This window comes from Peromyscus maniculatus, chromosome 2, assembly GCF_049852395.1.
Source record: "Peromyscus maniculatus bairdii isolate BWxNUB_F1_BW_parent chromosome 2, HU_Pman_BW_mat_3.1, whole genome shotgun sequence".
Lineage (NCBI taxonomy): Eukaryota > Metazoa > Chordata > Mammalia > Rodentia > Cricetidae > Peromyscus > Peromyscus maniculatus.
The window spans coordinates 16,464,470-16,752,827 of NC_134853.1; the positions used below are offsets into that span (position 1 = coordinate 16,464,470).

Sequence of the window (288,358 nt, forward strand, 5' to 3'; positions counted from 1 at the left end):
CCACAGTAACTAAGCCATTTTGATCTCAGGTGGTGTTCCTCAGGCGTTGTCCTCCTTTAAGATCCCTCACAGGCCTAGGAGTTTTCAAGTACGATACATTGGCACCCAGAAAGCCTGCTCCTCTTCCTCAGTACTAAAATGACAGCTGTGGGCCACCATATCCAGTGCTGTTTTTTCCCCACAAATCTTGTCCTGGGGAATCAAACTGAAGTCCTGGAGCTTAGCAGGCAAGCACTTTGGTGATGGAGTTCTTTCCCTGGTTCCTCCTGCAATCAGCTCTGAAATTTGTTTCCATTTATGGTACAAGTTGTGAACCCAATGATATGTTATTTTTTTACATCAAAAGACAATCATTGCAGACCTGTTCTGAATCTTCTACAGCTTCTCGCTGCTTCCAGAGCCACAAGGTGATTCTTTGCCATTTTCTTTTCACCATGGCTCTGCTTTCTGCCCACCTTCTGGGTTTTTACTCTATCATCACAGTCCCTTTGAGATCCCAAATACACCTCTCTCTTCTCCTCCCAGGCTCCTTTGTGTTTCTACCTTTTCTTTCAGTATTTTGCTTCTTCCGTTTTATAGCGCAGTCTCATGTGATTCGAGGATCCCCTTAGCCATCCGACAGAAAAAACACCATTCCTCCTGTTCCAGGCAAACCAGCACACGATTTCAGCCTCGGTTCCTTTTTCTTGTTTTATGTATCTCACTTTGGATCTGAGATTTGACGAATCACCCTTTATTTCCCCCTAGAACATGGGCACTATTGAACAGAACTGTCTTCTATTTGTATACAGATCATATTTCCTGACCTGGAAAGTTAGACTGATAATTTTTTTTTATTAAAAGAGAAAATGACAGTGTGGGCAGACTGTGTCCTCCTCCTTCTTAGGGGTCAGCATTCGACTTCTGTACTAAACGTGTACTGTCTATTGGGATTGCCAGGCCGCCTCGGGTGGAACCATGTCCCCAGTATCTGGAACCGCATCTGGAAACAGCAGGGCCTTCATAGTGATCTTATTGAGTCATCTGTCACCTCTTGTGACATAAGCAGGCTGGCTTGGTGGAGGAGAATTCTGCTGACACTGTGGAAGGTTGTCTGGAGCACCCTAGAGAGCCATAGGATGGGGCTGGACCAGAGAGGGAGACATCGGGGACCTGGCCGGAGGGCCCAGCTCTGATTGGTGTTGAAGGCCTGGGAAGACCTAGGTTTGCTTAGCTGGCTTGAAGCCCTGGCTTCGGCACCGGCAGAGCTGCACACCTGGATTGCTCTTCTGCTGGCTTACCCCTGTGGTCTCACACCAGCTCTGACCTGTTCACAGAGGTGAGACTCTCATCTGCTGTGGGGATGGGATACTGAAAACCCTGGGGATTTAAACATGCATGCCAACCATTTAAAGGTAGGCTCCAAGGCCATGAGGCTATGAGCTCCGGTGAGCTGCTGGCCTTCGGTTGGTGGCTTCAGCACTTACCACACAGTGTAGATGAGTTAGTTAAGTGGCTTTTCTGAGGTTTCTTTGGTTTTTCTTTTCTTTTCCTACTTTGATATTATGAGGATTTATTATTTTTTTCCTTTTGGGCCTGGGCATGGAAAAGCTGTCTGTTGGGCGTCTGTGTGCCCGTTCTGTCAGGTGGTGAGGCAGTTTCTTTCCATGTCAGATGCTCTTCCTTCCCGACTTCACTGGCACTTTGGGCTGGTCTAACTTGGAGAACATCTCTGTCTTGGTCCCCTGCCATTTCTCCAGAGATTCACAGCCACCGAGCAGTTTTTAGGAGGGGCACATCCCAATTACAAAACCCCAAGGCTTGCTAGACACCAGTCCAAGCCAAGCTCACTGAACTGTGGAGGAGAGAACAGCGGGAGAATCTGAGCCCGAGCAAACACCAATGTAGCACTTTTTGAGTTCCACAGCAGTATGTTACAGGGGATACTTCGATCTAAAATGTGTCCCAAAGGGCAAATGGGGCAGCCGAGAAAGATGATTCTGCTCCAGAATGACATTTGGAGATGACATTGGGACATACAGATGGAGATGTCTTGGGGACAGATGTGACTCCTGGTCCACAGTTGGCTCCACACAACCTGAAGTCCAGCCTTAAGATTCTGATTAATAATCCTCCAGGATGAACAAAGAAATCAGGAGGATAAGCTCGTGCACACTGAGGTCTGAGTAAACGCACAGAATAAGAGCTGATCATTCGTGTTAAGTACGTCAGTGAATGATCCTTTTTTTTAAATGACAATGAGTGGAATGTGTTCCATTGGCTTTAATTAGGTGTCAGCCTTCTCTTTCCCTTTGCTGAATGTGGAGATTGGCAGGCTGCTTCTGGTGGACCTGCAGTCTGCCCTGTTCCCTAGGTGACAGAACATCAATGAGCTTGAGACTCCGGTTCCCCAGGCGGTCCAGGTAGGTTCAGGGACTTAAGGATTCACAAAAAGCTTTCCCTAGTGCTGAGCTTTCACAGGTGGAATGGTGTTGGGCCTACAGAGTTAAGGAAAAACCCCACTGTTTCACATTTCAGTCCGAGGGCCAGTCTTGATCAGGAGAGGCCAGTCAAGCATTCAAGGCTACACACTGAGTGGAAGTCCCAGGCACTAAGCCTTCCTTCTTCAGACAAGCTATGTTTCCTCTTGGCCTGGGGCAAATCTTTACAGGCCTGCCTGGCACAGGTGCCCAATGCCACCCTAAATTGCTCAGGCTTCTTGTGAAGCCTATTAGCAATTGCCAAACACAGGTGCTATGCTCAAGATCTCATTTAGTCTCCAGGGTAAAGTTCTCGGTAGGCTCCACCCTCTAATCCCGACAGCTACACTGTCCAGCAACTCCCTGGAGTCAGCCGGAGCTGGGCTCAAACAGAGATGCTTTTCCTGCAGAGATCTGGCCCTAACCACAGCGTTCTTTGGTCTGACCATCAGGCACAGTCTCCTTTTGGCTATGGTGGTAGCTGATGGCTAGCATCCTTATATGGTATGTACTAAGAGCATATGAATTAGCCATTTTTGACCTTTCTAAATATCAAATGAATTTTAACAAGCTTTTATATAAAATTGACCTTTATTACAATTTAAAAAGAACAAAGACAAGTTTATAAGTGCCTTTAATTACAACGTACCTGTTATTTACAAGTAATTATACTTTTAATATACAACTTGAATAAGGTTCGTTACATGTAAACTAGAAGACATCACGAGTTAAACTGCAGCCTTTATGACTATTCAGAATTGACATATTACCATCAGAGACAGAAAACAAACACCCGTGTCAGTTCCTTAGGTACCATTACTGAATGAAAACTCGGGATCTGGCCAGAGGAGTAGAAATATGCTTAAATTGAAACATGACAAAAAGTATTGCTATTATCTAATCCTAAATACAATGAACTGGATCATTAAAAACAATGCAACCTTAATTTGTATAGCACCTTTCAAGGAGGCCAAAGCATTCATACTTATCTACAGTATCTTACTTGTCCTCCAAACACCCCTGTGAGGTAGGCAATGGTTGATTATCATTCTCCCCATCTTGTCATATGGAGAAAGCGAGGCTCAGAGAAGTTCAATCGTTTGCTTGAGGTCACGTGGTAAAGTTGATGATGGAACAGAGACCACAGCCCTGTGCTCTTGTCTTCAAAACCAGTAATTCTCTTTAAACTAAACTGGAGGATTTAACTCAACACATTAAGTCACTTTTCCAAGAAATTTTTAAACTGTTCTCCCTGCTCCCCACAAATTGTTGGAACATGGTAGGCAAGAAGCAACACCTGGGATGATGGCAGACAGATGCTGTGTTCTGCTAGAAAGGCTCTGGGAGTTTTGTTCTTCTATCCAGGAGTGGATCTTCGGAAACAGCTGAAGTCTTAAAAAAATACCCTTGAAAGAAAGACTGCTTCTCCTGGTTACAGATTGCAGCTTTAATGACCACACACATTATCCACACACTCGGCTTACTCTTGAGTTACAAAGAAAATATCTAAAGAACAAGTTTAACGTTTGAGTGAATTGTCCTCATTTATACACATTTATGATTCACATCTTAAGACATTGGTTCTCAACCTGTGGGTCATGACCCATTTGGGGGTGTATATCTGATATCCTGCATGTCAGATATTTATATTACGATTCATAACAGTAGCAAAGTTACAAAGTAGCAACAACATAACTGTATGGTTGGGGTCACCACAACATGAAGAACTGTATTAAAGGGTCCCAGCATTAGGAAGGCTGAGAACCACTGCCTTAAGAGATTCCAAGTGGCAGGTGGGGAACGGGGATTGGATATTTTTGAGAGACAAACAGAATCAGGAAGCTACTCACAACACTTAGTTCTAAGTTTATTTTTTGTCCCCCTTCAGAGTTAAATGTATATTTGATATTTAAAAAAATACTAAAAATACATGGAATGATTGGAGCCCCAGACTCAACGTTCCAGGAACTTTTCATGTAGCATCTCTGCTAGGTAAACACTATGAATGCTTTCACAATCCTCCTGGGTAGCTGGCAGCCCTCTGTGGAGTAGCATGGAGGAATTGATATTCTAGACTGACTTCAGGGGAGAAAAGAGAAATAGAGCAACAGAAGCCTACATTACAAAATGGAAAAGGCCTAAGTGATGGGGAATGTCACGTCAGGTTCACCAGTGGGTTCTACATGGAGCTGGGTCAGGAATGGACAAAGTCAGCAGCAGCCTTTTCTTGGAGCCTAAGAAACAGGAAATTAGAGGTGGTCATTCCAGAGCCACAGTCAGTGGTTTCGCACTGGCTAGTGATGGGTGCTGGGAGAGAGAGGACATCCTGCAGAGATGGCACAGAGGGGGAGCTGGGGAGAATCCATTGGTGGGGAAGGGGTCCTCAGATAGATGGACAAATGGACAGAAGGCCATCTGTGCAGGAGCAAGCAAAGTGAGGTGGAAAGAAACACAACTTCACACCCTAGTGCTTCTGCCTCTAAACCATCAGAGTTAGGGAAGAAGTGTAGGATTCTGAGGCAGTATGGATAGTTTTGAACATATAAAACCAAAGTTTTAGTATTTTACTTTTGAAAACCAACTCTTCACTCCTCCATGAACTGGATGATCAGACAGTTACAAAGATCTGCAGACAGCTGGTGAGTGCTCTGGGTCTTGAATTATTTTGTACTGTACTTGAGTAAGAGGAGTACCTTCGAACTGGTGTGGGACCCAAGAGACATGTTACAGTTAACCATCCTTACGAGGGAAAGTGATTGAATGAGAAATACAAACCCTACTTATGATAGTGTACTTATCAGGCTGTATTTCAAACTCGCCCGGAAAACAGAAGGCATGTAAATGCGGCATGATTATTTAACAGATGACAGCATTTTCCTGTGACCATTTAACAGAGGAGTCTGAGGAGGGACAGTCATCAACCTACATATAAGGTGACGAGATAACTAGAAGAGTTTATTTAGAAACAGGGTCTTGCCATGTAACCCAGGTTAGCCTTGAACCCAAGACCTTCTAGCCCACTCTCCCAAATTATAGGAATACAGGCATGAATTACCACGCCCAGCTCCTATATCTTAAAACCTACAGAATATCAGTGACAATCCAAGGAAGAAGTCTGTATTAGGATAGATGAATATTAAATGGAATGATCTTTAATATTATCTTTTAAACAAAATTGTACTTCCAATTTTATCTGATATTAAGAATCTGAATATTTCTCAGTAAAATGAAAGAACTTGAAAAACAATAAAATAAAAATATTTAGAGGTAATTTGTAAAAAATAAAAACACAAAAGACTTGAAAATGAGCAAAACTAGGATTACAAAAACTATACAGGTGTTCTTTCTCTTTTGGACCATGATTTTTAACATTTTATTTCCTAATTCCAGATAAAAATAACTTTCCTGGGTTCTTTAAGTGAAATACTTGTAGTATAGAGTGTTGTCAGCTTGTTTGATGCTCTGTCAGGAATAATGCCCTGAGGAAGATAGGGCCCCAGAAAGGAAGGATGCAGAGGCCACTGTAAATAAATCCACATTTGATTCTGTCCAGACATGTTCCTATTTTCACATCAGTTACTCACTAACATCCAACATTACACTTTCTTTTATTTTTTAAAATAACTTGCTTATTTTTACTTTATATACATTGGTGTTTTGCCTGCAGGTCTGTCTGTATGAGGGCATCAGATCCCCTGGAACCGGAGTTAGAGACAGTTGTGAGCTGCCACGTGGATGCTAGAACTTGAACCCGGGTCCTCTGGAAGAGCAACCAATGCTCTTAACCACTGAGCCATCTCTCCAGTCCCCAGCATTACACGGTCAATGCTCCCTTGGCACAGTATAATATACCTGTTAGGGTTTCCAGGAAATAACCCTCAATACAGACTGTGGCTCTGGCAGCCAGCTCTAAGCTGTCTGTGTACCAGAAACCAACCCTTTCTGAAGAATGGCACCCTGAGATCACAGGGATTCCTATTCTCTACCACAAGGAGCATTGGGATCAGTGTCATCTACCCATTTACAAAATCCTGCTTCAGTCTGGAATCAGATGCTGCACGGTCACAAGTCAGGCTTTGTCTCTCCTGCTGCAAGTGCTTGGGTTTGGACAAGGAATAAAATAGATCCCCCATGTGATCACTGGCCTTGGCACCTGGGTGGCCACCTTGCCTGCAGCCTGGCTCAGGGCTTCTCTTGTTGCTTTTGGCTTTCTCTCTTCCTTGACACACACAGAGCAGTACACCTGTTTACAGTCTTTTCTCAGACTGAATATGCATTGAGTCCCAAGTATAACAAAGGCATCTTCAGACAGCATTGTTTGCCAACCGGGAGAATGAAAATCTGAATGTATTCATTGGGAAAGCTAAGTGGAAGCAGCCCAGGAAGGCGTCCCATAATTACCAGATGAAACGGATGGAGAAGAGTTTCTTTGAATTCTGCTGCTCTGACACAAGCTCATCACACTGGTACGATAAACTTACCAAACATACAATAGAACACAGCCTAATTAGTGCCAGAGCCAGCAACACAGAATACATACATATGTACATACATACACGTGTGTGTGTACATACAGTTCATGACTGGTGAAGGCGGGGATGTTCTAATTATATCGGTGAAAATCAAGTAGAAGTACTCTGGCATGCTGGTGAGATTTTAGTTCTGTGTCGATGGCCTATTGTTATTTAGCACTCAATTCGAATTTACTGTGGGAGAATCCAATTCTGCTGAATTTACTGTAGAACAACCATGAACCTCTTTCTCACAAAGATTATTGGTATTATTTTAGAGACTTAGTGATATGATTTAGATAAGGACAAGTAAAAATATGCAGCCAACCTGATTATAAAAATGACCTTCTTTTAGAATTTCTTAAACATTTCACATAAGACAGTCTATGCTTTCTTATGTTTTACTTTTGGGAAGTATGTGAAGCAGTATAAAATGCTTTCCTCAGACTTTTAAAAGTATTTAAAGAAAAAGAAATAACTACTGCTAAATAGAATTATAATTCTGATTTAGAGAAAGAGATCTTATGATTTAGTTTTCTCTTTGTAGATAATTTCCCATAAGCTGGGTGTGATCAGACACACACTGTGGGTACCAGCGGTGAATGTTTCTGTAAACAGGGCCGTCTGCTTTGATTATTACCGTCACACATTTAAACTCTGTAATATTTAAGTTAAGACTTTAAAACAGAGCACAGGATCTGTCCAGCTCAGACAGGAACACAGATTTTGAACCAAGTAAAAGAGTAAAAAATTACAACAAAACAAAACGAAAAAGCCCTGGATAATCAAGTCAGACAATGATGAGACACCAATCAATATACACTAATTATGTACCCGACGCTCAGCTGAGCCAAGCTGATGCCCTTGCCCGCTCTTCCCCCAGTCCTCACAGCGATTGCTTATTCTTTCGGAACTTGTGTCGAGGGCCTTCCAGTTCCTTGTAAAGCACACTTAAGATACGATCTGTCACAACTTATTCATGGTTCTCAAACCAGGAGAGTGCATATTTTATGACTATTTTGCATATATATTTGAAAACTCTGGGGACATTCTGAAGACGAGATTTCAAGATGACATGATTATTGATAATGAATTTGTCTCTAAAGAGTTTTATACATACAGACCACAGCAGCTTCTCTGCTAAGTTAAGACTTTGTATAAAACACAATCAAACTTCTGAGCCGTAAGGTGCCTGTGAAGAATGGTGCTGTGGCAAGCACAAGCCCTGTGTCATGGGTAGCACCGTGTGCTAAGGAGACACTTGTGGCCCGAGAGACGACTGGATCAACTCATTCATACATAGCGGTGGAAGTCAGTGTTTGTGGAAAATCCTTGCCCTCTGCTGCTCCTGGGCTGGCAGTCCCCTGCTCGTGACCTTCTGATCGGCAGTGGTTATGCTTTTATCTGTGTGGCATCATCACGGGTGGATTGGGCTGACGGACACCACCTAAGAGAGTTGAGTTTGCAGTCCTGCAAGCGTGGTACAGAGCAGCGACAGAAAGTTTATGAATGCAGGATGGGAACACAGGCCACAAGCCGCTCACTTCACCCCCTCAGTCACACTCGCTGTCACAAGAAGGGAAAACAGCACGATCAATAAGTCACTGGAGTCAGATGTCACGGCAGTGGGGGGAAGGGCCTCCCTCTTGGTCTGTATCAGGGCAGGAAGGCTTCCTGTCTGCACTTGGGCTAGGCTCCTTTTGAAATGAGAAGTGAGCACGGTTTCCCATGTTGGCCTTGGAAGATGTAGAGATGACTAAATTCAAAGCAGGCTGAACTTTTCATCAGAACTACTTCAGCCCCTGGTTTTTGTTAAATGAAGGAAGGAAAAAAAAAAGCCTAACAGGCAATTTGCACTGTCAAGTGCTGCACTGTGGACACCACCCCCGGTGGGCACCACTACCGGTGTTCTTAAAGGTGCCATCGGCCTTGAATGAAGGTCGGATACATTCAGGAAGTTCAAAGTTCCTGAGTCGGATTTTGTTCTGTTTTTAACACTGACTGTTTCAGTGGTGTCCATCACAACCACTGACACCGCATTTTCGCCACCAGTGGTCTGGATGTTTTGGATCTGGAGCTCCCAGTACCGTTTGGAAAGCTGAGTGGTTACAGGTCTTCAATGTTGTATTACTTTGTTAGAGAAAGGACAAAAAGCCGCTCATAATTATCTAGCTTATGTGCTTTATGGTGTCCTTTCAAATTGAGAGTATAAATCATTGTACATAAAATCAAAATAGTTAATATATATTTTCTGGCACTTTCTAGAAATTAGGCATGAAACATAAAACATCTTATAAATTTATATAATAAAATAAATGTTTACATTTTACTCTTAGATTACCATCGGATAACAGGAAAGTCACACACATGGGCAGCAGAGATCACTGGAAACACAAATTCGTGTCCACAGCCCTTTAGGGATAGACACCAGGGCTGCCATCCGCACACGTGGCCTGGTCCCAGCATGAGCACTGAGCCTCTGCTTGGAAGGAAGAGCCCTGGGCTTACACAGCTCCAGAGGTACCGTAGTCATCACTGGAAATTCCCAGAAGGCTCTGACAAATTTCTGAACGCTGTGGGGGAAGGTTTGGAACAGAAAAAAATAGAAAAAGTGTCTAAAGTCCCTCAAGTACCTTGTGAAAAGGCTTGCAGGGTCAAAACCAGGAGCAAGGACCCCAGAGATTCCAGGGACACCCACCCAGACCTAGTAGCCCGCACAGTCCAGATGCCTGGGGACCAACCGGGCAGGTCTGGGAAGAGGGCGGTCTAATGGGAACCAGCGGCCAGCTTCTCACCATCCTAACATCTAGCTGAGGGCCAGCGCCAAGCCTGTGGGAGACCGTCCTTGGAATGAACCAAAGACGTGGGGGGTGGGTGGTTTCAGTGGGTGAAACACCAGGTATTTTAGCACTAGGAGCAGTCGGAGAAAAGGAGAGTGAGGGAGAAAACCCTGGCTGGTCCGCAGGGCGGGATTCCAGGCTGAAGGAATTGCATCATCGGTGGGTGGAGCTTCCCCTGACAGCCAGGCTTCCTCTGTGGGATGCCGAGGCCCCAGGTACTCAGGGTTTCTTGTGAGCATGAGGTCCTGCCCTGACAGGTGGAGCTATCCCTTACGGTTTCGGAAGCTGAGGAACAGCCGTGAACCTGTACTTGATCTCGGTTAACCAGAGCAACATGAGACTGACATCACTTCGGGCAGAGCTGTCCCGGGTGGGCACTGATCACTGGCTCTTCAGGACTGCATTCTGGGTCTCTAGAGCCTGGTGACGTCTCTGCACTGCTGCAAGTCCCCAATGCTCTCGTAGTCATTCTCCTTGGGGACAAGGTGGCCATTGCTCTCCAGAGGGACCTTTTCTTCCTCTCTGTTTAGAGTCTGTATGGCTTCATAGTCAGGCTCTGGCTCCCCACTGGGCCTCCTTGCAGGGAGAAGTGTGCTGATGCTGTTGGGAGATTTCTCGAAGTCTTTCACAGTGGCATAGAGGTCATTACAGGAAGATGATGACCTCTGAGGGGGCCCCTGCTTGGAGTGGCAGGTCAACTCCGGCCCTTTCAGAGCTGGTCCGGGTTTGTGTGCTGACTGTCCGGGTTTATTCACCGAGGAATACATCGCCGAGATCTGTGGAATAAAGAGATGAATATGCTGCCCGAAAGCTGTGACCTCCTCCTCCCCTTCTTGGTGAGGAGCTACTACATGGCACACATGAATACCTCCCACCCCCGAGTTACCATTGTCATCAATATTAATTCTAAGTATGTCACTAGGGAGTAATCAAACTGTCTTCTGTACATCACTCATACTTGATCAACCCTATAAACCCAGTTTTGTGGGTTTCTCACGGGACCAGATGGAACCACTGTGATTGGTAGAAAACCCAGGAGAGGGAGGCCATGGAGTAAGACAGAGTAGGAGGGGACTGCATGGGCCAGTGAGGGGCACTCCAGAGGTGGAGTGTGAGACTGAAGGAGGGAGACCCCTGAAGGGCCTTGGCAATTGGCTGCCCTGGGAGGGGGAGGCAATGGGGATCAGACATGACTCCTAGGTTTTGCCTTGTGGAGACAGATAGAAGAACGTTTCCCTTCCTTAGGAAAAGGAACTTGTAGGAGCTGAGGCAGTATCATCTGAAGAAAGTATGTCTTGAACTCTGAGACTCTTCATCTTCCAGCCCTGCACTCCAGAACTCCCTGGCTCTGTGTGTGGGTCTCCGCAGGACCAGGTGCCCACACTGGGCATGCCACTCCAGCCTTGGGCAGCAAGAGTAGGGACGGGGTCTGGTGCTCTGTCTGAACCTAGCTCGACGTGTCGCATGATCGTGGCTTCCACATTTCGAAGGCACCACTAAAAGTCCCAATTTTTACCCTGGTTCTTGCACATTCACCATCTGTTTTCACTGGTTACTTCAAGTGATGTCAGCTTTAGCCTAATTCATCTTTCCAGAAGCGACCAGCATCCAACATTCCTCACAGAGACATTTCCCGTCTTTTAGACAGGATCAAATTCCCTGTTCCCACCCATCTCAACTTTGGGATTTCCTTCTAGTGTAGCCCCCTAGCTGTTGACTAAACTCCCTCTCCTTCTTCTTCTTGTTCTCTCTCCTCTTCATGTTCATCCAACACTTCCTCCTGCCTGGCATCCTTCAGCCTGCTAACCTACTCACCCTGCCGTTCTCCTGACTCACCACCTCTCATGTTCCTTCCCGTGGGAAAGCAACATCTCAACCCTGACACCGACACTGAAGCAGAAGCTTGGGAGCCTGTCAGTTCTTTCAAACAAGGGATGCAGTCAGGATACCTTTATCCTTGGGAAGAAGCACTATTTATTTTTCCTTTTTGGTGGGTGGGTGGGTGGGAGGTCTATTTTTGCAGTCCAGGCTTGCATTGAACCAAATATCCTCCAGCTCCAGTCTCTTGAGTGCTGAGACTATGTTTGTGAATAACTGTGACTGTGCAGGGTTGTGTGTGTGTGTGTGTGTGTGTGTGTGTGTGTGTGTGTGCGCGCGCGTGTGCGCGTGAGTGCAGGTGCCTGTGGATATCAGAGACATTGGGAGGCACTGGACTCCCCTGGAGCTGGTGAGAGAGGTGGTGGCGAGCTGCCCAGCCTGGGCTGTGGTAACTGAACTCTGCAAGAGCAGTCCGTGCTCTTAACTGCTGAACCATCTTTCCAGCCCCTTGATGTCTATATTTTCTAAAGATTTTTTTTTTGTTATTTGAAAAGAATTGAAATTTACCTCCTCTTCGGTAAGAGTAGGATCTTCTTCCCGAGACTTGTATGACAAGGAACTAAATCTCTGTTAAAAAAAAAAAATGCAAACCAAAGTAAAGCAGGTTGAAGCTGATAGTTTAACCTGCCTTCTGCGTATACACGCCCATGTCTATACCAACGCTTTCAAGTGATCTCTACAGACTATGGGCAATTATGTGTCTCTTGTATCAGCTGTTGGCACACTCGGGCTGTCCAGCCACATCACTGCTATGCAAGGTCTTCTAATACTCCAGTGTGCAGGTGGAAACAAGCCAGTGATTTTCAAAACCACGGATTTGGTTCCTAATCACCACCAAGGGAGGGCTGATTGAGGTGGGGGACGGTAATAATAAAGCTAGCCCTTTTATACAACATCCAGCATGTCCCATCGGAGAGCCAGCCTGCTGGGGTCACCAGGAGGGATGCCCACAGATGTCACAACCTGCCCTGGCCTTGTTTCTCAGCGATTTTGTTCCCAGTTCTTCTATGACTTAGGCTCTGGCTTATTAACTAATTCTAATACACTTCTTATCCTAATTCTTGAGTCCAACAAAACCACATCCATCCAAACCCCCTCCCCCACACTGACAGCATGCTCCGCCACCTCCCAGTGTCTCTTCACTGCACCCAGCCTTTAGTTACCTGGGCCCTCTCTGTCCTCCACCACCCCAGCTCCTAGAAATCCCTTCAGACCTGCATTCCTCCTTCCAACTCTCCTTTTTAATTCCGGATTCCAACAGTTCATCAACATTTAGTTGTGATGCAACTGTCTTTCCATTTCCCCTGCGGCATCTCTTTCCTGCTTTACCAAGTATTACTCAGGTCCCTTCCCTGCTGCTGAGCCGGTGGGCGGGCCCTCACAGTGCCTCCGTGTCTTAGGCCACTCCACTAAGATACTCCGCATCTGCTCTTCCTCGCAGGCCCATTTACTTGGCATCTTCTCCTCTTTCTCCAATGCCCCCCCCCCCATCCTCACCTGCCCACCACAGCACCACCTCAGTCACTGACGGACGGGACGGCCTCACTTCTGGATTCTCTGAGAAAACCGAGAGGGGCAAATACTCTACCCCACCCCTAGCAGCCCTGGTGTCCTTCTGTCCCCAACGGGTTACCTACCACACGTGAACGTGCTTGCCATGGCCTGCTCTCAGCCGTCCCTCCTTCACACTGCGTCCTGTCCTCTCACACTGCGTGTGAGTGCTGTTCTACCCCTCTCCTATTTTGTCTACAGCACCAGATTTTCTCCCTTGGTGGGGTCATCTCCACCGACACGTAAACATGCTAGACACCAAACAAACAACTGTACTTCTATCTTTTCCTCACTGTCATACAACAAAGCCTCAGGTTCCTTTCCTCTTCGAACCCATTTCGGCTGCGTTTCTACCTCCATGGTCTGAGGAACTGTCCATCTGGTCCCAAATGATGGCCACATTGGAACGATGACTTGTCCTGTGTGAACTGAGCTCTCTCCTTCCTCTTCAAATACTTTCTTTACTCAGTCTCCAGTAACTCCTGCCCCCCTTCCATTTGTTCTTATTTTGGTTTCTCCCACTGTTCCCCCATCCCCAGATTCCTGTTCTTGGGACTCTTCTGGCCCTAGTATTCACTCATGCAGTCCCATGTGCTTACACACAGTTCTGCCGCTCATTCTAAACCGTGTGAACCCAGTCCTTTCCTTCCCTCTCGGCCCACTCATCTCCCCAGCTGCCCTGAGGTGTGTCACCATTGGGGCCAGTCCCGAGCTCTAGCTTGCTCCAGCTCCTGCCGCCTGAGATACTCTGTCTTGGTTCAGGGTGGTTCCCTGTGCCCACAGTCTGTGCCAGTCCTCAGCTCTCAGCTCTGGCTAGCCCCTCTTATCACTTCTGCTACCTCTGTCCTAACTGGGGCTCCTCTAGCTCTGGTTATTAGCACAGGGGAGGCTTTCAGAGCATACATTATACCGCTGCATCCCACTGGTTTCGTTCAGACGTTGAGCCCAGGCCATACATCCACACCCTGGTACCTGTCGGAAACTGATCTCATCCTTGCCCATCCCTGCGCTACCCCAGCCCTCCCTCACACACCAGCCGCCGATCGAGCTTAGGGGTTTCCCAGAGACCAAACTGCACCGTGCCTGAAGACCACCTGGACAGCTTTCCCAGCCACTCCCTAGACTCTTGTTGGGATTACCTTCACGGTGAGGTGGAAGCCAACAACTCTACCCCCACCCCACTTACTCCCAATCTTCCTTACTTATTTTTTCCCTTTGAACTGGATTGTGTCTATCTCTTCCTCATTAAAGCATAAATTCCACATGACCTGGATTTTCATTCATTTATATTTTGGTCACTGGTGTATAACATCTAGAAGGCCATATGACATGTAGTAGATGCTCATAAAATCTCTTTAGAATATCAAACATTTTAAATTCTTAATTCACTTAAAATTGGGATTGTTTGTACGGAAGGGGATTACTTACTTTTATGACATGAAGGGATAATTTGACCCTTAGATGTGGGTTTCCAGTTTTTTATGTCAAACCTAGAGAATTGCTTATTAACAATAGAAAACCAACCCTTTTAGGGTTCACACGTTTAATAATAAGAACCTTTAGCTAGTTTAGGCAGTGTGAGCTTACACTGGTTTTCCTGTCTTTGGTTATACGAAGGGTGGAAACTCAAGACTGTACTGCAGTTTATGGACATGTTTGCAAATACTTTTAAGGTACCTGTAACAGCCAATTTCAGAAGATAACGTAAAGAGTTGAAACAAATTCAGAATAGTGCTAAGAATGACTTCATAACATGACCAGTGTAGCCATAGGAAGGATGAGCATCACCAGTTCGGTTCCTGATCCCTGCAAAGGGCTGGAGGTGAAGCTATGGCCAGAAGATAACTTGGCATTTTTCTGTGTAGATAACAGGAATCTATCTTAGCTGACTGAAGCAGAGGGGCCTTCTTAACGGTGAGGGCATTTTGACACCCAATGTGAGGCTCGGTGTGGCTCAGATGCTATGAGACACATGTACCACAGGCTGTGGACTGCTGATGGATTTTAGACCTCTGCTGACTCAACTTTTAGAAATGACTTCAAAATATTGCATAGAAACTAGTGAAAAATAAGAGCTGTGAGTCGATTTAGAGGAAAATAGACACAATAAGTTGTAAGCAGGAGCACATCTGGACTCTCTGTATAGCTTTGAATTGTGGGATTCTGAAAGGCTCCAGGTTACCATGCTGCCCAAAGAAGCCACACAGAGAAGAGGGAGGATGTACGGCAAAGAATCTTGCCCATTTAGTTCTTAGTCTTCAAAAATGAAGACAATAATATTGGTCTAATTACATGTAATATAAACTCTGGAAACTATCCACATGAGCTGCTGAGAGAGGAAGGTTTTGAAAACGTCCATCTTCAGCATCTTAAGACTCAGAGGTGGCAAGGCCAAGCACAGCTCACACTAGACTGTGTCCCTTCTCACCGGTTCACGGACCCGCTAGGAGTATGTAGGTTTCCCAGGACCCGGTAACCTGCTCATCAGGACAAAGCCCACCTTGCGGTGTCCACTGGTCTCCTCTGGAGCTTGCCCTTCTGCCCCCTTCTCTCCCTTCTCGGGAAGGTTCGCGTTCTCATCTAGAAGTTTGACTGGGACAGGTGGTGGGGCTTCCTCTTCCAGGTCACTGGAAGTTCCCAGAATGCTCTCGGCGTTGATGCTCTGGCGGCACTTTTTGTTTCTGTCCACGGAGGCATATTCAGCAAAGTCGGCTTTGCCCTCTGTGTGGGGCCCCTGAAGCTCCTTCAAGGCGGAGGTGGACTTGGACTTGCCAGCCTGCCCTTTGTCTGTCACCTCCTTGATCTCCTTCACAGTTTCATACAGGCAGTCCTCCACCATGTTCTCCTGGGAGGAGCTATCCTTGAGCACCTCGTAGGGCCCCTCCACTCCGGGCCCCGAGTCCCCGTCCACAGCCCTGGCTGTGAGCATTGCGTCCACGGCGTTCTCAGGGGGGATCCTGGGCAGCTCCCGGCTCTGATGACTCCTGGGCTTTCCGGTGCTGTCCTGGGAGTCCAGAAGATCTGAAGCCGAGGTCTGAACTTCCTCATAATGCTGCATGCAAGTCAAGGTGCTGTCTTCTGAAAGAACTGAAGGGGGAGGGGTATGAGCAGCAGAGGAAGACCACCCCTTACTAACCGGTGCAGCAGACCACTGTGATAGACCATCAAGGCCATTTTCACCCGATGCTCAGCTACAAACTGTGACGTCAATGCAGATTCTCATCCCATTACGTTTAAAGGGAGGCTATCCCTTGTATCTTTCCCAGCGCAAGATTTAATGAATGATGTGGGCTATACTTTGACTCATGGTTCCTTTCATTACTTACTGTTACTCCTGCCGAAACCCATGTAGGCAGAGGGCTTGCCAGTACACAGGATTAAAATGACAATCCAGGCGGGGCCTACCGTTTACAGAGGCTGGGGCAGGAAGGCTGAGTTCAAGACCAGCTTGGGTAACTTATCTCAAAAGAAAAAGTGAAGTGAGGGCCGCGGCTGCAACCCAGATGTAGAGTGCTTGCCCGGCATACCCAAGGCCCTGGGTCCCACCTCCAGCACAGAAAACAAACAGAGTTGACAACCCGCGGGGCTGCGAAATACTAAAAATGGGGCACATGCCGCCCTCGTCCAATCGGTTCCTGCCTGTATGGAGGGAGGGACTAGGCGCTCTTCCCATGCCCACCCCACGCCACAGGCCACTTTCATTCAGCAGACATAACAGAGCTGAGCAGCAGTGACGGGCCAGTATCACAGAGGGCCCAGACACACCGTGCCTCCTTTCCACCGCACCTCGGCCCGCATCCTTGCCTCACGTAGGAAGTCCAACCAGGGTGTCCTTGGACAGCCTCTAAAATGGTAACCCTGATGCCTGGCAGTCCTTATCATGTGACTTTTGAGTGTTGGCTAGATGCCAGGGACTGTTTAGTCAGGTAGAGACCCACAGGTGAGCGGGAACAGAATTCTTCTCTCAGGATGCTCACATCAAAACGATAAGTTCTTACCCAGGTGGACCTCACCGCAGGGAAATTAGCGACAGTGTACCAGCTGGGAGGGGCTCCTGAGGCCCTGCATCCAAACCACACAACACAAAACCCAACAACAGCAAACCAAGAAAACCGAACAGGAAAGGGGGGCATATGGGAAGAGGAAGGGGATCAGCAGGAGTGTGTGAGGGCAAAGAGGGTGGACGTGATCAACATACATTATATCCATGGATGGAGATGTAAAATATTAAACTGTTAGGAAGAAGAAGAAAAAAGAGAAACGTGCGGGACAATAACGTGTCCTTAATCCTCTGGATTCAACAGTGCCAGAGTTCCAGCCCCTTCTAATCCTGCAGGAGGGCTCCGCTGTGGCTCTAGTTACCTGGTCTCAGAACACACAGGGGCACGGGCACCTGCAGACTTGGGTGCCGTGACTGAGAACCCCCGAGTCTCCTTCATAAAGGGGGAAGAAGATGCCTTGCCTCGGGTGAATGCCCAGTACTAAGGAAGGAAGCGATTGTTGCCCCTCCACTGTCAGGCAGTGTACAGTGTGTCAGAGGGATGGGTGGTACCCAGAGTGCTGCGTGCCTGCCCTACAATCATGCTACCCAGCTCAAGTTACAGATCCCCAAGCTCTGTGATAATTAAACCTTGGCCACGTTATTAATGGCTGTGTAACAAAGATTTGGCTTCCCAAAGATGCCCACATCCCAGTCTATGGAAACTTCATGCTGTATCATACAGCAACTTCGTGTGTGTGTGTGTGTGTGTGTGTGTGTGTGTGTGTGTGTGTGTGTGTGTGTGTGTGTGAGATCAGCTGACCTTGATCATGGGTAGAGAAACCTGGGTTACCCAGACAAGCCCAAGAGACCACACGGTGGTCTAAAGAGTGGGAGAGGAAGGCCAGTGGGAGATTCAAAGGTTCAGTGAGAAGCCACAGATGAAGGACACAGGAGGCTGCAGAAGGCAAGAAGTCTCCCCATCAGCCCCCAGCGGGAAGTGTAGGCAGGCCTGCAGACACCTGGATCTTACATCTGCTCGTCCTTGTGACCTTGACAGTTAACGAGTTTGCTGCACTCCAGGTCTGTGGTCAGTGGATGCAGCCGCCGTGGGCTGGCGTCCTCTCACTTTTAAACTGGGGACTCAGTGCCTCCTGTCAGTGGGGGAGTAACGAGAGCAGCGAGGCGTAGCAAGCTCTCAAGGCCAGAGTAAACGACACTACACACTTCTAACAGGGCTCCTGGCACCCAGCTGCCAACAACCAGGCATCACATGTCATTATGCAAATGTGACTTCTGGCTAAAACTAGCAATCATAATGACTGGGCTAGGATAGACTCCTCAGTCTCTGAGCTACCTGTTTCTCTTACTTAAAAGAAAAATCTCTATTTCACATGTCTGGGAGTTCTGCCTGCATGCATGTCTGTGCATCACTTGCATGTCTGGTGCCTGTGGGGAGGCCAGAGGAGGGAGGGCATTGGATCCCCGGGAACTGCAGTACTGGACGGTGGTGAGCTGCCATGTGGGTGCTGGGAATCAAACTCAAGTCCTCTGGAAGAGCAGCAGGGCTCTTACCTACTGAGTCATCATCAGCCCCGTGAGCTACCTTATTTGAAAGCGAGTACTTTCACGGGGGTATCTCTGCAGAGCTTACCGTCGCCATTGGTGAGCACCCCGTTCTGTTCACTGCTAGCCAGAGCATCTGTTGTCAGGCTGGTCGCTGAATGGCTGAACATCTCCTTGTCCGAAGGCTGAAAAATCCAAATACATCTTTTGGTAAGAATCTGCTGGGCACCAGAGGACACTCTTAAAATCAAAGCAGCCAAAAGCAAACCCCAGAATCCGTGAATTAAATTAGGTGAGTCCCGTAGACACCTGAGCCACAATCAGGTGTCAAGTGGGGACCATCCTCACCAATGGAGAACGGCTAGGCTTATTTCCGAAGATGCGGTTCTGGACTCTCAGGGGCCCTGGGGCTCTTCCAGGGCTCCAGGCAGCGCATCTCACCTGGTGGTTTCAAGTGGGCTCCAGGTACATTGTGTTTCCTTAGCTCGAGGCAAAAGGAGACCACAGATTCTTGTGTGGATCAGAACAGACCCCAGCAGGGACCAATGCCATCCTTGCAACACAGGTGTTGCCAAGCAAACAGCGAAAGCATCCCTGCTGTCTCCAGCTAGGAAGAGACTTACATCGGGCCAGCACAGTATTTAATGGCAGACATTTCTGAGTCTCTAGTTCAGAGCTAGTCTCTGACCTCAGGCTTCACTAAAATGATCATCTCCTGAAAAACTGCTTTGCGAATCTTTCCTGTTCTCAAAGACACACAGGCACTTGGAAGGAAGAGTGGACCAACAGTTTGTCCCTCTGGAGTGATGGTGGCCTGCAGACACTGCTTGGAACAACGTGACAGGTGGCGCTGTCACAAGGGGCATGGAGACCCAAGCTGCTCCTGGCTGCATCACTTCCAGGACTCAAATGGTCCCAGAGAGCGCCCCAAACAGGCGTACGAAGGACCCCACTCTTTTCATGTTCATGGGTTCTGCTGCCCAAGACACAGCCCAGCCTCCAGGATAGATCACACAGGAAATTCTCACGTATCCTGCACAGAAGTCTTGGGTAGTTGGCCTCACCAACTTCCTGGTTCTGAGGGTAAATCAAATAACGACAAGGGGCAGAAAATGGCCCTTGACTGTGCAGAGACGCCCAAGTGTCCAGGAAGCCTGCTCTTCCGGGCCAATGCTGCTCACATCTGCTGCTTTATGTTCCAGATGCTCATACTATGAAAACAGTGCCCTCAGGGGACAGGACGGGCGATCAGTGGAAGGCATCCTGTATAGCCAACCTATCATGGCCAAACTCCCACAAGCTGTGTTTGGACCGCTGTTCCCCACCTTAGCATCTGTGAGAACCAAACCTGTAAACTGAATGATTTAGGAAACTCGGGAGCTAGGTGGGCAAGAGCGTGTGTGCAGGCCTCGCCATCAGTATGAGCGTGCATCCCTGTGAGTGCGCACTGTGGCAGACGGTCATGTCGTGAAGGTGTGTGGAGGAAGAGGATGAAGAGGCAGCTTTCTCCTCTGCTCACCTGCTGACCTCAGGCAGGACAGCAGGGACAGATCCAGAATGGTGGCATTCACACTGACCTGCGTCAGAGTGACCTGGAAGCTGGCCTCCTACCAGCTCCCAGGTGGTGCTCTTCCTAATGGTCCAGGCCTAGCTGAGAACCCTTGTCCTAGAGGAAAGAGGGTAGAGGTGGATGCCTAGCCTCAGCCACAACTCACTATCCCCCCCGACTCTGAGGAAGCTGATGGGTGAAGAAGATGGCCTATCCCTCTACCTGCTTCCTCCATCCTACAGCAATCACTGGAAGAGACCGGAGAAGCCAGGACCGCAAGAGAAGTGGGGATAATGTAAGACGAGCAAACAGTGAGAAAATCAGTCACGGGAGGGGAGATGCTGAGGGTCAGGACGGCTGGCAAGGGTGGGTGAGGACAACAGTCTCACACAGACAGAAGGGAGAGCGCCGGGGTCGAGGAGGAGCCAGGAAGGGAATCCTGGCAGCTTCCTGCCTGCTTGGGCCATGGGCACCTGGGAAGTGGGAGATCGGGCAGCCTGGTGCCTCCTGCACCAGCGCTGGACACACGCGCTGAGTGCGAGTAACCTGGATCCCGCAGACTTGGATGCATTCACGCTTCCTTCTTGCTCTGAGCGAAAGTGACTTCTCTCCCAGCCCTGCCCTGGGGCTCAGAGGGACTCTTAACACAGCCCCGAGGATACAGCTGTGGAGACTGCGCCGCTTCCTAAGGGCACAGCTGAGTCAAAGGACAGACAGACTGACACCCTCAGGCTGGTTCTCGCCCAGGTGGGTGGATCCTTGAGACTATTGGGCCCACTAAGAGCCCCTCAAATGCTGAGGATCAGAGTCGGCGGCAAGGCCAGCCTCTGCTGTGGGCCCCAGGCCCTGGTGAACGGTTGGTTGTATTTCCACCGAAATGTAGGTCAGGATCTTATTCCCCAGGGCACAGACTAGAACTTTTTCTGGAAACAGGGCCACTTCAGATGACACCAGTTGAGGCCGAGGTTACATTAGCTGAGGTTAGGTAGGGTGGGTTCCAGTCTCTATGTTTGGTGTCTTTATGGAAGCAGGGGACTTGGCCCTAAGGACAGACACTCAGAGCGGGAAAGGTGACATGAGGGCCATGGGAGAAGGTGGCGGGAAGGTGGAGACAAGGACTGGGTGTGAACTGAGGAACTGAGCTTCAGAACAGATCCAACTCAGGAAGGACATAGTGTGACAACACCGTGGATGCCCGACTCTGCTCTGCAGAGTGGAGAGACAGTAAATCTTATGAGTCACCCAGCTTGTTCTTGTGACAGCCCTTTCAGACCAGGGGGGACACGAAGACATCCCTGCAGCAGGCTGGAGCCCTGTATGATCCTCCAGGCAGTCCGGCGACTGCCTTTGCTTCAGAAGCCGCTGTGAGCACCGGCGAAGCGCACCCTCCCCGCCCCCAGCCACACATGCAGACTGTAGACAGCCACAGGTCATGTCTCTCTACTTCCGCATGCCAGCTTCCCGGGGGTCAAAAGCCAGCAGCGACATGCCTGGGCAGGTGTCCCTGGACAGACAGACAGACACCGAGGCTTACCACATTCATCAGGTTCTCGTGGTCCCCACTGGGCTGCTTTGGCTTCTTTTCTCTGCAGTGGAAAAGAAGACGTCATTCTGATGTCAAGCGTGTCCCTTAAAGTGAGGCGGACACCATGCTTCTCTAGGCTAATGTTTATCTGGTTTTATGAACGAGGTTTATTTTGCTAAGAGAGGGAAAGAGTCACAAATGACAGTCAAGTCCCCTCCCTGCACAGTCCCCTCCCAGTGAGCCGAGGATCGAGTTCACGATGGGAGGACAGAGGCAGGCTGCAAGCAGGGTCTGGCTGTGCCTAGAGTGCTCAGATGACAGACAGCTCTTTTTTTTCCCTAGCAAATCCTAACAATGATCTCATCTTCCGGAAGAGTCTGTGGAGTCACATGCTGAGAAAGCACATGAGAGAAAGTACAGGAGATACGACATTGGCATGTCAGGAAAGTGACATGCTCTCAGGGTGAGTCATATGTACCTCTAGTCTATGGAAAAGTCCCGTGAGTAAAAATAGAACGTGCTTTACACAGAACAGTCTCTAAGAAAGCTGTCAGTAGTAAAGATGACATTTCTACCTATGGTGAGGAGAGGGTGACACCTAGCGGGAAAGTGAGTCATTGCAAGAGCAGAATCTTCAAGCTCGTGGGAGCTACAACTAGGGTCTCCCATGTTCTCATCTTCTTGGAGGTCAGGCTTGTCCCAGCCCTGAAGACCTGGTGCCATGCTTAGCAGGGATTAGGAGAGGCTGCATGAAGTCTAGATTTTCCCTTCTTGACAGATTTTAGGGTGGGGTCCATATCAGACTTCTAAATATCATCCCGTTTCTTCTCAGACTGAGAGAACCGAGCAGGGAGCTGGCTAAGCTGGTCCCCATGGGCTCTGGCAATACCAGAAGCTTGCCCACTTTGTACCTCCCCTGACTGTTCCTGCTTGCAAAGCACTCCACTTCTCCCCGAGCAAAGGGAGACAAGCGCAATGCTTAAAATGAAGAAAAAAAATGTTTCCACATTCAGCGAGTCTCTCTTGTAGGAAAACAAATCTGTCTCTTCATAAAGGGCAGTTCACCACACACATTTTTAAAAATACATGAGCTCTCCCAAGCCACGTAATAGCGAGCACCCTCAGTAACTCCAACTGTGGAAAAAAGATGTAGTGTCTCCCACTCAGATTTCAAAATGCCCACAGCTAGGAAAAGACAACACACAAAAAGGATGCGCTCAAGGAACAGCAAGAACTCCCTCTGAGACATTTGAAACACTACGAGGGACTCTTAGGTTTGCTCTCCAGGAAAATTAGTAAGGCTTTCCAGTCGACTGATGAAGAATGTCCTGGAACATGGGCCAGGGGGGCTCTTTCATACACAGGCTCCTCTGGGCCCAGGGGATAGGTTCCAGAAGAGGCGTGTTTGTCCTCACCTGTCACAGCTCGAGCACAGAAAGATGAGGACGGTGATGAGGAAGAACAGGGCCACAGCAGCCAGACTTCCCCACAGGACCATCTGCATCTGCATGTGCCCGCTGCTCAGTGTGCTTCCTGCAGGGCCCATGGTGGGAGCCGGGGTGGCCAGCAGCAGGCTGGAGGCAGCTCTTCACAGGTGCTCACATGGGTCTAGAGGCCTCGTCCTCCTGCAGAGAGAACCACACGTTTGCTGTCGCTTCGCTGGAGAGGCTGAGCATTCCTGAGCTGAAAATTCAAAACCGGAGAGAAACCTGAATCTAAACTTTGAGTGCGGCCACACTGCCACCCCACAAACTGCTGTCCATGGTGCCCGATGCATGTGCACTGGCCCTGTAAAATGACCTTCAGTTTGTGTAAGAAATGAGTAGGAAACTCACAGGAAGTCACCATCAGGCTTGCGTCTTTTCTCCAGGCCAGCTAGCTTTCTTTCTAAATCTGAAAAACCTCCAGCACTTCTGTTGACGATCACTTCAAGTAAGAAACGCACAGCCTCCTGTCATAAGCAAGGTCTCAGAGCTGCCAGGGTGACGTGTGCAGGAGGTAGGCATGCCTGGGAACCCGACACCGACCCAGTCTGTGGTCCGATGTGTGTGTTCCTCGTGTGAGAATCAGATTGGGAATGACCAGTGCCTAGCAGAGCATCCGGAGCAATGGGTACTGTATCATCTTGATATATTTGGAGGATGGGCTTATTTCGAGGGAGGTTCTTCAGGTCTTCAATAAAGATTTCAAGTACCCCAAAGCAAGAAAACATGTTTATTTGGACTTAATATGTCTTTATCTAGGGCAGTATAAAATGTTTGGTGCACATGTATACATGTACATACATACACATCTTTAAATATTTTATTAATTTTTGTTGATCTAGGTGTGTGTGTGTGTGTGTGTGTGTGTGTGTGTGTGTGTGTGTGTGCATGCCCCGTGGGACAAATGTGGAGGCCACAAGACAATGTGTAAGAGTCCGTCCTCTCCTCCTCCGTAGGTCCTAGGGACAGAACCTAGGTTGTGAGGCTCAGTGGTAAGCGCTTTACCTCTGGGCTATCTTACCGGTCCCTAGACAGACAGTTTGCAAAAATGCTGTTTTCCTCCCATGTCCCACTGCCACTGTCTGTCCCCCGTCTGTCTGTCCCCCTGTCCCAATGTCTGTCCCACTGTCTGTCTGTCCCCCTGTCCCACCATCTGTCTCCCTGTCCCACCGTCTGTCCCCCTGTCCCACCGTCTGTCCCCCTGTCCCACCGTCTGTCCCCCTGTCCCACCATCTGTCTCCCTGTCCCACCGTCTGTCCCCCTGTCCCACCGTCTGTCCCCCTGTCCCACCGTCTGTCCCCCTGTCCCACCATCTGTCTCCCTGTCCCACCGTCTGTCCCCCTGTCCCACCGTCTGTCCCCCTGTCCCACCGTCTGTCTCCCTGTCCCAGTCTGTCCCCCCATCCTACCGTCTGTCCCCCCCCCCCCGTCCCACCGTCTGTCCCCCTGTCCCACCGTCTGTCCCCCTGTCCCACCGTCTGTCCCTCTGTCCCACCGTCTGTCCCCCTGTCCCACCGTCTGTCCCCCTGTCCCACCGTCTGTCTCCCTGTCCCACCGTCTGTCCCCCTGTCCCACCGTCTGTCTCCCTGTCCCACCGTCTGTCTCCCTGTCCCACCGTCTGTCCCCTTGTCCCACTGTCTGTCCTCCTGTCCCACCGTCTGTCCCCTTGTCCCACTGTCTGTCCCCCTGTCCCAACGTCTGTCCCCCTGTCCCACCGTCTGTCTCCCTAGCTCCTCAAGCCACCTTTTTTTTTTTTTTGGTTTTTCGAGACAGGGTTTCTCTGTAGCTTTGCGCCTTTCCTGGATCTCACTCTGTAGACCAGGCTGGCCTCGAACTCACAGAGATCCTCCTGCCTCTGCCACCACTACCCAGTGTCAAGCCCATTTTGATCGTAGATAGCTTATGGTCAGTGTGGCCCGTCTTCACACCTGCTGTTCACTGAGGGTGTGACTCTGTGACTTTACTTTCTAGGAGGAGTCTTCACTGAGCTGCTGCTAGGTACCCAGTCATTCATTTTCAAAGGGAAGGCTGGAAGCTCGTGCTGAGGACACCCCCTCAGTAGAAGATGGATTCGTGAAGAACTACAAAGTAGGCCTAAGACCTGCACTCAGCAGGTCCCAGGAACGCCACCAGACGCTTGGCATGCCTTGCTGCCACCACCACTCAGCGGGAGGTGCTGTTCGTCCCCATTACAGAGCGGGTTGGACCCTTGCAGGGGAAGAACCTGGTCCAAGTGCTCCGGAACCATGAATCTGGCTGCCTGGACTCCACACGGCTGTGCTCCTGACCACTGAGGAAACCCTAGCTCACTTGGACCAGCCCCCTGTTCCCACTGTAATGCTTCTGAGGATGTCCAGGTACTGGTGTCAAATATTCCGTATTAGAAGCACATTGAAAATGGAGGAGCACACCAGGCCAATACTATCCATGGTAAGAGAGATCTTATTTACACAACACCCATTTGGTTAGTTCCAGAACATTCTAATAAAAAGGAACAGCCTGGAATTTACTCTCAAGTAAGCAGTACAGTAAGAAAACCTAACTTCTGTGTTAGGATGACAAGTCATAAGCCATGTCCTCCTTGCAGAAGACCACTAATGTTTACGTTTCACTTGTCTTAGTGACAGCATTGTAGAGTGGCCATCCCTGAGGCTGCACATGCTGGCACCTCTAGGGTGTCTTGGTGACAGACCAGAGTGTAACAAAAGGGGCCAAGTCCAAGCCATTTCAACCAATGCAGATTTCTCTATGACATGTTTATCTCAGTCTTCAAGGATGAAGAACAATATGTAGCTGAAGCCCAGTGCAGCTGAGAAAATCCTGTTTCTCTGTCTGTGAGTCCACATGAATATGCTTTGAATGCTCTATAAATGCGTACATTAGAACTTGGGTAATACAGAATTTGTCTCTGATTATACATTATGCCTGTAAACAGGCCAGGCTCAAAGTAATACACAGACAAATTGCTTCTACATGAATAAAATAACCACTACATTTCAGGATGCAAAAAATAATTCTCTTTCAACTGTGTCTACAAACTGCCACGGCAATAGGTTTCTAAAATACACACGAAAGAAGGATTTAAATTGTGGTGACCTATAAAATAACTTTTATGTGTAGGTGTAAACCATGAAATAGTTTAGGAAGCACAGACAAAGGACTTTCATTCACACACTGGATTAATCAATGCTATTTATAAAGGACAAAATTCCTAGAAGAGAGCTGACTGTGTGCATTGCCCAAAGGCAGAGTGGTGGACCAGAAGCCCACAGGGGCTCTCCAGTATTCCTCTCCATTCCAGTGCCTCTCTCCATTCCTGAACATGTCTCCCCTTCCTCTCTTGTTCCCTTAACAGGAGGGGCTGATTGGATACAGGGAAATACGTGGGGTACCGTCCTAGCAGGACAGCCCAGGGAGGGAGATGAAAGGGAGTCATTACAAGTTACTGAATAAAAGATGGAACTCACAGAAAATGTGTCAAAACTCCTGGCTTTCCCCCTTCAATTAGAACTTCATGAAAAGGCACAGAAAGAAATTCTCCCCAGTTCTCATCTGCACAAAAATCTCACCATGAAAAGAACGCTTGTCTGGTACCACTTTCCCAGAGAGCCAGGGTAAAATCTCAGAGTCTCAACTGTTGGACAGCTTCCAAGGCAGTGGCTCCTGGTGCCACTCTACTGGAAGGTGAGGCTCCAGCAGGGGTCTGGGCAGAGCCCCGAGAGACAAGGTAGCAGCCGTGGTCCTCTACAAAGTCCCCGGAGGGGCTTGGCATCAAGGGTGTGCACATGGTGCCCGGGCAGGCGGGTACCTCCACACCTCTGACCTCTGGAGTGAGAGTATTCCTAGTTTAGAGATCTTATACTCTTTTGTCTCCATCTCTTTCTGGATCTGCCCCCATAGTTCTGCCCCCCATGTCTTCCCTGGATACTACACCTTGAATTCCCATAGGCTCCTCTACAATTGTCTCGCTGCCAACGTGCATAGATGCACTGTCTCCTCCTTTATGTGGAGGTCCCTTCTCTTGTGTGAATGCACTGCCCCGTCATGTGTTACATCTCTTGAAAAGATTCATCAAGAATAGCTGATTTTGGAGGCTGGGTGTGGTGGTGTGCACCTTTAATCTCAGCACCCAGGAGACAGAGGCAGGTGGATGGATCTCTGAGAGTTCGAGGTCAGCCTGGTCTACATAGTGAATTCCAGGACAGCCAGGGCTATGTAGAGAGACCTTGTCTCAAAAACAAACCAAAACCAAAACCAAAAAAGAATAGCTGACTTTAGAGTGCACATGTAAGTATTTTTAAAAATTATTTGAGACAGGGCAAAGGAGTCCTATCTCCCTTTACTGCACCTTAACTGATACTGTGACACATGTGTACCACACAGCTGGAAAAGCAGTGGACAACTGTGCACAGCTCTTTTGTGTTGTGGTATACCTCATTATTGGATACACCGATATCAATCAAGTTGCAGACAGCCGTGTAATAAAAACACACTGCATTACTGGACATGGCCGTGGGGTTTCCTGCATCCCCCAGACCTATGCCAATTCTGGGGGGACTGTGGGCACTCACCTTCTTGACTAAGGAAGGTCAGTACTTCAGCTTATAAAACTTCCGCTGGGAATTCATTCAGAAGTGGGTCTATTTAGGTTTTTTTTAATGTACGTTTTGTTGGTCTTGGACTGGCGCCGTAGCCAAGGGTGGCCTTGAACTTCTGTTTCTACCTCCCCTGCCTCCAGAGCGCTGGGATTACATGTGTGCATCAACATACCAAGCTTGCTTATTTTGTGCTGAAAACTTCACTATTATCATCCTGTCAAACACAGATTCTACGATGTCAATTGTTAGTAAAACCTTTAAAACAGATGCCATTTTATGCCACAAGGTGGCAGCATAGGTCTAGTTTCGGCTCCAGGGAGCAGGCTGGAGCCTCACAGAGGCGCTGAATAATTCTGGTGTTTGTCTACTTGGCATTTTAATTGTCTTCATTAGCTTGGATTATCAGCCACCCAAATCAATTCCAAAGGAAAAAAAGCAAATACCAGACACAATTAATGAAAAGGTACAGAGCACATGGCAGCTGTTTGCTTCCCTAGCCAAACACACTTAACAGGTAGGTGCTCTGATCACACACAGCCAGTCACATAATAACCCTCTGCAGGGCCGGGATGGCCCGCCGCTGCCGCCGCTGCATTAGATTATCTAGGCCGACACTTGCAGCTCCTTTGAAGCAGGTTTGGGTCAGTAATGACAGTAACTACTGTTTCACAGCTGTCCTGTGGGCCTGTAATTAAGGATGAGAGAAACCATCTCAGCTGATGATCCTTCTAGGGACGGAGTCACAAGCCCCATGGGAACGGCTCCTGCCTGGTCATTACCAGGTATGTGAACCATGGGGGAAAGGACACACTGTGGGCAACAAATGAACCAGACAAGTTAACAACCACGAGGAGCCACTCTCTCAGGCGGATCCCAGTCCTGCATGCAGTGGTGGGTGCGGGGGCCCAGGGTAAATGAATCCCAGGAGAGACTTCTCATGTCCTCTGTCCTAACGTCACGGTTGTCACTGTGATAAAATATCACCATGACGACAAACACTCCCAGCACCACCACCGAGAGCACCTCAGGGGAGGAGGGGCGTGTTTGGTTCGCCAGTCCAGGTTATAGGCCATCACCAAAGGGAAGTCACAGTGCCAACTTGACGCATTTAGTTGTGCCCTATTCGGTCAAGGGCAGAGAGAAATACATACATGTAATCCTGCTTGCTTGCTTTTCCTCTTACACAGTTCAGGCCCCCTTACTAGAGAATGGTGCCGCCCACAGTGGTCTTCAATTAACAATCAAAACAATCCCCCACAGGCAAACTTGATCTAGACAATTGAGACTGCCTTCCCAGGCTATTCTAGGTTGTATTATGTGGACGGTTAGAAATGAACCACCACATCCCCTGAGAGAGTTTTAGCTCAAGTGTTTGCATTTGGTTGGCTGTCTTTTCAGGCTGCAGGGACTCTGGCAGACACAGGCAAGCCCGCTAAGCAACGGCATGGAGCAGGTCTGTGCGTATGCCTGAACCATGGAAACAAGTGTTCTGTTCCTCCGCGGTGTGTTGTGAAGGTTCTGGTCTTGGTGTGTGCATAGATGGTTATCTAGATGTTACCAAGATTGGAGCATGGAAAGAAGATACCCAAAGGTCAGAAGGTGGGAAGAGACTCTGGGCCAAGATTCTTTCTGGTATTGTTTCCTGTGATGTCACCACAGAGCAGTGTCTTGATATTTCTTGAGAACCACGTTTCCCCAAAAGTCTTACCTCCACCAGCACAAAGGGCCAGTTACTCTATCCTATGAGAGGGGTAAGTTAAACCTCCTTATGCCATCTGTCAGCAGGGCTTGGCTACTTCTCTTGGCCGGGGATTCTGACCTAGACTGGACGCAGGGGAGCAGACCCTGCCGGGGAGCACCTGGGCACGCCTGCCATTTGTTTATTGGAACCCAGCTGCTTTGTTCACGCACCCACAAATGGTGAAGAGGCACGGTGGGGTTTCATGGGCAGGGGAGTGACTCCTGGGACTGCCTTTTCTCATTATGATCTGATGTGGATTTGGGGGAGGAGAGAAGGAAAGGGGGAGCGAGAAGGGTTTGGTATTTCTAGCAGCCTGTGTTGTCTGCCTCCAGACGGAGCTCCGAGATCCACTTGCCTGCCTCTGGGTCAAGGTGACCCAGCCTGGGCTGAGCAGGAGGGCAGCAGGTGAAGAGGCGTTGTTGTCCTGCCTCTGGACCGTGTGTGGGACACATCAGCAAGCCCGCAGCTGGGGCCTTCCAAGGCCTTTCTTTATGCTGTCTGCTTGCTTACTTGACCTAGCGGAAAACGCATTCGCCTCACTTTCCTTTGAGATCTCAGCATCTCCACGAGCTGAACAATCGGTTCTGGACAGGAAGTTTTCCTGCTAGCTGCTTCTGTGGGAAGATGAGCAGGGAGATTCTCAAAATGCAAGTGTGGTTTATGTGTAGGCGAGAGAAGCAGGGAGAGAGAGGTGAGCGCGTGGAACAGCTGAAGCAGCCCAGTGTGTCCTGGGGCCAAAGCCTCCCTCGGGAGTGAGCATAGCGGATCATTCTGGGGACGCTGTTGCTCTACACACATTGCGACCACCTGAGCAGGGCTCTGGGTGCTGACAACCCCACTGTCGTCAGGCTGAGGGTCCCCACATCCCCTCTCACAGAGGACCATTTTGCATCTCCCCTCCCCTGGAGGGAGCTGGATGCTGCTACCCTTCTCAGAGGAAAGAGGGTTCTACACATCTGCAGCCTCTGCTGGGATTTAATTTGATGACATCCTGTCTGTCAGTGCTCAGCTTCTGGGTCATTCTTCCGAACAGGTTCCCTATGCTCACAGCCCTCTCCCCCTCCACGCTCAGTTAAGGCCTCGCTCACAGAAGAAGTTTTCCTGTCTACCATTACTCAAAATTAAAATGGCAAAGCACTCCAGTGTCCCTTCCGTGGACCTCTCTGGGTGTCAGCTGTTGCCTCAGTGTGTGGCACACAGTGGGCGTTTAGAATCCATCTGCAGAAGAAGGAGTTCTGAGGCGGCTGAGCCTTCTGAGCAGGCTGGGACAACAGAAGCCTTTTGACAAGAAGTTGCTTTTCTGTTTTCAGGCTGCTTTCTGTGAGGGCACAGTGTCATAGAGTGATGAGCCAGCTGATCTCCACAGTGCTCCTTGGTACACAGCCCCGGGTGCCTTCCTTTACCAAGGCTCTCCAGGACGAGGAGGTGGCTACACACCGGCCATACCTCCCAGTCTTGAAATAAAGCCCATCAGAACTCTAAATGAGTCTATACTGCATACCAGCCTCTTTCCCTATGATTAAAACTATTCATATTTAACAATGTGGGTTTGTGTCATAGAGGCCAGGGGTGTCAGACACCCTAGAATGGAATCACAGGAATTGTGGGCTACCTGATGTGGGCACTAGGAACCATACTCAGGCCCCCCTGGAAGAGTGCTATGTACTCTTCGCCGCTGAACCATCTTTCCAGCTCATGTATACGATGTTTGATTTAGTCCTATGGGCCTCTGCTATGAGCGTCACTGAGTCTGTTTTTTATACCAGGAACTGACGCTCCTGTTAATCCACTGTCAGTGGAAGGGCTCCCTACCCTCTCCAGCACTAGGTGCTCAGAGGCCATCCAGAGGGGGTTCTCCCGGTGCTCTCATCCCTCCCAGGGACGATGGCCGACAGTGAGGACAGGGGACCTCTACCCATCCTCCCTCGCGCTTTGGTTCCCCATCATGACTAGTTTGGGCAGCGCTCAGTCTCATGGTGCATTAATCACAGGCTGTCTTTCCGCGGCAGCCAGAGCCCTTCGCAGGCCTTGGGCAGCAGCTGGGCTGTGATGGATGTGCTGCTCACAGGATGCTTCCTGAGCCCAGGTCTATTTACCGTCACACTCAGCTAAGCATTGCTTCCAGACCTCTTTATTTGGCTTCTCAGGCTCACTGACCGAGCCCTTGTTTTCATAATAGTACAAGACAACACAAGCAGATTTCAGCTGCTTCTTTTTTAAAAAATAAACTCTTGGACATAAATACCTCCCAGTCAAATCCCCCTCTTGCAGCTCACTGTATTTAAAAGCTCAGCTCTGTGGCTACGGAGATGACTTAGTCAGTAAAGTGCTTGATGTACAAGCTCGAGGACCCGAGTTCGGATCCCTGGCATTGACATAAATGCCGGGCTTGGTGGCACACGGCTATAATCTCAGTGCTGGGGGATAGGAGTCAGAGGCTCCTTGGAGCTCACTAGCTGGCTGGTGTGGCATAAGCAGTGAGCTCCAACTTCAGTGAGTGTAAGGTGGAGTGTAAGCAAGACACCTGGCATTGGCCCAGACCTCCACATGTACAAGTGCATTTGCTTTTGCGTGTGCGCGCATGCGCACATGTACACACACACACACACACACACACACACACACACACACGCACGCACACACGCACACATATGGCTCAGATGCACTTGGACAGGTTAAATTATGAGTTTATCATTCTCTTGCATCCCCTAACAGCACTGTATGTCCAAACACGCTTATTATGTGGAAGTCACCCTCGGGACTGGAGAAGTAAAACTTAAGGCAGACGATGGCTTAAGCAATAGAACAGAAACAATAGCAGAGGTACTCTGTTCATAATACCGCTCCCTGTGCCACAGCAATCAATGGCCGTACCACTAGACAGGCACAGACAGTGAAGGCACGCTGCTCAGGAGATGACTCCGCCATCTGCTGGCAGAGGAAGGGTTAAGTATGGCTCATGCAGCACAGTGGCTGAGACAGTGGTCCTGCACATTACCTTCCGGCCTGGCTTGCTTGCACAGGCCTGTAATCTTAGCTACTCACTGATGACCTGGAAGTTCTAGTTCAGCCATTCTGGAGGGGTCAAAGGCTCTCCATTTTTAGCTACTGTCTAGATGGTGACCTATGGCCTTCACCTCCACTCATGCCAGTAAGATATTTGAGTCCTGTCAGGAAGACATTTGTCATCCTTCCAACGAGAGCTAGAGGCTGTGTGGCTAGCTCCCTGGTGCTGAAACTTGGCCTTCACCGTCCTTGAAGTGCGTACGGCCATAAGGTCTCAAGCACCTTCTTTCCCAGTGGTGCTTAAATACAAGGCAGTTCTGTCAGCCCAGCAGTTGACAGACAGACTGACAGGCATGGTGGACACCCCATGCCACGTGCAGCAGATTCTGTTCTATGCATTTCCACTAAGCTGCTGTGTGGCCTGAATCTAAATCGTCCCAGGCCTCCCTCAGTTTCCCCCTTTGAGAAACGTGGTCATTTAAGATTCCTTTCCAGCTTCTAGCTTCTATCATTTCATGAAGGTGGCTGTGGTTCTCCAAGTGAGAACAAGGCAGGGCTGGGTGTATAGGCACACATGCTGCCCAGCCGTTCCTAAGGACAGTTTGAATGCACCAGGAAGCATGGTCCTAAGGTTCATGGGAAGTCTTATCAGTTAAATTGATGCCATGAGGGGAAAAAAAAAATCACAGGCTGTCTTTGTAGGCAGCATGTAGTACCAGGAATCTACCCCACAGTCCTTCCAAAATATCAGCTATAATCTACGGTGTACACCGAGGCTGACTTCAAGCCCCTATCATTTCATGAACATTACATTTCATGATTCATTACAGGCACATGCTTGTAATTCTAGCCTAGGAGACTGAGGCAGGAAAATTGAGAATTATGATCAGCTTGGACTACGTAGTAAAACCCTGCCCCTCCCCAAACCACGAAACAAAGAAACAGAAAGCATGTACTTAGCATATGCACATATTTCTGGCTGCGATTTCCAACAGCCTTTAACAAAAATGCCAGAACTGAGCAAAGCCCCAGATATTTAGTGGTTCATACACAAGTAACACCGAGTCACTGGGGCTGGGCACAGCCCGCCCCCCCTGCCCCATGCAGGATTTCTTTGTGTAGCTTTGGAGCCTGTCCTGGAACTCGCTCTGTAGCCCAGGCTGGCCTCGAACTCACAGAGATCCACCTGGCTCTGCCTCCCGAGTGCTGGGATTAAAGGCGTGGGCCACCACTGTCAACTGAGCTTGAAGCTCTTTAAAGGCAAATGCTTGCATTTTGGCAAACCCCCCAGACTGCAGGTTTGGGAGGACTCCATCTATCTCAGCGTGTGGTAAGCCCGAGGGGATTCCAGAAGTTATGACATTCTAGAGACTGTCTCTGTTGGTGAGGAAGTACAGGGGCAGTTTCTTGGTTTGGCCCCACTGGTTTCTTGACTCATACCTCTGGACATTTCTAACTCTTCGCTATTCTCATTCTCTAACTACCCACTGTGTGCTGAACGGGACACATCCAATCACATCTTAAGCTGAGAAATAGGTCAACTTTGTAAGAGCAAAGTTTCTCAATCAAGGATGTTATTTTTGGCCACAAGAAAAAAAACAACTTAGCATTATATTTCAAGCATGCAGAATGAGAACAAAAGGCCGTGAGTCCTTTCCCTTCCACTGTGTTACATTTGAGACAGCACGCCACCGCCGCAATCCCTGCAGCTTGGCTCTGTGTAGCGTGGCTGCAAAGGCTCCATGGAATTCGTGCAGCTGCACTGCCTTGGACTGATGTGGTCTCAAGCTGAGAACTGTCCTCAATGTGTCGGGCAGATTCCAAAGGCAGTCTTCGCATGCTCGCAGGGTGGAAAGGCCCACCCCCCACGTGCACGCAGCCGCCCAGCGGCGTCAGCTGGCCTCTGAAGATGGGCCAGCTTTCAAGGACTGGAGGTGCCAGCACAGACAGAAGAAAGCTGCTGGTTTTATAGTTAAGACCAAAGGTGAAGAATGCAAAGACTTAAGGGAGGTGGGACGAGCACTGAAAACCTCACAGAAGCATGTATGACCGGTAGTCAACCAAGTCATCTGGTGTAGAAAAGAGAGGGAAGGAGGGCGAGAGGGCTGTGATTGAGGAAGACGAGACACGGAAGGACATACTTGGAAGTGTGTGTGTGTGTGTGTGTGTGTGTGTGTGTGTGTGTGTGTATGTGCGTGTGACTGTGTGTATGCAATGTGCTCATGCATGTGTGTAAATACAAGTATGGAGGTCCAGTGTGGACATCAGATGTCTTTCTTGGCTGATTTCCACCGTATCTTTTGAAGCAGAGTGTCTCACTGAACCTGGAGCTCACTGATTTGGCTAGGCTGGCTGACTAGGGAGCTCCAGGGATCCTGTTGTTTCTGCTTCCAGAGCACGGGGATTACAGACACACACTGCCACACCTGGCTTCTTACATGGGTGCTGGACACCCCAACCTAGGTTCTTATGCCTGTGAGGCACCACTTCACTGAACTAGGGGACTTCTTAGGGCAGTTTTTCCTGCTTTATCACCCTGTCTGTGGCTGGTCAGATGGGGAACACGATGAAGAAAGGCGGACACGCGGATGAAGGTGTGTGTCTACACACTTTAATACTTTAATCTCTCTCTCTTCTCTTGCCAGATGTGGAACAGAAGATCTGGGATCTAGGATGAGAGCCACTGAAGGTGCCTTCCAGAATCACCTCCTTCACCCTTTCCCAATCCTGCTTTGGAACACCTGAGGCCTTTGGGAAACCTGATGCCCAGAGCCAACCCTCATGTCTTCTCCTGAGGGCCTGCTCATACCAGGTCCAACCTGAGTGAACCTGGAACTCAGCAATAGGAAGCTGTCATGTTTTTAGTTCATTGTTCCATCTAAAAGCTGCTAAAGCCTTGGAGAGCTTAAAAAGTCTCTAGTTATAGAAAACTGCATGGAGGAAATGACAGGGTCTCAAACAGAGACAGGACAGTAGGGTGGAACAGCATGTTACTTCTGAACAGGGGAGTGTTGTGTCGGCCTGTGACGATGCCTGCTGTGACTTGGCCTTGCCCAATAACCGCATGGGTCTGCAGCAGAGAATGTGACATGTACTTGCTCTCGTCACCCCACCCCTGACCCTGGCTCCCCCAAGCAAAGGTACCCTCCAGAATCTCTCTTTCCTTCACCTTTTCCAGTCCTGCTTCACAACCCCTGAAACATTTATGAAATCTGATGCCTAGACCTGACCCTCAGATCTTCTGGTATAGATTCAAAGTGGGATCCCACAGTCTATATTTTTACCCTGCATCCTAAGAGATTCCAAAATGAAAATCCTTCAAAGAACATAGGCCAGGGAGCATGTGAGTCTTACAGTGTTCATCCCATCTGCACCGGGCAGCTGAAGTGCCCACTGTCCCTGCTCCTGCCCATCACAGCTCCTCAGGCATCTTTGCCATGTCGTGGATCTGACATGCAGCTTCCCAGCCTCTTGTTAAGCTGACAGGATTGCTTGCACTCCAGGGGTTTTTCAGGAGGTAGCAGGGGAAGGTTAAGGATATGACTCATCTACACATACCCTCAGACAGATTCCAAATGCCACAGTTTGGATAAAACCACTGGTTAATATGCTAGATATTTGTTTATCTCCCTAATGGGGACCCCAGGGAGGTGGCAGTCACTCTTCAAATTTTCAAAACTTCAGAATTACTTAACATTGTCACAGCATCAGGCAGGGGCTCACTATAGAGGGTGAGGGAGGGTTTGTGGGGGCAGGGTTTCTACATACAGTATTATTTTTCTTGGTTTATTTCTGACAAATGAAAAGTAAAATTCCACTGTGTATCCCATGGCAGAGAAGGGGAAGCTCTAGGGAGTTCTCAGGGATACTCTGGGGGTCAACTGTGCTCCTTGTAAAGCTACGTAACTAATGCGATTATAATACCTAATGAACTGAAGCAAATCCAATTTTGAACATCTTCATAGCTAATGAAAATCACATCTTTCCCCCCAAGATCTTCCATTTTCTCTGTAAATGGAGACTAAAATGGAGGTGATGCATTGAGACCGTGCTTATGAAAAGTCTTAAGAGTGTTATATGGAGAGTTTCATGGTTTGAATGAATGTCGCAGTAGTTCCCCAATGGAGGAGCTGTGTTTGCAATGTCCCTGCTGCAGTGTGAGGACCGGCTTGCAAAGGAACTTAGAATGGATGCATTGAACTGAGGAGTTAGGCACAGCCTTTCCCTCCACGGAGTTTAAAGCACTTCGGACCTGGGCAGTCAATACGGTCACTTTACCCACAATGCCCATTTTCTTTGGGAAGGGAAGAGCAGAAAAGTTCTCTGCTCTTGTACAATGAGAGCTACTATGAGGGATGGCTCTGATACCTCTGGTCTTCACACTTTTTTCTGGAAGAGGAATGTTAATGGTATTACATTGAAGGGAAGTGAGTGACAGATGGTGAAATGGAAAACTGAGCTTGGGAAGGGCACATTCTAAGATGTGCTGTAGTAAGCTAAGAAAAGTGATGATGACACCATCCCAGAGTGTCAAAGTTAGTTCTATTAATGTAACAAAAGGAAATGGATGTTATTGGAATGCAAGTTACTATGACGCGCTTTCAGCCAGAGGCTAACACCATGGCTCAGAGGTTAAGAGAACTTGTTGCTCTTTCAGAAGATCCAAGTTCAGTTCCCAGTGCCCATTATCTGGTGATTCATATTCACCTGTTACTCCAGCTCCAGGGGATAAGTCAGCTTTGGCTTTTGAGAGCATCTACACTCACATGCATGCACCCATGCGCGTGCGCGTGTGCGCGCGCGCGCACACACACACACACACACACACATCTACACACAATTAAAACATTTTAAAAAAGAACTTAAGTCAGTCGTAGTGATGCACACCTTTGATCCCAGCAGTCAGGAAGCAGAGGCAGGTAGGTCTCTTGGAGTTCAAGGTCAACTTGCTCTCCATAGCAAATCCCACAACAGCCAGGGCTATCTAGTGAGATGCTGTCTCAAAACAACAAAATCCAAGAATCTCCCAAGCCCTTGACCCCTAAAATTCAACAACAACAACAACAACATCCAACCAACCAAACAAACAACATGAAAATGCAAAGAGATTTTGCTCATGTAGTTAGGAATTCACTCTTTTCTGCCACTGAAGCTCTGCATGGTTCTGGTTCTGTTAGGGGCGTAGACTGCAAGGCGTGTGGTACCGTCTTCTAGAAGTGAGAAGTGTGCATTGCATGCATGGCCATGCTGGTGGCTCTGGGAAATACAGTAGAGGGGGATCTCACTTGTCTCCTGGATCTCTTAGAAGAAAAGTTCCAGCAAAGTATATTTGTGAAATGGTACAAGAGATGATTTCAGGAACAGATGGAAAGTCACCTAGGAGCTGAGTGTGGCGATCGACCTTCTGCTCTGATGAGGCTGAGACCATGGGAGGATTGCCCGGCTCCAGGGTGTCATGACCAGTCTGAACAAACCAGTGAGACTCCTCTCAAGAACAAAACCACAAACCTCCCTCCTAAAACAAAATTCTCACCTAGGAAAAAGCAAGGCAGTTATTGATACTTAGTAATTCCTACTGGGAAAGGAATTCATAGTTATCATTTTAACTTAACTAACCTGACTTTATCTTGTTCTTGTTTGTAAAATATTTTATGATTATTGTACTCTAAGCACAGTATTCTACCATAAACAAGTACAAGTCAGGCTTTTCCACATTCATTCCCTAGGCCCTTCTCCAAACTCTATAAAATTCGACTTATTTGGCTTCCTGGTAAGTGAGCATATCATAGTCTATCAGGAGCAGGCAAATTGCAGGGCTACTGCATACCCACAGATGCATTCTGCTTCCTTTTGCTGAGAACACGGGGAAGAATGGTGCAAGGCATGCTATTGTTCCAAGTCTGAGTCTGTAGCCGGGATTCATCCAGGATGCCAAGGCACACGATCTCAGAACAGTACCCAAATGACTAACGCCTCCTCAAAGGCCATGTCAGAATGCTCTGGCTACCCCGATTAAAAGGGTAGGGGTAGGGTGGATGATCTAATGCTGGTTCCCCACATTTCCTAACAGTGTGTACTTCACCTGACACCCTTTACCCGGCTTCACTACTGCTTGGGGCGGCTCTCAGGAGCTGAAGGGCATCATCCTGCCCCTGCTAAGCAGGACACCAACAACGCTTTAGTATTGTGTCTAGCATGTTCCTACTGTCATGGGCTGGGAGGCCCAGGAGGTAGCAGCTCAACCTACAAGCTTATGACATGAGTATTTCATGTCATAAATAGCAGCTTTGTGTGACATATTTAAATGAGAAGCTGACATGACCTGTCTATCTGTGTTTTTGGTAAAACTGTTAATGAATGCCACTGCTCTATTTGTGGGGTCCAGGAAGTTTTCTGCCTCTGTGTAATAAATACCTAGTGCTCTTAGAGCTGGAAGAAGGGTTTTGCATCCCAGTGAATTGCTTGCTTCTCTTTAGAAAAACCATGCAATACATACAAAGTCATATTGCCTTTATTTCCTTTTTTCTTTTTCCTTCACACGGCTGGCTGTGAGCTCAAAGTGTGTAATTATCTTCAATTATAGCAATTATCTTAGCCTAGCTCTTTCTTCCCTCTCTCTGCAGCAACTCCAATTACAAGTTGTTTTATTTCACACCGTTTGAAGAAACTTTTATGTGTCTTTATTATGACTTCACTTTTCTGAGTTGATTCTTAACTTCCAGGTAATGCAAATGAAGCTTTACTGCTGTGTGTGGTACTGCAGACTGAATGTGGGCCTGGCATGTGCTGGGGAAGAGTTCTACCCGGAGCTAGACCTTCACCACCTTTTACTTAGTTGTTCAGGTTGGCCTTGAAATTGCTCTGTGGCCTCGGCAAGCCTTGAGCTGTGATCCTCCTGCCTCAGCCTCCCATGTGGCTAGAATCACAGCCTGAGTCTCCAGGTTCAGCTGAAGATTTTTGAAAAATTCCCTTCAGTCCTGGCATTTGAGTGCAGGGCTACAAGCATGCAGAAGTATTCTATCACTGAGCTGTGTTCCAGTCTTCTCTTTAGCCTTTGAGACCAGATCTGTCGGACACATAAATGCTAAGATGATTAATATCTAATTAGATTTAGCCAGGTATGATGCACTCTGGAGGCTGAGGCAGGAGAATCTCTGCAGGTTTATATCCTGAGCTACATAGTGAGCTTAATGTCAGTCTGGGCTATATGGGGAGATTCTCAAAGATCCAAGACAGTAAAACCTAACTAGCGTTCCCCTAAAGGCTGAAGGGAACTCTGCAACTCATGGTGAACACTCCTTCCTTTGGTTAGATTGCTGGTTTTCAACCTTGGTTACACATTAGAATAACTTGGGACACTTCGTAAGATACAAGTGTCCAAGCCAAATGCCCTAAGGGATAAGGCTGGTCACTAGACATGTTCCCAGGCACTGGAATATATCATGAGGATCGAGGATCACAGAGCTAAACTGTTCGTTTATATTACTAAGCTTTTTTTTTTTTTTTTTGAGATAGGGTTTCTCTAAGTAGCCCTGGCTGTCCTGGAACTCACTCCATAGACCAGGCTGTCCTCAAACTTAAGATCTCCCTGCCCCTGCCTCCTGAGTGCTGGGATTAAAGGTGTGCTCCACCACTGCCAGACAGTCTAAACGTTTTCTTTGTTGACTTATTTTTATTTTATGTGTTTTAGTTTTCTGTCTGCGTGTATTCATGTGAATCATTGGCGTGCCTGGTATCATAGAGACTAGAAGAGAGCATCGGGCCCCCTGAAATGGGAGTGATGATTGTGAGCCTCCATATGGGTGCTGGGAACCAAACCTGGGTGCTTTGCAACACCAGCAAGAGCTCTGAGCCGCTGAGCCATGTCCCCACGCCAGTATTTTAAACCCTTAACTATCAAATGCTATTTCCTCTCAGTTGTTTTTCACACTACAAGAACATGAGCAAAAACAGAAAGGGACAATGTAAGACATACAGTTCACCTGTACGTTCTTACCATACAAGTCCTTACTGGCAATTCCATAAACCGACAGATGCTCTCTGGCTCACAATGGGGGCACAACTCAGTAAAACACACCAGAAATAGAAGTATGGTAAGCAGAGCTCCACAGTGACGGTTGTTTTCCTGAGCCAACGCTGCTGACTGGTGGCGGAGGCTCACTGATGCTACCCACCATCAGCATTGAGAGAGCATTGTACTGCATAGCACTAGCCTGGGAAATGATCCAAATTTAGTATCTGAAGCATCGATTCTGCTGAATACTTAGAGCTTTCATGGCATCATCAAATTGAATGATCCTCAGTTGAGCCGTTGTAAGTGGAGAATGTTCATATGCTTACAGCCCACATCCTACATCGAGCCTGGCTCAGAAAGTGGTGTCTAAGCTCATGGCACAAACACCTAGAATCCCAACATAGAGATTTTGAGCCATTTACCACCAAATTTATTTTAATTTTTTTGTGTATGGGTGCTTTTGCCTGTATGTATGCCTGTGTACCATGTGTGTGCCTGGTGCTGGTGGAGGGCAGATGCCCTGGAGCTGGAGTTACAGATGGTTGTGAGAGAACATGTAGGTGCTGGGAATCAAATCTGCATCCTCCAGAAGAGTATCCGGTGCTTTTAATCCTAAGCCAGCTCTCAGCTCCCTTGAGCCATGATTTTTTGCTGCCATGTCTACATATTTTCTTCTTTCCACATGTTTCTGCATCTTCCAAAATCTTAATCTCAAAGTTATAAAGGTACACATAATTTGGTAGATAAATTATAAAGTATATTCTAAGATGAAAATTTTCAACAAGCAATGTATTAAATCTTTTGGCTTTGAAGCTCAATGCTGCTGTTTTTTAGGCTATGTGTCAAAGCCGACAAAAACACATTAGTTATTTATTCACTTGCAAAATGATCTATAGTGCTTAGAGGTAAAGACTGTGCTAGAAATCAATAGATTACCCTGATAAGAAATAACTTTTCTTTATGCTTTAGGCCATTTTAGCTTTTCTATTGATCACCATTGCTGAAGTGGACACGTTACTTTGTTCAGCTCAGTTTAATAAACTCTCATTGGAGATTTACCATTAACAGGGGACTTAACCTTCTGCTCTGAGTTGGTTCCTTCTCCTTGTTCATAACCTTCCATGTATTTTTCTTTCTAGACTTTGATGATGTTGGCCATGCCCTCACGTTTGAATTTTCATAATGTTTTCTTGAATGATCACCCTTCAGGGTAACATATAGCTGATTCCTTTTCATTTTTCTAACCTACTTAAACATGTTTTTCAGAAATGCCTTCCCTGACCAGCCTGTTGTCTGTGCAATTCGGCGATACTCACTGTTTTCTACCTGCTGTCCCTGTATGAAAGCATCATATTTATAGAACCTTATGTTTACTGTTGCATGTGTCCTAGAGAATATAATCTCCCTGTTGGCCTCTGTAGCTCCAACTCTACCACCAGCAATGGTACTACTGAGACTGTGAGTGGATGCTTGTCTCTGTAGTTTTACCAAGAGTAGTACCAAATACAGTTCCAAGTTCTTTGAGCTAGAAGCTACTGATGGCTGGTAACAAATGAGTGTGCTCAGTTGCAATTTTAACTTATAGTTCTCATGCAATATGCGCATGTTGGGATTTTAATTAGCTCCACAGTGCCAGCTCCTTTTACAGAGAAGCCAATTTGCATCCTGTGCCTCCCTGACCTCTAGCTGGCTCTCAGCTTCTGCCAGAATGAGTGCTTCCATTCTGTATAACTTGCTATCTTGGCTATTTCTTTCAGTTGCCAGCAGAAAGCAGAGAGATGAGACTGTACCCCATTGCTCTGTTGGTATTTTTCTCGAGCGCTTGGTTGGAATACACCATATATATTTGGCTAAGGGCCCTCAGTTTGCCAAGGTAAAGTCCTTAGGTGGGTTGCTATTGTTTACATGGCTGGCTTTTAATGGAAATTTCAGGACAAAAACCATCTATTAAATGTTAGTAGACTCATTACAGTCCAGGATTTTTTTTTTTTTGTGTCTGCAATGGTATCCTTATATTATTTCCAACATGATATTGAGGGTATGAGGGTACTGGTCAGGAAGTCAGCTGCAGAATCTTAGGACAAATCCGTGGATATATAGCATAGACAGTCGGGCACTGCCACTATTTAGAAGCACCTCTGTTTAGTGTAGACTCACACTTCCAACCACATTGAAAACACACCTTTCCAGCTTCCCACACATGTATGAGTGTGTACAGGCACTCTAATTTGGTGGTTCTCAACTGTGGGTCGTGACCCCCTTGACATATCTCTACCTCCAAAAAAATTATACTATAATTCATAATGATAATAAAGTTCCAGTTATAAAGTAGCAACGAAAATAATTTTATGGTTGGGGGTCACAACATGAGGAATTGTAGTAAAGTGTCACAGCATTAGGAAGGTTGAGAGCCACTGAGAATTTAATCAGTAACTTCAGTGTTTCACTTTTCTAACAAGCATAGAAAAAATTAATAGCATTTAATAGTGTTATCAAAATCAGCTACATTTGTACCTCATGAAGCATGTATAGCTCAGTGTCCTTGTCCAGAATAGAGCCCCAATAAATCATACTACCTCCTGCTGCTTCCCTTGCCGACTTAATACAATCTTCTTCTCTTCAACACACACTAAGGAAAAATCTGCAATTATTGCACTCAAAGCAGTTGATTTTGATATTATGATTTACAACTTATCATTTGCAATGAACATAGAACATGAGACATCATCAGATTTCTGCACATGTAGACTCTTTAAATATGCTGAATTAAAAATTACACTTATTCATTTTGTGACCTCCATGGCATGTGTGTAGAAGTCAACTTGCACAAATTATTGGTTCTCTCCTTCCACCTTGTGGGTTCCAGGGGTCAATCTCAGGTTGTCAAGCATAGGTCAATGTCTTAACCACTGAGCAATCTTACCAGCTCTCTACACACCCAGCTTTTTAAAGGCAGTAGATCCTTCCAAACCCAGGGAATACTCCTAGCACGGTGAGAGCAGGCACAAGCAGACACTGTATTGTGTGACATGAGCAGCTCTATCTGGCCCAAGTTAGAAGGTGCAAAGTCAATGGGGATCTGAACCAATCGGAACTCCGGCTCTAACCAAAGCCCTCTGTGTCACCACTGGAGCACTTCTGGATGACTTCTGGCTGTTAAGGAATCTGCCAGCTCACGGGCTTTCAGAGTCGTCCTGGAGGCTTCTAACCATGGAAAAGTATCAGAGCAACTTTTAGACGTGCATCTTGGAGAGTTATCTGTGATGTGCTCCATGCATCCGTTACAAAGGCAGAGGCCCGGCAAAGAGAAGAGAGCAGACTGTGCTCTTGTGGTTTATACAGAAAATGTCCCCACGGGCTGATGTGTTCCAGCACTGCATTCCTAGCTGGTGGCACTGGTTTTGAAAGTCGTGGGACCTTTAAGAGGTGGAGACTTGCAGGAAGTCCATCTTGGGGCAGCCTGGAGGCTTTGAAGTCCAGCCCCACTTCCTGCCCACTGTCTGCTCCCTGACTGAGATACCACCCCATGCTCCCTGCTACCAGTCCTTCTTGGCCACTGCATCAGTTACTTCCTTGGTGGCTGTAATAAAACACCATGACCAGAAGGCACTTCAGGAAAAGTTAATTTTTGGCCTAGGTTTCAAGAAGGAGAGATGCTTATGATGGTGGGAAGGCGTGGTGGCAGGAACAAGGCGCTGAGGGGTGACAGTCAACTGCAAGTGGGGTGAGGGGATACACCCCCAAGCCTTCTCCAGGGGACACACTTCCTCCAGCAGGTCACCTTCCCAAACAGCACCGCCAACAGGGGACCGGTGTTCAAACACGTGAGCCTGTGAGAGGCATTTCTTCTCACTCAAGCCACCAGCCACGATGGGATTTTATCTCCCCAAACTGTGTGCCCACATAAGCTCTCTCTCCCTCAAGTTACTTTTGTGGGACCTTTGGTAGCGGCAACGAGAAGAGTAGCTAATCTGTATGGCGGTCACATCACGCATGGATACCTTCGCAGTCCTCTCCCAGCGCTGGGACACCGAAGCTCTTCCAGGCCCAGCCTCGGCTCTTTCCCTCACTTTGCTCTCTGTCATTTTCTTGTGTGTGTTATTTATGATCATGGCTTCAATTCCCATCAAGTTGCCTTGATGCTGTTTGGATACTTAGCAGAGGGCTCTGTATCCAGCTCACACCTGAGCCTCACGGCCTGGTGTCTCCCAGGCTGGGCTCTCCACCAGCCTTCCATCAGCGACAGCAGATTGAACCCCAGGTTACCCCAGTCCCTGCCTTCCTCGGCTGGTTCCCCTATCTAGTCCATCTTCAAGCTCCTCAATGCCTTCATCTTTACATACTTTAAAGTCTATTTCTTCAACTTATCCTGGTTTCTGCATACCCAGGGCTGCATTTCTTTGTTGAAGCCACCGGCATCTGGCATTGAAGGAGCCTACTGGTCCCACATTCATACTGCTGCCCCCAACCTCAGCCAGAGAGATATCTATAAATGGAAAGCTTGATCACACCAACTTCACATCTTAGGACTTTTAATGGTTTCCCACAGCTCAGAAGATAAAGCAAAGGAAATCATAAGCAGCCTGCTACTTCCTGAACGGTCTGCCTTTTGCACGCTTCCTTACCTCATCTTGCTCACTCATGGCTCGCCACACCCCCACCCCCACTTCCTGCATCTCTGGAACTTCCTCAGCCCACACCGGCTTTCCCCGGTTCAGGTCCAACCGAACTGCACCACACACAGCAGGGGAAAGAACCGACCCAAAGGTTACTGCCAGGAGCTTCGGTCTTCCCCTCTTTCACAACACCGTGTTTTCTTACGTCCACATGTGGATGGGGCATAGCCAGACTGGGTGGCACCCCTACCAGGAGTCAGCAGACACTGCACTCTCCTCTCTGGTGACACGATGCCATCTCATCTGCTGTCACATGTGTTTAATCTTGTTGAATCTGGGTCCTCTGGTTTGGGTTTGGTTTTAGTTTCTGTTTTCATAATTAGTTGGAAAGTGTGGGTTAGGTTTAAAGTTAAGGGTCCATTTGTACTATTTCCCCAAAAGATTGTTGAGTAAGAGACACATAACCATCCCCTGAACTTTAAAGTTCAAATGTTGCAGACCTATTAGAACACAAAGGATTTCCTCAAATTAACACTGTAGAAGGCTGACTCCACACTCGGGTGTCACATGTCACATGGGTGTGAGGATGTTGGTGGCTCTGGATGGCTCTTGGCCTCAGTCCCTTAAGTCAGGGTCTGCCACCGAGCCTGAAGCAAGGCTGCAGGCCAGCAAACCTCAGCAATCCTGGCTCTTCTCCTAGTGTGCTGGGTTTACCAGCAACCATGGCCAGGAATGGCCTTTTATGTGGGTGATAGGATCTGAACTCAGGTCTTTATGCTCCACAGCACTGCTCTACCCACTAAGCCATCTTTCTGGCCCCCTATTTCCCACTTTTTATGGCAGATTATAAGGAGAAACTGACAATCACCCATAAAACCAATATTTGATAGCGCTCAAGAGGGATACAGATGGAAATGAGATCTTGATCTAACCAAGTGTCCTGAGCCACTCACTCCATCACACATGTGGTCACTCACGCACGCACTTATGTGGTCACACACTCACTCATGCGGTCATGCACTCACCCGATCACTCATTCACTCATGAATTCACTCACTCATGCACTCACTCACTCACTCACTCATTCACCCAATCACTCACTCACTCACTCACTCATTCACTCACTCACTCACTCACTCACCCATTCACTTGCTCACTCACCCATTCACTCACTCATTCACTCACTCACTCACCCAATCACTCGTTCACTCACTCATGCATCCACTCACTCACTCACCCATGTGGTCACACACTCACTCATGTACTCACTCACTCACTCACTCACTCACTCACTCACTCACTCACTCACTCACTCACTCACAAACACCAAGAGGCAGCTCTGAGTCCCTCACCTTCCAACTCAAGGCAGTGAGATGTCCTTAGCTTTGTGGACTATGTCAGAGTCATCAAACATTTTCATAGGTTTTCCTTTCTGAGTGATTCAAAACTTGAAAACTGATTAGTTAATTTTTATTTTAAAATTATCATGAGTGTTTTAAAAAAGGGTCAATATGACAGAGAGATGAAGTGGCAGAGTCCCACCCAGGGGACAGCACCATCCCTGTGCTGGGACAACCTCTGAAGTCTATGCTTCCTCCTCATGGTGTTTTTGGATTAGGAAACATGTGACTCCACGGAGTGAAGCTCTTATCAATGAGCTGTGAGGTCACAGATTGGACAACATGAACCCAGTGACCAGAAGGTGACACCAACAACGATGTAGCCAGCGTAGCGAAGAGTCAGCCGTCTTTCTCGCTTTTGTTAAAAGACAGAACTCAGTACATATATTCTTTTTTTGTTGTTTTCCGAGACAGGGTTTCTCTGTGTGGCTTTGGAGCCTGTCCTGGAACTTACTCTGTAGCCCAGGCTGCCCTCGAACTCACAGAGATCCACTTGCCTCTACCTGCTGAGTGCTGGGATTAAAGGCCTGTGCCATCACTGCCCACTTATATTCTTTTTAACACTAAAAAACATGGTGTGGAGGAGGAGGAGAAAAGAAAAGAGAAAAGTAAGATGTAGATTTGGCTTGGACGCTTGGGGAGTAACGGAGTTGGAGGAGATGGAGGCAAGGTATTACTCAACACCACCCATACTAGATGCTGAGTACTACTCTGGGTGTGGTCCCTGTCTGGAATTCTAGCACTCAGGAGTGGGACGCGGGAGGATCATGAATTTATGGTCAGCCTTGGCTACATAGTATATCTGAGGTCAATCTGGACTGTATGAGACCTGTCTCAAAGTGGGAAGGAGGGAGAAAGAAGCAGCAGAAGGAGGGGCAGAGAGGGAGGGAGGAAGGGTGGGTGGGAGAAGGAAGTAGCAGAAGAGGGAGAGAAGGAGGGAGATCTCTAAAGGTGACAACATTCTGTGATTTTCCATAGTAGAATAGGAGTTCATTACTTAATGCAAGTGTGACTACTGTAGCTGTGTGAGCAGGAATGAGCATTTACATTTTACCAGCTGTCTGAAACTTAGGAATGAAGCACTCACTAAATTCATGGATGGCTTTCATTGGTATAGTTTCAGACAGGTTTCAATGTATGCATTTAATACAAAATGTTAATACTGAAAACTTTATGCCACTCAGGGATCCTGGAGAACTAGTCTCAGATACCTGCATTTAATTGACAATCATTGCGGCAATTTAACATATTTGCAGGGTTTACCAGGGTAAACTTCTCTTATCTGGGCTCATCATTCTATATGCCACTTCTAGTTTTGTAAACACATGTCGAAACTATGGAATTCCTCTTAAGGATACAGAAATAGACTCACCAGGTTTAGACTGTGAAGCCCAGATGGCCTACCAGTATCACCCAAAGCACTTTCCTTGCCAACATGAATTTTACAAGCCAGAAATCACTGTCAGGCCTGCAGAGCAGACGGAGGAGGACTGTGTTAGGTGCTCCACTGCATGGTCCATAAACCATTATTTTCAAAACAAACACTGCAAGTTCAGAATGAACTCTACTCTATCACCAAGGCAATGAAGCCTTCCAGAAGATTGACCTGCATGCCCCTGTGTTCCACTGAGAAAGGGGGGGAGAGGTAGGTGTGGGTTCTAAAAGCAGATGCAAATGCTTCAGCACACCCCTTGCCTGGGTCGCTTGGAACTTCTAACTCCAAGTCCCTTTTCTTTCTGACATTCGGAGTTTCTGGGATTCAATATCTATGTGCTGACAATCTACTAACCATCAATGTACTAGAGTAGCTGTATCAACCCCTATCCACTAGGCAACTGTTGGTGCAGAAGGAACTGAGCTAAGGCCTACAGCTTCAGATTCCCCTCTGTGGCCTGGAGAGGTGCATGCTGAATCTCTTCATCACTCTGCCTCAAGACTTTCTAAAGTCACAAAAGGGACTAAATGAGGTCAGTAAGAGTCAGGCTCTCCAGGCAGCCTTGGCACTTCTAGAAGAGATGGTTTGGGTGAAGCAGGCTGGAGGTAGTGGCAGAGATTCCCACCACATGACATCTGTTTTCGGGGCTTCAAATTTCCATGTTCTAGGAGGTAGACCCTTTAATGAATTTGCCATAGTTCTACGGCATGCATTCATGTGTTGTGTGAAGAGTGGCGTGTAGGTGTACCTATGCCCGCAGAGGCCAGAAGACAACGTCGGGTCTTTTTTATCTCTCAGCCCCATTCTCTTGAGGCAGGGTTTCTCACTGACCTTGGAGCTTGCTGTTTTGGCTGTGTGGAAAGCCAGCAAACCCCAGTGAGCTGTCTCCAAGCCACCCTCCAGCACCGAGGTCACAGGTGCACATGGAGCTACAGCAGACTTTGTATTTAGTGCCAGGGAACCCAAACTCAGGTCCTCGCACTTGTACAGTAAACCCTCTACCCACTGAGACACATCCTTGGCCCTCCAAGTACTTCTTAATTGCCTTTGATGTTTTATTCATTTCAAAACAGGCAGATTTTTTCACCCATGTCACTAATTAGGTATTCTAGCCGCCAGACAAATAACCTATGCTCAGTCTGTTGCACAGGATTTGTGTGCAGTTTATGGATCAATCGGGAACTATGTGGGCCTTAAGAGGTTTGATGAAAATATTTACAATAGTGAACTAAATCAATAAAGGTTTATTAAGAGCCCGGGTTTTGAAATGGGTTCTTACCCATTATGACAGACCTTTAATAGTTTGGGAGATGAAATACTGTATTCTATTGTTTCTGGTTCTTTCCTTGGGTTGACCCTTTATGTGTTATGCACACTGCCATCAAGCTCTGGTGACCCCATCAAGTGACAGTCCCTGACCCTGAGCCGAGCTACACATGCCCTCAGAGGCAACCTTCTCCACGTCTGTTATCATGCTAGACGGGAAGGCTGCATGGCACTCAACTTTTGTGAGTAGTGTTTCATGGAGGCTCCTCTGATACTTTTCAAAAGAAAGCAGTTGAAGAATTTGGATCTGATGGTTAACACACCTAAGAAAAGGCTAACAGTTTCCAGGTATCGAACAGGCACAATCTGCCAGGTGCTTTGGCACTTGGAACCTCGTGGGTTTGTGAAGTAGGTGGGAGTGATCACAGACTGTCACAAGTCTTTCCCTCTCAGTATCCTCACTGCTTGTAATGTGACTTCGTAGCTCCTTCTAGTGAGCCACAGCTGTTCCTCTGCTCTGGGCTGGCTTTTTGACTCACTTCTACCCATGCAAAGCACTGGGAGCAAGAGTAGGTCCATTCTGAATCTTCCAGCAAGCTGTGCCTGCTTCCGTGGTTACTCTTGGATCCCTGCTTTCTTTCTGGGAAGCCTAGACTGTGTGCTCATAGACTCGGACCCAGTTGCCCTGGTTTCTCAAATCCAGTAAACCTCTGGATTCTGAGAGACAAGGCTGGCTGCAGGCTGATGGTGGGCTCCTGATAAGTCCCGATGAGATCAGAACTGCCCAGGTAAGTCAGCACCAACAGGAAGGGCCTAGAACTAGGAGCCAAAGAAGTATCTGTTTGCAAACTGTTGAGTTGTAGGGTGGATTACTTCACTGCAAAAGCTAATAGACACATTGTTGACCTCTCTGTACCAAACACAGGGACTGTCACTTGCCTGTGCTCCACCAGCTGGTACATGGTAAAGGCTATCAGTTATCACATCTGACATAAGGGCCTGGGCCTTAGGTCACATCACTGTCCACACTCTGAAGCCCATACGAAGTGCCCTCAGTGTCAGGGTACTTCCTGTATCGGAAGAACTTGTCATTTCTGTCTAATGAAGCTGCAACTTGGTGGTCTTGCTCTTGCTATTCTTAGTACCTGAAATGGGTTTTCGACTTCTGAAATCTGCTCACGTGTAATCACTTCTTGGGAATCTCTCATATTTGAAGCCAGAATTACTTTTTTCTATCCTCTGGGTGATGGTAAAAAGAACCACAGCCGCTCACTCTTTGTCTGTGCCTTTCACAGTGTGACATTTCAGTTTCTCTTATCAAGAGATGAAATCTGCTTTTCCATCCCCTGAACATAGACTGACTGACTTGCTTTGGCCGAGGAATGTAGCCCAAGTGTAAGTATCAATGTCTCAGTTCTGGGAGGTCTGAGACATCTTGTATTCTCAAGGGAAACCTGATGCCCCTTCCAACAAGCCTACCATGTCCCACTGAGATTCAGAGAGCAGAGCTCTGTCAGCCAGGGTGTCTCAGTTGAAGCCCAGATGTGGGAGAACAGCCTAGCTAGGAGGAACTAACCCACATCAACCAGAGCATGGACACACACACACACACACACACACACACACACACACACACACACACACAGAGAGAGAGAGAGAGAGAGAGAGAGAGAGAGAGAGAGAGAGAGAGAGAAAACCAGTCGACTGCTCCACAGGATAAAAGGCCAGACAAATGGTCACCCTAAGGTTGTGCTGAGGCAACAGACAAGGGTTGTTACTTTTTCTGTTTTACTTCAGGTATAAGAGATCATTTGTATTTCTGTGGCCATTTCAAGTCTTTTTTTTTTTTTTTTTTTTTTTTTTTCCTGAGACAGGGTTTCTCTGTGTAGCTTTGGGCGCCTTTCCTGGAACTCACTCGGTAGCCCAGGCTTGCCTCGAACTCATGGAGATCCGCCTGCCTCTGGGATTAAAGGCGTGCGCCACCACCGCACGGCTTTAAGCCTTATTTTTGATTGCGTTTCGAGTTCTTTTATTAACAAAATGAACAAATGATGGAATGTCAAACTAGTCAGAAATAGTTGTTTTCTCACAAAACAGAACTCTGGATTTCTCTCTATAAGGATGGTCCTGGGGACTGAACTTGGCGCCTCATGCTGGCAAAGCCAAGAACTCTGGCCTCTTATCCATGTTTCCTGGCTGGAAGTCAGATCCATGTGAGCATGGGATCCGATACTTAGCAGGTGCTGCTTAACTGTCAGCTGCCATGGACCCTTTGCCGGAAGTAAGGTGGAAGTAAGCAGAACAAGACAAAGCCCGAACATGCATGTCGTGGCTTCAAAGTCAGGGCAACCTCTCCCCGCTTCTCCTGGAGGGAGAGTCAGGGTCAGCCAGGAGCTGCTGTTTGTTCAAATGCTGACAAGTGTCTTTCTCTTTGAAACTACATTCGTCCGCAGGACTCCCCAGCTCAAGCCACACAAGTCACAAACAGCAGGAGCATTCTGTGATGGGCCACCTTGGAGGCATCTTGCTTTCCAAGGCAGCAGTCCTCAGCTTCAGTTGCACATTAGAAACACCTGGGAGCTTTAAAGAAATGCCCGCAGAGATTGGGTTAATTAGTTTGGGGGTACAGCTTGCATGTGCGGACACTAAAAACCTGTGGGTGATCTGACCGAGCAGTCAGAATTGAAAACTGCTATTCAACCTTCCACAGATTGATTCCCTTCCATCACACTCATTATGGGACTTAACAATCAAGGTAATTATAACAAAACCTTTTTAATATGCCTGTAATCAAAACTCAGCACCAATGCACCACAGCTAGGAAATAATTTCTTATACCAGACAATGACTGGCTCTGAAGGACCTAAAAAATAATTACTAGATGAGAAACGTCCCTATGATTAACTCTAAGCATAATGTGAGCACTTGGCAGAACCCAAAATATCCTAAAAGCCTCCAACATAAATGGGTATTCAGGGTTTTATTGACCTAAATTAAATAACACATAACAATACTACAGACTGCATTAAATAATACAGCAAAGCTAATTATCATGTAAGTGTATAGTCTAAAAGCACATTAATCTAAACTCTTTCTCTGAAAATATACATCATTTGTGTGAATAAAATCATTTTATCACAAATTAAGCTATAATGTGGTATTTTAGTGTGATTTTAATTTCAGGTTCAGATTCAGCACGGGGATCTCAAAGAATGTGGTTTTATCTTCCTAGTATGCAAGTAACTCGCATGACACTAGTGTTACTTTCACAATTATAATTATTTTTGGACAAGACTTCAAGTGTCAAAATTATAAATAATCTTGTTATAGAGTACATAATATATACAAATCACTTTACTGCCAACATTTCATAATTCATTTCTTTAATAAACATAGGTTCCCCAAGAGAAAAACCTGCTCAGACCCGACTTTATAGACAGGAAAACAAGGTCAGGAGATAGGGATCACGATCAGCAGTACTCCTACCTGGAATGTCTGGGCAACCATGTCTGGATGTCTGAGCCTATGTCCTCTCTCTGGGGCATCTGGAGTGTATTCTACTGCACAAAATCAGGGTGCAGAACTGGAGCTGGTCCCCAGCCTTTGCTAAGGGCCTATGTTTTGCCAACCTCTGCATGGTTATGTTCAGTGAAGGATTTTAGCAAGGGCAGAAATGATCACTTTCTACACTAGTTCTTCTTAAAAAATGGGGGGATGTCAACCTTAGCAAATTACTACATTAGTTTAAATTGTTTATTTTCTGGTCCATCATTAGCTTCTTATATTAGCATGCTATAGTTTATAAACTGATATTGGCACACTGTTATCATTTAATTCATGTTTCTTAGAATTTATCTACTTTTTTGAAGACAAGAGTCTCATTCTGTAGACTTGGTTGGCCTTGGACTGGGAGCAATCTTCCTGTTTCCATCTCTCAAATGCTGGGAATCGTGAGCCACCACACAAAGGTTCTCATAATTGGCTTTTTGTCTAGGATGGTGCATTACATTGAGTTGGCTTTCTCTCTCTCTCTCTCTCTCTCTCTCTCTCTCTCTCTGAGAGATGAGGAGGAGGGAGAGAAGGGTAAGGGAATGGCAGGCACACATACTCTTTGAAGGAGTGTGATGGGGAGGGAGAGAATGGATGGACATGAGTATTTTTCTTCTGGGATTCAAAGGGTGCAATTCTACAAATTACTGCTCTCCTGTTCTCCTATGAAGAAAAGGGCACATGTTAATGAAGTAATCTCAAGTTTTAATTATGAGAAATACACTGTGGGCAGGAGAAAGGTTAAGTTACAAAGAATGTGACATTTGGAAGGACCTGACATGTGGTCTCTGATTTTTAACATGGATCACCAAAACCTAAAAAGCAAGGGATAGGCAGAGTAGAGGAAATAAAAGACATTTCACACACAACCATGATACTCGTGTGTAATTTGCCATCACTGGCTTGAGCAAGTTCATGCTCTTAAAGCCCACAGTGCTTCAGGGATCATTTCCCTGCCAATGTTTATGTAAAACATTTCCCAAACAAGACTGATTCATCTTACTTTGAAGTGGATTGTCAGATCACAACAGAGAATGGTAAAGTGTTTGTGTCCCTTACAGAGATGCCAAGTATTTCGCTCTGACTGGTGCTGTACTATAAATGGGCAAATCTGAAGGCCAAAAAGACCTCCAGGTTGCCAAGCACAGCACTTCAACATCTTTTTTCCCTAGTACTGATGACTTGTTCTGCCAAAATTTGAAAATAACAGCTAGTTATGATACCAAGAAAAACTGTAGTTTACTTTAGTTAATGCAGTGTAAAAGATACTTCACCGAATGGGTTTGTCTGTTGCTGTCCTGTCCAATGAATACTTTAGATATTAAAACCTTGTTAAGCAGTGCTGTGATGACAGGTGGGTTTTTAAATTAACATTGAGAGTCAACAAAACTTCTTGGAAAAGAATTGAGTCCAAGATAAATAATTCTGAACTTTGTTAGTGGGGTTTGGATGTATGTAATAGCAGATGTAAATTTTATCTACTGTGATGGAAGAAATGAATAAAGACAGAACTTCAAAACTGGTAAGCCTGCCAAATAAGGAGATCCTAACAACATCCTAATGCCCAAAGGCACAAAGGAAGAAAAACTAACATATTCTAATGGAATGTAGAAATTCTGGGGAAATCTTTTTATGATAAGAACAATAAATGAGGAAATGTCACTTGTTTCTGATTGACATTTCAAAAACAGTATGGATCTCTCTATCATGCACTAAGTAAAGAGAACATAAATAGTATAGGGATTTTCAATGACATTTAAGGTTATCATTCATCTGAAGAGGTGACTCCTGGGACAGAAATCTCCAGGAGACCTGGCATGGATGGGGTGGTGGTGTTGTGAGCACAGCTTTATGATATTTTCTTCTAATAAAATGATGACCCCAGCGGACTTTAGGATTTCCTCTGCAACTGATTAGGCCTCATATCAAATTACAATTTTTATGAGGCTACCTGTCTTTAATCAATCATCCATTATACATATATAGTAATAAAGTAACTGTACTTGATGGATTATAAGAATGGTAAGATTTGAGTGGGGGCTATAGTTTAGCAGAAAAGCATTTGTCCCACCTGTATGAGGCCCTGGGTTCAAGCCCTGATGCTGCAGAAACACACACACACACACACCTGTGATTTGGTGCTGGAGAGATGACTCAGGGGTTAAGAGCACTTGCTGCTCTTTCAGAGAACCCAGGTTCAAAATTCCCAGCACCTAGTTGGGAGGATAAGAGCCACCTGTAAGTCTAGTTCCAGGCATCTGGCATTTCCTTTGGCCTCTCTGAGCACCAGGCACACATGTGGTGCACAGAAATACATGCATGCAAAATGTTCATACACAGAAAATAAAAATAATCAGAAAAATAAATAAATCTTAAAATCTTTAAATTTTTGCAAGCCTTCATGGCAGATATTTAAATGTTCTATAATATGTAAGAAACAACATGTAAAATTTTGTGGGTTTTGGTATATTATTGTTAACTATATTGTCAAATTTGTTTAAATATAAACTTTAGCTGTTGCATTTTGAGCTTTTTCTTACTTAAAAAGTAACATGCTTTTAATTTACTTTAAATCCATTTTGTACTGGATTGCATAACTTAAAATATCTTTTAAAGGAGATTTATTTATTTGATGTGTATGAGTGTTTTGCCTGCATGCATGTCTGTGCACCACATGCATGTCTGGTGCCTGAGGAAGTCAGAAGAGGGCTTTGGACCTCCTGGAACTAGAGTTACATACAGATGGTCGTGAGCTACCATGTGGTGCTGGAAACAGTACCTGGATCCTCTGCCAGGGCAACAAGTGTTCATAACCACTGAGCCATCTCTCCAGCCCCACCAAACAGTTTTGAAATGGCAATTATGTTATATATTTTTGGTTTGGGAACTAAGAATGCAATTTTCAAGCTACATTTAGTATGTCATGATACTAAAATAGATAAAAATTGTTTATTATAATAACTAGCATTTATGGTATTCTGAATTTGGACAGAAATACTGAACTTATAAAATTTTTTGTGGTTAATAATAAAGTAACCTGGCAAAAAGTTTTTGGCACACAAACACACACACACACACACACACACACACACACACACACACACACACACGCCTCCCAACCCTTTCCTAGGTCTCTCCATCTATGTTAATCCACTTTACAAGTGTCTTTTCCACATTCATGTTTTTGTGATATTTGTTTTGGTTTTTCGAGACAGGGTTTCCCTGTGTAACAGCCCTGACTGTCCTGGAACTCACTCTGTAGAGCAGACTGGCCTTGAACTCAGACATCCACCTGTCTCTTCCTCTGGAGTACTGGGATTAAAGGCGTGTGTCACCACTGCCGGGCCACATTTTTGTGCTTTATCTTGTGATCTAGTGAGTTTAATCAGGGCCATCTGTGTGACCATGGACTTTGAGCTATCTGTTGGAGCCTGGAGGGCTCACCTGGGGGGACACTAGGGAAGAAGACAATGACCATCTCTCCTTGACAATCCACAGTCAGCAGGGTGGGCTGTGGTCTTGTGCATTCTTCTTGATCTATGATTGAATGATGATAGGCTTGGTCTTGAGCAAGGCCCAATGCAAGCAATTATAAATGCTGTGATGGCCGATGAGTTAGTTATGCATTTATCTGAAATTTGTACATACTGTGTTTTATCACTCTCTCTCTCCAAAATCATGAGAAGTATGTACAAATTCTGAGCACATGACTGCAGTTAGTAATGTGGTAATTGCGATGTTTCTTAATGTTTACTGTCAACAACTGGCTGTCCATTATATGTATAAAGAAACCTCATTTAATTAATATTGAAAACTACAGAAAACTGAGACAGGAATTATGAATGTTTACATAAACCCTAGGCATTGAAGTGTGCTTGCTCACCTGATCTTCTCTGTTGACATATTCCAAAACACCTTTCTCAAACATTATTTTCTTAAACATTTAAGTCATCATTTCACTTACCAATTCTTTAAACACAGAAATTGGATTTGAACCATGGTAGTACCATAGTTAGTACTATGAAATGTGTACAACTCCTGGGCATGCTGAATCTCGGTGATTTTCCTTTAGTATTATGAAATGTGTACAACTCCTGGGCATGCTGAATCCTAATGTTTTCCTTTAGTATTATGAAATGTGCACAACTCCCGGACATGGTGAATCCCAATTATTTTGGTGAAGCAGCTGCTAGGAAGAACTCTGCGCTCTGGGCTCAGGCACATTAGAAGAAATTACATAAGGGCGAAGGGAAAGAAGATGGGGTGCTGAGAACATGGGAAGAAAATGGGAGCCCTGAAAACATGGGGCAGGTGGGGTGTCAGGCTAGGGTGCTTTGCTATTGACAGCATTTCCTGACTGCGCCAGGGACCTAGGGCTTCCTGTCGTACAGTCCGTCCGGTTTTGGAGAACACCTCAGAGCTCAGACAGTCAAGACTCACACATCACACATGCCAAGCAGGGCTGCATGGTTCAGGAGCTCAGGCACGAGGACATTGTGTGCCTGGCTCCCCGTGACTCACATCTACTGAGGTCCCAAGTCTTCTGGCAGCAGAACCAAAACCAATATCTAAAAGACTATGGGGAAATTTTGGTCTCAAAACTGGGAACAGTTGCTTCTCCTGGGAACATTTAATTGTTTGGGTTTAGAACATCATTAATCATGAAGCAACAAACACAGTTTCCTTTCACACTGATCATTAAATAAAATAAAGTCTGTTTCTCTCACGCCCACCACAGAGGGTCTTGTGGAATTCCTCTGTATCCTAATAGGCCTCTTCCCTCCTATCCATTCCTCATTTCACTCCCGCCATGCTTTCCTGGCCAGGTGTTGTGTATTGTGGTCCTTCTGGAGTAGGGCATGTTCTCACCAGTCCCTGGTTTCTAAAGCTACAAAGAGCTCAGAGAGAATCCAGTTCTATCTGGCATAGTTCACAGATGAGAAACCTCAGGTCCCAGTGGTTAGCGTTTCAAAGTCTGACTGCAAGGCAGGGATCCTAAACAGAGTTTATGATTTTTAGTTAGCATACTGTTGCCTCCATGTCGCGAGACTCTTTTCTTTCCTGTTCTTAAGATGGCATCATCCAACTGATGCCGGTAAACACTTCTCCCCGACACAGAGAAACTCTCCAGGCTACACCTTACTTTAGAGGGTCACAAGAAAATTCTGAGAAGTCTTATAACAAGTGAATCCACTTAACCTTCTCTAACTTGTACCTGTAAAACATATCTGATTATGAATTAAAAACATCTCTTTTGGGGCCACGGTTGGGAGCTACACTTCTTAAGGCTCCCTGGAACATACCTTGAGAGGTTTGGGGTCAAGATGAGATCCTAGGAATCAGGTGGAGGACAGAGATGGCCACATGTTCATCTCCTGACACATCAGCCTCTGCTGAGGGTGCTCTTGAAGGTGGCAAGTCACCCTGTCCCTAGGCGCTCAATCTCCCTGCAGTGGAGAAGACACTGGGCCTGCTAGAAATACTGTGCACCAAGAGGGTCATGAAGGAAAGGTCTGGAATTTTGTGTTTTAATGATCACTGTCTTTTGTCCACTTTAGACAGGAGGCGATTACAAGCTATTTTTCTACAGAGGTACACACAGTCAGACAAAGGTTTGCTTCCAAGTGTGTGCCTCTAGAGAGGAGACAGCTCAGCAAGCTTGTGGAGGCAGGTCACGTGGTGCCCTCAGCCCAGACTGCAAGCTGTTGTTGGATGACAGTGTTGACTCTGCTCTTGCCACTCGTGTTCTTCCCCCCTCTGAACTTCTCTTTCATCTTCAGTCAGATGGGTATCCTAAGAATCACAATATGGAGCTATGCAGATTGCAGTTTAATACCTCAGTGCTTGCCCCTCCCTTTCCGGGAGCCATGATGTGTCCTCTTAACAGGAAAACACCGGTCAGACTTTGCTGTGCCTTCCCTTCATACATGTTTCTCTTCACAGTGGACAAGGAAGGATGACTTACACCAGTGGTCACACAAGACCCTTGGTCTCCTCCCCTAAGGACAGCTGTAGCTAACCAGTTAATACTGGCTCCTCCAAGGATCTACCTGCCTGTGAGCTCCTACCCCTGTCCCTTCTGAGGAGTTATGCTCACAAGTATGGGAAACCAGGTGTCAACAGTAACAATGCTCAGGCCCCGGGTATAGTGGTACTGAGGGGTTTCAGACTCAAGAGAAACAAATGGGTTTCTCTTGGATGCCATGGATGCCAGGGGCATGATGGGCCGGCCACCAGGTCCTCTGAAGACAGCCTTGCCATCTAAGCAGCACCTCCACAGACTTCCTGACAGGCAGGAGTGGATGGCCCAGCTCTCTAGGGTGCCCTCATACAACAGCATCTTAAAGATGCCAAGGGCATCTACCCCATGCCCTCAGCAATCCTCTACTCAATTGGTAAAAACAACAACATTTATATTAAAAGCTGATAAACTAAAATGCATCAACTGGAAACAAGAAAGGAAGGGAGGAGGAAGGTTGCTGAAGATCTTAGTTATTTTTATTGATTTCTGTTTGTTCAGTCCCAAACACTGTCATATTAATGCACTCCTTTGTTTTTTTGTTTATCATCATTCTTCTTTATTACTGTGGTTTGTAAGTCTAAGGATTGAACGTAAGTCCTCAGGCATATGAGGTATCTATGCTGTTACTGAGCTTTAGCTCCATATATATATATACTTTAGCCCTCTTTCAATTATGACCAGAAAAAATAAAAAAAGCAATTAAAACGTAGGATTTAGAAAAAAGAGAAATACAAGCATATCTTTAAAAAGATTATCAACAAATACTGGAAAGTTTAAAGACAACAAAACAAATCATTTTCATTAGTCATGTCACCGGTGGTCACGTGAGAGACGGGCCTTGACCGTGTAAGAGGAGTCTTTCCCTAGGTGACCTCAAAAGCCCGGAGGGTTGGCAGTGATCTGAGGGCCCGACACTATCACAACTGCACACTGAGACGCTCCTGATTTATAAAGGCAGTAGTTGGGGGAAATATCCAAGGGGGTTCTTCTTCTACATATATGGCAAGACTGGGGAGTGAGGGACAATTTCATGGCCAGCTTGGGGACAAGCTCTAAACTCAGGCCTGACCTCAGCTCGAGTCTGAATTTCTGCCCCGGCAGCGTCCAGTCCAGGCCGGTGCCTTCCAGGTTCTAAGCACCATGGCTGGCACCCTCTCCATGCCCCTTGCCACGCAGCGTTTACTCTCAGCGTTTACCTTTAAACGTGCCTTTTCTCTTATTCAGGGGGCACACAACTGTTTCCGTGAGCTTCAGATTAACATCACCGGCAATGGTATGCGTGCTAAAGCACACGGAGTAACATCAAAGGCTGTCTGGAACGTGCAGGAAGTCTTTCTAAGTTTCTAGGACTGAACTTCTTTTTGCTGCAGTTTTGAGATGGCACACTGCTCTCATAGGGCCTTTCTATGTAAGACATGCATAATGCAGGGCAGAGAAAGGAAGCAAGGAAAACCGTTTCCCAAATTATAACTTGCATCTTGGTAATGAGAAGCTATTAAAACATATTTTAAAAAATCCCCAAGCTGATGTGTTTCTTAGAATTTCGAGGTTTCCCACTGCTCTGCCGTTTCCCATTCTGTATGCACGGCAGAGACTCCTGCCAAGACTATTACAGTGAGCAAACAATGTCCTCTCTGTCAGAGCCGAGAATGAATAGTATCACAAAATTCTCCTCTAATGTACAGCCTACACTCCCCACAAGCCTTCCGAGGAGAGCAGCCAGGCGGAGGGGGAGGACAGAACGCGGCTCTCCCCTTGCCAATCTGAAACTGCTTTCCAGAACACCGAGGGTGGACCAGCGCTAACTGCATATTATCTGCTAATCAGAGGAAGTGGACAAGTAGATTTTAATTCCAATCGTATATTGTCTCATGGCTCTGGATAGGAGTACACAGACACTTTGGTGAGAAAAAAGGAGGAAGAGCTCATCAAGCAAAATCTCAGGGCTTAGCGAAAATAGCCCTTTGCTACAAACCGAACAGCAGCAGAGGAACTTGCCAGAGGTTTGTGGGAAGCTACCAGGAGCTGAGGCCCAAGTGTGAAAGTGAGTGTGGGATCTATTGCTTCCCGGAAGCCTTGGTGTCTGCTAAGCTCCTGATTCATGGAGGAAGAGCCTGGAGTTACTCCCCTGGATGTGTGAGACAAGGCTGGCCCACTCTGCTCGGGTCCCAAAGACTGTCTATGTCTCCCCCTCCATGGCTCCTCTTCAGAAGAGGCATTAAGTACATAATCCTCCAAAATGAGACATTGAGAAGGCATTTTGCACACAAATCAATGAAAGGCTTACTTGGTGTACATTTTCAGAAAATAGAGATTTCTTAAAACTTTCCTTATCTGTTGTCTTAGTTGGTGCCGAGTATAATGGTCCCGGCCCCCCTGTATGACATGTGCAGAACATATACTTTGTCTGACCTTGAATCAGAATCACTCGACTCTTTCGGCATAAAGGAATGAACACTATTTCCAGTCTAAACACACAGGCCCGCTCCCCTCCTCTTTTCCCAGGATCTCCCAGGGTGAGATGGTGTTCTCTTGGTGACACATTTGGCGGGGCTGCAGGAGGCAGCGACAGCCCTCTTTTCTTCTCCCTCTCCCCCTCTCTCACTCACACAGTCCTAGTCTGCACCAGACAATCAAACCTCTGTGCGTGCGGTCCAGCCGCCGCCGCCGCCATCTGAGAATGCTACCCATGTGCTCCCTTCTTCCTCAATGGCAATATTTACCTTGGAGGAATGCTTGTCCGAAAGTATTTCTGAGGTCTAGCAGTGTGTCCTGTTCAAATGCTGTTACGGGAGGGCCTCTCTCCTTTCTTGGCCTGTAACCAGAAAGAAAGAAAGAATGTTGGGGGGCAGGGAAGGCGTATGGATAGGCTGTGAGAGACACTTGCCAGCTTACTGGAAAAACCCTGGCCTGTTTACCAGACATGGAGCTTTGCATTCCTCTCTAAAGAGGCTGCAGGTTTAACTTCTAAACAGGCAAACGTACCAACAGCAGTGAATACATACGATTTTTTTCCCTCTGAGACAAAAGCCACATTATCATTTGATCCAATAAAAAACAATTTACTTTTTTTTCCTCAAAGTCTTCCTAGTTTATGACAGATAAATCTGTATGTTACTTAGTACAATTAAGATCAAGTAACTGTTACCAACATTTGAGGTAAAACACAGTATTTATATGAAAAGAACATTCATACTTTTTGGCAAGGTAAGCTGTGACTCAATTCTGAAATTTTCTGATGGAAAGGAAGCTGTGGTGGTGTGGTGTATACATCAAGACCCAAGGGCATGTAGCTCTAATCCTTTATCATTCCATCAGCACCCCACCATGGAAATGAGAAAGATTCTCAGAAAGGGAAGCGACTCCCAGGAGACTCCCCGAGTCTTCCCCATTCATCAGCTCCCACATCCTGTCACTGGTCGGCTCTAGTGTCTTGGCGAGCCCTTCTCCCACCTCCCTTTCCTCTCTGCTTTACTTCCCATCTTTGAACAAATTCTTCGGTACTGAATACCATTTTATCTTTGAAAAGATTTATTTATGTGCATGTGTGTGCATCTGTATATGTGGGTATCAGTGGAGGCTGGAGGAAGTGCTGGAGCCCCTGGAGCTGGAGTTGCAGGAGGTTCTGAGGAACCAAACCTGGGTCTTGTGGAAGAACTGATGAACTGCCTCTCTGGCCCCTGAACACTTACTTTACATGAGGCACCATGATGGGGGCGGGGTGAGGGAGGAGAGGAGAAGAATGGAGTGGAAATGAAGAGTTTATTCTCATGAGGCTATTCCAACTGCTAACCAAGATCTAGAGCTTCTTAATTACTTTAGCAGACTGAGGTACAAATTCTGTATTGTTTAACATTCAATCGTAGAACACAAGCCACCCAGATTTGTATTAACTGTTGTTCATTTGGACAGATCATCATTTCTGAGTGTTGCTTTCTTCTGCTGCAGAATCAACACATTATTTATATTGTATATATTGTAATAAGGTGTAACTATTCTTTCCCTGCCAGTTGTCAAGTGAGAAAGGCTGCCTTTTGTTTGCCAATGCATTCAGCTACATTATTATTTTCTTATTTCTAAAGTAAATCTAAAAAGATCAGAACGAGAGCACAATCACGGGCTGTCGTCTTCTAACCCAACTCCAGGTCTCTCTCTGTCAGTCACAAAAAGTGGGAGGGACAAGGCAGCACTGGGTGAAGTGCTCCTGGGCTAAGTGAATTCTAGCGATATTGTTCTACTCTTTCATTAGCTTTCAAGTCAAACCTCCTTCCAGGCTCCTGCCATGCACAGGGATTTAGATGCAGATTCTAATCACCTCTTGGCTTCTCTATGTCAATGCCCAAGTTCAGAAAACTCTTTTGAATTAGTCAGAAAGATGAGCAAGATTAATTATCCAGGCCCAGTGGCTTCAGGTCAGGGTGGTTTTGTTTTTGTTTTCAAATGTGAAATTCTGTCAATGCACATTAGAAATAGTATTTCAGGGTTGGGGATGCAGTTTGTGAGTTTGTGGTAGAGCACTGTGTAGCATGCTCAAAGGTCTAGGTTTAATCCCTAATATCACACACACATACAAATAAAATCAAAATGCATTTTCTTTTACTAGATGTGAAGGAAGAGCCAGACTTAAAAACTGAACAGTCAGCCGGGCGGTGGTGGCGCACGCCTTTAATCCCAGCACTCGGGAGGCAGAGGCAGGCGGATCTCTGTGAGTTCGAGGCCAGCCTGGGCTACCAAGTGAGTTCCAGGAAAGGCGCAAAGCTATACAGAGAAACCCTGTCTCGAAAAACCAAAAAAAAAAAAATGGAAAAAAACTGAACAGTCTAGGGTGGTGCATAATTTTGCGCTGTCAAAATAGCTAGAGCACGAGTTAAAAATATTCCAGGGAAACAAGGTGATAGAGATAGTGGTGTTATCACAAAAACAGACAGACAGACATACAGATTAAATGGGAAAAAAAATTACCACCCATGCAAGCAAACCCACAGATTTACAGTCCTTTATTTACACAGTCAATTGCCTTTCAACAGAAGTGCCAAGACCACCCGCTTGCCAAGAACAATCACTTTAGCAAATAGTGCTGGGATAGGTAGCAGCCACAGACAAGCAAGTGGAGTCCTGAGTTCACGTGATATTAAAGTTAAGTTGAGATGATAAATGTAAGAGGTAAAACCACACACACACACACACACACACACACACACACACACACACACAAAACTACCATGAAAGAAAACACAGGTAAATCTCCATGAGATCAGATTTGGCCAAAGGTACTGATATGATGCTAAGTGTACAATCAATAAAATATAAAATAAAAAGTTGTAAGCTTTAGAAAACACTATGTATAATAAAGATGACATCCCAGAGAAGAGAAATAGGTGAAAGCCTATTTATGATAAAGGAAATGTAGTGAGAATATATAAAACCTCTTAAAAGGAAATAAGATATCCAAGTCCCAAATGAGCCAAGAGTCTTAAATAGGCATTTCTCCAAAAGAAGTTATAAAAGGACCAATGAATTCACAGATGGTCAATGCCATCATTAAAGAAATGCAAGTGTAAACTACAATGAGATGCTGCCTCATGGGTCTGAACTAAAAGCTAAGAGTAATGTGTGCTGGGAGGATGTGGAGAAATCTGAACGTGCAGCCGCTCTGCTGGGAGTGCAAGACGATCATCTACTTTCCAAATAGTCTCAAACGTCTCTGAAAGTGTTAACCGTGAACTATCATCTCATCCAATGGTTCTACTCCTAAGTACATACAAAGAGAAGCAAGAACAGAAATCCACACAAAAGCTTGTACACAGAGATTCAGAGCAACACGATTCATCACAGCCTCAAACCAGAACCACCCATGTGTCCATCAACGGAAGAACAGAGACAAAAATGGTAAACACACACAGTCACATGTAGAATGGAATGCCATATTGACATAGGTTCAACATGGATGCCCTTTGAACACATGGTAAGGGAAAGAAGCCAGTGGTCCTGAATATTATGGGATGCCATTGATAAGAAATGTCCAAAAATGGTCAAATAAATAAAGCTGGGTGCATAGAGAAAGAGTGACTGCTTAGAGTTGGGGAAGATGGGAGGTAGGCACCATGGTGAAAATGTTCTACAAACGATGCTTGCATCACTCTATGCTGATACTCATTAAACTGCATCGTTTCAATGGATGATTGTATGCTATGTAGATTATAGCTCAGGAAAGTTCTTACTGAGAAAATATTCCACAAGATGCAGACATTATAATATTTTCCAGATCACTCTCAAAGAACTGTGGCAAACTTGAGCTGAAACAGAGCACCTAGCTCCACGGCAAATGGTCGCGTGTGAACTGCCCTGAGTAGAGTCCTCGCTGACATGGTGGTCCTTCGGGGCTCCTATCATGTGTGTGACTATCTGTACATGTGTACACTGCAAAAGAGGACTGACTCAAACTAAGCCTCCACTTTCAACTTAATAGCTCTTCCGTCTAGTGGGATTTTAGGACGCCCCAAACCAGGCTATCCACTCATCTTTCTGCTCCTCTGCATCTGCATCCACAGAACCTGTAGAATGTGAGGATCAGCATCATTTTTTTCTACACTTGTTCTACAGACAGCTTCCTTATGACTGGCAACAGGTTCTGAACATTGATAGTGACACTCCCAAGAAGTTTGTGATATGCTTGCAAAAGACCTGAAAGCTGGCTCAGCCTAAAGCCGCTCGGAGCCATGGGAATAATTTAATTGGGGGACCCTGGGACCTGTGGTAGGAGATCTGCATTTGATAAAAGGCCTGGTCTGGCATCAAAAGTCATCTCAGTGGTCAGTGACAATATCATCTCAGCATGGGAAATCACAACTGAACAAATAAATTCCACCAATACTGAGCAAGCATCCATGGTGGATGAGGCGCAGTGAATGTGATCCCTGGCACATTCCACCAGCAGCACACATTAAACAGCCTAAATACTTCATGTTTTAGTCACAGCCAATTCAGTTTTGGGGAAGGCACAATGATGTGTGTGAGAAAAAGAGGTGAGGAGAGAGGGGAGGCAGGAAGAGACTTCCTGGGGCGAACACTTCCTGAGGCATTTCGGTTTTGTGGGTTTTTTTTTTTTTTTTTTTTTTTTTTTGGTTCTCCTTGAGCAGTTCAAAGGCAATTCTCCACTGAATGTGGCTGGTCAAGTCAGAGCACAGAGCCCTGGTCTGTGCTGCTTTGCATCCCATTCTTTATACAGAAAGCCAAAGGTCCCAGCAGCTTCTTATCAGCTCCACTATCCTGCTGTAGACAGCATCTTAGCTAAAACCAAACGTGAACTTCCTTCTGCGGCCAAGCCCCATCTCTCCTTGCTGAGGCTTCTGCGGCTGGACTGGGGAGAGGCTGCTTACACAGTCTCCAGGGCAGTTCTGTGTCCCAGCTTTGGGGTGCAGAGCTGAAGGCCAGGGTGCTCCTGGTTCCTGCACTGTGCCATTGGGTGGCACAGTTTACAGCAGCAGATGGAGTTTCACCCAGATGAGGCCTAACGTTGACTAAAACGGGATTAGTCTAAAACTCTAAGAGCCTCCCTGGGAGGTAGCAATTTATTAATCAGCTCCCCTGGGATATGCCTACTAAATCAGCTATTAATCCAGTTAATTATACACATCCCCAATTTGTCAAGATGATGAATGTCAGCAATTTGATAGATTTTTGGTAAAGAAAAAAAATCCATAAACTAATGCATGCTACTTCCCATTAGTCCATTGGCATTCTGTGATGGGGTTTAACAAATTAACAATAAATTAGAGAGATCTCCCTCTGTTTTAGACAGAACAGATATTCCTGTCCATCAAATTTCAATATTCAGTCCTTTTCAGCAATCCTGTGAGACAGCAGTGTTAACTGCTCAGTGGCTCAGCAAGGCAGGGGCAGCGTCAGACAAAGTAACAGGCTGCCAACGGCTGTGCAAAGTGGAGGAACCAGTGCCCGACGCCGGGCAGGCTGCTGGCATTGCCCGCCCTCACGGAGCTTTTCCTGTTCGCTGCCGCAGTCTATCTCCTACCAGTTCCCCAGCTGTTTCTCTCTCCCCTCCCCCGTCCTGCTGGCCACAAGCTCAGCCTCCCTGTTGGTCACTGCATTCTGCGTTGCGTTCGCAGTTGCAGTCTTCACGGCCGCCATCATCTGATGTTCCTGCTTCATTGTTCCCACACTCAAACAGCTGAAATCCCTGATGGATGCAGAGCGGCAGGCCATTAAGAGGAGGCGGTTTTCCTGTTTTATTTTCCTTGTGGCAAACGGAGAAATGGAAGAGGGGAGGAAGGATAGTTGACAGAGGCCCCACGGAGGCCACCATGAGGATGAGATGGCTTAGGAATGTCAGGGTGTTTTTTTTAAGTCATCAAAAAGATTATAAAGACGACACTGGGAAAATAGTTCCTTCTGGAAATCCTCTCAAAGGTTCAGTTTAATAAAATAATCTCCCCAAGAATAATACGCTTTCTTGAATTTTAGGAAGTCGATGATAAGAATCCTTGAATACATATTTTTATACTATCTACAGTCTCCAGACCTTGGGAAGACAGGGACCATTCTAATGCCAAGGTCTAGTCGTAAACAATTGGCATTTCATAAGCAAAAGCTTTCTATTTATAAGCCTGTTACTTGGAAAGAGGTAAAATGACACATTAATACAAACCTTATCTGTGAGCATGTATCACAAGTGTGGCTTGGCGATGGATCCTTGCAGTTTTAATACTAGGAGAGAAATAATGAAAGTGATAGAGTGCTTAACAGGAAACCAGTCTTCCTGGCTGGTAAAGAATAGACTAGGCTAGAATATGCAAATGGGAGCATTTGGGGAAGTCTACAGCATACTTCTTAGGTATCTGGACAGAAAGCCAGTGGCACAGACACCAGCATGAGAATGCTAGTTTCAGAAATTACATGCTGCTTTGGAGATCAGAAAATACAGAAAATGTTTCTGCTCATGACCTTTATAAGTTGGTAGCAAAAAAGAAAATATTTAAGAATTTTCTCAAGGTAAGCCGATGGCACATGCTAGCATCAGGAGGCTGAGGCAGGAGGATGGAGAGTTCAAGGCCTGCCTGGGCTACATAATAAGGTCTGACCCCTCACTCCAATTTAAAAGAATACTCTTTTAGAGAATGGAAATACACATGGAACAGTAACAAAGCAATGGGAAAGTCACTTTTCATTCACTTTCTTCATTTATCTGTCAATTTTATTACCTTTCTTATGAATATAAAATCTCCTCTTTCCCTGTCCTGCCCATTCCTACGGCACAGAAATGTCTTTTTTGGCACCGAGAATTCACTGCCATTTATCAGCTTCTGACTTCGGTTTGACTTTGTCTCATAGTGATGGGCATCTTCCTGACAGAGCAGCAAGAATGCAGGCTTGTCTATCACAGCCCCAGGTCAACCTTCAGATGTGTCCTGATAAGAAATAACTTCTGTTTTCTGTTGCCGCACCCAAGGGTTAATCTCTAGATCACCCAAGGGCTGGAGGAAGCAGAGTTGTGTGAGTGTAGAAGGGAGACAGGCAAGTATGACGTTTTCTTCTTAGAAGTGGTGTAAGTGCAGGATCTGGAGCTGAAAATCAGCACAGAGACACCTCTGACACCCTCATCCGCATGAGCATCTACACGCTAAGTGCCAGCCCACGCCATCCCGGGGGCGTGTTGGCTGTTCTTGCGGAGCCACAGAATGAGTTGTGCTGCGTGGACCTTAGGCAGGCTACCTGTGCGGGGGTGGGTGGGTGGGGGATACAGGCAATGATGTGATGAGTCTCTGCTCATAGGCCTCCATATTTCAAAGACTGGTCTGTAAAGTTGCCTGAGTTTCAGAAGGTTGTGCGAATAGGCAATGGGGCTGGCTGACATTTAGGAAATGGACCATGAAGTAACCGTATTCTTTGTCTCCATATATATATACACACACAGACTAGGTATCTATCACCATTTTTATAAATGTATAACACACACACACACACACACACACACACACACACACATACACAAATTGGTAAAAGGAAAATTCCTTAGATCAATTAAATTGAGTTTCTCAGGCAAGATAAAACAAAAACTTGATTTCCAGTAAATACAGCTTCCTGAACCAGAACAGGTTCTGAGAACCTGGAGCACCAATCTAATCAGACACTAATTATACAGCAGTGAGATACAGGGAAGGCTCCAGCATGGCCCCAAGTCAATTGGTTATAGCTTAACTAGTTCACCATTCACACACTAATCAGTGAACTGGCTACAGCATTTTTATAAACAACTTAAGTTCAGTTATTCTCATGAAACTCCATAGTCCTGGCCTCCATAAAACTCCATAGTCTGTTGTAGAATATTACTTTAAGGTGTGTTACTTTTGTTCATGTTGCATTTGTTTAACTCTGTGAAGCTGTGTTACTGTGCCTGTGTAAAACACCTGATGGTCTAATAAAGAACTGATCAGCCAATAGCAAGGCAGGAGAGAGAAACAGGTGGGGCTGGCAGGCAGAGAGAATGCATAGAAGGGGAAATCTGGGAGAAAAAGAAGTCAGAGAAGAAGGAGGACTCCAGGGGCCAGCTACCCAGCAAGCTACAGAGCAAGAGTAAGATCTACTCAAGTAAGAGAATGGGAAAAGCCCAGAGGCAAAAGGTAGATGGGATAATTTAAGTTAAGGAAAGCTGCCAAGACATAAGCCAAGCTAAGGCTGGGCATTTATAAGTAATAATAAGCCTCCATATGTAATTTATTTGGGAGCTGGATGGCGGCCCCCAAAAGAGTAAAACAAACAACAATAATAGTCTACAGCAGGCATCTGTCCAAACTCAAGACTTCTTAGAGTATATTATTTAACAACTCTCTCTCTCTCTCTCTCTCTCTCTCTCTCTCTCTCTCTCTCTCTCTCTCTCTCTCTCTCTCTCCAACCCTCTGTATACATGGATTCAACCAGTTGCTGAATGAAAAAAGAATATCAAAATATTCAAAAATGCATCATTACTGAGCAGTTTTTTTTCTGTCTGTAAACAATACAGTAGAACAACTACTTACAGAGCATTCATGGTCCACTAGGTGTTATATCCAAAGAAGATTTAAAGGATCCTGGAGGATGTACAAAGTTCTATGCAAATACCATGCCATTTTATATAAGAAATAAGCATCAGCAGATTTGGGTATTTATGAGTGTGTGTGTCCTAAGCAACCCACTCAAATACAAGGGAGAGTTGTGTACACACACACACACACACACACACACACACATCTCACATTCTTTTCACACTGCTTGCAGACATCATACAAGACTGCCATTGGTAGCATGTATACAGAGGGCTTGTTCTATGAGATGTCACCACATGCAGGACACCCCAGCCATTCTCTGATGGGAAACAATTACTTGGTGACCTAAGTTGAACTTGGCAATTCTGATACATTCAGTAAGATGTCATGCTTAGTGTCTCAGAGGAAGACAAGGCAATTCATCTGAAGGTAAACAATGCATGAACTAATGTGTGCTCAAGCACCCCAATGGAGCCATGCAGTAAACAGCGAGAGCTCGGTGCATATGGCTGTGTTATGAATAGTAAGACATGGTGTGTTTAGAAGAATGGAAGAGGAAGCTTTATCTCTGCAGGGTGACACACTCATAACTGCTGAACTGTGTATATCCAAGTATACACACTTACCTGCTACCTTTCTGAGACCATTAGAGGTTCAATTGTCTAGGCAAAAATGTACACACACACACACACACACACACACACACACACACACACACACACACACAGGTCCAGAGTCATGCACACACACTGGGAGAACATGATCCAAACTGAGACTTTTGCCTTAAATCAAGGTGCTGCAGAGAGAAAGAGGCGGGGCACACTTGCTTGAAGCCACTGCAGCAGCATGCCTTGCTGACCCCTGGGTCTTAGCCCCAGCATGGAGAGCTGACACAAGCTATCGCTGTCATGCAAGCCACACACACTCAGTGCCACTTAGTTATGGCGGCCCTGGGAAACCGTCAGAACCAACGCATGGAAAAACAGCCACACTTCCTACCATCTCATCCTACCTTTGAGGCAGAGAGGGGAGGGCGAGGCAGGTAGTGCTCAGGGCATTATAGCCCTCACATCAAGGCTGACACAGCCACCTTGCTGCTGCTGTTTCTTAATTATAGAAATTCAAAGGAACGTAGAAGGAGCAGGCAGGTTCACATCATTCATTATACCATTTCAAAGATGGAGCGTGCATTTTTAAACATCATTTTCAGGACTAGCTTGCAGGCCTAATTATGAAAACAACATGCAGCAGAATGAAAGAGAAAATTCCATAATTATAATTGTGAGATAGTTATGAAAGGACCCCACAAGACTTTGGGCTGGCTGGAATTCTCTGAGAACTGCTTTTACTCTACTAGAACATATTACATAAACATTGCCATGTTAGATCACTGTTAGTTCATTTTGGTACTGGGGACTGAACCTAGACTTTGCACACGGTAGGCGAGTGCCCATTTGTTTTCTGTGATTCCACTCTGTTCATGCTGTCTCTTCTCAGAAAAGTCATCTAGTGTTCACGGTTCTGAGACTACCTGCGTTTCCGACATTTCCTTCATCTTTGGTGTGTAATGGTGTTTGTGTTCTCTTCCTCAGGACTTGTACCCATTTCAGAGTAAGCTTAAGATACTTTTAGAGCTGATAGGTCAGCTCTGAATGGTAGCGAGAAGGAAACCAAGGCTCAACTAGGACCACATAGCACTTTAGGATCAGAGCCCGGAGCAAAATCCCTATGACCATGTTTCATGACCTTTAACTCTGGTGGTGATAAGGACTTGTTCTGCAATCAAATGAAACCCCTCCCCCAAAGGTTGCTGTGATGCTGCACCCAGACCAGCTGGGCCCAAATGCCCACTTAAATGGGGCATGACTCTGAAACATCTCAGCTTCAGTAAAACAACACTAATGATGCGTGGTTTCTTTAGTGTATTTCTTTTTAAAGAATCTTTTCATTTTACTTAACACCTAAAATATATTTCTTCTAATACATCTGTAGCGCTAATGACCATCACATATAAACCTAGCTTTATTTCCTCGTTGTTTGGTGACATTTTAAATGACAGAGGAAATCTATGTTCTACTATTTGCAGCCCTTTGCCTGGCTGGCTACCCCGTCAAAGATGGAATGTACATCCACCCAACTGACCATGGAAGAGGGCATGAAAGGGGAGGGAGGAAATCAAGAAGAAAAGGCGAGAATTAAAAACAGACTGTAGCTTGGCACGGTGGCACACACCACTAACTGCAGCACTCAGGAGGCAGAGACAGGTGGATCTCTAGGAGTGTGAGGCCACTTTGGTCTATACAGTGAGTTCCAGGACTGCCAGGACTATATAGTGAGAGCCATGGTTTCCTGCAGCAAGAGTTTGAACCTCTGAAGGGTCATCTTTGCTGACAGCTACACTCAAAATACTTTTACAGGACATTTGAGGAAGTCCATTTTGGCCTTGGGCGGATGCAAGAGTATCAGTTCATTTCTCTGATACACACTCTCAACTTACTTGAAGGTTACGCATGTTCTAGGTTCTACAAATCTGAGAAAGGGTCACTAATTAAAGTTCTAGTGAGCAATGGCCCTTTAGGGACAACACTCTTTGGATCTGTCTTCCTCTGCCCAGTTTGCTCATGGTAATAAAGTACCCATCACTTTCCTTCCCGCTGACTGCTTCCCAAGATCCACTGAACAGACGGTGTTTGTTCAACAACAGTAACAATTTCAGGAGGATAGACAGATACTAGAAACTAGTAGATGCTATATACCAAATAAGAGAACTAAACTGTATGTTACTTTTACCTCTACAAAGCTGTTAACGTTAAATACATTTGATTTCCTCTTTCTGGCTTTTCGGAGCCCACTACCTATGGTGGGACACCTTGCACAGCCTTGATGCAGGGGGAGGGGCTTGGACCTGCTTCTACTGAATGCACCAGGCTCTGCGGACTCCTCATGGGAGAGCCTGCCTTGTTGGAGCAGGGAATGGGGGTGTTTTGAGGAAGAAGGCATGAGGGGAAGGAGGAAGGAGGGGGGATCTGTGATTGCTATGTAAAATGAATAAAAAATTTTCTGAATTAAAAAAAAAAGACTCAGAAAAAAAAACATGAAAAATCAGCCCAATAAGGTGATTACAGAGCGGAGTAGGTCATTTACAGAAAGAAAAATCTAACAAAAACTATGTAAAAATTAATAAAGACATGACTTGTGTTATAGCCAGCAAAATCACCAGGCAACAAAACACTCCAGAGGGTGATATACCGCAGCTTAGCATGTAAAATGGAAACGCAAAGAACAGTTTCAGCCACCTGCCAACATGAAGAAAACAGGTATCACTCACAAGATTAGAAAGAAAGAAAGCATCCCTTGGTCTGAGTAAGGAGCAAGAACACAGACAGCAGCAGCTTCCTTCTGCAAATGGCATTTGGTTTTCTTTCGGGTCTGCCATCAACAGGTGTTACTATGGCAACTGTCCTATAGTTAAGTAGCAAAGGTAAGAAAAACTATATAAAACCACCACAGAAAGAAATCCGAAAGGTGCACTGTAGCAAAATGAACCTCAGATCTGGAGCAGCCAGGGACTTGGTATGCCGTCTCATCAAGCCTTGGATGTCGTTAGAAAGGGATGCTGCAAGCAGACAGCCCACCAGCTTGGGGGCAGGGTCTGTGGGGCGGGGGGACCACAGTGTTAGTCAGGGGCAGCTGTGTCCCTGAATTTGTCCTAAGCACCGCTCTGGAGTTCTACTACAAACGGTGCAGTTCATCTCTGTGATAGCATGGTAGGAGGGGAAGTTCCTGCTGTGTCTATTACATCAAAACTTCTAGAAGATGACCGGCTTTGGGGTTATAGTTCTGTGTCTTGTACACAATATATTTAGTAACTATTTTTCTCTACCTTCTTCTTTCAGACCAAGAAGCTGGGGACGGCATGGGGATTCCTCCTCTAGAGGTTACAGGAGAAACATGGCTCTGAAACGCCTTGACTGCAGATTATGAATTCCAGAACTCTGGGAAGAATTAGTAAAACAATTAACAGCTATTTATTTGTGTGTATTTGTGTGTGTGTGTTTAAGTGAGTCCATGTGGCCACATGTGTATGAGCATAAGAGAGCCAAAGGCTGATGTTAACTATCTGCCTCCTTTCCTATGCCTTTCCACCCTCATTTTTGAGACAAGTTTTCTTCATTGAAACTGGAGCTCACAGGAGGCTAGCCCAGCTGGCCAGTGAGCTCTGGGGATCTGCCTGTCTTCTCTCCGACACCCTGTCTTCAGGGCTGGGGTCACAGTGCTGCCGTCCAGCTCTTTATATGAGTGCTGGGGATCCAAACTCAAGTCCGCATGTTTTACCCAGGCAGCCATCTCTCTAGCCTGCAACAACTATTTCTTATGAAAAAGTATGGACAATATTTCTAGACTAGGTACTAACCTTTTTAGATTAAGCACCAGGAAATATCTTGAAGTCTGGCTAGGAACAAAACTTTATTTCTGTGGAACTTTCTGTATTGTTTATGATAGTATCCATTGATTTAGTATCATGAATGAGAAAGTTATTATTACCATTATCAAAATGAAATACAAGCTTATAAGATATTATTGGTGGCCTACTTAAAGGACATTATTTATCAAGCTTATTACTCAAATGACCAGTCCACTTCATAAATAAGTAACATAGATGAGAATAACTGCTAATCTCTGTGATTCTTCAAAGTTGGCAGCTGGCAGAAGATTTTGGGGAGCTAATATGAAAGGTATAAGCTAAGAAAGAAAATCTATGTGGTACCAAGGATGTTTGGCTGAGACATGCAGGCATCAGGATGGCAGTGAAAGATGGTACCTGCGGTGTTGGTGAGGTTCCGAGACCTGGGATTTGCTGTTCCCTTTCCTAAAGAGATTGAGTTATTCTTCCTCCAGGGGGTTGGTGTGAGGCCATCATGGAAATAAAGCATGTGCCTGCCAGTCTTTGTCGCTATGACAAACACCTAAGAGGAACAATTAAAAGGAGGAAAGGCTTATTTTGTGTCTGGCTTCAGAAATCCATGGTTAGTGGTCCCATCGTTCCAGGCCAGAGCTGAGGCAGAACATCGATCACGTCAGGGACAGCCCATGGGAGAGGAGGCTGCTCACCTCACAGCGGCCAGGAAGCAAAGAGCCAGACAGGATGGGGTCAAGGAGAAAGTACTATCTTTCAAGGGTGCATCTCTAGTAGCCTACTTTCTCCAGGTCATTCCCACCTCCTAAGTTTCACTAGCTCCTCATAATGCCATCCAATCCATGAATCGATTGAGTGTATTGATGAAGCCAGACAGCCTCATGACCCAATCACCTCTCCCCAAGTCCCACCTCTGAACACTGCTGCTTTGAGAGCCTCTAGGGTGCAGCTCACTTCATATCCACACTATTTCCAAACACAGGAAGTGCTCTGTTCACCAACTGTGAAGTACCAGGCATATAACAGCTCACGCTGGAAACAAGGCTGTCACGTGTGCTTCGGGATTCTTGCTGTCAACACTACCTGGCTCACACACTCTTGATAACTAAATAAGCAGGGTATGAACATTTTCACATGATGGTTTTTGGCAAAACGTCTCTTTCCTCCTTATTTGGAGTTGTTTATCTAACCTGGAAGTCCTTTTCTCCAGTGAGTTCCTTTTGACTTTCTATTTTCAGGCTGGAAGATTTTTATCAAGCATGGCTGGATATGTGTATAAAAAGGAAGAGGGATGATGGACAGGCAGGAGGAAAAAAGGTCAAGAGACCAGCTGTATAGAGGGAAGGTGACGTGAGAGGTGTGGGGAGACCATTATATGATGCTAGGGGCAGATAGGGGAAGTACCTGAGGCTACCATAGCTGGAAAGGCAAAGAAAGATTCCTCCCCTAGAGTTGCAGGAGAAACATGGCTCTCTCTGAGGCACCTTGACTGCAGAAGACTTGTGGACTCTAGAACTCTGGGAAGGGAAGTATTATTCTGAACCACCGGTTTGTGGCTCTTTGCCATAGCCGTCACAGGAAATGAATGTGGTAGGCGAAGGCTGGGCTCTTGGTACTTCACACAGGACTTTCCAGATACTGATTCATAGTTCAAAGGATTCTCCTCGGTACCTTCCTTCCCCATCACCCCTCGGCTATCTCATCTGCTCACATCCCAAGGCCCTACGATGTGTCCTACCTTCACGAGTTTGAGCACTCTGGTCCTTCACCTCCATTTCCTTCCCCCCCCCCCCCCCCCCGTATTCAAGCCTTCCTAATGCTTCCGTGGTCTCCATTGCTACCCTCTGTGGGGGCTGTTTCTGAGAACTCTGCCTCACAAGGCTCCCGCTGAAGTGACTGTCCCTTCCGTATGCACTGTTAAGTGCTGTTCAGAGGCTCTGACTTTAGTTTGTACTCACTTGTTTTTTGCAAATTCATCCCTCCCTACTGTGCCGGACCCTCTCAGAAGGGAGGAGTCAACCCTTCAAATTCGACACACAGAAAGTCCCCAGGGGCTTTTGCTACACAGTACACCAGAGGCCTAAAAATATGAAATCGATAAGCTATTTATTGCAGATTTTGTCTGTTAAAAGCACTTCATGCGAAGGGGTAGAACAAATGACTGAAGTCTACAACTGGCGGTGCCTGTAAAGTACTTTCCTCCATTCTGAATTCGTGGCTATTTTCAGCTTGTTATCATTCCCAGTGATACATAATCTTTTCATCAGTCACATGCAGAAACTGTAGACTTTTCCATTAGATTCAGCAAACTCTCACAGCTACAACCATCCCAGGTAAGTGTTTCGAAGGGGCTGCCTGGCCTGTTCCATGGAGACAGAAGGGAACCAGAGGGTGCTTAAGGTAGGTGGGGGGAGGGGATACTTACTTATGGGTGGGGTGGGGAGGACAGCAGGGGCAGTGAAAGCTGCTTTGGGGTTTAGGTAAATGTTCTAAAGCCGACTGCGATGGTTGCATGCCTCTGGGTGCACAGACAGCCACTGTGCTGGGCACTTGAAATGAATGCACTGTATGACATGAGAATGCTATCTCTATAATTTGCTTTTTAAAGAAGTAATGGAATCTCAGAGGGGATAGAGGACACCAGGAGAACACAGCCCTCTGAATCAACTAAACAACATGTAGGAGCTCACAGAGACTGAAGCAGCAAGCACAGGGCTGACATGCGTCTACACCAGGTCATCTGCATATATATATATATCTTACCTATATATATGTATGTATGTATATATAGTATAGCTATTAGCTTAGTATTTTTATGGGACTCCTGCTCTCAGGACTCTTTTGCTCCTGCTGGGATGTCATGTCCAACTTCAATATGAAAGTTTTTGCTTCATCTTACTATATTTTATTTTGTCTTGTTTTGTTATCTCTTAGAAGCCTGTTTCTTTCTAATGAGAGACAGAAAGGGAGTGGATCTGGACCGGAGGAGGGGTAGGGAGGGGTTGAGAGGAGTAGAGGGAGGTGAAACTATAAACAAGATATACTGCATGAGAAAATAATCTATTTAAAAAAAAAAAAGGAACGCTGCCTTACATAGGGTTTCTGTCGCTGTGATGAAATCCCAGGATCAAAAGCAAGTTAGGGAAGAAAGGGTTTACTTGGCTTACTCGTCTATATCACTGTTCATCATCAAAGGAAGTCAGGACTGGAAAACAGGGCAGCAACCTGGAGGCAGGAGCTGATGCAGAGGCCATGGAGGAGTGCTGCTTACTGGCTTGCTCCCCATGGCTTGCTCAGCCTGCTTTCTGATAGAAGCCAGGCCCAGCAGCCCAGGGATGGCACCACCCATAATGGACTGGACCCCTCCCTATCAATCACTAATTAAGAAGACTCCCCAAAGGTCTGTCTACAGCCTGATGTTATGGAGGCATTTCCTCAACTGAGGCTCCCTCCTCTCAGATGACTTTAGCTTATGTCAAGCTGACATAAAACTAGCCAGCACAAATGGCTTATTAAATTCATAAGTTTACAAAACTGCCATTAAAACAAGTTAATGTTTTTCATAAGCACATATGCACATAAGCAAATAAAATAGGCCTCTTGCAGTAAGAGAAAACAGATCCTGTAGTCTCTTCAGGAAAAGCTGACACGACTGGCCCTCTCACCCTGTCTCTTGCCCAGGTGGAACAGAGAAACTAGATGACATATGTTGCCTTTGATTACAACATCCTGTTCTCTCTTCTTTCTCTGGCATTACAGAGACCCTGGATTCGGCCAGCTGCCATCTAGTGAAGAACTAAGATACCCATTTGGTCAAAGAGAGCCAAGAAGGGAACCCCACAATCCAGACCGTGGAAGTCATGCCCGGTTCTATACACAGCAAGTCTGTTGATCTCTGGGCTAAGCCAAGACAGTCACAGCAGTCAGGATCCCATGAAACAGAACTCTGTAAGAGGCCCCTTTTAACAAATCAGTGGGGCTGGAGAGATGGCTCAGCAGTTAAGAGCACTGGCTGTTCTTCCAGAGGTCCTAAGTTCAATCCCCAGCAACCACATGGCGGCTCACAACCATCTGTAATGAGATCTGATGTCCTCTTCTGGCTTGTAGGCAAACACACAGCCAGAACACTATATACATTATATATATATTAAAAACCAACAAAAAACAAATCAGGCAGGTCTAGGATAGACAGCCTGGCCCTTATCCATATGGTGTCTTGTATTTGCCATATAGCATGTGACTGCCACATCTTCCTAGCGAGTTTTCAGGGAAGGATCTGGTGGCTGATATGCTCTGTTTACTCCAGGCCCCACAACCTTCTATTACCCTTGCCCAAGCATCACTAGCAGACACAGTAGTCCATATTGACGCATTCAGTGAAGAGTTAACTATGGCTTTATGCCGGATGGACCTCCCTTACAGTCTCATAATATTAAAGACTGATTTTGTTTCTTTAGTGATATCTTTGGGCATGATTCACTGGAAGGAATGACAAAATCTATAGGTTATGACTGGCCATTATCTCTCTTTGAAGTTCCTTGTCAAAGGACTCAATCTTGAGCAAATTCAACATAACCCTCACTTACACAGAAGCGGCAACCTTAACATTAGTAGGTACTTGCCTTGGGAATATATCTGGACTTTACCCCGAGTTACCCAAACATGCCACTCAGTCTGCCTGGACTGATATATACTTACAAACTGCAATTTTAATGTCTATCTCATAGCTAACTCTCTCGTCTAACATAACCACAAACATCCTTTTTATCAGGGAAAAGGAGGAAACAATCTCTTTCTGCAACATGTCCTTATAATGATCATAAACTCCAAAAATTACGGGCTCTTTGCTAGTGAAATCTGATGATTAGTCACTGAGTTCAATGTATAATTGGAAAGCTTCTAGCTACATGTCATTAGTCAAGATAAATTACAGAGAGAACGATGCAAATATACAAAGATATTCTCAGAGATCAGCATGCTAGCACACAGTAACACAACAGCAACAAAACCTTCCCAAAGAAATGCCCACTTGGGCTGCTTCTGACAGTTCTGGGTGAGGAGGTGGCTCCCCAGCTCTCACATGCTCCGTCAGCCTTGGCTTTTTCCTAACACAGAGTCACTCTCCTGCATATATCTCTGCTGAGAGAACCAGGCCTGGAATGTTTCTCTTCAAACATGTCCCTATCATTCTTGGTAAAGCTCACTCTTGTCCTCTGTCTTTAAGTTCTATGCAGTTTCACATGACCTGAAACGCTCTATTGCCTGTTCTGCAAAGGGAGTGAACTATTCCGCCCCCATGCCCATATTTCAAGCACATAACCCCATCTCTTCATTAGCTCCATCTATGGGGAGGTAAAGGGACTGCTCCAAGGAATTACCTGGGGGACATGTGCTTCTCTTGGGAGTGGGGCTGCCCTCTGGGAACACAAGCTCTTTTCTATTCTCTGGGCCATAATCTGAGTCGCTCTGCTGGGATTAGGGGGAGGCTTGTACAAGCCGCTGTGGCCTGTGCTTCAAGCTGGGGTTCCGTATTAGAACAAATAAAACCCGGCCTTCAGCCTGGCCTCTGCTAGCAATGGGTAGTGTTTGAGCCTCACCTGTCCATGATTTTATTCCATCTCTTAATGTTTCTCAGAGCTTCGGGAAAAGCCGGAGGAGTCTTTAGCGTAGTGTTGACCAAGACTCCACTATTCTTCTCTATATGAATGCACACAGTGACTAGACAGCTGTAAAAAGTGGTGTGAGATTGTATCTGATTTTCCTGCCTGGAAAATGTGTCGGATCACACGTTGAGAGTCTCTGCCTTCAGCTCTCCCTGACAATACATAACGAAAGTGAACTCAAATAGGTTCAATCATTAACATATCAGCTAAGGATATATAGAAAAGACTGAAAATAAAATAAAATGGAACTGTAACACTTGTGATTCTGGCTAATGGTTATGACTTTATTAGTACATTTCTGGTATCACTTTTCAGCAGGGTGACTGGAAAATTAATATGGGCAGGGTGAGTATAAAATTAATATACGACACATACTGTGATCCTGTGCAGTAAATCTAATTGCACACTGAGCCAGAAGAGAGAATAAAAGATAAGGCACACACTGATTGATTTTCTTCATCAAAACCTGCAAGACTTCATTTCAAAAAAACCCCATCATTAAATAGACAGCATATCTAAGAGTGAATTTTATGTGACACATGTCCTGATCTAATGTCCTATGGAGTGATAGTAATCCATTAAATGCCAAGTTTTCATTTATCTATATCTTAGAACTTCATAATAATTTTTATACACATTCATCTATGCATAAAAGCTTTTAATGTACAGAGAGAAATGACTCAATCATAAGTCTGCATGAATTTGAATAATTCCACATGAAAAACAAAAAGGAATGATAATTATGTCTAATTAGTGTTTGTAAGTCAAATAATTGAAAAGAAATTACATTTTGCCCCAATTTTAGTATCACATTACTAGCTCCTAAGGCTTACGTATTCATTTGTTGAACGGCACGGCACGGGGAGTTAGGACTGGCGTGCGGTAAATACCACACAGGAACAACACTGGAGAGGACTCCAGCATCAGCATCGTCCAACACTCGGAAACGGGACAAACATTGCCTTGATTCTAACTTCCAATCCTTTAAAATGACAAAGCAAACATTGTCATACACTTCTGTACATAGGGAAACTGAGGCTCAGGACTTCAACAATACTCTGAGGACTGGCACTCTAGCCAGAAAGCCAAGTTTCTGCAGCTGATTACTTACCTGGAGATTGGTGTGTTACTCCAGAGCACCTACTATGTCACAATCCCATGTTGGGACTCGGGACACAGGCCATTACTCTCCTGTTTTGATGCCACTGACCCTACTTAACATGGGACCAAATCATCAACGCACACATGGCAGTCCATATACACATTTAGTTTTATTTGTGTATAAACAACACACCTATAAATACTTCCTCCCCCCAAAGAAAACCTGAAGGAAAGCTGCCTTAAAGTTAAGCTTAATCATTAACTTAAGCACATGGTTTAATGTTCCTCCTCAATGCTCAAAATAGAACGATGGTGTTTCAATTAAAATGGAGATTCCAAATTAAATGTGTCCTTTTGCATTTTACAATATAGCATTTAATCTTCCAGCAAATGGATGAGAATTTAATCACAGAAATGAGTCTACTTCGTGTGCCCAAATGTCACAATTTATTGAATGAAACCAAGTTCAGTTTAAACATCCATAGAGAGAACTACGGAATTTGCCGGGAGATGCTCTTTGACATTAAGCGGTAAGCTTTCCGTATCGAAGGTGACAGGAATCGAAGGCCTCGAGGCCTCTCTGCATTCTCAAGTCAGAACTGTAATTTGAGGTCACCTTTTTACAAATACAGCCATCACAAAGTGCCAAACCATGGGAGAGAGAGGACCGATACTTAGTCATGAAGCCACAATGTGTTTTCTTCTCAGATGGGGCTTTCTCATGTAGTCCAGGCTGGCACCAAACTCATTCTTCTTCTGCATCAGCCTCCTGAGGTTGCAGTGGATAATAATATGATTTGTTGCCCACACTGCTTTTTATTCTATCTTTGTCTACAGATTATTTACAATATAGTAAATACATTGAATGTAAGGCAGATTTCCCCTCCAGGTGGGAATTCCAACAACAGAAAAAGAGGCATCATATTGAGAAACCCATAAACCAATGAAAAGACAAGAATAGGTGTCTGAGTCAGTCAGCCATGGCTGATTCCAAAGTCATGTCCCTCCCACCCCTGCTGCTATGCTGGGGGGACTTTATAGTTCACGTGCATAGGAGAAATGAGCTTACCACGGTGCAGTACCTGTTAGATGCAGTAAGAGGAAATAGGAAAATGAGACATCAGAGAAGTCTAGGTTATATAAATCATACTGTCTGGTGTCCTTTGCAAAGCACTTAAGCTTTCTGAAGCCACTGAGTCCCAAATGGACACATAAATTACTACAGAGGATGCATCGACTGTGGGTTGTATATATATACACACACACATACACACACACATTTATATACACACACATATATACACACACACATATATATATACATACACATATATATGTATATATATATGTTAATTAGAACTCTAAATCTTCTGCTCAAGTCTCCCACAGTTGTTAGCTTATTTACACATATAAGATTTTAGCAACATATAGAAAAAAACTCTTAAAAACCAAGTGAGAAGAGGGGAGGGTTTTACTTCAGAAGTTTTCAAGTCTGCCATTAGGAGCAACAGACTCACTTCTCATTAGAAAGCTGAGAAAACAAAGGGACAAATCCTAACAGTCTATAAAATTACACAACTTTACAGAAAACAGAAAGTAGCAGACGACAAACTCTTCTGACATCTAACATTGCTTTTGACCTTCTTTAGAAACGTTGGTCCAGCTTCTGCCAGCCAGTCCATATTGTCACTTTTATTTTCAGTTAGGATGCTGTCCTAGTTTGTCTTCTGTTGATGTAACAAAACATTCTGACCTATGGCTATGGTTCCACCGGACCAGTCCATTCCCAAGTCCAGCAGGGCATAGATGGGGTCGATGTTAGGGTGGGCCAACTGTTGTGAATGACTTTCAAACATTTTCCTCCATAACATCAAATCATGATCTCACGTGTAGAACAGTTAGCATTCTAGAGAAGCACTACTTTCCTACTGAGAGTGAGAGGATTCTTCCACTTCTCACTAACTAGATCATCTCTAGGTGACAGGGAAACTTTTGGAACACTGAACAGAGGTGTTTTACGATTAGGGAAAGCCTCAAACACGAGGTTGATGATGAGGACAGCATCAACAGTCACCATCACTATAACGATCCCAGAACCTACTATGTGCCAGATGTCTTACAGGATTCTTCCCATGCTTCATGTCACACCTTTCATGAACTAGGCATTACTTCTCACTTTAAGCACAAATAGGTTACTTGACTAATCTCAGGGCTATGCTCTATCCATTGGACCCAACTGTCTAGCTCTGACAAAAAGATCATTGGGATCAGGGCCTGATGATGCACGACTATGATCCCAGCTACTCAGGAGGCTGAGGCAGGAGGATCACAAGTTCAAGGTCATCTGGGATTCAGAATGAGCACAACCTGAATACTTAGTAAGGCATTATCTCAAAATAAAAAATAGCTGGGCATGGTAGTACATGCCTTTAATCCCAGTACTTGAGAGGCAGAGGCAGGAAGATGTCTGTGAGTTTCAGGCCAGCCTGGTCCACACAGCAAGTTCTAAAATAGCTAGGACTACATAGTTAGACCCTATCTCAAAAACAAACAGACAAACAAACAAACAACAACCCCCCTCCCAAACAAAATGATGACACCCCAAAATAAAAAAATAAAAATGCCTAGGGTGTAGCTCAGTGGTAGAGTACTTGCCTAGCATGTGGGAGACCCTTAGGTTCAACCCTCAGTACTGTAAAAATAAATAAAATAAACAAACACAAACTTTCTAGATGACCACTGGATGGTACTGTGGACCTGCAAGCTTCTATTCCCTAAAAGACACGAACCTACTTGTGTGATCTAGTAGTGTGATCTAGTCTTGGAGTGCCACCTGCCAGGTTAGATGGGAGGTCCTACAGGGTCACCAGCTTACAAACAGGGACACAGTGCCCGTAGCAGCTGCTGCCACTACAGGAGGCAGCTGAGAAAAGGGCATGGAATCGATGTGTTAGCTTAACATCCACAAACACTTGCTCTTTAAGCGTTTCAGCAATTCTGAAGTCTGATGGTGGGTGGTATCTTTCTCTGAACCAGAATGTAAAATCATTCTTAATTTGACAGTAATTGAGCTATACTTTTTCTTTATATGTCTGATCAAAATATATCTTTGAAAGTCTATAGATAATTAACACTCCAGGGAGGATTTGGGGAAGCTTATAGATGTATTATATTATCCCTAACCAGAGGAAACTATGAATCTTTAAGATCACTGTTTGGCACGCGGACCTGTTATTCTTGAGTCTATTTTGTGTTCCACAAAGACTAATATCTTTGCTGGGAGAATCAGAATTAATTTATGGCCTCAGCTCTACATGTAAGTGTTGTCAATGTCTCTTCTGTTCTTGAAAAACAAAGACAACTCCTGTCTAAGTTTCAAATAGAGAGTGAAATTAAGGCACTATGAAAATATTTGCTGGATAAAACAAACGCCAAGATCAAAGCTGCTAAGGCACTGAGTGGATATTAATTACCCACTAATCCCTTTGTGTTTCAAGCTTATTTGTGCGATATTCCTCTGTGCTCTTTACTAGTTATCAGAGAATAATTTAAATTCATAAAAGAGTAAGCAGAGCTAATAGTATCATGAGCTTTACAATAATATTCAAGTAATACTGATGAGGATCAAAATGCATTTATTATCTGTCTGTGCTCTTTGGATGAACAAGAAAAATGATAATGTCATGTTAAGGGTTTTAACTCTTTACCCTCAATCAACAACATGTCCTCACATCAAATATGGGAGATTCTCTTTCAAGGCAATAAATAAATGGTTTTGAAGTGCCAACTCCATTAATTGGATAATCACCCCTCCCTCCATATGTTTATGTAAAGAAACCATAGGCTTAAGAATATTCTGGCCATCTACCATTTCCAAATTTTCACTTGAAAAGCCATGTCTACAACTCAGCAATGGACCTCTCTCCCATGACAGAGATGTATCAACAGCTGTTATCTGATAGACCTTCTGGAGAGGAATTTCTGGGCTCTGGTCTGGGCACACTGGAATGGGGAACATTCTCACTGAGGCCAATGTTCTCAAGCCGATTATACATTTAGGATAATCAAGAGGCATTCACTGCAGATTGGTCACAAGCAGTGGAAAGAAAGATGGCATGCTGACTTATGGCAGTGTTGTTAACTCAGATAGGAAGGAAGCCCAGGAGGAATTTGTTTCCTGTGGAAAATGAATTCGAATCATTTGATAGATGCTGATTTTAAGAAGGACATGGGGTATGGAGGTAGGGGAATTTGATGGGTGTCTAAAATTTAAGGATCTTGATCTCGGGGGAAAGATGAAAATACTAAGTGAGATTAGGAAATTCATCAATTTTCTGTAAATGGCCAGCGCATAAATATTTCAGGCTTTGGAGGCCACCCATTCCCTCATAACTCCAACTCTGCCACTGCAGCACAAAGGCAGCCAGGAAACACAGCTGAAGGATGAAGGCACGGCCGTTCCAGTAAAACTTAATTTACAGATAACAGGTCCCAAAATGTATTGCTGTCAACCTTGAGTCACATGACTAATGAAAACCTAGGAACGGATAGGGTCACCTACGGAGAACACACGAAAAACAGGTTTGTCTGTGATGAAATCTGAAAATGCAATTCTGAAACTCTATTCAGTCTAATGCAGATGTATCCTGTGTGCAGAGAGTGAAGTGAGGCTCCCGGGAAGCCCCAGGCTCTAGGTCATACTGTGTGTGAAATGGGCCAAGTTAATTAACCTCTGAGCCCGATTGCTTTGCCTTGAAATGGCAATGGTGGTGCTTATGGCTGGGAGGAGGCCAGAGACGACATGAACAGCAGCCTCAGGACTAGGTGCTCTTATGAGTGAGGGTGCAGAGGCAGAGAGGGTGCTAAGAAGCACTGTCAGACGGCAGAGCCCGTAGCTGGGGAGAAGTCTCACGGCCTGGTCAGTTGGTCCTGAAACCCCTCGCTGGGGACCACACTCACCCCTCACATGTCATGTGAGTACCAGATGGCAGAAAGAGCCTTGTGTGGCCACTGTCACTACATCTGGAGTGATGGGCTGGGATGAGGACTGAGCCAAGGTAGCTCCTGTCCAATACATTCTCCCCACCGGATTTATAGCAGAACTTGAAAGGGCCCCAGATCAACTCTGCTGGCTTCTTCTGGGCTGCTTTTCCCTGAAGGAACAAGGAAAGGAGAGAACAGTGTCTCTCCACATGCTTGCCTGCTTCTGGCTTCTTTCTACTGCGTATTCTGGTCGAGCTTGGGGACTGTGGTAAGGTATGTTATCACAAGCATTTAGGTAGAATTAGGAACCGAGTTCAGGAAAATCAAAAGAACAGGAGAGCGGTTCTTCTGCAAGGGCATTTTTTGTTCAAGCAACTACTGTTTATCCACTAACGTCCGGCTTGAGCCACCCTTCTCTGCGGAACTTGCCAAGGCCTTCCTGGCTTCCCCAGCCCCATTTCTTACATATTCTCTCTGCACTCGCTATTAATATTCATGTCGACTCCTCCTTCTGTGAGGGAAGGGGTCACCTGATTGGTGGGACCGGAGCCATTTTTACTTTTTAACTCTCCATGTGGAAGAAGGTCCAGTAAAAAGCTTTACACACAAGACAACCATTAACTACAAAACAATAAAGGATTTGAGTTGTAAGTAAAAGCAATGATTTCACCAGTGTTACTCGTTTCCCAAGCACTTTTGAAAAGTTTAACCATCACATGGAGTGTGCCTATTATTTAAATCCATCAATTATCGCTAAATGGAATTAAAGCCAGGTTTTGATTTTTCTAGAAGAATCCAAATGCTGACATGAATTAACTCTACACAGAAAATGGATTAAGTATTTGTATCTTAAGACACCAAGGACATCACAGCTCAAGAAACTACAGAGATTGTTCTTTGTTAAGGGCAAACAGCCTGCTTAAAAATCAGCTTCTATGCACAGGTACTTCACAAAACTCTGTAGCTCCTTCCTTAATGACTGTCAGCCTCTTAAATACCCGTCATGACGAAAGGGCTCACTAAATGTTTCTGTTTGCCTGAAAGTACCACAGTGTAAAATAAAATCCAGATCTCTACCAAGTGCCATACTCTTGTCAGAGGTCACAACATCGAGATTTTTTTCAGCACAAAAATTAAGTTCAGCCACTGGTCAGAAGATGCGAGCCAGGGTCCTACGTAAGATGGTGGGCCAGGCCCAGGGAGATGTGGAAAGTACCTGCAGTTATATGTAAAGCTTTCTTGGGGCATGCCTTTCTTCTGAAGACAGTCTGAAGCTGTCCTCAAACCTAGTCTATCACCTCCCCAGATCGAAGTCAACCTTGGGCAGTCAGGCCTTTCTGAACACATTTGTGTTGCCTTAAAAGAAAAAGTGGGAGGCTGGGAGGGGGCTCAGTCAGGAAAGCTAAGTATGATGACCTAAGTTTGGATCCTCAGCATCCATGCAAAAAGCTGCATGTGGCAGCTCCCACCTGCAACTCAACCCTGGGGTGTCATACTGTTGGGGCCCTGGAGTTTGCTGGCTCGCCAGTCTAGTCCAATTTGTGAGCCCCAGGTTCAGTGAGAGACCCTGTCTCAAAAACTAAGGCAGAAAGCATTTGAGGAAGATCTTTTACAACCTCTGGCCTAATATATACGTTTCTGTGCCAGATCATTGGCATCAGGTCCAAGCTTAAATTTTGTGCATGACATATAAACTCCCAGAGACTGTGGCAGCATGCATAAGGCCTGTACAGGTCTAAGTCAGATGAGGTCCTGTTGGCTGAGAGAGGAAGTAGAAATAAGCTCCCATCCATAACCCAGAAGGATCTCGAATCAATAACCACTTAGAAAGGAAAAATTAGTTTTCTCCAATGGAGTCTCACTCAACTAGGTATACCAGCCACACTTAAGGGCAGGCCCCATGCTCATCAGGAGACAGCCAACACAAAATGAACTCAATGGTGTTTTTGGAGGCTTTTTGTTTCACAACGCTATGTCTGTTTTTGTTTTTCCCCACCCCACATGTTTTCCTTACGTATTGTGGTTTCTGGTTTTGTTTCCGATGGATTTTCTGCGTATGCGAGTGTGTTACCAGCATCTGTACGTGCTTCTTGAGCCTTTTCTTGGACTCTTTTTCCTGTCTGGTTCTGATTTGTTTGTTTTGTTTTATCTTATTGTAGAATTTTCTCAGGTGAGTGTTTGTATTCTAATGAGGGCGAGAAAGAAGGGTGTGGATGTGGGTTTGTGGGGAAGTGGGGGGATATGGGAGAGGGGAAACTGTAATCAGAATATATTATATGAAAAAAATCTATTTTGAATTAAAAGAAGAGTTTGTGCATGAGTGAAAAGTTCCTTTCTGCTGTTTTCCAAGAACTTACCCTGAACTTAGACTTTTTAGATCTGAATGTGTTTCCAAGGACTTGAGGCATCTGTTTTTCAAGTTCACATAAAAGACAAAGATCAATAAATGCCCCAAGAGCTAAGAACTTCTAAAATTCTTAATTATTAATTCATAAGCCCAAATTTTAAATTAATATGGAAAATTAACTCTACTTGAAAACCAAACTGCATACCAGACAAGAATGATATTCTTGTAGGTTATTGTTTTTGGAGACAACCTACCACAGGTTGAGGACAAAATTAAATAAAGGAGAACTCCCAGTTCTCCATTTATGAGCAATAACCCATTGTCTTTAATAGAGCGAAGGTATTTTGTCATCTTTCGGGAGACAAACATTTTCTTTCCAGGATAAAATTAGATTCTCGTGGGGATCACACAGAAAGAGATGTCATGGCACTTTCAAAGGCCTTTGCTGCATCTCCCTGCTAATTTAATTTTCTTCCTTTTCCTTGTGAATAGCCATGTTCGATTTGGAATAGCTGTTCTATACTATTGGAAATCAGTGAGTAAGTCTCCTTAATGCTTTCAGACTGCTCATGTGCCAAGGTCACTACTGTAAAGTGCAGAAGATGGGCAAAGACCATTTCCCTGCCTAAAACAGGAAGTCACAAGGACCGCGAGCTTCAAAGGCTCCTTTCTATTTTACCTGAAGCTTTCTAATAAACATTATCTCTGGTGAACACAGAACCAACATTTCCTTTTGTTAACCTGACAAGAGCCCATAAAATTGTATTTTACAGGCTCCCTAACAGCTTCTCTGCTCCCCAAAAGAATAGCATGATTCAGACACGTTCCAAATTATATCTATTTTGCATAAATGAAGTCGACTCTGCAGAAAACTTGGACTCATTATCATGTAAAATAAGCCATTAGCAGAAAATGTAGTAATTATATTCCCAGACAGAACAAGAACAGACTCAGGCCACTGTGCTGGAGCTGGGCAGTGAGAAAGGAGTACAGTTGTTCATGGGGGAAGTGGGGTGGTGGGCATAAATCAACAGCACCAGGAAAGGAGGCTCTGTCAGGCCTGTCTTCCGTCTGTCCGCGGAGCAGAGCATGCTCTCCACCTGGCCTGTAGAGCCAGCCGCTCTGCAGCAATTCAAGGTGGGTATGTGGTTCTTGTGCAGAGCCTTCCTTTATCTTGGGGCTGGAAAGCTGTCCAGCACTCCCTGACCTCCAGTGGCTCCCACATTAACAAACAGTGGGTGGATGTCGGTGATCCAGTCAGATTCCACAACCAGAAAGCAGTGGCTGCTCAGTGAAAGAATGCATGGTGTCCAGTACCACGGAGTCCACAGCCAGGGGAAGCTAGGGGAAATCTCCTTCCTGCATTAGCTGTCTGGTAATCATTCCTTTTGGTGGACCCAGGAACAACATCTCTGCTGAAATGGCCTCGGGGAAGGCCCAGAAGATGGGGAGAAAGAAGTGTGTGGCTGGGAGGAATGTTTCATAAAGGCTTCCTCAGGCCAGGCACTGCCCTGTGCACTGGGGATTTCAGGTGATAAGACAGCTGTGGTCTCTGCTCTCCACTTTGTAAGGGAAGACTGACAGAAGACTGACTAATACCCAGTTACCAGGAGGCTAAAGAAAGTTAAAAAGGAGAAGAAAAGGGAGAGAGTATGGTTGTTGTTAGTCATTGCTGGAGTTCCTAAGATATGGGTATTAGGGAGGGCTCTCTAAGGAAGCAATAAAGCTGAGATTTGAATGGCAAGAAGGAACCATCTGGGGCTTCTGGAAAGATGGCTCAGCAGTTAGGATCGTGCACCATCCATATGTAAATCAAATCAAATCTCAAGAACAAAAGCAGAATCAAGGGTACCATCCAAGGTTTTCAACCTAAGAAAACCATCTTTGATGGGAAGAGGAGCCACAGGTGGTAGCCTAGAGGGGCATGGTCTAGTCTTGTTATTATTTAGTTGTTCTCATTAGTTTTAGCTGTGTGTGTGTGTGTGTGTGTGTGTGTGTGTGTGTGTGTGTGTGTGTGTGTGTTTCAGGCATATTTCAAGTATTACATGATTTATCAGATTATGTGAAAGGGTCATAAAACAAAACAATTCAAAATGAGAACACAGTAACTAGAATCCAGTCACTACCTTTAGCTAACAGGAGCATAGATGTCCAAGTGTCCATACTCCTCCTCATGGTCACCACGCTTATTAGCAGAGGCTCAGAAACACACACCATCTCTTGCATTTGCTTGTCCTCAGTAAAAAATAACCTGTTTTGTTCAAAGATTTTTCTGGCAATCCCTTTAAGTCCATAAACACTGTTTGCATTCTTTCCATTCAGCTGAAAACAAGTGCATGGAAGCCTCTACTTCTGACCTCAGGTGAGAAGGGCAAAGGACTGGCCCATGAAGCGGGGGACCCACTTGTCTGTAAGTTTCTTGGCTGTCTGGCTATGGTTTCTTTTTCATCACTCGTAGATTCATTTCCCTCCTGCAGGAATTGTTGGAAGTTTTACTTTTTTCACTCCTGGCTGATTTGTTGTGGCTAAAGCCACCACAGACAGGCCTAACCTTGTCTTTATCAGGAACATGTTGACATTGGTCAAGATTCACCAGGGCTGACATCATGACTGTAGTGAAATCTATTTTAGACAATATCCGAGGGGTACTGAAGCATCGTGCTGGGACAATTCGATATGCCACAGAGCGTTGTAGGCATTTCTTTGAAATAAAGTAAAGGGAGAAGAGGAAGATGATAAGGAAGAGAAAAGAAACAGATACTTCAGTAGAGGAAATGATCTGGAACTGTCCTGAGTTCTAAGCTTGATTGTCAAATTGACAGGATTTGTAATCACTGTGGGAACAGGTGTGTGTGTGTGTGTGTGTGTGTGTGTGTGTGTGTGTGTGTGTGTGTGTTTCTAGACTAGGCTAACTCAGGTAGGAAGATCTCTAACTGTCAGTGGTACCCATTAGGGACCTGGACCGCACACAAAGGAGAAAATGTGTGTGTTGAGCACCAGGATTCATTTTCCTTTGCTTGCTGACTGGGGACGCAGGGTCAGCAGTTGCCTCATCTTCCTGCTGCCCTGTCTTCCATGCCAGATGAACTGTGCCCTGAAACCGAGAGACAGAACAGCTCCTCACCCCCTCTTCCTTAAGTGGTTTTTGTCAAGTGTTTCATTATAGCAAGGAGGAAAGAAATTAGTACAGAGGAAGAAATGAAATTTGAAAATCTAGAACAAACATCCCGCGGGGAGCTGGGTCCTCTCTCCCGGAGATCTCTGACTGCGCCTTTTCATCGCTGGGTTTCTTCTACTCTAGTAGACTCAGATGGGCCCAGAAGAGCCCATGGCCTCCCTTTCTGTCCATTGATAAGGGCTTCCAGCACAGCTTTACTCAAAAAAGGGTAGGCTCGCCAGAGAAGGTCTGTGCCGTGAGTAAAGGAACATGGGAGGCAGCATCAGCTGCCGGTGGTGGGGGCAGCCAGACAGGCCTGCTCACTGAGCTCTAGGTTCACAGCAGAAGCTTCCATGAGCCCCTCTGGGGGACCCCAAGACACCGAGAACAAACACGGAAACGCCTTCTTCACTAGTGGGAGTTAAATTTACATAGGTGAACTGGAACATCAGTCTGAAGAGAAGGCTGCCTGGTCACAAGGGAGAGACAGGACTCGGAAGATAAGGCCAACACGGGGGGCGGGGGGGGGGGAGGGGGGAGGGAGACAACAAATTCCCAGATCTGGACAGGTCTTCCCTCGGGCTGTCCACCATCTGGCTGGAGCTCTCCCACTCTCCATCCACTCTCCTGAGAGCTAACTCTTCCTCTAAGTTTAGTCAGATGGAGGCTGAGAATGCTCAGAGGAGAGAGGGTCGTACAGAGACACACCATCGTTTATGAGGCCTCCATGCATATGGAATTGGGTAGACGTTGCTCATCCCACCCCTGTATTGGCTGTTGGGTACAAGAGACCATTAGAATAACTCTTTGCTGCCCGCCGAGGTGACTGAGGCACACACGGAGAAGGAGGGCTCTTCTGCAATGGACATGCCAAGAGTATCAGACACCATGCTTCACCCCAGCACTATAGAGTTCAACATCATAGCAGATCAGGGCATGATGGCTGGTTTGATGGGACACATGTCACTCCACTGTCTCCTAGGCTGATCTATGGAGTGAAGGAGCCCTCAAAGGGAGCCAAGCGTATGGCCGAGAACAATGACCCCATAGCTACTCCCTAGAGAAGTTTAGAATAATTTTAAAGGAGGGCAAATGACCAGAAGTGAATCGTAGAAAGCAGATTGTTTCAAAGACCTTAGCTAAAGCTGTGTAGGAAACAGAAACGGTCCTCAACACGATGGTGAGATTCCTAGCAGCTTTCCCTTTTCTCTTTACACAGGTCACCCCTGGAGTGCTTCCACTACAACTGGCCTTTCCACTAAAGTGGACACAGCAGCCACAGACCTCCAAAGCCAGCTCTGAGAATCTGCTCTTGTTCACAGATGTAAGATGTCCATTCCTACGTTAGAGAGTGCTCTGGAGCACAATGCGGCCAACTCTAGGACAGTCACGAGCTACCCGGTTATCTCAGTGTACAAAGCAAGAAAGTCACTGTGATATGCAGAGAACAGCTGCTGTCAGGAACTGAGATTCATGGAACAGTAACTCAGACTCCAGCCAAACCACCGGCAATGTGCTAAAGCCCTAGGCCCAGCCCGGCAGGGCAGCTGGCTGCTCTCAGGACAGGGTGTGAGGTTCCTCCTGGTCTCCATACCCAGATGTATCTTCCTGGTGCAGTTTCTAAGGGAGCTGGGGTTGCTGGCAGCTGAGTTACCATATGAAAGTTTTTCTTTTAATGGAAACTCACAGACTTTTAAAGTTGGAATAAACATTATTCTTGGCAAGGGAATAATTCTTGTCTGTCTACTCCTTTTATCTCATTCATTTCCTCTTTAAGAAACTGACTGGCTACTTTAAAGTAGAAAGAAGAGACAGACGCACGGAAGACCATGGAAATCAAGATGCCAGAGCTTGCCAGTTTCACATGCTGTCACTCACTGTTCTTTTCTTTTTTTCTTTTTTTTTTTGGTTTTACAAGACAGGGTTTCTCTATGTAGTTTTGGTGTCCATCCTGGACCTCGCTCTGTAGACCAGGCTGGTCTCAAACTCACAGAGATCTGCCTGGCTCTGCCTCCCAAGTGCTGGGATTAAAGGCGTGCGCCACCAACGCCCGGCTTACTCACTGTTCTTTAAACCAGCAACCAAAGCTATAGTAAGAACAAGAACCGTAGTCCCAGAGAATCCAGGACCTTGCCTTAGGTCACACGGGGCCAAAAGCAGATAAGGCCAGTGTTTACATCATCTGACTCCCCACCCAGCTCTACTATGTAAAGATCAAATAGTTCATAGAGAACTAAAGTCAGGAATTCTACATAATGACGTTCTAACCACTAGATGCATTTTTCAGCCACTGGAAAAACAATCAGTTCAGGACACAAGGAAAATTTAACATGTAGTTTTTAAAAATAAATTTGAAAGCCAAATAGCAACTTTTCATTTGATAAATACTTCTATTAACAAAAGGTAAAAACTTTTAGGAGTACTGTATTAGTTACTTTTCTGTTGCTGTGACAAAACACCATGACCAAGGCAACTTATATTATAGAAGGAAGGGTTTATTTGGGTTTGCAGAGGGAAGGGTTCCAGAAGGGTAGGAGTCAATCACCATCACCACTGGGAGGTGTGCTACAAACAGTAGGTTTGTCCAGCTGGAGCAGGAGCTGGGGGCTCACATCTCAAACCACAAACAGGAAGCGGCAGAGAGAGCAAACTCAAAATGGTACAAGGCCACACCTGCTAAGCCTCCCCAAACAGTGCCACCAACTGGAGGCCAAGCATTCAAATGCCTGAGGATATGAGGGACATCTCCTTCAAACCACCACAATTACATAAAGATGTATATGGTCTAGCCACACAGAGAACCATTTATACATTTTAACAAACCAACCAATACTTAAAACCAATACTTAAAAGAACGAATACATTCATGCTGACTACCTCCTACCCGGCAAAGCCCCTGAAGCTCCCTGCCCTGTGAGGCTGACTTATATGAATGAGGCAGGTAGCAGGGCCTTTGTGAGTGAGTAACAGACTTAGTGTCAATAAAGGATCAACTGTCAAGCTCCTGGTTCTAAGCTATATAATTGGCAAATGCAGGGTCCGATTTTCATGGTATTCCATTAAGGTCTGTATGCAAAGTAGCTTGGAAAAGAGGAATTTAGTGCTGTGCTGCACTTTCCCTTTCACACACACAGAAGTGCAGCGGCATGCTTCCCCGGAGTCATGTGGTCTCCTCGGGCATGAGCACATTGATTGTTGACTCTTCCTAACGCTCTCCTCAAGGAGCCTGCACCAGGGTTTTACACCACTGTAACTCCTGTCCGACATCATCTCAGCTTTATGAATAAATGAACCTATTCTCTGGGGAAGCATTGATGTAAGAAGAAAAATGAACACCCGTCCTGGCCCAGCTCGACGTGTATCTTCGAGTACAATGTACCCTGTGTGCCAGGCCGCGCTTGGGCCCCACTAACCATGAGAGTGCATGGACCTGCAGCAGGAAGGAGCTTCCCACCGTCCTCAGGCACTGCAGCTCCTCTTTTCTCTTTAAACATAGCTGATGTTTCAAAAAGGAAAAGAGGAGGAGGAAGAGCAAAAGGGGCGGATGAGAGCAGGGTGGCAAACCCTGGATGACGGTGAATCCACCTCGTGAGTACCCGAGGAGTCGCTGTGTAGTTCCCTGGGTTTGTGAATGGTTTTCCCCACAGAGTGTTTATAGTGCTTGCTTAGACTGTAAACTGACTGCTAACCAGCTTGGTAAGAGTGGTATTCTGGGGGCGATGTGCAAACCAAGAACTTAATTTTTTCCTCAATCATCTGCAGGAGCAGTCGTATTTTCTTGTGATTTAGAATATAATAAATATGAGGGAAGAGGCAGAGATAAAAGATTAATGAGGCTGACTGCTAGCCCAGTGATAGCTAATTTACTGATTCCTAGCCAAACCTTTCTTGCTGGTTTTGGATGCTTTTCAAGATACAGGCAGGTTGCTCTTAAAATGAACTGCTCTCAAAAGTGAAGCTAACGGCGTATGCCAAAATTAACCTCATGTTTCTGAGCCAAAAGGCCAAACTTCAGAAGAGGCTGGCAGCAGCCATCATTCCCTCAGCTCTGCCGGCGCGTCACAAGCAAAACAGTGGAAGCGGCTGTTGGGAGTTCTGTGGTGCCCTGCGGTAACCTTTGGCTACAGAGCCACTTCAGAAGGTCTAGGCTCTTGCCTCCAATTAGTATGAATTAAAAATGAATCCCATTATTTCTCTCCGGCTCCTCAAATATTCGGTTCATCACTGTGTTAACTGTGGCTTCTCAGGAATGCAGTGTTGCTTTGGATTGAGGGTCCACCCCTCCCTGGCAAGTACTGATTCTGTCTTCTCAGAGGTCAGGGAAAAGGAAACACACCTGAACATGTGATGCACACGTCCAAAACATAGGTATGACAGAAACCTAAAAATGGGTTGGGGCGATTTAAATGTTTACACCCAAATTAAACACCATGGAAGTGGTCACCATCATCAACAGAGGTGGTGAAGACACTGGCTGAACCTACTTCCTAGGTGGAAATGGTACCCGATTGCAAGTTCAGGAAAGTTCAGCCAATATGTTAGCACTGATATCGGCAAAAGAGAGAAAGAGACCAGGGATAGGGTCTGGTGGTACTTCCTTAAAACACAGATATGAAAAGCAGAAAGAGAAAACAAAACTATGTTGCTGAGCAAAAAAGATGCTTGAGGTCAGCTTCTTCTCATGTGTATGTTTTCTTTATTAGTCTTAGAGATGTTTCATCCAGAGAAATTTGAATATTCTAGACAGTTATTAGATATTGTAGGTACCAAGATAGGATTAGACCTTGTCTTCAAGCTCAGGATCCACAGGAAGGTCATATACATGCGAATAGCTGCAACAGAGTGTTAGAGATACAGCCAATGAACTGTATGGACCCTGTGGTACCTAGAAGACCAAGGAGAGCTTCTCAGAGGAGATGGAAATTGAGGTGAGTCTTGAATGATGCTCTAGAATTAACGAAGAAAGAGGGGCCAGAGTATTCTCAGAAATGAGGGCAGTGTGCCCAGAGAATGGCATGCTTGTCTTAAGAGGCACGACATTCTAGAACACTTTAAGAAATCCAGCCCCCCGGGAGCAAGGTAAGGCATGCTGGAAGGGTGCCCAGGACTGGGTCACAGGGCTCCACGGTCAGGTATCTGAATGGGTTCTTCAGGTTACAAAGGCACAGAAGTCACTGTGTGGGAATCATGAACAGGGTCCTCGGTGAGGGAGAGTCTTGTTGGAAAGGAGCCATGGAAGTTAATCAGACCTGCTCTGTGCACACGTGAGGGCCAGAAGCAAAGCCAGAGGAGACGGAGGTCAGAAATCACTTGCACTGGCTATTAGCGACAGTGAATACGTGGCCCACTAAACACCAGTCCCTGCTCCTGAAACTTCGGCATTATTATCGTAAATCCAGAATCTGGTGTGGACTGAATGGGGAGGAAGCCATGCCAGGGCAGAGATTTCTGGCTTGAGTAACTGGGTCAACGGGGATGCCATTAACAGGAATATTGATTCCAGGAGAAGCAGTCAGCTACAAGCCGAAGAGGAGGGAGTAAGGCGGGGAGGCAGTTGTGTGGTACAGCCAGGCATTTGGAGAGCTGCTTGGGACACATAAATAGGGATTATCGAGGACTAGGAACAGGAATTTGGTACAACAGAGAGCAAGCTGCAAATTCACAATTTAGAAAGAAAACCAAAGACAGAAACATATCTTTGCTGTAAAAGCTTAAGAGTTGGCCCAGGGACGCAAAAGGAGCAGACAGTGCTCTGCAGATCCAGGGGTGGGGGGAGGGGAAGGAGGTGTTGGCTGTGAGTGTACCACAGATGCATCGGATGCCTATTCCAAAATGCATGGTTTCCCTTGTTGAATCTTAATGCTTCCCTGGCTGGAAAATGTTCTGCACTTCAGGTCACCACTAAATGTGTCAGGCAAGTTGCCCTACTGGAAGCAGAGTGCCTTAGAAGAAGGGTTTAATCCCTGAATCCAGATTCTTGTCAAGTGTCGGGAGATCAGAAGAAGGCATGTGCAGAGTACAGATAATCAAAGCTCTTACTGCATGGCTTCTTCAGCCTCAGTTAACTAACAAAAAGCCACTGTTTCTAGATCTGTAGCTATACTGAGAATGATCCAGGCCTCAAACTACGATGACCCAGCTCTCCAGACAGCAGAGACTTGACTCTGAGTGTCTCAACAAGTGTAAGAAAAGATTTAATTAAAAGTGGGTTATTTTTACCAAGTTCATTCTGTGTGAGACTGGGAAAACCCAGACCGGATGGACGCTTTCCTCTGTGAGCACAGAGGAACTGGATAATGGTGTGTAATGGGATCGGGTCAGGGAGGCCAGGACACTGGAGATTTCTAAATCTTTCAAATGGGGTGGACATGACACTTCAAAGTCCAGGATTCATTTTAAAAAGTGATAATCTTGTAGTAATCTAATTGCTAAAATCAAATATAGACTGTATCTTTGTGTTGACTTGCCATTTGCTCAGGCTCAAGGATTTAACTCTGGGTTAGAGTCTGTTAAGAGGCTGGCCCAAGCCCAGTGCACTCAGGGATAGCTGGTGTCAGTCATCAGGGCCTCATGGTTCTGATGGTGGTGGTGGTGGGATCTGTGGGAGCTTCCCACCAAGCTCAAGAGTTAGTATTTCAGTCTCATGATGAAAGAAGAGACTGAGATGGGGTGGCATGGCCATGTCCCTGGAGGTCTCCAAGAGCAGAGTCAGGAGCGAGCCTGATCACGGGGAGGCACCATGGTGTAGGAACTGTGTTGCTGGTGTCTTGGTCTTTTTGTCTTTGGATAGGAAACGTCCCACGTGTTGATGGCTTGGTCAACAGCTGGTGGAGAGGTGAATGGATCATGGGGTTGAATTCTATCAATCCTGATGGATTCACACAGGCTGAATGGGCCCTACAGGAGATGGAGTAGAGAGGAAATAGGGGATGCCTCTGAAGGGTGGATCCTGTCCTTACACCTCCTCTCTGGCTCGCTGCTTCCTGACTGCTAGGAGGGAGCAGCTTTGGCCCACCACACCCTTCAGGTGGCCTCATCATGGGACCCAAATGATGAAGCTTCTGACTCAACTGTGACCCACAATTGTAGCAGAACTCTTAGAAGTTCTTATTAATAAAATCAAACCTGAGCCAGGTATTGGGGTGAACTGGAAGATCAGAGAACCAGAACAAGCCACAGCTACCTCACCTCGCCGGATCCTCAGCTGGTCTTGTTTCCTCAGACTGGAGGCTTCTGAGTCCTCATCCAGAATGGGGCTCAGCTGAACTGTGCTGTTCAAAACCTAAAAGCTTAACCAGCCAAATGCTTAACCAGGCCAAATGCTTCTAGTTTCTGGTCCTCATGCCTTATAAACCTTTCTGCTTTCTACCACCACTCCCTGGGATTAAAGGCTCGCTTTCTGGGATTAAAGGCACGAGTCACCATGTCTGGCTGTTTCCAATGTGGCTTTGAACTCACAGAGATCCAGAGGGATTTCTACCTCTGGAGTGCTAGGATTAAAGGTGTGAGTGCCACCATTTTCTAGCCTTTGTATCTAGTGACTGTTCTGTCTCTGACCCCAGGTAAGTTTATTAGGGTGCACAGTATTTTGGGGAACACAATACTACCACACACAATGGTCCTTTCTTCCCGTTTCTCCCAGGGGTGTATTAGCGCAACATAAAACAGACTAATGGCAGCAGTCTCTGTGGCCGAGCACTCGTGAGTGCAGTGACACGTAAGATGGGAACACGTAAGATGACACTCTGGCTGGAGCTGAGAGTTGGCATATGTATAACCCAGGGCCCCCAAATGAAGAGCTGATGTGGGGTTATGCTAGAAGCTCAAATGATCAATAATAGAGATGATAATGTAGGTGAATAAATACCCCAAACTCACCTCTTCCCAGCTCCAAGTTGTGTTCCACTGTTGAACTCAGAGAAGGAAAGGCTCAGGTTGTTCTAGAAAGGAACAGGAGGAAAATATTTCTCATTGGACTGGAACTGTAAAATTAATAAAATTATTACCCTCTCTTTGACTTATTAAGTATTATGCAGCAAAGGAATCCATCAATAACCCTTTAAAGAGTAGCATTTTAATACTACGTAGAAAGGAGTCCTAAAAGCAGAAGTTAAAGTGTGCTCCTAAAATAGCCACAGTCTGGGGCAGAGGTGATGGACAGATCTGTGGCAACGGGCGCTCGTTCCTCTTGCAAAAGACCTTTGTTCAGTTTTGAGCACTGACACACTGTGCCAGTGACTCACAGCTGTCCGTAACTTCAGTTCCAGAGACTCAGATACTCTCCTATGACCTTCATGGGTACCAGACATGCGTGTGGTACCTGTATACACAGGCAGGCAGAACACTCATACACATAAAATAAAACCATCTAAATGGTTTAAAACTCACTCCTCTACAGTACCTTATATATAAGATACCTGTACTGTACACATCACTATATATGTAAGCAAATAGAAATGATGCCTCAAACACATGTGGTATTTAATTATGTCTATGCTTTTTTTTTTTTATTCATTGTCTCCTTTCTCCTCTTCCTCACAGATTCCTACAGCAGGCGTGAGTGATCATTGTCATAACCACAGACATGTGTGATGGGCAAAGGCATCAGAGACTCAAACAAAAACAGCTATGTGCTTCAAGATATGAGAGAGAGAGAGAGAGAGAGAGAGAGAGAGAGAGAGAGAGAGAGAGAGAGAGAATGGGAAATGAAAGGGTAGAGAACTATGTGCTAATTGCTAGCATGGATCTAGCCATGCTATGTTATTCCTTCAACTTGAAACACACTGTATTTTAAACAGTGCCTTATGCTTAAAAGTAAGATTTTATCACTTATAAAGATCCCTTTCTGCAGGAGGAGGAGGGGTGATCCAAACCTGAGAAACTTAATCTCAAATCTAAAACTCTGCTTTTGTAGGATGGTTCTTAGCAGACTTCTCAAGCCGTGCTGCATGGAGGTGAAATGCATGGAGAGTGAGGAAGAGATGTAAGAGCTGGTGGAGAATGCTTGGAAGATGACCACTAAGGTAAAACAGTGTCTCTTCTACACTTTTCATTTGTTCCTGCTTTGGTAAAGCTTAAAAGAGGAAAGAAGGGACTATTCCTTAGGAAGAATTGATAAGGAAACCAATGTTAGAGGGGGCAAAGAGCTGCCCAGGTGAGACTCCAGGGGGACCATCAAGACGGTCAAGAGAAACCAGGGAGCCAGGGAGGTGATGGTCCTATAGGAGACGATTGTATGCCCAGGTGAGACTCTGTGGGGATCAGTAAGGTCAGAGCTTGCCACCCTATCCTACTTCAAAGATCCCTGGCCAAGTGGTCTAGAGCCCTTGGATGTGTGTGCACCAAGATGAAAGGGCAGTTGAAGGTGAGAGAGTCACTCAGCAGGAGAGGCAGGCGAGAGCAGATAGCAGCCACCTTCACATCTGCTGCCAGCAATGCGAGGAATGCCTCTCAGCCCAGAACTACTCAGGGCCACAGCTCAGCCGTACTGTGGGTTCTGGAAGGTCTCCACACTAGCCAGAAAAACCATCCTTTTTAAAGGGGGGGGGACCTCAAGCTCCGATGACAGCATCGGAGATAAAAACTTGGGAAGGCTGCTCGTGCAAAGTGGAGATGGTCCAGGGAGCTTCGCCAGCTGACTCACCACACTGGCACGGAACAGATCCTCCCACCCCAACCTGCTGCCTCCTCACTCCAGTCTCCCGCAAGCCATCTAGTCCACTGTTCTGTTCACAGGTTCCAGCCCGGGGGCTGAAAACATATTGTAGAAGAAGAGACAACCAATAACCTAATTCCTGACATCCAGGTCTCATTAGAGATAAACACCCAAACAGGAACACCCAATTTCATGTAACAAACATGACTTCATGTAAAGTCACAGATTAACCCCAATCCAATAATTGGGAGGGAATTCAATACCCTACTCTCACTGACAAAGGTCATCCAGAGAAAAAAAAGAAACATTGGAGTTAAATGGAAGGGTAAGTCAGATGGTCCTAAGAAGACATATACAAGACATTCCCCTCAAACACTAAAGAATTCACTATGTTCTCAGCAGCACATGCAGATTTCTTCAAAACAGGCCACATTTTAGGACACAAAGCAATCCCTTTGTTTGTTTTGTTTTTCAAGACAGGACTTCTCTGTGTAAGAGCCCTGGCTGTCCTGGAACTCGTCTGTAGACCAGGCTGGCTTTGAACTCAGATCTGCGTACCGAGTGCTGGGATTAGAGGCATGTACCATCACCTCTGGCTTCAGTCCTTAACAATTACAGGAAAATTGAAATGACACCTGTATTCTACCTCACCACCACGGAATAAAGCCAGATATCAATAGCAAGAGAAATTACAGGAAACATACAGACTAATGGGCACCAAACAGCACACTCTTGGATAATGAATGGGTCACAGAAGAAGTCACGAAAGAAATTAAAAAAAAAAAAAAAAAAAAACCAAAATACAAAACTCTGGAATTTGAATACCAAAATCTATGGGACACAATGGAGGTAGTTCTAAGTAAGTTTACACACTAAATGCCTACATCAAAAATTTTGAGAGCTCTCAAACAACTGAATGAGGCACCGTAAGGCTTTGGAAAAACAAGAATAACCCAAACCCAAAGCAGTAGATGAAATAAATAAGATCAGAGTAGAAATTAATGAAATAAAAACAAAGAATCAATGAGATGAAAGTTAATTCTTTGAAAAGATAATAAGATGGACAGTCAAATTAACTAAGTGAGAATATCCAAAAGCAATAAAATTGGAGATGAAAAGGGAGACATCACTACAGACATCAATGAAATTCAGAAACCATAAGGATATACTATAAAAATCTATATTATACTAAATTGGAAAATTTAAAATAATTCATTTTTTAGATATATATCATTTACCGAAATTAAACCAAGATGAATAATTTAAACAGACCTATAGCCAACAATAAGATTGAAGCAGTGATATGAAGTCCCCTAGCTAAAAAATAGCCCAAGACTATATGGAGTCACAGAAGAATTCTATCAGAACTTCAAAGAATTAACTCATTCTCCATAACATGAAAAGAAAGAATGCTTCCAAACTCTTTTTAGGAAGTTAGTATTACCCCGATATTCAAACCCAGATAAAGACACAACAAAAAAGAAAATTCCAGACAGTTCTCACTGATGAACATGGATGTAAAAATTTCCAATAAAATACTGACAAATACCCAAAAGATCATTCATCATGATCAAATGGGCTTCATTACTGGAATGCAGAGATGGTTTGACATACATATACCATCAAATGTAATTCATCAGTTAAGTGGCCCTACAGATAGAAATCACACAATCATTTCATTAGATGCAGAAGGAGGCTTCAACAAAATCCAATATCCCTTCATGATAGAAGTCCCAGAGACACTAAGAACGGAGAAAGCCTGCCACAGCACAAAAAGGCAATCTATCAAAAACCTATCCAGTCTCATGCTGAATGGAGAAACCCTAAAGCATTGCCACTAAGACCACTAACAAGACAGAAGTTGCCTATTTTCTCCATGTCTAGTCAATATAGTTCTTGAAATCTTGGCTAGAGCAATAAGACAAGAGAAGGAAATAATGGTATGTAAATAGGAAAAGAAGTCAAAATATCCTTACTTACAGATGATATGATCCCACACATAAAAGACTATGAAGACTCCATCAAAACCAACCAACCAACCAAACAAACAAAAAACCCAACCTCTTAAAGTTGACAAACATTCCTAGCAAATTGGCAATGCACCAACAATCAATGTACAAAACAAAAAATCAATGTACAACAACCAGTAGCCTCTTTATATGCCAATGGCAAAAATACTGAAAAAGAAATTAAGAAAACCACACCATTCACAATAGCTACCAAGAAAATAAATAAAAAATATTGAAATCAATATAACCAAGGAAGCAAAGACCTCTGTGATGACAATTTTGACACTGAGAAAGACACTAGAAGATGGAAAGACCTCACACACTCATGGATCATAAGAAAAAATACTAGAAAAGAGCCACCCTATCAAAAGCAAACTACCAATTTCAATGAAATCACAATCAAAATCTCAGGAACATTCTTCATGGATATATAAAAAATTAATTTATATGGAAGCACAAAAGTCCAATGATAGCTAAAACAATCCTGAACAAAAGGAATACTGCAGGAGATAGCACATCTGATTTCAAGTAATACTACAGAGCCACAGTCATAAAAATAGAATGATCCTGGCATAGAAGCAGACACATAGATCATGGAAAAGAATAGAGGAGCCACATGTAAGTCCACACAATTACAGCCTCCTATTTCTTGACAATGATGCCAAAACTATGCACCCGAGAAAAGTCAGTATCTTTAACAAATGGTGTTGGGAAACCTGGACATCAACATGGTGTAAAAAGAATGAAACTAGATCCCTATATGTCATCTTACACAAAATTCAATTCCAAATGGATCAAAGACCTCAGTGGAAGACATGGTACCCTGAAACTGCTGGAGGAAAGTGTAAGGATGCTTGTCAACACTGAGGCATATGTTAGGACTTAGGAAGTAAGACCAACTCTTGACAAGTGGGATCTCATCAAACTGAAAAGCTTGTGTATAGCAGAGAAAATGAATAATTGAATGAAGAGGCAACTCACAGAATGGACAAATTTTCCAGCTATAGATCTGATAGAGGATCAGTATCTGGAATATGTAAGGAACTCAAATAACCAAATTCTCAATACGCTCCTCCTTTGTTTGGAATTCAGTGAAGAGATAACCTGCACACACCAGTGTAAAATTTATGCTCAAATAGGACTTTTCAATTTATGCCCTGCTGGCATTACAGCTGGATAGTTTTGTTGAAGGGGCTAGGGGCTTTTACCCAATATGTGACAATCAAAAATGTTTCTAGACTTGAAAAATGTCCCTCATGAGGCAAAATCAGCCCAAGTTGAGAATTGTTAGCCTAAAATGAGTACATACTTATTAAAATACAACTCAACTTCTACCCTAATGTCTGTCTTACAGAGAAAGATGGCAGCATGAACGCAAGCCTCAGAGAGGGTGCAGACAAGGAAGAGAGAGATACACTGTATGCACTGAGCCCTGATATATTCTTGGTCAGCTGTGAGGTCAGTGGTCTTATTTAGTACCTGCAACATCCTGTGTTTCCTGCTTGCTTAATACGTTGAGAGGTAATGCGTTAGTGCATGGTAAGGATGTAATGAAATGCAAAACTCTTTGGAGTACACTAAAAATAAATGTGGCTACAACTTCTATATATATCAGTATCCCTCTCCTTCACCTTTAGTGGACTAAATGCCTAACTTCTTGTCCTTAAAAACAGCTGGATGGATTGATTCTTAATGCAAGGTCTTCTTTTTGTGACTTAGGTCATCACCACCTGAAACCCAGACAGTTGTTTGGATGATGGGAGGACCACAGGAGTCACAGGAATCATTAAATCAGTTGTTTGGATGATGGGAGGACCACAGGAGTCACAGGAATCATTAAATCAGTTGTTTGGATGATGGGAGGACCACAGGAGTCACAGGAATCATTAAATGCTAACTGGTTGCATCTCTGTATTAGTGTCCCAAGAGAGAAGAGCAATGCTTCTGTGGTGGTTTGAAAGAAAATGCCCCCCAACCCCCCACCCTCCTCACCCCCCCACCCCCCCACCCCCTGCAAAGGGAGTGGTACTATTAGGAGGTGGGGCCTTGTTGGAGTAGGTGTGGTCCTGTTGGAGGAAGGCTTAAGGTCTCATATAAATGTTCAAATCACACCCAGTGAGACAGATCACTTCCTCTTGCCTGCAAGATGGAGGACTCCCAGCTCCTTCTCCAGTACCATGTCTGCCTGCACGCCACACGGCCTGCCATGATGATAATGGACTAAGTCTCTGAAACTGTAAGCCACCTAATTAAATGCTTCCTTTATAAGAGTTGCTGTGGTCTTGGTGTCTCCTCATAGCAACTGAAACCCTAACATTCCAACTAGAACCTCCCTGAGATCCTTTAATAAGATAAGGGACAGAAAGTTTTGAATGGAATTTAATGTTGGGTACTTTTTTCCTCCTTATCTTTAAAGGGCCTGCTAGGCTCAACAGTTTGTTTGTTTTTTTTTAACTAAATACAGCATTTTTAAGTTCAAACAAGTCCCAAAGCAGGGGTCTTCCTTAGCCTTGTCTATTCACTAAGGACAAGAGGCCTTTAAAATACGTATGTTGACATATGCTTTTTCCTAATTGGTTTTTCCTAATTCTGTTCTAATCTAATCCCACCTCAATAACTATTCAAATATTTTAAGCATCTCCAAGTACCTGTCGCTACGATACCTGGGGTTTTGATACTGATCAAAACAGACTAATTTTCCTATTCTCATGGAACTTTGTGGTAGAGAAGAAGCTGAGTTTATCCACCGGGCAGAGCAGCTGTGATGCTCACTGAAGAAATCAAAAGGTTAGGGGCACCCAGGGGTGAATATGACATGAAGTCCAGGAGTTGGGAAAGACTTCACTGACAGAATGCTTGCTGGTATGCCATGACACAGTGGGGGAATCAGAAGCCAGAATATCAGCTCACAAGAGTAAGGAGAAGGAAGGATTTGAGGTTTGGAGACTGTGTGGGTTGCCTAGCAGAAACCACGCAAGGGACCATGGTTTTAGGGGGACTTTAGTTCATCATAGTGGGGACGGTGGGATAGCTGCTCTGTTTATGGAAGAATATGAGGGAGAGCTGCTGTTCACATCGGGGGATCAGGAGAAGGCAGAAAACTAGGGCCAGAGCCTGGCTATAACCCTCAAAGGCCTATCCCCAGTGTCTTGTTCCTACTGGCCAGGCTCTATCTTAAACACTCCACAACCTCCCAGAGCAGTACCTGAAGTGGTGAACAAGCTTCCCAAATGGGAGTCTATGGGGAACATGGCAATTCCGTGAATGTCGTTCTGGCAGTAACATGGAATCGGGGAGGAGTGAAGCAAGCAGAGTGGCTACTGCCATGAACTTGAGACCTGTGAGCATGGCGGTGTAGACGCTCTCTGCCCTACAACCAGCAGAGGGGAGGCGATGGAGTGGGAAGAGGGTGAGTTTTGCAGGGTTGGAGCTTTACTTTAAAGTAGAAAGTGAGAAGCAGCAAAGACTCGAGGCTGGACACCAAAGCGTGATTACAGTGAGACACCGTGCGATCTAACCCAGTAAGCAGGAAAGCGCGAGGGGACTAACAGAGTGAAGGGTCAACAGGCAGTGAGTGTGGTGGGTAAGTCGAGGGCACAGAAGGATGGGGGGGGGGTAACGGAGAAAGGGATGCTTGCAGAGAAAGCGGTTCAGACACTTCCTACTCAAAATATAATCTTTGAACTGGCAGCTTCAGCAATACCTAGGGGCTTTTTTTTTTAGGACATGCAGGTCTAAGACCCATAGAATCTGCATTTTAATACTGTTCCAGGTGATTCAAGTGCACAGTAAGTCTGGGGAAGAACTAACTGTCTTACTCACTGTTACATCCACACCAAGGTGGATAAACCTCTATTTGCATAGAAGCAGTAGCACCCTGTCAGACGGTGCATGAGCAGGTTTCTGAGGTGATGGCCTCCCCGAAGCCTCTTTCTCAGAGTTAGCTCCTACAGTCCATTTGTGTTTCTTGAACTTCCATCAGTCTGTCTCAGGCCCTTGGTCTGCAGGCCTTATACCCTTAAATGTGGCTGGTAGGCTTCAGCTGTCTTCCTCTCCTTGCCTTTCCTCCCTGGCTGCAGGTGGAGAGCATCTTTTATTTCCTGAGACCATAGTCCGGATATGCTCCTCAATTCTTTATTGGTAAGGGGGAGCTGAGTGTGCAGTGGCCTCAATCCTGCCTGCACCACGCTGTGTTCAGAGATCTAGTAAGAGACATTAGTGCAAAGTGTATAGAACTGCCCTTTATGGCTTTTTAAAAGTTTAGCTTTCCAATTCAATAATCCTTCATGGTTCTGTACCTTCTTTAATATGAGTAGGCTGTCTTCACACTTTATTGTTTTATATATTTATATATATATATATACATATATATATATGAAAACAACAGCTGCATGTGACATTACAGAATGAAAGATGAGACTGAGCCTAATTAATGGAGGCTTTGTCTTCACAGCAGCTTTATTCCTAATAAACAGTGTGACATTTTATTAACCCAGACACAACCTCCTGCACAAAGACTTGCATACAAAGCAGTAGAAAATCACAAATGTGGAGTCTCTCGTTCTTTTTTTCCGGGACATGATTTCAGGGGCTGTCACATACATCAGGCTTCTTATGGCTGCTGACAATGATCAGCTCTCGGGCCTTGCAGTTTCAGACACCATGCTACACAGTTTCTCCCATCTACACCTCAGACTGTGCACAAGTACTGTATGGGCGCCATACTATCATTACTCTGCAGGTAGGACAACTCCTGTTGGAAAGGTGAATTGATGTAGCCTATCAGTGGTGGAGCCAAGTTCCAAACCAGTGTATTAGATTTCACAGCGACTCCTCCCACAGATGCATGCCTGTATGCTGAGGGCATAGCATGTAAGTTTTCTCTGCATGGCTGTATTCCTCTGTGCACATGATCATAACTAAATATCATATGTGTTCACATGAATCAGGGAGGTTTAAACAAAGGGTCTCTAATTTGACTATTAGTCAATATTTGGTTGAGAAACCCCCAGGTGGATATGAGCATCTTTTAGATACATGATAATTCAGTTCTTGCTGAGTTAGGAAAGGTCAACAGAGTGGAGTCATCCTAGCATCACTCTGCTAACCAGTGATACGGTTATAATAAATTGGCTTATCACCATGGGTACCAGAACGATGTCTCCAGCAGCTTGCTTGGCTGGCCCTCGAGCTCTGCTGACAGGAGACAATGCTGGTAACTGCTGCTCCTTTGATCCCTTCCTCCACCAAGGAGACTGAGTCCTTAGGCTAGGTCAGCAGACATGTGTGCACGGAAGAAAAAGAATCAAGTCCAGTCTCCCTCTGTGAGTTAATGACCATGATGCTTTGGGCTCACTGGTTTCCTCCACTGTATTGTTCACTACCCTGTGACTCAGAGATAGCAATGTCCAGTTCCTCCCATACTGTTTCACGAGGGTAGTGTGCCTGTGACTGGTGGGTCAGAGCTCTGGGCAGGAAGCATGGAGAGTGGTTTAATGGACCTGTGAGGACACACTCAGGGTTGTAACACCAAGCCAAGCCAAGGCACCTGCACACTCACGGGGTTAGGATTTGGGGCTGATGAAATATTTCTTTTGAAGTCAGTGAGGCCAGAATCAGTCAGTCAACAACAAAAGCAGTCCAGAAACTGACCTTTCCCCTCTACCAGCTCTCACTGGGAAGAGAAAGAGAGGTCTGGTTTTGATGTCAAAAATATAGGGCAACCTTTTTAGTTTCCCAGAGATTAAAAGAAACAAAAGATGTATGAATAGAGATATTCTAAGGCCTATCTAAATACATGCCTGTTTTATTTTAATGCGCCCAGTGTCAGATGGGCATATATCATAACTCGATATTTATTACTATCTGTATACATATTTCCCTGACTTAAGTTGTCCAGTCTGATAAGCTGGGACCAAATCTAGTCAGTGCTTTCTGGAATGCATGTCAAACTGTTACGTAAAATTAGACATTAAAGGGTGTCTGATAGAGATAATCATGAAGAATGAGGACTGTTGATTCCATGGGAGACACATGGTGGAAGGCCCCTGTCTCTCCCACAATGTCATAGAACCATCTAGTTAATGGACACTTGTGCACAGGGGTCAGCAGAACTAACTAAATGTTGAGCGGTTGTGGACCAGCTGTATCAACACTGCTTGGGACACCCTGACAGAAAAACAAACCCCAGGCCACAGCCCACACTACTGAGCCAGGATCTGCAATTTTACAAGACACCCACGTTAATTCTATGCTCATTAACGTCTAGCAAGCATAGACTCAAGGCCCAGCCAGTTCAACTGCTTCATTTTACAAGTGAGGAGGTTTTAGTCTTAAATAGGCCAAGGGACTGACCAGCAGGGTGTAACCTGTCCTTCTTGGGACTCCAGCATCCAGATTCCAGAGTTGTACAGCTTCCAGTTCACTCATGCTCTTCCTCACATGACCCTACTGTGGGGTGTTGGGATTTAAAATGTGAATGAGCAACACTGTGGCACAGGGAACCATACAGACTGATTGTGTTTGCTTGTCACAGGGTCTATTCTTTCCTTAAAGATGTAATTGTGTGTGCATGTGTCTGCATGTGGGTTTGTGTTCATGTGAGTGAAGGTGCCTGTGGAATTTAGATGAGGGCATTCCCTCCTGGAGCAAGAGTTACAGGCAGTTGTAAACTGCCTGCCATGGATGCTGGGAATTGAACTCAGGTCCTCTGAAAGAACAGTACCTGCTCTTAACAACTGAGCCACCTCCCTACCCACCACCTATATTCTTCCAATGCCCTTAATACATTTACAAGATGCTATGGATGGAAATGGAGAAGAGCATTTCTCAGGAGTAGGCTTGCTCACCACATGCTGCCTGGGGTGACTGATGACGTGTGGAACTGGACACCCTGCTTTTGGGGATGAGCTGGAAATCCCCATATTTCTACACTTCTCTGGTCCAGTGATGCAGCTCTGACCACAGTTCTCTTCTGACCCTACTCTTTACTTTATTACATGCTTTAAAGTCACAGCTTACACATGGCTCAGCCCAACCAAACTTGTCAAACCCTCCAGGATGTGCATTCCAAACAAGATTAGAGCCACAGCCTCAGGAACCTACTTGAGTTGCTACTGATACGCTGGTTTTCTAAGCCATCCTCTAAAGCAGCTCCTTCCATACCTTCTAGTCTGGATATCACGTATGTCCCCAAACAGGCTTGGAAACATTAATTTCTAAGTAGGAGAATTTGATTATGGTGATTTCCCCCTAGATTTCAGCTGTGAAAGCAGCCAGAATGTAAAGGATATTCAATAATATTCAGATTACATCAATGTTGTGCCATTAATATTTTAAGAGGCTGAAAAGGACAGGCAGGCTCTTTAATCTGTCTGTCTGGCAGGCATCTGTCTTCACTCACATGTGATCAGCAACTGGTCTCCTCCCAGCATATGGTAACTTTTCTAGGAAAACATTAATTTCTTATGTGTGAAGAGACTGTATGTTTGTCCACACCAATACTTTGTCTACCAATTAGGAATCAGAGAAGGACATGCTGGATATAAGAGCACTGCACTGAAGAAAACATGGCTTCAGAAACACAAGAGAGTAGCTAAATCAATAACTCAAGATGTGGGAAGAATATTAAAATGTTGCTGAAAGCCAAACACCATGAATCGCGGGAGAGGACGATGAATTGATCCATGTTCTACCGATTCCTAAATAAACCACGAGATCAAACTGTTGCTCTCCTGAAAAGGCTGTAGGGCTCCTGGCTCACTGTGAATTGGAGCTCTTGCTCTGGATGCTACCAACCTGCCACCTCCCCCTAGACTTGATCTCCATTATTCCCCACCTACCCAGTTCTGATCTCTTCAGTCAGAATCTAAGGCCTAATCTTTGTGTGTGCAAAAAATAAAAACTAGGTCTCCAGACTACAGACTGTTTTAGATTAATGGTGAGATCTTTGATCTTTCTCTTCATCACCTGACAGGTTCTGATATTTACAACATCCATTTTTAACTTCTCAACCTCTCTACAAGATCCTGAACTACCACTGCTTACAAGAACTTGCATGTACACACACATACCCTACATGTCCACACAAGACACATACATATATATAAACATACATGTGTGCACACGTGCGTGTACACACACACGCACACACGCACACATGCACACGCATGCACAGATTCTCAAGCATATACCCCCTCGGCACATCTCCAACCTGAGAGGAAGAGGGGAAGGTAACAGAAGAAAGGGACCTTTGCCTTCTTTGCATGGGTTTCCTACCCTCACAGGCCTGTGAAGAAATAGAGACGTGGAAGGAGGGCAGAACGGGGAAGGAAGTTATCTTACACCCCTGCAGTTATCTGAAACGCTCCTCCTCAGCTTCCACTCTGCAACCGTTAGGTCTGGAATCTGAGATTCTCTCACAGCCCCCGAGTGTTTGGGACACTGGGTCCAGGGATGGTGCAGTTTTGAGAGGCACAGAGCCTCTCAGAGACGGGGCAGAACAGGCCTCGAGGGCAAGCCTTTGACAGCTCTACCTTCCTCGGGCTCCTCCTCGCCTCGGCTTCCTGGTCTGCTGTAGATAGGCTCCTGACGCCGTGACCGGAGCTGCTCTGCCCTGACGGCCTGAAACACGCTGGAGCTGTGAGCCCAAACACACCCTCCTCGAGTGTGTCCAGCAGCATTGTCACAACAGTGCAAAAGCACCTGATCCAGCACCCCCCAAGGAGCCCAGTGTGTGCGATAAGGTGGGATCAGGGGTGGGGAGGGGGTGGTAAGAGGCGGGAAGAAAAACACCTCACTATGCTGCTCAAGACTTCAGATCTATTCTTCACCTTTCCTAGGGTCAGCAGCTGCTGAAGAAGGGAGAAGAGTGAAGCCCCACACCTCCTGCTCTCTCCAAAGCCCTCAGGCTCCCTTCATCGCCGTCTTGCGCCCTCTGCTCCGTTGAACCCTTCCCGCAATGCATGCTGGTTCCTTCCCCACATCCTGAAACCCACTCGGAGCCCGGGAGGAGGGATGGAAGAGCAGCTCCCTGGAGACAGGACCCCAGCTTCTTGGAAATCACTGGTCCTGCTGCCTCTTCTTCCACAACAATCGAGCCCATGGAAAAGGAATCGATCAGTGAAGACCCCAAGTTCCTCACAGGCCCACTGGCATACATGGATTAACTGGCTCTCAACACACAGAATTAAGAACATGGAATTTATTTTCTTTGAGGTTTTAATATACATCTTTAGTTGTGTATTTTTTTTGGTACACATAACTTAGTTGTATATTTTTGTATATATTATTTAGTTGTATTTTTTTTGGCAGACATCATTTAATTGTATACTTTCTTCTAATACACTTGTTTATTCAGGCAAGGTGGCTTAAACATTTAGTCTGCTTAAAATCAACTTCAAAACTTTAAAATCTATTAATAACAATTTTAAAATTTATTAATACTTTAAAATCCAATATCTAAGAAGACTTGAGGTTCAGCTAGGGATGGTGTGTAATCCAAGTACTCAAGAGACTGATGGAAGACGACTATGTGAGACTAACTCATCTGGGACGTAATGAGATACTCTGCCGAAGGGAGAGGATCTCAAAACAACAACAAAACAAACAAAGCAAACCACCCCACGAAACCCAAACCCCCCAAAATAACCATACTCCCAAAACCAAACCAAACCAAACCAAACAAGCTGAGGGTGGTCAATTCCCCTACACATGGAAGACTTTTCTCTGGGCCCCAGGAATGAGGAGATAAAACCATCTGTCTCTTTCATGGCCAAGGACTTCCGAAAGTATTCTAGGCCACAAGCGATGAGTCTTGAAAATGGAGAGCTAGCTGGGCTTAGCACACGGGCTAGGTCAGAACAAACATCTAAGGGTAGAGACGGGTCCTCTAAGGAGACAGCAGGAAGAACTCACGTATGACGAGGTCCCAAGCCCAGGGACGGCTCTGCCAACTTCACACTTCTTCGTTTAGAGCAAGCCCCTCCTGTCCTTGTGGCACGTGCCTTCTGTGTGCAGCAGCAAGCACTAGGGGCTGACAGTGACCCAGCACTCTTCTCTACCATTCATCTGACGGCGACCCTGCTCCCACTGATACCACGTTTATAGAGGAGAATACCGAAGAGCAGAACTGTGTGCTCCTGGGCACAGAGGTAGGAGGAGGAACAGAAAACAATACAAATTCTTTGATTCCGGATTACAAACTCAGACCCTCACCTTTTCCTCTACTTTATAACCGCTCACCCATTTCGTTATCTTCTCTCTTGAAGATGCTGGAGTTCTGCCCTCAGCAACACTAAGGCTAAGCAGTCACTGGTCTGGGAAAGCCAGGCTGACCTCTCTTCCCAGTAGCAATCACACAGATTAGCAGCCAGAGACAGACAGCTTTGATCTCAAGGAGCCCTTGCATTCCTCCATTTCTTCCTTTGGTTTTGTGTTTTTCCTTATGTAAGTTCATTTCTTTGTGAAATTTTGTTTCTTTGTTTTCTTAATTATAGGAGAGAGCACAAATGCTGTCCCCCACTACCATAAATTACGCAGCGTATGTTCCCACATTTGGGGATTGCAGGGGTCGGCATATCCAGAGTGCTAAGACAAGCCTCACCTTAGAAAACCACCTTTCTGACTGTTAACTCTCTCCTGTCCTTTCTCCTTCCTTCCTTCCTTCCTTCCTTCCTTCCTTCCTTCCTTCCTTCCTTCCTTCCTTCCTTCCTCCCTCCCTCCCTCCCTCCCTCCCTCCTTCCTTCCTTCCTTCCTTCCTTCCTTCCTGGCATCTGAGTACTGCAGGTGCCCAGAGTCCAGAGGAGAATGTTGGATCCTCTGGAGCTGCTGCTACAGGCAGTTTTGTGTCACTTGGTGTGGGTGCTGGGGACTAACTCCAGTCCTCTGCAGGAGCAGCAAGCACTCTTAACCTCTGGGCTGTCCCTCCAGCTGCCACCTCACCCTTTGTTGTGATGGGGCTAGGAATGCGACCTAAGATCCTCACCATGCTAGACACGTGTTCTACCACTGAACCACCCCCAGCCCTCCTCTCTTCCTTTCAATCAGCGCAAATGTTAACATAAAAGCCAAAGAGAATCTGGAAGCCAGACACAGAATCCACGGAGGCAGCCATATCTCTAGGAACCGCCCGGTAGCCTGGAAGGATAGTCACAGAATCTTCTGTCATCCTTCAATCCTAGCACTGCTTATCCAGTGTCCTGATAGCCCCGTCATGTGCTCCTCGATCAGACAAACAGCCCTTCTATGGTACGCAGTTTGCAACACCACTGTTGTGCTTAGATGATACTGAATTACTTAGGAGTTCACTATCCAACATAACGGCTTTACTTCGGGATGTCTACTTTGCAACAAAATGTGTGCCCTGTTGCCAAGTCTGTCAATATGAATAGTTTACTAATCCTCCCAGCATGGTAAATTCCTTCTGCAAAGATCTTTCCTTCCATTTCCTCTGGTGTTAATTCCTTTAGAGGGAGGTAATGAAACTCATGAAGGACTTTCACATTTGGCTCCCCTAAGAGACCAGTAAGAGTGGAGTGGGAAGCTTTGAGTTTTAAAACTGAAAATGGCTCATTAGAAAACCAGACACTGAGGAAAAATTTCCGCTTTTACAAACCAAATCATGTAAAGCATGAACCCAAATCAACCCATAAGCCTTCTGTTGAAACTCCGGCGAAACCACGAGATCTTTAGCAAGCAATGTTACAGCAATTGTAACAATGAAGAAGATAGCCTCCCAAATGTGGAAGGAGAAGATCTGGTTGCCGGGTCCTATTTCCTTCTATTGAGCAGTTTCAACAGACAGACTAGTGATTTCAGCCTTTCTGAGGCTATGGGGTCCTGAGTTCAACAACTGTAAATCTGCTAACAATAACAGGCAAAAATCTTTGAGTAATGTGGGACCAGAAAGAATATAACCATACAAACTGCAGGGATAAAAACGATGGGAAGGACTTACAAGCTGTTAGAAAGAAGTGTGGAAACATGCTAAGACTGAACTGGCAGTAATGGAGTTTTTACTAAGGAGAGCAGATAGGTTTGAAAACCTTGAAGATGGAATCCTATTTGAGCAGGTGGGCAGGGAGACAGAACATAGTGCCCAAGGAGTGACAGTTCTCAGTCATGAATGGCAAGAGTGACCACGTCAGATGCTGATACGGCCAAGCACATACCACGTGTGTGTGTGTGTGTGTGTGTGTGTGTGTGAAGAGGTGAGCCAGGGCTGTCTTCACAGGTCTAGCTGATGGTGAGGAGAATAAAACCACTTCCCCTGCTTTAAGAAGAAGTGTCTCCTGATGTTTCAAGGTAGCTGAGGGGACAGTGCCCACACCACAGTAGAGGGCAATGAGGAGGGCAGCAAGGCTTCCTCATGGAGGAGCAACCCTTAGATACCTGGGATTTGGGGAAGCATTTTGGGAGGGTGAATTTTCTAATTCTTCCTAAGAGAAGCTAGAAACCCCAGTTTCTATTATATTTCACAATGTTTAAGTATATGCTACTAATACAAGTCAAAAGAGCAATACTTTACTAACATTTTGGGTCAACAAAATATGCTTGAGGAACTGTATACTCTTCAATAAAATGTTCACACCTTTGGTCCAATTCTTCTCTCTCCCCCTGCCCTCTTGTGTGTGGTACAAGGAACAGGACCCTTAGACAGGCAAGGCAAGTGCTGCGTTATGCTTCTAGGCCGCATGCACTTGCGCAGGATCAAACAGCATCATTTTGTTGTTGTTGTTGCTGGACTGAGTTTCTCCAGTTCTCTGTTTTGCAAACAGGGTTTATAATTATTCTCTCTGGCTCTGTAGCTTGCCTTTTAAAACTGCTAACAAAATCTTCTGTGACGCAAAGTTTTTAATAGCATTCTCCTTATCAGTGTTTCCTCTCATATGTTCTTTCGGGTAAGTGCTTTTGTGTCTGTCTAAACATCAGGTGAGCACAGTTGAGGGAATCATCTCTGCATTTTCTACCGTGTTCCACTGATGTTGATCCTTCTCTCAATGCCATTTGTTCTGTTTTTTCAAAACTGTAGAAGCTATTCTAGTCCCCGTCTTTCTATATAAAATTTAGAATAATTTTGCCTAGGTCTACAAAAAATCTTGCTGAGATTTTTAGAGAAACCATGTTAAACAGGCACAGCAACTTTGGGAGCATCAGCATCTCCTCTATGTGGAGTCTTCTCAGCCATGAAGGCACCCTGCTTCATCAGCATCTGGGTTTTCAAAACACAAGCTCTTCAGAGATCACACCCAAGTATTTCTTTCATTTTTGTAATTTTAATATTTCCCCCTCACATAGAATTAACTTTTAAGCACAGTTGTAGGTTTGCAGCAACTTCAACAGAACGTAAAGAATTTCTATATATTCATGGCTTCCTTCTAATACAGTGTCCATCTTATAAAAATCCTACATCACAGGGATTCATGATTAATAAATGCACACTGACATATAATTATTGCCCAAATCATAGTTTGTGTTAGGGTTCACTTTTGGAGTATTATGTTAATTTTGTATTTATGTATTCACTTCTAATAATTAGAGAGTACTATTGATCTCTATGTGTTTATCTTGGGTCTTATGAGCCTCCTGACCTTGCTCACCAGTTCCAGTAGTAATTCTGTAGATTCACTATGATTTTCTGCTGAGATCATTCCATGTAGAAGTGAATGGCTTTATCTTTATCTTTCTGTATGCTAATACTTTGTCTTCCTCTTGTCTTATTGCACTGGACGGGACTTCCAGCATTACACTGGATAGAAGTGATGAGATTATACACTTCTTCCAAGTCTTAGGAGGAAAGCATTTAATCTTTTACTAGAAAGTATGCTTTTTTGAAGATATTCTTTCAAGTTTTATTTTCTGTCAGTTCTGCTTTCTTATACCTTCTGAACAACTAGCATTCCATTTTGATGTATCTGCAGTGGTTTTAAGTATATGATCTTGTATAGTTTTAGTGAGTGCTGTGCATATTTCATCATATGTACAATATGCATTATGGTCTACTGCTTTCATCACTAGAACTTTGAATTAAGACAACTTCATCCTTTGTCCTGGTGTGTGTGTGTGTGTGTGTATGTGTGCGCGCGCACGCGCGCACGCGCGCCAACTCCCATATAAAACTTAGGAAAGTCCCCAGGAGGCAGAGGCAGATGGCAGGACTACAGAGAGAAATCTTGTCTCAAACAACAAAAGAAAGACCCCAAGCAACAAATGAACAAAAAAACTAAAACAAAAAAACAGCAACAACAAGACATTAGGAAAGTCTATAGTCTTCAGCCATATTTATGTTCACTGAATTTTTTTATTTCTTGATCTTATAAGATTGTTACCTCTTTTTTTTTTTTATGGTATTTCCTCTAGCAATTCCTTATGGAGATGCACTGGTGATTGATTTCTTTGTTTTATTTCACCAGAGACTATCTTGATTTCCCTTGCTTCCAGAGGGTACTGTCATGGGATCCAGGACTCTGAAGAGGTAGTTCTCGCAGCACTTGAACTGTGAAGTGTCAGTTCTTTTTGATCTTGTAGCTGCTGATGAGCAACCACTGCCGTTCAAATTGCAGCGCCCGTAAGTGCTTCTGACTTCTCTAAAGTCTGGCCGTTAGCATTGGAAGCATGAGGCATCTTATAGATTTCCTTGGGCTTATTTGTTTGTGGTTAACTCAGTGGATCAGTTTTATACTGCTACTGTAACAAATTGTCACAAATTTAGTAGCTTAAAATACCTCAAATTTATTATCCTACAGATCTGGAGGTGAGAAGTTATGTACTCCATCCTGAAGCACAAAGGAAAATCCATCTTCTGACTTCTCCAGCTTCTGGACGCTCCTTGCAGATCTTGACCTGTGACCTTGTATCCCAGTGTCCGTTCTGTGTCTTTTATGAGAACTCTTGCTATTATATTGGGACCCAGTGAGATAAGACAAGGTATTTTCTTATCTCAAAAATCCTCAGTCATGTCTGCAAAGTCCTTTGGTTATGTATAATATGATGTGCTCACAGTTTTAGGGATCAAGGCATGGCATCTGTGGCAGGGAGAATTTCTCAGACAACTACATTGTACTTCTTATGTCTGTAGCTTTTATAAATGTTTTAGTCAAATTTTGTAGGTTTCAGTTACTTACTCAGATGTTTCAGCTCCCTGCCTTTTCTTATTCTTCTTAGGGGCTCCAAAGACACAATGATTTTTAGTCCACTCTTAAGGTTCTGGGGGCTCTGGCATTTTCTCTTCAGTTTACTTGCTCTCCACTATTCAGACTGGATAATTTCTCTGGTTCTAACTCCCAGTTCACTGAGTCTTTGCTCTGCAGTTTATCCACTAAGATTTTCACTCTGGCTACTACACTTTTTCATTCCAGGATGGCACTAGGTTCTTCATTGCATTTCCTACTCACTTACTAGGGTTCCAACATTACCAGTTGTAGCTACTGGTTCATGACTCTTCACTGAAGCATTTCCAAGGATGGCTGCTCTAAAGTCTAGCTGGTCGCAGACTATTATCTAGTGTTGGCCTCTACTGAATGATGACCCTTCTCCCCACACAGAGGTTGACAGCTGCCTTGCTCCTGGTATCAGGGGTTGACTTTGTTTTCATTGAAATGTGGACATTTGGTAAATAGGTTTGAAATCGCTGGATCACTGTTTTAACTTGCCTTCTTCTGATATCAGCTCCAGCAAGGGAAGCTGGTGGGGGGAGGGGACAGGGAAGGTGTCACTAGTGCTAAGGGCAGCGTCAGATTCCCAAGTACAACCCCACTGGTGTCTGAGGAGAGGGCTTCTGAAGGCCCAGCAGGAGTGAGACTTTGGGTTCCCATTAGGGGTCCACTGATGCTTTCGGGGCTGGAAGGAGTCACCCATTGTTTCTCATGTGATGTCTTCTGACATCACTCCAATGGGAGAAGAAAAAGGCCCACACTTTTGGAAGTGGGAAATCCAGGCCTCTCTATGGTACTTACTTGTCTAGAGCTTGGAGTGTAGGTTTTCATTACCACCCACTTGAAAAGAATGCTCTTTCCTGTGACAGCATCCAATGAGGAAGCCTGGGGAACGGTGGACAGGCAAGAGTGGAAGTCTACCACTCCCCGTCATTGAGTGCTGTCGGGGTGGAGTCGTATGCTCCTCTGGAATAGTTTGTTAGAGTACAGGAGTGTTGCTTAAAAGTCTTCCTTCTACGCCATCCCATTTCTGGCACTCTGGTAGAGAAAGCAGGTTTTATTTTTTATTGATGTTGTCGTGTGCCTGCTTGCTAATTAGTCTGTGCTGTTTTTTCTTCAGTGATCTTTTCTATTCCAAATCTGGAGTCTGTGTGGCAGAAGGAAAACCCAAGTAACACATCACTGGACTGTTCCTGGGGTCCACAGGTGCTCTGACTTCTTCCCCCATCATCTTTAGAGTCCTCTTAGGCTTGATTCATGTACAAAACATTGAGTTTTAGCTGGACTTAGAGGAACAGAGAAAAGCATGTCTATACCATCTTTCAGGAGGCAGAGCAAATTCTGCCCTTCATATAGAGGCTAAAATTAGAATTGTCATTAAGCAGGGAAATTGCATTTTTCTCTACTGAAAAAGTTCTATCAAGTGGTAGCAGATCACATGAAATCAATTTGGAATGGTTATCAAAGAACCTGAGGGTTTTTAAAGTAATATATTTTAAATATTTTCCCAAAGAAAATACTTAGTGATGTTCACTTTTTGTTTAGAAAGAAGAAATGGGCCTTTTCTGTATAATATTTCATAATTATTACCTAACACATATGCTTCGGCGCTTCTCCTATCTTTAATTATTTGAGGGAATCCTTCTTTTCTGTTTAATAACAAGCAGCTACCTAGGACTGTACAGCATGGAAAAGCACAAGAGAATAATGAATAGAAGCCTAACATACATTGATATGAATTCTGGTTTTTGCCAGTTAATACAAATGGATTACTCTTAAGAAATTTGGTTAAAAGTACTGGAGTCAAATAAGATATGTAAATGGCAAAGATGGCAATAACTTCCATAGAGAGAGGCACCTTAGGAGACACTGTAAGCTCTCTGAGGTGGCTGGGTGCTACGGGGTCTTCACTCAGATTAGTGGTGAGGAAATCAAGACTGGTTTTGTGCTCCACATGGCAATTAGAAGCAAGTGGCGGCTCCTTGGGCCAGACCCTAAATTCATTACATTATTGCTTAAGGCAGCTAGTTTCTTTCTGGGGTGAACAGAAGGGAACTGCATGGTACAGTTCCCAGTGAAATGTAAAGTAAGTATTAACAGGCCATTCTGAAGATTTAGCAGAATTAAGCTTCATCAACCAGCTTGACTCATGGCCAATCTGAAAGTATCCGAGAAAGAACACGTAACAGTGATATGACAAGTAGTACAGAAAATTAAATGACTCACAGCTGCATCACTATGCTGAAAAGTTGCATTGTATTCTGTGAGGGAGAGCTGGTTCCTAGGGGGGCCATTCCACAGCCAACAGGAGAGTTCCATACTGCACACCTGCTCCAGGAAAGCCACTTATGGAAACAGCAGCTCGTTCAGGTCCTGTCTCCACGGAGGGAGCGGTTGACTAAACAGGAGAATGTGTGTCCTTTCTGTCAAAAGGATGTGTGAAACATCCTGACAGAGCTGAGGTCTGCCCAGGGCTCCTATATCCAGCTGCTTCAGATCTAAGAGAATAATGCTAAGTAAACTTAAGGCCTGTGTGGTCACAGTGAGTATTCTATATACAAAACTGAATTGTTGATACAGTCAAGTAAACGTACTCCACAGTCAATATTTGAAGTTGTTGAATGCTATAGTTTACATTATAGCATTCAGGGCTTTTTTTTTGTGGGTGGTGGTGGTAAGGATGTGTGATTTTTTTCCATATATATTGCTAATTGCTTTAGCAAGTGTATCATATTTTTAATCTGGCTAGCAAACAGTGACTATTTAGTAACAGAATTTTGCCTTATTTAATACTGAAAGCATACTTTAAATCAAAATGTAGAGGCAGGAGTAATGTAAAAGAAAGGTCGCTTAGTTGCTTCTTTAAGATGGGACTATGATTAAGGAGCTCAGGCCCAGTGTTAGTAGCTCTTGCTCCCACTGTAGAAAAAAGAAGAACGTGCACTTCTCTTTAAATGTTCATCTCATCCACATGTTCATTTACTTATTCAACTTCACTTAACCTATAACCTATATGCACTTCCTTAAGCCTATTCTCAAGTGGTCAAGTCTCCTAGTCTGGGAACAAAACATCAATGTCCCTTACAAAGCTTGAGCATGATTAAAACTACTCAGGCAACTGGCTAATGAAAAGTAATTATTCAATCATTCTTCATATCATACACAAACACCAGGTGTAAGATAAGTTATAAACACTTACACATGAAAGACAAAACCCACACAACTTTGAACAAACAAGGTGAAAAGTCTCTTAGAAGTTCAAGGTCAAGTTCACAATCCTCAGTCCTGAGTGGGAAGGACCGTCACACATTACAGCAATCTTTCTTCCTGAGTGGGAAGGACCGTCATACACTATAGTAATATTCAGTCCTGAGTGGGAAGGATTGTCACACACCACAGAATATACTCAATTCAACCAAAGCTTAGATGCTGTGTGTGGTAACTTTAGAAAGCATCAGATTTTACTCTTGAAAGGGAAAGCTTCAGAATACATGCTCTATACCCCACAAAATTACTAGAGGCTGGACAACCCCAACACAAAAGTCCAAAGTCCGAAATGTCCCCAAACCTGAAACTTGGTGAGTGAGCACTAATGTGATGCTAAAAATGTTCTGTATTCTGGAGCCTTTCATATTTCAGATTACTAATATTCAGCTAGTAAAGTATATGCAAATATTCCAGCATTAACAGAACTCAACTCTAAAACTATTCTAGTCCTAGGCATTTGGGACAAGAAAAACTCTACTAGTATTTTGTGGGGGATCGCTGTCCCCGACAAAGAATGTAAAAACAGCCCAGAAAAGCAAGAGAAAATATTTTGTTGTTTTGAGACCCACAATGGTGCAAGAGTTTCTTTTACACACACACACACACACACACACACACACACCAAACAAAAATTAGGCAAGAGAAACAAATAAACACAGACTGCTCATGACCATAGGAAGGGATGCTTTGCCTCACAACTGGGGAAATATACACTTAGGTGCAAAATAAGATGCCACTTGGTATGCACTACAAAAGCAAATGAAAACCATAGTAATGTCCAGTTGCAGTGTGGAGAGGCATGACAGGATCTCTCACACTGTGGGTCGGAGGATAAGTAGGCATGCCCTCACTGAAAACAGCTCCCATTTCCTGTCAGAATGGCTATGTCCATAACTGATGATAAACGTGTCCTCTCTTAGTTGTATCTGAGAAGAGTTCCAAGAAACTATGGCCTACAGCTAAGAGTGCTTTTATAGTTTTTTTTGTTTTTTTAAAAAAGAGCAAGTAACAGAGACCAATGTACTCTGCAAAGTCTATATTATGAACTAAATATTCATTTATAGAAAAAGTTTGCTGGCCTCCATCTTAAAGAGGGTGTGTGTGTGTGTGTGTGTGTGTGTGTGTGTGTGTGTGTGTGTGTGTGTTCTTAGCCCTGTATTCACAAGCAATGAGGACAATAAAACCTAAGCAAACATCAACAGTGACCAGATAGATCAACTGAGGGATAGTCACACAATACAAGTTTATTTGGCAACAAAAACAAACTACAACTAGATTCAGAGTAACTGAGTAAAAGAAACAACTCACAAGATACACAGAGCATGACTCTACTTGCATAAAATACCATAACCAGCCAGACAGCACTGGGGATACATGCGTGGGTGATGAAGTCAGTTAGTACCCCAGGGGCCAGGCACTGTGAGGCACATACACGCTCAACTGGGGAGGCACATGGTAGTCATTCATGGACTAGATATAACTCAGTCGCGGTTATACAGACCCAAAATGGCTGTGAAGATCACAAAGGGCAAGTCTATCAGCTGCTCAGCATGATCTTAGGGGTTGAAAATTACAAGACAGGGATGACATTTTGATTGTCACTAGGACCCTCTCGATTATGTGTAGATACATTAAAAACTAGTGGGGGAAAGCACAGATTCAAAGCTCAAGATCCGTGCAAATAAAACGTTACTCTTACTTTTAAAAGATCTTTACGTTGTCCAGCCATATCATGTTTTTTTTCAAAAACCACTCAATATCTATTAGCCCCAAAGAGCTTTGGGTATGAGTGTGCTTCTTTGACTATGTGTTATTTATATAGCAATTCCTTCCCGAAAGGATTTGATGCAGCCTGGGTGATTTAGAACTTTGTGAAAAATGGAACTCTGTGCAGTGATAGTAGTTAGCTAAAATTACAACTGGACATTAATACTATTTTTATGATCCTTAATTTCCCTAATGTCCATTACCTCCCAAACAGGAGCTCCTGGCACTAAAACAGCATTCCATAATCATTATTAATGGCCCTCTATCTTTTCCTCTAATGCATTTAACCCTACAATGTGGTTATCTTTGCAACGAGTAAACAGCAAAATGACTACGATATATTTAGGCATAATAAGAGGGAGCAGGATATGGCGACATGGAAATACAGCTGGAAAGAGTTTTCTTGAGGGAATTAGCCTGAATGAAACTGTCCTGGTTATTTAATGCAAATATTTAAACAACCACACTCTACACATAAACACCAAGAAAAAACAAAAACAAAACCAACAACAACCAAAACAAACAAAACAAAAAAAACCCAACCCAGCTTAACACATCAATAGAAAAAACCAGAAATGCTAAACTCTAACAAGGGTAAAGTTGCAGAAAATGTTGGGATGAAAAGCATTAGACAAATTGAAGAGATACATTTGCCATCTTAAAGGGGGAAGAAAAGTTGAATCAGCAAAGAACATTGTCTTTCTTGGCAGTAAGAGCTGGCCTGTTTGTTTTTATCTTTTATAATAAGCATTGTGCTAAGTTCTTAGTATTCACCCTTATAATTCAGTATGTTAAATGGCTTTTACAAGTGGGGATTTCTTGAATTCTGTGAAGATCTGAAAGATCTCAGGTTTCATCCAACTTATAAGCTAACACACTGTTAAATATTTTAAATATTATGTTATGAGTGTGGGTGTTTGCCTGCATGTACATCTGCCTGTCTACCTGCCTGGTGATCTCAGAGGCCAGAAGAGGGCATCAGATCCCCTGGAACTGGAGTAAGATAGTTCTTAGCTGTCCTGTGGGCTCTGGGAATGAAACCAGGTCCTCTGGAAGAACAACCAGTATTCCAAAACCACTGAGGCATCTCTCCAACCCCACAAGTTAGCATATTGACCTGTGCATCTTTATGGTGCTGGAGGAAAACACAGCTATGGGACAATCAGCCCAGGTTTTATGCTCAGTCTCTGTTGCTTGATACTCAAATTCCAGCAGTGCTGGAGAGGGGCCTGGGTGGATACTCTGATTGCTATAGGTTTGCATCACACCAATAGAGTGTAGGGATCTTGTGTTGTCCATAATGGAGCCTTCCTCTGCCAGAAGACAATATCCCTATCTTGCTGGACAATAAACAAACTCTTTGTTTGGAGGGAAACACTATCTTTTTCCTTCATAGATGTTCATATCACAGTGATCTTGAAAAGATAGCACAAAAAAAGATTATAAGTGTCTCTGCCCACAAGACATGGTGAAGTGTGAAGAAAACATGGAGAATACTCTCAACATTTCCAGTTTTGCAGTAAAACAACCCTTGAAGACTATGATGTAAGGTGTGCTGTAGTTACTCATTAATTTAGAGAGGAACTGAATCTCTCCCACACTGAGTCTCTCAATCCATGAACACAGTACATCTTTCTACTTACCTAGCATATATTTTAATACTCCTATAATTTTCTTCACAAAGACAAGATCTAATTTTATGGTTTCTCTTGTTAATATAGGTATCATTTTCTATATTTAAATGTTTAAACAATTATCTAATTCTCCCAGGGTACAGAATACAGTGATTACAATGATCATATATCCTAAAATTTTTCTAAACTTTCTCTTAGAGAACTTGTCAAACACCTTAAAAAAAAAACAAACAGCATTCCATATATATCCGATGAATGTCCTGAGCATATTCTTTGGGTGAACTATAAACCTAAAAGGCAATTATGGAGTTCTGCTTGTGTGCTGGACATTAAATTGATGCTTTGTATGTAGTAGTTCTTTCATTTTCTAAAACTCTGAGAAAAGATTTACTATCTGGATGAAGACAGACAGGATATTGAAAGGCTCAAGGTCACAAATATTTGGTTACTACAGAGTAGATGTAATGCTGGACACTGGGGAAGTAGATATTGAGACAATGTTTGTCATCATATCCAACAGAAGACAGACAAGTAGCCATCTACAGAACAGTATGAAAAGCTCTTGAAAGGGATGTGATAACATTATGAAAGTGGAAATGAAGGGCCTTTAAAACAAACTGAGTTGGGGGATCAGCTTCTCAGAGAAAGGAGGCCCTGTAGAGTAAAGAAAGAGTTAGTAGGCGGACTCAGGAATAGTTTATGCAAAGCCTCAGGCCACATCTAAGCACCATGATTGCTCAGCTAGAACACAGGAAAGTGTAGGGGGCCAGGCCAATTGACCATCAGGAGCCTCTAAAGACTCTGTATGCTATGCTAAGGAGGCAGAACTTTCTGGAGATCATGTTCAGAAAAGACAACGTAATATTTTAAAGAATGATGTGAGCAAATAAATATACTAGAAAATTCTCCCCAGCATCAAGGGAGAACACAGTTCTGGCCAGATCAGGCAGACTGCAGACTAGCTAGGAGACTTCAAAAATAATATGGGACCATATGCTATCCAGACGCTGGCAGAGGGATTTAAAATTAAAAGGCAGGCCGGGCGGTGGTGGTGCACGCCTTTAATCCCAGCACTCGGGAGGCAGAGCCAGGCGGATCTTTGTGAGTTCGAGGCCAGCCTGGGCTACCAAGTGAGTTCCAGGAAAGGCGCAAAGCTACACAGAGAAACCCTGTCTCAAAAAACCAAAAAAAAAAAAAAAAAAAAAAAAATTAAAAGGCAGATGCAGTGCTTAACAGACACAGTGTACAGAAGACCTCAAAGGATGGAGCTACATCAGACTCATCTGTCTTTCCTCTGCAGCTAGCGATGGGTGGCAGTAAGACAAAGACGACAGGAAGGGGAGATGTAACAGGAGGACGCACATGGAACAGAACAGTGAGCTGGGTATTGTCCATCTTAGGTTGGAAGATCATAATGCAAAGATCCGCTTTATGTCAGGCACCAAAGAGAACTCACAAAGAGGCACTAAGAGCAGTTCGTTTCCTTTACATCTACTTGAGAATTCAAATACATGAATAGGTAACTCATGGCTGGCCTTAGTATATGGCAAAGTCCATGAAACCTTTGTCCATCCATCAATGGCATGCTTCACCAATCATATTTCTAACAGGTATATCCCAGGCTACAGAATAAAACAGGTACCTTCACAATAGTGTTTTAGGCACCTGCTTGAATTTTAAAAATAAATTGTGTATATTAAAGTGACAATTTCACTTTTTGTAACACTATTTAAAAGAAAAAAATATTCATGTTAAATGTGATTTCATCTTAGATATATTAAGTATGACAGATCTATAGATTTTGAATCTGAGAGAAGGGGTTCATAAATGCCCATCAACTAGCCATCAAATGCTGATGTCCTCCTGTACAGCTGATGTATTATCTTTGTCCAAAATTTAATTGCTCATCACAGATCTGATGTGACAAATTAAACAATATTATAACTTTGAAATTAAGGTTTTTCTACTGTGTACAGAAAAACAAAACACTGAAAATGGTTTCCCAAGTAAAGTCATTAGAATATCCCACTTTACTGGTCAGATGGCATGGGATCACATTCTTTAAATTTTAACTTGATATAAAATCTGGCACTTATTTCTTGTAATGATGAATTCCAGAGGAAAAAATATAACAGCAAAATCCAGGGAGTGCAGGCTCCATCATGACTTCTGCTGTCTCTTTCTCTGAGGCCAACCCAAACACTTCCAGTATGCATGAGTTAGACAAGTCACACCACCACTTCTCATTTCCCTCTCCGACAAGGTGGCAATAGTGAGGCCTTAATGATACACATTAGCATGTTTGAAGAGCACTTGTCTTGAAGCTAAAGAAATGGCTCAGTAGTTAAGAGCACTTATTGCTCTGTTCCCAGCCCCCACACGTGACTCATAATCATCTGTAACTCCAGGTCCACGGGATCCCCCTTCTTTTGACCTCTTTGGGCATTGCATGCACATGGCACACAGATGTACATTCAGGCAAAGCACTCATACACATAAAATTAAAATTTTTTTTAAAAGAACACTTGACTAACAAAAACTTAGGGGGTGAGGGCCTAAAGGTATACAACGATGTTGCCCCCGAATCCCTGAGGGTTTCTCTCTATAGAAATAACCAGCCTCAGGACAAATATATTAGTAAGTATAAAAGTAGCAGTTGTGAACATGCACAACTTCTTTCTCTTTATTATCCCCCAAACAACTACAACATACCACCTGCTTACATGGTGTCTTATTTGGTTTATTTGGGGCTTCCAGTTTCAGACCATTAGAGGCCATGAAGATCATGGGGCAGTAGCCAAGAGCTCACATCTTAACCCATAACCACAAGGCAGACAGAGGAAGCTAACAAGGGATATCCTGGGCTTTTGAAACCCCCAAAAGCCTGCCTCCAGTGACACACCTCCTCCAACAAGGCCACACCTCCTAATCTTTCCCAAGTACTCAAATGTATGAGCCCTTGGGGCCATTTTCATCCGAACTACTACACACGGCATTTCCATTAGATTTAGCATTATATATAATTTAGATATGATTTAAAATAAGTGAGAACACATGTACAGGTTATATGCAAATATTATGCCATGTTATACACAGGCCTGAGTACCTTCCGATTTTAACATCTGCAGGACATCCTGTAACACATCTCCCGTGAATATCAAGGGATGGCTGTTCTGAAAATAGCATACTGACTGTATATAGCCTTTTGGTGCCCTCAAACTGGCGGGAAAACCAGAACTGTGTGCCTGACCCAAATCTGCCCCAGTAAGACATCTTGCCTTTGGAGAGTAAGCCAGCTATCCCAGATGCCGACACTCACTGAGAACACTATCTAGCACAATTAAGTTTTTTTTAAAAAAATTAAAGGCTTCATGGTGGTAATAAAGAATAAAAATAGGTGAACACCCATAATAAATGATATGCCAATATTACTTTACAATGCACATATAGCTCTAGAAAATGTTTCCAGACTTTATGGACCATGCATATAATCAACTCATAGAATGCTCTCACTATAATCTCAAAGCTACTTTCCCCCTGTTCAAATCTACTGTTCCTCAAACTGCAATGAATTGCACACAGTTTTTCTCCTTTCAAGGGTGTCACTGAAATTCCTCTCTCCCTTGCCTACAACTGTGGGCACAGATGGGTGATCATGTGGCATCCATGTATGATTTGTCTTGTCTTTATGCAAGTCCTTCCAGACTGGCCCTGAGCCACCATGAGCAATGAGAGTGAGAATGATCACACACCCCAGGCAGCCCAATGCCCCTCTGGGAAAACCTGGACACAAGACATCAGCCTCTCTGGACAACCAGCTTCACACAGTGGCAAATGAATTTGATTGTTGTTGATGAAAATAATCACAGAAAAGAGTGCTCGCCTCGTGTTCTGAAGGAAACCTGTAGCAGTCTCTGGTGTGACAAGCCTGGAGTGGATCACGAATGAAATGGGTGGAATCTCTACTCTGTTACTCCGTCAATCACTGAAGCTGGTTTCTGACCAGAGACAGGTAGGTCCCAGCCTGGAGTCTAGGGTGAGCCATGTGGCCAGTGTCCCTCAGTGCAGTGCCCTGCAGTCTGTCCCTGGTCAGCTGTAAATGGCCAGAGAGAGGCTGTCTTGGAAGACCCTTCTCCTGTCCCTTTCAGATTCTTCTGTCCACGTATTTCCCAGGAGGTCGACCCCCACATCATCATGAAATCTAATTAAATCTTCCAGATAAACATGTTCAGTATCCTATCCACAGAAGAAAATGGAGGCAGAACCAGCCTCACACATTCAGATGGAGACAGACAGGTAATTTACTGAAGTGAATGTGTTTGCAAGCCAGCTTTTAAATGTGATTTGTGATTATCAGTGTGCTTTCCAGTCAGCAACCCTCTCTCCACCCCTTACCATCATCTGCACAACTCCTGGTTCAAGAGCCACTTAAGAAATAAATGATTCATGGCAGCTGGAAGCAGCACGATTCTCTGTAATGCATAATGGTTGGTTTTGAAGCCTGTGGGTGGTAAAAACTTGCTACCCCTTAGCCCTCTTCAGCCCTTTTGGGGGAAAAGGGCAAAAAGAGACAAAGGCCATACAGATCAAATACCTCCTTTGCAAGACAAATATTTTTTCTGCAAGCATCTACAATTCTAGCTTTGAGGAATAAAATTAAACTCTTAGAAGAAAAGGCTTACAAAAAATGTACATTTCTGGTTATTCCACAAGATGGGCTGTACAGAGCCTCAGGTTTGAGACAGACCATGCTCATCTGTGAGACATGCTTGCCCGTGGCAGTTTTCTGGATTGTGTAGATATGCTCTTTCCATTTACACACACACACACACACACACACACACACACACACACACACACACACACACACACACGAGGGTCTATTTATGAAACGGGGCAAATTGTGACCTTTGGCCAGATGTTTAACTGTATTGAGCCTGCTTCCTAATCTGTAACCTCAGAAATAATAAGCTGCTCTCACAGGGTTCTTGTGAGAATTAAATGGAATATTAAAAGAAGAGTACAGTTCTCAGACATAATTTTTCTTGAAGACTGGCCCATGTATCCCTGATGAGATGAGCTACCTGGAGGCTAGGTCCCACTGAAGTCTGGGTACCACTCTATGTTATTAGATAAATACCAGATTGGGAAGTCCTCCACCCCCCCATTTCTTTTTTGAGATAGGAGGTCATGTATCATGGGCCAGCCTCAGACTCATCACATAGCAGACCTTCTCTCCTCCTCCTATCTTGAGGGTGCTGTGATTATAGGAATGTGCCACCATACCCAGTTTATGTGACGCTGGTAATTGAACTCAGGGACTCATACACGGGAGGTGAGCACTCTACCACGTGAGCCACACCCCTAGCCCCGGAAGTCATCATTCTAACAAGCATTTTAACCAGTGAATTTGGCCTTCTGTCTCACCAGGCTGTGAGTACAGAAGAGGTAGGTACCCAACAACAGTATTTCAGCATTGGGTTGGCAAGACTATGTTTCCTACTTCGCACTGATTCTGAGTTCCTATTTCTGGGTCTAATTCACCTTGTATGAATTAGATGCTACCCTAAGTGACTGTGGTGGTTTGATATAGGTATGGCCCCCATAGCTTCATGTATTTGAGTGCTTGGCCCATGGGGAGTGGCACTATTTGGAGATATGACCTTGTTGGAGGAAATGTATCACTGTGGAATCGGGCTTTGAAGTCTCATATATGCTCAAGTCATGACCAGTGTCTATTTCTGTTGCCTGCAGGTCAAGATGTAGAACTCTCAGCTCCTTCTCCAGTACCCTGTCTGCCTGCTGCCATGCCTCCAGCTATGATGATAATGGACAAAACCTCTGAAACTGTAAACCAGCCCCAGTTAAATGTTTTCCTTTATAGGAGTTTCTGTGATTATGGTGCCTCTTCACAACAATAAAAACCCTAACTAAGACAGTGATCTTCCTAAAACACAAAGCTGGACATAGACCAGAGCATAGACTCCCTGCTTAGAGTGCAGGCGCCCATCCTCAATTCTCTCTTCTGCCTGGATCTTCTTTGTCCAGTCAGGGTACAAGTCTTCCCAGGCCTGATTGTCTCTTTTTATATTTCAGCTTAAATGTCTTATTAGAAGGTTCTTCCCCCAGCTGTCTAGTCATTCTCAATGACAGGGATATAGTTGACTCTCTAACAAGGACCTTAAATCTGCTGATAGTCACTTGAAAAATCAAGGTTTGCTGTGTCTGCTGCCTACCATTGGGCCTGCCACTCAGTAGGTCCTCTGTAAACAAAGGCTGAGTGGAGGAGGATGCTAATCTATTATTAGCCTGCAATGGGGCCAGCCTAGATAGCATCCTCACACTGATGACTGAGGGCTGATGGGGAGAAAAGCTGCCTTTCTCACTTCACGAAAGGACAAGTGCAGGGCACAGTGTGCTTTATGCGGTATCTGTGCCCAGAGGAAAGCGACAAATAAAAAGAACTTGGTAAATCCATCTCCATTGAAGAAGGCCGGCTTTGAGTCATTTGCCGTGAAAAGAAGTTTACCCAGTGAACCATCTCTTTAGGAATGGACTGTCACATCATTTTCACATCAGATTTCTATGACAGCTCTGCATACTTGTTATTAGTATCAAAATCACCTCGCTTATATTTTCCTACCTATGAATAAAAATAAAACTAGTGTCCTTGAAAAAAATTGTCCCCTCATCATAAAGCAACAGGGTCACTTGTGTTTTAACTATTCTTGGCTCACTTGGAGAGTAGGGGGCAGCTGGGCACACTCAAAGGTCCTACTTTGTGCCTTCTAGAAAACACACATTTTCTGGCCACAGAAAGTCTGGGAAGAGACTTGAGACAGGCTATATAATGCAGGCCATCTCCCAACCAATCTCTGCCCAACTCCTAAAATTGCTAATGTCTGAGGAAGAATATTGGAGACCATTGGTATATTTGTTTTCTAAGGAAAGAGAAAAAGAGAGGGTGTGGATTTGGGGAGGTGGGGAGGATCTGGGAGAAGATGGAGGATGTGAAATTAGAATCAGAATATATGGTATGGGAGAAAAAAATCTATTTTTTATTTTTGAAAAAGGAAAATAAAGAGAAAAAAATCATGAAGAAATGGCAGCTTTGGTGTGGGCTCTTGTCACTTGTTAATTTAGAACATGATATCCCATGTCAGAGACCCTGCCATCCATCTTTCCCTGTGGTCAAACGTGAAGAGCTCTCCATTCGAGAACAGGGAATGGGTCCTCTGTGGGTGCCACACTGGATAGTGAGCTAACTGCATGTGCAGGCGGGAGGAAGCAGGAGCATGCCGGTTAGTTTACAGGGTGTCACATTAGAAGACATGGAAATCCTGGGCTGTATATGAGCAAGCCTAAGGAAGGAAACCCTCACAGCCAGCCTCGGGAAGAGGTAAGCACAGGACTCACCCAGAATGCTTTTTTGCTTGCTGAGGTCACATGACGGCCTGGACCTACTGGTGAGAATCTAAGAGCAAGCAGTGGGGGAAAAGCCATACCAGGCAAGTGGGGATGGAAGCCACTTCCCATACCTGAGCTAAAACTAAAAGCAAGCAGAGGAATGGGGAATGAATAGCTTCCCTTTTAACTCCTCTCCATCATTTTCCAAAAGTCCCATTCCTTCCACGATGGTGATGATGATGATGATGATGATGATGATGATGATTCTTTTTAAAGATTTGTTTTATTTTTAAATTATGTGTCTGTGTGGGTGTGTGAACACGAGTGCAGGCGTCCATGGAGGCCAGAGAAGAGGGCCCTGGAGCTAGGGTTGCAGACCGTTGTGAGCTGCCCAGACTTGGGTTTTGGAAACCAAAAACAGGACCCCTGGGAGAGCAGCAGCGCTCTTAACTATACATCCATCTCTCCAACGCTCACAATGGCTCTTGACATGGACAGTATTCAGGGATTTTGAGTACTGCTACTTATTAACATCTGCTGTGTCCTCCACGTATCAAAACCCATCCAGGCTGAGACCCCACAGCAGGGGCCTTTAATCGGAAAGACTGGGTGGGAACTAGTATGTTGTAGCCCTCACCAGGGATGCTAACGAGTACCTAGCCTGGAGCACTATCACATACGAGAGCTCGGCTAACACAGACAGGGGTTGGGGAGGACGTGTTTAAATGAGGAGTGAACGTGTAACAGAGAGGGTGAAGGTTCTGTGGACTGTCAGCATGGTAACAACGGGAAATGTGGTCAAATAAAATGTGTGCGGACTCTGGAGGACACACAGCAAGAGAAAACACCAGGGTGAGATGAGAGCAGCTCCTGCTAGAGTTAAGAGGACACAGGAAGATAACACTTGCAAAGAGGTGATCAGACTGTGGAAACGCCCGCCGGTGCTGGAGCGGCCGGTGCTGGAGCGGCCGGCGGCTGTATACAGAGATGCCCTAGGGCAGGTCTCCGCAAATAGGAAAAGTGAGGTTCATGCTTCTGCACCCAAATGCTGATATGCAATCTCTCTATACTCATGGCTCATCTTCAGTGTGTGGGTGAACAACTAAGAACTTAAACAGAAGCAATTACGGAATAAAAATAATAAAACAATTGCAATAGGTTATTGCAATCCAGCTGGGCGGTGGTGGCGCCTGTCTTTGATCCCAGCACTCAGGAGGCAGAGGCAGGCGGATCTCTGTGAGTTGGAGGCCAGCCTGGGCTACAGCGTGAGATCCAGGACAGAAGCCAAAACTACACAGAGAAACCCTGTCTCGGAAACAAAAAGCAAAATTATTGCAATCCAGTCCCCAGCACACATACCTGTGAGCCATGGAAGGAAGCACACAAAATGCTACCTCACCTCGCTCCCTCTGGTGACCTTCAGCATTGCCCTGCCATGTTTAATTAAAAGTTGTAATTAATTCTTTCAATGTTTCGCCAGGCGGTGGTGGCACATGCCTTTAATCCCAGCACTCGGGAGGCAGAGGCAGGTGGATCTCTGTGAGTTCGAGGCCAGCCTGGGCTACCAAGTGAGTCCCAGGAAAGGCGCAAAGCTACACAGAGAAACCCTGTCTCGAAAAAACCAAAAAAAAAAAAAATTCTTTCAATGTTTCACATATTGCATTTTGGTTACATTAACTCCACTACCCCCAATTCCTCCCAAGTCTCATCTCCTTACGGCCCCAACTTCATGTCTTTAAAAATAAATTAATTTGTGCTGTTTGCACACTCCTGCATGTGGAGCCCTCACTGGACCGTGGGTGATCTACCAGGGCACGCCATTACAGAGAATCACTTCCCCTCCCCTAGAAGCTCTCACATGTCCGTAGCTCCTCAGCCAGGGATGGAAGCCTGGAAGCCCTTGCCCTCTCCTTGCGAGGACGCTGACTGGCTTCATCTTGTACAGGCAACTGCAGCTATGAGTTGCCTTTCGAGGTCTTATGACCGGCCTGGATGGTGGTCTGATTTAGCAGAAGGCAGCCATCTCTTCCTCTATCGTTGATGGGATGGCACATTTGGCTCTTTCATACATGAGTCCCACAATGTGTAGTAGGTTTTTAGTCAAGTACTTTTGCTACGACATTTTTTTTTGCTATGGCAATTTTGCACATTTACCTGTGAAAAAAGCACACTTTACTCGCTGGTCAAAATCTACATTCACATTCATAATGACTTCCGAGCAGGGTAGGAGCGCCCAAGCAAAATGAAACAGTTCAGACCTTCCTGAGTAAAACCACTAGAGTCTGGAAATGAACACAGACAGGAAATGTATGAGTAAACGACTATCGAGACTTATTTGGTACCATTATTTTACAGGGTAGTGAAGAACATAGCGATTTAGAACTCGCCTTGGAGTTTTGTTCTGAGCAATGCCCTCCTTCTGAGCTGTGAGTGCAGTAGAGACCCACACAGTTTTCATCATGTCCCTGACTTTCTTGAGCTCTAAGTCCCTTTATTTACCTCAAGAAATAATTTCCTAGTAGATGCCCTTCCCCAGTTTCCATGTCTTTTTATACTGACTATTTCCTCATCCTGAAATGTTGTGATAGGCATGAGGGTTGCCAAGCTACCTGGTGGGACAGCTGGGATTCTGGGATTGTCATTCCCAGTTGTTGGGATTGTTACCTACGGATTTCTCTTCACGAATTAGTAACTATTCATTTAGCGTGTGTGTGTGTGTGTGTGTGTGTGTGTGTGTGTGTGTGTGTGTGTGTGTGCCCATGATCATTTGGATACATGTGTATGTGTGTGCCCTGCAGTCCACATGAGGTACCCTCCTCTATTGCTTCCACTTTAGCTTTGAGGAAGAATCTCTCACTGGACCTGGAGCTCGGCAGTTCGGCTAGGCTCACTGGCAGGTAGCCCTAATTTGGCTTCTTACATGGGCACTTGAACTCAGAACCCAGGTCCCTTTGCTTATACGGCAAGCCCTTTATCAGCAGAGCCCTCTCCCCGGCCATATCCATGGATATCCGTTTTTAGCTAATAAAACCGCTCAGTCTTCCCAGGCCCCAGTGCTGAAGTAGGTAAGCATGGCTACAAGCCAGGCTTATCACAAGGAGGTGAAACCACAAACCACAGGCTGGCTGACCATAGCCAGCCACACCTGGCCTTCGCTCACTAAGCTAATAGCTGACTTGGCGCAGCCTCAAGTCTGACGGGACGCTAACATTGGGGCTAAGGCGTATAAAATGTGCAGAAGGCAGAGTGGCTGAGAGCAGGGGAGTTGACAAACGAACTGGGACACCCTGGTGTTCTCACAGAACTTCAGAAGGCTGAGATGCAAAACATGGCTGAAATGGAGACATTTCTGAAAACCGGATTTATTGTTTTCTACCACATGAATTTGCTCCAAAACCTTATTTGAACGAGCTTTTTCTCTGTGCAGCTAAATATAAATATTCATTCATCCACTTCTTTGCTACAGAAATGACTGTGTTTTCTAGATATTAACAGTACATGAATTGTATTACCTTTCTTCTTTCTTTTTCTTTCTGTCTTTCTTTTTTTTTTCCCTGAAGTGTGAGCTTCTAAAGGCTGGCTTTTGTTTGTTTCACTGTTTGTCACAGTATGTAGCCCTGGCTGGCCTGAAAATTGCTAGGTTGGCCTCAAACTCACAGAGATCCACCTGTCTCTGCCTTCTGAATTCTGGGGTTAAAAGCGTGTGCCACCAAGCCCAGCTCTTGTTTGTGTTTTTAAGACTGAGTCTTTATGGGGCCCAAACTGGTCTCAAACTCACAATCTTCTCCTCGCCCCCACTTCCTGGGTGCTGAGCATACAGGCCTGCACTGTCACGCCCAGTGTGAAAACTGAATTTTAAAAGACATTTGGCACAGGGATAGTTGTTCTTTGCACAGCTTCCAGACAGGCAAGCTTTCCAGAGCTGATTCTTTTGTAGTTCCCCCAATCAAGTGGGCCATTTACCTGACCTCAGCTTAGTAGTTTCTACATGATTGTATTAGACAGGTTCAAAGGGTAACGAGTGTAGGAGAGGGGGTACTCTCAGTGGCCCTGGGAACGAAGCAGGGAGAAGCTGAACAGCAGGTACATGGTCCACTTTCAAATATGACACATGCACTGAACATGGGTTTATCTTCTTGGCTGCATCCCTCCACGTTAATGAGCATCTCCACATCTGGTTACAGTATGTAAAGGGTACAGGAAATATAACCAATGAAAAAAGATGACGAATTGCATTTTTTTTTTTTTTTTTTTTTTTTGGTTTTTCAAGACAGGGTTTCTCTGTGTAGCTTTGCGCCTTTCCCAGAACTCACTTGGTAGCCCAGGCTGGCCTCAAACTCACAGAGATCCACCTGCCTCTGCCTCCCGAGTGCTGGGATTAAAGGTGTGTGCTACCACCACCCGGCGGTGACGAATTGCATTTTTAGTGGTAAAAGTTAACATTCTAAATGAGATGTTCAGAGTTTTGTTTTGGTTTTCATTGTTGTTGTTTTTTAAGGTGAAGCACAGAGATAAAAACCAACAGGTTCATGGCTGCCGGAGCCAGCAGAGGGAGTGACAGGAACTGAAGAGCCGCACTGTGGCGACAGTTCCCCAGTTCTGTAAGTCTCCTAATCATCAGAACACGGCTCGGTTACAACAGACTCTTACAGCAGAGATTCTACCTGCAGAAAGACGCCAAACACCGGTATCTCCAACTCACAAGGTAACACTTTATGTCAACACCACCCTTCTTTCTTATCGCTTCAGATTAACAGCCCTGACATGCAGATGGAAGACAGTACGTGCTACCTATTCCTCAATACCTAGGGAAAAGGAGGACTGTTACCTGTAAGTGACTGGTATTCACTGTAGATACAGAACATGACTTCCAGATATTACATTATAATTAACCATGAGGTCTACAATCCTAAACTGTACTTATTTCCTCAAAGTACAGCATGAACCACAGAAAATTTAAAGTTTACTTAATTTAAATTTAAAATTTCTTTAACGGTCATTCTTACAAGGAGGGTGCAGACTTCCAAGGTGCAAACTATGCCTGAGTGTTCTGGCACCCCAACAGGCGGGCAGTATGTAATCACACTGAATACAATAATCTCTTCACCAGAACCATCTACCCCACTCCATCAGCAAGAAAAATGGAAAGCAAAGTTAGACAGGCAGCTTCCATCTTTCAGACAGCTTTCCAGCTTCAGCACTATAGACATTTTGGACCATAAAATTCTTCACCACAGGGTAGGGAAGATGGCTCAGTGAGTAAAAAAAAAAAAAAAAAGGAACTCACAATGGAGGGAGAGAACCAACTCCTGAAAGTTGTCCTCTGACCTCCACAAGCATGTTGAGGATGTGATTACACACACACACACCACACTGTTGTAGAAGTGTTGCTTTTATGTTGCATTTGTTTAACTCTGTGAAGCTGTATTACTGTGCCTGTCTGAAATACCTGATGGTCTAATAAAGAACTGAACAGCCAATAGTGAGGCAGGAGAAGAGTAGGCGGGGCTGGCAGGAAGAGAGCATAAATGGAAGGAAAATAAATAAGTAATAAATGGGAAGAGAGAAAAAAGAGCAAGAGAACAAGGGTAGGAGGATGCTAAGGGCCATCCACTCCGCCACCCAGCAAGAGTGAAAGTAAGATATACAGAGCAAGAGAAAGAAAAGGCCCAGGGGCAAACGGTAGATAGGATAATTGAAGTTAAGAAAAGCTGGCAAAATACAAGCCAAGCTAAGGCTGGGCATTTGTAATTAAGAATAAGCCTCCATGTGTGATTTATTTGGGAGCTGGGTGGTAGGTCCTCCAAAAGAGCAAAAAACAACCAACAACACCACACACACACACACACACACACACACACACACACACACACACACACACACATATCACTTAATAAGAAAAAAAAATTTAAAGAAATCATTAAAAAATTCCTCACCATAGAGGGCTGTCTTGTGTATTGCACAATACAGAAAGCATACAACTGGTGATTCTCTGAACACAGACATTGGAGTATTATGAAAAGAAAAGGTGAGAAATTCAATTCTCTTTATTCTCCATGTAACTGTGGAGATGTAAAAGGATTATTCCAGTCCAAGGCTGCCAGTTTTCAGGATATGTGGAGCTGTGAAAATACATACAAAAGGTTCTAAATGCCAAATGCCCCATGGCTGTGAACAGTTTGAAAGAAGCATGCTCATGCCAGCACTGGACTGTTTATTATGAATTGCATCTAAGAGAACAATTTTGAAAATGCTATTGAATATTTATTAAAAGGAAAGATCTATAATAATTCAGGTTTTGACATGCTACTATTAGCTAATAACTCACTGCTGGAAAGGTTATGAACTGTGGAGGGAGAAACCATTAAATTTAAGAGTAAAGTAATTTAAGAGTAAGGTTAATACATTGTGCATCACTGTTTCTTTTTTCAATGACTGCAATGTTTAGCAGCTCTGTTCCTATTATCTCAGAGCACAGCCCCAAATGCTGGTATTCATATTGAACTGTTTTAACAAGACTCTATAAGCATTTTAGTTCCAATTATACTTTGTAAATACTTTGTAAAGTCTTTTACTTTGTTGGTGTGTGTGTGTGTGTGTGTGTGTGTGTGTGTGTGTGTGTGTGTGTGTGTGTTGTGTTGTGTTGTTTTGTTTTGTGACAAGGTCTCACTATATGGCACTGGATGTCCTGGAACTCACTATGTAGAGCAGGATGGCCTTGAACTTGCATGGATCCTCCATCATCTGTCTCCAGAGTGCTAGGATTACAGGTGTGTGCCAACACACCCAGCCGACATTGAACATGATACAAAGCTAATGTTTAAACTCAAGATGTACATTTTGGCCAACATGACCAATATAGTAAAGTCAAAGAATATTAACACTATACAAATATGTACAGTTATTTATAAGAATTCATGACACTACTCTGCTTAAATACACCTGTATTCATCACTTAGCAAAACAAAGAAGTATGCTTTTAACACTGATGCCAAGGACTCAGTCACTATAGGGACACCATTCTGTTTTTCAACTAATTCTGTATTTCTTGTTACTTCCTTAGACATAAAAGAAAAAGCTATTGTAGGCAGTTTATGTGTTAATTCCTAACACTCAAATAGGCTTAAAATATTTGCATTCCCTCCTGTGAGCCTCTTGGTAAGCACATATAGATTTAAGACTCTGAAATTGGAAGCATGGATTTCTTAAATCCGCTAAGAGACAGACCATTCACATTATGCCAAAACACTGTACTCAAACTCAACTGTGCACATAATTATAGTATTCAAATTAGATCACTAATTTAGACATGTTCTATCATGTCAAGTATAACGAATATAAAAATGTATGACTGAAAAATGAAATCCAACAAGAATAAGAAAAAAAGGGGGGAAATGTAGCTACTCTTTTTTTAGGAAATGAAAATTCATAGCCCATGCTATAATACACTGATAGAAATATTAGTAAGAAATCCAGCTTAACTGTTCATGTTGGTAAGTGAGTAAAAAATACAGTAGCATCAGGGCACCTGGACAGAAATCTAACTCTATGCTCTGGATTACAATATTTGCATTTGGATGAAATTGGAACACATGAGGCATGAAATGGACAAATTAATCTTCATTTGAATATCCTAACGTATTACTATAAAATGCAATAAAATCATATTTAAAATACCACAATACTTTCTATTGTTATTTAAATTTTCATGTGCCTGTACTGTAATTTCTCAGTGCAATAGATTAAGGCTAAGACATTACTTTGTAGAAAAGTAATCACCAGAACTAAGATGGTTGCCTAACACTTTATCAACATTTTAGAATTTACGAATGTCTCATTATTTTTCTTTTTAAATTGGCACCACCAACATAACAGCAATCTGATGACTGTCAGAGGAACATCAGTCCTTTGCGATTCAACTTTTCCTACTGAAGCTAAAATGTAAAATTGGCACTATGAAGCTTGAAATTGAGATTTGGGGATAGCATTGGCAACAGCCTTTTCTACTTGCCAGGAATTGCTTTCATCTGGAAATTGCCACTTAGCCGACTCCTCCGGTACATTTTGTGTGTGTGAAATAAGAAATGCAACATCATAAATTTTCCCAATGGTTATGAGAATCCATGGCCATTTCATGACTCAAACATTACTGTACACGTGTAGCTATCTATAACTTAATAACAAAATTAAGGAAATTAAAATGTTAGACTATTCGGAGCCAAAACACAAGTTGTGAAACTGGCATCTTTAGATTGATACTGCATCGTCTTGTAGCACTTAGGGGAAAGAGACAAAGCCAGTGTAAGACTTCAGCCTTACACAGGTAACACAATAACTGCTTCAGCGGGCAAAGTAAGTTATGTTGGTTCCTATGACCAGAGCACTCAAGGAAACCAACGACTTAAACGTAACTTGGCTGGGTTTTGTCCGATACACTTGTACACACAGAATGAACGTTTCTCACACACAGTAGGCACTGTAATTATTAAGAAATAAACTTACAGTATAGCACAAAGAGCAAACTTAACTACAGTAATCTCAGTTTAAATTAGTAGTAGGTCTCTGTGCTTTATAGACATATGCTTTTTAAAAGTCAGCACCAATAATAGATAAATTTAAAAAATGCCTGTTTTCTAAAAGTGAACCCATCCTCTCCCCAGGTTAATTAGACAAATTTGCATAAGTAACCTTTGGTCCATCAAACAGAGCGTTTAGCCAACAACAGTCCCTATCGTTGATGCTTTAAGCAGATTAACTTGAAAACAGATCGTAAGTATTCCATCCCTGCTCCAAGTTGTCCTTCAGTAACAAACGGCAGAGAAATGGGGCAGAATCATTAGAACTTGGAATTTGAAGTCAGAACACCTCACTTTGGGTCTAACAAGCTTTACCATTTAGCAGCTGGGGCTCCCCCTCAGTCCTTAGGACTCTCTCAAGTTTTCAGTTTCTATAGTGTAGTGTAGTGGTTTGAATGTAAAACGCTCCTTCTGTAGGCTCACACATTTGAATACCCGGTGCCCAGCTGGGGGCGCTATTTAGAAGGTGTGGAACCTTGCTGGAGGCGGAGCCTTGCTGGAGGCGGAAGCGTGTCACTGGGGGAGGGCCTTGTGGTTTTATAGCTTAGCTCCATTTCCTGCCCTCCTTGGGTTTCTTGACTGCAGATGGATGCAACATGAGCAGCCACCTCCTGCCACCATGGCGTCGCTACCAAAACAGACTGCACCACTTCTTAAACTGCAAGGAAAAAAATCTTCTTACATTGTTGTTTGGCCACAACATTAAGAAAAGTTACTGCATCCAGGCAGTGGTGGCGCAGGCCTTTAGTCCCAGCACTCAGGAGGCAGAGGCAGGCGGATCTCTGTGAGTTCTAGGCCAGCCTGGTCTACATAGCGAGTTCCAGGACAACCAGAGCTACACAGAGAAACCTGATCTCAAAAAGAAAAAAAGAAAAAAAAAAGTGACTGTGACAGGGAGAGGGTAAAAACCAAAGGACAAAGCATTTGAGGACTGGTATGTATGATAGCAATGAAAACACGGTAACTATTTTCATGGTTAATAAATACTCCACGTTGTCTACAACATAATGAAGTCCATTTTCATAAAACAAGTGAAAATCATGCACTTTTGTATACAGAATACTTCAGGTGATCCAATGGGCCTGACACACTTCTAAACTATGAAAGGACTGGGACAGAGGTGTCAGCTTTCTAGGGACACCATCCCGTGATCAACGCCGGGTTGTTTATCCCTCCCTTTCCAGTGCACTCCTTCACGGATACACAAGGAGATGTGCTTGCCGGAAGAACCAAGCACGCTCTCTGCACTGAGGAAGCTTTTCTCCCACTCTCCCACTCTGCTCTGTGTTCCTCTGTCCACCAAGAGGGGAATTAGTGGAGAAACATGCCAAAAACGAAAGAACGTGAGAAGCGCACTCCATAAGCAGAAGGCGATCCAGGATCCTGCCAGTGAGTTTACACCATTCCTGGACATCCCCACCTACCAGCCGGTCTTCACATGGACCGAGAGGAACCGAAAGCCACCAGAGAAGAGTCCCCATCTCCAGTGCAGACCCCAGGAAAGGAAGGGCACACTGCCCTCTGTGGCATTTCCCTGTTTCTCTTCTGTGTCCCCAGACTCCCATTCAACCAAGTGCCTCATCCGGCTCTGCCTCTGGCTTCTGTCCCTCTTTGGTCAGAAATTTTTCTCACTCACACTTCCCATCCCATCTCCTTCTGTGCACCATCTTGGCCCCTTCTTTATTTTTTATCCCATGCATTCTCTCAGGCAGAGAGCAACTTCAACAACCATTTCAAATACTCAAATTATCTATAACATAATGAGGCCTATTTTTATAAAAGCAAAACAACTGAAAGTCATATTATATGCAGGATACCTCACATAACTATAGATATCTAGTTCTCATACAATGGACTAGATATATTAATAAAATGCAAATGGATTATAAACCTTCATTTGCGGCTGGGCGGTTGCCTTGAATTTCAAACCTGCAGTCTGCGTAGTCTGTCTAGGCTCCGATGTCCTTCTGCTGCCTCACACTGCATGAATCCACAGCTGAGCATCTTCCCCCCGTGGAATGCTCCAGCCTCTGCATTTACCGCCATCACCAATGGCGGTGAATCACCTTCTTTCTATCTCTTCAGTGACCGGAGCTAAGCCATCTGGGGATCCTCTTTAAAGTCACTGTCCCCTCCTTGCTCCTCTGCCTCCCCCAGTGTCTATGTCCTTACCAGTCTGAATTCAGACGTTAGATCTGGCTTCCTTTTTCTGTCCCCTAGCTCATCTGTTTTGTTGATGCAATACACCAGGTTGAGTATTCTAAAAGAACAGCCTAGGTCAGGCCTGGTAGTACTGGTTGGTCATCCCAGCTACTTGTGAGGTTGGGGCAGGAGGATTACGGGCTGTATTGTGAATTCAGGCCAGTTGGAGCAACTTAGTGAGCCCTGTCTCAAAATAAACAAAGAGCGCTGGGGATATGCTTGGTGACAGAGTGATTGCCTAGTGTGTAGGAAGTCCTGAATTCAACCCCCAGGGTGTCCAAAAACCAAGAACTTGACATGCTCAAATTCACCTGCAGGACCAAGTATGGCCAAGTTCCTTTACTAATTGGCTGCAGCCGCTACTCTCGAGTTCCATACCCACATCTGTCACGTCAATTGTTCTCAACACACGGACTGAGCTGCTTGCTGTTCTATAATCCACTACCGGCTCAGTGACATCATCACACTCACTCCAACCCCAAACCCTACTCCTTCAGACTCAGACCAAGTACTTCTTCCTGAATGAAAGCCATATGCTTACTCTCTTTTTAAACTCCTCTATTTTTCATTTATTTTTATTAAGCTAGTTCTTTGACAATTTTATGGAGCAGGATATCCCTGTGCCTGACATCTCATCTCCTGAAATATATATCTGATAAATGTCCAAATGAGTATGCATCACTCTTATAAAGTTGATGCAAATGCAGCCAAGCTGCTGGTGACTGGTTAAGCATGAATTAGAGGCTCACAGCTCTTTTCAGATGTGACATATAAAATAGTAAGGCCACTCTGGGTCCAGTTCCCAAGTGCTGAATGCAGAGGTGTGGGGACCTGTGCATTGCCATGTTAGCAACTGTCCCTCTTTTAAACAGTAGAAGTCATTCAGAGCCAGGAGTGGTGCCACACGCTTTTAATCCCAACACTTGGGCAGCAGAGCCAGGAGGATCTGAGTTCAAGACCAGCCTGGTCTACAGAGTGAGTTCCGGGACAGCCAGGGCTACACAGGGAACCCCTGTCTCCAAAAACCAAACAACAAACAAAAAGAAGTCACTGTGTTTTGGTCTCTGTGCTTTGTGGCTTTATTGCCTCTGACTTACAATGTGGGTTGCTTCAGGATCACTTTCCCACATTCAGTACTACTGGGGTGATGAAGGAAGGGTCCACGGTGGAGGTAAAGGGCTGGAGTGGGCGAAGCAGCCTTACCAATAATGGATGGAGTCATAAGTGGATGAGATCAGATGCGTGAGGTGTCATCCCTGAGGGAACACATTCACAGAGAAGCTTATCTACAGCCCTGGGGCTGGCTAGGCAAGAGACAGGTGACTACTGTGCTGTGCACGCTATGTTGGGTTGGGCCGACATGCTATGTTGGGTTGGGCCGCCTGGAGCCCTGTGAAACTGGAGAGGGTGGAGTAAAGCTGCCAGCACCTTTCAAGTCCACTCAGCAGAGTTCACAGGGGCTCACGCACTCTTTATCCGAGTAAAGGCCACACATAGTTCAAATTTCCTGTCCCTGGCAAGTCTCTATTTAGAAAAGGGTTGTAAAGTAAGTTTTTAATCACTCGCTGGTTTGAAAATCATTCAGTCTTATAGTCTAGCAGAGGGATAGAGACGCCATCAAACACTATGCCTGGTCCAGAGATACTAACTTTTAAATTCAGACTGAAAAGACGCTGGTTCCAATGTGAAATCAAGGAGGGGAAATGGGGCTGAGGACGCAGTGCCCTGGCAGAGGGTTTGCCTAGCATGTGCTGGGTTTGACTTCTAGGCAGTCAATCAGTCAGTCTGTCCATGTGTCCCATTCTCCCACTACCACCATCCCCACCTCTGCAGAGGCATTTCTCAGGGAAGGGTTTTAGACTCTACCAGGATGGAGTTTCTGCTGTCCATCTGGACTGGAGTCAGGAAGGCTACAGCACAGACATGGGAGACGGGGTGCTGTGCTCTTATTCTGACAGGACACACTTGAACCCTACTTGTTAGACATGTGGGTACGTTCCCTTTAAAAACCATATTTGGGATGCTGTTGTGGTACCTCAGGCATTTTTAGATTTAAATAAACTTTTTAAAAAAAATCACTTGAGAAAAGTCTTCAGCCTTTCCACTTCTCCTTTCTCTAAGGACAATGATGTAAACATCTGACTCCAAACACAGATGAAGCAAGTTTGCCTTGTCACCGGAAGCTTCCCTGCTTCTTATGAAGTAACACATGGCTTTCACTCTTTCTTTTTTGCAAAGTGAAATGTGGTTTTTGAGATCTAGCATAAACTAAGCTCAAGCTCTACCTCGACAAACGTACAGAGACAGACTTCTTATTCAGCCAATCCCAGCTGTGGGCAAGAAGGTTCTACAAAGCATAAGAACATTTCTACTATATAATTCATCACAACGGCTCAAAACCCAGAGGCAGAAGGATATTCTGCAAGGAATACCAAAAAGTTCTGAGCTCCACTTTTTCTTACAAAACTCACCCATGTAATCTTGGACCCATGACCTTTCCAGGCCCATTTCTGCTTCTGGGAATGGCTAAAATACAGGAACTACCCAGAGGGTTAGTGGAAGGGTTGAGGGAAAGACTGTACGTAATGTTGCCATCACAGCCAACACTGAGTAAGTGCTCCCAGCTGGCTCTTCACTCCAACTCAACAGAAAGGATGACCAGCGGGGACTAGAAAGCAGTCAGATAAATCGTGCTCAGGGCTGTCTTCTTTCAAGCCCATCCCTTGGCCTTGAACTATGCAAAGACCTGGCCTTGAGGTGCAATCTCTGCCACACAGCAGATGAAGAGCTTGCCTGTAAACCAGAAATGTGCCTCACTCCCAAGACACCAGGATACGGGGCATGAGGTAAGATCAGGATCAACTCCCAGCTCCTCAATACAAAGTGAAAAGCCAAAGGAGCAATGGAGTTGCAGCAGAGTCTCAAGTCACTTAGATCCATATTAAAATTGTTTCGCGCATTTTGCACACGGGCCTTCTCTCACCAGGTCCAAGCTTGTTTAACTTCAGAAACTGATTGGGAGAATGAAGGGTGGTGTGGCTGCGTGCTGTACACGGGCCTTCTGACAGCAAAAGAAAACTGGGTGTCAGGGGGAAATTTGTAGATTTAAAAGTGGCAACAGAAAATCCACTAAAATCACACAGACAGGAAATAAAACAACCATATGCAAATTATTTTCAAAAGACTTAGTTAGTTCAAGTTATAGACATGTTCCTGGGAGATACTTGACCAGAAAACCCAGAACAGGGAACGGTTGAGACAGCTAGTGACTGAGGAAAGGGTGTGTGGATCCTCTGAACAGGAGGGTTGAAACAGCAGCAGAAGGTAGCAGAGAGACGCCTCAGTTGGCGGCAGGAGTCCTTTCTGGAACACTGCAGCTGTGGTACTGTGTCTCCAGGCTCTCAGACGCTGCCTACTGGAACTCACTCTTGGGAAGCTTGACTTGAGACCAAGGAGGGATGGGGAGGAGGGGGAAACCTGTGACTGGTAAACATCTGGCCTGAAGTACCTTTCAGTGGTAGCTATATTAGCTGGGAGGTTTCATTAAACATTAAACCAGCTGGGGTAGTCTGCTGCCTGGGAGCTTTCTCTAGCCATTAGATTTTAGTATCTGGAAGATAAAGATCAAAGGCCAGAGCACGATGATGGTAGGTGAACTTAAGAAAGCCACAGAAGTACCATGGCCACCCAATCACTGTAGACCTAGAACTCGGGGAGGAAGCTCAACAGGCCACGGCCATTTCAAACCAAGATGGCACAGAGAGAGTCCTCACAACTTCTTCCCACGGATTTGAACCTAAGCCAGAAGGAAGTGTGCCCATAGCTATGATGGAGAAATGATTCCCATTTCAGAACACTGAGTCCAGCCGAAGTACAAGGCCCACTCTCTGCCAGAGTGGAGTTCTCCCGTGGACACTAGCCTAGGCTCAGAGACAATGCGGACTGATTATTGCTGCTTGTGGTAACTTACTTGACTCTGTGTGGACCACGGCAACTACACAGGCAGGCAGGAGGCGAATAGATTGCATCAGCCTCCAATATCAGAAGCATCAAGTTACAGCAAGTTTTCTTTTTAACTCTATGAATATATAGACAGGGAAGAAAGAAATAACAGAATCTAAATCTAGTTCCAACAGAAGACAAAAAACGCCATTACCTCTCTCACACTAGCACTAAGGGGGCCTGCAACCACTGAGGATGATGACAGCAGCTTCCCCTCGTGGGGAACTGGGCTGTGAGTACTCTTAGCAGTTTGCGTACTCCAAACTTTAAACATAAACTTCCTATGGACAAAGAGGATAATAACCCATCTACTGTGCTTATAAGTGGAGGCAGCAGGGTCAAAGGACACTGTTTCCGACAGGCATGCTTAAGATGCTCACTCTAATTTATTTGATCTCAGCCTCAGTTTCTTCCTCCCTAACACCGAGACAAAGCCAAGTCCCTCGAAGGCCTTCAGGGAGGTGCCGCTGGAGACAGTAAGTCCGCTATTAGCAATGTGGCTAGTATGTTCACATCCTCTCTCCTATTACACTTGTGAACTGTTCTACAGACCTCCAGCAACAGCTGTTTAATGTCTACAGCTTATCCCAAGACAAATTTCCTCTCACAGCAATGTGCATTTTTTCCCAAAGTCAGCCTAACGTACTCGACACGGGCTCAATTCCTTCATATGCAGGATTCCACTTAATCCTCACACAACCCAACGAGGGAGGTACAACTGTCACACCCACCAATTTTACAGATGGGGATACTGAGGCGCAGAACTGTGGTAACTTGCCCAGATTCAACGCCAGCAACAGAGCGAGCAGCCTGGCTTCTTGACACAACAGGCCGGCCTGTTAGATGCCCACACTTGGCCAAAATTTCTTCTAGAGGTCAGCCCCCAGTGCTCTTACAAACTCAGCATTGACTGGCTTTTTAACTTAGAAAACAGCACCCCCTTTTTTCCCCCTCTTAGAATTCTTAAAATAAAAACTATGTTTAAATCAGGTGCCTGTAACTAGTTAGTCATTTTGTTTTATTCACTGAAACACCTTAATATATACACACCTCCTTCTAAAGGTCATCTAAATTAAAAACTCACATCCCTGAGTTTTTATTTCAAATCCAAATCCATGTATGTGTTTTCTCTGTACGCATTTCTTTCTGTCTGTGGATACAACATATCACAGGGCAGCTGCAACGTGAGCTATTTGGTTCATGTAAAGCCTTCTATGATCAGTGCTCTAAATATCTTTCTTTATAATATTCACTGCCTATCAGCCACACAGCAGGGCTGTATGGTATTTCAAAGAATTCCTTTTACAAATTTAATCAACTCAAGTATTAACATCAATGGCATTAATCCATTGCTCTGCTTTAAAAGAATCTCTAGGGGGCAGCTGAGAAAGAAAGGTTAAAGATTTCTACCCTTCAAAGTAGGCCACTGCAGCTACCTATAAATCATGCTCTTTGTTTATTAAGATAATTAAGCCCATCAGTGCACTTAACTTTCAGACTCAACAATTGTCTGGCATGAACAATCTCTACTTTTCCTAAGACAAAAGGGGATGTGTTCTAAAGGGGGTCCTGTGCATGCTCTCTGTACAATGTATGGCATTTTAAAGAATGATTTATGTATCTAATTCCTTGAACTGCCTTGAAAAATACACCGAGTTCTTCCCCCCGTGCTCCCCATTAGGAGAAGACACTCCAATTTAAAGACTGCCCTGTTTGTGACTGCAAACCGCTATATCATGTCAACATTTTCATTAAATACGGTTCAAGCTGGACTTGAAACAAATGGAGTTGGCGGCACAGCTGCAGCCCCTGCAGATGCAAAGTTACCCAGCCAGGAGGCTTACATAAGAGATGCAGGACAACTCAGCCATCATCTGAATCCTCTTTCTTTGATACTTGCCCACATTCTTAAAGCGTATGAATTAAAGCGCACAGATCGTTTTTCTCATTTTCTCTGCCTTAGAGCACAAAACACTCAGTTGACATAGAAGTTGTTTTTCCCTAAAGGACTAGGCTCCAATTATGGGAGGTTGCCAACTTCTGCCTAGGGGAAGAGTGAAGTGGGATGCACAGAAAGCCTGCAGGCCTGAGTAGCAATGTCTCATCTCTGTGCCAGTCCTCAGGGGGATGTCAGCAGAGCCTCCTAGGATGGAGGTGGCGGATGCCCCTGACCCCACGCCGCGTAGAATCAAGGAGCTCAAAATGTGCAATTAGCGGCGGGCCAAATGCCCTCGGAGCACCTGTCTCTCCTAGCACATTTCCAACTGGCGCATTCAGCAGAGGCAGGAGCCAGTCCTGGACTCCAGCCGTCAGTCCTCGAGTGCCATGCCCCCTCCTTTGCAGTACTCCCTCCTCCAGCTGCAGCCCGGCTAACAGGAGGTGCCACCTCGGCCTGGCACGACAGGAATAAAACAAACCTTCCCACGCTGCCTGCAACTTCAGAAACTACAGTCAACTTACTGGCTTGCAGGAGGCAGGGGTCTTCTGGGGCTTCGGCGCGCTAAGAAGCGCTGCAACTCCGCCACGCGCAGCCCGGCTGGCCCTCGGTGGTCGGTGGCAGCGGGCGCAGGATCCGCCTGGTCCTTGTCGCCTCGGCTCTACCGCGCCCGGGGCGGCGCACTCTCCCGGGCGCACGGGGCGGCCGCGGCGATCCGGACTGCGCCCGGGATCGGAGCAAGCGCCGCAGTGGCCGCCAGCCCTTGAGAGCTGCGCTCCGAGCTCCAGGCGCGTGTCTCCCGCTCCGAGGGAATGCGACGCCACGGAGTCCCCGCACGAGAGGCGCCGGCGCGCTGCAGAGCCGCCTGTCCGCCCCGGAGGAGCAGTCACAGCGCCCGCGCGCCGGGCAGGAACCGCAGTCCGCACTGGCCGCCGCGCCGCGGAGAATGACAGCGCCGAGGAGCGGCGCGCGGGACCCAGTGCGCATGTTCGCGACTGCTGCGGCACGTCACGGGGGCGGGGCTAACGGGCGGGGTAGGGCGGGGCGAGCAGGGTGGGGCGGGGTCCCGGACGCGAAGCTAATGTAGCCGCCTGCTGCAAGGCCAGGTGCTGGAGACTCGCAACTGGGGCTGATAACCTCAAGCTCTGTGGCTGAGTTTGCCTCCTGAGCCCATTGTCCATTAAAAGGCAGTGTATCGAAACTGTCTTAAGGTCCCGGGACAGCCCACAAAGGCCAAGTTTAACTCGGGTGATTGCTTAACCCCCAAGGGCTTCCATTTAGGGACATCTTTCACCTTGACCGCATGTACAGTGAGAACTTGAGAAGCTTGTAAGAGACCTTTGCCCAGGCCGCACCCCCAAAATAAGCACAGGAGACTCGAGGGGTTGGGCCCAGGTATGCAGGTTGTAAATAACCTTGCTCAAAGCTCCTCAAGCATCTAGTGCTACAGAATCGACTGATTGTTTGCTAATACAGAACTGCCCCATGCAGACTCAGTGGGTCTGACCGGAGGATGGGAGAATCCCCCATTCCAATAGGGTCCAAGAAGACACCAGTGCTGCAAGCCTCCCCCGCCCCGCATCCTTGCCAAGTAGAGGGCAGAGATCCAGGAGCTTCTTAAGTGTTGGCCTGCCCCAGAATCCGCGGGGAGAGCTTTTAACTCAAGAGAACAAATTCCCAAGGCATATCCACGGTGGGTCTGGTTCAGCCACTAGGCACAGCGGGTGGAGGAGGGGCCCCTGGAATCTTGCCTGTTAACAATCTGTAGATAAATTGGGCAGGGAGTTTTTTGTTGGCTTCGAATTTTAGGTCATTACACTCGCAACCGCAACCTGGAATTGAGGATAGATATTGTAGTAACACATAACCAGACCAAATGTGCAACTCAGGACTCCTAAACCAACCAGTTCTTTATCTAAGTAGCCCAATTTTTATGCACGTATTTAAGAGTTCTTTAACAGGAAAAATGGCACAAGTGATATTGAACATACACACATCCATTTTATTGGATACATATGTTTCGCTTTTAAAGAGAGTGTGAAGTTGGCTGGATAAAAAGGCCTCATTATGAGGGAAAGGGTGGGATTGGGAAGCAGTGATTGAGAAGGGAATGTTAATCTGTTGCAGAAGAGAGTGTGTAGGAGATTTTTGACTCAACCTTCAGCTTGGAAAGGTACTTTGGGGCTAAGAAGGCAGGATCTGGCTCCGCTTCCAGTCTCAGTGGAAGGCAGCTCACTGGTTCAAGAGCTTATAAAGCCGTGGGTTTCACTACCAAGCTGTATTAGTTACTTTTCTTACTGCTTTAACAAAATGCTTATCGACAGCAACTCAAGGAAGGAAGCCTTTCTTTTGAGTCATGGTTTGAGGGTCCAGTCTACGAAGGTGCAGAAGGCAGGGGTGTGAAGCAGCCGGTCACATCGCATCTGCAGTCAGGATGAATTCTGAGGTGCTAAGCCTTGTTATTCCAATATCCCAGTCCATGGTATGGCACTGCCCACAGGGCTTCTTCCCCCTCAGTTAAAGCTCCCTGGAAACACCTTTACGGGCACACCCAGAGGTTTGTCTCCTGAGAGACTCAAAATCCTGGAAAGCTGACAAGATTAACTATCGCAATTACCTCATTGAATCCCACAATGATCTAAATTAGATTTGCAAAATTATTGTATCTATTTTACACACTTCAAAAATACATTCTGGAGGGCTTAGTTGGTGAAGTGCTTGCTGCACATACATGAGGACCTGCCTAGAACTCACTTGAAAGCCAGATGTAGAAAGCACACATCTGTAATTTTAGATCTGGGCATGTGGGGATGGATGATCCCTGGGGCTTGGTGGCCAGGTAGTCTAATCGAATCAGTGGCCTCCAGGTTCAGTGAAAGATCCTGACTCAAAAATGAGGCGGAGAGCAATTGAGGAAGACACCCAGTATCAACCTCTGGACTCTACATGTGTGCTCATGCACACACATGAACATGTATATGCACACGTATCACACACAACTAACAAAGTAGAGCTAAAGTATAAGCAACAAGAGGAAAAAGTCCACTCCAAACATTAGCTGACTGTTCCAGTGGAAGCATGCTTCACATGTCAGATGGGAAATGATTTGAATCTTAGAAAGAAAGTGCTTTCTGCATTTACTCTTCACATGTTTTAAAAGACTTTGCCAAAACAGAGTGTTTTAGTTAGAAAGGCTTTCCTTTTCTAAGGAGGAAGTATGTCTTTTGTCTCCATCCAGTTTTGCAGCTTCATATATTGGGGTTGCAAAATGTGGTTTCCAGAGCATTATAGTCCTGTGGTTACATAGCACAAGTTTTGCCAGGGATTTAGAAGGGCAACACTCATGCTTTCCAGGCACAAGTGTAATCACCATCCTCCTTTTACCCAGGAAGAGCAATTGAGAAGGAAGCACTAATCTTGGCAGGGGCCAGTCTCTAGTCTCAGTCTCTTTCTCCTGATCTTTTTACCAAATGACCCACTGGAGATAAGTTTTCACTTCCAAATTGTTCATATCAGGACCTACAACCATCCAATGAGTCCAATGTGTTTCAAAGACAAGTCTCGTAGTTCAGTCTGAAAAGTTTTGGAAGCAAGTGTTGTTGTGGAATAATCTTTTTGTTCACTGTGAATATGTGTTGCCCTCCCTGGTTTAATAAAGAGCTAAATGGCCGATAGCTAGGCAGGAAGAGGCTAGGCCCGACTTGTGGACAGGAAGAGAGCACGGAGATGAAGGGCAAAGTTGCCAGGAGATGCAGGGAGAAGCCAGGCAGACACTGAACGGGTCAGACACACAAAATGAGATAAAGGTAATAAATCCATGAAGCAGAAAGTAAATTAACAGAAATGGGTTCACAGCTCCAGAGAGGCTAGCTAACAGGGAAAGACCCTAGGAGGGACACATGGATGACCCATCGAAGAAGTGGATGAGATCTACATGAGCAGACTGAGTTTGGGGGTGTGGCAGAGCACGAGGAGTGGGGAATGAGAACATAGGGAAATGGGAGGGTTGAGCTGGAACAGGGACACAGTGGGAGGGTAGGGAGAGAGATACCATGATAGATGAGGACATCATGGGAAAAGGAAGAGGCAGGGTGCTGGGGAGGCTCCCAGGAACCCACAAGGATGACCCCACCTTGGACTGCTGGCAGTGGTCCAGAGGGTGCCTGGACTGGTCTACTCTGGTGACCAGTCTAGTGAATACCCTAACCGCCATCATAGAGCCTTTGTCCAGTGACAGATGGAGGCAGATGCAGAGATCCATGGCCAGGTACCAGGCTGAGCTCTGGGAATCTAATCGATGAGAGAGAGGAGGGATTCTGCAGGTAGGGAATGTTGAGATCATGACAGGAAGAAGTGCGGAGATGACTGGCCACACTAGTGGAAGCCCATGAACTGTGGTCTGGTGGCCATGGAGCCCCCATGGGACTGGACTAGGCTCTCTGGATACGGAAGATGGTTGTTTGGCTCGAACTGTTTGGGCAACACCCAGGCAGGGGGATCGGGATCCGTATCTGGTGCATGGGCAGGCTTTTGGGGATCTAGAGCCTGTGGTGTGGCGCCTTGCGCAGCCTTGGTACAGTGGGAAAGGGCTTGGACCTGCCTAGGCTCAGTGTGCCAGACTCTGCTGACTCCCCATGGGAGACCTTGATTTGGGGGATGTGGGGACATGGGGTGGCTTGGGAGGGAGGGCTGGGAGATGGGAGGAGGGAAGAGGTGGGATCTGTGGGTGGTATGTAGAGTGAGTAGAAAATTTCTTAATAAAGAAAAAAATAGAAATGGGTTCAGTTTAGTTATAAGAGCTAGTTAGAAATAAGCCTAAGCTATCTGCTGATCTTTTATAATTAATAAGAAGTCTCCATGTGGTTATTTGGGAGCCGGTTGGTGGGACGGAGAAGTCCACCTATAAAGTATATGATACTTATATATTCTATTCAGAGGTCTGCTTGTCACCACTGTAACTGCACTCTTTTGAGTATAAAATAAAAAAAAAATGAGTTCATAAAAAGGAGACTTCCTTTAAAATGAGGGATCCCCTACACCATATATTGTAAAATTATGGTTTTTTTCTTATGTTTAATTTATTTTTATCCATTAGTATGTGGGTGTGCTGCGTGACTTTATGTGCACTGTGTGTGGAGATGCCTAAGACGCCCCAAAGAAGGCATTACATCCCCTGGAACTGGAGTTACAGGCAGTTGTCAGATGCGAATTGAACCTGGGTCCTCTGTAAAGCAGTGTATACTCTTAACCATGGAGCCATCTCTCTGGCCCCTCGTCCACTTTTTCCAACAAGACTATTTTGATTAAAACAGAAGTTAGTAGAATAAATCATGTTGGGACTTGTAGGTGAAGAACCCCGTGTTTGTTACTTTTCTTGTCGCTGTGACAAAGAACAGACAAAAACAACTCAAAGAAGGAAGAGTTACCTGGGGTCATTGTTTGAGGGGAGCACCATCCCTCATGGTGGGGAAAGCATGGGACAGCTGGTCACGCCGCAGTCACTGACAGAAAACGGGAGAGATGAGCGCTGGCACTGGTCCTCCTCTTCTCTTCCTTCTTTTTCCATTTTATTTACTCGAGAACTCTAGCCCGTGGCATGGTACCACCCACACCCAGGGTAGTTCTTTCTTGCTTTGTTAAAGCTCTGCAGACACCTGCTACAGACACAGACAGAGATGTTCCTCTTAGGCGACTCTAAATCCTGTGAGTTGGCAAAGAAGTTAAACATCGCAACCCCACAGTTATGCCAGCTTTCCAAGGCCCCAGCAACCCATCTGAAGTATTTGCCTGAATAATATTTATTGACTTCAATCAATCCATGGTTCAATTTTAAATAAAAAAGTAATTAGTATGTCCTACTGTCATTGTGTTTTGAGCCACTGCTATTGACATTTAAAACATGAAATGTAATACTGTCTTAGTATTGATTGAATCTTAATATTTACCACGTCTGCATTTCAAATTTCTTTCTTATTATCTGCTATTGTTGTGTGGTAAGAATAACAGATACCCACACTCTCTCACTCTGAGATTTGTATTCATTATGGCCAGCAGAGCCTGCACTTTAAGAATGTCTTTATCCAATGACCCTAAAAGTACCACTCATGAAGTTTTCAACTCCAGACACTAGCAACTGCACGAATCTATTCTTTGCTCCTTCAAGAAGCTGTACCCAGAATAGATTTCCTTCTTTCTTTTAAATTAAACCATTTCTGCTAAGAATCACAGGATGATCACCAAGCTAAGGAATCCTGGCTGAAAGACTCTTCACCTTTCTTAATTACATTTCTTGATCCTTTTCACTCAAAGGGATTCTTGGACATGAAAATCTCCAATTCTGCCTACTCCACAGAGACAATCCAGAAGAGAGAACTGGGGGAACTCAGGGTGACTGGTGAGGCTGAGACCAAGTTGGAAGCCAAGAACTTAGATGCCACTTGGTGAAAAGCTCACTAGAAAACTCTACACTTGACTTTTGGACATAGCTGATTGTCCAGTTTGCAGGATTTGAATACATGCAGTGGCAAACAGTGTTGCTGGAAACTATAGCTGAATCCCTGGTTGGACTCAAGTGAGTAGTCCATCTTGTGTCCTGAGAAACTTTTGTGACCTTTTGAAAAGCTCATTGTTCTTGCCGTAGCATTGGAAACCTATGGCATTCCAGTATGGCAAGTGTTCAGATCTAAAGTGGTTTATTTTGAATGTGGGCAGATGAGAGCAGGAGGCTATGTTGAAAAAAATGTTCAGGAGAGATGGGGAAAGGCCTGCTAAAGGAATTTATGGTCATATGCTGTACTGTAGAGTTGTTTTTTTTATTTGTTTGTTTCTTGTTTTTTTGTTTGTTTGTTTGTTTGTTTTTAAGGGCAAGGCTTAAGGATTTGACAATTTCTGTTGGAAGAAAACAAGGGAAAGTTTTTACAAAGGTGAAAACAGAGTGTTTTCAGAATTGTCTTTATGTTATAGGTACTCCCATTTCTCTGACTTACCTTGACCTCAGAGATTCCTTGTTTCTCTTGCGTCAAACATCCAAGATCTTTAGCTGTAAAGCTAACGCACAGAGTAGGCCTAGGCTTGCACTCTGTTATGCATCTATCACTTCAGTATAATATACTAAACCAAGGATCAGAAGGGAGGTGTTTGTAGCTAAAGTTTTTCTCTCCAGGTCCCGCCAAGTCCCAGCAGTCCTGTAGCCCACTTATAAAATAAACATACAGACGCTTATTTTATTTAAACTGCTCGGCCATTTGCTCAGGCCTACCATTGTCTAGCTCTTACTCTTATACTCAGCCCATTCTGTTAATCTATATGTCGCCACGTGTTCTGTGGCTTTACCTGCTGCCTTTACATGCTGTTTCCTGGACAGCAGGCTGGCGTCTCCTCCTCTCTGCCTTCCTGTTCTCTCTATTCTCCTCTCTGCTAATCCTGCCTATACTTCCTGCCTGGCTACTGGCCAATCAGTGTTTTATTTATCAATCAATCATCCACAGCAGGTGTTGGCTGGCCTCAAACTCTCCATCTTCTCAAGGGTGACCTTGAACTTTGAATCAGCCTGCCTCCACCTCCCAAGTGCTGAAAGTACAGCTTTGTTCATCCATGTCTGATTTATGCAGTAAATGAGAACTTCAGGACCAAGGGAAGCACTCAGGCAGTCTCCATCACCTAAAACTATGACCAGTTTTTAGCGAATAATTAATTTCTGTCATTTCTTACCCTGCTATGCATCTTCCTCAAGCCCCACTTTTTTTAAAAATCTTTCCCAGCAAATAGTTTCTCCTACCCTCTGTCCTGTACCATCTCTGCAATGCAGGTCGGCTCCCATAACATGGGACCAAAGATGGCAGGGAGAAAAAGTAGAATGCAGCTAGGATCATGTTTTAGAAAGAGAAGGATGTATATTGTGAGTATAGTTCTCTTCTGCTTGAGTGAGGTCCTGATCTAGTGCCATACACTTGGCAGTGGCCATCCTCCATCTGGGTAGAGGGATATAGCTTAGTGGTGCTGGCTGAACATGCAGAAGGCCTCTGGGTGTGAGTGTCCTGGCACCGAACAATGACAAAGCCCACTCTACTATTCTGAGTAGATACCAAAACTGGCATTTGAAGTGTTACTTGGTAGTTGGTGGTCAGACCTTCAGTGGAGTCTTACCCACGTCCCTCTAGGGGAAAATAAGAGTACAAGTCTAGCCTTATAGAAGAACAAGGGGCCTTGGATATTTCACAGCAATTCACAGAGAGAGAATTCCCATGGGCAAAAAGCTGTAAAATAAACCATCACTCCAAGATGTCTTGTAAAACCAGCAGTTGCTTTTAGAAATATTTAATCCTGAATTCCACGGAAAAGCACATGGTATTTCCTGTCTCTGGAAACAGAGGAAAATGAAGCTCTGTTTAAAGCAAGCAGAGCCAGATGTTGGCCTGGGTAATAATCTGCAGAGCCCAGCACGCATGTGGTGTAGGCAGAAAGATGCTGGCCAGCTGTCGACAGCTCCGGGAACCCAATTTCTCTTGGAGAGAAAAGAAACAGAGCATGGGGGCCGTTTTGTTTGTACATACAAGGGGACGGCTGAGTCCAATAGATGTTATTTTCGTTTGTAGAGCCAGCACAACAGCAATTTAAAATGTTTTTTCTCTTCTTTTGACACATTCCCAGTCTCTTATTCAAGAAATATTCAGTATCTAACAAAATTCAGTAACACATTCCCAGTCACTTATTCAAGAAATATTCAGTATCCAACAAAATTCAGTAACTTAAGAAAATACTGTACTATTCCATTTTGAAGCCAGTTTTAACCAATCTCGTAATAGTTTGCTGTGTCCGTATTAATAATCAGCTTTCTTTCCCTCTGAAAATACACAATTGACCTTCTCAATTAAAGTAACTTTGGGGCTTATGGATGCTGCAGTTTGAATGTGAGATGCCCCTATAGGTCCTCTGTTGACTTCTTGGTCCCCAGCTGTGGTGCTGTTTGGGGAGATGGGACAATTCAGGAGCAGGGCTTGGCTGAGGAAGCAGGGCATTGTAGAGTGGGTATGGAATGTCTTTGAAGGTTATACATGGTGTCTTAGAGTTTCTGTTGCTGTGAAGAGACACTGTGACCATGGCAACTCTTATCAAGGAAAACAATTAATTGGGCTAGCTTACCATTTCAGAGGTGCAGTCCATTATCGTCATGGTGGGAAGCATGGCGGCATGCAGGCAGACGTGATGCTGGAGAGGTCACTGAGGGTGGATCTACGTCTCGATCTGCAGTCAGCAGGGAGAGACGGTGAGACACTGGCCAGGCTTGAGCATCTTAGACCTCAAAGCCCATCCCCTGTGCCACACTTCTTCCAACAACACCACACCTACTCCAGTGAGGCCACACCTCCTAATAGTGCCGCTCCCTATGGGCCTATGGGGCCATTTTTATTTGAACTACCACACCAGGTCTCTGGTTCCTTCTCTCTCCTCTTCCTGTCCACCATAAAGCAAGTGGCCACTGCCACAGGCTCCCACCACCATGATGTTCTTTCTTACCATGAGTGCCAGAGTCAAGGAAACCAAGGACCATGCACCAAAACTTCTGAAACCATGAAACAAAACAGACCTCCCTTCCTTTTGGGTTGGTCAATCAGGTATCATATCAAAGTGGTAAAAGTATCACTACTGCCACACTGATAGCAGGAGTGATGGATGGCTACTTCATCATATCCTAGACTCAGATCTTCTTTAGGTAAACTGGTTTTCTCATCCTTGCTTCCATATCCATTGTCCTTTCTTGCTCTGAGGTTTTACTGGCATTTTAATCCAAGCTCTCCTCTCTAATTTATGTTCTTCAAAAGCTAACCATACCCTAATGCCTAATCCATACTTCCCCGTGTACATGAAGTTGACCTTGGTCATCCTAGCTAGCAGAGCCTCTCCTCTTATTTATGTCTGTGCCATCGACTGTTTATCTAATTATGTAGTACTTCCCTACACTGCTCTGTATTGTGTCAGTGCGTGTGTGAAAGCAGCACAGTAAACAGAAAGTGTGTGAAAGCAGGTGTTATATCTCACGCTTCTTTGTCTCTACTCCTTAACTATCTAGTTACTTCATCCATTACAATCTTTATGATGGTGCTGATTGTGATCATGTTTGGTGTAAATCAAATTATAGGACCGTGGGAAGGGAAACAGAAAGAATGTTAAAGCCAATTCATCATCAAATCCTATTTGGTGTGCAAAGCTAGGCAGATCACCCAGTGCTTACTGCATTTGAGTTATAGGGTGAGGCATTGGCTTCCAGGAGAAAAAAAACCGGAATCTAATTACTAGAAGCAGGATAGAAGGTATGGGCCAGATTGACATTAAGATTTATTTTATATTGAACTCCAAGCAAAGAATAATCAGTATTTACCCCACTGAGTGACAATGGACAAGATTAAATGCAGAGCTTGGGGAAGGGTTAGGTCTCTGACTGCAGGAAACGTGATCTATGGGAACAGAAAAGAGCACAGGAGGAAGTCAAGCAGACTCTGTTCTTCTCACTGCAGTACCTTTCTGAGCAAGCTTCCTGAGCTGAATGTAGAGTACTGTGTCTGTCTTTCCCTATGCTACCGTCTTTCCATCCTGTTCATAGTTTGTTCCCTGTTCAGGTAGGTGACCCTAGGCTGTATTGTGATAGGATGTACCACTGACAGGACCAATTCTGTGACCGATGCCATAGCTTGACCCAAGGGGTAATTGTGCAGCAGGGGTAATTGGTTGGGCTAATGAGACTAGCCTCCACTCAAGTGCAGGCTGAAGAATAAGGAATGAGGTGGGCAGTAGATGGAGGGAAAGGCAACAGACAGGCAATGTCAAAACAGAAAATAGACGAGGATCCCAGTCAATGCAGTAATTTTCTGGACTGTTGGATTCTTAAAATAAAATTCTCTTTCCATTGCCCAATCCTTGCAAGAAAAAAAAACCCCACAATACTAATATGCTGCACAATTAATGTTTATAAAATGAATGACTGGAAAGGAATTGTGAATATTATGAAGCATGCAGAAGACAGGATTTATATGCATGTGATGTAATAAAGCATATTTCTAGACTTTGTCTCTGGTTTCTTGCAGAGGGCTCTGGTTCAAAACCTTAAGGATTTCCTGAGGCACAGGAATAGCTTGTGCTATTCATAATTAATCCTTTGTGGGTACTAATGAGACATGAAGTGTGATTAGGAGGCTGGAACTTTCAGCCTCACCTCCAACCTCTGGGGAGGAAGACTGCCTCTGGAGATTAAGTTCAGTCACATTTTCAGCGACTTACGATGCAGGCACATAGTGACAGTACAATGAAATCTCAGGACAGTGTGTCTTGGAAGAGCTTCTTGGTTTGTGAACAAATGCATGTACCCAAGAGTGACAGGACTGAGGCACTTGCTTTCAGCATTGTTCTTGACCTTGAGTGCCCAATAGAGTAACATGAAGTAGGCTCGTGGAAACCTCCAAATTGTAGCCAAGTCCGACAAAACTTTGGGTAGCCTAGGGCCCCGGCTGGCATCTGGTGTCTGATGTGAAAGCTGTCTGACTTGAGGGATCTGATGCACCCTGCAAGTAACTCACTTGTGCACTGAAAACATGCAACACCCAGTGTGAGAGAGTTGGCAGCAGAAGCCAATATTTCATTCTTCAAGTACTGAAGGATAGCACACCTGTGAGGTCTGTTTACAGTTTGGATGACAGCAGCAATGTTTCTGCTAGCTCCAGATAAAGGAGAAAGCAGTTGTGCTGGGCAGCTAGTGCCCCTAACAACCTGTCTGCATGCTGACTGATGCTCAAGGGAGCAAGCGAAAGATTTTAATCTACACATCCCATTTATCCAGCTGGAGTCTTAGATTCTGGGAAGCAAGCTTGTTCATTCTACACTTGTGTGTATCAAACCGTGTTGAGTGAATTGTCTTAAAAATCCTGAGTCCCGAGGCTGGAGATGACTCAGTGGTTAAGAGTGCATACTGCTCCTGCAGAGGACTGGAGTTGGGTTCCCAGAACTGACATACTACCTCACAAACTGCCTGCAGCTCCAGTTCCAGATGGGACACCCTCTTCTGACCTTCACAAGCTCGCGCATGCAGATGGTATACATGAGCTCACCTGGGCATATAAATAAGTAAATAAATAAATAAATAAGCCTTTTTAAAAATTCCGAAGTGCTACTGAAACACTGCATAGTTGATGTGATGATATACAGATAAATACTTTTTTTTATTAGATATCTTGCATCCCATGCTTACTAAACATGTCTTGTCACTCTGGATACCACTGTAGTGTCATTTCCTTCCCATATTTCACAAATAGGAAACTCTAAGTCCACACGTAAGTGCCTTATCTATGATCTAGAAGCAAGTCATGACTAGATCTGCAGTTGAAAACCAATTTCTTTATGCCTTTCCAAGCCTATTGTGTAACTTATCAAGTGGTCCTCAAGTACTGGTCAGTCAATTTAGTTCAGTCTATACCGGGGGATGATGATAGGGAAATCGTCCAGAAGTTCAGAATCAGGTTCTATTAGTCACAGCACACAAGGAGGCACTTTGCCGTTTAGGTTAGAGCTTGTTCTTTCGCTTTCTCTTTACTCTGGGAGCCCTAGTCCAGTGTCTTTTTGTCAAATTAATTCTCAGTTATACAGGTAAGAAAGATTAGGGATGTCCATCTAAGTTATGCTGAGGAAAAGAAATAGAGTTCAAGTATTGGCAGAAACAAGAATTATTAAAACAATAAAACTCCGGAATATGAAAATGACTGTCTCATTTATCTTCCAAGTTAAAATGCAGTTTGTCTTACTAAGTTGCACCTGGCCTCACCCTTTAAGCTTGTATGTTATAAACAGAGTAGAAACTGTAAGTTTTGCAGGTTGAAGAATTTTTAGTCATTATGGGGGATACAGGCCAGAGATTGATTTCAGCTGGGAGAGCAGTGCAAAATCTCATTTTATCTTATCTGATTTATCCTGCTCTTCAGAAGTAATGACTTTTCTAACATGTAAAGCTTAATTTGGTGGCTAACGAAATCTTTCAAAACACAGTAACTGGGGTTCGGTAATAGTCGTTACAGCAGCGTTCCACTGACAGCGTGCAATCGTGCTCATTTAGAGCTTTAAATTCCCCTTACACATGTGGTAGAAAACTCCCAGGTTTGTTAAACCCACTGTGGGGGACATAACCATCTCAATAAAAAGCATGTGTCGGTAGACTGGTTCTCAACATATTTCCCTCCGAGCTTTATGTAAAAGGCACTGACAGGAATGATTGTTTCCTGGAGTCTTGGGTTTAGACCTTGTCCTGACATGGTCTCTGAGACAAAGAAGGTGATGCCAGGGGACTCTCTTCCATCAAGGGAAAGCTTCAGGACCTTCTTGCTCTACCTGTGCGTGTGGCTTCACGCAGGAACAGATGCTAAGGTAGTTGTTCCAAACAGCTCTCCTACTTGTAGGCTCTTTATTTAGCAGTAGCCGGCGTGAAATGCTCCCCCACAGGTTCATGTGTTTGAATACTTGGTCCCCAGCGGTTGATGCTGTTTGGGGACATTGTTGAATCAAGAAGAAGCAGGGTCTAGCTGGAGAAAAGGAGTCACTTGGAGGGGGTCTTCAGGGTTATAGTCCAGCCCACTTCTAGACACATTGGGCCTCTTTATCTGCCCAGATGTGAATAAGCAGCCTTACTTTTCTGTGGCCACAGCCACAGTTGTTTCTGCCATGATGCCCCCTTGCTGTCAGCAATGGACTGTGTCCTCACACCATGAGATAGAATAAATTCTCACTCCCTGTGTTGCTTCCTAGTGGATGTTTGTTAGCAGAGAAGAGAAGAGTAACAATACCCTGACTTTATTTCAGTCCATTTCAATGGAGTCGAAATCAATTATCTTTTGAAGTCACCCATTTCAACACCCAATTCCAGAGCAATTAGCTGGCTAGGCAGGACTCTTTTCGGTCTGGGGTGATGAGGCCCACTGTAGAACCACTTTACCAAGGCACAGGAAAATGGAAAGAGAGTTGATCAGAGGGGAAAAATGGCCCTAGTCGTAGAGTTCTGAACTTGCTTGATCCCAAAGCTGTGTTTCTGGTTTTTAAAGAACCAGCTAATGATTGGACTCAGCCTCCAGCACGGTGGTGAGCAGTGTAGACTCTGGGGAAGGTCACTGAGGTTTGTATGCCTCTTCTGGTAGGTATTACAACTCGCCCTAGCTGTTTATCATTGCTCAAGAGTCCTTTGTGAAATGAGACAATGGTATATCTAGTTTAATATTTGGTAATGTGTCAACAAAGGATGCTAATATTAAAGCTGATGATTTTTAAAAACTTAGAACAGTCTTTGGAGCCTAGAAAGTATTTGAATCACTGCTCCTATGTGAGGTGCTGTGGGCAGCCTTGTCCATAATTCACTAAGTTTTTGTAAAGAGAGTGGACTACCACACTCCTGGTTTACAGGGAAGGAAGTGGAGACATACACATGGGCTAGCGAGCGTGTCTGAGTCCACATAGCTAGCAGGCAGCTGACTGACCTCTGTGCATTTAAAGTTGGACCACATGACTATGAAGTCCACGCGCAGAGCCACGGCTCTCTGACACATGACTAATAAATCAATGTGCTATTTTATTTATTGTGGTTTTCCTTCCTGCAAATCTTCCCAGCTCTGTGAGCCAGCCATGATTCCTGCTCCTTCAGGTCCCAGAAGGAGCAGCTGCTGATTCCTCCTCCCACAGCTAAACCAAAGTGATTCACGCCAAAGCCACTCACTATTTACAGGGCGCCCCTGGTGAAGAAGAAAGGGTAATGGGGGTGGGGTAGGGGGCTGAAATTATTCACAAGGTGTTATGTGTTTTGTTTGGATCTGGAAACTCAACTAGTACCTTTGAAGACCTCTGTGTCTTAATTTCTTATATTATGGAATGACAGGTTAGACCTGGATCATTCCCATGCGTTCCCCATATCTAGAATTTCACAACAGTCTATTTATTTAACAGTTACTGAATACCCTCTTGGCATAGAGCATTGTGCTCTTTGCTAAGGACAGAAAAAAATGAGTAAATAGAAGCCATGGTCTCACCCACAAGGCATTCTTATCCTGAATAATAGACAACTGTTAAAACCATCATGATAGGAAGGCTGTATGAATTGGGGTGACTGGGTTCAAACACTGTTTTCCATTTCCTACCTGTATATTGCCTTTAAAATTATCTCTCTGAACTTTAATTTTCTCTTTTGTAAAATGGGCTTTGATAACATTTCCCTCACCAGGGTGGGATCATTGCTGGCTTTCATAAGTGTTGTTTAAAGCGTTCGACAAGTGCTTTGAAGAGACGTGTTATTTGTGTTCAACATAAGAAAGAGATGATATTCCAAACGCACTGTAAATGCTCTGGATTTAAATCAAGTTAATAAAGTCTAGGCACCAGACAAAATTTTACAATTGGGAGCCTGTGTACCTTTGGTCTCTAGAGATGCCTTACCAAGGGCTTTGGCAGAGATGGGATGTGACCTTGTGAGGACTGTGTGCTGTTTTCTATGAAGGTAGCTTGGGTATGTACCGGCTATCTTCTATCTCAAGACCCCTGTTCCTACCAAAAGCAACAGCTTGTATACAAGTAAGAGAAATGGATAAAATGTTATCCCCAATGAGCAGAGAGAGAGCCTCTCTTCTCCACACAGTTCTGGTGCCCTTCCATGTAAATGAGTCCCATCTACATAAAACACCCACTCTCTCCTCCTCCTCCCTCCTCCCCACCTGGTGTTGGGGGCGAAGCAGAGCACAGGCAGTTTGCTCCCTCCCTGTCTCTGTTTGGCTGGCTCGCTTTCTTTCATGGCGGTTACAGATTTGAGGATGTGCCTGGAGAGGGAGATTCATGCTGCCCAGTAGGCCAGCAGCAAAGATGGAGACTGCCACACTGCCCATCTGTGCCTTCGGAGTACGTGGGATGCCTTGTTGCCTCCTCCTATAACATATTTGTTGGTTAAAAATGTTATATTATCACCCCCATTTATCTAAATTTTTTCTCTGGTGACTTAAGTTACTTGGAACTGAGGACAGAAGGTATTAATTGCTAATCACCCTTGATTTCCTGCATCCAAGAAGTTGTTGACTCTAGCCCAGAGGGTCTTTTTTTCCCTGCTCATCTGTATGGTGTTTTTTCTTGTCTCTTTGATGGTGCTGTATATTTGGTGGTAGTGGGTGACTTGGACTAATAGAAATATTTTCCACATAGCGTCTAAGACTGAGTCAATACATGGGAAGAACTTAATTGGGCCTTGTACATTGGAAATACGCTGTAGAAAAAATGAGAATGACCAACATCCTCTTAATTAAAATGTATTATTTCAGTATATTACTTTAATGCTAAAAGAGCTTGTACTATTATCTGATACCTAATAAGAACATGCACACACACACACACACGCACACGCACACGCACATATATGTATATACTAAGATGATACATATCCATGCAACATGAGAAACATGCCAGTTTGCTAATTTGTAAATTCAGGGATAAAAAACACAGTCTACATTGTCTACATTCAGAGTCACACTGTCCACTCTAGCCAAGCTGGGCGTGGTTGGTGGATTTGTGGCTGTTCTAGGTAAGTGCTGGCCTGTGTCTTTTCTAAGCATCTTAATGCCATCGCTTACAGAGTGGTCCCCTTTCAACTCTGGGCTCCTAGAATAATGTCTATTCAGTTCAGTGCAGCAGCTATTTATATTTGACTCAATATTCTTTATGTTGCATTCCATGCTCTGCGCAAAAGAGTAATGAACCAGGTAAGTATGAATCATACTCCCCCGAGGAGTGCTGGAAAAGAATCCAATTGCATTTGCTTATTAAATTATAATTGTTAACAGGGAAATATTTTCTAAAGTCCAGAACACCTTTATTTAAGGCTCTGCATGGTGATTTCTATGGCTATATTTTTTTTGTGTGTGTGCACATGCATGGGAGGTCAGAGGTCAACTTTGCATGTCATTCCTCAGGTATCATCTGCATTGTTTGTTGGCACAGGGTCTCTGTTTGGCTTGGAGCTCCTTGATTAGGCTAGCCTGGCTGGCCAGCAAGCCCCAGGGCCCTCCAGTCTTTGTTTTCCCAGTGCTGGGCTAACAAGCACATGCTACCATGCTGGGATCTCCTGCTTTCTGTCTGTTTGTTTAATATATACATGGGCTCTGGGGATTGAACATGAGTCCTCATGTTTCTATACCAAGTACTTTATTGATTGGGTTATCTTTCTAATTCTCACTATGCATCTTCCCTTTAATTTTTAAATTTGTAAAAGTCTCAACTGAAATAGAATTAGAACACGGCTCTCCCTCCACCTCCTCCTGGGTACCCTCCCTTGAACCCTTTCCATGCCCCCCCTCAAGTTGGTAGCCTCTTGTTTAAAAAGTATGATTGATGTAAAAGGAATAAAAAATACAGTGAAAAGTATGATTGCTACATACATATATATGTACATGTATGTACAACTGTACAATAAACACAACCTTTGAGTGCACTTTTGTTTGTGTGGATATGGTTTCAGGGCTAACCATGCTGCACTGGACAACCAGTAAGGGGTCTCAGGTCTGCCAGAGGCTAATTCTCCTTTTCCCAGAAGTCATTAGTGGCCTATCATTCTCTTTCTAGAAATGGGGCCATTCAAAATTCCCCCCACCTTCACATGCCAACCGACATGGCCATTGCTCAGGTGTCATGTACGCAGCCATTTCTAGGAGAGACTGACTGTTTCACAGCAGACTTCCTGGTGTTCTGGCCCTTGAATCTTTCTGTCCTCTTGTCCATGGTGCTCCCGAAGCCGTAGATGCAGGAGCTGTGTGATGGAGATGTATCTGTTGGGTCTGGCCTCCCCACTGCCTGCTGATCTCTGCAGCACGTGCAGTTGTGGATTTTTTGTGGTTTCCATCTGCTGTGAGGGAAGCTTCTCTGATGAGACATGGTAGGTACATTTGTAAAGAAAAGGTGACCTTCACAAAAAGACAGCTCAGTCCTTGGCAAGCAGACTGACCAGCATCCAAGTGAACCCCATTTTGAACCACCACCACCACCTCCACCACTACCACCACCACCACCACCACCACCACCACCACCACCACCACCACCACCACCACCATGACCTCTCACTACTCCATGCTCCAAACTTAACACTGGTTGTTCATCAATGTGAGATGTTCTCATAAATTAATATATGTCAGATAGGAAAAAATAGACTAAACCAGGAAAGTAGAAAGGAAAAATGGAGGGATGAGACCTCCAAATGCTTGGTTCTTGGTGGTGGAATGAGCTTTATGAGTAATTATTTTCTACTTTCCTGTATTTTCTGCTTAACTATGCATTAATGTAACAGGAAAAATTAAAGCTACAAGGAAGATGTTGGTACCATTTAATTAATTTGATTTATTAATTCCACTCCTAAGTTTATTTTTAAAAACAGTACTTACCGGAAGAATAAGAACCATTTCTCTTTCCAAATGATAAGGTGGTGGTGGTGGTGGTGGTGGCGGCGGCACATGCCTTTAACCCAGCACTCTGTGAGTTCCTGGTCTACAAAGGGAGTTCCAGGACAGCCAGGGTTACACAGTGAGACCCTGTCTGGGTGGGGGGGGGAGATGATACGGTCGGACTACTTATTGTCCCAGAAATCATTCTTCGACATTTTTTTAATCGTCGTTTGAACTTTCTAGTGCACTTAGTGATGTCAGTGGACTGCTTCCCTCTTTCTAGTGGAGCAGAAATTTGTCTTTGAGCAGATCTCTACCCAACCAGGCTCCATCTGTTCTGGTTTAGACCCTGCCCTGAGCCATCTGCAATTTCACTGCCCCTTTCAGGCTGTTTTCATCCTGGTCATCCCTGTAGTTCATAGGCATTGCAGGGAGGTAGGAATTGATTGCTTTTCTCCCTCGGCAGCTTGCTCAGCACCTTCTGGTACTGTGAGAGCAAGTGCCCAGGGAAGAAGCTCCAGGTCAGCTCCAGCTCAGATCCTTCCAGTTCTGTGTCTGACATGGGTACGGGTACAGATATCTTTGATCATCTGTATCATAGGTCTTTCAGATAACTTTCTTGAATGGGAATGGCTGGATCAAAAACTATACACGTGTAACCTAATTGTCGCTGTGAATGTGTCCATTAGAGGATAAGTACCTTCAGTCTACATCTTTCACCTGTTTGAGAATTCCGAGGGGAGGGAGAGTTCAACTTCACTTGCAACCAAAGGAAACACTCTCAGAGGAGAGCCCAACACAGCCGGAGATGATGCCTTCAGGTAGTCTGGGGAGGGAGGGAGTTCTCGAGAGGTGACACATTGGGTACTTTCCCTGGGGATTCCTCACTCTGGCTGGCAAACGCCAGGCTCCAGGGGCAGACAGGACTGGTTAAGGAAGGTTTCTGACATTCCTTCTGGTGAGTAGGCTTGCGGTGACACAGCTTTTGTGTTGATCGTTGAACAGCCCTGTTGGTTACTCAGTCTGGACAGCTTGCGGGACAAGATACAGGTCCGGACTGCCTGCGGCATCAGTCTTTTTCAGTTAAGAATACTTTCTATTCCACACGACAGGAAGTGAATAACAGTGGATTGTTAAAATCTGAGGGCCGTTTTTTTCTTAAATAGAAAGTCTACCTCCAGGAGGCTGGGAGCTGGCTCATGGGCTAGCTGGTGTCAGGGCCTGTGTCCTGTCATCCCCGAAGTTCTCTTGACCCTGCTCAAGGTGGCAACATGGTCACCTAAGCTTCTGGTCTCCCACCTGTGGTTAAGCCAAGAGGAAGGAGGAAGAGTAATCCTGCATCAAGAAAATGTTCGCCTTCCCAAAAGCCCCCGTGACAGACTTCTGTATTAGCTTTACTGGCTCCCACTCCGAGAGAAGCTGAAAGTATAGAGAATGGAATGCCACAGTCGTTTTGATCAGTATGACCATCGTTGGTAAATGTGTACTCAAATTTTCAAGCAAAACCACGGTTTTCAGAAGAGGAGAGACATTGATATTAGTGGATAAACAAAACCATATTCTCATTGTTGGGATTTTGAAGGTCATATACAGAATCTACTGATGAAAGTGATTTTCATTTTGGAAGGCCAAAAGCAGCCCTTGCATTTCCCAGATGTTTATAAAGTTTGTGAGAAATGGCTGTCTCCCTCTGCTCCCCCCCTCAAACCCCTCTGAGATTCTGGACTTGGGAAAACTGATTTCAGAGTGACAGCCACTGATGAAATGAACAGCTCTCCTGTTTACCGCACAGTATGAGCGGACAAGACAGTGTGGCCTCCTTGATCTGCACAGCTTCTCCTGACTTCAAAAGGCTTATTATAAACAAAAGCGTTCCACAGGATGTGGAGGGGAAAACAAGTGATGCTCCAGTTTACATGCCACAGTGTAAGAGGATTCTCAAGGGACGAGCAAATAAGCCCTGTTAAGATAATCCCACATCTACACACACAAACACAAACGCTATCACATTATTATGGACTTCAAAGCATCTCCAGTTTGGTGATCAAAGAGCCAGTTGTTGTCTTCTTGGTAACAAGTATTTTCTTAATATAAAATTGTTCCCTCCTTAAGTAAACTCAAAACTAGTGCTAAATGTTCTACATTTATCTATAAAATCATATTTTTTGTTGATATGATGATGATACATTTGTGCTTAACAGAGGATAAATAGGAACAGAGCATCAGAATAGGAATTTTACTATTGGTTATATTTAAGTTAAGAATTAAAGGGAGCCTTTTAAAAAACTTAGGCTATTTGGAAATTATAAATTGGCCCATGCATTGTATTTACTAAACCCTTTTTAAATATTAAAATATTTTGAGTTAAGAAAAGAGCATTTTAAAAAATGAATTAATGTTGCTTTGAGCAAAAACAACCACTATTATGAAACTGTGATTTCTTATGTGGAAATATTAGGAGAAAGATTTAAAGTCTTAGTACTTTCAATATATACTCCAGGGATAAAACCCCATAGAATATGAATAAATGGTTTTATTACATATTAATTACATTTTTATCAAAATAAATGCTGTTGCATGTTATTATTTTTATCAAAGGAAGAGCACAAATGTTTTCAACCTTCCAGTACAGACCTTTCCCTGACACAAGTTGCTGTCGATGTAAGCTGCCTAATGGGGGCCCAAACGGAAGAAGGGAAGCCTAGCTTCAGTGTGGTAACAATACCAACATTTATTCACAGCCCCTCCCAAGCAGACGTGAACATGCATTGCTAGGTGATTTCAAAGTAGTAAGTATAACTCCTTCCATAGAAGAAAGTTGGAGGTGATCAAAGAAAACATTTTTTATTAAAGAAACCACCCCTCCTCTCCTCCATGCCCTTTCACTCTTCTTCTGCCTTATTGACACGGAGCTGTCTGGTTTTCAGTTTGTGTTACCTCGGATGTCACCCCAAGATAGGTCAGGGGTGCTCAAGCTCTGAGTTTCCCAGCTCTGTTTCTCCGGGTTCTATGGGAATCCAGTACGTGAGAGGGGATCTGGGAGCTCTTTATAGAGAATGCAAGGTAAAAGGAGGGAGAGCAAGCACGGAGAGGTGAGCCTTCCCATTCTCCTGCAGACCTGTGGTGAGCAGGGTGGTGGTGGAGGTGTAGGGGTGGGGTGCTGGGGTGTGGTGTGTGGGTCTTATGTGGTAACAATGCTTTGAGAAGGCTGAGCCAAGCTCATGGGAAGTCCCTCAGACACTGAAATTTCCCTGGAGAAGTGTCCTGTCGATCCAGAGAGGCAGTTTTGGAGTGGACTGTTGCGATCCAAAGCTACGAACATTGGACTTTCAACCTGCTTTTCACTCTATGCCTACCTCCTGAGCAAAGCATTTCTGTGGTCGCCACACTAGCTGTTTTCTCCCTCACGGGCCCTCTAGAGTGTCATGCCGCTCCTTATCTGTAAGCTCCTGGCTAGTTAGCTCCAGCACGTCCTGAAGGCTTCTGTAACAAGGACTTGGGTTCAGACACACCATCTACTGTTAGAACTTCTCTCCCTGATCACACTCTTCAGCCAAGAACAACTTCTCACTGGGCCATGGCGTTCCATTGCCACCCAATGCCTCTGACCGACATTTGCTCAAGCTGTTCCGCACCTTCCCCTCCCGCCTCTCAGCCCATCCAAATCCTCCTTGTTTTTCTACATCCAGAGAGCTGCTTCTTCACTGAGCCGCTTTCTTCTAGTCAGGATGAACGCCTCTCCCTTGATCGCAAACTGCCGTAGTGTGCAGGCGTCTAGCTGGTGTGGTTTCAGTTTACTTTGCATCTTTTCTTCAAAGATCGGGCAGGGAGGAGCTGGATCACTATGACCATATCAGGCAACACATGTACACACATCTGACGCGTGTTTACTGAAAAGGAAAAAGCCAAGAGTCTGTGAGGAGAGGGTGGGAGAAGAAAGATGTAACTGTCATCTCATGGTTCCCAAAGACATTTCTGCACAGGGACTCAATTAATTTGTTACTTCTTAGGAAACACTACAGATTTCTTCTCCAGAACTTGAAATACATTGGCCATAGTTTTGGAGGGAAAGGAAAACAGGTAGATCTCCCCCAGTCAGCCCTTGAGAGCTCAACTGGAAAGGGGAGACACAAATCGGGGTGGGTTTTGGAGCGTCCGTCTTCCCTTGCTTTCCTCTATGCATCCCGGTGGTGCGAGATTCTCCTGCCTGGTTCTCACAAGCAGGCTGAGCCGTGAGGTTTCTCATGCTTGCTGTGTTATCTTTGGATCTCCATCCACCAGAGGAGGGTTGGGCTGGGTGTGGGTGCAAAGCAGCAATCACGGGTGCTGTGCTATGCGGAGAGGGAGGAAGTGGGCATTCTTACCAAAGCAGACATCTGATCGCCACAGAGTGATTGCCAAGAAATCACAGGGTGAATCAGGGTGACAAAAACAGTAGGGGGCAAAGAGGCCGGAATGGAGCCGGAGGGAGACACTGTGGACTGCAAGGCCAGCTGGATTGGCCTGCACGATTGTCAGCCCCACAATAGAAGTAGAAAGAGCAATTGCTAAGTTCCACTGTGTGCTCATTTTTACACAGGCCACACTTTCAAGTGTGTAGCTGGTTTCTGCTTCTGTGCAATTCTAGTCCAGTTGAAAAGACACGAAAACCCGACACGTGCTCTACTTCTACATGACATTGATAATGATAATTGAGATTCCTTCTCTTTCTACATTGAATTTACCCATGGGTCATAGTGGATTAACATGCAAACCATACCCCAAACCTGTCTCTACCACACAGCCTTAGTGAAGATCTTGCTTGTGTCCTTTGGAGATGACTCTGTTTCCGTTCTTCTAGTTTTATGTCACCATGGCACACGCCACCATCCTCTGGGCTGTGGCTAAGCCAAAGAGACTTTTCAAAAATGATCAGTGGTGCTCATTGCTGCCCTTGGATGAGTGTATTTTCACAAAGTTCCTATCAGATCACTCCCAATGCCTGCTGGGCCTGCCAGGGTCCTGGCACACTACAGGTCCTCTTTCTAGATTTCGGAAGAAGAGACATTGTCGATCCCCCACGGTTGTGGAGTGCACACAGGAAAAGGAAGGGTCCTGCGTGCCCTGGCCCTGGCACTGAGAGGCACCCCGCGCAACCCCAGCCTGCTGCCAGCCCACAGTGTTCTAGCCACACAAGCTCCTTTCTGCTCCCGGACATGGCGGGCCTCCTTTAGAGCTTACAGCATCTGTTTCCTTTTTCTGCCTCAGACACTTAGTTCCCTATCTTTGCAGGGCTGCCGTTTTCCTTTTAAATACACTGTCTTTTCTTTTTGATTAACATGTTAATTTTAGGTATTAGTGGGTTCAGTGCCATATTTCAGTGTAGGCATATAGTGTCCGTGAATCAAATCCATCTAGCTTTTCTTTCATCCTTCCTTCTTACCCACCCTCCCCAAGCTGTAGTAAATCACTGTTCTACATTTAGACTGGCTTTTTTTTTTTTAACTTTCACATATGAGAGACAGAACACATGGTGCTTATCTCTCTGCGTCTGTCCCTTTTCACTTAACATAAAGTCCACCAGTTCTATCCACTTTGCTGCAAATGGCTTTTCTTTTTTCTTTGTGGGTGAATATCATTGAATTCCATTGTGTATGTATACCATGTTTTTTTATTCATCTGTTAATGGGCACTGGGGATGACTTCTTATCTTAGCTATTGTGAAAAGTGTTGCAATAAAAATAGGCATGAAGAGATCTCTTCAGCATGTGATTTTGTTTCCTTTGGATCTATGCCCAGAAGTGGGATAGCTTGAGCATATACAGCCTGGCTTTTAGTTCTTTTGAGGAACCATCATATTGTTCTCCATAAGGAGAATGGGAATGTACGTGAATTGCCTTTCCCCCACATCCCTGCCACCTGCTTTTAATTCAGACCCCCTCAGCGAAGCCCTCCTAGTAGTCTGAGCTATTAGTACTCAGGGCACACATTTGTCACCCTGTTAAAGATCTTCATGGTGCTTAGCAACATCTGTATACTTCACCCCCACCCACTCTTACCACCTGAACACACATCTGGAGAGAAGAAGTCTTGAGACTTCTTCAGGGCCCTATTCACATTGCCTGAAACAATGCCCTGCATATCATTGGTTCTTATTCAGGAATTATTAAATAAATAGATTAAAACTACTATTAAAAACAAAGAGAGAACATTGAAATTCAGAGTATTTGTGGAAAGTTCTTGATGGAAGAAAGATAGTTTTTAGCTACAAAGAACTGGTGAGGGCCAAGAACGTACAGGGAACAGTATGCTCGTATTTGCATTTGGCCAAGAGGGGAACCTGGCCCGACTGGAGCAAGAGGCACACAGAAGGATATCATGTCAGGCAGTGGGATGTCTACAGGGTCAGAGGGTAAAAGAAAGTCATCCCATCACCAAGTAGTGCATGTGCATGTTTAGTGTGTATACACATAGTAAATGATATATATGTTGCATGTATATATTTGTACATATTTATTGCCTTGGGGCATGAAACATTGAAATTCTATGTGGAACCCAAGAGCCAGGAAAGCTATTTATCATCTTATTTCCAGCATGACAAAACAGAACAAATTACAATCTGTGAGTCATGAACATAATGAAAAAAAGTCAGTCAGCCCCATATATTTCATTTTTGCGCCAGTTTGATGATTTTATTTCATTTATTCATCTTTTTTTGGCTTTTTTTTTTCATGAACTAGTTTGCTATTTCGATAGAGCAATTCCTTGAGTTATTCAATCTAGGAATAGTTTTCATTTATTTGACATTTTATTTTCTCTCAGGAATGACCCTTATAGAATATGTATTTCTTTTCCTTGAATGAGGTGATATATTTGATAGTGGTTTGCAAAATATCAGATGCTCCTAAGTAGAAGGTAGAGCAGAAACCTTCAAAGGACATCAAGGGCATAAACTATGAACAGCATTGTCTTGGTGACCCAGTTGTCATAGGAAAAGCTGTTCAGTTATTCCCAGGGATTATACTCAGTGCACTCAGGAGTTGATATGTATGTCTATTCACTTCCATTACTAACTCTTAGAAAAAGAAGCTAACACATTTCTGATATAAATCTTGGTTGAGCAATCAGTCCTACAGTATATTCTTTGCCAGAAAAAACAAATAATTTGAATTCTGCATATTTGAAAGACTGCCTATTCCCATACCCCCGCTGGGTCCTTCTCTGACTGGCACAGAGTGTCTTCATACAGAATCAAGGAAGTGTGGCAATTTCCGTGAGTACACAGCATCAAAGAGGCGGGGGAGACCTTAGTTAGCTTCTCCAGTTCACAGTAACACTGCCTCAGCAATGAATTTAGGGAAAACTGGGAAACCAGAGCTTCCCCCTGCCCTCACAAATAGCCGAGGCGGTCTTGGTACTAGAGCACAGCATTTCCATGGTCACACTGATGCTTTCTATATAATTTTGAAGGTGATATATTTCCATTTTATAGATATAGTAAGAGAAATGAGTTCCTCCAGGGTATACCGGGGTGACTGGGTCCGCTTCCAGGAATAAATAAAACTGGGAATTTGGTCAGGAGGTGAAGGGCAGATTAGGGTGGAATAGTTCTGAGTTCTGGCCTGAATGGAACTTGATTTTAGCTGGGTAAATGCAGGAGTGGAGATCCAGGCAGGAGTTTTCCAGGGAAGACACAAAGCAAAGGAAGAGTAGAGCCTTGCTGCCATTGCCTGGAGAAGGTGCAATGAAGGAGCAAATTAAACTTCTAGGAGCACAAGGGAGCCATGGACCCTGCTGCTTTAGGGACCTACTGGATAGTTTATGCAAATCAAGACTCTGAAATATAGTAATGACAGTAATAGATATTTATGAGTAACAACCATGCTCATTCCATTTTATGGCTCAGAAAACAAAGGTATAGGAAATCTAAGATGGCAAGTGGTGGATCCAGGAACAAAATGTCTATCCAATCCCCAAATCTATAAATATAAATGGACACACACACACACACACACATACACATATATATGGGAAAAGTTCATATATATGTACACACACATATCCAAAGGTTTATGTGTTTATATATTTGATCCAAAAAATGTAAACACACATATTCAGAAGCTAAAATTAACTCTAATCTTATGTAAAAATAACATAATGTTTCAGACAATTCCAGCTACTAAAGAAACTGCTATTACCAATTTATGTTAGTTCCTTATTCAGTGCCTATATTCCTTTTTCATGTAGATAATCATATAAACACATTTTTTTCTGAGAAAAATGCTGTGAAATGTCATATACATATATACATAATATACGAAAATATAAATATGTGCATACACACAAATAAAACTTAGTCTATATTGCCAGTCAGAGTTTATGTCAATTCATGACTTTACCTGTGTATCACACAAGGCTCTGCTTAAGTTTTGCACAAACTAGTTATAAAGTTTTAAAATCAGTGTGATTCTGAAATGGCAGTTCATCTGTTTTACATATTTTGAGTTATTATTAAAGATGAACTTTTTCATATATTTACTGACATTAACTCAAATGCACTTCTTAACTATTTATTTTCTTAACTTCTGCAGTGTTTTTGGTGTGTTATTTGTAGTTCTGTGCATGTGTATGATAAGCAATATGGGGAGGAGGCATGGAGAACGTCAGGAAGGAGTGGATACGGCAGGGTGAAGGGCTAGACAGAATGAGTTTGTAAAGCGGAGCTAAATTTTCCTATTTTTTAAACGACATGTTGAATGTTAAGAAAAGTTGACCACATCATTAGTACATAGTAACTTCTATTTCCCCATTCTATCATCTTCCAGCCCACTATAACCCATTTCAAGTGTGCCCACACACTTTGTAGCTTTATAAACACACTCCATTTTAGGAATATTGAAAATTAAAACCAGAAGAAGAATGGCAAAAATGGAGCTCCGGAGCTGGCTCTGTTGGTAACACAGAGCCAGCTGGTGACACAGGCAGAAGTTGAGCTTTGTCCCCAGACCTGTGACAAGGCTGTGTCTGGTGCTGGGGCCTTGTGACCCTGGTGCTGGGGAGGCAGACACCAGCAGTGGGTTCACTGGCCAGCCAGTTTGACCAGATCAGCAAGCCCCAGGCCAGGGAAAGACTGTCTCAAAGAAACCAGGTGGGCGGCCCCTGAGGAGCAACACCCGAGGTTGTCCTCTGGCTTCCACAGACGCTTGCACAGACAAACACACAGAGTAGTGAAAATCACACGTCTTCTCTGTGTCTTTCAGGAAACTTGGAGTAGGACAGTTTTATAAGGAAATACAAAGCCTTGGAATTTTGCTTTCTTTTAATTTAGAAAATTCTAAATGTGTTTTCCCTCAGGACATGGCAGAACGCTCCTGTGTTAAATCAGGATTTTCTGATATAAATGGAAGTGGACTCTCTTGACAATTTACCCATTTGAATTCTGATGGGCTGCTATACATATGCCTGGAGGGTCCTTCAAAGGGTGGGTATTATAAATCAAAATAAAAAAATCCACTTCCTGTATTAGAACTATTATCACTGATCCATTAGGCATAATCCCCCAAATCTTCATTTTAATCAGATGTAGTTTTATTAAGCACTGTACGATTTTAATAGCCAGCTCTCTGTTCATTGTAATTCAAGGTTGCATGGAAGCTGCCATTCATAAATCACTTGTTATGTGCTCCTGCTTTTTAATACCAGCCTAACCTTTTGCTACATCTCACTGTCAAAACATTCCAATAAGGTTTGATGCAATTTCATTCTACATGTGTGCACCCGCCTAGCCTACAGAATAGCAGAAATAATTGACTACATCTGAGTGGCTTTCTTTCCAAACACCTGTACTCATTAAAGCCTCCAATACATGGACAATTCTTGACAATCGTGTTCATCATGAAGACCTTCTTTTCAGAGGCACAACAAACCAGATGTGGATTGTATACAGTGGCTTCTCAAAAACGTGTGGGCAAAGGGAACTTTTTATTTGCCAAGCATTCCAGAAGATCTCATTTTGAGCCAGCTCAGATGTGACTCATTGGATCCATTGGTGATTCATGGCAGTGGCAGCCCTCATAAAGACAATAAAGAAACCCCTTTATTGTCTAAAACAAAGGCAATCCCATACTACTTCCTACGTAGATGACACACTCACATTGATCTTCGTTTGTTTTACCAACAGATAAATCTTTTCCAGGTGACAGATCACACCTGTAAAATCAGTCCTTAATCAAAAAGTCCCTAGCACCCCACACCAGAGGTGTTGGAGAGATAACACCAGGGCAGATATGTGGGCTCAAATTTTCACACAATAGAGATATAATGAGTGGTATCGATGTCTCTGTTATCTGACACTTAAAACACAAATGATATATTTTAGCTGACAACTTTTTTTCTTTTTCCTTCCTATTTTTATATACAGAAATCCAGAGATGGACACCAGGAAGCCAGTTTAAGCCATCCTCGAGGCAAGATTAGAAGTTAACTTTGCAGAAGGTACAAACAGTACATCTCAATATAAATTATATGTGGAAAGAAATCACGGACTGGGGAGATGGTTCAGCAGGCAAAACACTTGCCAGAAAATTGTGAGAACCAGAGTTCCCGTCTCAGAATCCATGTAAAAGCCAGGTGGCAGCTGCCTGTCATCCTGGGGTGGGGTAAATTGAGACATGGAATCCCTGGGGTAAGTTGGCTCTCTATACTAGCAGAAACCATGAGTGACCCTGTCTCAGTGTGTAAGGTGGAGAAAGAGATGTCAGCCATGGGCCTCCACACACAGGGACACCCCCACTCCCACCCCCTACCCAGTACTCCATACAAACATATATAGGCAAAATAAATAAATTCACAAAAAAATAAATCTTGCCTATCTTGTACAATGTGTAATATAATCATCTCTTCCCTTCTCCATTCTTTGGCAATAGTCATGATATTCTTTAGTAGAGAAATGTCCCTGCTTGTTCCTAGGGGCTTAGGAGATAGTTTTTGAAAGAAAATGGAAAGCCTAGATGCTAATGAAGTATTTACTCTCCTGAAGTACTTTCCCTATTCAAATTTCTCTAAGAAAAATTTAATTTCCCTTTTAATATCTCTCTTCTGGGCATAGTATCAGGTTTCATTATTATTTTTTTTTAATCTGCAATTTCCCTACGAAGCAGAGATGCAACTTAGTAACCAATTCTTTTAAAACAAAAATGGGCTGATAGCTTTTCATTGTTTCTAATACTGAAATATATTAGAGGCAGTGAGAGGAAAAAGCTGCTTGCTTTTGACCATCTAGGAAAGAAATGTGGTATCATTAAGGAGAAAAAAACCTTCAATGAACCACGAGTTTCAGAAGGAAAATTGGATGTGGTCTCTTGTGTAGACGGGTGGCAAGAACTCAGATTAGCTGTATAAAATGCACAGTATTTTCTCTGTGACAGTGTTCTCTGTAACAAAGGAGCTTAAATGGTGTGCATTATACATCTTTTTACTTGTATAAACATAGAACAAGGCTCATGGAATATGGCTGAGCATCACCCCAAATGCTGGGACTGTGCAAAGAGAGCCAGCATCCAGGCTCAGAGAATGACTTAACAAGTTAGAAATACGTAGCTTCTCTGAGGGTTCATTCTCTTTACCTGTTCTCAGAGACACCAACTACAGCTTTGACTTTCCATTAAAAGAAAGAACTAGAAATTTCTTCTGAACTTTTACATAGAAGTCCCTGAATACAATAGAAATATAAATATTCCCTAATTTCTTGGCCATTTTATTTGATCGCATTAATGAGTCCTCTTACATGTTGGGATTAAGTTTGACATGACTACAGCATGTCCGTCTTAACACTCATCTTATCCTAGTGACCTAGCACTCATTCCAAGTCCTATAGGAAAAACAAAGTCATTGATATAGTTGTCTGAACATCTCATGCTGACCACTGATGGATGTCTGAACTGTGTCTTAATTGATGTTTGACATGTTCTAGTGTTTTAGAAAGCCATGCATATCCCAGCAGGTCATGGGTTGTGTATGTCTACATAGGGTTCTCTTGTCTCCCTGCCGCTCAACACACACCTTTGCCTAGGTTCCCATGTGAGTTACTTTTCTTGTTGCTGTGACAAAATACCCAACAAGCAGCAGTTTAAAGGTAGAAAAGATTATTTGGCTCACAGCCTCAGAAGGGGTGCAGTGTGAGGCAGCTGGTCCTATTACACCCACAGTCAGGAAGCAGAGAGGGGGCATGATGTGGGGCTGCTCTATGCAACTGTAAGGCCCACCCATGGTGACTCACTTTCTCTACAAAGGCTCCACCTCCCAAAGATCCCAGAGCCTTCCATAAACATCAACAACAGCCAGGACAAAGTGTTCAAACCCATGCGCTCATGGAGGACAATTCAAAGTCAAACCACAACAGTCTCTAACAGATCACCCTTGTGCAGTCTTGGCTCCAAGAGCCTCTTCCTTCAGACTCCTGGTACCTTCTTTTGGCAGCAGGGTCTCATTCACTGGTGTTTCTGAATCATTGTATTCCTGATACAAACAATGATCCGTGTAACACAATAAGAGACTTGGAGCTCAGAGTCAACTAAATTAGTGTAGAGAAAGTCAGGTGAATATAGAGCTATGATAAATGTTGAAAGTGGGATCAAGAAACACATCTAAGTGCTATGGAAACTTGGACAGCCTCTATCTCTTTTTATGTTTTATTTCTTAGATCATTTATTATAATTAGACATTGTATATATTTACTCATTGATTAGCAAATTCTTAAACACTGCCAACCTCCCTTCCTCCAAATAGAACATAGATTTAGAACAGAAACTCTTTGACTCTATTTATAGCAGAAATCTGAGTGCCAGGGCAGTGGGTGACAGGTAGAAGTTGATAAAACAGTGTTTGTGGAATGAGTGAAAGGATGCCACCCATGTGCCAGATTCTGTATTAGATGCTAGAAAAGCAACAGGTGAACCTAACTATGTGCAGCTTACACTCTAAAGGGATGTGTCATCCTACAATCTACATACTAGTATGACAGTTTCTCACGCTGATGACAACCGTGGACATAGCCAGGGCAGAAATGTCAGAGAGAGTGAAAGCAGATGTTGTTCAAGGAGGAAGGCCAGGCCCCGCTTCTCTGAGATGACATTGAAATACAATCTGGACCATGAGAATGAGGAAGTCAAGTGAGAGGAGATGACATACGAGCAAGTCACAGGCCGTGCCTGCAACGTGCCCCTCTTAGACTGAGATATTGAAACCTAAGGGTAAATGTGATTGGGGCCTTTAAGGGGTAATGGATTCATAAAGGATACTCTCCTTGTGAATAGAGCTGAAGCCCTTTAAGGAGAGGCTTCCGCCCTTCTACCTTCTGCAAATGATGACAGTATTCTTCCTTTCTGAGGAGAACAAAAGGCATAGTCTTGGAGACAGAGAACAATCTGTAGTAGACAAACAAATCTGGAGTCACTCTGATCTTGAACTTCCCAGACCCCAGAACTGTGAGGCATAAATCTCCATTCTGAATCACTCTCACAGTCACAGTGAACTAAAGCTCAGGTGGAGGGTGTTACTTCTGGGCTCAGAGGCCTGTGTGCCTAGACTAGGTTTGTAGACTGAGACAGGTGCTCTGTAATAGGGTGTGGCAGGTGGGGGTAGGGGGTTACCTTTTGTTGTGGTTCCAACAGGAAGCCACGAGCACTTTCTAAGCACAGGAGGGCCATGATCTGATTCCTCTGAGACAACTCTTGTGCACAGTCACTGTGTCTTCTGCAGTTACCTTTTGAAAGGCGGTCTGCAGAACAAGGTCAGCAATGTCCTCTTGGATGGGGTCTATGACAAAGGTGTGAGATGAACAAGACCACAGCCTGAGGTGACGCTATAGCATGAGGCTGGTGAGAAGCACCTGGAATCCAGATGTATTTCAGAGGAAGAGGGAAGACTTGAAGATAGACCCAGAAAGGATGAATCAGGGAGTCACGGATGGAAGTGACAGAATCTGGACATGTTAGGTGAGGGGAGGTGGTGAATACATTCTCTGGAAACTCAAGTCAAAAATCAGCCGGGCAGTGGTGGCACACGCCTTTAATCCCAGCACTCGGGAGGCAGAGGCAGGCGGATCTTTGTGAGTTCGAGGCCAGCCTGGTCTACAGAGTGAGATCCAGGAACAGGCACCAAAATTACATAGAGAAACCCTGTCTTGAAAAACAAAACAAAACAAAACAAAACAAAACAAAACAAAACAAAACAAAACAAAACAAAACAAAACAAAACAAAACAAAACAAAAATCAAGTGAGCAGGATTGACCTAGATGTAACATACTTACAAGGAACTGGAATTTCACCATGGAAGCAGAGACCAGAAATGGAAAAGCAGTGTTATTAACCTATGGTGGAGGGTGATAAGGGAGAGCTTTGCAGAGAATAGAGCTTCGAGATGTTAGGGAAATTGGTAGCCAAAGCAATGCCTTGGCTTCCCTTAGCAGATACAGCAGGAAGACCTGCAGATGCAGGGAGAAACAGTGTGTAGACAACAGACCACATTTCCGTATCTTAGCTGCCTGTTTTCATAGTTATATGTGATGTTCTACCCCCAGGATTAGATATATTGGATGAAGCAAAGGGAAAAATAAAGAATCTAAGTTTGATTGAAAATTTACACAACTACAAATATTATCACAAGTACCTGGGGAGGAAATGAGGCAGGTGTGGTTATTTGAAACAGGGAAAGAAAGTCCCTTTCTTAAGATAGCTGGCTAAAAGTGTTTAGGCTTTGGCTTAGAACATGTTTGCATGTTTGCATTTGAAGCCCACAAGGTGATGTCTTCAGGAAGTTCATTTAAATAGAATGAATCAGCAAAGCTCAAATTGAACTCAGATTCTGGGAAGCTGTAACATTTGTCAGAATCCAATCTGTGCTGGAAATAGAATATCCTCAGAAGCTTCTAAAAGGGTGACCCTTTTTGAGATTGTCCCAGGAAGATTATAATAAGAAGCTATGTGTCTGTGATTAATAGCTTGAGAAATAAGCAAGTGTTGAGATGTCCAAAAAAAAAAAAAAAAAGCTGTAATTAAGCTCATTCATTTACATTGGACACACTGGAACTGTAGTCAAGTCTAAAAGTTTCCCACAGGTCTGCAACTTCCCTGAGGTCAAGGACCACAGTCAATGCATCTTCTGATTTGCACTTAGCTCCAGTAAGTGCTCAGAGGACCTTTTCAAATGAAATGACAAAGTGCCTGGTGAAGGAGAAAGTGGTTGTGGCTGTGTATTAGGAGAAACCTTTTGGGTCGAGTAGAGCATCAGCTTACCTTTTAACAGCAAGAGATAGAAGTCAGATGATGTGGGTGGGTTGCAGCTACTAATAAATATGCAAGATTTCCTCGGACTCCAAATGTTGACAGGCGACTGAATGTCATTGGTCCGTTTATTTCTCCAGCAATGCACTTGGGCTCTACTGTGCAGAGCAATATGCTAAAACTTTTTTTTTTTTGTGGACATACATGTTTAATTACTTGTTAGATTAGCAGATGGAAAAATATAGTAAGCAGATGAAGACAAGGTTCATAAGCTCAGGAGGGCAGGTTACAATTAGGCCAAGTGAGGTTTAGACATTCAATAGACTACTTTTTAACACTGAATATAAAACCTTTTGCCACAAAATCAATGTATTAAACCTGGTTTCCAGAATTATCCAAACTTCCTTTTAAACATCATTTAATTTTTTAATACTTAAATATTTTCTTTAGCAAACATATCCAAAATACTAAGCTTCACTTAATAATTTTGTGTATGTACCAGAATAACCTAAACTGTTCAAGATACTGTTCTCTAAACTACAACAGCAGCTTACATATTTCTTCCCTTTAAAACACTTATCTTTTCACATTGTCATTCTCAAAGATATTCCATAGAGGGGCCAAGAGTACAGCTCAGGAAAAGAGCACATTTGAGGCCCTGGGCATGTAAGAATAACCTGTCTGAGTTGGAGATGTTAATAAAGAAGTGGAGGAAGTGCAGCCAGCAGCTGCTCTATGAGCTGCAGTCAGTTATGTCTGAGGATGATGAGAAACTCAGCCTCACCGAGTTGATCGACTACTATGGGGTAGATGAAACAGTTGTGCACTATAATAGAAGTGAAGAAGAATTTACAGGGGTTTGATAAGTTTTGTTGTTGTTGTTGTTCAGCTTTATTTTCTCTCCTTTTGGGGTGATGCAATATGCTAAAACTTAAGCACAGGGTGAGAAATAAAGCACATGAAATCCTACCCCCAGGAAGCGTATAATCTAGCGAGGAGGATGTACAACAAATAAGTAGGTAACTGAATTGAAAAGGCACAGAAGAAAGCCAGCATGCACTCATGGCACATCTTGAAGAAGAGACCAGGTGATGAAGGTCACCGGAGAGACCCTTCCTATGGACTGCCACTGAATCCGGATGAGAATCAGCTGGGGCAGAGCACTGAAGGAGGTCACAAAGTGCTGATGCTTAAGCCAGGCAAATGGCATGAAAAGCTGTGAGACAGGAAATACAGTGCTCTTTGGGGAACTGAAAGGAGGATTTGTAGAGCAGTTTTGAGGCTTGGCTTTGAATAAAAGTGAGACTCCCAAGCTGAAAGTGCGGGTACACTGTACTCCCAGCACCTAGGATTGAGGCAGGATCATCATGAGTTCAAGGCCAGTCTGGGCTACATTGTGAGATGCTCACTTGAAAATCAACAAATAAACAACAAGAGTGGGGACATGGGGCATCTGAGCGAAGATCTAGAATAAGGGGGTAATTAACAACCTCCAGAGGGTGAATTGTCACTGGGGATGGACGTCTGGGGCTTTGTGGCAATGGTAGTATGCCTTTAAAAGGAGGGATGCAGGAAGTCATAAGAACGTAATAAACAATTGAGCTTTTGGTCATGATAGGCACAACGAAGGATACAATGACTGTGATAACTCCAGTGAGGAAATCAGAGAAGGCTTTCAAGGAGAAGCCGGCCTGGTAATACGGAGCAGGTGCATTTCAGGCATTGTGTGTGCAAAGGCCCTGGGATCTGCTTGTCTGTGCAGCTTTTCCCAGACCCCAGAAGGCTAAGACTAGTCTCACGATCACTCTGTCCCATAACACATAATCACACCAGACCCTATCATGACCAGAGACCCCTACTTCCTCCAGGAAGATGAGGTCATTCCTGGTTTACCCTTCACCTCCTCCCTCTCCTTCTCTCTGTCTGCCTGCCCTTCTTTCTGTCACCCGGAAGAAGTTATCTTCTCAATTCAGCTATGCGGCCCTCTCCTCTTCCCCCTCCTCCTCCACCTCCCGAGGTGTGTACCCACCGTGAAGAGCTGTTGTGAAGGAGGAAACCCAAAGAGCCAAGAGCAGGAAGCCTGCATGCACAAGGAGGTCAGATCAGGAAATGGGTGTAGTCCAGTTCACTGCCAAGTGAAAGATACGGTTCAGCAACCTGCCGCCAGTTTCCGGCTGTGGGGCCTGGAGGCCTCGGGCCCAGGTGCTCCCATCAGCCCCAGCGTGCATGCGCACTCTGGCTGCAAACGGGAGCTCTAAAATTGCAATCAAACGCAGGAAAGATAAGAGTGGAGTGGAGAATTTGGTTCTCTGATGCAGCCCATATCTTATCATGTTGTCATTTAAAGTGCACTGAGTGCTACCAACGTATTATTTAACATAGAAACAGTGAAAGGTGTACATATATCTTCATTATAGAAGGTGGTCGTCCATCACTGAACGCCACAAAAATGAACTAAGCACCAGGTATAGGCCAAGTAATTGGCTAGGGAAACAGATGAATCGTACGGTGATCTTTTGAGATAGGTTTGTTGTTGTTATTGTTTTCAGCCAGAGGTGGAGGGACAGGTTGACACACTGGTGACTTATTAGACAAAATGAGGGTGTCAGAGTAATCTTCTGACCATGTACCCTGAGGTCGTCTCCTGGGGTTTCAGTTGCCTTCCCAGCACCTGACAGCAGGCACGGGGCGTAGCCGGGGGAGCAGCCTGGTGGACATGCAAGAGTATGGTGGTTTGCCTTCTCTATGCCAGCTCTGTGAGCTTGGCCTGGCAACTTTACAGTCTCCTGATCCCTAAAATGTATTTGTACCTGCTCTTCTCAATCTGCAGATTCAATGAACCAAGATGGAAAACATTTTAAAATGGCAGCTGCATGACACATGTGCAGACTTTTGTCCTTCCAGTTGCTTGCAGAATACAGTATAATAGGTATTTACACAACACTGACATTGTATTCCATGTTTTGATGGGGCTGGGGAGATGGCTCAGTCACTAAAATGCTTGTCATGGAAGTATGAGGATCTGAGTTCAGATCCCCAGCACCCATGTAAGAAGCCTGGAATGGTGGTGTGCACCTGTAATCCCAGGGCTGGAAGGAGGAGACGGAAAGGTTCCTTGGCTTGATGACCAGCTAGCTAGTAGATGAGTCAGTGATAGACCTTATTTCAAAAAATAAAATGGAGAAAGATTGAGGAAGATACCTGATGTTGGCTTTTGAGTCCGTATTCATGTGCATGCACATGTACACATATGTGTATATATACATATGTCATAAAACTAAATTTTATTAAAAGGATATCTAGAGATGATTGAAGTATGTTGTGTGGGAGGATATTGATGGTTGTGCACAAATGCATCATCATTTTATATAAAGAATATGAGCATACTCAGATTGTGTTATCCTGGAAAAACCCCCACCTCAAAAACCTACATGTCTTAATTGGACTTAAGATTTGATCAACAAGAGGGAAACCATGCCTGGTACTGGAAACCTAGCTAACTTCTCCATGTTAGTAAAGTCATGGTTATTGGAGGAGAATCTACCACCACTGATTTACTAAATCAGCATAATCCCTAGCAAAAATCTATAAACTTTCATCCTTATACCCACAGATAAGTTTCCCTCACCAAGGAACTTCTTCTTTTCAACAGAAGGAGACCACTACAGAAAACCAAAAGCAGCCGGGTGGTGTTGGTGCACACCTTTATTCAGAGCACTTAGGAGGCAGAGGCAGGTGGATCTCTGTGAGTTCCAGGCCAGCCTGGTCTACAGAGCAAGATCCAGGAAAGGCACAAAGCTACACAGAGAAACCCTGTCTCAAAAAACAAACAAACAAACAAACAAACAAACAAACAAACAAAAAACCAAACAAACAAAAAAAGAAAACCAAAACCAATCAAAATGCAAAATTGTGGAACCCAGTCCTGATGGTTACGTCTATAAAACACCCAGGGGATATTTCGGAAGAGGGAGTGTAAAGATTGTAAGAGCCAGAGGAGCAGGGAGTTTGCTCTGGGACTGTGTCTCTTAGTAATGTCAGAAGTTACACCCATAAAGTCTTACCAACATGAGCTGAACAAGTTCAACACCGATGGACACACCAAAGTGGACAGGGAAAATCTCACTAGGCCTCAACCCCACACAAAGACCTATGGGAAATTGAGGAAAGCTGGGCCCAGGAGAGGTGTTCTGCCCCAGGGAAGAGCACACCAACTGGTCCTTCAGGGTCAAATGTTTAGCCCTGAAAACATACATACAGGTAACATTATACAGATTGCGTACATTATATTTAGGAATATATATATATACATTTATTCACCCAGTAACAATGAATAAAGAGGCAGGATTTGAAGGAGAGTGAGGAAGTGTATGAGAGGGTTTCAAGAGAAGAAAAGAAAGGGAGAACTGTTGATATTATATTATAATCTCAAAAATTAGGAAAAAAAAACCACAAAAATCCTACATTTCTCATCCCTCAGTCTCATGGATGGCTATAAGGCAGGAGCATCATGGAGATGTTGTGGCAGCCAGTGGGACACATTGTCTGGAAACATATCACACCTGCCATCTCCTGTCAGAAGACATTGAGGTTTCCAATACATGAAGAGTGTGGCATTAATATCACAGTGCTGTCTTGTTTCCATAATCACTACCCTCCGGACCTTCTAGATGTCTGAGGAGGCAGATCTCCAGAAATACCCGACATGCCATATCAAAACTCTTAAATGAGAGTGTTTCAATTGGGCCCCTATTAGGAAGAAATTTATTTCTAATTCATTTTTTTTAACCTGCTCAGTCCATCAATCACCTTTCCTAATAAATTATGTAATTTTTTCTTAAATAAGTGAATAACTTGACCTTTTGAAGTTGGGAAATAAATCAGAAAAGAATAAAGAGGAAGTAAATTGTTTTTAAGTATATCAGAAAGGCTTTAGGCATTCAGGAACTCATTGGCTTTTCCCTAAGTCAATGTACAGTGCTCAGCACAGAGAGCTATTGGATACAGAGCTAGGAAAATAGCAACAGTGATCTCAAACTGTGATCGCACAGCGGTGACATCACCCTTGTGATCCCGTTCCCCCATCGGATTGACTGCTCTGTTGTACTTTAGGCTTAGGGGAACCAGTATTAATGCAGGCAGTCTTGTCTTTGATGTGTTGGTTTTCCGGCAGAAACTCCAGACAGAATTAGCAGCAATGTATCGTGTTAAGAGGACAGGAAGTCTAGCAGCCAACCACAGCCTATCTCCTAGTTCTTTTTGTAACAAAGGTATACCATCATCTCTTGCTTGGATTCAGGGCTTTGGCAAAAATGACCTCTCCTCTCCATTCTTCTACACAGCAGCAATTTAGGGCTAGAAATAGACTGCTCAATTCGTCTCTCTCTGAGCAGTGACTATGGGGCTGATCTAACCTTCTTTGTATGGTTAGAATGGTGAACCGCTCTGACATCAGGGAAGGCAAGGAGAGGAGGGCTCGGCAGAGTCCTTTAAGGTGGCAAATATTAACTCAAGAACACATGTTCTGTCATCTTCTTGCTTCTTACATTTATGGTGAGGAAGTGGTTTTTAGTGGTAAAGAGCCTGTGAGACAGGTAAAACCCTCCGGAGAATGTTCCAGTTCATCCAGGTTTACAGTGTAAACAGGGACGTGTTTGGGGGGAAAACAGAACACACAGAAACGGACTACAGGGATGAAAGCTTGAGCCCCCATCCGTTCCCACGTCATCGCCTTTTCTGTATTTTCACTTTTGGATGGGAACGGGGAGGAAGGGAGAGGGAGAAGAATTGTACCGTGCTGAGCTAGCTACCAAGGGTTAGGAGTGACCCATCTATGTATGACCTTTGCTGTCAGTGTTTACTCAAGCTCTGCAGCTCTGCAACCACACCTTCCTCATCCAAGGTTGCCACGTCTGCCTGTGAGCCCCAATCTGGATTTCTTCATTTGTCTCTGAGGAAATTGACTTAAAACCCAGAAAGCTTTGGGGAGAAAATGCTACCACCACCGATCATTCTGGGATCTAACCTTTGGCCACTGATATATGAGGGACTTTGGCTCTTATTACTGCTACTGATGTTTTTGGTGGTGCTCGGGATAAAAGGACCTCACCCATGATAGGAAGGCCCTCAGCCCCTTAGCTACACCCCAGCCTCAGGGAGGGTGTTTTCTGGAGATGGGTAGGCCACCTCTGGTGTGTAATTTCGGAATATGGGCTCTGGTATGGGTGGTGCTTTGAGAGCGGCTGCTGGGTCAGCAAGTTCTCAATACGGGAGTAAACTGGGGTGGGTAACATACTAAATTTAAAAAGGGTGATAACTTCCCTGAGCGCTTGTTTTTAAAACCAGTTAGCAATGGGGGAGGGGACTATCTGAAAGCTTTGGAACGAGTTGGTGCAATAAATTATGAAACTGGATGCAGCCAAAGGCTTATGCAACAGCACCCACTCTAGAAGATGGCTTCCCTTTGCCCTAGGAGGTTGCTTGTGATGGAGAAGTTGTGTAAGTTCTGTGCCTTACAGAAACCCATTACAGATGTACAAATACCCCATCACCAATACAAGGGCCACACCCCACCCTCTCTGATCCACAGCTCGAGTGGCAGAAACAGATGCAAGTCGTTAAATAAATACGCCAATCTTTTCTCTAATCACTTGTCTAAAAATTTCACTTTTTTATGGATCAGAGAAGATTAATTTTCAATGTTGTTAAATTAGAATAAAATGCAAGAATAGGAACACTTTTTTTTAATATTCGAAGAAATGTATTTTATTTCCCTCATTACCAGAGTAATCTAAACCATGTCATTCAGCTATTACTATATAATTCATAAAGGAATAAGACATTTAAAAGAATTAATTAAATTATTCTCTAATATAGACAACTTGATTTAATAAGAAATATGGTTGAATTTATCAATACTCTTCTGACTGTTGGTGATATACAAAAAGGAAAGAGAAATGTGACACAGAGGATACATAGTATGTGTTTAATTCTAAAAATCACTTTAATTTAAACTGCACTATGTACATTTTCACAGCAGGAATTCAAAGATATATTTTTGGACCACTTAACTGTCTAGTTAAGTCAGACATAACTGGAGGATCTCATTCTAATTTCGTAGACTCATTAAGATAATTCCTCATTTTAGGATCACCAATCTAGCTCTTTTCAAGGCACTGAAAAAGTTGGTGTGTATGTGTGTGTGCGTGTGTGTGTGTGTGTGTGTGTGTGTGTGTGTGTGTGTGTGTGTGCGTGCGTGCGTGTGTGTGTGTGTGTGTGTGTGTGTGTGTTTAGATTTAGAAATGTAACTTTCCATACTATTCTATCATAATAACATAGAGTTGCTTTTCATTCAGTATTTTAAATAAGAGCTCTCTAGTCTTCCTTAATAACCTTTTGAATATTTTGTTTGATGCTCATACAAGCACACAATGTGTTTGGATCACCCTCTATTGCTTGCACTCCAATTCATATACTACCTTACACTCTACCATTTCCCCCTCTTGGCTTCAGGTGCTCTTTTTTTTTTTTTTTTTAAATACTCACTGTGTCCGTATAGTCCATTAGTTCATAGGTGTGGGTCCTCTATTGGAGCTCGGGTAGCTTCCCAGGACTTGCATCCCTAAAGTAATCAATTCTCCCCATTCCAACAGCCACCACTTGGCTCCAGCTCCCCACATAGCACTCCTGAGTCCCTCTCCTACCCATGCTGGGATTTCAGCCTGGCTTGATCTTGTGCAGGTGTTATTCTGGTAACCACAGCTGCCGTGAGTTCACCAGAAGACAGCATTTCACAGAACTCTCCAGCTCTGAAATTCCTTGAAGCCCCATTCTATAGAACATTTCTTCTTCAAAGATTGCTGCTTTGGAAAAGAAAAGATACACTTTTAAATGTTTCATGAGATTAAAGAACTTTAATTCTATTAACATGGTCTCAAAATTTAATTGACTCCCATCAGTTTACAGGTTTGCTTATTTGTTGGTTTGTTTTGAGGAAGAGTGTCTCAGTATTGCCCTATAGTCTAGCCTGTTTTTGAACACATGATTCTATTGCTTCAACCTCCCCAGTAGTTAGGATTACAGACACATAGCAACATGCCCAGCCTTTCCCACAAGTTAGGAAAATATAATAAGAATGTCACAATCAATCCATGCTTTACTGTTTTAACAAATGGACTTTGAAAAGATGCTATGATAAAATCATTTCACTTTAAGAAGGGATGATAAGCCCTGGGTCTAGAATAATTCTCATGTTACCGTGATGAATTAACAACAACAACAACACACATTTTGCAGCCATGGCTTCACTGTTTGTGTGTTTCCCCCTTCATTGTGCCCTTGGACTTTTATTATTCCTTAAATGGCTTCCAGATGCCCACATGGCCACTGTCAGTCCCTCCCCCCAACACCCCCGGGAAGTTCTCATGCTTTGGATACATTATGATGCACTTTGCAGCAATTTCACTCAGTAGACACCTGTTTTTTTTTTCCAAATAAGACTTGGTAAAACTCAGTTCAAATAAAATTTAATTGGCCAATCAAAGTTCTTGACTAGTGTTTTGCAGAAATAAATATTTTATAAAATAGGTGACATGTTATTATGCATATTTCAATGCATAAAGTTGACTCATAATGTGTTTTGGGTAACATCTGTTTTCATTCTCACCAGTTTCTCTGTGCTGCAGTGGACCTCACATCAATGGGCAGAACAAACTGGACTTACGGGATCATAAAAAAAAAAAGGCAAGAAGCTGAGAGAAGGAATGTTGGTGAAGTATGAGGGAGTTGGAGAGGAAAAGTGGGTGGCAGATATGATCGTATTTCAATATAAACAAGTATGGAAATCTCCAAGATAAAGAAAAATGGAAGAGACAATGGAGCTGGGGAGATAGCTAAGCTGGTAAGGGCACTTTCCATGACCCGAGTTTGATCTCACAGACCCACAGGGTAGAAGGAGAGAACCAAATGAATCCCAAAAGCTGTCCTTGGATGTCCACATTCATGTACACCCCATACCACACAAAGTAAATAAATAAAATGTAACTTTAAAATATTTTTTAAAGAATGACAATTTTTTTAAAAAAAAAAAAACATAATTCTTTATTGATTCCTTGGGAATTTCACATCATGCACCTCAATCTCCCTCACTTCCCAGTCCCTCCATGTCTGTTCCTCACCACTGCAGCATCCCTCCTCCAAAAGGAACCTCCCACAAAGCAATTAAAAATAAAACAAAGCAACCAACAACAACAAAAAAAAAATCCACCCCTCTCCTCTGTCTTCCCTGTCTCTCAACACCTCTTCATTCCTCCTAGTGGCACTGGGAGCTGCAGTGTGTCAGACTGTCTACCCTTTTGTCCAATCAACCCCACCTGTAAATGTCCATTGCAATGAGTCATTGGTCTAGTTCAAGGCCTCTGGCACACCATCAATACTGGACCCTCACCGAAACTCCTCTTGGATGTCCTGCTGTTGCCCTGAGTCATGGAGATCCTGTGGCTATGGTTCCGAAGGACCAGTCCCTTCACAAGCTCCAGCAGGTGATAGATGGAGTAGATGTTAGGATGGGCCAACCCAAGTCCCAGGATGTGGGTCTGGGTGGTAGCTGAATTGGTCAGTCTGGACCACTGGGACTGAGCCCCTCAGGTGAGGTATGGAGCCAGCTCTTCTAACGCTCAGATGTCACCATGGCCCCAGGTGGCAGTGCAGGTCACTCAGATTAGCACGGCCTCTTTGGCAGTATGACCCTTATACAGTAACATGACCTCATGTGATGGCCCAGACCCCAGGTATTTTCATGGCCTTTGGTGGTAATAGGAACCAGGGACATCAATACAGACCCTGGCTGTGGTAAGGCTACAAAGAATGACAAGTTTTAAGCAGAGATTGTCATTGACAATTTGATTTACTATAGCAGTGTGGGGTCCATGGGGAGTCCAGCTCTGACCTTCTCCCAGCTTTTGAAGGGTTCTTAAGTGGAGGAGAGAGGAATGAGAAAATATCAGATAGAAAGAGAGACCTTGCCGACGAGAAGAAAGACAGAAACACAGGATAGTTTTGGGAGGCCCTGAGTCAATACCCAACAGCCTCTCCGTTTACTCAAAAGGGCTTTTTTATAATATTCCAAGGGGAGAGGCAAAAGACCTCCCCCTTGCAAGATCAAAGCACATTACACAGCCAAGTGCAGACCCTTCCAAACACCTGGTAACCATGTCCATGGCCAAATCATCTCCTATGCAGCTCTGCTGGGTAAAGCAAGCTCAGATTCTCTGAGTAATTTGTCACTAGGAAGCCTCTGTGGGCTCCCACATGGCAGTAATAACATCTATTGATGACTCTTGGATCTTTTTTATTTCAGTCCTAGTGATGGGGTCCAGAGCCTTGGGCATGCTCCGTGAGCACTATACTACTATGTGACAAATTCAGGCCTCTGGAGCCTATTTTCTTTTCAAACACATTGAACATTTACCTATGTTGCCTAAACTTTTATTTTATCATTACTAATTGTTTTTTTTTTTTTTTTTTTTGGTTTTTCGAGACAGGGTTTCTTGGTGTAGCTTTGTGCCTTTCTTGGAACTCACTTGGTAGCCCAGGCTGGCCTCGAACTCACAGAGATCTGCCTGGCTCTGCCTCCCGAGTGCTGGGATTGAAGGCATGCGCCACCACCGCCCAGCCTAATTGTTTTTAAATTGTTAAGCCTGGAAGAATTTAAATGTGCGAAGAAATAAATTATTTTTCAAGTCAGTAAACTCAAAATATGAAAGTGTTGTGAGATAATCTTTTTGTACACTGTGAAGATGTGTCTCTGCTAGGTACCTTCTGATTGGTTTAATAAAAAGCTGAACAGCCAATAGCTAGGCAGGAAAGGATTGGTAGGACTTCCAGGGAGAGAGGAAGTCTGGGAAGAATCCGAGAGGTGGGGAATTCACCAGTGAGACTCCGAGGAAGTTGAATGTGCACTGTATTGAGGAAAGGTAATTAGCCACATGGCAGAATGTAGATTAAATATAAACAGGTAAATTTAAGTTATAAGAGCTAGTTGGCAACAAGCCTAAGCTAAAGCTAAGTTTCACACTTAATAAGAAGTCTCTGTGCCATTGTTTGGGAGCTGGTGGTCCAAAGAAAGACCAGTTACAAAAAAGTCTTGCATTATATGCTCTAAATCTGGTTCAACAACAACAACAACAACAACAACAAATCCATGCAGGCTCCTTGCAAGGCTCAGCAGAGCTCCAGGAAGGCAGAATACAGGCGGTGCTAATCACCTGTGTTAAGGATTCACAGCAATGTCGCCTTGCTTTGCCGTTGACTTGTTTTTGTTTAGTTCTGTTGTTTTCATGCTGAATTCCTGGAGCACAGGTAGACAAATCCCGTATTCCGTAGAATCCGACAGTTCCGGAAACGATGTGCCACAGTGTTTTCATCAACACGGGGAGATGAAAATGACTGAGCTTCAAAAATCCGCCCTCGGAAAACAAATCAGCGTGCAATGATTAAAAAGAAAGTTCTGGTTAAAAGACTTAATGAGTTTCTAGCCTTGCAATTAGCCATGTCGTTTTTATTAAAAGAGAGGAGGGAGCTTTCAGGGAGCCCGTGTGGCGTGGTAAGTCAGATTTCCACGGTGTTGCTTCGGTTTACAAAGCTTTCTCACAAGCAATTTCATTTTCATTTCCATGGTGCCTGCTTACTTTTCTGTCCAATTTGAGAACTCTGTTCAGATCCATCATCAGCTGAAGCTTGAGGGTGTCGCTGACCCAGAACTCCGTCGACAGTGGCTGACTTTATCTCGGATAAAAAATACCGGAGCCTAATAATTGAAGCGCAGAAGATGGTCCCTCACACACGGCTCCCTCTTTCTCGGCATCCTGGGGCTAGTACTTCAGGGACAGCATTAGTGGAGGAGGCTTTGTACTTGGCTCAATTTTTTTATGATTCAAAACTACGTCCTTGGAGACCATATTATTTGAGTTCAGCTTTTAAAATCATTTCATTTTCACCCCTGTTGCCTTCAAGCTTTTTCATCAGGAATTTTCATAGGGAAAAAAAATCTCTTTGCAGTCAATATCCACAGAAATGAAAAGCCAAATTGATCAACGTAGACTTTACTTGTACAATGCTGCAGATGGAGGAAAGTTGCATGCTTCGCATGGTGGGAATAGCTAGCATTCTTATTTGTAAAATTCAGATAACTATCTCCTAATACTTTCTGTGGGTCCAGTTTCTGTTTGTCTCTGTTCTGTCACCTGGATCCCTTAGGTTGTTTTGTAACATCCTTGAGCTAATTTTGAAGGTTCCTCCTTTGTCACTGGGATCCTTCTCTTTTAGCCCGTGGAATATTCTGACTCAAACAATTGCATCTGAACTATGATTGCATGTGAATGTACAAATGAAAAACTGAGTCAATTTTGCTACTGATTCGTGCAGAAAGGAAAACAAACACACAAAAAACCCAAGACACTTGGCAAATTTTATCAGGAAGTTCTCGGTGAATGTCTTTTTTCTGTTTCAGTGATGCGGAAGATTGTCTAAGCTTTTTTCTTTTGGGTACAGAACTGCCTCATGTGACATGGCTTTCTCATCGCCTCATTTCCTGCCTCCTGAGACTGTATCTCTTCCAGGAAGATGAAGATGTGATAACAAGTTTCAGTAGGTTTGATGCCGAGCTTTTACAACATCTGTGAAGATCTTAACTCATCTTTGGGCCTGACCCACCAGTCCTCCATCTGAACCAACTGAATCTTCATTCCTCCATTCAGTCACCTACTCACTCATCATGTAGCTATGGCTTGCTTTGTGCTAGGTCCTGGGGAGATAAGAATGTCAATGTCTTGAAGAATTCAAAGATGCGTTAGAAGGTAGTTCTGTGCGACGTGATGCTGTAGGCAAAAATCGATAGCATCTAAAAGTTTCAGAGAGACTTCCAGAAGCAGAAGCAGAAGTAACAAGAAACAATTTTTCACCTAACTAGTCTTTCCTGCTCATCTTCTTTGATGTTTCCCCTCAAATCCTTACGGATAGTTGGACTGTCCTGTGTCTCTTGAGTCTTCGGGCTCCATAGTTCCAGGGTAGGCATTTTCAACAGCCCAGGCTTTGGCAAAGGTTCATCGTGTTTCTCTGCCAAGGGTTCTCACTGGCAGATGGCAGCAGCTGCTGCAATTGCGTCTAAGAAAGTAAGGAGGAGCCCTGCAGAACGTCCTTTTTATTACACTAATGCCTTCTTTCCTGAAAGTGGCTTTTCATTGTATCAGTGCATAATTGTCTCTGCTAATGCATTTGCTCTGATCATACAAAAATCTAATTACTCTGTATAATGAATCATTAACAATTTCCTTAAATTCGTTTCCGTGTTTGCATGCTGGTATTCATTTTATGCTAATAAACCTAAAATATTCATGATTTTCAGTCTGAGATTGCAGATGTTAAAAATTTGTTTTAGTAAATGTACATTGCAGATCTACGTTTTGTAAAATGCGCAAGTGTAAACTCCTCAAAACCATTCTGGAATATGCCATTCTGCTTTTCTATCCACTTTTAAAGTGGAGGTCCTTCATCTCCTTCACAACCACACTCAGTTAACCAAAACAGAATGACACATGCTCATATTTAACGTGAGAGCATTAACTGGTGTTTAGTAATGAAGGAAGAAGCAAAGTGGCTGGGGCTGAATCTTTCCTTTTGGTTTATCCACACTGAGATTCAGCCTCTATCCAGTTGATGAAGCAGATATTAGAATATTGTTGTTAGTCTAAGAATGAGAAATTAAACTTTACATTCTCACCATGAACATACACCACACAGCTTTTCCTCAGCACTGCCACTCTTATGAAACTAGATTCTGGGATGTCTGTTTTCTCTACTAAATGCCCATATATTAATCACCTCCAAAGCTTATGAGGTCAGTCTATTATTATCCTCGTTTCACAGATTAGAAACAGAATTTGAGAAGTGCAGCAACTTGGCCCAAGGTTACAGTATTTCACAGTGGTTCCCACGGGGTTAGTTTTGTCTGATTGGGGACATTTGGCTATGTCTGGAGACATTTTTCACTGTCACAACCAAGCAGGGGCCAACTTAGACAGTGAGGAAAAGCCAAGGAAGCTGCTTAACATCCTCCAAGGCAAAGAACAACCCCCCAGAAGAGAAGATGACCCCCCCCCCCCCCCCCCCCGGCATGACCACCGTACTGTGGCTGAGAACTGCGGTACTGCAGCTGTGTCCAATGCTCCCGTCACAGCTCTGCGGGCTGCTGCTTTCAGAACAGCTGTGGTAGACAGCTGTGGTCAAGACTGTGTGACACACCTCTCTCCCGGCACCTGTGGGACTGTGGCTTGGCTTCCCTGTTTGGGGGCTTTGGAACACTTGGGGGGAACTAAGGAAGCCGTGAGTGAATGTGTATTGTTTGACATGGGCACAACTATGACCAAGACCCAATGCCTCAGAATGGCAAAGCCTTCCCCATACTGGTCAGGTCCAGAATTGGCAAAGCCTTCTCTGGTTTGAGTGTGAGTGTTGACAGTGTGTGGAGGTATGAATATTTAAGAACAACTGACCGGTGTGTGCAAAAATGAGCCGTTGTGGCTTCCTCCTTCTGGTTCTTTATATCCTCAGACTCCTCACGCACACTCGCTAACTCCTCCCCCTGTGCCGGACATAACAAACTTGTTGAGGTTCAGGACATTGCAGTAGTTGGAACACTCCACTGGAGTGAGCACAGTCCACCGGGTCCCAGTTTTTCTGTACACGTGTGTCTGTTCTTCATTCTCCTGCTGCCCCAGAATACACGTGGAGCAGCAGCCTGGCCTGTGCACACAGTTTTCACCTATGGAAGTGACTCTCAGCTGGTGTTCAGACTCTCCGTCCTACAGGGCAGTTGTGAGGGAATGCCGTAGAAACTCTGTCTCTGGAGGCTCAGCTGCTCTCAGTGGTCACCACTTAGTTCACCTGGGAGTCCTCCACCTCCTCCTCTACTTGAGGTTTGCCCCAGGGCTGGTGGTACCCTCGGGGTTCCAGGTGGAAGCTGCTGCTCTGTGGGGCTGCAGTCAGTAAGGGCTCTTTATCAGTACTGACTCACCACTTTTTTGCCCTAATCCTCCATCTCACTCTCCCTCCAAAGTGACCTCCTAAATACAGTTCCTGTACCTCACTTTCAAAGGACCCCAAACTATGATAGAGACAGTGAATCTTCACATCATACTGTAAATACAATCACACAGAATCAGATGGTGAGTACAGGACCATCAGCGGCCTGTGGCCCTGAGTGGTCTTTGCTCTGTTTGCATGGCCAGCCACTGAGCACGGCTTCCCCGAGACTCTCAGTTCTTTTTCAGTTGTATCTTTCTGCAGATCTGGAATGTGTCTCCAATGGTCATGTCATTCTGTGTGTGTGTGTGTGTGTGTGTGTGTGTGTGTGTGTGTGTGTGTGTGTGTGAAGGATGTGTGTGTTCATGTATGTATGGAACAAAGGCCCCTCATCAACCTCTCTTACCCCTTCCCCGGCCTATTGCATCTTTTCTTCCCAAGTTCCTCTTACTTCCCTGTCTGTACATGCATAGGTGTGTGAATGTATATGTGTGTACATAAACCCCACTGCTTTGGTTAGAGTTTCCTGCATGAGCATGGGTGGGAAGTTATTTTGAGAAAGGATATTGTACTAGTGGTTACAGCACTGAGGACCACGACTCCCCAGTCCTGAGGGGTCTTTCCTGCCAGTAGCTCATCTGGGAGGGGTGAGGCCTTGCAAGCCCTCCCCCATCCATGACTGACTATTGCCAGGCCTCCTCTTGTGAAGGTGGCCACCGTTGCTCTGAGTTCGTGGGCATAGTGGCCATGGCCTCTCTGGAAGGCAGTCTTTTACAGTGTTCTTTCCAACCATCTATTTCTCACCGTTTTCCCACATTTATTTTCTCCTCCACCCAGTCTAAGAATGAGGTGACTCCTCTGTCTTTTCTCTCTCCTCACTTGTTCAGCTAAACCCCTGTCCTCTAGGTGGATGTCATCTAGCTCTCTTTTTCTAACTCTGATATTCCAGCCATGCCTGTGATGGTTTCTCTTTATTTCTTTTTATATGAAAATAAGATTTATTAGAGTGGCTTATAGCTTATGATCTACCTATTCCAACAATGGCTGTCTCTCAATGGAAAGTTCAAGAATCCAGTAGTTGTTCAGTCCATGAGACTGGATGTTTCAGAATTCTTGAATGCCAGAATCCCAAAAAAGTAGGCTCTAATGCCAGCAAAGGAATGCACTTGCCAGTCAGAGCCAGGGCAAGCAGGCAAAGAGCAAGGCCTTCCTTTGTCCCTGTCCTTTATATAGGCTGCTACCAGAAGGTGTGACCCAGATTTAAGGTGGATCTTCCTGCCTCAAGAGATCCAGATTTAGGGGAGGTTCTTCCCACTTCAAATGACTCAATCATGAAAAATTCCTCATGGTGTACCCACTATCTTGGGTTTAATTAATTCAGGATGAGTTAAGTTGACAACCAAGAATAGCCATCACAACGATACATATCCATGATGACTAAAACTGAGCTGCTCTATTAACACATAAAATAGATTCCTCTAGTAGAGTTGGTCCAACATCGCTTAACTAAACAGCTACAACTGAGAGACTTACTTACAGTTTTTTAAAAGGAACTTTGACATACTCAATGATCTGTACATTAAATGGCCTTTTTAAAAAATAATTTTTTTTGTACAGAATATTCTGATCTGGGTTTCTCTTCCCTTGTCACCTCTGAGACCTTCTGTATCTTCCCACCTATCCAACACCACACCTTCTTTCTCTCTTTCTCTAGAAAACAAATAGGCCAATAAAAAAAATAAGCAATCAGAATAAAACAAGGCAAGCAAACAGAGAAAAGACAAAGGAAAAAACAAACACTACAAGAAACATATGCACACAGAGACACACACATACACACACTCATGAAAACACAGAAAGCATAATAGACAGGCAAAAGAGAGTTAAGGTAAAAATAATATATCATTGAGTTTATTTTGTGTTGGCCATCACTGCTGGGCATGGGGCCTGCCCTTAAGTGTGGCCTGTATGCCCAGTGAGAATCCACTGGAGAAAACCAACTTCTCCTTTGTGAGAGGTTGTCAATAGCTATTGGGTTAGGGGTGGGAGCTTGTGTCCACTTCCCCTCTCAGTGATGGGACCCCATTTGGCTTGGACCTTGGCAGGCCCTGTACATGCTGCCACAGTCTCTTGGCTTCATATGTGCAGCAGCCCTGATGTGTTTAAAAGACCTCGTTTCCTTGGTGTCTTCTTACAGTATTTCTGCCTCCTCTTCCACACAGTTCCCTGAGACCTGAGGGGAGGGGTTTGATGAAAACATTCCATTTTGGACTAGTGTTCCAATATCTCTTTTTGCACACGGTTCAGTTGTGGCTGTCTGTGTTAGTTTCTATGTTCTGCAGAAAGAAGCTTCTCTGACGCTGGCTAAGCAAGACACTAAGCTGATTCCCAGTGGGTGTGGCTTGTGAGTTCCTCAATAGAGAGTCCCACAACGGTTTCTTTGCCTTCAACTTTCAGTCAGAATTCCTTGTGGTGATATTGTGTCCCCCAATATATTGTGCACCCTAATAAACTTATCTGGGGTCAGAGAACAGAACAGCCACTAGATAGACATAGAGGCCAGAAAATGGTGTGGCACATACACCTTTAATCCTAGCTTTCTGGAGGCAGAGATCCATCCGGATTTCTGTGAGTTCAAAGCCACGCTGGAAACAACCAGGCATAGTAACTCACGCCTTTGATCCCTTGAGATCTCATGTCTTGCTTGGGAAAGACACATGCCTTTAATTCCCGGAAGTGATGGCAGGAAGCAGAAAGGTATATTAAGGCATGAGGACCAGGAACATAGAGCCTTTTAAGCTTTTAGGCTTTTAGCAGCAATTCAGCTGAGATCCCTTTGGATGAGGACTCAGAGGCTTCCAGTTTGAGGGAACAGGATCGGCTGAGAAGTTGGCGAGGTGAGGTTAGCTGTGCCTTGTTCTGCTTCTCTGATCTTTCAGTGTTCACCCCAGTATCTGGCTCTGGGTTTTTTTTTTTTTTTATTAATAAGACCTTTTAAGATTCGTCTACAATTCCTAAAACCTGTTTTTAAGGATCTGGATTACTTTTTATACATCAGTCCAGCTGACGCTGTTTCTTCCTGGTAACCACTCAGCTGAGAAGCAATTCCTCTATGCAAATTCAGCATGCACTTTTAGTCCCTAGGCAAATACTACTTCCTCCACCAATTTCTAACTGGCAGCCTTTTGGGGGTGGGGGTAGGATACTAGTGATTGAACTCAGGGCCTTGTATGAACTAAGTGAGCACTCTGCTCCTGAGTTACTCCTAGGCCCCTTTTTTATTTTTATTTGACACAGGGTCTCACTAAGTTGCCGAGCTGCCCTTGAACTTGAAAGTGCTATTCAAAAAAGCAATGGAGCTATAATGAGGGAAAAAAACCACAGCCCCTCTTGCATCTGAAAGTAGGAAGTCAAACGCAGTGATTTCAAACTTTTAAGTTGAATGGTTATCTTATAGATACCAAAATGTTGTAGACAGCACCAATTTGATTTTGTAGAATTGAATGTTTATCCTAATGAATGTATTTCAATTAATATAAAATTTGAAAATTTGAAAGGTGTATAGATGGATGTGCAATTTCTACCTGCATTTCATTTTGGTTATATAATACTGAGAAAGCTGGTTAAATAACTTTTTAAACAGAGATTAGGAACCCACTTTGTAGTCAGTGAATTATATTAAGCATTTGCATAAAATTATTGATAGGACATACCTTAACATGTTGATAATATTCCATACACTAAATTTGATGTCTGTGTATTTATTACATCATTGATTTATTCAACATATGGCATGATCACACACAAGACTCCCCTTTAGATCATGAATTCTCAGTGTATGGATATTATTCTGCCAGTGGTGATGGCAATATTGGCTACTGAGAAGAAAAGAAACCTAGCTATTGAAATGGTTGCTTGGTCTTCAAATGGACACAGGAGACATGTGGTATTACAGTTTTTATGGGGAGCAACCAGGAAAGCCATGTGGGAGATTCTTAGGGGAACAATGAAGGGCAGCAGCAGTGGACGGCATAGGAAAGGAAATCCCCGTCCTCACGGAGCAGGGGCTGTCATGGCGGAGAAGGAGCCCACAAAGAACAGGACAAATAATAAAAATAGATCATGCAATACCATATAGATATGATCAATTTTAATTTATGGAGTTTAATTTTTAACCAAATGATACTATCTCAATTAATAAAAAAAATTGTAAGTTGAGGGGTTTTCAAGCCCAACATTGGCTAAGGGGAAAGGCAAACTGAAGAAGAGAACTAGGAGGTACGTGTGGGAGGCCAGGGCGTTGGCACTAGCTGGGGTCACTGTGGACATAGGGGTGCAGGCCTTCATGAATGAAGGGTGAGTAGAGAGGAGGTCTCCAGTGATGGGGCAGAGGGGCCAAAGGCCCTGAGGACAGCGTAGGAACAGTGAGCCATTGTGGTGGGAAAGGATGTTGAAAGGTGTTAAAGGCCATGTCCAAGTCACAGGGTCCAAGGCCAACGGACTGTTTAAGGTCCTGTTCTAACTCTTAGAAGAAATGAAGCTGTAAGGATTTTGGAGGAAGAAATGATACATTGTTGTTTAGAGGAAGAAATGATACAATGTTGTTTACATTTTTTTTTTGTTAAAAATCTTTCTCACCATTATGCTGCGAGTGGACAGAACAAGGCAAAGGGGACCCTAGAGAGACTGGTGAGATGTAATAGTCAGCTGGTGCTGCCAATTCAGAATCCCACAGGGTGGGTGGCTTCACACTTTGGGAATCTGGGAATTGCAGACTCAAGGTACCAACTAGGCGAGCTTCATGCTGAGGCCTCCTCTCTACCTTGTAGGTAACCACTCTATCACCTTGTGTCCATGTGGCTTTTCTGTGGTGGACATGTGCAATGGAGAAAGAGAGATGAGGTATCTCTTATTTATCTTCCCATATTATAGGAAAAGTGCACCAATGCCAAAATATAAGGGCCCCACACTCAGGACACCACCTAATTCCATCACCTCCCCTGTGGTGGTTTGAACAAGAATGCCCACCACCATGGACTCACATATTTGAACATTTAGTCTGAAGTTGGTGGGACTGTTTGGGAAGGATGGGAGATGTAGCCTTGTTGGAGGATTTGTGTCACCGGGGGTGGGCTTTGAGGTTCTAAAAAGCCCATACCATTCCCGGTTAGCTCTCTGCATCCCATGCTGTGGATCGGGATGTAAGCTCTCAGCTACTACTCCAGCACCATGCCTACCTGTTGCCATGTTCCCTGCCATGTCATGGCCATGGACTCACTCTCTGAAACTGTAAGCCCCAAGTAAACGGTTTCTTCTGTGATTTGCCTTTGTCATGGTATTTTTTCACAGCAATAGAAAAGTGACTAAGACATCCACCAAACTTCAAAGGCTACCACACTGATTCAGCATATGAATTTGGGAGAGATACAAATTTTCAGTCCACAACAGAAGGTCACTGCAACCTCTCAGATGAGAGATGACTGAGAACATGGTATTGTAGAGGATACAAGCTGTTAGTGAAAGTATTTTTAAAAGTAGAGTAGATTAGCTCGGTTGAGTAATCTGATATAGAGGATGGGAGAAAAAAATGAACAAAAGACAGGAGAGAGCATTGTATAGGCATGTTATTATTACTGTTTACTATGGTTTTCCATATCGATAAGTTGTATTGAACACAGCAAGATTTAACAGTTCTTGCCTTAATGAGTTTCATTTTGTGAATGAATGTGAGCAGGGCATTTTGTAATGAATTTGTTTGACACTGTGACTGGAGATAACTGGCCTATGAAGGACCATGGCTAGGGATGTCAGTGTCAGTGTTCTTTCAACACAGGCTGTCCTGTGCAGCTGAAGAATGGCTCTGCCACAAATCCCAGCAACATTCCCCTGGGAAGCATCAAGGGCATTGCTTTTATGTATTTTCTTTTCTTCAAGCTGCCATTTCTCTCTTAAGTGACAGAATATAGTCTTTTATTGTTGGATGTTTCGGGTATAATCTCTGCCAGCTAAGTTCTAAAGGCCTTTTGGGCAGAAGTCATCTCAGATATTTTCTTTGTATCACCCACCAGAAAATGGCAGAGAATCCCTTCACTTTGAAATCTCTTGCTTTCTCCACAGACCGTCATGTACTCTGATTTTACCCACTTTCAACCACACTACAATAGAGAATCCATGGGTTATGTGAATTTAAATACAAACTTGGTCAAGTTCTTCCACTCTGAAAAGGGAAGATACATGTGAAGCCAATACTAATCGTAGATAAGGGCTGGTTTTTGCTGTGAAGTCTCAGCAGACAGGAGGGGATAACGTTTTCTTAATTAATGGAAATGGCAGAATGTTACAGAATTCTTTTAAAAAATTTACATTTTGTGTGTGTTACATGTGTTGTGTACATCTTCATGTGGATGTGTTCATGTGTTCATGTGAGTGGGAATATACAGGTGTGTGTAGGCCAGAGGCTGATGAATGTCTGCCTCAGTTGCTCTCTACCTTATTTTCTGAGACAGGGTCTCTTACTGAACCAGGAGCTTCCTCATTTGGCTCGGTCAGCTGTTCTGAGAGCCAGTGACTTGCCTATCTTCACCTTTACAGCACTGGGATTATAGTTGTGCATGCCCTCACTTGGCTGTGTGGGTGGTGAGTGAGTGCTAGAGAGCTGAACTCAGTTCTTCACACTTCACTACAAGAAGTTTTCTGGCCCAGGCATCTCCCCAGCCCTTGAGTTGTAGCAGTCATGATGGAAGCAAATACTGCTCTTAGTTAGAAGGCTTTGAGTCACTAGTAACTTGCCCATTCTCTTAAAGGCACATCTTGAGAAAAGAATTGAACTATTTTTGTTAAATCAGTGAAAAATTTATCTTCTCAACCCAATGATAATCTGAAATGATGTTTATGTCTTCATATCGTCTTATGGTTTTTGTCTACATGGAGTTTTCAAACACTAAAGACTTTCTATTATAGAACAGCACCGAATGGCAGCCATTGGAGACTGGGAGGCTTGAAGGAAGCAGAGGGAAAGAAATTAGAGGAGAGCATCAGAAGACTAAGAGGAAGGTGCAGTTGCTATACAGCACAGTGGGGTATCTATTGTTTATAAAAAAAAAAACCTATGGTCAAATACTGCTGGTCTAAAAAATAAAAAAGTAGTGATACAATGACTCCTAATGATTTTCTACTATACTCACACATCAGTGCCTTATTCAGCCATCATCAGAGAAGCTTCCTCCTGCAGCAGATGGGAACAAATACAGAGACCCAGGGCCAGACATTACACAGAAAGAGAGACCTGGGAACACACAGCTCTAAATGGAAAAGTAGGAAGTAGCCTTGAACATGCTGGCACAGGAGACCACTTCCTAAATCTAACACCAGTAGCACAGACACTGAGAGCAACAATTAATAAATGGGATCTCCTGAAACTGAGAAGCTTCTGTAAGGCAAAGGACATGGTAAACAGCCTACAGAATGGGAAAAGATCTTCACCAACCCCACATGTGACAAAGGGCTGATCTCCAAAATATGTAAAGAACTCAAGAAACTAGACATCCAAATGCCAAAAATCCAATCAGAAAATGGGCTACAGTTCTAAACAGAATTCTCAACAGAAGAATCTCAATGGCTGAAAGATATTCAAGGGATTGTTCAACATCCTTAGTCATCAGAGAAATGCAAATCAAAATGATTCTGAAATACCATCTTGCACCTGTCAGAATGGCTAAGATTAAAAAAAAAAACAAAAAAACCACTGATTACACCTTATGTTGGAGAGGATGTGGAGCAATGGGAACATTCCTCCACCATTGGTAGGAGTGCAACCTTGTACAGCCACTTTGGAAATCAGTATGGCGACTTCTCAGAAAATTGGGAATAAATCTACTTTAAGACCCAATGATAACACTCTTGGGCATATGCTGAAGGCATGCTCAATCATACCACAAAGACACTTGCTCAACTATGTTCATAACAGCATTATTCATAGTAGCCAGAACCTGGAAACAACCTAGATGCCCCTCCACCAAAGAATGGATAAAGAAAATATGGTACATTTACACAATGAAGTATTAATCAGCTGTAAAAAACAATGACATCATGAAAATTTTTAAGCAAATGGATAGAACTAGAAAATATCATCCTGAGTGAGGTAACCCAGACTCAGAAGCAGCCTGCATAGGACTGATGTAGGCCCTCTGCATGTGGGTGACAATTCTGTAGCTTGGTCTGTTTGTGGGGCCCCTAGCAGTGAGACCAAGATGTATCCCTGGCACATGAGCTGACCTTTTGGAACCTATTTCCTATGTGGGATGCCTGCCTCACTTAGCATTGTTGCGGGAGGGGGGGTCGGGGGGGGGGACTTGACATGCCATGTTTTGTTGACTTCCATGGGAGTAGGTAGGGAAAGGGGTAGAAAGTAGGTGGGGGAGAGGGAGGGAGAGGAGAGGAGGGAGGGGAAACTTGTTGGTATGTAAAATGAATGAATGAATAAAAAAATCCAGAAATAGGTCAACCATAAAGGTGACTTGACATACAAGAAAATGTCTGCTAAATCAGTCAATTGATGGTAACAGTTTCATCACATAATGTTGGTTCAATGGGGAATGGGGACACCTACACAATGTGTAACATGACAGTATGTCTTAGAATTGACTCTCTTCCTGTCTTATTCTTTCTCCTATCCTTCTTCTTCATTCTCCAATCACAGTTTCCAAGCAAGTAGTTGCCCAGAATGCTTTATTACAAGTGCTGCAAACTGAAATTTGGAGGACTAAATGAGGGGGCATGGGTTAATAGGATCTAGTTTTATTCTGGCATTTCCAAACATCTTTGGGGTTGTTGTATTTATATCTATACAAACCTACTTTCTGTTGATCTTGAGGTGTTTGTGATCAAACCCATGCCCTCTTGCATGGCAAGCATGTTCTGTATCTATAATAATTTGTGTCTGATGCTTCACAACAATGTTGAAGCACGGAGGCAGCATTAGCTCTATTATACAGCTTCCTGGGTTAGAAATTAGGAGTGTGTAGTTGTGCAGTTCTGGTTTAAGGGATCACATGATGCTGTGATCAAGATTGCGGCTGAGTCTGCAGTTATTTTAAAGGTGTGCAGGGCTGGAGGGTTGGCTTCCAAGGGAGCTGGTTCACATCATCAGAAAGGTGGTACTGGATGTTGGTGGAAGGCCATAGTTTTTTTCTCCCAGGGTCTCCTCTAGGCTATTTAGGTTTCCAAGTAGCATGGCAGTGGGCCAACCCCATATTAAACAAGATGAGAGAAAACAACAGAAATACCACACCTTCTATGATCTCATTTCCATAGCCCCATTCTATCATTTTGGCAGCATCTGACTGGTTAGACACCTAAGTTCTATTTAACACAGAGTGGAATCCTGCAGAGTATGAAATCTAGGAGAGAAGGATCAGTTGGCATGTCTTGGTGGTTGGCTACCTCAACACAACTGTTACCGAGAGGCACTTGGAAACATCCAGGCTTTCCTACAAAACTACTGACTTTGAAGAAATCAAGCTGATGAAATTTTCATGAAATAATGAGGATAATACATCTTTCATAATGAATTCTGTTCTTCTTTCTGCTCCATTAGGTTTCATTTTCAATGCATGCTCTGGAACTTGGTCGGCAGTATTATGAGATAATTGGCAAAATCTACAGGGTCAATAATCATATGCCAACACTGTCCCTCCTGATGCAACACTACTGTAAAGCAGATGGATTGGGGATGTTCTCAGCCTTGTTTGTTGAACATTGAGATTTTTTCCCCTTCTAACAGTATAATTACAAGCTGTTGTATGGCTACAGTGATTAAAATATATTTTATTGCACTTTGTTTATCCTTTGTTCATTTTAAAAATCCTTCCAGTATAATAAAGGGGCAACATTACCAGCAATGAGTTATGAAGCCAATATTTAGTGAAAAAAAAGTCGTATTTTTAGAAGAGGTCATGAATTTAATTTTTCTCATGTAGAAAAATCACCTGAGAAGGGCCATCTGAGGGGTAGTTTGAAAACCTAAAACAAAGCTTCCTAAAATATATACATATATGAAAGTGATGTACTTGGAATCTCGTAGTAACAAGAGAGGTGGAGCCCCAACTGTATATCTCACATTATCAAATGAAGCTTCCAGTATCGGGAATGGGTTACATCTAATTGAGTGGTTGGACAAAGGGCCCCCATGGCAACCTCCAAACAGCCCAGGCTCTTGCCAAGGTTATCGGTTGCTCTCCACAAACTGACTGTAAGGCTCAATTGCTGCAGACAACACAACACCTACACAATTCGTTGAACACAGAGAAATCAAGCTGATGAGTGCCTAGAGCCTTTACCCCTACAGGGGACTGGAAAGTTCTCTGCACACCACCAAAGAAGAAAGATAAACACAAACCCAGCTATGAACCCTTCAGTCTACAATGGTGACCTGCCTACAAGATGTGCTAGTGCAATAGTGGTACAAGCTTTATGGTGATAACCAACCAATGTCTGATTGGAACCCACCCAGAACAATGCTTGGGTGACCAAGAACCTGAGACGAGATAGGTCAGGAATCTAGGAGAAACCCAAATCTACTGTTCTGCTACAGGAATGCAGCAATAAATAAAGTAAGTCCTAACAACATTCTCCTATTCTCATCCACAGTGTCTTGCTCAGCCATCATCAGGGAAGCCACCTTCTGTGGGAGATGGGGATAAATAGAGACCCACAGCTGGACAGAGAGTAGGAGACCTTGGGACACTCAAGCCTAAGTGAGATGTCTCTGCCAGTTGCCTTCCCCCGGGGCTCAGGGAACCCTGAAGAAGAGGAGGCAGAAAGACTGTAAGAGCCAGAGGGAATAGAGAATACCAAGAAAACAAGGTCTTCTCAATACAGCAGGGCTGGGGCACATATGAACTCACAGAAACTGTGGCAGCATCCCAGAGCCTGCACAGGCCTGGTTCTGATGGGGAGTGCTGAGAGGGGACATGGACACAAACCACCATTCCTAACCCAGGGTGCAAGTATGGGTGTCTCTGCATCCATGGGCATTTCCTGGGCTGTTCTTTGGCTCTTTTTCTTTAGGTTGTTTGTTTTGTCTTATTCTGGCTTGTTTTTATTTTATCTAATTTTATTTTGTTAGTATTACTGTTTTAGATGTTTGTTTGTATCCTAATGAGAGAGAGTTGTGGTGGGGGGATTTGGATGAGTAGGGAGGATCTGGGAGGAATTGGAGGAGGGAAAACCATAATCAGAGCATATTGTACTAAAAATATTTTTTTCAACAAAAAACAAAATACTGTTTTTAGTACCCATTCACAGAAAAAAATTCATTAGGTCTGAAGTACGGCCTTACAGCCAAAAATTTAAGTAAGTGGTTGGTCTGATCTTAAAATAGTCCACAGCATGATGCATAAAATATGCACAACATTCACTAACTTATCATGTCAATATCCATCGATTTGCAGACTCAACCTACAGCATGCAAGACTTCTGACAAGAGGATCTCTCCAACATTAATTCCTGAAAGAGTGTTTTCTTAGGAAAATGCATTAAGATTAGATGAGAACTTTCTACGTTAGCCTGAAGCTCCAAAGAAGACACGGGATGCCATGAGGTGCATTTGTGTCCTTATGTAATAGCAGAGGGTAGAAACCTTGCTTTGGATGAATAGCTGAGGGTGACAACAAGCGGGGACCACAACTCTACAACAATGCTGTGGTTAATTAGGATGCTTACTCAGACTGAACCACACATCATTTCCCTGGAAGGATTCTACCCACCAACTAGTGAATAAGAACTAAGTATTGCTATCAGCCCATACTGTGTATATAGCTTTAGCAGTTGCTGTACATAAATACAAAGGTGAAATGTAAAAGTTTCTTATTTCAGTAAAGCCTAAACGTGCTCAAAGAATACCTAGCTGTTTCAAGTTTTAAAACCACAAACAAAGGAGCTGGGGAGAGTACTTGCCACACAAGCCTTAGGACTGCAGCTTGAACCCATAGCACGCATGCAAATGCTTCGTGGGTGTCAAGATCTCGGCACAGAAGAGGCCGAGATGAGATCCTCGGAGCAAGAGTCCTCGCTAGACTCACTGAATCAATGAGCTCTGTGTTGAAGTGAAAGATTCCGCCTCAATACATAAAGTGGAGAGTGATGGAGGAGGCCATCCCATGTCAACCTGGCTTCCACATGCATGTGTTGGTGTCCTGGGATTGCTGTGACAAAGAACTCTCAGGCTGTGTTCTTTATACAACAGAAATCAATGTCACAATTTTGGAGTCTACAAGTCTGAAATCGGTGTGCCAGCAGGTTCGTCTTGGGGAAAGTCTGCTTTCGCTTCTTCTTGCCTCTGAGCTGGTCATCTTCCCTGTGCATCCAGCATCCTTTCTGAGTCTGCTGTGTCCTAATCTCTCCTCGCACAGTCAAAGTTTTACTAGACAAAGGTGGATCTGGTGACCACGTTTTGACTTCATTACTTTTGGAACTATCTAGCTGCAGCCTCTGAATGGCCACTGAAGGACATACACATCTTGGGAGGGACTCATTTCAACACATAAAACACTCTTAATTATCCTTGTAAATTTTTATACTTGTGCTTTGGGGTTGGGATTGAAGATCCCTAATAAACAGGTTTAGAATAGAACACATGTAAACATGCATGTGTGTGTGAATGTGTGCGCGTGCGCGCGTGCGCGCGCGCGCACACACACACACACACACACACACACACACACACACACGCACACACACACACACACACTGCTTGGTGATAAAGCATTCCGGGTGTGCAGGAGCGATGAAGGTGGCGAAAGTGACCTGGTGAGGAACACAAAGGAAGTAGACACCTTGTCCTTGCCCTCAAGAGTCTTACACTCTTTTTCTATACAAGAAACGGGCATGTGAGGTAGGATGAGGTCTGCTAGCTAAACTGAAGTTAGCATGGAGTGTGTTTGGGGTTCCGCAGGCAAGATGCCCAAGCAAGGGTGCGACTGTTCCTTCACTGCTCCCACTAACCTGGTGTTCTTCCAGAAAGACTCGGAACAAAGCAAATAGGAGACAGGTAGTCAATAAAGTAAAGCCAGGAGAGTGTGTTTGGATGCCGTCATTCTGCTTATAGCCTTGAGTAATGGAAGCTAAGTGGTCAATCAATGACTTTTCGCACAACTCTTACTGAGGCTTCTTTGTTGTTACTCTCTGTCTCTTCCTTTTTCTCTTCTAAACACAGCCACGTTTCTATACATCACTATTTCTCTTAAATATCTGTTAGGACGAGATGGGGCATAGATACAATAAAGTTCCCAGAGGGGATCATTTTGCTTTATTTTGTTGGCCACAAGGAAACACTTTGGTAAATTAAGTCAGCTTTCAAAAGCTTGAAATTGCAAATAAGAAATAAGAGTCAAGAAAAGGTCAAATGATGGATGAAGCTAAATCATGTAATTTAGATAGGATTTTTTTTTATGAGAGAGTGGAATTGTGCCAATTTAGTCAATTGTAGATTTAATAGGAAGGAAAGTCTCAAATCCATAGCTGTTTGTGTTTCATGTAATAAAGTATAATGGAAGTGAATGGTAGTGATTTATGGGATTCCCTTTGATCCTGACATCTCATTATTATTATTTTTTTTACACCCAGAATGGCATTTCTGGTACAAACTTTTAACATTGTGTTTCCTCATCTTGCTCTGAAATAGTATCTCTACCACAATCAGCCTCTTTGTTGCTACTCTGCTGATTTCCACTGGGTAGGCAATTGCACCATAAACAGGATTCCTGATCTACTTTCATTTGTGATTCTCTATGAGTCTTTCTGAGGATATGGAGAAGGATGGAATATGTCTTAGGGTTTTTATTGCTGTGAAGAGACACCGTGACAGTGGCAACTCTAATAAATGAAACTTTTAATTGGGGTGATTCACTTACAATGCAAAGGTTCAGTCCATTATCATCATGACAGTGGCATGCATGCAGATGTGGTGCTGGAGTAGCTGAGAGTCCTACATCTTGCAGGCTACAGGAAGTTGACTGATATACTGGGTAGTATCCTGAGCACAGGAAACCTCAAAGCCCACCCCCACAGTGACACACTTTTTCCAACAAGGCCATACCTACTCCAACAAAGCCATACTTCCTAACAGTGCCACTCCCTATGAGATTATGAAGGTCAATTACATTAAACCTACATTTCACTACCTGCCCCCCTAAATCTTGTAATAACAACATCACAATGCAAAATGCATTTAGTCTAGCTTCAAAAGTCCCCATAGTCTAAAACAGTCTTAACAATGCTTAGAAGTCCAAAGTTCAAAGTCTCTTCTGAGAAATCTTTTAACTGCAATCCCCTATAAAATAAAAATAAAAAGACAGGTCACACTCCAAACTCTGCATTTTCAAGCCTATTGTCAAAATGTTCTTCAGATCTCCAACTTCATTCAGCTTTGTTGACTGCAGCACACTTCTTTCTCTTGGGCTGGTTCTATTTTCTGTTAGCAGTTCTCCTTGGCAGATATCCCATGACTCCAGCATCTCTAACATCTTGGGTTCTCCAAGGCCATCCAGGCTTCAACTTCACAGCTTCACAAAATGGCTTCTCTACCAGGCCTCCATTAAGGGACAGCCCTGACACATGCCCCATCTTAGTGGCTGTCCTTAGGTGTGGAGTCTATAACCCATTTCTTCTATTCTTACTCTAAAGTTCACTGGAGCTGGAACATGGCCCCCTTGTTCAATTACATCTTCACCAAGTTTCCGTCCTTTACTGACTAAGTTTGACTGTCCAGAAACTGGATCTCTTGACCAGGCTGGACTCAAACTCCAAGATCAGCCAGCCTCTGCCTTCCCAGTGCTGGAATTAAAGGTGTGCCCCACCATACCTGGCTCTAAGCTTTTCTTTAGTTCTTTTTCACACGTTGAAAACTTAGCTGGGTGGGATCTTGCCTTGAGATCACCACTCTCTCTATCTCATTTCTTAATCTGTTTATCTCCTTAAACACAGGACTTAGGTCCATTTCACTTCCTGGTGTTCTTTTTCTCCTCAAAATCTACATTTTGTAATTTACCCTGCTCAGCTTACTCCTTTTCATTATAAATCTTAGAGTTATCACTAATAACCACAGAGACGAGTCGATACTAGGATGTTTTGAGATTTCTTCCGCCAACGAAATTAATCCAAAAACTCTTCACTTTAGCCTCAGGCAGATTTCTCAGACAAGAGCAAAAGGCAGCCATTTTCTTTACCAAAATATCACAAGACCAGTCTCTACCACATACTAACATTCTTCTCCTCTGAAACCTCTTGATCCCCACAGTTCATCAAATAATCGTGAGCACCACTGTCTTCCATGCTTCTACTAGTACGGCCTATTAAACAGCACTTAAAACATTCTATTCCACTGCTTTCCTAACCCAAAGTACCAAAGTCCAAATTCCTCCAAACAAAAACATGGTCCAGCCTATCACAACAATACCCCTGTCTCTAGTACCAACTTCTGTCTTAGAGTTTTTATTGCTATGAAGAGACACCATGACTACAGCAACTCTTATAAATGAAACATCTAATTGGGGTGGCTCACTTACGGTTCAGAGGGTCAGTCCATTATCATCATGATAGGGGAGCATGACAGCAGGCAGGTAGATGAGGGGCTGGAGTAGCTGGGAGTCCTATATCTCGCAGGCAACAGGAAATTGACAGATACACTGGGCAGTATACTGAACATAGGAAACCTCAAAGCCCACCCCCACATAGACACATGTCCTCCAACAAAGCCACACTCACTGCAGCAAAGCCACATCTCATTATAGTGTTACTCCCCATGAGATTATGAGGGCCAATTACATTCAAACTACTACAGCATATAAAATAGGAAATCAGACTTCAAATTTATTTCGTACAAACTATACACATGTAAATGAACATGCCATTTTGCTAAATCAGTAGTCACAGTTAAAACATTGATAACAGAATCAGAAGTATATGACTTCATCTCTTTAATTGAGTTTTTTCTTTGTATGCCTAAAATTTAATTGTATTTTTGAAACAACATACTATGAACTAGAGAACAGAGCTTCCCTTGTAGCTGAGCATTTTCATTAACCTACTTCTTTTCATTGCTTCAAGCTTAAAAAAAATACAGAATTTTCCCAAAGTGATACAAAACACAGGATTTTAAGAAAGATGGTTGCTGTGCATGGGGAAAAATCTGTGGCTTGCATATTTTTACTTGACTAAAAATTCGCCATATGCTCTGACTTGAGTTTTCCCCTTTAGGGCAGTGGCTGTGTAGCCAACTGCATCTGGCCTTACATCTCTGCTTTGATAATGATTTAAAGAGGCACTTTATCTTCCTTAGCCTGATTGCGTTCCATCTGTGAACCTGAGAGGAGACTCATTTAGTAGAATTTTGTGGAGAAAAAACGAGATAGTATATGTATGATGATAAACAGTAATTAGCAACCTCACTGGGTTAGGAGTCACCTAGGAGACACACCTCTGGATATGTCTTTGAGGACATTTTCAGAGAGGTTTAACCAAGGAAGGAAGACACACCTGAATATAGATAGCACTAACATAAGCTGTGCCCCCTGGTCTAAATGAACAGGGAAAAGGAGAACACTGGTACCCGGCTGTCTTCTCCTCTCTCTGCTTCCTGGTCTGCTCAATGTGGGAAATCCCAGCCATATTCTCTCACACCATGAACTCCGCCATGCCTTTCCCTCCATGAGCCAAATGAACCCTTTGTCACATAAGTGGCTTTAGATCAGACATTTGGTCACAGTAATGAGGAAAGTGACACAAGTGATAAATGTTTCACTTCTACCAGAACTTACTTTCCTAAATTATTTCAAATGTTAACTGAAATTAGAGCTACAAGAACGAGAGGGTATTAGACTCAGAAGAATGCACAAATTAGATTGGCCAACTGCTCACTCCAAGCAAGCACCCTTGACTTCATAGTTGTGGTTTGGACACACTCAGGAAGGGGTGCTTGCCATCTGCTAAGTGTTCCTGGCTCTATGATGAACTGTTTTAATTATTACCATAACATCTGGGTCACTGTATACATAAAACACTGACGCCCTACCTCAAAATTAGTACTAGAAGACTGCAGGATGTGGCTTGCAGGGCTTCCCACTCATGAGGACTACAGCTCATATAGCAAGGAAAAGAGCAACACCATAATGTCTAAGTGAAATATTGCATGCTCGGGAGCATATCTCTTAGAAAGCAGATGGTTCTTTGTTGGGAACAAAATATGATTTTGTTGTTTTCATGCAAGGACTTTTATACTTTTCAATAAGGCTAGTGGTAGCTGTTTTAGAATACAGACCTTCACATTGATAGGACAGTCAAATGTGCTAGCCTTGACTCCATGTAAAGAAATACAGGGGAAACATATCTTCAGTGAATATCAGTCTGATGGTCTGTATCTGTGCAACAGCACCATGTGCAGATCCACATGAGCAGATCCAGACTCGTTTCAGTTTGTACTATTTTGGCTTCAGTGGGCAATAATGCCCCCCCACGCACATGCACGCACATGCATGCACACATGCACACACAATTAGTACAGGTTGTGCTTTCTTTACCTGTCTGGATGGATTTTCGTGTTTATGTCCTGTGTGCTACTTTGACCACTATTATTATTTCGTAACTTCAATACTATGGGGAGGTGTTTTTGTTATTATTGTCTTTATTTTTTATTTTATGTGAGAAGTCTGAGTAAAGAATGGCAAACCTTCAAAGAGAAAGGACATGGAAACCAGGCAGATTTGCGAAGTTGGTGGAAGAAATGGAAGAACGGAGCCGTTCCTGAGCTAGAATCATCAGCTGCTCAGGCTCCAACTCAGTGGCTTCAGCCAGACTGGTTCACACAAGGACATTTGGAAACATCTAGAGATATTTTTAGTTGTCTCAACTGTACCACACTGGGATCTACTGAGTAAGGACATGGATGCTTCTAAACATCCTATAATACACAAGAGAGCCACCACAACAAAAAATTTGGTCCCAAATGTTAGTCTTAGCTCTAAAAAAAACTTAAAAACTCTATTTAAAAGTTGAGGTCATGTATATGTCCCTACATATGTTTTATCATAAGATATCTCTGTGAGTGGACTTCCATTGTAATAAAGTAATTGTTTTGTTTGTTTGTTTGTTTTTGTTTTTCAAGACAGGATTTCTCCGTGTAGTTTTGGTGCCTGTCCTGGATCTCACTCTGTAGACCAGGCTGGCCTCGAACTCACAGAGATCTGCCTGGCTCTGTCTCCCAAGTGCTGGAAGTAAAGGCGTGCGCCACTACCAACTGGCTGTAATTTTTACATTTTATCAGCCTCAATTGTTCAGCGTTATTCAGATCCTATAAGATAGAATGGAGTTACTTCTGAATGTGATATGGAAGTAAGATTTTCCAAAGACACAACTTTGCACAAAAGTGAAGTTAGAGTTGTCTTCCTTCCAGTACAGGAGAAAAGGAAAGCACGTGACCCCCAGATGCATGAATCGCTTAATCCCATTCCCATTCATGGGCATCCCACAGATTGGCCCAGAGCAGCATGGGAGAGGGAAGACTTCCACTCTTCTATTTTCAATAACTGAGTCTATGAAATGAACTGACAGCCAGTGGACTAATCAGGGGAAAGACACAGAATTTATTACATATGTGCAGTATCACATGAAGAAAACTATAGTCCCTAACCCAGGGCATCTGGAAATTCATTGTGATGACTGATTAACTTTCATTGTCAACTAGATTTCGACTAGCCATGGACACACACTTTTTGGTGTGTTTGTGAGGCATTTCTAGAGAGGTTTACAGAAGAGGGGAGACCCACCTTGAGGGGAGGTGGCACCATCCCAGGGTCTGAGGTGCAGGGCTGATTAAAAGGTGAAAAGGAGCTGAACAGTAACGTTCATCTTTCTCTGCTTCCAGCTATGGACACCATGTGACCAGTTCCCTCAAGGTCCTGCTGCTGTCTGTGCCAACTGTGATGGGCTGGACCATCACACAGTCTGTCAGCCACTGCTTTCGTAAGGCACTCTGTTACATTAGTGAGTAAACTTACTTAGTGCACTTCTTCCTCTCCATAAGGAAGACGGGGAGTGAGTAGAAATACCCCAAGAGAGAGTAAATGACTTGGGGAAAGTGACTGGGAGCCCTGATATCTGTCACAGTCTGTATGGGTGTGGTGTCGACCTCCATCTTCCTCTCTGTGATACGAGTTCATTTTTCCTTGGCTGATTGGGTTTGCTGGGGAGGAGCTGTGACCACTGGCTTCCTTGAATAGGACTTGTAGCCAGAGGGGAGAAAGTGAGGGAAAGCATGTACTGCTCCCTCAGAGCCTTCAGTTTGAAGTCCCAAGCATCATATTTTGGGTGGCATTTTATAACTCCATCCCAAAAAAAAAACAAACTCAAAGGAAACCAACCATCTTCCTTCATACTCAACTAGACTAGACAGGAGACTATGTAATTCTCATCTATTTAGTCCTTTGTTAGTGTGAACCATAATTCCTAGGTGCCATGCTGGGAGTGCTTATTTTTCCTGGGTGGGTTGGCTGCAAGAGCAGGCTGGTTACATTGAAGCGCTGGGTGGCTCTGCTTTGAGCTGAAGATTTGTCTATGTTATCTATTCTGGGGCAGACAAGTATTAAAGGCGTCTTGGATCATCATGACTGGGTTATTAGTTAATAGAGGAAAGAAGCTTATTTTGCCCCACAATCTGGAGGCATGGAGCCAACAGGGACTTGGTGCCATTCTATACCACGATGGAAAGTAGAAGAGCAAGTGGGTGCATTTGAGGGGACGAAGAACAGAGGAAAACTCAGTTTGTAACAACCAACTCTCGCCTAATTCCACGGGATCTTGCAGCCTCTCCTGGGCTCTAACTTACATTTGTGGATATAGCACCAATTCCTTCTGTGGGCACTGCTGGAACACCTCTCAAAGTCCTTATCACATCTCGATGGTGTTAGCTTGGGGACCACATTTCACTGCAAATTTAGAAGGGCACAGATCGTAGTTCAGAGGGATGTACGCTTGGTTGTTTTTCAGGGCTATGACTGAAGCACCCAGCAAGGACATCTCAGACTATGGGTGATGCCATCTCTGTGAATAGGCCATCAATGAAAATAAGTTTGAAGGGTGGGTCCAAAGTGACAGACTACCCTACAGCTCTACTAGTGAGGTACAAAGGTAAACAATAACTTAACCCACCACACCAGACCAGATACAGCTGAGCGTATTCTCAAAGAACGTAACTGTCTTTAACTGCAATGCATGGGCTTTAGGGATACTAAAGAAAGGCTGGTCTTGATCATGTGTACTGTGGTTGTATTCCTAGGCTCTGCATATTCCTGTCTGTTTTCTCTTTGGTGTGAGAAACCGAGCATTTTTCTGCAGTCTCCTCTCAGCCATTTGCTAAATGTAAATAACATTTTCAGGTGACCCACCATTTTCTCTTCCATGAAACAAGGCAAAAACTTGAATTAGCAGGGAAGCGCTCAGCAGGAGCAGAGGACTCTTCATTATATAACTATTCAGTCTTGATGGCTTCTCTGCAATTATTTTGCTGCTATTTACAACATCTGCAGAACAGAGGAAAAAATGTCAAATAAGCATTTGATATTTTTCCTCGTCTCTTCCTCCGAGGGATATGGCTTTGTAATTTGTTTAGCATTTTAGTAAATCCATTAACCTTTCACCCTGGACACAGAAAATGGGTTCGATGGTTTAATTCTGTTCCCCCAGGAGTCTATAACCACATCATAAGCTGCAGCATGTTGGGCATTAATTAGAATGTATTTTCAGTCGCATCCACATGCAGGATAATGGAAGCACAGAAAATATCTACTAGGGAAGGCCAAAGGAAGCTGGCCTATCTGTGAGCATGCTGAGTTTGAAATAGTCACACGGTTTCTGTTGACAAGAGTGATATGTAGTAGTGTCTTAGGGTTTTTATTGCTGCGACAAAACACCACCACGACCCAAAGCAAGTTGGGGAAGAAAGGGTTTATTTGGCTTACACTTCAGCATTGCTGGTCATCACTGAAGGAGGTCAGGACAGGAACTCAAACAGGGCAGGATCCTGGAGGCAGGAGCTGATGCAGAGGCCATGGAGGGGTGCTGCTTACTGGCTTGTTTCCCTGGCTTGCTCAGTCTGCTTTCTTATAGAACCCAGGATGACCTGCCCCGGGATGGCACCACCCACCATGGACTGGGCCCTCTCCCATTTCTAAAGGAGAAAATGCCTTACAGCGGGATCTCATGGGGGCATTTCCTCAACTGAGGCTCCTTCCTCTCTGATGACTCTAGCTTGTGTCAAGCTGACACACAAAACCAGCCAGTACAGCTAGCATTGGAGCACCAAGAGTGAATTATACTTTGTTTGATAGTTAAGACTTAATTATTTCTTAGAATTACATGGATAGCTATGTTCATGTGAACACGGGTGCTGTGGGGGCCAGATGTGTGGTCAGATGCCCTGGAACTGGAGTTAGCAGGTGTCTGTGAGCTTTCCAATGTGGGTGCTGGGAACTGAACTTGGGTCCTCTGTGAGAGCAGTGCATGCTCTTAACCACACAGCCGTTGATCCGGCCCTGTTCTAGTTTGTTCTATTGCTTCGATGAAACACTGACCAAAGCGGTTCGTTGTAGCTCATAATCTTGATCACACTTGGTTGCTGAGGCAGGAAGTGAAGCAGACTATGGAGTGTCATGCCTGCCCACCCCGGCGTGCCCTTTACCGGCTTGTTACACAATCCAGGACCATCTGTCCAGGGGTGGCTCCCCTCCATAAAGTTCATTAATCAAGACAATGCCCCACAGAACTGTCTACAAGCCAAGCATATAGAGGCTTTTTCTTAGCTGAGGGTTCTTCTTCTCACATGACCTAGCTTGTGTCAAGTTGACACAAAAATCAAATCAGTACCAACCCCAAGTTAATCTAAATTAAAAAAAAAAAATCACTCGAAATAAGCCCGTCTTTCCTGTGTGTGATTGCCACTGATTTCCATCACTTGGTTTCTCCAGGTGCTGTGATGTTTAGGGCTTGAAATTCAGAGGACTATTGCAGAAGCTGGGAACTAATTTTCTGAATCTTACATACAAAGGCAGCTTTTGCTTTTCTGTTGTCTCTTGCATCCCCTGAATCAAGTCTGAAAAGCAGAGAATACATTAGTAATGTCCCACAGTTAAGGTGAGGGAACTGAAGTTTGGCTCAGGAGAGCAGCTACCTGTGCCCAGCGGCCATCTGCGCCCAGCGGCCACCTGCACCCAGCGGCCATCTGAACCCAGCGGCCATCTGAACCCAGCGGCAATCTGCCACCTGTAGCCCCATACCATACATGCAAGATGTGCGGGGCTAGGAACAGTTCCACACTAGAGCTTGACTCAATCTCCCTCACCCAGGCTCCTGTCACTGGAGGTGACCCTTGATAACTCCAGTCTGTTTGGACACAGGGTGTGCCCTTACTTAGCTGACTTTAAGACTAATCTTGTAATCAGGCTAGTTTCCTTCATCTTTCTTGTGTTGGATCAATGATTTGTCTTTAGGCCAATTTCCAGCGTTATTATGATGCCTGAGGACTTCATGAGTCTGGATGAACAGGATCTAGAAGTTGAGAGAAAATGTGTGTGCGAATCTTGAGCATTTCCTGTTATTTTATGGGAGCAATATTTTATTAGAAGGCGTATGTCTCTGGCTAAGTTCAGTTTTGTTCTTCTGTGAAATGGGAGTGCAGAGGAACAGAGTGTAGGATATGTAGGTGCCGTGGTTTGAATAGAAGTGGCCCCCAAAGGCATATATTTGAATGCTTAGTCATGGGGGGTGGCAATACTTGGGAAGGATTGAGAAGTGTGACCTTGTTGGAGGAAGTCACTGGATGTGGGCTTCCAGGTTTCAACAGCCCAGACCAGGTGCAGAATTGCTCTTCCTGCCGCTTGTGGATCCAGATGTAGAACGCTGGCCTGCTTCTCCAGCACCTTGTCTGCCAGCATACCACCAAGCTCCCTGCCATGATGATAACGGACTCTGAAACTGTAAGCCAGCCCCAATGAAATGTTTTCCTTTATAAGAGTTGCCGTAGTCATGGTGTCTCTTCACAGCAGTAGAACAGTGATTAAGACAGGAAGTCTCAAATTTTGTTTCTATATTTTTTGAAAACTGAATGGAAGAACCTCTGGGGTATGTATTTAAAGAAAATTCCCTTTACCTGGCACAATTCTTTCTCTCTCTCTCTCTTTCTTTCCCTCCCTCCCTCCCTCCCTCCCTCTTTCCCTCCCTCTCTTCCTCGTTCTCTCTATCTCTCAGATTAGGAGGTAGGTAGTACAAGTGGAAAAGAGGAAGGAGAAGCATTGGAAGTGTTGGATATGGATGAGGAACAATGCCTTTAAAAAAGGACAAAATGATTACACATAGCGGGAGCAGAGCACTGCTCATGTCAAAGAGAGGGAACAGGTGAATGCTTGCATGAAACTGCAGCACCCAGTGGTTAAAATTATTAGAATATTCTTCAAGAAAAAAATCCACTTTGAAATTGTTTTCAAATATGTTATTCATGCTAGCCAGGAAAACAGAAATCTGGCCTAAGAAAGTATTTTTAAGCCTCCTACTTCAAAGATTTGGAAACTGAGGCACAGACAACTTAAGTGACTTAAGATCCATCATTTATGGAGCAGGTATGTGAATAAATAGCTTCTAATTTCACATTCCAGCCTGAAAAGGGCCATCCAAAGCCATCTACAGACAGTCTCAGGCTCAGTGTATATTTTATGTTAAAAAGCAAAAGGGACTTTAGGATTGTGATAAAGTTAAGGCTGGTTCTGGGCTGCCTAGACATCGTGGTCCCCTGCTGGTGCCCAGTGAGCGCTCTGACTATGGTGCCGCTTTCCTCTGAGTGGCGAGGAATGAGCCCTCCCTATCTCCTCTTCGTGGTTCCCTGGGTAACCTCTCTCAGGAAGAGCAGTCCAAACCTTGGCTTTCCTACTTTCAAGTTAGTTGAGAATTAGTAATGTGGAGGGCCTCATCCAGGTCTGGAACTGCTTTTCTTTAAAAAGTGCTGTGCAAATAAGGGTTTTGGGAATATCTATGTACGTGCTACTATGGTTTCCAAGTGACAATAGACAGTTTCCCCGCTTTGTCAAACCAACTGGCCTTCTATCAGGTGGCCTCGCTTATTAGGACCAAACTGTGTGGCTCACTTGCATTCTCTAGCCCTTTCCTCATTTAAAAAAAAAAAAAATACTGAAAACGTCTTTCTTCAGCTGCTTGAAAATTATCTCTGTGAACACATTACCATAGTGGAGACTGTGTCTTTTCCACAATGAATCAGGAAGCATCCAGGCTGCATTCACAGTGCTTGACCAACATGGCTGCTCCCTTACAACCTTTGTACAGATAGACAGTAAGAACAATCATTGTTCTACACCTCAGAATCCATGCTTCAATAAAAGGAAGGCATAAATGTAGAATATTCAGAACATAAGCCAAGAGGTTTGAGGAAAACACTCTCACATCTCTCTGCAAGTGATGTTCCTCAGAACTATGTCGTTCCTGGCACAGAAACATCTTCTTCATCTTCAAGCCACAGAGGGACTGCCAACAATTCACACTTGAATCTGGCTCTGGGGGAAATTCAAAGAATTCTCTCATATGAAAAAGCTGTTTCTATAACTCGTCAACATATGACTTCATAGTTATAATGTTCTCACTAACTTTCTCTGGGAAATCATAATTCTGAAGGGAAACAAGCAAAAGGTTCTCTCTGTATAAAATCTGGAAGAGTACCACAGAAATTATGTAGCCAATTAATTCTGAATTGTAGTTACAGTCAGGTTCCAAGTTCCTTGTGTTGTCTTCACTGTGTTTATGATCAATAGTTTAGAATGAGTCCTCTTTTGAAGCCATACAAATTGCAGAAGCCTTCGGAATGGGCAGAATGTCAACGATGGCATGCTGGGGTTAATTATTCACTCTGAAGGGAGGATGCCAGACAGCAAATCACCAATATACTTCTTGCCACACCTGGGGTTTTTTCCGTGGGATTTCCATGCTAGTGTTGACAAAACTCAACTTTGGATAGACTTTAAGAATTGGTGGGACTATGGCCAAAGTGCTTACATGTGAGTGGGACAGCCTCCATGCCCATTAACTACACTGTTCTGTTCCCCTGGTGCAAAGAAAACAAATACTTTATGAGTTTCCCAAATCAGTGCTGATGGTGAAGGCTTCCAAATGAAAACCCTCTAATTATTGTCATTCCTTGTAGTGCCCTGCCTGGACTCTTTCCTGAGAGAAAGCTTGCTCTGGAACTAAGTTGAAAGCTACTGCCCAGTGATAGGTCACGTAGGCGCGGTAGCATGCTGCCTGGTTAATGTCAAGATGCAGGCTGTTGCCACAGTATCGGGTTTTACTTTCTGAATAGTCCTGGAAGCAATTGGAGCTAATGCAGTGCCCCACTTTCCAGTTGAACGAACAGGTAGTCCAGAGTGCAGGAGTCCTGACCCCAGCTGGGTAAATGATTTGTCTTGGGACCAACACTTAGCAAGAGTTGCCCGTTTCCCTCTTGGGAATTATGTCTTGGTATTAACTCACAGTGAAGCTGACCTGTAAGATTGTGTAAGGAGTGATGACATTTTTAAGAAGGCCTGTTTTTAGGAAGGCAAATGTTTCATGGTGGTCTCACATACCTCAGTGCTTGACGGTGGGCGTAAATACAATAAACAGAGTGAAATATTATTTATAAAAAGGATATGATAGGAAAAGATTATCACTGTTCAGTCTGCTAAGCCTTCTTTTGCTGCTATTATCTGTAACTGGTCAATTATTCTAAAGTCTGCACAGAGCCTAACTGAGTTAAGGAGAGAATATAGGAAGGTTTACATTGACATGACGTCAGAAGGGTGGCTGGGGACCTGGAGATGCTGCATCAGGCCTCTGTTTGAATATAATAACCTGATCTGGTACAATCTTCTAATGGAGTCTGTTGGGTCCCCATAGACCTGTGGAGCAAAACCAGCAACTTTGGGACGACAAAATGTGAGTTTAGTATCAACTACTTAACAGTTTGTTCTTTAGAAAGAAGAGAAATCGGTGAAAGATTCTAGAGAACCAGTCACTAAGACCCCGGAACGGGTGCTTTCTGTTTGCTGAGTCTGAGCTGGGCTTGTTAGCCGTCATCACCTGCCATTGTGAGGACATGACGTAGGTTTAATATGGTGAGCAGAAGTGTTCTTAGAAAACCAAGGGGTTGGGCTATCTCTCAGTAGATAGTTTTAGCACGCACAAACCTCCAGTTCAACCTCCAACATCAGAAAATTTATATTAATTTTGGGTATTGGTAGATAATAAATTATCTAGCATCATGTTTCTAAGCAATTCCTGTTGTCTAGAAAAAAACCTTTACTTCCAAATATCTTTCTACCATGTAATGATATTCTCCAAAGCCCTGGAAAGTGGGTCTCTGTCCTGAGATAAACTCCCAGCACAGAAAGTTTCATTTTATGGAGAAACTTCCTGGATATAGCAAAGGCCTTTGGCCTAAGGGAAATAAGTGTGGGCTGGAGGAGGAGTATTGGGTCCTTCCTTTGGGAAGGGTCTGGTGCTGACGGACGGTTATCCAAGTCTGCACCAGTTACTACTGAACCTTGTGTGACCTGAAACAGGGAAAGTGAGAGGCTTTCCTGGATGACTGGGCAGCATGTCACTTTGCTCCTGAAATATGAGGAGCAATGCAGTTCATGCCCCTAGCCGGCTGGCGTGTGCAGGCACAGTCTTGATGTCCTTAGCATGAATAGCTGCTGATAAGACTTTAGTGGGGACAGATGGGAAGGCCACTCATTGCCCACACTTCCTCCCTTAGGGGTAAGGCCACGTGACAGTTGCATGCCAGTCCTTACACTTTACTGAGCACAGCACTTGTATTCCAGGCTCTCCCCTTCCCTGATTTCAGTAAGTCTGCAAACCGGGTGAACGATTTTCAGTCAAACCCACACAGTGCCTCATCCCCTAAACCCTCACAAGTGTACCCTGGCTTCTTTACTACTGATCGTCCATTTTCTTGGGAACAATTTACTATGAAATGCCTTTTTTTTTTTTTTTACCCAGTCAAGGGAAAAAGAGTGCCCAAGTACAAAACAAGCAGCTCTGAAAGCAGAAGATGAATAACAGAAGATGAGAAGGAACTGCCTTAGGATCACAGATAGCTTCAACTAACCGGAAGCAGAGCATGGTGGGGAGTAATGTATGCGGATAATAATAAGCTTCTCTTAGGATTAATAATGAGGAAAATGTGGCTAATGCATCCTTTGCTCTCCTCCTCTGGTTACCAGAGATTGAACCTAGAACCTCATGCATGCTGGCTGGTCAAGCATTCTGCCTCCAAGCTGTATCCCCCAGCAAGGTTAATATGCTCTTAAAAGATTTACAGCAACTAATGGCACAACATGGAATTAGATTAAAAAAATCATGAAACCTATCGATTGTGATAATGGATGTAAAGATTAAGTGATGCAATTAAAAGGGGTATTCAGACAGAGTCCGTAGTTACAGGTGAAGCCGGCGAGTGCATGAAAACCTAGCCACTCTAAGAACAAAGTGTGAGCTGAGGGAGACAGTGGCAGCTACTTATGAGCAGAGTTGCCGGCACCCCTACATCGGATACATGACATAATGGACTGAGTGATCCCAACAGATATGAGGGTGTACACTGAATCAGTTACTCTGAGATGCTGAGGACACAGTGATGAACCAAACAGATAAGGCTGCTCAAAAACGATTAGTTCTATGAAAATTTCCAGAATGTATTTTGATCATATATCTCTATATATCTCCATTCCCTTTCCCTACCAAATTCCATCTCCTTACTCCCGACAACTGACTTCCTCAGATGCTCCCATTAAAGACAAAACCAGGCAAGGAGAATGGAAGGGTGGAGCCGAAAGTAATAAAGGCACAATATTCATAAATTGCTTTCCCTTAAACATATGGTATTAAAATCGCCAATAGAAACACAGGAGGAAATGTGAAGATTTTTCTGCCTTTTCTCCTTAATACCTTATATTTAGTTGTTAGGAACTCAGAAACATAAATAAATATAAAAAATACTATAGCAACTCTGAGTGGTTTTAACTAATTGATTTTTAATGTGTGTGTTGTGTATAGTATCTGTACTTTATGAAGAGAAAGGTGTTTTGCTGGGATTTGTGGATATCCAGTAAAAGTCCCTTCCCTGTTAAGTCTCTCTCTCTCTCTCTCTCTCTCTCTCTCTCTCTCTCTCTCTCTCTCTCTCTCTCTCTCTCTCTCTCTCTCTCACACACACACACACACACACACACACACACACACACAAATACTAATAACAGTTTATCTGCTGGTTGGACTTCTACAGATCGTGGATTATCTCAGCTGACCGAAGGGAGAGAGAAGGCAGAGTACTTAGGAGAAGGAAATAGTCTCCAAAGGCCTCGTGGAAACAAATTATTACTTAACTGCTGTTCACAGTACAGTGGTTTTGGTCCTCTACCCAGAATTCCACGGCCCTCTGTGTTTAAACCTCTGCTTATTTTTACATTTTAGGAGATGCAGTAGTTCAGATATGAGGTGAATGTGCCCCTCCCAGCTGGGTGCGTGTGCTGGAGTCCTGGCTCCCAGTGTGTTGGTGTTGAGGGTGTAATCTGTAAGAGGCGAAGCCTTCTAGGCACAGTGGTTCATACCTGCCATCCCAGCACCCCCAAGGCTAAGTTGGGAAGATTATGAATTTGAGGTCAGCCTAGGCTACACATGAAGATCCTACTCAAAAATACCCCCCAAACAAACAATGTGAAACCTGGTGGAAAGTGGGTGGTTGCCTCATTTGGAAGGGATTAATGAAGTTCTTGAGATATTCCAGCCTTCTCCTTCAAGAACAAATTGTTATAAAAGGAACAAGCTGAACCCTGCTTCTGAATCTCTCATCTTGTAGCTTTCTGTGTGACCTCTCACATGCTAAAATACTAAGATATCGTGATGTGATGAAGCCAGGAGCCAGTGCCATCCTCTTAAACCTTTCGACTTTGAACAAATACACATTTTTTTTCTTTGTTCATTTTCCAGCCTCAAGTATTTGTTACAACAGAAAATGAACTGCATCTGAGGTCTCATTGCAGTGGTAATGGTATCATGTCATGTCTAGTGTGGGTGTGAGTTAGAGTAAAAACAGCATCCTCCATTTGGATAGAAGTAGAAATTTATCTCATTTCTGGCAGTCTGGATCAGCTGCTGTGATTTCCCTTGGGGAAATATCTCTTTCTTGACTCCCGTTCCTTATGAGGGCATAGAAGTTTTTGGGTTTAGAAGTTCACCATGAAAATTGACCCTTGGAAGAATCTTGTGCCCACACATAACTGCGTAAAAAGCAGCCTGTGCCTTTCCATTGACTGTATGGTCTAATCCTTCGAGCTTTGAACATATTGTATATTTGTGTTTGTAGCTCAAATGATTCAATACTGCAATTGAATAGACAGATGGATGCATTTTCCTAAACAAGCTGGGGGTTGAGTCTCAGATGAGGTCTGCTGATGCAGTTATCACTGGTCAACAGTAGCACAAGGTTCTGGTGTCAGATGACCATGTGTGTGGAGAAAACAGGCTGATGCGTACCTTTCCTCAGTCTGGATTTTAACCCCACCCATATAAACAAATGGCTTGGTATATAGCTGGTGGGGACCGTGTCTTCATTATCATGGTGGCTCTCTAAATTATTGCAGTGAAATCTTCTTACAAGTGAAGTAATGGCTCCCAACTTTATCTTCTCTCTGGAATTTACAAAATGCTCTTACATATTTTATGCCTGGTGATATGCAGCCATGTCTTAGAGTCAAACTTTATGCACCCTAAGCTTTATACTCTTCATAAATATTTTAATTCAAATAAAGTACATTTCAAGCGTTACATTTTCCTCCCAAGACTGGAAATGGAGCCATTGTTAATCATTTCTGATTTTATTAGCATATTCTAAATATCATAAACAAAATTAAGAATATAAATCTTGACCTGGGTTATTTTTAAAAATTAGTTTTTGAGAACTTCTCAAAATTTTCAGAAAATATTTGGGGAAATTGTTCATTTTATCTGAAAATTACATCTTCAGTTGTATATCTATAATTACTTTATCCCTTTTACATACTTTTCATATCCTGTCTAATTTATCATCTGTGGCTTGTCACAACTGTTGTCAATTGGGTACTCACATGCACGTGTTTTCTCCCACAGATTCAGCCTCCACAGATCAAGAGTACAGTTAGACCTGCAGTAGTCTCTGTGTTGAACAGCTGTAGTCTTTCATTTTTGCTGCTCTTTCTCAAACAATATAGTATAGCAATGACCAGCTTAGCACTTACACTGTATTTAAAGTAATCTAGAAATGATTGACAGTTTACAAGAAAGCCAGTGAGACACGTCAGCAATTAAAGGTGCTTGCTGCTAGACCAGAGTTTGGTCCCCAGGTCCCACATGCTGGAAGGAGAGCACCAATTCCTACAAGTTGTCCTCTGACCTCCACATGTGTGACATGATATTAGCATTCACACACACACACACACACACACACACACACACACACACACTCACACACACACACTCACACACACACACAATTTAAAAAGGAAGTATATAGGAGAATATTATCAGTTATATAAAAATACTATACTATTTTATAGAAGACTTGAGTACCCCCAGATTTGGGTATCCATGAGCATTGGGGGGTGGGGGGGCTGGCTAGTTGCTGATAGCAAGCAATGGCTGTATTTCATGCCTCTCTTTTGTTTACCAGCTAGAAATTCTTGCTTCGAGTCCAAAGCTAACTACCCCTTTAGGGAAGGAGACAGTCAGGAGAATTATACTAGGAGATATGTATACTTAATTAGGTCCATAAGTTTTGGGGTCTCTCAGAAGGATTGAGTCTTAGTAGGGAACTTGCCCACTAATAGCATAACTCAGTGTGAAGCACTTCAAAATTTGCAAGATCATCTTAAGTTTATTCTCATTAGCAGGAAAATGAATAAGAAAACTGAGTTTTAGAAATTTTTAATTTCCCCAAGGATTGTGGGTATTTTTGTTGTTGTTTGGTTGTGTGGGTATTTTTTGAGGATCAATTATCGAAAGACAACAACAGCTTCTGATAATCCAACCACCATTTCACTTATAGATCCTCAAAAGTAGAATGGCTTTTCTCTCTCTGCTCCTTGCTTATTATTTCCTTTTCAGAAGAAATATTTAGAGCTGATGCTGAAGTTACAATTCTTTTCTGAGTTCCATTCTACACATATTTTAGCCAAAAACTATGCTTGAGTATTAGAATGGTTTAGGACAATTATAATAAATGAGCCAAATCCATTAAATTCTTGGGTGTTAACTTATTGGGAGCTAAATTTACTAATCCTGCAGACGGCCTCAGCACCCTGAACTCTGATGAGCACTGAGCTATGAAATGCTCACTGTCTGAAGGGGAATATATTGACAATTGATTTATTTACTTATTTATTTTACCAAAAGGGTAGTTTATTTTAGGAGCTTTCTTCTCAGGTCTGCTGCCTGAATATCACTGACTTTTAAGCTTATTTTGTTCACAGATGACAATTCCTTTTTCCAATTCTCCAACTTCCCCCCAAATAAGGTCTTAGTGAGTGATGGTACCTTGATGTCTCAATACACCCATGTTCTTCCCTTGTTTAAGTGACTCATTACCTTTTCTTACTAATATCAGTGGGGTACCTACCATGTGGACACTACTGTCCAAGGAAATGAAAGGTAGTTTTGGCTTTAATATAAAGATTTTTTTACATGAAATTTTTCCTTAGGAAAGTTTAAGACTAACATGTACATTTTTTAAAAAAGCCTATATATAAGTAGTATACAAGCAAGAAAAAAGACAAGGGCACCAGAAAGGGCAAGTGAAATCTTAGAGATCAGAAGATCTATGGGTGGATTCTTCAAAGGGATCAAGGACAATCTCCTGGAAAACATCAAGGTCAAGTGTCAAGTGACTATTGTACTAAAAGCAAACCATGCACTCATATAAGGTAGACACACACTAATCACTGCACGGCAAATGGGTTTTCAGTTTCTGCCCTTATGATTTCCTCCTCACCACCAAGCAGACTGTGTTTAATCATGACTCTCTCGTGGTCAGTGTTAGCAAGTCTGCTCTATGGAGTGGCTCAGGCCCTCAGCCACAGATTCTCGCTCTCTTTCAGCAGTGTTGATCATTTTCTCCCATAACCTTCCTGCATAGCACCCGCTCTCAACGTTCTTACCCCTTTGTCCTTTAACCTTGGTCAATTTTCACTTCAAACTTATTCAAATGTCAGTGTGCTGCAAGGTTCTGATGCTCCTAGTTACTCTCTCTGCTCCCCCTAAGGGCTAATTTAATCTAAAGGGCTCAGCTAATGTCTTCATCTAACTTTGCTGTCTGTTCTGGCCCATTGGCTCTAGGACATGTGCATCTTAATCACACTAAAACCCACTGTTATCTTGAGTTTCCTGGAACCACACGAAGAACAGGAAAGTCTGAGGAGTTGCTCTAGGAGGCAACATCTGTGGAACAGCAAGGGAGGTAGGATTTGGGGTAGAGCACAGAGCTGCAGTGTTCAGAAGGCCTCAAGCACCCTTTGAGGAGTATTTGGTGGCTCCTCAGTATCATTCCTAGTTGGAGGGTGGAGGTCCAGCCTTTCTAACCTCACATTGATCTGCAGTGGAAACAGTTGCTGTTAGAAGGGGACTTGGCTTGAATAAGGTTGGCTGTAAGTACCTAACCTCACCATAACTCTCTATTAACTTTTCCAAAATACATTACTTCTCTTGTATTCTTCCATTTGCTATCTTGCTCTCCTGTTCATGCCAGGCCCAAGAGACAGAGGCTGTGGGGTCTCTGGGTCTCATTCAGTTCTTACTAGCAACTAATCCAATGTCCAAATAACCCCTTCTGTATTTTTCTCACTCCCCCCCCCTCTTCTGACCTGTCATGGAGATCTCATGCAGATCCATTGGCTTCTATACCAACATCCACAATAGTCACTTGACATCTTTTGTTATTATTGTAATGATTATTTTGAGTGTGCACATGTATGGGGGGTGTGTAGCTGTAAATTTTCTCAGGTCCTGCCTGGCTCCTCGGTCCTGTGTTCCTCGGGTCCCTCCCCCCTAGATCCCTCAGCCACTTAAAAAAATAATCATTTAGAGTCTTAATATTAATTACCAATTGTATGGCCTATGGCAGGATTCTTTCTAGCCAGCTCTTTCATCTTAAATTAACCCATTTTTATTAATCTATGTATTGCCATGTGGCTGTGGCATTCCCAGTCTGCTGGCATGGTGCTTCCTGGGCAGCGGGCTGGTGTCTCTCACTCCTATCTTTTCCTCTCTCCGTATATTGCTTGGATTTCTGGCCTGCCTTTAAGCTGCCTTGCCATAGGCCAATGCAGCTTTATTTACCAACCAATCAGAGCAACACATAATCACAGCACACAGCAAGACATCCCACAGCGGGGGTATGGTAAGATAGTGTGATGCTTGTAAATAGTGTGAACTAATCAGACTAGGATAAGGACAATTTCCATCACATTACCATTCCTTTCAATTTGGACACTTGGAGCTCTTCCAGTTATTAACAAATATGCACTGGCTTCTTGTGAACTGAGCTATAAAATTCTGGAACTTATTACTTGTTTCTGAGTTAGTGTCTCTATCCCTGCTCCTCTCAAGCCTTCCATGTCTAGTAATCACTACACATGACAAATCACAACTGTGGCAAAGAATTTCTCCAGTCTTGTATAAAGCCTACAACCTAACTGTCTTAGCTAGGGTTTCTGTTACTGTGAAGAGACACCGTGACCATGGCAGCTCTTATAAAGGAAACCATTTCATTGAGTTGGCAGCTTACAGTTCAGAGGTTCAGTCCATTATCATCATGCAGGGAGCAAGCAGACATGCCGCTGACTACATCTTAATCAGAAGGCAGCAAAAAATGGTCTGTGACACTGGATGGTATCTTGAGCATAGGAAACCTCAAAGCCTGCCCCCACAGTGACACACTTCCTGTAACAAGGCCACACCCACTCCAGCAAAGCCTCACCTCTTTATAGTGCCCCTCCCTATAGGGGCCATTTCCTTTCAAACCACCACACTAGCTATTCAGAAATGTTGATGTCCTTTTGACCTTAGGGCAGTCTTGCCATGTTTCTCATTGTGTTGTGCCTCCCATCTTCCATGTTATCTCACCCCCTCCCTAGCCACTTGAGACTGTCCACTTAGTCTTCAGGTCTTAGCTCCAAAAAGAATCTACTATTGGAATCTTTCTTGGCTGTTTTTTTTTTTTCCTTCTGGGGTGACCCCATTCTTTGGATTTATTTATGACTTTAGTGTGTCCCAACATACTATTAACTTTATAGCTGCAATCTTAATTGCATTTTGTACCCATGTCTATCTGCACATTTGTATTCTCCCTGAAGGCCAACACAATATCTGATTTATTTCTGGACACCGTAGAAGAAAGCACATTAATTCATAGTGAGTGAAAAGCATTGCTAACCAGGAGGATCCAGTTGCTGACAGCAGAACGAATCTGGAAAAAGAAATTTTAAAAGGGTTTGTGTCCCTCTCCAGTGATGCCGGATGAAGATCTGAAAAGCTGGGTCCATTAGAAGGAAAAGATACAGCGAGGGAAAGGCTTATCAGAGGGTTTTCCAGAAACAGCTGCCACAGGAAAGAGTCTGCCAGAGACCAGCAGCCTCTGTCTGCTGCCTGAGCTGTGGGAGAGACACTGTCCAGGGCCTGAGGACACAGGAGGAGCCAGGAGGAGGGAGAAGATGGGGGGGTCAAGGAGGAAAGGAGCACTCAGGAGCTCTGTGTTGTGGAAATCGAAGCACCTTTGACTGAAGATACAGCTCAAGCCACAGTGGTAAATAGGCAGATTAGGTGGTACAGTGCAGTAATAACAATGAAGATAAAAGTTGTTTGTTCTTAGGAACCTGAAAGGAGATTCAAGGTCCAGAGCTGGGTGGGTTATCAGAGCAAAACCAGCCTGGCCTGGTTCCTTTAGGCTCCTCCTGGGTGGATCTGCTCTTTTGTCATAATTAATTAATAGTATCTCTCTGATTCTCATCTCCTTGTTTACATGATAAATTATAGCTAATGTTCCTTAGTCTGTACCACAGAGCACAAGCAGGTTACTGTAGTGCAGGTATGAGAGACCTCTATTCCTGGACTTTGGTAGAAAGAAGAGGGTCAAAATCAGAATTAAAATGTAGCAAATGATTTAAAGAGTAACTGTTTTCATTTGTTTTAAGATGATAAAAATGAATGGATTTTAAGTTTACAACTCGGACCACAAATAGAAAACTTTAAATTTAGAATATACCCAAAGCCTTGGGTTTCGGTACTGTGGACTCTGCCTTTTGTGTTGTTTAGACTATAATAACTTCAAACAAATGATAGAATCTTCTGTGGCTAAATGACTTATACTTAAAGGAGAGTTTGTCTACTTTGAGATGTTCTCAAATGTGATTCCTGCATCTTGTGGTGGAAAGAACGAAGGACAAACATTAGAGGGCCTGCCTCAGTTTCTTAGCAGATGACAAGAAAATAAGTCAATTAGTTATCCTCTCGGAGCATGTCACCACTGGTGGAAAGAGATACTAACATATCTCCGACCTCTCATGTGGTAAGGAACAAATAGGATAATAAAAAATCCTTTTAAGACCTAACTGTACAATTAAGTGGGACATGGTGGCGCATGCCTTTAATCCCAGCACTCAGGAGGCAGAGGCAGGTGGATCTCTGTGAGTTCGAGGCCAGCCTGGTCTACAAAGCGAGTTCCAGGATAACCAGGGCTGTTACACAGAGAAACCCTGTGCTGACAAACAAAAACAAAAGCAAATAAACAACCCCCCAAAACCTAAAACAATAACCCAAAACAACAAACAAACAAACAAACAAAAAAACCAAACCAAAACAACAACAATAAAAAGAATTGAACAAGTTAAGTGTGCTAAATGTTCTTTCTAAAAAGAAAAAAAATTCAAGTGAAAGTCATTAATTAACTCGATTATTTTTATATGACTTACAAGTTTATTTCATAAAATCAAATGTATGAGGAAGAGTTGGAATGACTGAAAATCATGGTTTTCTTGTTAGAAATTGTCTTGTTTTATATGAAAGCTAGAGCAAGTAGTAAATCAAAGGCCTGGTGAGAAAATGAAGTAATTCTGGAGATGAAGCTCTTTAGTTCATTGTTTTATATGTGTTTTATCTAATAAACCACCAACCTAGTCATCAGAAGGTCAACTGTTTTATAGATGAACTTGCCTGGCCCATGACAGAGGGCCGCTGTTGGTTAGAGAGAACAGATGTTCCTCATTTGTCTTTCCACATCAAAAGACCTGGGGGAACTTCTGAATACATTAGACATGTGTTAAGGAGATTTCAGTTCTTGATGTAAAGAATATACATCTCACAGCACCAGTTTCCCTAAGATGAAAAGAGGAAGTGTGTGAAAACTTACTTGGAAGAGGCAAGATGCATAGAAAACCTTTCACTATTGGTGAAGCACACATTTAAGGTTTGACATTCTATTCAGGACACTTAGTTCTAAATTTGAAAGGTTGCAAAAATTATTAAGAATGCCACATAGATTTATATTAAAATATGCTTTGTTTTTCGTACAAAATAGTGATTCTTCAAACAATAAATTCAACTTTGTTTAAAGAAAGGAGCAATTCAATTTTGCCCACAAATGGTAAACTGAAGCTGGAAATATTAGAAAAACAACATAGACTTTTATGAAAATGAATATACATATGTAAAAAAATGGCCATGTTTTTAATTCACTGAAAAGTCTAGGGTCTAGGATATGTTAGGAATGTCACTTGTGACAGTTGGGTATTTATAAGGCAGATAATTCACACTTCCACCTTATCTTACAGGAAGATATTAGCCAGCTTCAGCTGGAGATGATGGTGGGCAGAAGTCTACAGATGCCCGCTGCCCTCCCCCACTGCAGTGTCCTGTGGTTTAATCATCTATCTAGGCCATGCTGTGAGGGAATCTTGCAGCTACAATGGAAAGTCCCATATCAGTTAACCTCCAGACATGGCAATTAACCAAATAGGTCTGATCTAGTCATACAGAGCCCTTTAAAAGATGAGTGCAGAAATCAAGAGAGTAGATGCAAGAGAAGAACAGGGCTTGCTCATACTGCTTTGAAGATTTGGGGGTCATGAGTGTGACATCTGCAAGGAGCCAATCTCAGCTGATGACCAACAGGAAAGTGATGATCTCAGCACTACAGCCATAATGAATAAACTTTCGTTATTGTTGCTTCAGTTTTCTGAAGCAGGGTTTCACTATGTGGCTCAGGCTAGCCTGGAACTTCCAGTATGTAGTCTAGGCTGGTCTCATAATGGTCTCACATTCCCAATGTTCCTGCCTCAGCCTCTTGATGTTGAGATTATAGGCAAGCACCACCACACTTAGCTTACGGATTCCTCTCTCTAAATTCTTTACCTAAGAATTAAGCTTGGCCAATACTTGAATTTTGGACTTACGAGGCTCTAAGCAGAGAATGAATTGAGCCACTACAGACTTCTGAATTCTAGACTGTGAAATAGTAAGTAGATGTTCTTCCTAGTTGCTAACTTGGTGGTTAATTTGTTATGGCATCAATAGCAAACTAATGTAGAAGCTCGGGGTCCTGAAGCAAATGAGCCATAAATCTAAGATTGAATCCATCCAGCACAGCTGGAGAGGAAAGCAGGGAAGCAGGACAATCAGGAGCATCAGAAGATGCTCTTTCCTGAATCCCATGGTCACCCATTCATCCACCAAGGCAGCACGCTTGACTTCCTTTCATATGGCAACTCTATTGCTGAAAGGAACATGGAGATGTCATTGGAGCCCCTTTCCCCAAAGTATCCACAACGGCAGAGTTTGGGCAGACAACCAAATGGATCAGTGCAGGTTAGTTTGTCTTTCAAGGACCATGAAAGATGGGCCTGTGGTCAGGCTAGCTAGACAGCTGGGTTCTCTGTGGGTTCCCATGTTGCCTGATGTAGTCAGTATAATAGTCTCTGAAGAAGTCCCAACCTCTGGAACCCACGGCCATACTATTTGAGTGTTGAGAGGAAACTAAGGTGGGAATGGAATAAACTTGCCAACCATCTGACTTTAAGATGGAGAGATAATTTTATGCTGTCCACTGTTATCACATGCTTCCTTTAAACTGAAAGAGAAAGTGAAACACATCAAATTTTTCAAAGGTGGCTGTTGGGGGTGGGTAGGGAGTGGTTACCTAAGGGACTGAGGGGTCTCATTAGGTGCAAAAATATGACAGGGTATTTGTGGTGGTTCCAAAACAGATCACTGAACTGTGCTCAAAAGAGAAAAGTAATCGTATATAAATTATACCACAGAAGGCTTGATTTAAACTCTTTCTCAAGAAATTAAGTAATTGTTCATGGTTTAAACAAGAGACTTACCAACTTCTCAAATGTAATTTCAAGAAGATGCGTCTAAAAAAGGCTGGCTCTGAAGCTCAATAGAATGCTTGCCTAGCATGCATGGAGTCCCTTGGTCTGATCCCTAGTGTACACCCACACCCACACCCACACCCACACCCCCACACCACACCACACTCTTTCTCACACACACCCCACACATACTCTTTCACATACACACTTTTTCTCTCATACACACACTCTTTCACACATACACCCCACACTCTCTCACACATATACTCTTTCTCACACAAACACACCTCCAACACTCTCTCACACTCACATATATTCCTTACACACACATACCACACACTCTTTCTCACACACACCCCATATTCCCTCACACTCATACATATTCCTCACACACTCTCTCACACACATACCACATACTCTTTCACACACATATACCATACACACTCTTTCTCATCCACATTCCTCACATACACACACACACACACACACACACACACAGTTTCTCACATACACTACATACAGACACTCTCTCTCACATACACACTACACAGGCACACTCTTTCTCACACACATCACACACTCTTCCACACACATACTTCACATACACACCACATCTCCCACACAACACACACACTTTCACACACATACCACACACACTCTCTCTCTCACACACACACACAACACACACACACAACACACACACACAAACTCTTTCTCAGACACACCACACACTTTCATATACACCACACACTCTTTCTCTCTCCCTCTATCTCCCCTCACACACACACACACACATACACGTGCTACACACACACACACACACACACACACACACACACACACAAAGAGAGAGAGAGAACCTAACTTCAATGAGAAGCTTTGTGTGTGCGAAGCCATTCAACGGCTGTTCATTCACTAGCGTATGCATTTCCTAATGTGATCTATTAAATCAGTGTAAAACTTTAAAAAGCACATTTTACTTAAATCTAAGGACCAAGAGAAGAATTAAAGTGGCTGAAAGAGGAGGAGGAAATGTTCTCCCATCATCTTCATGAAAAAATCGAGCTCCTGTAAACAGCTGGCTGAGCTGCGAACAGTTATGTTGAGAATTACACAAGGGTGTGCTGAGATGAGTGTAATTTATCTTGCTCAGTGTTCAAGAATGACTTTTAAAGGACTTTTTTACTAAAAAGAGAAACATTTTCATGCTTGCAGAGTGCTCTAAGTTCCTCAGAGAGAAATGCTAAGTACCAGAAGGGTGTTATTATTTCATGAGCTCGGGGCCTGCGTTGACAGTCATTATACCGGTTCCATTTATAACTACCGGGGCTGCCTGTGCAAACTGCGTCTTTGATGTGTGCATTTGGAACCCATTAAAAGCGTGCACTCATTTGGGGGAATGTCCTTTCAGAGATACGGATAACAAACTTGTGAAAAGGAAACTGTTTTGCCCAAATTACTTAATGCCATCCGAGGGCATCGCGGGAGTGAGTTCACACAAGCGCTCTTGGCCCCATGGCTTCTGAATCAAAGTGTCTCCTCAGTGAGTCCCTATGAATTATTTACTTGTTGGAGATTTTCAAGATATTAGTTTGTGAACAGCTCTTTTGGGGAAAGAATTTAGAAATTACCATTTTTGCCTATTATTCTGCAAAGGGGTCTGGGGATTGGAATAGGGAGGTCAACTTTTTTTTTTTCTTTTAAATTTTAGAAAACAGAGTTTTATTTTCCTTAGAAATTTTATATCTGTGCAGGGGGGACAAAAGCCCAGCCCAATTATTTACTAATACCATTCAATTGCACTATATCAAAGATGCAGCCTGCTTGTCGCTATTTTAATAAGCATGCTGTCTCTTCCTTTGGGGCTTGGGATCACAGTCAATAGCTATAAACTGTGGAGATGTGACAGGATGTTCCATCTCATTAAGAGGACCCTGCCACCCAGATTCCATCATCCTCCCCCTGACATCGGATTTGCACTCCTCAAAGATGACCTTTCTGCCCTTCATTGCTTTGCAAATACATTGCATGTCCCAAGGGCCCGTGATGAAGCAGGCCACATGCTTCATGTTGCATAGTGGAACTTGCCTTTTTGACATGCATTTCCTCAGTTCTCTGTGGGAAAATCCTCTTGTTCACAAGACATTCTTGGGTAAGTTCTTGGCACCATCCTAAAAAAAAAAAAAAAAAAAAAAAAAAAAAAAAAAAAAAAAAAAAAAAAAAAAACACAAAGTCCTTGATATACTGTGGAGTACTTGAGGTCATCTGGAATTTCATCAGTCATGAGAATAATTAGACTCACACTTTATAAAGAGCAGTGTCCACTCAGGCTAATGATAGGATTGCCTTAGGCTTGTGTTTCTAGAGGTATAAAAGAGCTATCAAGGATAATAGCGTCATTGTACCCTTTGCCAATTAAAGTACCGTATCTGAATGATCTTTGTGTAATGTCCACTATAAAATACATTGGATGTATATTTTGATATTTCTCGACATTAATAAGGTGTCTTGCATGCACTTCTAGCTAGTGAGTTTCTAGTAAATCCTTTCTGAAATGTTATGTACTGTTCACACTATAAGATTTTTCCAGTCCCATAAAGCAATGTGCATGCTGTCATTATTTATAGTTTTGCCTCCATGACTTCAGTAACTGCATATGAAAATTTAGCAATGAGATGCAATTTCATATTGCTGAGTATAACTATCAAATTGTAAAAGATTTAAAAATATTTAGCACATGTAATTTTTTTATCTTTTACTTAAAATGACAGAATTTTATGTATGTAGCATAAGTGGATTTTGAAGACACTCAGGATAAAAAACTCTGCCATTCTATTCTATGATGGCAGTCTTCATCCTTCAGAAATCTAGTAGGATTCACTAAAGAAATCAAGAGGCTTAATTCAAGATGGAGCATGTGTGTCCTAATTAACAAACTCACTTAATTAAATTGGATTGTATGACATATATGCCCATAGTCAAAGAAGATGACTTCCTGGCAGGGGGTGAAAGAAGGTGGGGGCTGTGACAGATGCTGCTGTATTTGGAGATGAGTGTGTGTGTGTGTGTGTGTGTGTGTGTGTGTGTGTGTGCGCGCGCGCACGCACACACACGCACTCACGCTCATGCCTGCATTTCCAGTGTTACTGGGTGGCGCTGGACTCCAACAGGCCTCTTATTTTCCTGTTATTTAGAACATAGACTAAAGGCATTCATTTCCAATCTTATTGAATGTGAAGACTTCCTTTGTAATATAAAAAGAAATCAAAGAATTTTATTAGTCAACTGAAAATTCATAATCAAAACATTTGTAAATAATTTGACTGTAATCTTCAGATTATCTACAAAGGCTAAAGACAAAAAGCAATAGGAGAATCATTGTATTCACTTGACTTTAGGCTGATAGTTCCTCTGCAGCTGCTGTTAGGAACCACTTAATTAAGATGAGCTTTGTGTATGTGTGTGTGTGTGTGTGTGTGTGTGTGTGTGTGTGTGTTCACACATGTGCAGGTGAACATTTGCACATATTTATGTGGAGGCCATTGGTCAACTGCAGATTTCCTAAGGTTCCTCAGGATGCATCCATCTTGTTTTTTTGGGGGGAGGGGGGTTCGAGACAGGGTTTCTCTGTGTAGCTTTGTGCCTTTCCTGGAACTCACGCTGTAGCCCAGGTTGGCCTCGAATTCACAGAGATCTGCCTGCCTCTGCCTCCTGAGTGCTGGGATTAAAGGTAGGTGCCACTACTTCCCAGCTCCATCTTGTTTTTTGAGACAAAATCTCTTACTTGATCAAGTATTTGCCAAAGTAGCAAGTCTGGGGTCCAGTGAGCCCTGGGGTTGTCTGTTTCTGCCCTCTTGCCATTTGGATTGCAAGCATCCGCTTTTTTACATAGGTTCTGAGGATTGAACTCAGGTCCTCATACTTGCATGCAAGCACTCTACTGATAAACTATCATCCTGGCCCCAGTTTAATAGTTTGAATGCAGGAAATAAGGGAAAATTCTTTGCCTTAGCATAATAAATGATGAGGAACTGACAAAAGCTCAAAGATTCTTATGAATTCTTGGAGACATACTGTTTCTATTTATTATCTTTGGCTGAGTGATATTTCCTTATAAATATTAAATCAACAAAGCCTGCTTATCACCACCATTTTGCCCCCAACAGAGAACATTTTCGTGTTTTGCAATAAGTTAGCACTCACTCTGCTATGTATTGTCTACAACCCATTTCCTTTCCTCCCAGGCACATGACTGGAGTATGTTTCCGCCTTCCATCACTACCAGCTGTGGCCACATGACTGAGCAGCAGCTAATTCAATATGGAGTGAGATGTGTCCCTTCTCTAAGACTGGATCATAAAGAATACCTCCAATTCCATGTACACTCTGCCTCCTCCTCCGCACTATGACTGAATGGAGAGGAAATAGGACAAAGAGAAGGGAGGAGCCACAGGATGGGAGGACCCTGGGCCCAAGATGACCTGGCTCCTCCCCTGAGGTCACAGCCACTCCTGCCTATGCCTCCCGCCCAGCTCTGTGTAGTTCTGCCCAGGCTGCACATGGTCTCAGGAGATTAGAGTGTATATAGTGTGGACGGTTAACTGAATCTGGGACTCCATCTATTCAGCTATAAGGAAGTTGTCATTCCGGCTAGGGGGAGTATTTTCAGTGATGTAGCTGCTTTGGGATCACCCACCGTCCTGTATGGAACCCCTTACCCATGCTCTGTAGTTGAGTCTAATAAACTCATGGATGACTTAAGTGAAATTATTACTTGATCTGTCACTCATGCCCTGTTTTGGAGGGGGGAAGGTTAGGACATGTTTGTTTACATCTCCCTAGGAAGAGTCCACATAATACCCATGCTAAGTAATCCAGGTGGAAATGGAACTCTCAGCCTTGATTTGCTCTCCACCCTCTCTTCTGAGTGGTGGGACCAAGTTTTCTTTTTTGAATGCTCGATAGAATGCCTTACTTTATTAGCTGCTCTGTAAACTCACTTTGTGGATAAGAGATGAGTTTGCTGTTACTGTCTATATCTGCTCCTTGTCCTGAGCCACTGGCCCAAATGATAGTAGTCTGAGTCCTACACCCCACTCACACCTGTGTCTAGAAACATCTGGAGCTGTTCAATTATGTTTTTAATTTATACAACTGCTTTGTTGATACCTACTTTTAAGGAATGATATAAATTATGAGCAAATGAGTTGATCTGCCAATATTTTTGAATAACTTTATTACATTACAATATGCAAAAAATCTTTATCCATAAGAAAGCAGCTAATGTCTCTGTCTTAGTCTGTTTTGAGCTGCTATACCAGAATACTGGAGGCTAGACCATTTTATAAGAGAACATTACTTCTTATAGTTTTGGAAGACTGCAAAATCCAAAGTCAAGGTGTTTGAGGATTTGGCTTCTGGTAAGGGCACTGTCTGAGCTTCCAAGATGGTATCTTAGATGCTTTGTCCAGCAGAGGACAGGGAAGATCCCTGTTCCTCAGGTGGCAGATGAGTGACAGAGGAGAGAGACAGCAAGAGCCATGAATTCTTCTTCCGAAACGGCAGCAGTTCTACCCGGGGCGGGGGGTGGGGGTGGGGGGTGGGGGGGTGGGGAGGGGGGTGGGGGGTGGGTGGGTGGGGAGGGTGGGTCCTTACGGCTTAGCTCCTAGTGTTACAAGGACAAATAAACTTCAACATGAATTTAGAAGGTGAAAATTATTCCACCTATAGCCATGAATTGCTATGGGAACATGTCTATTTATTGACCAACTTGTGGGCAAAGGGGGATCTTTTATATCTTAACACATATATTGGTTATTGGGGTTTGGTTGCTTATTTTGGAGACAGGGTCCCATTCTGTAGCCCAGGCTGGTCTAGATCATATAGCAATCTTGCTTTAGCCTCCCATGTGATGGAATTACAGACATAAGTCTCTATGTCTGGCTGGGCTTCATTTTCATGTACAAGAAGTTTGAATTTTCTAGGACCAGAAGAGCATTTTCTTCAGTGTTCCCACTAGAGTCTTCTTGTCATGCTAAAGCTGTCATGGCAGCATGCTGAATTCTCCCACTTTTCTGAAGACCTCTTTTTGGGCTAGCTGGGCTCCCTCCTGAGGGTACCATGTTGGAAGACAATTTGTTCCTGCACTAACACAGTGCTGGATTTAGTTATTAAAACACTTGCCTTGCAAGTGTGAGGACTGAAATCTGGATCCTCAAACCCAGCAGTGGCAGTTCGACTTGGTGGTCTACTAGTAGTCCCAACCTTGAAAGGCAGAAGCAGGGAATCCCCTGAGCAAGCTGGCTGGTAAGGCTCATCGTATCTATGAGATCTGGGTTTTTGTCAAAGACCTTGGTTTGCCTCAATGAGTAGGATGGAAGAAAAATTAAGGATGATTAAGGCATTACTAATCAATTGTAATTGCAAATGTACATAGATACTACAATAGGGATGGTCCCTGCTTTTTGGAGGCCTGCTCATTAGAAACACTAAAACCACAAATATGGACAAAAATCCATGTGCAAACCAAGCTGCTATTAAACAGTAGATGGCAAGACAGGCAGTAAGTATGCTTTTTTGTGGGGGCGGGGGATGGACTCATCCACTGAGAGTGAGAAGAGAAGATATGCACTTTATTAAGTTCTGCTTCTCTTCAAGGATTCTGAACCTCAAGTTTTGTTTGGCTCTGTGAAACCCATGTTGAGGTTGCAGTAAGGTGTCCATGGGCTATTGATGAGAGGGAAATGGCAACTCCCTTCTTCTGGTTGATCAGGTTCCAAAGCCTGGAGTCATCCTTCTCCCAGGCCCTTATCCAGACTCTCCTAAATCCCGATGTCTTCACCATTAAGACATCTCTCACTTGCCTTCACTTCTCCTGCCTGGACCCAGCAAGCCTCTTCTGGGTTGCCATTAGCCTTTGTTCTGACGTCTGTGGTACCTTCTAATTGTGCTTGCTTCCCGGTAACTTACTGTTCTGCATTCTGTTTTCCCTAGAGAAGCCAGAAGGGACCTCTCAGATTGCATCATTTCTCAGTAAAATCCGGCCATGGCTTCCCACAGTGCAGTGGTCTTGAGTTCTCTGTTACAGTACACTATAGGTTCTCTCTAGTGGAGCCCTCTGACTTCATCTTCTAGCATTTTCCTCACTGCTCGTTCCGTTCCAGCCACACTGGCTGTCATTTCTACTGCCTTTCACACACACCGAGAAGGCTTTTGGGTACTGTGGCTTTAATGTCCCCATCCTGTGTGTTCCTGTTAAAATGGGTAGACCCAAAATTCTGTGATGTTTCCAAGGCAGGGAATAATTCTCTCTCACATAGAGTGTCAGGCAGGAACAAGCTCCATGAGGAGTCCATCTTCCACCCTAGGCTAAAGGAAGCGCTGCCACTTTGCTGGGAGGTTGCTCAGAGGGGCACTCCCACACTGAGCTAGATGTATGAAGGGGCATGGGGGAAGAACATGGTAGCCATAAGTGTCACTCATGTCTACCAACTTGAGCTCAGTCACCAGACAGAATCAAGTGGGTAAAGCAGCTGGAACATAAATGTAGACCAGGCTGGCCTCAAACTCAGAGATCTGCCCGCCTTTGCCTCCCGAGTACTGGGATTAAAGGCGTGCACCAGCACACCCAGCTTTTTCCCTTTACTTTAAAACATTGCTTATCTCCCATAGTGGTTTGACATGCAGCTTCTATAACATATGTCCAAGCACTTATCCCAGCACCTGAGAACGTGGTGTTATTAGGGTGTTTGCACATCTGATTAAGGATTATGAAAGAGATCATTGCTGGATGGCCGTACTGGGTCCTAAACCCAACAAGTGTTCTGGGAATAGAAGAAAGCACAGGTTGCCTGTGGGAGTGGGGAGATGGGAAGGCAGAACTTGGAGTTACACAGCCACATCCAAGAATTCCTGGAGCCATCAGAAGCAGGAAGAGGAAAGGAGGATTCCTCACCAGGGCCTGCAGGGATGTGGCCTTACTGACACCTTGATCTTGGGACCTCTGGAGAGAGAGCAAGAGAGTGAGTGAGCAAGAAAGAGAGACAGACAGAGACAGAGAGACAGAGACAGCATCAGATCCTGTTGTACAGCCCAAGCTGGCTTCCCCAGCCTCCTGTCAATTTCTCTTGCGCTGGGAACAAAGGTGTGTGTACCGGGTCCACCTACAATTCTACACTTCTGTTCTAAGCCACTTGGTTTGTGACGGTTTACGACATCAGCCCAAGGTGAAGCACACATCTTCCCCACCATCCTTACCTACTCCCCATCTGTCCTTGGATGACTTTGCTTCCTGTTATCTAAGCTCTTCAGGTGGGGGGGTGGGGGGGAGCGGGGATGGGGGAGGGAGCTGGGGAGGGGGTGTAGAAGCTTTGTTCTGTTATTGTATTTGCAGTGCGGAGAACACTGCCTGTCCAATACTGGTTAAATGGACGAGGAGAAACAGACAAACATACCTTTGGCTTCCTCGGAAGACACATTTGCCTTTGGGAGCAGCTTTGATAGCCATTGTAAAATGATCTGTCCCAAAAGACAGTGTCTTCTGGTCCATCCTCATTCTGAGACAGGGTGTTAGTTCATGAGAGCTGAACTCTGGGATAAAACTTTCTCTGTGGAGTCACTGACAAATGTGATAATCAATATATACCACTTATGCCTCACCTTCGATATTTGTAAAAACAAACCATGTCTGCATAAGCTTGGGGAAGAAGTGTGTGAGATAATATATATATATATATATATATATATATATATATATATATATATATATATATCCCTGTGGGAGGCCTGCTCACACCTTTTGAAGGGTTCTTATAGAATATTAGATAGAAAAAGAGACCTAGCCGACGAGAAGAAAGACAGAAACACAGGATAGTTTCGGGAGGGCCTGGATCACTACCCAACAGCCTCTTCATTTACTCAAAAGGGCTTTTTATAACAATGCCAAGAGCGGAGCAAAAGACCTCCCCCTTGCTAGATCAAAGCACACCACATGGCCAAGTGTAGACCTTCCAAACACCTGGTAACCATGCCTGTGGTGAAATCACCTCCTTATGCAGCCCTGCTGGGTAAAGCGAGCTCCGATTCTCAGACCCTGAGTAATTTCTCACTAGATTGCCTCTGTGGGCCACCACACTGCCCAGGGTATCATGGGAATATGTCCTGATAAACTGCTAGGCTCTAAGTACTGTACGTCAAAATTATGTTTATGCCCTCTCACCTGCTAGATGTTCCAGCCTAGCAACACAATGCAGTGGAGCTTGGTGTGTGTGTACATGTGTGTGTGTGTGTGTGCGTGTGCATGCGTGCGTGTGCACACACACGCAAGCATGTGGAGACCAAAGGACAACCTCTGGATACCATCCATCTTTGTTTTCTGACAAGGGTCTCACTTGATTAGGGAATTGCTAATTCCACGAGGCTGGTGGACCAGCGAGCCTAGGACTCTGGGATTACAAGCGTGTGCCTCCACACCCAGCTTTTGAAAAAATGTTGGGGTTCTGGTTATCAAATTCAGATCATCAGGCTTGTAAGGCAAGCACTTTACCGACTGAACCATGTCCCCCCAGGGGGTTCTTGTTCCCCTTTTGATCACGTGGCTGACAGGAACTGTGGTTCACTGTTCCTGGCTTCGTCAGAGTACTACCATACATGTCATAAGCCCAGGGAAAAAAGCTGAAGTATAGTTTCTATACAATCATAATTCACACCCTTGTGAAGGAAAACAATTAAATCCACCCATTCTAAGGTGGAGATGATCTGGGTAAATATTCACCCACCGTTCAGTGCTTGGCTATATAAGCTAATGAGTTACTCAAATAATAATGATAATCACTTAGGATTAATAGGAGACATCTTAAAGACACAATTATCTTTCAATCTAAAATAGCATTCATCTATCATAACATTTCTTCGCTGAGAATTTCAATCGAGTAAGCCTTTGCTAACCACAAAATACCTGACTGCGCTGTGACATTTGCAGAAATACTTCTGCATGACACACGTAATGCAGAGCAATAGTTTGTTGGATATGAGCAAACGGCCGGGCAGACAATGGGAGTTCACTCTGAGAAGCCCAGACGTCATGCTGAAGGGCGAGGGTGGGCACCATCTCCTACTTCTCTGCCCTCAAGACTTGCTGTGTTCACCGCAGTATGTCACGATTCTGCTATTTCATGAAAATAAATCATCTCCCTGCTGTTTATGTTGTGATTTAGTGCTTAAATATCACATATTGATACTGCATGCCACTCAAGGATGCAACATTTCAAAAACATAATTATTCATTTACATACATTAGCATAACATCAGAGTACAGACAAAAAAGTCTCAAGTCTCCACATCACCGCTGCAGATAAATAAATAAACCTGAGGGAAGATCTCTGAGGGTATCGGGAAGGGGTTGGATAGTAACCCTGTGTAGTGTTGGCCAAGGAGCGAGATACAAACTAAATGCTGGAAGATGAGATGGGTGTTCTTGGTCAGTTTTATCATTTTGTGCAACAATAAAAATATTTCTCAGAATTTCAGAAATCCCTTCTTTAATGTTAATTTTCTTTTTAGCTCCCCCATTTGTCAATGGTAAGTTAATGTAATCCCTGGGTTTGGAAAGAAAATAGATTGCACTGGGACTAACATCTGAAGCCTTTGCCTTGGCTCAGGAAATCTTGAGTGTTAGCTGCCCAGCAGCTTGTGTCCTGTTCCTTAGGGTTAGTTCAACCCAGAACCTTTGTAGCTGATTCCCAGGCCTGGCAAAACACGTTCCCAGTTATGTGGCTGGCTTCTTCAGAGCGGCCTCCTTAAATCCCTGTTCATAACTCAGCCTGGTTGGATTCATTGTCCAGTATTAATGTTGTGTATGTGTCTGTCTTGGTTACGTTTGTGTTGCTGTGATCTGACCAAAATCAGCGTGGGAGGAAATGGTTTATTTGCTTACACTTGCACATCACAGCCCATCATTGAAAGAAGTCAGGTCAGGAACCCACGGCAGGAACCTGGGGACAGGAACCGAAGCAGAAGCCGTAGAGGAGCTCTGCTTTCTGGCTTGCTCAAATCGCTTTCTTATACACCCCAGGACCACCTGCCCAGGGTTGGCACTGCTCCTAGTGGATTGGGTCCTCCCACGTCAATCAATCAAGAAGATGCCCCCCGCAGACTTGCCTACATCTGATGGAGGCACTCTTCAGTTCTTCTTCCCTGGTAACTCTTAGCTTTTGTAAAGATAACAAAAGCTAAACAATGCAGTCTATGTGTTTGTCCAATCAGTCATGACCTAGACATTTTCATGGCTAACTAAAAGCTAAGTTCTTCAAAAATGACACCCCAGCTGACACCTTAATACCCAGCAGATGTTCCATAAATATATATTAAATATAGTTAAGGCAGATGCTCCCATACACTTACTTAATTGAAAATTTATCTCCTCAGTCCTCGATAGTCTAAATTCTCACTCCTGGAACCATAGAATGGCACCCCAACATTAGCACATGAAGTGTGTTCTGGGATACTGCTACACACAGGTGCTGGCCTGCAAAGCTGCTGAGCAATGTGATGGTGCAGCCTGTGCCACGGGGACTCAGGAATGCACACGCTGTCATGCTGCTATATTCCTTCCACGTCAGCATTCCCAAGGGAGAAGCGCCCAGAGAAGAGGGCTGACAGAGAAGCCCAGGCCATCGTTATAACCTGGAGGGATGACCCTTGGATTCCCAGAGTTGCTGCTGAGACGCACTGGAGCAAGAGACTCCTGGCCCGGGACTGTGGCACCAGGTGACAGATCCAATTCTTTCAGGCTCAGGTGTTTAAATCCTACTGTCCTTTGTCCTTCAGCCAATAGTGGGAAACAAGTGCCGTGAATGCCCGGGAAGTGAAAAGAGGTGACCCAGGCCTCAGTTTCTCCACGGGAGAAACCCTTTGGTCGGTTGCTACCCATGGTATGTGGATTTGGAGAGAAGTTTCGCAGGAGTGGAAATGTCCCTAGGTGAACTGTAGGATAGAGTCCTAGAACAGGAAATGCACATGTGCTGATTAGCAGAACAAAGAATTTAACAGAGAAAACCCAAATTACAGGCTTTCACAAAGCTTTCTATCTGAATGCTCATTGCAACTTTGGTCACAATATCTAAAAACTGAAAACAAGAAAACAGTATTGGTGATGACGAATGAATTGCCATGCATCCATAAACAGGCATATTGCTCAGCAATTAAACAACTCCAACATACAAAATATCATAGGTGAGTTTTATACGCATCACACTCAGTTTTTTTAAATCTAAGCACAAGGACTACTATAGGCTGTGTGATTTCACTTCTATGACATTCTAGAAAATGGAGATGTATAGGGAGAGAAAGCATAATACGTGTGATCTGGGAGGGATAGAAGGAGTAAGGAGATTGCTTACATGAGGTACAGTGCAAGGTTGGGGGCCATGCAAAGTATCACATGTATGTAAGGTGGACATAGCATGGTACACATTTGTCAACATGCGTCAATATGTCCCCTTAAGCCTGGTGACACAGGGGCTGAGGAGATGGCTTAGTGGCTGAAATGTTTGTAGTGCAAGCCTGGGAGCGGAGTTCTGATCGCTGTTGAAGTGACCTGCCTGTAATCCCAGCAGTTGGGCAGCGGGGCCGGGGTGAGGTGGCCAGTTAGATTAGCTGAAGCTCTGCCCTCTGGGGTGACGAGAGACATTGCCTAGTGAATAAGGTGAACCGTGATGGAGAAAGACACTCAAAGCTGACCTCTGACCTCCACACACAGGTATATAGAAGTGCCCATGCACCTCTAGACACACCTGAGGACATGTATACCAAAAATCCTGATGGATGTTTTGTTTTGTTTTTTGAGACAGGGTTTCTTTGTGTAGCACTGGCTGTCCTGAAACTTGCTCTGTAGTCCAAGCCTCGAACTCACAAAGATCCACCTGCCTCTGCCTCCTGAGTGCTGGGATTAAAGGTGTGCACCACCACCGCCCGGCAGGATTTTATTTTCTGTTAATAATGTCTCAGCAAGGCAGCCTGTTTATGTGTGTCCATGTATATGTGTTTACAGATGCATAGCTACATTCTACTTAATTATTTAAGGAAGGATATTATTTCAGACCTATAAACATTGGAATCTGAGGCAAGAATAGTAGCATTTCTTCCTCTTGAAGAATAACAAGGAGGAGGAAAGTGGATTTTTCTGCCTGTTTAATAGACAGCCCATGGGCATGCTCTAATGGTGGCAATGAGTGACACATTCTCCTTTTCATTCAACATGACTCTGAATGCTTCTTCTCATTTCACATTTTTTTTTCTTTGCAATTACAAATTCTTCTTTGTATTCATTGACAGCATATTTTCTGCTTGGGATTTTTGTTGTTATTGTTCTGCTAACCAGAGCTGGGGGGAGTGGCTTGGGGCAGGAGTGAGGGCACAGGGTGACGCTCTTTCTGAGGGACTGAAGTGTGGAGCCAAGGATTCACATGGTTAGTGTGGGTATGGTGTGACCCGAACTTGTGACTCAGCCTGATGCACGTTGTACATAGCCACTATGCCCCTCTCATGAACTCTCCCTTTCACAAAGGCCGTACTGTGTGGTGATCTGGTTAGAGCCTAGGTCTTAGCCAAGGGTTCTAGGTGTAGCCCTGCAGACTTTCTGTGGTGTTCGGTTGGGTGGATGTTTTAGGGTTTCTATTGCTGTGATAAAACATCATGGCCGTAAACAAATTGGGAAGGAAAGGACTTATTTCATCCTGTAACTCTCACGTCACAGTCCATTGCTGAGGGAAGTCAGGGCAGGCACTTGGAGGCCAGAGCTGGTACACAGGGCATGGCGAATGTGGCCGACTGGCAGCCCAGGGGTGGCACTACCCAAAGTCAGCTGGGCCCTCTCACATCAACCCTCAATCAAGAAAATGTACCACAGGCTTGCCCACAGGCCAGTCTGGTGGGGGACATTTTCTCAACCGAGGTTCCTTTACCAAAAGGACACTAGCTTGTGTCAAGTTGATATAAAACCAGCTAGAGAGGCAGAAGATCATTCCAGTAGAGAGATTGTTAGAATCGGTGCTGAGAATAGATAAGCCTTAGGTATCAGGGGTGGGTGGTTGCCTCTGACTCACCTGAAAAACTGAAACTCAGGTGACAGAGAAAAATCAGTCTCTACATAGGAGTGTTTCTTCCTGTAAAATATTTGTACCAATTCAACCCAATTTAAGTATAGTATCTGAAAACCCAGATGATAAGGGTGTGGTGGGGGTGGTGGAGCTAAGACAGACCTCAGCTGAGGTCAGTTTCTCTCTCAGCCATGGTGGCTGTTTATTCTCTCAACAACACGGGCCATCCTGGGTTTACTATAACAGATGGAAGAGAGAGAGGTGTGGCCACTAGAGACCAGAGATATCTTTTGTTGACTAAGCTAGAATTACAGCCGTCTCTGTGAAGGGCCAAATGGGGTCCTGATAGGCATCCCTTCAACTTTCTGTCACGGACGATTGTTTTGAATGTGTGTGTGACCCTCAACTTCAAAGAATAAAAATATTTCTATTCAAAGCTTAATTACTTAAGAAAGGGTGTTATTTCAGACTCAGTCTACTAAACTTGAAGGTGACAGCTATTTGTAGCCATTGCTAAGAGCCATGGCTTCGGCAATAAGGCCACACCCAGGCAAAGCTCCCTCCAAACTGGACTGGGTGTGCCATCTAGTGGCACGATTGGGGAACTACACTAGGTGGGGTGCTGCCTGGCATGGTCTGTCCAACGGGTGAGAATTAATTCTGTATTTAATGTCATGGGATTAGTTTCTGCCCTCACATCCTTTTGTTTCACCTAGCACCTGTGTGACTTCGGAGAAGTGATTGGCTCTTTCTTCATCTCAGTTAACTGACCTGTAGAATGGGGAGAAGAAGCTGCCTCTACGCTCGTCACAAGGCTCCTGTGACATGGAAAACACTTAATAGAGTTCCTGACAGTGATGTGTTTCTATTTATAATTTTTATTCTCAATATGCAAGCCCAGAGCTTATAAAATAGGCTAGAGCATGAGAAATCGAGTTATGAAAAGATGAGTATTTCTGAATAAATTAAGTCTGTAATATTGAAAGCTTGGACGAAGATCAAGTCTATTTAGGCTCTCTGTGCACACTGCCAACCAGTGCATTATCTCGATTACACTTGCCTCGTTCCAAGCCTTTCCCCACCTCACAGAGAGTGCCTTCATCCCAGCAGACAACTCATTATGTGCATGTTAATGCTTGTCTTCTTTCCATGGCTTCTCTCTCCCATTGAAAGGATCTCACAGTCTTTACGCCCAACTTGGTGTCTGCTTCCTATACACATTTCTCCAATGCTGTCAAGCAGAGGTTAATCCTGCTTAGTCCTTTGCTCTGATATGTATTAGATAGAGCATTTGACACAAACAGGCTGTAAATGAGGAAGGGGTGCGGTGGAGGCGGCAATAGGACTCCAGTGTGAAATGCCTGTCACGAGACACTGAGCGCTACCCTCGTGTGTTCTCTCCTCCACCGCAATGCCTGACACAAAGACCTCACACCACGGACGCCCCGTCAAAGCTGAGAGAGAAAAATTGATTTTTGAGATAGGGACTCATTGTGTAGCTCAACCTGGCCTTGAGTTTGCAACTCTCTTCCCACAGGGTGTCATTTTAGGAAGGCTGCATGGCTTATCACAGAGCACTCGACTAAATTGGCCCGGTAGACTGAATCGGCAGATTTGATCCATCCAAGTAACATTTTTAAAATAATAGTAATAGATTCCACTAAAAAAAAAACTAAAGATTGCTAAGACGTAAAGAAAAAGTTGTGTTTTTCCTATTCAAGTGTTATTAACATTTGATACATTTTTAATGCTTTGCTGATATCGCAGAGTTATAATAATTGCTTTTGTGCAATTATGTCCTCTGATAGTTGTTGTTAGTTGTTTTGGATCTCAGGTGTTCCCTAACTGAGTTTTAGACCCAGACCTTCTAAATTTAAAGTATTGCTACACTTTCCCCCTTGTAGAGCACATAGAGTGTGGTTCTAAAGACCCAGCGTCTCACTGAGTGCAGGAGCCATGACGCTTCCTCTGCAGAGCACGTCTTTGGTCACGAATCTTTTCTTCCAGCTGGAAACGTCTGATTTTGAAACTCAGAGTACAACCTCTCTGGCCTTTCTTACTAGAATAACTAGAACAGGAATGTTAGAATAAATGCCATCTGAAAGGTCACAAGCTCTAGGTGACCTTTTCGGATGTGGCCCAGAAGGAACAATAGATATGAAGAAAGGCCTGGAAGATGAGGCTGACGTCTGTGCCACCTGCTCTGAATCAGGTTTTGAGCTTGTTTCTTTCTTCCATCTTTACTTGTATACACCTGTATATGTGTGATTATTTCATTTTAAAATTGAATACTCACATTCAGTACATTCTATCTCACTTTATATCTTTCTTCACAATCAATAATTCTATGGTCCTTGAATTTATTCACTTACACAATAATTTTTTTAATCTTACATATATTGATGGTCATTTACTCTGAGAATAATAAAACACCTTTTTCCCCCCTTTTTGAGAGAAGGTTCCACTTATAGCCTAGGGTGGCCTGGGAATCAAAATGACCCACCCACCTCAGCCTCTGAGTGCCAGGATTACAGATGTGTATCACAGCTGACTGTAGAACCCATTCTTAAAATGATTTTATAACTTAATGAGAACAGGATATCTGAACACTAACAATGCTGTAGGAAACGTTCTTTCTCAGATGTAAGATGTGCACTGTTTGGGGAAAAGAGAAAGTTCATTCTGTAAGATAGCCAGGCAGGCTTCCCAGAGCAGCTTATAATGGAATCTTAGCAGATGAACATCAGAAGATGGCCTGCACATCCACGGGTGTGAAGGGGTTCAGTGGGACACCGGGAAACTGAAAACCTCTGTGGCTGAGGAAGGTCCTTCATGAAAGGAAGAGAGACAGAAACAGGCTAGACTTCGAGGGCACTAATAGTTTCATAGGCCCAGCTGAGACACGTGTATTTCATATAGAAACCCATTAAGAGCTGTTTAGGGTATTAGATTTATCTTTTTCTTTACTTCCTAAAGAATGACACTGAACCAATAGCATTCAGTAACTGAGACATGTGAGCATCCAGACACGTTACTTGAGCATTTACCTAGGAAATTTCAACATCACAATGAGACAGTAGACTTGCTTCCTTACATACAAAGAGGAAAATGAGGCTTCTGGTTTGGTAGCTTGTCCAAGGTTAGTCAGTTGCCACACAGAAGGAATGTAATTAGGCTTCCGACACAGTTGAGCTTACCTGACAATTTTGTGTGCTTTAGAGTCACCTAGGAGACACACATCCCGGGTGTTTGTGAGGACATTTCCAGAGATTTTTAACTGAGGAAAGAAGGTTTGAATGTGGCCGGTATCATCCCATAAGCTGGGGGCCTGGATAGAAAGGAATAGGGAGAAAGCCAGCCCCTCAATGCAGTTGCTCCTTTGGAGGACTATTTTAGAATGATTAGAATCAGGGCCATGGTCCACAGTAGAGCACACGGCACAAGCCCGAGAGCCAGCGTGAGAGGCTCACGCCCAAGACAGGGACAAGCAGAGCTAGGGGGAGGGAGCAGAAGGTGAGAGGAAGAAGAATATCGGCTCTAGTCACAGCATGTGGACAGACAGGAAAAAAAAAATCACTGCAATTCTAAACAAAATGGGTAAATTTCATTAAGTAGACGGATACTCTCCCTATTAGTGCAGCCTGCCTATTGAGGGCTATCTGCCATAATGCTCCACAGGGAAGTGTCCAGTCTCTGCTTGGTCCTGGGTAATGACCTTCTTTCTTAAAATTTGGCACAGTTTAGCCTTTGGCAGCAAGATTTCCTTTAGTGTGAAGAGTTTGTTGCCGGTGCAGAGGTCCAGCCAGAACCCAACACGTTGCCTTCTTTTGGGAAGCAGAAAGACTAAACACGTCCTCACGAAATCCTTTGAATCAGGAGAAGTCAGTAAGATCAGAACGAAGTGATTATAACCCTGACAAGACACACGGAGTGTCTTGAGAAATAAAGACGAACTTCCTGGCAGTCTAGAGTAGGAAGGAGGGCTTTTCACGGCGCGTGGGTAAAGGAGGGAGGTGTGTGCACGGTGGAAGCCTGCCTTCCATCTGGACAAGAGGGGTCAGGCGAGGGAGGGGGCTGCTGCTTCCATGAGGAAGTGACGGTGTTGAGTGCACCACTGAGGAGCCTCCCAGCCACGGAGCAGGGCAGGGTGCCTCTGCTGACCACCCACAAGGAGCTTGAGAGGTAACTCTTCAGATTGCAAAGCTCGTTTATTTACTTAGAAAGTTAAGCTCTGCTGAAAATCACTGGGTTTCTGGGATACAGTGGCTCATGCTTGGAAATCTCAGTGTGTGGGATACGGGACTGCCAAAAGCCCGAGATCAGCCTGGGTTAACAACACAGCAAGGCCAGGGCAGCCAGGGTGACAAGGGGAGACCCTGCCTCACAAGTGAAGTTTCCTAGGCCCTTCTGGAGCCTCGCATCTTAAATATCCGCACAGCCTTGACGGCGAGTGCTTGCCTGCAGCGGATACTCAGAAAACACTGCATGAAGAATGACTAGCTTGTCTGGCTCTGTATGTTTGATGAAGAGGAGGCAGCCTTGTAAGCAAGCTTGCGCCCGTCAGGGAGATATAGAGATGGCTGTGTAAACACTGGAGTCAGAAACGCTCCATGGGTGGTACATAGGAGGCATTACCAGGCTTCTCTCTTTGGACCCTGTTTCTTTATAAAGCAGAGTGCTCAGGCTGAGGAGGTGGTTCAGTTGGTAAAGTGCTTCCCGTGTGAGCAAGAGGGCCCGGTGAGCAATACTCCTCAGAAGGCTTCACATTTGTGGACCCGGGGACGGAGAGTCTTGGGGTTCTTGGGGCTCATTGACCAGCCGTTCTATGTAACTGGCAGGCCCCAGGCCAATGAAGGCCTTTGTCTCAAAAAATGAAGGTAGACACCTACTGATAAAAGACATGCTGCACACATGTGTATGTACACCCACATACACGAGTACTTACCTCCACATGTGTACACACACACACACACACACACACACACACACACACACACACACACGCTGGAATGAAATGAGAGTCTGCCCCATAAGCTGTGACATCTGAAACCCATGCATATAGAAAAACGTGAGCTGCCTTCCTGGGCTCAGCCAGCGGAGCCTTCGGCTTAGGCTTCTGGCACCAGGAGACTTCTCAAGAGCTTACTCTACCTTTCCCCGCATCTGTCTCCCTCTTTTTAATTTTCGCTCTTTGAAGCACGCAAACCAAAGAATTATCAACACAGAAGGCATCACTTCCCTTTGGTCTAATTGATTGGAAGCCTTGCCTCATGGCAGGCTTCAATGGGCACACGCCCGGACTGCCTGTTGGCCGTCAGCTCACACGGCATGCTGCTCAGGCCATCTGCTGCTCCACGCGGGCCATATGGAAAGGGGCCCACACTCTGGAAAAGCCAAACTATTTTCTTCTGTGTGTTCTCTTCTTTGCTGTATTTCCAGCTCTACGGATCAAGCCTGGATGCAATTAGAGCTTCCTTATCTGTTTACGTCGAGAGCCATTGACTTGGATTTTATGGAGAGAGCCTTTAGATGGAAACAATGACTCCATCACCACATTACCCTCTGATATCTGTGGCACAGGAGAATTAAGAAATTACTTCTGTGGTCCTTTCACACAATGGATCTAGTCTCTACAAAGGGATCTATAACATGACATTTTCTTTCCTCTGGAGCTCTAAGCTGCCTTTACCGGGCCTGTAACAGCAGGCGCAGACCCTCGGAGGTGGTTAGTTCTTAACTGTGAAAGCTTATTAGTAGCCTAGAAAATGACCTGCAAAGTTCCAAGGTGGAGCTGAGCTCCCACTGTGACCGTCTCAGGGGGATTTACAAACGTCAAGACGATTTCCAAGCTTTCCTTGACACCCAGAGCAGAGCACTTCTCCAGAGTGGGGGCTTAAGTGACATCTCAATCAGTTTTGGAAAGTAATTTTTTTGAAGCTTTTGACTAAAGAAAGGCAAGTACAGACTGCTTGTTTAAAGATATTCATGATTCATAGATTTGTTTTTAAGGGCCAGGAGGGAAAGAATATGTCTCAGCTGATTTTTAGCAAAACCATGAACTGAGATGAGTGTCTGTAGCTGTGCTAATAACAGTTCTTCTGCCCGCCCGCTTTCGTTCCCACTATGGGTCTAAGGCAGTTCAGATTGTTTCAGTTCCCTCCCCCCATGAAAAAAAACCACACACCAACTCACTAGCATCTTACTATAAACTAATTAAAAAATGTCAAGTCCCTGAAGATAAAATATTAACATGCATTACAATGCATCCCAGAGGAAGAAATAAGCAATTAATTTTCATTCTTGCCATGATGTGGTGCCATCTTCTCGTCCCTTTCTTGGGTAGTGATGGATCCTGTCACCAGTTTTTAAAGTGAGCTGTTGTCCCTCTCTGCCTTTTCCGACTAGAAGCAACGTGTCCCCTTCCTGTTAGCCTGGTCTCTCCCAAGGCATTTTCATAGACTGCTCTATTACACGTGAGCATTTGGGTCGTGCCTAGCAAGAGCAGGTAAAAAGCTTAGTCACGGATGCCCCATTCTTTGTGTGCCCAGCTGCAGGCATGGTGCTCACACAGGCTGTAGGACGAGCCAGTCTGGGTTCAGTGATGTAAGGTACACGATTTTCTACAGAAGAAACCGGAACTTTTCATAAATCAAAGCCACCTCCGGTGATAGCACCGAAAACAGATTTGGAGCCTATATTTGATATCAAATGATTCCCTTTTAGTTTTGTGGGCCAAAACCTTTTGTGTTTATGTACAGTTTAAGGTTTTTAAATATCTGGTGGCCCCCTTTGAACAATTAACGGAAAAAAGAGAGAGAGAAAGTGTTCAGCAATGTATCCAACATGCACATAATTCTTTACAGAAAAGCCTCAATGGGCTGGAATGCCTCTTTCTTTATCTCATGGTCTCTGCTATCATTTCTGTTGTGGCAAACCACCTCAAATAACATGTCATGTGAACAAAAGCTAGTCTGTCTATGCGAGCCGAATTCACACAGAAACCCAGTGGTCATTTTCGTTTCAGAGACACTGTCACATATTTCCCAAGCCCGAGCACTCTGCCGTTCCGTCCTGTTCAAATGAGACTATCTCCTGGGCCTTTAGCCGTGTGCTAGCCCTGAACTCACAGCCAACAGTACTCCCTCCCATGTATGGTTCAGTGCTGGGGGGGGGGGAACCAGTCGCCACCACAGGAAGAGCAAACACAAAAGGAAAAAAAGGAGAACTAAGAAAGGGCCAGAGCTGCACACTGTCCCACACATGCAGACTCAGGGGTCAGGTGGGACTGGGTCAGCTGGCACTTGAGTCTCCTCAGTGCTGAAGACTGTTGATTTTCTTCTTCCTTTTCACTGCTTCGTCTGTTTTTTCTGGATTATGATTACACCATTTCCCCCTTCTTTTTCCTCCCTCCAAACCCTTCTACAGATCCCCCCTTGCTCTCTTTAAAATCCACGGCCTCTTTTTCGTTACTTGCCGTTACATGCATATGTGTATATACATATACAACCTGCTCAGTTCTTATGATGTTACCGCATGTATGTTCTCAGGGCTGACCATTTGGTGTTGGATAACCAACTGGTGTGCTCTTCCCTGGGAACACCCTTTCTGCGTGATTCTCTTCTTTTGACCTGTTCACCCTACTCAGGGCCAGATCCAGATCTTAAGAATTTGATACACAATTCAAAAGTTCTTCCCTATGAAAAACAATAAAAATTATAAAAAAAGTTTTACAGTGTCATCTACAAAAATAAGTATTTGTTTAGACTATTAAAAACCAAAGAATTGTAAATTGTCTAAGACAGATATATATTTCAAAGATCACAAATGCAAAAATGATATAAATTAATTAAGTAAATGAATCACTTGTTTGGCTCAATGCTGTGACACTGTCCTACAATTTTTGGATAATGAGTTAGACTAGTATTGTAAACATTGCCCAATTTTAATGGTACTCATTGCTCACACTGCTATCAAGACCCCTTTCACAGAATCATACTGTGAATTTCATGTTATCTGAATTGGTATTGGCACTGTCTATCCAGCCAGGAGGAATTTTTTTTTTAATCTTTACATGCTTACATAGTTTATTCCTTTACACTAACTTATCAAACAACTTAAAACACATTTGTTATTTCTTTTCAAAATATACCACTTTCTTTTAAATAATTACGGCTCTTGGAGTTATTTCAACTTTTAAAAATGATGGCTTCTAGATGTCAGAATAATATCTCATTCTTACTGCCCTGTTTTATATCCCATTAATTGTTATATGACATTCCTCTACATTTCTTAATCATCCAATGCTAATCTAATAAAGGAAACTATTCTTCATATTCATCTAATTTCAGCGGCATCTGTGCATTTCCTACTTTATGAAACATCAGCCCACACGTCAGCTGAAATGGCATGTCTAAGCTTTGTTGCTGTTTCTTGGAGTTTTTCTTTTAATTCGTTCGAAATATACCTTTTATCTGTGATAGCTGTTGCTCCACGTCTCTCACCTCAGTCAGCTTCATGAAGAACACATTGTCCCACATGCTGAGTCATTAAAGAAACCCTGGAAGAGAAAATCCTACTCACGTATCTTGAAAATGCTTATCTACTAAAAGGACAAGTAGACTCAAAGTTCCATGATATTTAAAATAGTCAGCAGTTTTGGGGATCACATGGGGGAGCCACTTCCTTTCCCAGGGAGATGAGTGAGTGGGCTATGCTCGGCACACACACACTCAGTTATCAGTGCTTCAAAGAGTGCTTGTGGCTGGCAGTCCCCCTCGTCGGCTCTACACCGGGCGATGTGCATAGCTCTTACACACAGAAGTTGTGGAAGGAACGACTCTCGCTCCTTTTATTTTACAGGGGAGAAAAAGAGTGTTAACTGTGCATATCGCTAGAACTGGTTGAGGCCCAGTGACTTTGAACCGAATGGTTGGGGTCTTAATTTCCACAAAAGGCCGCTCTCATTACATGCTGTATTGAGAGAGGATTTGAAAGGCAGAAATACTTGGCTTGGAGTACTTGAAATATTGGCATGGCCTTCACCTGTGGGTATGTGTAGCAAGAAAAATGCCTACAGCAGAGCAGAAGGGACCCACCCCTGCCAAACTTGCCGCTCCAGTGGATTCTGCCAGAGACCAGCAGAGGGAGACATAGGCTTTAAACACTCAATGTTCTGCTGGCTACAAGTCTAGATTAAAAAATACTCTGGTGACTTGGATTGTGTCCCTGACTGAGCAACTGTGTAAGCCCTGTTGAACTGTATGACCCCGAGTGGTGTGTTTCTCATGTGTAACGTCACGGCTACGTTCAGCGGTCTCTGAGGTTCTCTGACCCAAGTTCAGCTGTGGTGCCAGCTTAAGTTGCAACATGAGGTCTGCTTAGAACCCAAGGCATTGCCTCATCTTTGGATGCGGAAGTACTAACCGGGAAGTCATTGCTCTAGGAAGAATGAACAGTGAAAAGGAACTCAAGCAATTCCACCTTCCCGATTACTAATTATGTGCAAAGGAAAGATCTTTGAAACCATATGCTTTATCATATGTAAGAATATTATATAAGAGCTTCTTACTGTCCTGTCACTAAAGTGACCCCAAGAATATCAGCACTTGTGTTGATACTGGAATACAGTCACCAGATATGATGAACTCTGTAAATCTGATTTAGAAACTCCACTCTTGCTGAGTGTTGTTTACAAATAAATGTTCCTGACTTAGAACTATAAATCACCAATAAGCTAAGAAAAAGTAGTCATGTCATCAAGAATAAAGGAGGCGAAAATTAAAGGGAAGAAACATAATTTTTAGCTCATAAAAATTGAGTGGAAGTGTAACGTGGCATCTTTAAAAAATTCATTTATTTACTGCATGTGTGTGCGTGTGTGCACATGGGTATGCACATGCGTGTCACAGAGTGTGCAGCCATCACAGATGACTTACGGAAATTTTCTCTTTTTCCACCATGTAGATCCAAGGGACCAGACTCGAGTTGTCAGACTTGGAAACGAGTGTCTTTACTCACTGAACCATCTCTCCAGACCCTTGGCAAACTGAAGGAAACTTTCAGTTATATAGTGAAGTTTTTAACCTTTTGGTCCAATATATTTTATCTCTAGAAATTAATTTTCTGCAAATAGTGACAGTGAATTTAACAAAACATTCCTCCAAATGAAAAGAAAACCTAAATAAAAATAAATAAGTTCCATATCCATTGATTAAAAAATCTAATACTAATGTCCATAATAGTTGAGAAATCTGTACATTCAATACCATTTTAAACAAAATACCAATGGTGATTTTTTTTATCAAAATTAAAAATTTGATTCTTTAGTTTATATGATTGGTAGTTGTTAGGAGCTGTGGGAAAAGAAAGTGATGAGAAACTGTTTAATAAGTAAGAGATTTTCCTTTGAATTATGGAAGTGTTTTAATATTAGACAGAGGTCATGAGCACTATGGTTATGCAAACACCACTGGGTTGTTCACCGGGTAACTTTATGTTTCAAAAAAATGATCTTTTGAAAGTTGGAGCCAGGCGGTGGTGGCACCGCCTTTAATCCCAGCACTTGGGAGGCAGAGGCAGGCTGATCTCTGTGAGTTGGAGGCCAGCCTGGGCTACAGAGCGAGTTCCAGGGAAGGCGAAAAACTACACAGAGAAACCCTGTCTTAAAAAAACAAAAACAAAAACAAAAAAAAAGGAAGAAAGTTAGTGGAGTTTTGTGTGTGATGGAGTTGTGCGTGGTTTCTTCTGTTGTTGACCTGCTTTTCCTAAGTTCTAATGAGCACTGCCAACCTAATTATTAGGAAAGAATTTTAAACAACCTCACAATAGGCTCACACTTTAAACTAGATTTTAGGGACACTGGAAAAAAAAAACGCTTAAGAAAAAGATCAAGGCCAGGTATCTGCTGGGGGCAGAGGCTTCGTGTGGAGGGTCTCTAAGGCCCTGGGACCATCCTGTTACTGGGGGTGGGGAAAAAGAAAGAAGAGGTGACAAGGAAGGAGGGAAAGAAAAAAAGGAGGAGAAAAGAAAAAAGAAACCTAGATATCCTTTTAATACGTTGAAAGGGCTGAATCCCAAACAGATAATGCTTGTGAATAAAAATTTGTCTCAGATCACCATTATACATCTCGCTTTGTGCTGTTTTCCAGGACTCTGAAGCAAAATCTAAAGGGTGCTGAGGGAAAGATTCATGGACTCATTGGAGCCACTGCCTGGGAGGGAGAGGCTGGCTGGTGAAAGAGACCTGGAACTGCTGAGAGGAGAATTCAAAAGTCACCACTACAGAAGAAAATCCTCTGCCCAGCTGCCTTCTCCATCCCTTTCTCTGTCTACTACAGACTTGAGAGTAAGTAGCAAATGCACAGTACCCTTTCCAGTCCCTCTAGAGGGTAGCTGGAGTAGAATTCAGTTCTGGGGGCTGGGTGACGGGAAATAGCAAGGCAATAAAAGACAAAGACCATACTTCCTTGTGTTTCTCATTTTCTTCAGTGATGTTTCTGTCTTATATGTGAGCAGCCTGTCCTGGTCCTGTACGGATAATGCAGCCAGTGGCAGCCACTCTTAGCCACGTTTCCGGGGGTGTTCAGTTTTGTCCGTCGATGAAGACCACGTGTCCTCTGAAATGCCCTAGCCGTGAAAGGACGGTGTCTGGAAGGTGAGGAGAAGCATTACTGAGAAAACAAGCAAACAGTAGTCTAGAGATTTGAAGCTTTTCTTTCTATTGACTATCTAACAGGAAAAATATTAGTAGCTAGTAAAACAATTAGCTGTTGCCAAAGAGGACAATGGTTCAAACGTGTCCAACCTCAGCTGCACAGCTGGCACCTGCATGCAGCCTGCAGCATGTGTGAATGCAGCGCAACACAAACTTGTAAAGGTATTTAAAACATTATGATGAAAAACAAAGCCCAGATTGCCCCATTATCCAGTGTGAACTTTTAGATGACAATGTCGTGTTGCAATGTTAAGGAGGTCGGGCGTGCCTGGGAGTGTTTCCCAGACAGGCTCTGGATGTTCCCGAATGCTTGCTGAAGCTATAAATACACAGGTTCAGTCCTGGACTTATTGAAAGAGCTGTGGTGGGAGGTGAAGCAAGACTAAAAGATACACACACACACACACACACACACACACACACACACACACACACACACACACACATCCTACGCCAAAGGTCAGTACATTTTTGTGGGCCAAGGTTTACTTCGTGACTGTGGGCCAACTCCAGTCCGTGACCTGGTTTTGTAAATAGAATTTTATTTGGGCAAAGCCACATCTTTTCTCTGGTCCTGTTGTGCCACCAAACCAGAATTCAGCAGTTATGACTGAGTTGGATCGCCTGTGAAGCTTAAAGTATTGGTCATCTGGTCATATTCCACAAACACCTGCTACCTCTGGTCCAAGCCACTGCCCCCAGCCTTGCACGTTCACGCAGATCCCTAGGAGTCATGATTTTATATCCATTGGCTCTGCCGTGGGCCGGAGCATTCACGGCCTCCCAGGAGTAGAAGCTGCCACCTTCGTTTTAGGGGTCATGTTTGTGTTGATTGTCTAGCACGATGCTTCTCAGTGGATGAGGAATAGACATTTTCAGACCCAACATACACTTAATGGATCAGAGACAACCTGTGCCTTTTGTGGTGATGTCCAGTAGTTCTAATGCAAGCCAAATCTTGAGAGCTGCTGTCTTCAGAGAGGCAAGAATTACATGTTCACGGAAGAGTCCATCGCAGATTCTCCTCAGCAAGGTGTGTGTCCCTTGATCATCATAGTAAGCGGGGACAGCAAGGGACTATGCTGGAGTTCGCTGAAAACCCATACTCCTTACTCCTATATAGTAAGCTAGCCTCAAAGATGTGTGATTTCAAATGTTCCTTCATGATGCAATTTGGTATAACTAATATTCATTCTCTTTTGGAAGGAGAATCTTATTTTGTAGCAGCTCAGAACAGCCTTGAAGGCCATGTAATTTCTGAAATGGCCAACAGGCGGAGCTGCTATTATTCCACCAACCTTAAAGATCGCTTTTGGGATTTTTACTAGCAGAATCAAGGAAGAAATGGACTCATAAAATTGTAGTTTTGGACTTCTAATTCCTCCTGTCCGGTTTATATAAAAAGACTCCCATCTTTAGCCCTTGGGATATTCAAATGATTTGATTTGTGTGGATTAAATACTGGCCTTTGCTTATCCAGCTGTACTGTATGCTCAAAGTGAATATTACCTGTGTCATAATTACTGTCAGTATTCACTCAGGCCCCTATATCCTCAAACAATGACAAAGATGCCAGCAATCAGTGAAACACAAAATCGGTTTTTATTGGACATTTGAACAGCTCATGTAACTCGATTGTATAATATGGAAATCCCTTACCAGGACCAGAGAGCTACTGAGCCCATCAGGCAAGGTCTTAAGGGAGTTTCCTGGAAGTGACATTTGGGTTCCTGGGATGTGATATTATGGAAGGAACTGAGCCCCGCGATGCTGTGCAGATGAGGTCCCCTACCAGGGACATCAGAAGAAGTGACATAATGGTCCGATTTGTCAGCAGGTGGTACAGTGTGGATGAAATTCAAGGCGCAACATTCCCAAGATGGAAACGGTTTTGATTTGTGTGGACTCAAGGTTTGCCTTTGCTTATGTTACAAGCTAATGCTGCTAGCCCAGTTAAGATACCGAGAAACGAAGCACACTGTGTCCGCTTGGCTCTCCAAAGGACACCTCTTTGGATAAAAGACAACATTTTATGAAACTTTCTGTGCGACACAGGGTAAACTATGTGCTGTACCAAGGGCTCAGCTTACTGATAAGGGAAGATACAGAGGCTAGAATTGGAAGAATAAAGATGTAGCTGAGGCCCAAGTAGGGTAGTGTCTATGGAAATGAAAGTAGAGAAATATTAATCAGTGACCTATCTAAGTGGGATAATTACTGGCATACAGGGATATAGAAATCAGTGGAGGCAAAAATTAATAGTGGCGAAGAGATGATGTTTTCTTGGGAAATAGTAAAAGAATTAGAAAACTTCTTGAGCTTGGGAGGGATGAGCGCCAAGACAGGAGCTGAACTTAAACTGAGCTGGTGTTAGACCAGCATGTAGGTGGAGATACACTTGCACGTTAGAGCTTGGAATAGAAATAGATATTGACGTTATCTTTACAGAGATCTCAGGATAGGTTCCATAAAAGATTAAAGAGAACTTGTTTGGTTACAGATTAATCTGCTCCATCAGTGTTAACTAAGGACCTCCTTGCACCAGGCACTGGCTCCGGGTGGATGATGATAATAGTGAGACTCTTGAAGACTTTGATGCTGAGAATGGATCAGAAAAAATAGATGAAACAGATTCTAGTGGTAGGAGACCGAAGATAAAGTCAATATATACAAATGTATCAAGTTAAATGGCACGATGGTTACTCTTGACAGTCAGTGTGACTGGACTTCTAAAAGCACCTAAAATTTTTAATTTTATGTAAGTGTGTTTATATGTGTGTGGCATTTTGTGGGCCTAGGTCTTGAAACCAGAAAGGGGGGAAGAAGGTTTGTGGGGAGCTGTGGCAGAGGGTAGTAGAACACATGTGACATTGAAGCAGAATGAAGGCTTCTGGGGCAGTGAGGGCATTAGCAGGAGGTGGCAGGGAGACACAGGAAGCCAGGAGAAAGGCAGATTGACGAAAACAAAATATGTCTGAAAATGCCATGATGTAGCTCACTACTTTGTATGTTAATTTAATACATTTGCGCGCGCGCATGTGTGTGTGTGTGTGTGTGTGTGTGTGTGTGTGTGTATGTGTGTGTGTGTGTGTTCATGCAGGTTTGGCCTATGAGTGCAGTGCCTGCAGAGACCAGATGAAGGTGACAGATGCCCTGGAGCTGGAGTCACGCACAGTTTCGAGCTGCCTGATATGGGTGCTGAGAACCGAGCTCAGGTCCTCTGCAGGAGCAGTACATGCAGTTTAACACGAAGCCATTGATCTAGCTCTTTTTTTTTTTTTTTTCAAAGTAAAAATCTTACCAAGGATAAACTGAAGAAACAAACGCCTAGGAGACTGGTAGAGCACACCTCCGGGAGTGTCTGTGAGGGCTTCTCTAGGGGGGAAGCTCCGAGGGGGCTTCTCAGGGCTCTGGAAGAGTGAGCAGCTTAATCTTTTTATGAATTCGTGTTGTGGTGGTATATTGGGGTGCGGAGAAAGGAAGGAGGTGGTCCCTGGTGCTACTCTCCTCCGCCTCTTCTCTCTGCTTCCTGGCTGCCGTGATGTGCGCTGCTCTGGCAGGTGCACTGGCGGTTCTGAAACCATGAGCTGGACACGCGTGTTTGGTCGCAGTGATGAAGGTTTTCTAACGAGGATGATGTAAGAAGAAACCAAGCTGCCGAGTAGCTTAGAGAGGGACAGAGCCATGGCCTCAGGGACTTCCATTTTAAAACTGTTTTTACTAGTTAGCCTGCAGGGGAGCGAGCTCCGTTAATGTATGTTTCATGCATGTGTGACATTATACCTTCATTGTAGGTAAAGCGCTGTGAAAGTAACGATTTGAATGAAGTCTGCTTTAGGTAAAGGGGAAGAGTGGTCCAGCCACCGTATTTTCGAGGCAGAGCAACAGGCAACAACAGGAACACTAAATTCAAAAGCCTTGTGGTAGGTAGGGTGTGCCTGAGCATTAGAGGGTTGGTGAGGCCAGGGCTTCCGAGGGAGGGGTGGAGTGGGATGAGCCGAGGTTAGGGAGGCAACCAAGGCTAGCTGTAGAACTAGCCAGGACTTGCCTCCTCTGTAGAACTCTTAGGAGGCTGAAATTATTTGGGCTTTTACTAAGGGTGAGATGAGGAACTGCATAGAGATTCCAGAAGGGTGCTATGATCTCATGTAGCCTAAGGTTTTTGCCCATGCTGGCTTTCACTGCACAAAAATAAAAGAGCAAGAGCAGATGAAGCCATGAGTCATGTGTGGGGAAGAAACGGTGTCTGAGACCAGGTTAATAGCAGTGGCTGTGTGGAGGATGCTATGTCGTGGGATTGTGGCTGTGTTCTGGAGGTGAAGGCAGAAGCTGGGTCCTGGGTGCTCTTATGGGTATATTTGGAGAAATAGAATAGACTTATGGGTGGATTGTGGTCATGATAGAAAGAAGAAATTAGAAGCTTTTGCCCTGACCAGTTAGAAGGGTCGTGGTATTGCTGGTGGTGATGGAGAGACTGAGCAGCAGCCAGGAAAATCATTCTTATTTTGAGGAGTGGTGGGTTTGGATGCTCCCATAGGATTCTGCCTAAGGGCATTGTGGTGGTGGTGAGGAGCATATGTATGGTTGTGATCTCAGAAGAGGACCTGGGACCTAGGCTGGACACGGAGATTCAGAAGTCCTTATGATGGTAGATATTGTAAAAGTCATATGACTAGAAAGGTTAGTGACTGGAATATTGACAGGAAACCCAAACAGGAGCCCTGGAAATCTCAACACTTGGAGACAAGGAGGCTGAGAAGGAGACGAAAAAGATGCAGAAGTAGAAGAAGCCACAAAAATGGGTAAAGGAGAAGGACTGGGGTGTTTTCCATGGCTCGGCACTTACCCAGCATTCATAGGACCCTGGGTTCAACCCTCAGAACAGAGAGGGGGTTAAAGAAAAAAAGCTAAAAGAATGAGCATTAAATATAAAGATCCCAGTCCTGACAGTACAAAAGTTACAGGGGATGAGAACAGGAGGTAATTTATTAGGTCTGGCGGTGAACACGCTGTCTCATGACAAATTGAGTCGAGTGGTCAAAGCAAGTTGATAATTACCATGAGCCCATGGCCATGATGTCCCTCCCTCTGGCAATGACTGTCTGGGACCTGCTAATGCCTTCCCAACATAAGCACCTGCTCCTTTTCCTGAGGGCTTTGTCATCAGGAGGAGTGGGCTAGACACGGAGGGAATTAGAGCCCCCAGGATCAGCGTTTCATGATTTAGGAGGACTGCTGATTGTTAAGTCTCCTCTTCTCCCAACCTTGAGAAGAACTGTAAGACTTGTCATAGACAGCTTCCCCAAGGTGCTCAGGAGACTCACTTCCCAGGCTCTCTCCCAGCCCTTCCTGCAGCTGACTCACTACTTTATCTTAGGAGGGGTGACCTTGCAGAAAGACTAGTCATATCTGCTTCTTCTCATAGTCTGTCTGGGGATGCTCAGTCTTACACATTAAGTGACACAACGTGACAGAGATGTAGATGGAAAACAGGATATTTAAACTTGCTTATGAGTGAAAAGGTGATAGCTTGATTTTTTTGGTAGCTGGAAGATGGTATAGAGTTATGGATATATATATATATTGTGTGTGTGTGTGTGTGTGTGTGTGTGTGTGTGTGTGTGTGTGTATTGTAAGAGAAAGTCAAAAAAGTTTATAAAAGGGAAATAGCCACAGGAAGGAGTTGAGGGTAAAGAGCAGGTGCTGAGCTGATGGAACAATGTCCTTGGACAGGTAGAAGACAAGCAACAAATCAAGGAAGGGTTAGGGGTTCGTTATAAAGGAAGAGGGACTGCCCTTCACTGAGTCAGGAGAGAGAAAATGCAGAATCACTGAAGAGTGCATTTGTTCATGCCTGTGGGTGGTCAGGGACCAGGCAGGCATGCAGAGGCCAAGCACCAAGTCTCCTGAGCAAGGAGGCTGACAAACCTTGAAGGAAGGAGCCTTCATCTCAGGTGATGAACAGAGGAGGAGCAGGGTTCAGAGCAATAAAGCCAAGACATAAGCAGTGTAGCAGCATGGCCACCAAGAAGGGACAATTTTCAAGAGAGCGTGATCAAGTCTAATACTTGGATTTTGATCCGTATTTGGGAATAGGAGTTTCAGTTGTGTCAGAGAATGAGAGCCATTCACTAGGATAAAGACGTAAGTGCATAAGGAAAACAGAACATCTAACAGATAAGCCTGGGGTCACAAGGCACTTCAAGATATATATTTACATCAATTTAATGGGGGGACCCCATGTCATTTCCAGACGTGTGTGAGGGACTCGCCCCCACCTTTTCCCCTGGGTACTCTTGAGGAGTGAGGGATAAGAGATTTAGATAGAAATATAGAGGGGAGAGAGAGACAAATAGAAACACAGGATAGCCTCGGGAGGGCCTGGATCCTAATCCACAAGCCCCTTCTGTCTTTTCTAAAGGGCCTTTTATAGAAATGCCAAGGGGTGGAGCAAAAGACCTCCCCCTAGCACAGCCAAGTGCAGACCCTTCCAAACACCTGGTAATCACATATGTGGTCAGTCCATCCCCTTATACAGCCCTGCTGGGTAAAGCAAGCTCAGATTTCACTAGGAAACCTCTGTGGGATCCCACAGACATACTCATTAGATATTTGGTTGAACCACAAGAAAGTGCTTTTTAATCTACAAAAATATTCACTCTATATGATTCAATTTGATATTTTAAAACACCATGGACGGGGCTGCTGTGATATCTTATTAGGTACAGACACTTGCCACCCTACAGTGCAGGCTGACAGCCTGAAATGGATCCCTGGAATACCAACTCCCCCAAGAATAAATTAAACTTTCAAGAATGTTTAAAAATTTCATGGATCAAACTTCTTGCCGATTCTCAGCCCCTCTGTGAACCATCAGCTCTAAGGCCCTAGTGAAAACTTGGTGCTTAGCACCATCAGGAAGCTGTGTGCCTCCAGAGTCACATGGAGGGACGATAGGAAAAACCGACAAAGTATTAACTCAACTTTTAATATTTCCTCAGAAGGTGTCCTGTATCAAAAGCATAATGTCTTCTATAATAAAGTATCACAACTGAAGAGCTGTTTAATTTCTCACAATAACCATGAAAAGATGTCTTCAGGTCCTTCAGTTTTTAATCTAAGTGTTTTTAGAGCATGAAGCAGCTCCAGGAGGAGACAGTTATGAATGGTGATTTTTATCTGCTAGAGACATCACTGAGCCAAAGTAACTTTATTATTTTGGATCTTAATTCTTGCTTCAGTAATTTTTTTTCCTGAAATCTAATTGCCTTGGGGCCAGGGATGAAGGGCATGTAAAATGCAATTAAAAGATGAGAAATGTCTCTTGTGACTCGGTATTAAGCAAGAGTGGTAGAGTGTGACATTAAAAAATGGAATCAGAAGTGCATGCTCTGCATTTCACTTTAATTACATCAGTTTCAGATTTTGGAACACAACAATTTCACACATGCTTAATTAAATTATGCCAGCGCCAATACTTTCAGCTAAAAAAAATGGAGGAAGTTTTGGGGATGGGTAAGGTGGGTGATCATTCCTGACTTTCCTGGTACCAGACTGCAGGTGGCTTTTAATGTCTCTCTCACCTGGAAAATATGTTGCTGAAATAAGACCTGATCTACCTAGAATCCAAGGACATGTAGCATAATCTTGAGTGCCCTTTCGGAGGGAAAAGGGTCTGTGTGAGTCCATAGCTCTCTACTCTTCATAAATAGCTTCGAAGTGAAGCAATTTTTCCAAAGAGTTTTTTTAATGGCAATATCCTTCCATCTTCCCTTCCTCCATTCTTCTTTTATTCTTTCTCTTTTACTTTTATTTTTTATTTTTGCAGGATAAAGTCTGTTTATGTGGCCTTACTATACCTAGAACTTACTGTGTAGCCCATGATGGCCTGATACCCATAGCAACCTCCTGCCTCAACTCTTGTGTGAAGACTTTACGAGGATGAGCCTCCACACCCAGCACAAATTTCCTTTAAAAATTTTTTTTTTCAAGGAAAAATTTCAAAGCTCTACTTACACTTGTAATAGACTGTCATGTGCATATCTATGCACGTCTCTTGGTATAAATGTTTTACCTTAGTGGATAATACCAAACAGCTTTTCAGTTTATAAGATGAACCAGCCGCAAATGAGGATTCCTTTCTACTTCTTTGTCCTGGTTTTGTTAGGCTATGCTACAAGCTGGAAGGAAGCCGCATGTCTAACCAGTTCAGCATGGAGATGTCAGATGTTTTAATCGGCGTGACTCAGCTGTCTCCTGGCGTGCTTGTCATCAGGAGCTACGTGGAGCAGTAAGTGTTACACCCTCACTAGACGTGTTCTTTGGGTCATGCTGTGACTGGCAGAAGTTTAATGAAGTAAGTCAGGGCACATGCTGGGACGACCACCTCAGAAACCAGTTTAGAATGGACGGCCACATTCGAGGAGCAGTGTCACCACGAGCCATTTCGAATGCTGGGTGCTGCGCTGTGACCTCCGTGAACATGACCACTGGGATCTTCCCTTTGACATCCTGTCATAGCGTCTGTATGGAAGATCCAGAGGTACCAGAACTTCTATGGTGTGGTTCTAGAAGGTACTAACGACGAACGCCTGACTCATTTCCTTTAAGTAGGTCAAAAGGTCCTTTTCATAGCTGGTGTTCTTTCTTTGTTTTATTTTATTTCTTTGGTTTTTGTTTTTGAAGCAGCATTTCACTTTGCAACCCTGGCTGGCCTGGAACTTGATGCGTAGACAAAGCTGTCCTCCAATTTACAGAGATGCCCCTGCCTCTGTCTCCTGAGGGTTGGGATTAAACGTGTGTACCTCTAGCATTCACTCTGCCAGCAGCCATTCCCATTTCAGAACTTTGTGGAAACTATACCTGCATTGTACTCACTGAAGAGGAACTGAGCGATGATGCCATGTGTTGGGGAATCCTGGGTATCAGGACCTGTTCTGGAAGTGTTTATAAAATGAGTGACAGCCCTGCAAACAGTGAGAGTGTGGAAAGGCTGTGAACGAAAAAGAATGGTATCCTTGACTTTCACACACACACACACACACACACACACACACACACACACACACACACACACACTGCGGTATAGCCATTTCCTCTGAATTGAAACATCCCCTGCAGGAGGGAGCGGACGCCTCATGAGACTCAGGAGTAAACAGTCACATGCCTGGGAAAGCTGCATCTCAGAAGATTCCAGAGCGTCTCTTTCCAGCGTTATAGAAACAGCAAACAACTGCTCGGGGGTGGAGGGTGGGGGGTGGGGGGTGGGAGGGGGAGGGGTCTGAGCATCCCAGGCAGAGCAGAGCTGCCAACTTTGCAGAGAGCTCTGGGGATGCGGCTTTTATGCACTGTCACTTGTGCTGGGGTGGGCTTTTGCACAAGGCAGCTGTTTCTGTGTTGTCCCTCCTGCTGCCAGTCACCCCTCACCCACCCTTACCAAGTCACCCTGGAAAACTCACTGGTTCAACAAACTGGATTTAGGTCACACCATTGCTGTGGCTTGTCTTTGGTTTCCTATCTGAGGGGAATGGGTATTTGTTTACTTCTCCCCAGGTAAAGTCACACACACACACACACACACACACACACACACACACACACACCACTGAACATACAGAAGTAATAAAAAATAAAATGCATGCATGTCCTAGAAGGTCAAGTATAGTTAGAGTCACTTGATCCTTAGAATGAGCGGGTTAGTCTTGTTGGTTTCTGTGGACACCAGGATACTTAGGGGGGGTTGGTACTGAAAGGAAGGGACAAAGAGGAGATACATGAGATGTTCTTCCTGTTTCATCCTAAGTATGGTATTTCACTCAGCACCATACATCCTGACCACTTGGCCTAAGGATTTTCACCAATTGTCTGATCTTTGTGTGTGTTCAGTCAAGTATCCTACTGTAAATCAGGTGTCATCATCTTTGACCGAGGGAGCAGCTTCCCGAGAGATTCACAAGAAGAGATGAGAGAGGAAGGAGACACCCACCCGCCTAGCCAGCCACAACCAGCCAAATTAACCCTGGTGACCAATGAGGTAACAGATGTTGCAGCCAGATTACCCTCACATCCAATAACAATCAATAATACAAACACCTTTATCAGGGAATGCAATTTCCTGTGTAAAGTCTTCCATGAACGTGTGCCCATTCCTTGAATTTGGTGACTTGTGGTGATTCCCCACTCCAGCAAGGTAAAGTGTTGGTGATAGATTCTTGTACAGAAAAGGATGAAGGTTGTCAGTAGTACTTCCCAAAAGAGTATTTGGGTTCTTAAATAATAATAGGGTGTATAAAAAATTCTTGGTACCCCTTTAATTTGATGTCATACTTTTTGCTTATCAGGAAAAACTTTTCTGTGGAAATTGTTAGTAGGATTCACCTGAATTTATGTTTTTTTCCCCATTTCTCCAAATTCAAGGATTTCCAGAAGGTCCTCCTCTTCTTCTAAATCCAAGTCGCTAATCCCTCCTCAGAAGTGAAACTCTAAAGGGCTTAGAAATAATACATCTGATCAATGACAGCTAATCATAGTGGGATCAGGTCTAACCAAGAATGACTGCCAAGATGCATAAGGAAGAACGGCTTCTCTTGAGTGTGGGAGTGGGCATCACAGAGCAAGCTCCACTCCTCTGTTGGACAAGAGGCCTGAACTTCGTAGCTTCTCTGACACTCATGAGTCCCTGAGGCTTTGAGTTTCGAAAGATGGGTGTGTGACAGAGCAGGGGCTTGCCCTACAAAGCCAGAGGCTGCCACACCAGTTCAGAAAAACGTGGAGCACCAGGGAGCCTGGCACACTGTTGTCAGGGCTTAGTACCACCACTCATCTTAGTCGGAAAATAATAAATGATCTGTTTGCTGAATTTGCTTTGTGTTTATGTGTGTAAACATATGTATGCTGTTTTACATATGTGCACATGCATGTTGAGCCTAGAGGTCAATGATAGACATCTTCAATAGGTCTGTCTATACTTTCTATTTTTGAAACCGTCTCTGAATCTTGTGCTTACCAATTCAGCTACATGACTGGTCAAGGAGCCTCAAGGACACTCTCGTCTCTGTGCCCTTAACTTGGGTTCCTACCATGCCCTGCTTTTTATATAGGTGCTGGGTATCTGGACTTGGGTCCTCATGCCTGTGAGGCAGGAACTTTCTTGACTGAACCATCTCCCCAGGTCCATGTTTGCTGAATTTTAACGTCATGTTCATTCTTATCTCTGATTATGATTTGTGTCATTCCCTGTGTGTAAGTGATCTATTAGGTAGGTGTGATTTTCCCACTCTATTGTGGGGTATATCTTATTTCTGTGAAACATCTCAGAAATGGTCATGTCAAGCAAAATGTTAAACTACAACACAGTGGAAAGATATCCAATTTCGGAAAAACAGCTTTTGAAAAATACTGTAAGTAACATGAAATAACTTAGATATTGGTAAAAATGTTCAAGGTGATATTGGTAAATGATATTATTTTATGGTTCTAGAAGCTGTCTCATTCTAGAATAATGTAAGTAGTAGAAAAGAAACTAGAATTTAGTTTCAGAGTTTGTTGCAAAACTGGCTTAGGTCTTTGACGTCTCTGAGGGTTTGTTGTGATGTTTCTGCCCATCTGTCTGGACTGACTGGAGTTTTCACTCCTTTGTATGATGAACGGATAACATAGATGCAGAAATGACATCATTTTATATTGTGAAACCTAACACAAAACTTCTCACCCCAGAACTTTGGTTGAAAAATAAGGGAAACTCTCACGGGGATCCAACTGCTAGATAAAGGACTACAGGCAACCAGTGAGAGCCAAGAGAGGGAAAAGTAGCCTGTCCCAGGGATGAGTCCCCAGTTGGTTATCCAGCCCTGAAATCATATACAATATACACACAAACAACAAAAATGGACTCAGATGTTTGTATTTATATATTTACACACACACACACACACACACACACACACACACACACACACAATAATAAAAGAAAAGGGGGATTATCAGTTTGAGAGGCAGAGACTTGGGAGCATTTGGAGAGAGGACAAGGAATGAGAGAAGTGATGTGATTATACTTTAATTAAAAATGTAAACGAACAAACAAAGAAACACTCCTAAAACAACAAAAGAAATATCTAACTAGTGCTCCTGTCACACTTGATTTTCTAGGTCCCACCCAATCTGAAGAGCATTGTGATTTTGATTTTTGTTTCATAATTTTAATTTTCCTTTTTTGTTGGTTTTTAATTTATGTACTTGTTTTCGTAGACTTTTTTATTTGTTATTCTCAGTTGTCAAAAGTTCTTTGGGAAAAAAATCTAAGTAGATCAAAGAATTTATTAGTTGAAATCCAAGAAATGATACTATCACTGCTAGAAATAATAATTAGCTTGATGAATAGTTTATGCAAAGATATGCTAATCACTTTCAAAAACATAGATGAGGTGATTTGTTCCGATAGTAACCCTGCACAGTCACAATTGTCATCTCCATTATATAAGTAATGAAGCCTAATTTTAAAGATAACAATCAGATTGCCCAAGACCTCCCAACTCATAGGTGACCAAACCAATCCACACACCCTGGAAGTGTAACGCTAATTTCTCTGGTGTAAATACTCTTACTGTCATCCATTTCAAGTTACTGAAAGTTTAAAAACATCCTGAGAGGAAAAAAAAAAAAACCTGACTATTTAACCATTTACTCCTGCAAGCCCACAGAACATAAATTAGCACATCCCAGAGAGAACTTATGTTGGTCACTACTAGGCTACACTGCCACTGTGGGTCATGTGGATCATAGGCTGAAGGTGGGGTGATAGAAAAGAAATGAGAGAGGAGAGAGACTCGTAGAGAAAATAAGAATGGATAAGATCCACACATGTATCCATTTATTTTTTGCATGGCATGTCACACATTCATTCCACAAAGGCTTAGGGAGTCCCTACTAATTACCAGGACTGTGATATGTACTCAGGTAGACTTAAGTAATAAGAACAGGTGCCCAGGGGGAAAGAAAGAATAAAGAAAGGAGAGAGAGAGACAGAGAGAGAGAGAGAGAGACAGAGAGAGAGAGAGACAGAGAGAAACAGAGACAGAGAGACAGAGAGAGAGACAGAGAGACAGAGACAGAGAGACAGAGACAGAGAGAGAGAGAGAGAAGAATGTTTGGTAGAAATAACTGTTTTATTTGCGATATTTTTCCCTTGAAAGAGGGCTCCAATGGCATCAGAAAGGAAGCATAGCAGTGTTTTCTGGTCCTTGCTCAGTAAGCTTGTGGGGTGGTAGGGAAATCCAGTTTCGACTTGTAAGCAGACATATTTTACCACCCAGGTTGTACATGTGAGCCTTAGGGAGAGTTGGTTCATTCCCAGGGTCATGTTGATACACTGGAGCCGAAACACAGGAGATGTAGGTGGTGACCTGGTTTCTCCATGACCCAGTACTTCTCAGACAAGATCTTTCTCCTCTGAGTAAAAACGACTTCACGTGGCTCTATGACATTTGGAGCATTAATATTAAGTAGGATATGTCCATTTAGCAAACCCATTTCACTTCATTTCATGAATGACCTTTTGAATTTTCTGCTGGAGTCAACTAAGGGGAGCTGTATTGGGGCCCCAGAGCTGCGCCCAGATAAGCAGCCCTAGGCTTTTCTTGACCTCATTGGAGTAGAGGTTATTGGTGTGGGTGTGGATGGCAGTGCAGGGTGCAGGTCTGTTATCGTTGACAGTAGATCATCTTGTCTCGCTTAGGTTTGTGTTCAGACTGGCACAGGGCCGCTCTACAATGCTAGTTCACAAGCATGGCACCGGGCACAAAGGGGACTGTTTCTGGACGTCATTGTTGGATGGAATGCCACCACACTCCATCTGTTTGCCTACGAGTATCAGTCACTGCTGGTTGGGCAGGAAGCCTTCCTTGTCTTCCATCTCTACATTCTCTGTGGTGTCACTGGATTCAGAAGACACCAGGATAATGGGCTTGCCCATTAGGGTTTTCATGAACATCTGCATTCATGAACATCTGCATACCTCCTTGAACCTTAAACAGAAACAACATGACCATATATGTTTTTTAATGCTTCTGTGATATCTCTAAGGAGCTGGAGACCTCAAATAATACCACGAGGTGAAATTGCTTTCCCAGACTAGTGCTATCAAGCCCTCTCCCTGTAGTTTCTAGATTCTGTTCACTGCTACTCAACATGTTTTTAAACCATATGTTCTCTATCACATGCTAAATCTATTCAACAGTTCATGTACCTAAATAAAAGTACATGTGGACACAGCATACATAACATGTAGAAAAGAGGACGAGAAAGGCTCAATATTAAGAGATGAGGAAGGACAGAATTCAGGTGATGGATACAAGTTATGAAAGAAGATACAAAGCTAACTGTTCTTCAGTTCTAACTGTGTCGTGGAGCTTTTTGGTTTTGATGGTGGATAAGTGCATAAAATATATTCAATAGTGAAAATACAAATCCAGTGTGAAGCTTCAGAACTTCCATTCTGAATGGCTGCTGTATGGGAAGTTCATTGAGTTGTATAGTGTTTGAGTCTGGTTAATTTCAGTGTGTGATTTGTTTTGAATTTTTATAATAAATTTTTTAAAGAAAAATGTTACTAATGTTCATACACCTTTCAAGGTGTGTGTGTATGTGTGTGTGTGTGCGTGTGTGTGTGTGTGTGTGTGTGTGTGTGTGTGTGTGTGTGTTTGACACATTGTCTCATTTAACCCAAGCTGGCCCCCAACTCAGTGTGTCTGGGAGGAATACAGGATGATCTTGAACTTCTGATCCACCTACCTTTACCTCTCGAGCGCTGGAGTTCAGGTGCATATGTCACTATGCCCAGGTTATGCAATACTGGGGATTAAGGCCCTGGCTCCATGTATAGTAAGCAAGTATTTTATCAGCTGAGCTACATCTTTTGTGGTTTGTATTTATACTGTGCCATTTGATTACTAAGGTTTTGTAGTTCATTTTGAAATAAAGGCACTCAGTGTTTCTAGGATGATTCTTTTTGCTCAAGATTGCTTTAAATTTTCAAGGTCTTTTCCAATTCCTTATTAAAGCTAGGGTGGCTTTTCTTTTTCTGCTATAAACAATACTGGAATTTTTCTAAGAATTTCATTGAAACTATGGACTTCTTTGGCTATCGTCGGTATTTTAACTACATCAATGCTTCCAGTCTATGAATATAGGCTCTCTTTCCATTTGTTGATATCATGTTCCATTTCCTTCATAAATGTTGTATAGGTTTTGGTTTTATGTTTTATGAGCCTTTAAGCTGTTCTTGCCTGTAGAAACAACCCTTCCTAGCTGTTGCTAATCTTGTATCTCTTTGAGTTCCTTTCTGATTAGTCAAACTATTATTTCTGAGAGTCTTGTAGAAATGCACGCCTCAAAATTGCATTAGAGTTTATATCTACACAGGGTTGCTTCTATGTTGTGTAACTGGGCTCTAATGTTGAGTAACTGGACTGTAATAATGATATTCTAATCTAAATTAGAACTCATTCTAATACAAAGTGGTTAGTGGACCTCACCAGTCAAGTGTTCTCCCTTTGAGATTTGTTCTTGCTATTATCTCACTTTAGGTGCTGTGAAAAAGTAATTGACTTGTGAAATTGTAAAATGAAAATAATAAATTAAAAAGCAAATATTGTAAAAATAAAAAAAACACAAGAAATGAGGATTTTATAATAACAAATGGTGATTTAAAAATCTCCCAAATAAAAATGATGTGCCTGCATGTGGGTGTGTGTGGAGGACAGATGTCAATTCTAGGCTTCCTCATTCTCTTGTGTTTTGAGACAGGGTTTTGCATTGAACCTCAAGTTTGCTGATTCAGCTAGATGGGCTAGTCCATTCACCTCAAGCACCCTCCCGTCTCTGCATCCTAGCACCCCGCTTTTAAAAAGTGGGTTCTGGGGTATTGAACTCAGGTTCTCATGCTTGTGAGGCCAGCACTTTACAGACTGAGCCGTCTTCTCAGCTACAAAATGATGAACTGTGTTAAGGGGAAAAATGGCGGTAAACCTACCAGGGTGGTCTTGCACTCGCAGAGATCTGCCCCCCACCGCTGCCTCCTACCTCTGCCTCCCGAGTGCTTGTATTAAATGTGTGCGTCACCCCTACCCAGTTCAGCTGCTGTTATTAAAGACTTGAATTTCAAATAAAAAATTTAAAAATTATAGATTTAAAAATTCAGGGTTTTTTTTTTTTAATACCTCCTATAACCTTGATACCAAACTCTTTGAGAACAAGGACAAATTCTAATCCATGTGATTATTTGATGACCTAAAAACATAGACTGGCTTCATCTTAAGGAACATCTCTGCTGGTCCTTTATGTATGGATACACAGAGAAGTCTATACATGCTGTATAACAAAGAAAACATGAGTGAACATGACCTTTCTTTTTCCTATAATGCAACATTTATAATCTTTATGGCATGATATTGGTGTATAGTGTTGAGGCAGATAGCATTGAGAATAGTTTAGCAATCTGGAACTCCACTTAATTTGGAATACACATATATCCCTCTCTGAAAAATATGCCTCGCACTGGTTGGCAACCTAGGACTCCCACATGCCTCCAGCTTTACACATACAACACTCAGAACAATGGACTAAGCTTTTCCTCCCCTAGTGACCACCAAACTTGAACTGTTTCTATTCAAACATATTTGAGTAAGAGGGAACGAAGGCTGATCCAGTCTGGACTGGTTTGGGATACATGTTCAATAAGGCAAAACTGTGCTCAAGTGAATTTTCAGAGAGAAGCTCTTATTTTCCATGCCATGCCTTTCCGTAATTGGGCATGGACATGATTAAGTTTAGATAAGTTGTGGAAGAAACACACTCAGTAAAGAAATAGTTATATAGTTTAATCTGTCGATCAAATTAGAGAACCACCTGAACCATATTCCCTGGCTAGGCTGTCAAACTCCTGCTTTTCTTGAGTCTTGTAAAAGAAAGCCGTAGATGATGCCCGGGGGCCTCGAGCACCCTCACCGTGCGCCTGCTCTCAGTCTTCACAGTGGGTTTCTCATCTGTGTTATGTCTTTGCTTTGGATCAAGTTTCCTTGCTGCTTTTGCACATCTGTGCCAACTGTAATTTCAGTCCTTCGGAATAAGTGTACAAGACCTCAGAAATTCCCGGCGCAAACCCCAACCACGGACAACAGTTTAATATCTCATTAGAAATTTAGGCTCTGGTCACGAGACGGCAGGAACTGATTTACTCTGGTGATGGGATGGCCAGACACCCAGATAGTGGTGCCATAAACCCCATCCAAGGACTGAGGAATCTGAAGGCAGACATCCACGGCTGGGCCCCTGGTGGAGCACTGGGAGTCTAATTAGTGAGTAAGAAGAGGGTTTATATGAGCGAGAATTGTTGAAACCAAGGTTGGATAAAGCACCGGGACAAATAACCAAATGAATGGAAGCACAGGATCTATGAACCAAAGGCTGAGGGGCCCCCAACTGGATCAGGCCCCCTGAACGGATGAGACAGTCATTTGGCTTGATCTGTTTGGGAGGCAGCTGTGCATTGGTGCCAGGTCCTGGGCTCGTTGCATAAGTTGGCTGTTTGAATCCTGGGACTTATGCAGGGACACTTGGCTCGGTCTGGGAGGGGGGAATGGACCTGCCTGGACTGAGTCTACCAGGTCAACCCCGGTCCTCGGGGGAGACCTTGATCTGGAGGAGGTGGGAATGGGGGGTGGGCTAGGGGGAGGGGTGGGCGAGAGGGGGAGAACAGGGGATTCTGTGGCTATTATGTTGAACTGAATGGTGTTGTAAAATAATAATAATAATAAAAAAAAAATGTTCAAGTAAAAAAAAAAAAAAAGAAATTTAGGCTCTAAGTTGGCCATCTCCTGTGACCAGATTGGAGCCCAGCCGAATTGTCATCAGAGAGGTTTGTCATCTAGCCCCTGATGGAAACAGATGCAGACCCACAGCCAAACATTAGGCGGCGTTAGGGGAACCCTGCAGAAGAGACTGAGGAAGGATTGTAGGAGCCAGAGGGGTCAAGGACACCACAAGAAAACCCACAGAATCAACTGACCTGGGCTCACAGGGGCTCACAGAGTCTGAATCAACAGCCAGGGAGCCTGCATGGGACTGACCTGGGCCCTCTACATGTATGTTACAGCTGTGTAGCTTGGTCCTCTTGTGGGACCCCAGCAGTGGGAACAGGGGCTGTCTGTGACTCTTTTACTGGCTTTTGGGGACCCGACTCCTCACACTGGGTCACCTTGTCCACCTGAGGTGCTTAGTCTTACTGCAACTGATATGCCATGTTTTGTTGATACTCAGGGGAGAACTGCCCTTTCCTAAACAGAAACGGAGGAGTAGATTGGGGGGTGGGAACAGAGGGGGGATGGAGGGAGGGACTGGAAGGAAAGGAGGGAGAGGAAACTGCAGCTGGGATGTAAAATAAATAAATGAATAAATAAATAAACAAACAAATAAATAAATTTATTTAAAAAAGGAATTTAGGCTTTGGAACTGTCTGATAGGTAAGAATTAAACTGAACAATTATTTACCTGTTATCAATCATTTTTCATGGACTGGAAATGGGCACTGCTCATACTTCCACTGTTCACAATTATAAAAATAACTGAGGTCTGCCTCAGTCAAGGCAGAGGATACTTGTTACATCCTTCACTATGCCAAAACTGAAAATAGTAATATGCTTAGTTTGGGAACCACTCAGGGCACGGGGGCCCTTTGGAATCCTGCCTTTGCCTCAGGTGTCTTTGCCTCAGGTGTCTTTGCCTTGGGTGTTTTTGCCTCGGGTGTTTTTGCCTCGGGTGTCTTAGAGTTAGCATTGTCACTGTGACTCAGCGTGTGAGATTCTGGACAGGGGAACAGTTGAGGGTGAAAGACCGCAGGGCAATTGTCGAGATATTCATGTGATTAGATCGTTTGCCCAGGTCTCGTCACCTTTTCTAAAGATGAGCCCCTAGCACCATTCTTGGGCTCTCTGGATCACAAGAACCGATCGGAATAATGACACCACCTATCCCTTGAAGGCGAGCCTGACTCCTCAGACTGGAGGCCTCTGATTCCTCATCCAGAATGAATCTCAGCTGAACTGCTGCTCGAAAGCCTGAAAGCTTAACCAGCCAAATGCTTCTAGTTTCTGGTCCTCATGCCTTATATACCTCTGCTTTCTGCCATTACACACTGGAAAGGCACAGTGTCATCATGCCTGGCTGTTTCCAATGTGGCCTTGAACTCACAGAGATCCAGAGGGATTTCTGCCTCTGGAATGCTAGGATTAAAGGCGTGTGCTACCACTGCCTATCCTCTATGTTTGATATTGTGGCTGTTCTCTTCTCTGACCCCAGATAAGTTTATTAGTGTGCACAATATTTTGGGGAACACAATACCACCACAGTTGAGTACAGAACTCTTGCTAACATGCTCAAGGCCCTAGGTTTGATCCCAAGAACTAGACACACAAAAATTGAACCCATCGAGCCAGGTCTGGCTGCACATATTGCCTGCTTTGTGCAATAATGGTTTCTCAAATAAGTGACTCCCTGTGAATCCCAAGAAACTAGAGTTTCCAATGAATCATGTTCCATTTTCTAAGTAGACGGATTACTATAATTTCATGTCTCAGGCAGAGTGGTTGCTACCATTGAGGAGTCATGGTCTTAATTTAAGTCCGTTTTAGAAGGTAGAATACAAATATCTGTGTTTCAAAATGCAAGCATTGTCATGCATCTGTCGTAATTCTGAGACACGATCTTCCTGTACTTCCCTGCCTGCACTTGGTACTGATGACATAACCCAGGATGATACTAAACTTTAAGCAAGCTTCCTGTCTCAGTCTCAAGAGTGATAAGATTACAAGTATGTGCAGGAATGGAAGAGGTGAGCTGGTGCAGGCAATGCATGGGAGAGCCAAGCATGCCCTTTCCCATGTGCTGGTGAATTTGTGCCTGTAAGTTTGGTACAAGTGAACACGAGAGTGAGAAGTGTCCTGTGATATCCTTGAAGAATAAAGAAAAAGCTATTTTCCAACCTCCTGGCTGGTTCAGAGGGGCACGCAGAATCATCTGCGCATTGGTTAGGTAGCTCTGTGTGTGCCTCTAAAAGCTTATGGGGTAGGCGTCCCACTGCCAATTTAAAAGGATTAGAGATAGGATTCAGGTAAGTTATGAAGTATTCATGGCTCTCCTTAGTTAATCAAATGAAAAGGGGGCAGTGGGCTTGATCCATCAGGATTAATACCCCTGAGCGAGAGATCCCTGGGTGCAGTGGATCTGATTTGAGAAATCATTAACAAGTATAGAGAGGGAGCAAAGAAATGGTCAGATGGTGTAGCTGAGGAAAAGCAGCTCATAGGATATCAGGTGGTGGGACTTAAACATGAGGAAGGGTTTAGCAAGAAAAGGCTTGGCCTCATCCGATAAAGAAATACTGAGGATCTCTCTCTCTCTCTCTCTCTCTCTCTCTCTCTCTCTCTCTCTCTCTCTCTCTCTCTCTCTCTCTCTCTCACACACACACACACACACACCCCAAGTCAGCTGATACTCAGTCCTCACACATGAGGTAGTATTTGACTATGTCCCATGTGTGACCTCTCATATCCTCTGTCTCTTGTTAAGTGATGATACAATGTCAATGCAATATGAAGAGTTATGTACAGGATTATCATGAAATAAGAATGATATTGTATTGTTTATGGTATAATGACAAGAACAAAAACTCTGTAAGTTGGATAGACACTCATTTTCTTCAGATACTTTTTGTCTACAATCAGTCAGATGTATGTATGTGGAATGCACAGATGGAGAGAGCTGATCACATTTTCATATAAGGATATAATCAGAAACCTTTTTGTTGTTGTTGTTGTTGTTTTTTGTTTGTTTGTTTTGTTTTTCGAGACAGGGTTTCTCTGTGTAGCTTTGCGCCTTTCCTGGAACTCACTTGGTAGTCCAGGCTGGCCTCAAACTCACAGAGATCCGCCTGGCTCTGCCTCTCGAGTGCTGGGATTAAAGGCGTGCGCCACCACCGCCCGGCTCAGAAACCGTTTTAAAGGAGTATAATAAAAATATTTAACAGACTGAAGTGGCAGCTGCCCCTTTGTAGCAAGGTCCTGTGTATGGATCCGGGCATCTTTTACAACCTTGCTCCCTGGAGGATAGTCCCTGGACAGTAGCTCTAACACTGGTGAGGAATTAGTAGATGTGAATAACCCCAGGCCCCGCTCTGAACTGACTGGATCTGAATATCAGTCTAACAAGTGTAGCCACTGATACATACTGCCCTTTGGATTGACCATATAGAATGATAAACCTTGTGGAAGGTGCATTTGCCTACACCAACAGGGACTAGGTTGTCTCTAAATGAAATCACACACTGTGTTCCAAAGTGTCACACCCATATCTGTGGAATGTGAACACAACAGGCCACCAGTGTCGTCCAGGAGAAATATTTCACTACCACCACTAGGTGGAAATAGAGTGATGTTGAGCATCTTTGTTTAGGGCCATGAGATATCGTTCGAGTATTTCCTAAGTTGGGGCTCAGAGACAGAGGTAACTTTGCCTCTGTCTCATCTGTTCTCAGGTGATTAGAGGAAAAGCTGTCAGGAACTCTCCGTCCTTCATTTATTTCTGTCCATAGATAACCCCCTTTGACAGGGCTGTTGAGTAACTCCCTGCAGCTGTTTTGGAGAATGGCTGGGTATCCCCTTTAACACAGGCACTGTGGTTTTCAAAGAAGGAAACTAGAAGTTCAGAACTGAATTTTTATCATTCCCTGTTTGGGTGAAACACCAGTCTAAGGCCTTTGGCATGGATTTCTTGGTGGCCTCTTCAGATTTGATCATTAACTTGGGCTCATTCCAAAAGGAAGTGTACACATTGTTAAAGCCACCAGCCCAGACAGCACTGGCTGCTCCTAAGAGATCAAGGCTGGCTATGCCTAAGAAATTACTAACCCACTCACACCCAAGATGGCCCTGTAGGCTAAGGGTGCATTCTGTGGGCCAGGAATGTGTGAGAATCAGGACGTACCCACAGGCTTGTAGATGATGTCTATTTCAGATAGACTTTGAGCTGGATGCAGACTACTCAGTATGTGGAAAAGAATACCAACAGTAACTGCATAGTGAGATGGTAGATAAGCTCTCAGACCATGTGTTCAGGTGCTGGAAATAGTCACAGCTAATGTGTGCGAGGTGGGGATGATATATGAAATCAGGAAACCCAGGATATAAAAGTGTGCAAATGTTAATATGAACGATATGTATATATAGCTTATGTATTCACATAGTTTAATCCTCAGATGCTCAAGTGAGGCACCCAAGAGTTAGGTGTTGACTGTGTTACCCTGATGATACAGCAGTAAACAAGGCCTTGCTAGTTGCATCAGACACTAATGGGTATTGCAGTTGTATGCCTCTCCAAGATGTATTTAACTACAAAAGGATTAGTTCTACTCATCAAAGCAAAAATTAATGCATTGATACTGAATCTTGGCTATCATCACCACATTGGATCCAACACTGGAGAAAACGTGTGGAGACAACTCTTGATGAGGTAGAGCCTAGGCACAAGGGAGCAGCCTGCCAGGGGCTTCCAAACTAGGAGCAGCAGCACTTACGTCAGGAGCCAGTGATGGGCTTAGTGTCCAGGAGAGCATCATTGCTTTCTGATCAATGGACTCTTAGATGTGGGTACTCAGGCCCTTCCTGGGACAGTAACATGGCCAGGTCAGTGTGTAAATGGTACTGTGGGAACACTGGGGTTCAGAGTAGGAACTTGTAATAAAGGAGATGCAGGCCAGAAAATTTCTTGAAGCATCCTAGATGCTTCTCAGATTTTAATTGTGTGAGGGATGATACAATAATTAGTGTCTTGGCAGAGTGGCTGTGGTCTCTGCTCTCACCTCCCTCACAGGCACTGTGAACAAAAGACAGGCAGGTGTGGTCATGTTTCACAAGGTCTTTCGTGAGAAAGTCCTCGAAGCAGATTCTGGTTCTACTGCTCCCCGGCACCAACTTTCCTTACCTCATTTCCTCTTCCCCCAAACTGGGATAACCCTCCTCAACGATCAGTGGGCATTAGAGTTCAGGGGTGTAAATGCCAGGAAAGACCATGTAATGCATAGTAGATACTCAATAAACTGACATCGTCTCCAAGGCAACAGCTGGTCTGTGTGGCAACACTTTCATTTCAGTCCATACGACCTCCCATGAGGTGTGGGAGCAGCCAGTAAGATTCTGTGAAAAATGACACTCTGAAAAGATCCACAATCCATACACAGAGAGTATTACCAGGGCAAGAAGTAAACTGAGGGGCTCAGTCAGAGAGGAATGTTGGGGCTCAAAACATATCACAACCATATATGACCTTAGTAGGTGAAAATATGAAACCCTCATATGTCTGAGAAGCCAGAGGTTGACGTCAGCTGTCTTTTTCAGTTGCTCTCTGCCTTGCTTTTTGAATGACAGGGTCTCTCACTGAACCCGAAACTTGACAAACAGCTGTACTGGCTGAAAGAGTAAATGCCAGCGATCTGTCTCTCTCCAAGCCCTCAGTTCTGGGGCTGCAGACACCTGCACCCAGCTTTTATGTGAGTGCTGGGGATCTGAAGCAACCACTGTACTCCTCACATGGGAATCAGCATTACCGAAGTGCAGATGTGAATAAATTTGTTTGGAGTTGTTGTCTATACCCAAACCTAGTAAAAGTCACGGCTCAGCTGCCCTCAGATAGACTCAGGACAATCACATTAGCCTGTAGGTGGGCAAAATTATCTAATACAAACCTGTGCTATAACAAAGCATGGAATCTCATAGGTTAACTTATTAAATACTGTACTGAAAGTGAAAATCAATAGTTGTGTGGTAGACTTTCCCCAATGACGTGTATATTTTATTCTTGTCTTTCTCTGTGTCGTGACAACTTTAGCATGGTGTGTTGGACATGCCTGAAATCCCAGCACTTGGTGGCTGAAGACATGATCAGGAGCTCAAGGTCCCTTTTGGCTACATAGGAAGTGTGCGGTTAGCCTAGGCTGCAGGAGACCCTGTTTAACTTGGCCTCTCCATAACCTTTATTCCTCTTCTCACTGTCTCATAAAATAGGCTCCCTTTGTCTTCCCGAATCCTCCAGATTCTTTTAAGTTCTGTAACTCGGGATGCCATCTATCTGTCAGCTCCTGTCACCTGACTGTCCTTGGAGCTGCATATTTTGTGGGACTTCTGTACATATCAAAGTGATAAAATATGATTTGTTTTTAAAGATTCATCAGTGTATTCGAGGCAGTTTACTAATTCATAGCCCAGCCCAACAACCTCGAAGATGGAGGGAAGTAATCATTTTGATCCCTTATAGGGGAATGGAAATTAGTAAAATTCTCCAGTGGCAACGGCAGTCATAGAAGCCGAAACTTGCTACGGTTTAGTGGAGAAACGAAATTTCCAGAGTCATTCTAATCTTACCCAGCACCACCCAAGAGGAGGCCCTGGTGAGGCCCCCGGTGGCTGGAGGGTGGGGTCAGCAGGTTCTTTCGGAGGGAGTAGGATGTGGGTTTGTCAAGGTTAAGGAGACTGCAGTTTATCAATTAACTCATTGATCGGCCAATCAATGCCCATAGCGCCAGGCGTTGGCTCATCAGCTCCTGTCGTGCAGGGCGGCGGCAGGGCGGTGGGACCACGGCGCGCAGGCCGGTGGGGTCCAGGCTGTGCGTGGTGGTGGGGTGTTTCCTGGGCGCGCGGACGCGCGGGACTGTGCCGGAACTGTCACTGGGGGAGGAGTAGGGCGCGCCAGGCCAGTCTCGGCTTGCAGGAGCTGCGGGAGCTGCGCGGCCTCCCAGCCGGGCGGGCGCAGCGAGGGTGGCACCTTCAGACCCCCGGCAGGGCCCGGGGCGCATGGGGCCGGGGCGTGGCGAGGGGGCGTGGCCTGGGCGAGGCGCACCTCCTATTGGCTGTCCGACACCTCCCCACACCATGGCGATATAAGCCGCGGTGGCGCCCGGAGCCGCACAGCGCCCCCGCCACCGCGTCTCCCCGCTGCTGCTGCTGCTTTCGTGCTCGCCCGCTCGCCCGCCCGCCATGGCCAGCCTTAAGGACCTCGAGGGGAAGTGGCGCCTGACGGAAAGCCACGGCTTTGAGGAATACATGAAGGAGCTAGGTGAGGATACACCGCCGAGCCCCCGGGTCCTGATCCGCATGCTGGCATCCCCCCGTGGGATGTGTGGGTTCCCTTCCACCACGCGGCCCCGGGAGCTGGGCGGAGCACCATGCGGCCGTTAGGATGGAGTGCGCGCCTTCGCCGCCGGGTTCGGGACGTGGCGAACTGCCCCACCTCTCTCTTTTTTCTGTTTCTCGCCCGCGAGGCAGCCAGCCCCTCATTGCTTCCGGTCCTGCAGGGGCGCGTGCCAGACGTCCTGCTGCGGACCCCCTACAGTCTGCCCACTCAAAGTTCCGTTGTTGTTATTCCTGTCCCCAACCCGGTGCCGCCGTCCTGCCACACCACCTGACCCCATCGTGGCAGCACCCACTCCCCATGCCCACCCGGCCGCATCTTTTGTTCCTCGATGGCGCGACTCCCCTTCCCCCATCTCCGTGGGGACACCGTGTGGTAGGGCGTGGTTTCTGCAGGAGCCCTTTAGAGGCGGTGAATGAGGATGCTGCTCAGACCTCTTTTCTCTGCAGCATCTCTCAGGTCCTCTCCTCGCCCCTGGCTAGGCGTGGCTCCCGCGGCGCTGGACCGGCTGCTGGCTGGCTCTGCTCATTTTGGACACAGCAGTGGGCAGCCGGTGGCCTATGGGCGAAGCACGGAGAAAAACCCCTTGTGCATGGCTGTAGCCCTGCGACTGCTCTGTTCTGTCCCTTGAGTCTGGAGGGTGAGGAGCAAGGAGACCGTGGGCTTGGCTGGAAAACCATAATCAGAAACTGCTGGCCTGGGGTTGCTCACTGCTATATGATGGGTGTGGCCTTGCAGCAGCCACTTGCCTCTTAAAATCTAGCCAG

At 44.2% G+C, this 288,358-nt stretch overlaps 2 protein-coding genes, 2 long non-coding RNA genes and 1 pseudogene across 11 annotated transcripts in view; 2 read left to right on the top strand and 3 right to left on the bottom strand.

Moving 5' to 3' along the window:
* Window positions 1-1,084: 1,084 nt before the first annotated feature.
* LOC121827144 (uncharacterized) lies at window positions 1,085-9,581 on the top strand. 2 transcript variants are annotated; one of them, XR_006069244.2, is made up of 2 exons: window positions 1,085-1,318; window positions 9,307-9,581. It is a non-coding gene; the product is annotated as an uncharacterized LOC121827144 (long non-coding RNA). The 2 variants fall into 2 exon arrangements; XR_013048959.1 differs by lacking the exon at window positions 1,085-1,318 and adding an exon at window positions 1,347-6,925.
* On the bottom strand, window positions 3,032-150,241 carry Pag1 (phosphoprotein membrane anchor with glycosphingolipid microdomains 1). Of its 6 annotated transcripts, none has more exons than XM_015996574.3 (9): window positions 149,827-150,241; window positions 99,574-99,635; window positions 61,712-61,803; window positions 23,274-23,483; window positions 21,868-21,919; window positions 18,873-18,969; window positions 15,740-16,326; window positions 12,196-12,255; window positions 3,032-10,586 (listed from the first exon to the last, which is right to left on the bottom strand). In XM_015996574.3, exons 4-9 carry the CDS (start codon window positions 23,402-23,404, stop codon window positions 10,224-10,226), a joined length of 1,290 nt encoding a protein of 429 aa, XP_015852060.2. In that variant the 5' UTR covers window positions 23,405-23,483; window positions 61,712-61,803; window positions 99,574-99,635; window positions 149,827-150,241; the 3' UTR covers window positions 3,032-10,223. The 6 variants fall into 6 exon arrangements, with proteins under 6 accessions (XP_015852060.2, XP_042126714.2, XP_076419914.1 ...); XM_042270780.2 differs by having other exon boundaries at window positions 23,274-23,541; XM_076563799.1 differs by lacking the exon at window positions 99,574-99,635.
* LOC121827795 (U1 spliceosomal RNA) lies at window positions 113,853-114,006 on the bottom strand (annotated as a pseudogene).
* A 20,319-nt stretch (window positions 150,242-170,560) lies between the features above and the next one.
* On the bottom strand, window positions 170,561-185,194 carry LOC143271635 (uncharacterized). Its single transcript, XR_013048837.1, has 2 exons — window positions 185,024-185,194; window positions 170,561-171,623 (listed from the first exon to the last, which is right to left on the bottom strand). It is a non-coding gene; the product is annotated as an uncharacterized LOC143271635 (long non-coding RNA).
* Window positions 185,195-287,267: 102,073 nt separating this feature from the next.
* Fabp5 (fatty acid binding protein 5) overlaps window positions 287,268-288,358 on the top strand; it is a 4,396-nt gene continuing 3,305 nt past the window's right edge. The window contains exon 1 of one of the 2 annotated variants that reach the window (XM_006977879.4): window positions 287,268-287,516. In XM_006977879.4, the coding sequence (XP_006977941.1) occupies window positions 287,438-287,516 (79 nt within the window). In that variant the 5' untranslated portion in view covers window positions 287,268-287,437. The remainder of the gene's footprint in view (window positions 287,517-288,358) is intronic. The other variant, XM_015996573.3, reaches the window with a different exon arrangement.

Coding starts and splice junctions, on each gene's coding strand:
- Pag1 (XM_076563799.1), bottom strand. CDS start 23,404: ATGGGCCCTGCAGGAAGCACACTGAGCAGCGGGCACATGCAGATGCAG. Junction 16,327..18,872: donor GGTGCTCACCAATGGCGACG/GTAAGCTCTGCA, acceptor CTCCCCCTTCAG/TTCTTTCAGAAGACAGCACC. Junction 12,256..15,739: donor AGACCAGTGGACACCGCAAG/GTGGGCTTTGTC, acceptor TTTTTTTAACAG/AGATTTAGTTCCTTGTCATA.